Genomic DNA, 286,559 nt, shown 5'->3' on the forward strand with positions numbered 1-286,559 from the left:
CTTGCAAATAACTTTTAGAATTGGGGATGCTTTTAAGGAAGGTTTTTCTTGCCCAAGTTTTCAAGAAGGGAACAGCTCTCTAAATGAAGTTGCGATTTTAATGACAGGATCCTCGAGAAATTCAAAGCCAGCTCCAGCTCTGTTGGTTGGCCAATAATTAAATAGTTCACGTCTGACCTAATTAATGCTCAAATACACATCAGCAACTCTCAGGCTCTAAGGCACAAATTTGTGACAAGTGAGGTTCAGGCAAATACCACCTCTTCACCCACCACAAACCCCCCTCAGTATCCCTGTCAGGCAGAATGCTTTGGGGTGGCACTGAAATGCCTCTTTGTGACTCAGGGGAGCAGATTCTGGATCAGACAGACTCAAGTCCTGTGTGAAACGTTAGAGTCCTTTATTCTATTTCTCATCACTGCTCTGGTCCTTCCTACCCGCCCCAGCTGCTCTTTCTCAACTTTTTAGAAGGTGTGTCACATTTTTACGTCTTTATTACTCCCATATCAGTATCTTTACTGTGGTTCTATTTACATTTCAAAGTGTTGAGTCTGTAGCATTTGTCTGTGAGTTTTGAGATTCTAATCAGATGCAGTGCCTCATTTTTAGCTAAATACTCAAAAACACATGGAAAAGCTGAAATATATTTTAACTGATGTGTGCTGCACGTAAGCAAAGCTGTGGGTTTTTTCCAGGCTAAAAATCTTCCAAACCTATTGACTTCAAGCATTCCCTAGTGTGTTCTCTCTCATCTATGTAGAGAGACCCATATTTATTTTCATTTTAATAATATTTTCACCACAAAACTGGTTTGATATGTTTAGCTGTCAAACTATATCACATTCATCAATTAAGGCTTGAAAATGATACACAAACAACATGAAAAAACCGCAGCCATCTTTTCTTCTCCCACGCAAAATCTAACTTGTAAAACCAGAATTTCACAGCATTTTATAGCAGCTATTTAATTCTTCAGCTCATCCCAAATAAAGCTAGTTTTATATGCAGCAGCAACTTGTACAATGCATTGAGTAAAGCACTACTATGGTTTCACTTGCAGGAGACAGGGAGGTAGCCAATGCATGGAGGCTCTAGCACACACCTACCACTGCCACTCTGGAAAGTGGGAAGAAGGTAAAGAAAAGGTGATTGCTTCTGCTACCAGAGGCAGAACTGCCTCCATATGAATTCAGCAGGCATTTTACCATCAAACCCCCTCAAAATCTGACCCCTTGTTAGCACAAATGAAGCCAAGGGAGTTTGTGAACCTTCTGCTTTGAAATAACCCTCCCTCCATCTGTGCCCATCTCCCTACCTTTTGGGTAGTGCTGTTGGTGGTTTAGGAGGTTCTTGTCAACTGAAAGTATTTTTACAGTGCACGAATTTTATTTTTATGGAAGGTGGGGTTTTTTCCCCCCAGGTTGTGTAGCGAAAACAAAACCTGTAAAAGACGTGACAAGCAAATTTCTAAGAAAAAGGGTTCTCTTTACAGCCAGAACAGTTCTTATTTCAGTCTTCCCTTTGCTATGTCATATAGCAAAGCCAGAAAATAAATATTTTGGGGTTTGCCATTTAATCACTAGCACAAGCACCTTGTTTCTGGCCTTTCATTAAATCTTTGGCCAAGTACAGCCTGATGACACAGCTCCAAATATTGCTTTAGCACTCAAGGGAATTTTCAGGGAGAAAAAGCCATTTCAGAGCCCCTCACCTTCCAAAAGACTACCACACCCACAGTTCATATTTTAATAAAGTTCTGTCAGGTAGATTAAACCCTGGATAGAAACAAGCATCTAGCTGCCAAGCATTTAACTGTTAGACCACAACAAATGAGAAAAAAAATCTCTGGCTTCTACCAAAATCATGAGCTGAGGAGCAGAAATGCTTTGATATTTTTATGAAACATTAACCTTCAAACGTAATTACCACAGGCACTGAGATTGCACCTGAAGGCTGCACTGTTGGGGAGAATTGCTGTAAAAGTGGCCTGCAGGGCAGGAACGTGGCAGGTAAACACAAGGAATGTCTGCACAGAGATAATGGGATATAGGGCAGCAGGAAGAGCGTAGCTTTAGGGGATGGAAGTGCTGCCACTGACACTTTCCACATGCCAGCAGAGGTGATGGTGACTTGGTTGACATTGCATGGACAGTAATCTTTGGAAACAGACACTCTGAAGCATAAAGCTGATCTGGGGAGCAGGAAACCAGTGCTGTCCCTGCTAAAATCTTTAATGCTGAATCCATTTCAGTAGCAGAAAAAAAGACTTGAGCTAGATTTTCTCTGAACAGTTCTACATCTACATTCTACCTTGAGATCAGACATAAAAGGACCAGGTGTTTCAGTCCTTGCAAAATTTCCATCCCTATTTTGCAGATCCATGAGTTAAGAAAGAGACCTAAGCATCCAAAATCTTGTGCAGCTACATGATCCTTATCTCCTGCCTGCATTACCTGGTGTCTGCATGACACAGTGACTGTGTGCTGTGTCTTCTGAAATTATAGTGTGGGGAGGACAAGACAGGACTGAAAATCAGCTTTGATTTAGTTTCTGGACCACTGCACTATTCAGTGCAATGCACTCCATGGTAACGGTACACTTAGATGTGTATCAGGACAGTATCTAGCCCAGAGTGATTTCTTCTTCTTCAAGCATCTGAGGTAGACTAATCTATTTAAATTCCCTGCACTTCACCACTCAGCCTGACCTTTAAAATCAGCGCAAAAGCATTCAGAAGGTGTATGCAAATATAAAGGATGTAATTGTTAGAGCTCGTGCTTCAGAGAATGCAAATAAGAGCGGCATTGAAGGGGGTCAGGCCTGTTAGGGGTGTTATTTGCAGGAGCAATTGATGAGGAAGATCCCAGTGTTAGCAGGCACAGGAGAAATGATACACGGCAAGTTCTGAACGGCAGCAATTTCCAAGTTCTTCTTGGCCTTCCAATTTTTTCTCCCTGGGATAAGTTTTAGGGGCTGTGCCAGGGATTAAGGGCCCTGGCTCACACCGCTTATGCTGCGTCCTGGGCTGGGTTTCTGCCACCATAAACCAGAAGCAATGGGTTGGCCAAAGCATTTAGTGTTTCAGAGAGAACCTCACCAAAACAGCTTCTCCAATACTCCACTGAACCAAACAGAAAGGATTTTGCTCCCGACAGCCACAGCTGTGTGTCCCAGGGATAGCGCAGTATCCCTTGGGATTTGCTTACGTCATCTCACAAATCTGCACGCTCTGATGACTGTGATAAATTTGTGCTTTAAACCACTAATGCCGCAGTCAGAGCTGAGCTTGGGGCATTTTACAGCACTATTCCTGTCTGCCTCCAGCTCTGCAGGGGGGCTCGTCTGGCTCCAGACGCGGGAGAGAGGCACCAGCAGGAAGCACAGGGAAGGGACATGTCTTACCGAATTTCTTGCCTCCACAATTCACAGCATACAATCCATACAATCCTGAGTTTGGCTTCTCTGTTGATTTTCTGTTCCTGGCAAACTGGGTGCCTGGGGAGGGAGTGAATACACCAAATTCCATGGTGGAAGTCGTCAGTCATGTTGTAGCTCAGCATGAAGCCAAGGTAAGCCCCACAAAGCCTCTGCTGGGAACATGGTATTAAAATCCTCACATGCAGATCAACTTCCTTCATTCAGGGCTGCATCTGTCCTGCTTGCCTAGCACACATTTTGGATGGAGCCACAAAGGCCAATCCTCACAGGATCCTTCCCTTTTGGAATAACACACTGAAATGTGCAAACCCTCCATAACGTTGCCTGAGATGGCACAAAAGCTGAGTCTTTTTTAGCCCTGTTTCCAGTGAGCAAAGCATCCAGCCCATGTGACACTAGTTCATTCTCCTCAGGATTTCTGTTGGCGGAGCACAAGGAAGAAATGAAAATCCCTGATACGTGTAACAAACTTCCATCCCTGCAAAGGAGATGCAAACTGGGTAGTGCTCCCATGGCTCCGGTATGGTTTGCATGGGTACGTGTGGAACAGCCTTTCTGTGCCTGCTGTCTGGCTGGCTGATAGGGCAGGTGGGATTCCCCCATGCATTTCTGCACAGTGAACCATTAATTACTACATCCAAACCCAGTCACAGTATTATTACTGCATGTAGTTGTATTCTACCTCTCTGTACTTTCAGTACTTTCCTTCCTTTTCCCCCACCTGAACCCTGTTCTTTTTATTCCAGCCCATTCAGTTAGTTTTCCAGAATACTCTGGTCCTCACATGTTTGAAGGTAGCTCCCAAATTTGCATCCTCCACAGTCTCGTTAGCATGTCCATGCTGTTCATCCTTAGGTCAAGATAAATAAGTGCTAATCAAGGTCTTGGAACTGCAGTTTATGATAATTTACTGCCCTCCTTTCCAGATTCTTACCTTCCAGTCTGGTAGCAATCTTCTGACCTCCACTTAAAGTAACAGCTTTCCATGTGTTATCCAGTATCTGTCCAAAGCTCAGGTAGCAAGATCTCCTGTATATCCCTCATGGGGAAAGCCCCCAGCTCCCAAACAGGAGATATTCCCTATTACCACCCCCCAGTCACAGAAACATGAGGTTCTTTACTCACAGTCTCAATGCTTGATCTTTTTTGTTGGGTTGAAAATTTGCCATGGGAGAGTAGGTTCCATGGTGAAGAACCTTCAGAAATACAAATGTGGGGGCTACAGACACAAATATTGTTAAGATCTGTTTCCTTGAGAGCCCAGGTTCAGAGTGGCCGGGAACCACAGCATTCCGTGGCGGCTGCTTGACAGCCCAAGAGAGATTCTTCACCACAGTTCCTACCAGCCAACTTCCCCTACACCAGGCCCTGCTGCTGAGATGGGCTCTCCTGCTCTCTGGGAGCACAGGGATTGAAGTGGCCTTTAATTCTCATGGTTTTCCAGCTCATCCCCGTGGACACAAGCAAAGCCTGTGATTATTGCTGTGTGTCCACGCCTCATGTCAGGCTTTTTATTTACATCAGGGCATTAGTGCACAGCTGTTAGTCATTAGCTCACTTTTCCTAATGAATATCACTTCCGTAAGGGAAATACTGCAGCCCAGCCCTGTGGGTAGGAAGGAGAGAGTTGTTGTTTAGCTGGGAAGCATCTGCTTTGTCCTGCTTTTTATGTTCCTAGTACTTCAGTGGGACACAAATTAGAGGGCAGCCTGGGTGGGAAGTCTCCGTGGACACTGTCACAGCAACAGATTTTGATGTGGTCTCAGAGAGGACTGGAGTTTGCAGGCATGGCCTAAGGCTTTCAGGAAAGATGAGCATTCTACTGACAGCAATTCCAAGTGGATTGAATTGCAAATGTTACCGATGAACCAGTTTGCTGATAAGGCTTGTAGCTCTCCCAGCATCTGCACAAGTGTATTTGCCCAAGATACTCCACATACTTGTTTTTCCTGCTGATAAGGGAGCAGTGGTTAAAGAAACACTTGTAGCAATGAGTGTGTTCATGTCCTGCCTTCGTAAGAATCATTTATCAAATTCATTCCAGACTCACTCCAGTAGAGGCCCCTCCTACAGCTGTGACCCTTAGAAGCCAAAAAGTACAGCAGGAATGTGAGAAATGAGGAAAAACGGGGCACCAGTGTGGCATGTACTCACCCACCACTCACACAGCTATTAAAGAGACTAAAATGAAATTTAAAACTTGAGGTTCCCAGTGGAGCCCTGGCAATGAAAACGCCAATCCCCACATGGAGGAACTACAGGTAGGGTGAAATAACAAAGCCAAAACTTCTGACTCACTTCGTTTTCTCCTTTCCCATGGGGAAGGCAGCCAGCCTGCCACAAACTGGGCTAGGGCCAGCTCTAAGTTAAGCAGATTCCAGGTTGTTGGCCTCCTCCAGGTTCTCCATCAGCTGATAAAAGACCTTTGGGCCACCACTTTGTCGAGCCCACCAGGATGGTCCCTTTATAGTGATGCACATCTCACCTTCAAATCCCTGATCTAAGTCAAGTGCAAATGCTGTACCAAAAGGTATAAAAACTTCATTGTCATGACAAAATTTTCAAACTATTTAATTGCATCCTACTTTGTGTCGGGGGGAGGAAGGAGGATCTCAGCAGCCAAAGTACTGGCACTGATGCTCCAAAGACTGTGGGACAATAATCCCCCTTTTACCTCATGCCAAGTATACTGTGCAATGAACATATCTGGAGCAAAAACTGCTTCTACTGTTTAGGACTGGGGACAGGCCAGGTTAGTATTTATTGCCCCAGCCTGGAAGGGCATCTGTTGTTGGGGAGCATGAGCATGAGACCAGGCCTGCCCCAGTGAGAGAATAAATCTGTACCAGCACAGTCCTACACCTGGGCAAACTGCAGGAAAGGTGTGAAGCCAGGAAAGCTGCACAGAGCCAAATCACCAGGGAGACACCTGCCCAAATCTTCACATCCAGAACCAGCCAAATACTTGGATCCTAAAATCATCCTGAAATCAGATGCCTGTGTCTTTTTGACCCAAGGACTATCCAAGCTGCTTCCCGAGGCTGAATCTGCCAAAGCAGCTCATTCCTGACCCGCAGCATTGCAGCCATTCCTGCTCTGGGCTGAGGGCAGGGCAGCAGCTGTGCTCCCCATCAGAGCTGGGTGACAGGACACCAACCCTGGTGTGGGACCCACAGAGCTCCTCTGAGGAGTGGAGTGGCTGCAATCTGCAGTCAGGGGCCCAGCAGCTACAGGTTAATGAGGTCATTTCAGTAGTTTTGAAAGGCACTTGAAAAGCCACTGTTGACAGTAAATGGCTGTTCTTCCCCAGGATTTATGATCTCTGGGATAACCACTGCTGCTCGCTGTGGACTCCCCAGGTGCCCATGAGAACACCGAGCCTCCACCCCTGGCCAGGGCAGGAGCAGCCCTGCATCCAAGTGGGAGCAGTAACTGGGGATATGATGCCAACTCTCCAGAGCCCATCATCACAGCAAGCACCCTCAGGAAAACCCCCCAGCAGCTGCCAGGCAGCAGCACATGGGCAGAGCTCTCACAACACCTCGTGAGCCACGAGTGAACAGAGCATCGCTGTGGTGAGCCGCGAGCGGGACTGAGGACATGGCCTCCTTCAGCCTTCCCATCTCTCCCTTCAGGTGCACGGCTGATTCCAGCAGCACAGTTGTCAAATCAGCAGTTGGGGCAGATGGACTTGCCATTTTAAGATCTCTGTTTTCCCAAAGCAACAATCTGGAATCTGCCCACGGGGAGAGTATTTCTTACCAAAAAAAGCAAAACCAAAACAAAAAACAAAACACGGCAAGACAAAACAAACCAAACCAAAAAAACCCAAACAAAAAATCCCAACAAAAACCCATGACAAAAAAAATGTAACTGAGAGATCAACAATCTCTCTGCCCTTCAATCAACCCCAGAGGAGACGGTAAGTAACTTTTTTAGCCTTACTGGTTGCTGCAGCAATGGCTTTCTAAATGCTCCCCAGTAGAGCACAGATCCTGGCATGACAGGGAACTGCCACTCAGTTTCCCAAAGAATGAGAAAAATCTGAAAGGCTCTACTTAATCCCAGTTATGACAGTCCCTATCAGGTCCAAGTTCTTCAGGCCTTCCTGATGCTGATAACCACCCAACGATGTAAACCAAATTTTTGCAGTACCTTCTGATACTGAGGAGAAGGGAAGTCAGTCCTCCACTTTCACTGCCTTCCCACCAGAGAAGTCCTGAGTCCTGGAAAAAGTCCTTTGAAAGTGCTGAGGGAACCAGTGCACACAGAGGTGTCACTCAGGAACAAAGCTTTGAATGGTGAAACACAGGCTGTGGATCCACACCTGAGGTCCAGGGAAAAGGGACATGTACTAGGTGCAAGCCCAAGGGCAAGGCCCCATGTCCAAAGGGGGTGTGTGCTCCCAGGTGCTTCAGCTAACTGGGAGGCCAAAGTAAATTCTCTGACTGGTAAGAACTGAAATCCACCCAGCATCTTTTCAGAGCCTTCAGAGAGCTGTTTTTTACTGGACATTCCTAGTTCATGTCCCTGGTAAGGGCAACTCCTCCTTTCAGAGATGCTGCTGGCTCTGCAGCAGGATGTTCTGCACAGCTGTGGAATGCTCAGGGTGTCACAGCCCCGCTGCCTGACAGGGCAGGGCAAGCCTTGGCCTCTAAGGAAGGAAGGGCAAATCCACAGAACAGCCCCTCCAGCAGTACCAATCCACAGTGGAGTTTCAGGTGGGCTCCAGCACTGATGGTCCCTGTCTCACTCTCGGGAGGGGAGGGAAGGGCTGGGGAACTGCATCCTGCAGCTCAGCTCCAACTCCTCCTCCCTCACTGCAGGCAGAACTTGCTCCTTGCCAAGCAGAGCAGCAACTGCTCCCACTGTCTGCATCCTGCTGCCAACAGAAGCCTGGACAGCAGAGAAAAGGGGGTGAGAAATGTCACTCATCTCTGTGCAGGTCACATTTCACTCTGAGTTACATTCTGTCATCACTGTATCACTGGCTCAGCACTGGGTATTTGTCCCTCATGATCCCCCCCACTTGTGACACAACAGCCCTTTGGGTCCCATTATAGCGTGAAAGCTGGAAAAACTTGGAGGGTGCTGGGAACATCCATCCCAAGTGCCCTGCTCCTGGCAGCCACCATGGAGTCTGCAATATTGGTAATAATTTCCTCCATTTCAGACTTGGCTGCTTTGCTACTGAGCTGAGTCCTGAAAAGTGGGTTCAGGTCCCCAGAACTCGTGTTTCCAGTCACATCAGCAGGATGGAGCTGAGTAAGGACAAGGAATTCATGCTGGCTGCAGGAAGAACTGACAGGTAGCCAGGTTTCATGCCTACAACCAGGATATTTGATCTACCCCTCAAAGCAAAAAGCAGGAATTTAATACATCTTCTGGAGACGTGAGGATATTTAATCTTTGGGACCAGGAGAAAGGTGAAGGACACCAACGTGAGATGGGTCCTAGCAAGACCAAGGACTCTCTTCTCCTGACACTCATATCTCAGCGTAAGCAAATTGCTATTCCATCTGCTAATGGATGCAAGCAGCAGCTGCTGCTTAACATAAAGCAGCAGCACACATCCTTGGAAATCAGTCAAGGTTGTACACTTGCATCCTTCAGGGAGGAGGACTCTCAGAGGGGAGCTTCTCCCAAGGAATTTCCCAAGTGAACTGCAAGAGTGACAGGACAGGCTCCAGAGCCCTGTGCGCTCTGTCCAGAGTGGCTGGAAATGGGAGAAGAATTTGCACATTCACATAGAGTTTTACACAGTGGAGTGGAATCCAAAGCCCTCTGCAGGATAGAACACCTGAGTCTGGGACAGAAAAGCCCAGACTTGCCCCAGGTGTAAGTGTATTATCCCAGTGCCATCCTCACTGGCATGGGTGCAGTGCTCCTGCTCCACTTCACCTTCCCACATCACCTTCCCTCAGCACAGCCTTCGCTCGTTTCTTCCTCCCCATCCCTCCCCGTTGATTCTGCCCCGCTTCCCTTCCCCAAAACACGACAGCAGACACGACACTAGGATCACTTTGCCCGCTAGGTCTGCATCCCATCCCATCCCATTCCATCCCATCCCATCCCATCCCATCCCATCCCATCCCATCCCATCCCGACCCTCTTGCCGCCGCCTCTCCTGGCCTGGGCCGTGGAGCCGGGGGCTCTGCTGGGAAGGGGCAGGATGTGGGAATTCACGGCTGTCCCTGCTCCAGAACCGCTGGTCGTGCCCCTCCAGCGCCGGGCACCGGGACCCGCTGCCGTGGGCTGTGCACCGACACGCAGGGACACAGCCCCGGGCACGGCACTGGCGGCCCCGGCAGGAGCAAGGCGGGACACGCAGGGGCTGGAGCAGCGCACACGGGGCACGGCCAGCCCGGAGGCACCACACGTCTGCCGTGCGCATCCTGCAGCCTTCAAAACCATGAGGAAAGAGTAATTCTGTGAAACGAAAAGACTTTCCCAAAGTCTTTTCATCCCAAATCCCCTTGAGTACGGATTTTACACTCAGTAAGTTCCCTGTGGAAGGTTTTCCCACTCACTAGACACAAGATTTCATATACATATGAAGAGTAAATGTAAATGGCTTAGAATCCAGCATTTTATGTGAACCTGTAAATAATATCCCTCTGCACAGCCATGCCTCCAACTCTGCAGCTTTGGGCTGCTGCGTGGGGATGTGTAATCTAGGAATGGACTGAGCAGGAAAACCGGGCTGATCACACCCACTGGTCTGGCGTGGGGGGAATAACCACGTTCATTAATACAGGGGAACCCTCTGTTCACCGCTCAGCGAAAACCCCCATGGCCGAAAGAAGCGGAGAGCAGTTCTCCGTGTCTCCACAGCTTGTCGCTCTCTCACTCCACAACGCCAGGTATTTCCCAGCCTCAGGAAGCGCCGAGGTCGCAGGCGTGGGCAGGCACAACTCGGGCTGCAGCCCGGGGAGCTGCGCGGCCAGGAATGAATCCTGCGGCTCCCCCCGGCCCCGGAGCCCTTGGCTTGCTCAGGCTGCTCCAGGTGGGAGCTGCTCTGTCCCAAACACTTCGTTACACTGGGAATTCCTTCCCCTCCACCCTCTGCAGTTACACAAACACAAGCACAACTGGAGCATAGAGAGGGGGGTTTAAAATCAGTGCAAACAGAGTCCAAACTGTTTAAAGTTAAAGTTTATTTGTATTCTTTGTAGGAATATCAATAAAAGTCCTCAAATGTATCTTATCTGTACATATTACAAGAACCTTCAAAAATTGTTCACAGAACAAAAATAAATCTTCTTTAGAACAAACCCAGGCAATGAAATGCAGAAATGGATCTCAGAGACCAAACAGTCCAGTGCTACAAGCATAAAAATACGGCTTGAAAAACAAGTTTATTCCTTTTTAAAGGTGTACTTTGTTGAAATAAAAAATAAATTATTTAGAGCTATCATTGTAAAACAGTTCTGTGTAGTAACACTCTTATTAAGGCCCTTGAGACAGAAAATCTATTTTTGCAGGTAGGATTCCTGGCAGGTATGATCTGTAAGGACATGCTCACTCTCCTAGGAGTTAACTTAGTGTGAAGAAGGAAACACCTAAAAACATCACCCTAAATTTAACCCTTTTTCCTCTGGCAGACTCAGCTGGATACCTGTGGCTGACCCTGCCCACCACTGATGGAAATACACATCATGGTTCAACTTGGCCAGGAATTGTTCTCCAGGAACAACACAGACATTTTTGCAGAACACAAGCAGAACTCATACACACAAGTAAGTATTGCTGACACATTCCATGGACATGGCTGTAAAATTCATGGACTTCTGAGTTAAAACCTGGTGGGTTTATGCAAGCATCAAAACATGAAATGGGGGAAAAATTCACAGCCAACCCAAAGCAATTACATGAATGCAAAAGAAACCAAATTTTTTTGATGATTTATTAGATGGATAAAGAATTCATTAGTGGATACACCTCATATTCTCGAACTAGAAAATACACACATCCCTTTCCATGCTCCTGTAGAGTCCCTGCCTGAGTTATGCCACTGGAGAGGAATGTGGTAAAATGTGTAGCTGTATGAATCTGTGCTTTTGTGCATACCTGCCCATTTCTGATACACCAGGGGAGTAACAGCCGGTAATTCCTAGAGGTGAAATCTATTCCCCTTAAAAAAAAGGTCTGAATTGCTAGTGTTGCAAAGAACAGGGATTTACAGGATGCTGCCCCTAGGCCGTGCTCCCTGTGTCCTCTCAGTGCCTGTCCCTTGTCACCCTGCTCACCTCACACACTGCAGACACACCACACACAACGTGCCAAGAGGCCACACACAAGAGGCTGCTCCATCTCCCTGCTCTGTTGTGCTGGCCATGAGCTTTTCCTGAGCACTCAAGAAGCCCAGGTGGCCTTGAGGTTTGGAGAGAACCCTCCTAGAACGGTTCCGATGTAGCCAGCACTGACTGAGACACCAGGATGGGGTGACTTTCCTGTTCAGTCTGAGGAACACACGAGCATTCCTCCTGCAGGCTCTTCAATTTTTCCTGCACTACTTCATCTGTTCCCCAGTGAAAGCAGCAGCTCCTTGCACAGCCTTTGCTCAGAGTGTGAGCCCAAAGCCAGCGTCTGCCACGCTCCCCATCGCAGGTTGCACCATTTACTCCCTCGCTGCTGCAGAACCCACTGACTGTGAGTCTAAACCCAAACGTGATCAGGCCCAGGCAGGGCTCCTGCTGCTGACAGACACATGGTTTAGTGCCACTTGGATTTGATCAGTCTGGACAAAATAGAAACTGGCATTTTCACATATTGTCAGCTTGAGGCAGCTGAAAAATTTTCTGGAAGGCTGCTCGGTAACAAACTAGGAGAGACAGCTGCCTGCAGGACTCAGGAGCAGTGTTTTGTGCTGCAGCAGATCAATTCCAGTCTTGCAGCACTGACTCTGCAACCTTCACCCCTCCGGGGTCTGCAGGCAGTGACTCCTCGGCAGCAGGAGCTGGAGGAGCATGCTTGGCACCCTGGGGGAGAAACTGCAACAGCAGAGAAAACAAGCAGCCCTGCAAAGAGCTGGGAGACCAGAGTGAGGGGTCAGCCTCTGAGAGAGCCGCTGCTTTTTCCTACAAGCATTCTACAAGTTTGAGAAATGCACAGGAGAAGGTACAGCATTAGAATGAAGTACTACCAAAGAGCTCACCGAAACAGGTGGATATTGGGGCAGGGATTATTTCCCCTCTAAAAATCCAGGCTGAAATGGTGCCCCTAGTGCATTTCTTTGCAGAAACCAAAGTGGACACCTCAGAGCCCTCAACATCAAACCACACAGCTCAGCCAGTGACCTCTGACATTACCAGGGCACTGGGGAGCTCCAGGGAAAGGTGTTTCCCAAAGGAATGCCTGAATGACTCTCCTAGAACAACACATCTGCTTCTGCCTTGTTCTGTCAGTGCAGCCCCACAGGCACTCACTCTCAGACCTCGGTCATGGCACACCCACAATCACCTGCACGGTGCCACGAGGGAGCAGTTCACACGCCCATCCCAAAGGGATGGGAACACGTTCCCCCATGCTACAGCTGTGCAATTACAGTACATGGCTACAGGGACATGCAGATCCCACCGAAATACCCCACAAAAAGGGTTTGTGTAAAAGAGCCCCTCACATGACAGGTTAACACAAAGTGGAGAAGTTGCTACGGCTGCAATGCCTGAAGGGAGAAGGGAGGAACTCAAAGGCACAGTTTGAGGACTAAAAGATCAGAGGTCAGCAAGGATCTAGAGCTGGAAGACGGTTTGGAAAGTATGGAAAAGTAACCACTGCTGAGCCAACACAGAGCACAAGCCCAGGTGTGTCAGTGCCGGCAGCACCGAGTCCCGGCCGAGCAGCCAGAGCAGCTTTGATCCCAAAGAGCCAAGCATTAATCCCAAATCCCAACTCGCTGCAGACTGCTGTGCTCCAGGAGGCCTGGCTAGGATGGCTGCACACACATCCTGCAGCACAGGGGGCTCTGCACTGATGCCCACTCAGTCACAGAACACATGGGGGTGGTGACGGTAGCTCGAGTGTGGTGACACCAGAGCACACACACTGCTCTGCCACCTCCTGCATCAGCCACAGAGCTGGGATGAATTCATTTCCAAAAAACCAGGCAAACCTGGCAACAGACACCGCATTTGGGTCTCGGTATTCCCAATAATTCACGTGCAGGGAACTGGCTCAGACACTCCTGCGTTTTTCATGAGACAATCCCACACCGAGGGACATCTCAAGGTTTTGTCTCAAATTGAAGTAAACTTTTCCAATTTCCACAGCATGTGTGAATGGTTAATCACACTTGCTGTTATCAGGACATTTCTGTAATTAAAAATTTCAATCAATGCTACAATAATTTCATTTGCTGTGAGAGTCTGGGGGCTAGAAATGCACAGCAAAAACTGGAAGTAAAAATTCACACTTGACTTCAGAATCTGGGATTTAAAAAAACCAAACCTCTCTCAGATTAAATATTGTGGCATTTTATGAAATCATGAGAATTGACCATACCAAGCCATTTACTATTTATCTGTTACAGGCTGTGAATGCCACTAGCTCCCAGGAGAAGGTCACTTTGGAACAATATCCCATTCACATACAGTCTGGAATCATGCTTCTCTAAAACACTACTGAAAGGAACTGGAGACGAAAACTTAGTCAAAACTCCTGAAGAAAAACTGGTGTGTACAGAACTCAAAAAACAAAAAACCAAAAAAACAAAAAAACAAAAAAACCCCAAAAATCATCCCTTTAAAGTATCCAGAGAAAGGAAAATTTCAGCAGAAATGGAAGATCTTTCAACAAAGGTGCAGAAAGCACCTTTCATTGGAACTACATTGGCTAAGCAAGTGGCTGAAACAGTGAAAATAAGTGAGCATTAAAATACAAAAATCCTCTAGAAAAAGGGACTTTTGCATATGGAATTTCCTGTGCTGGGCACGGGCACCCTTTGGTTAGCCCTTTCCTGAGAGGATTAACCTGGCTGTTCCCCATGGAGAGCAGAGAAGGAATTCAGGGTGCTGCTGCACGGGGTGTATGGTGGGGATTGGCTAGAAATTGTTAAAAAAGTATTTACAGGTCTGTAAGTTCTCCAAACAGAAAATATAAAACTGCATTAGAACTGGGGTAGAAAAGAAAGAATCCTACCACCAAATCCTGCAGATTCCCTCTGTCTGACAGGAAGCCTGACTGTGCAAATTCCAGGAACCCAGCTTGCTGCTCCCACTTTGTACCTTCTTCAGAAAGACTGTTCTTTGACAGAGTCCTATCCAAAGTAGGTACAGGACACAGCAAGAGCCAGTTCTCTTGCTAAAATGTTTGCTATCAAGTTTGCATTCAGCTAAAGACCAGCTGGGGAAGAGGGGAATAAACCCAGCCAATGAGTTTTTCCTGTGGAATTCATTTCACTCCATTCATGTCCTTGTACCAGCCAGTTGCTGTCTCGGGTCACCCACTGCTCACCTCTCTCACCCACAACACACACACACACACGCTCCCCTCTTCCTCCTCCCAGGACTGCAGTGCTTTCAACAAGAGAACAACAACAACAGCAACAACAATAACAACAACAACAACAACAACAACATAATAATAATAATAATAAAAAAAATAGCAATAATTAAAAAATCTACAGTATTCACTTCCTTTTGGTATATTACATTGGCATTTTCTGTACACAACCCAAGAGCTCCCTCTATTTACACAGTGATCCTGAAGGAATTTTTCTAGGGAGCTTGGTTCTCCTGGCCCTGAGTGGGGAATTAAAGCCCACCCTTCACAGAGTTGCTTTTTCAACTTTATTGAATGTACAATACTATCTTAAAACAATTTAAAATACAACTTTAAAATACAATTCTAAAACAATTTTAGAACAATCTTTAAACAACTTTAGAACTGTTTTCAAACAACTCTAGAACATTTTCAAACAACTTTAGAACAATCTTTAAACTTTAGAACTGTCTTCAAACAACTTTAGAACAATCTTTAAACTTTAGAACTGCCTTCAAACAACTTTAGAACTGTCTTCAAACAACTTTAGAACAATCTTCAAACAATTTTAAAACTATCTTCAAACAACTTTAGAACCGTCTTCAAACAACTTTAGAACAATCTTCAAACAGCTTTAGAACCATCTTCAAACAATACAAATTTCCTTTAATAGAAGAACTATGTGCAACAATCAGCGGCGGAGACGGGTCTTGGCTCTGCTCTGTCTTCCTCTTCCACCTGTGGAATTAGAAACTGCTGTTCTTAAATTCACCATTCTCCGTGATGGAAAGCTTGGGAGGGTTGCCATTCCGGACGTGCATGGTGCAGCGCTCCTTTACCTGCGTCAGGGCACCCATCAGGCGTGTGTTGGCCGAGTCCAGGAACGCGATCCGCTTCTCCTGCAAAGACACCCCACAGCGTCAGAGCTGCAGCGCACGCCCCGCGCCCATGGCGGGAGCGTCCCGGGCCGGCCGGGCCGTGCGGCTCCGGGCAGAGGCAGCTGGGCCAGCATTCCCTGGCGAGATGGGCTGTCTGCCTCTTTCTGTTTTCGGGGTGCCATGGGCTCCTCTGCGGCTGCTTGGGCCCTCCGGGACTCTTTGAGCGATGGAAGGCGGCAATCGGAGTTACAGCGGGGAATTGATCCGGGCATGGAGGCTCCACCCAGCCAGCCTCCAACGAGGCAGGATTGTGCCACAGGGGAGTGGGAGGGTGTCGGTGTTAATAACAATGGTAGCCAAATTCAGTATTAGTTTTCAGAAGTACGTTAGAAAAACAGAAACAGGCAGCAGAAAATAAAAGTGGTGGGGGTTTCATCTGCCAGAGAAAAGTGCAAGTGGTATCTACCGACCATTGTCTCTGTGTTTTGGATGGAGTGTGCTCAGAGTAAACTCATGGGATGCTTGAAATAAATAAATAATAATAAAAAAAGCAGATGATGGCAGCCTGTGGTGATGGTGCAACAGTGACACAGAAGCAGCAGCCAAAGCTAACGCTAAAGGTTACTGGAGGTAAGGGGGAGAGGGCACCGTGGGTGGAGGGGAGATGCCATCAACAGAACACAAAGAACAAACACGGAACACGCTGCTCCTAGACCCATTCCAGCTCGGGGGGCTCCTGGGCTCCACGAATCCACGTGCCTGGTTGATTGTCCTGGCACAGAACGTGCCACCCTCCACCTGGAGCAGACAGCTCAGGGATGTGTGCTAAATTGACATAACTCGTCACCAGCCCCAGCCTGCTAACAGTGGGACACCTGCAGTGGGATACAGCACCGGAGGGGCAAGCCAAGGAGTTGTCAGCACAACCGGAGATGACAATTTTCATCTTTCCGAAAAAAATAATAGTAATGCAGCTGCAGAAGGCAGTGCTAGAGACAACAGGAAGGTAACTGTGCTCTCCGTGCCACCAGCTGATTGGCTTTTGTTCTTTGAGAAGGGAAAATGTCTAATTTGCTCGACTGAAACAAGCTGCATGTGGGAACTCTTCCCAGTCCAGCCCATTGAGAAACAAAATGGAGGGGAAAATGATGCACGGAAGGCATAAACATCAAGGAACAGTTCAGCCACACTGCTCAGGAGACTCCCATGCTGCCACAGCCCCTTGGGATCCGGACCCCAGCACATCAGTGCCTGCTACAGCACTAACCAGCAATGTTTGCTTTTCCCAGCACCCAGCTCGGGTGCAAAAACAAAGCAGAATTTAAGTCCTGCTTCTGTCACAGCCCTGAAGACACTGAGCTCTGTGTAAAGCCAACGGAGGACGAGGAGGAGGCACAAGGCACAAGGCTGCCTTAGCCCTCATCCTGATCTAGCTGACAGGAGCAGGGAGGACACGGAGCCGAGGAGTTACAGGCCTTTCCTCCTGTGCTGATGTGAGCCCTGCAGAACACAACTGCCTCAGCAGGAATGTGCTCCTCATTGGGCAAAGGTCCTGCTCCTCCGACTATATTTCACCCGGAACATATAATTTAAAATGAAAGTTTTCCTTCTGAAACATTTTCTGAAGAATTCCTAAAACATCTTTCCAAAGAGTTGAGAATGAAAGGCTGGGTGTTTTCGGGCACTGCTGAGCACTCACTGAGCCAATCTGCAAAACAGCTGGAAATCCACACTTGGAAAATCAATCTTAAAAGCATGAGCTTGCTGAGTAGGGGCATCTTCTCACTGAAAGGAGAATTGGATCTACCAGGCACGTCTCTAACACGCTCAGGGCACAGGGAGCAGGAGGAGCTGGAATGGGTAGGAGGTCAGTGTGCTGGGCCAGGACTGGGTACTGCTCAGCTAGAGAACTGATTTGGTTTACTTGCCTGTTGGAATTATCTCATCCCCATTTATGACCTGTAATTTAACACAGCGGAGATGTCACTCGCAATAGCAACTGGGCCAGTTCTCTTTGCAGCTGCGCCACTCCGAGGAGAGAGTCTGGCCAGACCCATCCCTGCTCAGAGGCCCAGAGCCAGGCTCCAGAGCCAGGAGAACAGCTCGTGGCTGTGTGCATCGGGGCACTGCACCCTCTCACACCATCCCGGGCCCGTGTCCGTGAGCACAGGAGCCCAGGTCACTGCTGCTCCTGGCAGCCTTTAACTCTTCAGCGGCTGCCACGAGCCGGGCTCCAGCCCCACTCAACAAATGTCACATGAAAAAAGACCTTTCCTTTTCTAGCCACCGAAGGGATCACAGACTAAATAGAATCTTCCAAGCATGACTTCGAGGGATTTCTACAGAATCCAGCAGACACCTGGGCTCCCCTGGTGAGTCTGTTCTGAATCTTTCATCAGGTTCCTCCTCTGCTCAGGCACTCGAGGAAGGACAGTGACAACAGCACTTCCCCCGTGCACTGCCTGACACTGAAGCACTTGAGGTTTGCCAGTGACCTTGCTTGCCCAAGAAAAAGAGTCAAATCATTAAAGCTGCTGCTTTGCTCCTGTTTTTTCCACCAGTTTCCACCGCAGGTAATAAATGCTACATCATTTGATGAAGTGTGATCAAGGACTACACTCTTTCACTCCTGAGGGTTTGAAGGTCTCACAAGTCAGCAGTGGTCCCCTCTGCCGGCTGGTGACACTGGGATCACACTGATCCTTGCTCCACCTTGCTATCCCACAACCAACACCAAGGCTGAGAGCCTCCGGCACGCACAGCTAACAGGCAAGTTTCTTACTCAGTCACAATCTCTCCCCTGCAAAAATTGCTTTTCATATCAGTGCCCCTTCCACCTTCTTGAGGCAGATGAAAAATGCATCCACCCATTTCAGAGTCCAGGCTGCTGCCTGGATGAGCTGCCATTCCACATCCATAACAGCAAGATGACCTGACTGTGCCTATCTCCAAAAAACACAGCTTTTTGCTGCTTTATATTTTCCCTACAGTTCCACATGAGTTCCAATATTTCTAATACCCCAGTGCCATCCTTAACCATGTTCAGCTGAGACTCCCACAACCACTCTTTGTGCAGGGAATAACTTGGGTTATTCCTGAAAAAATTATTAAGGAAAGTTTCCAGTTGGAACTACTGAAAAGCCCAGAAGCAGGAAAGAGACCCTCCAAATGCAAATACCACAAACGTAACACGGCAGGCAGATACAAACCAGTCCCAGGTTCTGTTGTGGGATCGGCACAGACACAGAGGAAAAGCTGGAATGACCCCACAGGATAGACCCACATGCACTGCCCACGGGGTTCCCCTCCCCACAGCTGCCCGGGTGACCGAGGTGGGAGCTGCAGGTTTGTGGGAAATGGGCATTTCCCCAGGACTGCCAGGCCGGCCAGTGGGGTGAAATGCCACATGTGACATTCCCAGGACAATGCTCTGTTGCAGCATTCTCTTCCCTGGACTCCACTGTCCAAAGCCATGCTGTTGCTGGCACAGCTCAGATGCATGCACACGGCAACTAAACGACGCTGGGCTGAGGCACAGCTTCCCCACAGTCCCAGGCCCACACTTGGAATAACATCTACACAATGCACTGCTACTCGTTTACTCCTCTGGGATCTCATGAAGCAACAAAGGCTTTGGAGAAGTGATCCATCCTGGGATTTGTTGCCAGGCTGCCTTAAAGCCCAGGTCAGACAGTACTAACTGAAGCCCCCACTTCTCTCCCAGCGGCAATAAGTGACACGTGTGACACCGCGGGCCGGTACAGCTTGGGAGATAGAGAACAGTGCTGGGGCAGGAGAGAGGGGCAAAAACCAGCTTCTATACACTGGTTCTGGGAGATCCCGAGCTCTTTACCTACCTGTGCATCAATAATTTTCTGCTTTGCATCAATGACTGCTTGCATCTCAGCGTGATCCTTTTTCAGCTCCTCTTCAACAGCCATGAGTCTGATGAGCAAAGAGAGGGACAAATTAGGACATAATACTATTTCCGAGTGTTTCAGGTACTCTGGCCTGTTGGTTTGACTTCTCTGCTTCTCCTGGCTCTGCAAGAGAAGAATTCTGCTGCTCTCAGGAAAGCTTATCTCTCCATCTGACACTCCCAGCTGCCCAACCTTGTTATTCTCAGAATGGACATTGCCAAAAATGCAACTACTTTGAAAAGCTAGTCTCAAGTTCCAAGCAAACAAAAAACCAGGCCTATAGTAAGTACAACAGAGACCTAAGTTAAAAATTCCTAAATACTTTCCTTCACTCTCCTGACAATCTCAGGCAAGTTTCCACACCTGCATCCCCATTTCTTCAGCTCTAAGGATGAAGAAAACACCTGGCACAGGGGACCCACCCAGTCCAGAGCTTTCCAAAGCCTCACCTGCTGATGATACTTTTCATCTGGCTGTCCTTCTCCTCCTGCTGCCGGCGCAGCCTGTCCTCACTGTCCTCCAGTCGAGACTTGTAGTCCTGCAGCAGCTTCTGCATCTGCTGCTCCTGCACCAGGAGCCGCCGCTCGTACTCCTCCAGCCGGCGGCTGGACACGCGCAGGCGCTCCTTCAGCTTGGCTATCTCCTGCTCGTACTGCGGGCAGGAGGGAGGCAGATGCAAAGGAGAAGAAGAAGAGATCGGACCATTATAACGCTCTGCTGCTCTTCAGGGGAGCGTTGGGGTTTTCTTAAATGACAAATAAGCTGACTGAAGTAAAGGAAATGAGAAGCAAACATGGGGGCAGCCACAGAGAAGGAGCACGTGGGCTCCCACTGGGCATCAAAAGCTGCTCCCACGCTGCAGGGTATTGCTCTGCAGCATAATTCAAGCAGTCAGAGGGCTCTGACATGGCTCCTCAGCCCTGACTGGGAACATCCCTCCTTGCTTCAGACTCCAGCAGTTCTCAGGCAGATGCTGCTAACAGTGCTCAACTGCAGAAATGGCCTGGGCTGCCCAAACGTACAAACCAGACCCGTGTGGGACCCAAATAACTCACTCTTCAGGACCTAATCAATCAGGGCATGAAACCGCTGGGGAGGTCAGAGCAAACCAGTCACTGCAAACCAGAGCCTGTCAGGTTACCTGGCTGAGCTTTTGTTCTTCTAGTCTCTGCGGGCAATCATTTCTGCAATAGTGCCATGAATCTCAATATATTCCTTTGTTTTGGGTTCATTCACCTTTCCTAACAATCCCATGTCTCTGCTTCTCTGTCCACTAAATGTTCTCCTCCTCACTCCCTGCCTTCTCAAAATACCAAACCTCTTACACAACAACTCCATCCCCACAGCAACATATGGCTCTAACTGTATTTGGAAAAATGGGATCTACTCCTGAAAAAACATACACTTTAAAAACAGACCATGAAGATTTCTGTGCAGCTCAGAAACGCTGTAGTAGCTGGGTGACAGGCATTTGCCTCAGGAGAAGCCCAAGACAAAATCTGACTGCTGCTGCTGATGAAGGCTGAGCTGCACCTCCGTAGAGTCCCTGTGCGTGTCCTAAGCTATGCTCAGCCAGGTTAACAATCCTGATTTACTTTATTTATGGAGTCAGTGATCACTCTGGCCAATATAACCTGTGTGAGAATGTGTGACGCTGTGCCAGCAGGGCCTGAAAGCCCCTCTGAGCTCGCTGTGGGGCGCACAGGACTCGGTGGCACCCCCCAAGTTGGCTGCACAGAGAATCAAATTTACCTTCTCAGCGTGCTTGACTTCGTCCAGGTTCTGAGTCACGTCCTTCTTTGTATCCTCGTACTGCCCGTTGTTGAACACCCAGGCAGCTGTCCTCTCCACTGGGGACAGTGTGGCCGAGTCCACTGGTGACTGCACCTGGGGCAGAGACGCCTGTCAGCATTCTCCAGAGAAACCGCACACAAACCAGCTCTCAAACCCAGTTCAGTTGGAGGAGAAATAGACCCATGAACCTGTCAGCCTCAAAGGATCCCCAAAACATCTCCTGCAGGGATACTCCATCCTCCCTTGGCTTTGGACCTACAGCACCTGCTTAAATCCCTCTAAAAGCAATGCACTTTAGAAATTTTTCTTCCTCTCCAAGTTAGCTTCTCTCTGAAAAAGTTCTTGTCTCCCAATCCCGTTCACATCCACCTCTCCCCTTTGCCACACTGTCAGCAAGGCTCTCTCACCCTGCCACGTCTTGCACAGAGCAAACACAGGGACAAAGCTCTGCTCGCAGCTGCTCAGGTGAGACAGGCTGTTTCCCTGGAGTGCTGAGGAGCTGAACTTGGGAGCAGCTTCCTCAGCCAGGCTGGCACAGACTACAGTGGAGCATGGGACTGCCCAGCCTGGATCCCGGACAGCACGGCAGGACCTGGGTGTGGCAGGGAGGTGTGACATGATCACGGCAGTGCCTGCCAGGTTGGGATGGTCCATTGCAGCGCCTCTGCCAAGCCAGGGCCAGCTGTGCTGACTGGGAGAACTGTCCAACCTCTTTGGAGGCTCTCTCTCTCCTCTTTAAGGGAGTCCAAAAAGGGAGCCAAGAAAAGAAACAAGAAGCTCTCCGCATGGCTGGGGAAAACATGGCTTTTCTGGGGAAAACAAATTCCAAGCAATTTTCATGGACAAAGACAAGTTTATAAGCGCAGGAATTAGCATAACTACCCCTGAAAGAGCAACACTGTCTTATGTTTTTGAGAAAAGCAAAAGATCAACTTCTCCCCAGCTGCAGCTTCTTTTTGTGCCCAGGCAGCTCTTCAGCTCCCTGCCTGGCTCAGTGGTGCACCCAAGCGCGCTGTGCTCCCTGGCTGAGGGCTCTGAAGTCCCAGTCTCAGCCAGGAGCTCTCCATGGGGGAGGAACAGCTCTTTAGGACTCAGGGATCATGTCACCCTCCTGCTGTGTTTCTCCTGCTCAGGAGGACAGGGCTGGCGGGTGCTGGATCTGCTCCCACAGCTCAGCTGTCCTGAGCAGCCACGGACAGTCCAGCACTGGAAGAAGACTCAGCAAAAATGTAAAGGCAAAGAAAAGGCATAGGAATTAGGCAAAGATCCCTGGACTTAGGCAAAGGCCTTTTCCCTAGAAGGAAGTTTTCACAGCAAAAACGCTAGTTTTAGCCCCTTAGGTGCAGTGTGGCAGCCTAGCAAAGCTCCTTAATTCCGACTTCTTTGATGGCATTTACTGTCAGGCAGCCAGAGGAAGGGAGACCGTGGGCTGTGCGTGGCTGTGAACCGCTGGGGAGATCAGGAGCAGCGAGGGATGAGCACTGTCACCATCCACTGCAGCTGTGGGGGACTCAGACAGCAGAAAGGTGACTGTAAAGTACATCCCCAGCCCTGCAGCAGACTGCTGAGCAGCAGCAAACCTGGCCAAACAACCTGCCAAGCGTAGGACAGAGTATTTCCAGCAGCCAGATTCTGAAAGCTGTCAAAGACCAAGCGGATGGCAAGTCATACATGCTAATGGGTTACAAGTTATTCTCTCATAAAGGGCAGAAAAAGGATTCGTCTGCTAGGATCACATATTAATTCCCCTCTTTGCCTCTCTTCCAAAGGAACACACTGGCATTTCTGTTCCCACCTACCTCCTAAATGGAAATGGAAGGCAAAAAGTGACCTCTCCCAGCAAACAAAGGGCCCAGCTCTATATTCAGAAACAAATGGGACTTGTAGAGAACAGAGTCTAATAATTATAACGCCCACAAAACATGCCTAGAAGGAACATGCCCAGAAAGAACATGCCCAACTTCTCTTTTCTCTTTCTCTTTTTAAAATAAGAACAGAATTCCACAACAAGATTTGCAATTAAAAGGACGCAGTGGAATTTGCCTCGAAAAAAATGTTGGCCACTCGATTTGGCACCGTCCAAGATGTTGTTCATGGGTGTGGGGAAGGAGAGAACAAATTGATTTCACTGAATAAAGCAGGAGCAAGTACTCCAATGAATCCAGTGGAAACAATTAGTATAGAAAGTACACTGAGAAAACAAGTGGATGCACATCCCCTTCACAGTTATCCTTGTTACTGGCCTAAAAATGTCCTCCCAGTACCACACAGGGCCTGGCTGTATCCCATCAACACCCTTCACCTAGCCATGCCCCTGTGCCCCAGCATAAAACACGGTCTGCAGGAGGACACAAACACACACACTTCAAATAACAAACAATTACTTCTTTGGGTATTACTAACTTGGCATACTAAGCTTTGGTTTGTGATTCAGTGTTTCTGGTCTCGTACTTCAATGAACTTTAGGTATCAGAATGAAGTTCTGATAGTTCTGAAGCCCTGACTGCTCCTGGGTTCCCAGGCACCAGCCAGGTTTTCCTGTAACATTCAGGAGTTTGCCGAGAAAGCTCCACCGTCAGAGAACCCCAAGAAAACCTTGGGCAGAGCAGAGGTTGCTCTGCCAGCTTCACCTCACAGCCCAAAGCCTTCCCCCTGCAAAACCTCTGACCTGCAGAGCACATTTTCTACCTTCAGTGTAGTGCCAAGCACTGAAATACTCACTTTCTCTTTAAAATTAAACTAATTGAGGAAAATATTTTCATACACAGCAAATCACAACAGGATTATTATTATTTTTTAAAAAAAGATAAAGGAATGTTGGCTTTTTGACAAGAAAACCTTGATTTATAGTTGCCTATGAACAACAGATAAAGTGCATTAGGAGTTGGTAGATATAAGCACTCCTTTCCAGAAAAAGATTGCATTATTCATTGTTTGGGATGATTAATGGAAAAGCAGCACTTATTTGAGGACCAGCAAGAGATTGCTTCATCATGGTGAAATACGGATTTCTCCACGCTTTAGGCAACTGTGCTTATTTGTAATTTTGGCAGCAGTTATTCTGTGATGTTTTATCTTTGTTCATTTCCCTGTTTTGAGGTAGCTCTGCTTTTAAATTAGCACCACAGGGCAAACGCAGGCTCACGTGGCGATCTGAACTACCGTTTGGAACAAAGCTGCTCCTGGTTTCTTTCTTTGCATTCAGGGAAATTTTCCAGTTCTGTTTCTTTCAGTGGGTTTGCTGCTACCTTAGTAAATGGAAAACAGATCCTTATTTTTTAAGTTTAGTACAAAAGCATCCCAGTGGCACAGACAAAGTGGCTTGCCAAGCTTGTGAGGGTGACAAGCATGACTATTCCTTACACTTGCTACTGGCCACTGGCACAGGTGCTGCTACTTTTGAGTCAGCTCGACTTCAAGGTCAAGAAAGTTCAGAAGGCCAAGAAGCAATGGGCTGAACGACAAAGCAGAGGCCTGGAGAAAGGATTTCCTTACCTGCTGCGTTTGCTGGCGCTGAATCGCCCGCACCTTGGGGACGGGGCTCTCCCTCGAGGACGAGGACTGGTGCCGGGAGCGGTGCCCGTTCTGGATGGGCTCAATGCCCATGGCCCCCGAGGCGCCGGACACGCTGCCCGTGCTGCGCAGGGAGGGGTTGTGCGCCAGGGCGTGCAGCGTTTTGGCCCTGGCGCCCAGCACGGCCTGGTCCATCTTGCGGATCTGCGCCTGGCTGCTGCTGTTCTGGCGGGGCAGCACCACCGGCACGTGCTTGTCCGGGCCCGCGGGGCGCCGTGCCAAGTCCTCGCTCTGCGAGCTGCGCTTGCCAGAGTCCTCCAGGCTGCTGTTGCTGTGCCCGCTGGGCTTGAAGTCCTCGCTGTTGCTGCGGCTCCGGAAGCTGGCACTGCTCAGGTCCTCCGGGCTGGAGTCCATGGAGGCCTTGGCCATGGCGGGGCTCGGGTTGTTGAGCTGGTAAACCGGGTTCTGGAATGAGAGAGGCCGGAGGCTGCCTTGTTGGTTCCACGCCGGGTGCAGCGGCCTCCGGACCTGAGGAGCGCTCTGGGGGGTGCTCTGGGTGTCCCACAGCTGTTTGATGTTGGCCATCTGGGTGACAGAGAGCTGGCTGCCCGCCAGGCGCAAAGGCACGTCGTGCATCATGGAAGCAGTGTCACTGTGAGCTGTGTGAGGGTCCTGCAGGTCCATCAGAGAGATGCTACGTCCATTGGGCAGGACACTTACCTTTTCATCCTTTTCTGAGCAAGTCATGCTCTGAGTGGATACCTGCTGAGCCAGCAGTAAAGTCTTGCCCCTAAAATGTCCATCTGCATTTTCCTGGGTTGGAGACTTCATCTTGTTTACGTCACTGTGGAGTGGAAAGGAATTTGGTTAATTTTTGAGCAGCCAAGACCCCGAGAGACCTGTCCCAGAGAAGTCTTTCTACCTCACTTAACCTCCCCCCACTGAAAGCTTCAAGGAGCCAGACTTCCTTTTATGAGCTTTTTGTGTGCAAGTCAGAACACACTCTTCCTTAATTACCACTTATCTTGGAGGATCGTGTTTGATTCAAGAAGTCCTTGATCTATTTTTTTTTCACAGGTGAAATCTAAACCATTCCCGCTAAATCCTGCCCCCTCAGTCACTTCTGTCTCCAGCAAGACTTCAGCTGCCATTTAACCCTTTGCCATAATGTAACAAGAGATGGCACAAAAGGAAATCGCCTCAAGTTGTGCCAGAGAAGGTTTAAATTCGGTACTAGGAAAAATTGCTTCACCCAAAGGATTGCCAACACTGGCTCAGGCTGCCCAGGCACTGGCGGAGTCACCATCCTTGGAAGGTGTGTGGCACATGAGGACATGGTTTAGTGGTGGCCTTGGCTAATGGTTGGACTTGATACTCTTTCCAACCTTGATGATTCTATGACTCCGTGTTATTATGGAGGCCTTAAATTTCAGCAGGAGTTGTGTGAAGGCTGCTGCAGAGCTGGGTGTAATCTCAAAGGGCAGAGAATTCCACGTGACAAAACTGGCCCTTGTAGCTGACAGCACAGGTACTACTCTGGCTCTGCAGCAGCCGAGCCCTTTTGCAGCTCTGCCGTGTCACAGCTCCAGATTAACAGCTGTACCAGTGTGAGAAATGCTGCCCCAAACACAGGAGGGACTATTTTTGGCTGTTCCACAGGTAGGAAGTTTCACCTATAGTTCAGTTTTTCCATTAGCAGCCTGATGGCCAGAAGGAAACACTACGGCTGACCGTGCACTCAGGCTGGCAGGAAATCACAGAAGTGCTTTTTTATCAGCTCATGTCATTGGCTCCCAGAGATGCGGTTGAGTCCTGGGTAAGTCCAAAGCTCCAGGTCTCCAGTGCCACCTTGTGCACCTCTGACTGGGATGGTGTAGTCCCCGTGAGAGAGGCCCAAGCTCCCCATTCCACAGCGGGGCTGCGCAGCCAGCTCAGGTGATGAAGCCCTCAACCCTCAGAATCACGGAATGGTTTGGGTTGGAAGGGGACCTTGACGATCGTCCAGTTCCAACTCTTCCCAGCTTTAACAACCCCACAGCCGCCCTCGAGCCCTGGCTGGGACGTACCCATCGGTGGGGTCCTCAGTTATCTTCTGAAGTCCCGAGGAGAGACTTCCAGCGACGTTTGGGCTGGAGCTGTGCTCCGCAAAACGCTTCAGCTGCTGCTGCGTGGGTGTAGGGTTGGTCATGGATTTCGCGATATCCGCAAGAATACGAGGGAGAGGTCCCAGTTTTGCCACGGTTGCCTGTAGGAAGGAATTTTCACCCTAATTGGATACAAGCACCACGACATCCGCCAGGGTTTTTTGGTAACGGTGCACAGAGGCGGAGGGATGGAGTGGAAGGAAGGAGGGTGGGTGGTTGTGTGCGGGTGTGCCAGGATCGCAATGCAGTGTTATGGAGCAGCGCAACGACGGCGACGAGATGGATGGAGGAGACGAAACGGGGTGCAGCAGACATTGAGGAAAGAAAAGGAAATAGAAAAGAAATTAGGATTGACCCCCAAAAATAAAAATCATGCTCAACAAAACAAAACTACTGCCATTCCAATGCAAAACTATCATGCAAAGCACACTGAGTCCCGGCTGGGTGAGGTCAAAGTGAAAACTACGGCATCTGCTCACTGAAGGGCATTCAAAGGCTACAGAAGCAGCCGGTGGGGGGAACTTTCCAGGCAAAGGGTGTCAACGTGGTGAAGGAAATGCATGCCAACAGATGAGGGGGATCATGAGAAGGTCGCAGGGGCTGAGGGTGATGGGGAAAGGGAAGGTTTTCACTTCACAAGCCTTTCGTTTTTGGTATCCTACGCGGATGCCATCTCCTTTTGCACCTTTGTCAACAATGAAGCCATTGTTCCCTACCCAAACATGAACAATAACTGCACGAGAGCATCAGCAATCCTCATCCCAATATCACCCCACCAGCATGGGATGAAATGTGTGGCTCCAGTTACAGGTTAGCTCAGTGCTGGCCAGGCTGAGGGTAAGAGCAGCTGGCCTTCAGCGAGGAAGGCTGCTCCTCCAGGCCCTGGCTTCTCACCCCTTTGGGCCACTGCTGGGAGATGAGCTACAGGGCATCTCCAGCCTCCTGGGACTGCAGGAAGAAGGTGAAGGAGCTGCAGATTTATTTAAAAATTAAAATTCTGCTACAAAACCAGTGTTCTTCTCAAAGATACCCTTGTTTTCCCCGTAAGCAGGTATTCAGCCAGTTTGGCCCCAGAGAAAGGTCTCTTTACAGACACTTTCATACAGCACTGTGGCTATTAAAATCGCCAGGGTGGCTCCTCTCATTATTTCCCAGTCATTCCCTGCAGTAAAGCCATAACACATGTAACTTTACCCCTTAATTCTCTTTTTAGGAAACCACTGTACCAGCTCTCAAGGGCCTGCTAGGATAGATCCATACATGTAACCTACAAAAAGGGCAATGCACATCCATACATTTGGAATGTACACCGTGTACGTGTACGAGGTAAATTGAAAAACAAGATCATGACTCGTTATCAAATCAAGATTAATATACAGACTGTCTTTTTGAGTCAAGGACATTTCAATTTACTCTGATGCAACAAGCTCAGTTTTTTGTTTTCTCTTTTAAATAAAGTACTGTGAAAAAATAGATATCCAAGCAATAACTACCTCGGCAAACCCTAATGCAATAAAAATGGAGTGCATTGCTATTCACCTTACCTCTCCAGTTTCAAAAGAAAGAATAATATACATAGAATATGGACAAAATAATGCACCTCTAATAACTGAAGTATGGAATAGTTCCAAGCACTTGGAAAAAAAAAAAAAAGACTCACAGTTCAGCTTTTCTGGGCCTTATCATCTATCTTTGCTATCAAGATTTTAATGATTTTGGTTCCTGCAAACCCACATAGCTAAGGAAGAACAAAGCTCTGCCTTTCCTCCTTCCAGAGCTAAATGGAGGCTGTGTTTATTGCTGGTGGTGTCCCCTGGGATCAGAAGGACAGAACGTGGGCACCACATGGGAGCCCAGCACAGTGCACAGCACAAGGCATCTCGCTGTGCTGCAGGAGGACCCTCGGAGTGGATCCCCCTCTTTACGTGGCATTCCTTGTGTGCCAGAATCAAAGACTACAAATGAGACCATCTCAGCAGGCTTTGGATCGGGCTGTTGACGAGAACAGCTCTGCAGGGCCAACTCACTCCTCCATCAGAACTGGGGTGCAGGGAGGCACCTCCCTTAGCACCAAAAGGGCACCCCGACACGGCCTTCTTCTGTCCCAACGCACTCCCTTTCCTCCAGCTCGCTCACGAGAAAGGACTGGCTGCCCAGGGAATTCCAGGTCTACTTCTAAGCAATGCCTTCAGCACCTGCCCTTCCCAAAGGCTCTGCAGAGTGTTTGCCCTGCTGCTGAAGCCCAGCCACCTCACACACCCTGCTGCAGGCCTTGATCCGAAATCGCTGAAGGAGCGGTTGTGACATGCCACTATCAAACATTCCCCTCCAAAGCTCTTGCTTTCCCTGGATATTCCCTAGTGTTTACTGTTGCTACGGCACCATCCCTGGGCCTCCAAACAGCTTTACCTTATCAACCTGGGACACAACATCCCAGAGGAGGGAATGCAGCACGGAGAGCTCTTTGCCCAGGTCGATGTAGCCATCATATCCAGGCATGTTCGAGATGGTATCTGGGTTGGAGAGCTCCCTCAGAAAACGTTGCATTCCTCCCCACTCATGCTCCAGAAATTCATTCATGAAAGCCATGTACTCTTCCTTAATACCAAACCTGCAGGAAAGGGAGGTGGGGGGAAACCCAGTCAATAACCTCCACACCAAAAAACAGTACAAGTGCTTACAGACAATTACTTAAACCCTTTACTTTAGACCTGCCTTTCTGAAGATTTGGAGTATTAAAAAAAAAAAAATTCAAAATCTGAAGAATTTGAAGTCTTGGAGGAAAAAAAAAACCACATGGACAATTTAAGAGATTCACTGCTTTGTGGTACTTACTTAAATACTACTACTTCACTGTTTACATTACAAATTACATCTCTCCCCCTTCCCTCCCACAGATACTCTCTCTCTCCTCCCGTGCAGGAGACGTGCCATGCCCTTTGTATCATTCAGCTGGGAATTTTGGAGGGAGAGAGCACGAAAATCATGATCCTTGGTGGGAACAGGCTTCTTTCCTTTTGAAACAGCACATACACTAACATGCTAGTGCATGACTCTTCTTGGCTTTATGATGTGTCCCCTCCACAGAATTCTCAAGGAGAATTTATCTGAGGAGTCTCGATGGGAACAGCGTTTGCATCTCGGTGAGAAGATTCCCCCTTTCCTAAAGCCGGCTTCAGTTTGCCAGAGAATCAGCTGCCTGGGAGCACACCTGGGAGTCAGGGCTCTCCTTGCACGCCACAGATTTCAGTTTCACTGGCACCACCTACTTGGCAAAGTTGGCGAGGTTCTGGATGACTTTAGCAATGAGGGTGAGCGTGCGAGAGGTCTGCTCATCAGGATACTCCTGCATGAGGTTGAAGAGGCTGGGAGACATGATGGCAGGGCACAGGAAGCGGAGGAACAGAGAGGCACTGATCAGGCGTTCAGTGATGTCCTGCTTGCCCCTGTTCAGGCACTGCTGCTTCCAAGAGGCAAACACCTCCTTCAGCTCACGAGGGAACACGCTGAAAAGCAAAACAACGGGAAATAAAATCGCACTGGCAACGAGATGCAAGGAGTTGAACTGGTGATCAGTCACCTGCAATACTGATCTGTGAGAAAACATCAGCTCTTTTTTTACCTTCCTTTTTTCTCTCTTTCTCTCTAGGCTAGGTAATGTCATTAGGCATCTATTCATAAATCCCCATTTAATCTGGTGACACTTAAGTACTCTGTAAAACACCCCTTGTTCGTATGTGCTAAGTGAAGCCATTTCCAGACACGCTGATTTGCAAGCTAAGAACTACTTACCCATTGCTACCCTGGAGCAAACAGGGTGTTAGAATCCTGAAAACAAACCCAGCCAAACTGAGCTCATCTCCGTATCTGACAGTTTTACCTTACTTGTTAAGCTCTCAATACTGTGCCTGTGCTTCATGCCAAAGCACAAAGGCCCCTCTTCTTCCACTGCTACTCAGAAACAGAGATTAATAAACATCTCTCTGCAATGCTTCCTCCCTGTGATTTCCTGTTCAATTCCACACATCTGAAGGGTCTAAAAGTTTTCTGTACACATCAAAACTTGCAGCTTTTTATGCCAAATCCAAGCTAAGCTGTTATCGTCTCACTTTATTCCCTCCTTATCCAGTCACACTCAGTATGCGTTCCCTTGGCAGAGGATTTGGGCAGAAGCCCCCACAGGTGTGGTTTGTGCGTTGGGACCCCTCAGTCTGGGCACAAGCTCCACCTGCAACCTGGAGTCACATGCAGGAAGGCAGTGAGGAAAGGGGACAAAGGGAGCCTGGGAAGATGGATGGGTCTGTGCTCCCTTCCCTGTGCCACTGCTGCTCTCTCACCCTCAGAGGAGGAACAGGCACCACTGAGCAAATGGGGACAAAGGGAGGGAAGGAAGATGCCTTACCAGTAAGAATTGATAATCTTGCAGAAGACCAGCTCACAGCACATTTTCAGGTTGCACTGATGATCTGCTAATTCATTCTGTGAGCACCTGCTGGGATCTGCTTCACAGTTTTCATCTGACTCATACACAGCCTTGATAAACTCCCCTGGAAAAAGGGAAGAGGATGAGAAACCAGGGTAAGTTACAGGAAAAGCCTACTTGACACACCTTTAAATCCTGCTCATGTCTTTCCCTGGCAACTGCCTGTCCTGCTCTGGGTGTCTGCAGCACAGCCTCCAGACACCAGATGTTGGGCACATGACTCCTCCCAGCCCTTTCCCAACAGAGCATAGCCTGGGCTCTGCTGCTGCTGCAGCCTCCTGTGCCCTCGCTGTCCGCACGCACAGGGGCAGAACCAGGATGGCTTTGCTTAGCAAGCCTGCAGGCACTTCCCTTATAGCCTAGAGAGGAGCATTGACTTGGTATTCAAACTGTGTTATCGACTACAAAAGTATCCACAGTCTTGGGAATGAAGCCGTGTGCTATTTGTCTTCATAATTTCCCCAAGAAACATGCTGGCAATGGTATTTCTTTATATTATTTCTAAATCTGACTTTTTTTTTGGTAATTTTAAAACGTGTCACCTTGCTCTTGAATAAGAGTAATACCCAAGCACGAGCTAGATGCTGCTAATTTTCTCAGCCTCTTATATCAACACCTTACAGCATTTTTATGGCCTGCATCTTTCAAAGCTCCATGGCATTTCTGTCACCCTTCCCTTCCGGCATCACAACAGAAACTGCTCACATACGAGCCACATGAAGTTGCCTTTGTCTGGCAGACTGGAATGAACTACTCACTAGTTTCCCTCCTCTCTATGCAGGCATTCCAAGTGATTTTTAAACGGCTGGGTGTTCACTAGGAAAAACACTTTATTCGTTGGTTTAATGATTCAATGTCTTTCAAGTTCATCTCCTCAGATGATCTCGCTGGCTCTGAGCTAACACAAGGCTTGTTTGTGCAAAAGAGGTTTGTTTTTAGCATTTGCTTTCCTAAAACCCCTTAAACACCTCTCAGCCCCTCCCCAAATCTCAGCCTGGGGTTGTTGCAAGCAAAGCAGGCACCACTTTTTTTTTTTTTTTTTTTGGTGATGGGGTCCAAAACATTTCTGCTGAGGGCATCTACATCTCTTATTTGCAAAACTGTTGGCATCACTTTTGTTGAACCAATTCTGTTTTAACTCTTGTTTATTGGATAGTGTTTTTTATCCTTAAACATATTTGAAACTTACTCTTTGTGGGCCACCAGACCTTGCTATAATCAGATATAAGATTCCCTTACAGACATGTTACATTGCTAACACCAACCACGGTGTCCTTAATCCTTTCAAAGAACAGGGCAGCTGAGTAAAATGACATTTAAAATCTGACCAAGAATTAGATGGGGATATTGTCATAAGCAACACTGCCCTGAGCTATAGATAGGCAGGCTGGACAACCTCAGGGGCATTTTCCATCTCTCCTGCCTATGATTTACCATCTTATCACTCAGCATTAAATGATGTATTAGGAGTCATTAATGTTAAAATATTTTATGCAATTAGTGCACATTAAGGAGCTTGCAGTCAGCTGTAGTGGAGTGGTCCCACAGCTGATGTTCAGCCTGCTGGGAAGCACAGCCCCAAGTACCAGGCTGCTCATTTCTCTGTACCAGGTGAGAGCCCACGACTGTGACTTACGCTCAGCAGTTCCACCCAGGAGAGTAAGACTACCAGAAGAGGCTCATTACACTTCAGAAATGGCCAAACTGGATATAATCACAGAGCTGGCTATGCTGACCCTTGGAGCACTAATTCAGCCAGCTATGTCCTTGATGCCTTGCCAGCGTCTGGGATTGCTGAGGACAAGCGAGACTGCTGGGAAAGCAAGCTGCTTGGCTTTCTTTTCTTTTTGTGAAAGGATGTGGTGTGGGACTTGGCTTTGGCCTGATCTTGTTTCTCTCATATCAATTTCCAAAGCTTTCTCCATCCCAGAAACAACAGGGGGTGGGGTGGCTTGTTGTGCAGTTGTGGGTAGGGAAGATTGTGCGGAGCTGCTGAAGGCCGACTGTGGTGTGTCTGTGGAAGACAGCGAGCCTGGGTTTGGTCCCCTTTACTGCTGTCTTTGTGTGGCCAGGAATTCCCAAGGCCGTGCCTTATGACTAGAGCAGAGCCTTTTGGTGGAGGGGGGACAGTAACAAAATTATCAGAGTCCACCCTGGCACATAACAGTGTGCATGAAGAGCCGGTGGGGAGAATGGAGCAGGAGATCACGGGATGGCCAGGCAGTTTTAATGAGTCAGTGAACAGTGAGCACTCGGGATAAACACAGGCAAGAGGCTTCCCAGACAGGATGCATCTTGATTTCCTGCCCTGGGATGCTGGGCAGCCTTGCAGCCCCGCTCCCTGGCCTTGTCTCTCTAAGGACTATGTGTCAAAACCCCTTTTTAAAGCCTGTTTGGGTATCCGACGCAACAACCACCATTGGTCACAAAGAAATTGCAGTGTTATGCCTCCTCAACATGCTAGAGCACAAAACAAAGCTACCCAGAAAAACAGAACATGGTAATACAAACTTGAAGAGGGGCTCAACTACATCAAATCAAGCTTGCTTTGCTTTGGGTGCTACTCCTGCAGGCGCCAAAGGGCATTGAGAACAGGACAGTGTGCTCTCTGTGTATGAGACACCCAGGCTGAGTGCTGAGGCAGTCCCTTCCCATCCCACATTGCCAGCTGCAGACACAGTTCAGGGTCAGCCCTTGCCGTGCAAACAGGTGGCAGACAGGGAGTTTCTTACCCAGTGCATCATGGAGGTACCTCTGTCCTACCAGCTTGAGGTACTCCTCAATAGCTTTGGTAGCGAGTGTGTTCTCCCTGAAGATCAAGACATCATGTTCTGCACAACGATCCACCTCAGCCATCACAAGATCTGTCAAGAAGTCCTGAGGAAAAAGGTCAAATGGCAAAGGTGATTTTAGCCAGCTCAGTCGTGCCAGGCTAATGGCAGAAGCCAAGAAGGAAGGATATGTCAGGATAATAAATAATTGCTCAGCCTGAGACAAAGGGGTGCAGCTGCTACATGAACTAAGGGCCAAGGAAACAGCCAGGGCTCCTCTTGGGTTTATTATACTTAGAGAGTGATACAGGTCACAAATTATAAAGGGTGAAGCAAAAGTCTCTAAAAAAAAGCCTTTACAGCCAAGCTTGTGTTTCAGTTTAGCTCTGGAACAGAACCTCTCACCAGTTTGTTTATCAGAGGCTCTGTCTGCTGAAAGAAACTGTGCTATTATATATATCTTTTTATAAGGAATATTTCATACCAACATGGATTTAAAAATCGAAATTGGAAGTGATGCACAAGTTAGTACAGCTTGATGATATTTAAATAAGAAGAATGGCTTAATAAATTAAATTCACAAACCAAAAGTGGTTTAGGATTTGGGAAAAAAGAAGTTAACATTCCACTTGCTGGTTATCTATATGGCTTATCTTGAACTGTATTCAATTGTCCAGGCAGGAACTGTCAGTGAGCCTTGATACAGAGAATGACCTCTTGATATAGGGTCTAATTCTACAGTACTATTTATTTCCTGAAGTGATAACTTTATGTGAGTCAATGACATTTAGTACTCTTGGTTTTCAGGCCATTAGTGCTGTTTCTTTTCAACAAAATCCAAGAGAATTCTTTTCACCTGGTGCAAACTGGGAACATCCAGCTGCATCCTCATCAGCAGAGAACAAATTGGAAATGTACCCTCCCTCTTAGGAGCTTTATGGCAGCCTGAGCCACCCGGTGCTTCCCATAAATAGAGGTTCAAAACTTCACACACCAGGAATGCAAAGCTGTAACACTAACTTACCTACTTGTTGCAGCTGGCACTGCAGCAACCCAGAGCCTGTTTTCCAGCAGGATTTCGACAAAATTTTAGCTACCAGCTTCTCCCATCAGACAACTTGTTAAGGAATGAGTTCCTGTCACACACACTGTCCCAGAGCACCAGCCATCCCGAGATATTTTCAAGGGGCATGCAGTCATGCAAGCAGAAAAGGACCTTTTCTGGAACAGTTAGATGAGGCTGTGCCTTGGATGTTGTTTACAGCCATCCTTCCATATCTCTGTCCCTCTGACTTGTGTCTGGTGGCTGCTGCTTTCACTGGAAGGAGCTGCCTACAGCATGGCCCTACTCCCACAGCACCTGGTGGGCAGCAGCCAGCTAGATCAGTGTGTGCTAATGCTTCCCAGAACTTCCCACGACCTGCAGGGTGCTCTCCCACAATCCATTTGAAGGAATCAGTGTGCACCCAGAAGTCCTGACAGCATCCTTGGGGCAGGTGGGATCACCATTAACTCGGTATAGATCCTCCAAATGGCTGTTCAAACGCTGACCAGATCGATGCTGGCATTGATCCGCTGACTCAGCGCCGACTCAGCGCTGGCACCTGCTGCTCACTGTGTCACAGACTTACTCACAGAAGCCATTCTCCAGTTTACCAACCTCTTGTTCACTTCTCTCTTGACCTACATCCTGGTTTTAGAAATGCAAGGAAGGTCCCTGACCACTCAAACACAGGTGCTGATTTTCAGAATAACATGAAGTTACAGAGTCCTCCTGCTTACACTTTGGACACAGCATCTGCTGCTGTTTACTGTCATGGGCCCCCCCCAGTTTCCACCAGGAATCACTTACCAGTAGCCAGAGTCACTCCAACAGGAGCCACCTGTGCTTACCTTGGCTCTCCCAGTGCTCTGAAGAATGTGCACCAAGGCAGAAGCCATCTCTTCCTTGCTCTTGACACTGATCACGGGTTCCAGCACGGAGCACAGCAGGGCGTAGTTGCTGGTAACATACTCCCCAAATTCTTTGTACTGCTCCATGGGCAAGATGGTGATGGTCTGGTAGCGGGATTTGATGCGAATGGAAGGCCCCCCTGACTTGCCTTTGTTGGCTGTAGGGGTGCTGACTGGGTACCATTTCTCCACAAAGTGGCGGGCGGTCACGCTGGCCGTGGGAATGTTGACCAGGCCGATGTAATTGTTCTTGTCCTTTTTCTTTTTCTTCTCTACGTCCTTGTAGATGTGAACTGTGACGTTCTGAATTTGTGGGAGACTGTAGAACTCAAAGTGCTCCCCCCAGAAAATGTTATCTGCTTTTGCTTTGCTGGTGGTGCGGGCAAAGAGGGTGTCGTCAAGGCACAGCTCACAGAAGTATTTCTTCTTGGGGGTCAGGTCCTTGGCCTCTATGATCCAGAGGCGAAGCACGTTTTCAACTCGATGGCAGTTGTCCTGTGCAGAAGAAAAAGATCAGTTCTTTCATTCAAAAACCCTAAAAAGTTGAATATTTCAGCTTCTAAAGCAGCAGCAAAGGGCTGCCTTTTGTGTCTGAGGTAAGGACAGAGTCCGAATTCAGAATGAGATTGTCTGATCCAGAGAGAATCAGCATCATCCAATTAGAAAATTGGACATTTTCTGAAACAGAGGCAAAGGGCTGTCTTTGGTATGTCAACAGTGGGGACTAGAATATTTTTCTTCTTCAAAAGCTGTTATTTGAAATGCTTTAGAAAACAAACACTCTGCACAAGAGTCTCTCCAAAGCTGTCAGACTGGTGAGGAACCCCAGAGCACTGCTAGCCTGTCCCTGGGAGGTAGGATGGCAGCTGTGGAGTGACTTACCAGATATTTCCAGCTGATCCATAACTTGATTCCCTGCTTTGTTTAATGTTGGGTTTTTTGGGTTCCCCCACCCACCCCTATCTGTGTCCCTACATTAAAGCATGACCCTTATGAAGCCATGCCCCATCTTTCCCAGGTGCATGGCCTCAGAAATCCAGTCTGCCGCACCCCGAGCCGGCGCTGGGGCAGGGATCTGGAAGCACGCCGGCGTTTATTTGCTCTTTAAAGGCCTGACCCACTGCACTCCCTGCAACAGCACAGGGCAGCTTTAGACACACGGATGAGCGGACGGCTCCCCAGACTAAATTAACTGAGGATGCATCTGTGGGAAGCCCTGGTACACTGGACTAAAATCCAATCATACCACCTCCATTCCCCCACTAATCTTATTTCCGCAGTTTCTATTACCTTCATCGGCTGCGATAGTCTGCGTATGTTTTCCATCCACCAGTCCCTCTCTGCTGCAGAGGAACAACTGAAGCATTTACTGCCCTTGGAGTAGGTTACCTGGAACGAATAAATGACAGGCTGAATTCAGGCAAGCCTAGGAGACATGTTAGAGGCTGCAAAAAGCGACGAGGAAGATAAACAATGCTCGAGTAGCAAAGTAAATAAGAAAAAGGCAGGTAAAAATACAGCAGCCTAGAAGGCAGAGAGGAGAAAAGGCCCACAAAACGCAGAGAGCAAAAGAAGTTTGAGGTTATATAAAACTTGAGAAACTAAAGTTAAATTAATAAAATTAAGAGCACCAGAGGCTCCTCTTAAAGACTTTTAAGCAAAGCTTTGATCAGCCAGTTAATCTATTCTTTTTTAAACAGTTGGTAATTGATCTGTGGCTATTAAAGCTTGCCTTTTCCCCGTTAAGGCCCAGGGGCAGATTTGGTTACTAGCAGTGTAAAGACAGACAGAACTGACAGTGCATTAACATAAGGCAAAACACACTGGACATGATGACTTCAGTGAATACAAGCTATTTCCAGGGGTCCATATAGACAGCAACAGCCAAAACAAACTGAGGGAGATGTGCTCTGCTCCAGCCCTGACAGCTCTGCCTTCCCACACCAGGGAACCACCTCGGTTTCTCCCCCTCTTACGTGGCCTGACGAGCCCCATTCTCTCTTTCCATTCATTCGTGCACACAATTACAAGGCAGTTTGAGGCAGCAGCCTCAGAGCTAAGTTGCTGCCGGTGTTTTCCACCCAACTCCCCAAGCCTAAGCGAGCTGCAAAGTGCTTCCAAGCAGAAGAACTAGGCTGAAGCAAACAGGAACAGTTCCTGGATGCATCCCGAGGGACAGAGCCTGATATGCTGGTTTACTGCCAGAATTTTCCAGGTTGTAAACAGATCTTTGTTCCAGAAGTTTAGACACATCTGACTAATCCTGCTGAAGACAGTGACCTGCCCCTGCCACGACAGGTGACGTGGCCTCAGCTGCATCCAAACACACACGGCTCCACTGCTGGAGCTGTGGGGGCAGGACTGTGCTTACATACACGGTTTCTGCCTGTTTCTGGAGCAGGGCTGGGAGCCACAGCCTGCAGCCTCTGCTGAAACAGCCAAGGGATCTTTGGATCCTGCTCCACGCTGCAGTGGACACGTCCACAGCCACTGAAGCTTCTCCTTGGGCAACTGGAGAGCACTGAGCTAATGGAAAGGGGGCTCTGACTGGAAGTCTCATTTCTCGGTTACAGTGTGTTTTCAAAATTTAATTTTAGGTGAATTTGGAGAGGGTGAACACACAGCTAATGTACATACTATTGCATGTCCACTGTGCTGTATGTATCAACCACACATTTGCACGCCCACTACAAATGCTTAGATATTTATCAAACTGAAGAGGTTTTTCAATTAGAAGACCTGGTAATTGAGAGAGATTTCTCTCTGCTCAGTGACTGATGCCATTAACTTCAAGGACTTTAAAAGTCACATGGTGGCTCCACAGCCCCCACCCAAACCTCAGCATGGCCGTGGCTGCTGCTCTGTTTCCCAGTTCCCCAGTCCTGGAGCAGTGTTCCACAAGGGTTCAGAGGGACTGGCAGCTGCCAGTTTGGAGCCTGTCCCTACCTCAAAGCAGAAGTCTCGTCCAAGGATACTGTTGTGAAGTGGTTTGACAAAGACTGCTTCTTCTGCTGCAAAGTCCAGAGTCTCTATGGTGCTGCCTTGGTTCAGTAAAGACTCATGGGAGCGGGACTCCTTCAGCTTGGGCAGCTCACGTGGTCTGTAGGACAAGGAGGAAAGGAAATGTCTTTTTTTCTCACAATTACCAAAAGAGCTGGCAAGATCCCAGACAAAGCTGCAGCTTGTTGGTGCTTATGCAGAACAACTTCTACAATTAGTCTGTAAACCTTATGAAAATAACATTAGGCCAGTAACCCCAGACTCCCAAGGGAATATCCAGCCTAGGAAGTCCATTCCCACTGACCTAGAAATTGTAGCTGCCAAGTCGTCAGTGAAAGAACAGCAAAAAACTCAGAACTTAACTGCTGAAATTTAAAAAAAGCTCATAGGTAGCTCTGGATATAATACTGAAAATGCTCATTACTAGCTAGATTAGTAGACAGATATTGTGTATTAGCAGCAAAGAACACATGGATCCCTAAATCTGTAACCAATGCAGAACGAGGATTATTCATTAGAGCAGATGACCCTTCACAATACATGTGATTTTTGACATACAAAGCCTTTACACTAAAGCCAAATACACAAATTCCTCCCACTTCACGATGCTCACATCAGTCATTTTGCATTTGCTTTTTCAGCTGCTTCTTCCAGCCTGAATTTCCAGTTTTTTGGATACCTACTTTCTCTTTTAACTTCTCACTAGCACACACTGCTTCTCCTTTCCAGCTGATTGTCCTGTAAATGCCTGAGCTCCACCAGAGCTGAAATCTCCCAAATTCACAGCACCTTGTATCAAGGCAGTTTTCTCTTTGTCCCCACCAGTTCTTGAACACTTCTCAAAGACATTTCCCTCCCTCCAGCGTGCCACAGCTTTTGGCAACCAACAGTGACATTATCAAACGTGCTTTAACCCTTTCTGTACTCTCCCAATATGATTTAATGCAACATTTGTGCATAGTGGGGAGCTCTGCTGTCAAACAGTGCTGCAAAATGTGCCCAATTTAGAGGTGACGTGGCTTCACCTCTGCTCCTTCTGCCTCCAAACTGACACCTACCATAGAGGCTTCTGCAACAATCATCTAACACTTGAGGCACAAGTTGCATCTCGAGGTAAACATCGTGTGCAGACACAACTTATTTCTCCTGGGGCAGGAATTCAGTCAAATCCTTCACACTTGACCAACAGGGAGCAAGAGCACAGAGTCCCAGCTCAGCAGAGAAGGAGCTGTTGACCTGGCAGGTCTAGATTTTGTTAAGATATTGAAGTCCCTATGTTCAATGAGCCCTGAAGGTGAGTCCATAAGTGTGGCCTGCCCACCCAGCAAGTGGGACTGGGCACAAGGAACGGATGTGGAAGTAGAGAGGCATCAGCTCTCTACACATCACTCGGAGAAACACAGTGCTCCTGTGTTCGTCCTCACAGCATTTCCTCTTTTAGTCAATTCCCAGTGTCAAGGCTCCCAGTATCGAATGGAAAATGCAAAAAAAACGTTATTTCTAGAGGAAAGAAAAGCACAGCTACCTCTAACAGCTTCCCTAATTTTGAAAATAACTAGGTTTTGTATACTTCCCTCACATAGACAAAAAGAAAAAGTTCCTCACGTTCTTCATCCTTAGCAAAATGAAATTCCTCCCACCTGTGAGCAATTCTATAGGGGAACTCAGAGGCAAAAAAACCCCAAACACTTGGAAAAGGCATCTTACCTAAGGCTGCTTAACAAAACCTTGGGTACCACAAAGGATACAGGCAATGCAACAAGCAGAGTTCACCCAGCTGCTCTTTTGTACGGAATGAAACACTGAAGGTGCTGGAGCAGATTCACACACGATAAGATTTATTAAACAGTAAGGGAGGACTTTGTTCCCATTTAATATATTGAATGACCTAAGTGCAGGCAGCAAAACCCTTTGATGGGGGGAATATTCCAAAGACAGTGGTTTCAGATGCAAAGCAGCAACCCCAGTAGGAGAGTTGGCTGTGCTGTGCTTTGTTCTAACAGGTTCCAGCAGCAGCTGAACCAACGCAAACCCAAACCTCAGCCATGTATAATTGAGCACTCGCTGCAGTTAAGGTAGGGCAAGTCTAAAATAAACACACCACAATACACCACTTTAATGTCATCTCTGCAAAAGCCTCTCTAATTTCTCCTCTCAAGAAAGCACTGCTGAGGTCACTTGGCTTCTGTCCCTGCCTCAAACTCTGAGCAATTCCCGTCCTCACAAAGTACTGAGAGCCTGCAGCCAGCTCCCGGTCTGTGGCTGAAAGCATGGAGTGAGCACAAAGAAGGGGAAGAGGAGGGAAAGAGGAATAATTACCGAAGAAAGGAGAAAAAACAACAAAAAAGGGACATTTTGCAAGTTCCAGCTCGGCGGAGGCTGCGCTTGGATCAAGAGAAGGCAAGCAGACCTACACGAAACAACTGTACAGCCACTCGCAGTGCATCCCCAGACCACAGCAGTGCCATGTGCCACAGCCCTTCCCTCCAAACTTCCTGCTCTGGCCTACATCTCAGACAATAAATCCTGCCCGGAGAGGAAGAAAGGCACAAACAAATCCAAGAGGAGCTCTTCCTCAAGCCTCAGGTTCCGGATTTCAGAGGAGCACCACGCCAGGCAGATAGGCGGGGGCTGGGAGAGCAGCCCCAACCATGGTGAGGAGAGCTCCCTCCTCAGCAGCCGCGCTCCCGCGGCCCGCGGTGCCCGAGGGGCTCCCGCACGCTCCGCGGTGCCAGGGCACAGCATCCCCGAAGGAGATCAGGGAGGGCCGCCAGCCGGCAGAGGCAGCAGCTGAGGGGAGGCCGCTCCGCAGGCGTGGCTAAGGTGACCTTTCCAGACAGAGAAGTTCCTCCTTGTCCTTCCCTACGAGTCTGATGAGATTTAAACATTAAAGGCAACATGAGAGAGCAAGGAATTTTCCAAGGAAGCCTCCAAACACCCTCTGGGAACAGGGCAAGGGCGAAGGCAGGTACACACAGCAGCTGTACTCCAAGCCTGCGCATCCCATCTTGCAAGTCACACCTCTTAGGAGCATCTCTTCTGCTCCATTGCTCTTCTAACTAGGGAGCTGTGAGCATTTGGGTTCGTTGCAGAGCAGCTGGAGAACTGGTAGTTTTGTTGACTCAGGGTCCTGTGGCAGACAAATGTCTGCCTATTCTAGCAATCCCTTGAAGTTACCATATTTAAAACAGCTCAATAAAACCGATTAAGTGGCTTAGAACTGGCACTTTAACTTCCATAAACATCAGAGCAACATCCTAAAGCTGCTGTTAGATGCAACCACATGCATTTACACACACAAGTACATGCATTTGTGAGCACCACAGTATAGATCTCATCTATTGATAGATCTGCAAAGCAAATCATTGGCTTGTGCCTGTATCAGCAGCACCCCAACCAATACAGGCAATAATTATACAGAAATAATACTTCTCTGCTGCTTTAAAGCCTCATCTGATGTGCTGAATCTGTAACAAGGAAAGAAAATTGCTTGCTGGCTTCCTTTTGGCAGAGATGCCACTGATTCATGTCCCAGTGTCCAGCAAAGGAGCTGGATTAACAGGGTCCTTCCTGTATTAGGTAGGAAGCTACTGGTAAAATGAGTATTGCTCAGACTCTGTCAGGAGAGAGGTAATCCCAGGGAAGCAGATTACTGTAAACAGGAAGATCACACATGCAAAAAGTGGGGGAAGGGTTGTTTGTACAAATCTGTTTCTGCTAAACAGCTCCATGAACAACACGAATCCTATTTTAAATTACAACTAACCTCCCATGATCAATTTTTTCTCCTGCTGCTTTTGCTGTCTACGCCTGTTGACAACAGAGAACTACATGGGAGTTCAGAGCAAACAGTTACCAAAGCACCAAATAATTCCTACACATTCTCCATAATTTCTTTCCCATAGGAAAAACAGATGGAGGAGGAGCATGTTAGGGAACATTTTAAACTTCTCACCTCTTTTCACACGTTTTGGAGTACTGGTCTTCAGAGCTGCATTATTTCCTTCTAAATCAGAGCCCAGACAATGCCCTAAACCCCTGACCTGGCAGCAGCATGCGACTGCCACTGAAAAAGAGCTCTCCAACCACCCCATCTTGCTGGCCCAGCCCCAAGCTGACCCTCTCTCCTTGCACATCATAATTCAGTAATTTTCCGTGACAGTTGTAAGCCGGCAGCTGGAAACCTCTGGCTTTCAGTGGCTGCCCACGGCACACAGCAGCCTATTAGCAAAGTTCTGTTATAGTCTACTGTCTATAAGGCACGTAGAATAAAGGGTTAAAATCCTAATTGCTCTGGTTATGAAGCTCTCCTGCTGATTTTGACCTATTTAAAAGCCAACCTACATGGTACAAAAGGCTTCCAATTACCGAGCTTACCAGGGAGAGCACTATATTACTTGTAAAACAAGCCTGTGGACATCAATAATCCAAAAGATTTAAACAAACAAACAAAAAGTTTAACAATGAACTTTCCTTTACCAAACTGGTGTGAAAGGAAAGAACGCAGCCCAAGCACCCAGCTGCAGCCAAGTCTCCAGCTGTCCTTCCACGAAGCTGTTCGTCCACACGCTTCAAATAATTCCAGCAATCCCCAAGTGCTGAGACACTCCCCAAGAGCAGAAAGTCAAATTCGAGATTAGCCGCTCTGCAAAGTCACAGGAGAGAGCCTGGACTGCAATGCAGTGAACTTTCTGCTGCTATCCCAGCTCCCAGCCCTGAGGAACGGGACCCCACCGTCTCCAGCATCACCTGCAATTCACCCACGCTCTGCCCCTGCTGCAGCACCAGGTTTCCCCGTCCAAACGCTCATTTGGTAGGAACCACACCCCACTGCATTTTCCAACTGCCATCCAACTGCCAATTATCTGAACATCCTATTACTTGGTCAACAATTCTACAAGTCTAACCAGTTTCACTATTAATTTTTGGTTTTTTTTAAATCAGAAACTTAGGGTAACTTATTTATCTGCAGGTTACACTTGGGTGCGATTCAAGGCTGGGTTGTTCCGAGTGTATCATTCTAGTCTTCTACTGAGATTCTGGTCTTTTCTGGCAAGGTCCTACCCAAAGCCTCATTGTTTGAATCCTGGATTTGCAAACCCCTTCCCTGCCTGCCCGCTCTCCCTGTGGATCACGGCTTGTCTAGCAGACACCTCTCAGGGGGCAGCCAAGCAGGCTGCTGAATTTCACAGCAGGACAGTTCTCCTCTCTCCTCTGTTACCTGGTCTCTGCTATTAACGTTTCTAATTGGTTTGTTTTGATGGACTAGAAATACTTAATTGATTCAGTTTCATTTCCCTGCTAAGCTCAAGGTGAATGCTACATGGAGGAGCCTGGGCTTTGCAGAGAAGCATCAGCCATTAAGAAATATGTATTTATAAAGGGGTCAGGTGAGCTTGCAGGTGGGAGAGAGCAGCCCAGCACTAAGGGGAAGGTTTGTGACAAACACTGGGGTCCTGTTCAGTTTCCAGTGAAAAACCAAACAACTGCACGAGGATTGGAAAAAAAACTGGCTGAAAGAAACACGTTCACCAAATCAGGAGTGAGGCATCCCTCCAGAAACAAACCACTCCTCCTCTTTCCCCACACTCCAGTGTGCTGATAGCAACAGATACGCTGAATGAATGCAAGCTGGGAGTGAGTCAAGCCTTAATAACGCATTGTGTAACACAGATTTCTATCCTGACAGCTAAATCAGGGTGAAAATCCCCCACCCTTTTTTGAAGAGCGGCGTTAAATGAGAAGGCACCTGAAAACCACGGCAAGTTTTGCTTCTATTATTTACACGACCTGTGCTATTTTCTCACTGCAAAGAGGCGAGGAGGGAGGAGCGGCAACTCACCGAAAGTAGAAGAAGCTGTGGCTGGAGGAGCGGTACCGTTTGACCATGAAGCCCAGAGCCATGGCTGCCTGCGTCCCCCGCCCCGCCGGAGCCCATCCCGAGCCCAGCGCAGCGGATCCCGCGCCCCGCTACCTCACAAAGCCATGGAATGACTTCTAGCAAAGCAGGACGATTCCCACGTGGCCGTAAATCCCAGCAGGGCAAAGCCCTCCCAGCTGTCTGCAGAGCTTTGCTGCAGGCACCGAGACCATATGCAGCCAGTCGCAATCATCTTCGCTCCCTCTCTGTAACCAAAACTGCTGGTCCCTTGGAAATGCTCTCAAATTCCTGGCCACAAACTGGAAGTGTTAATTTGGTCTCTCCTTTCCAACGAAATTTTCCTTTCTTCTCATGCTTTTTAACATGTTTTATATATTATGGACGCTGAGAAAACATTAAAGATCAATGTGTGAGTTGAAAAGCTCAAAGGATGCAGGAGGAAACAGGCTGGAAAAGCTGTGAAAGATGCTACAGTGACACGGTGCCAGGTCGCCTCACGGTGAGAGCTGTTGGCAACCCGGTGAGATGCTGCACTGGCCACACATTGAAGAGCCTCCCTCCCACCTGCCGTGGCTCACAAACAAGCACAGTCTGAGTCCTCCCACATCAGTCTCTTGTAAAGACAACATACACGTGTTCAAGGACAAAAAGCCCCCGGCAAACAACCTGAGCCTGAGTAACAGGAGGGATGTGAATTACAGGCGGAGAGGTTGTGGATTTCTACAGGACACCTGGATGCTGATCCGTGTTTCTAGAGGGGCACCAGAACTCTCTTCTCTCCCCACCCACTAACCCAGACACACTGAAATAAAGTTAAAACCCAGAAAAGGTATGTTGGCCAATTGCTTTCTGCTGAAACAGAAAATCTGATTACAGAAAAATCTGCAACTCATCTCCATCACTGCTCCCTACAGCACCCCTGGCTCCTTTCTGTTTTAAATCAACTCTGAACAGACAGCATCCCTCCTCTGTCACCATTCAGCATGGCATGCAGTGTTACAGTATCCCAAGCCTTGCTGTGCACCACAATAACCAATCTTCCTTACTCCAGAATTTTAAAGGTATCTATCTATAAACATCCCCACTTTCTTAAAAAGTCCCAAACACCCCAAAAGCATGAACAGGCAGTATGACAGCAGCCTCTATTTCATTTTAATCCTTGCAGGGTTTTAATTTATAAAGCTGTATAATACTTTCTTTGAAGGCAGGACCCTTGTGTTTGTCAGAGCAAGAAAAGGGAGATGCTATCAGTCGACCTGGCCCTGAAAACCTGTGTTACACCATGACATCACCTAGAACCACCTGCTTGAAATGGGAAAGGGCTGACTCACCAGGGCAGGACAGGAAAGTTCTCACTGCTACACATCCGAGGCTCATACAGAATGTGGGGAGAACAGAAGGTGAGAGAGTGGCAATTCCTTCTCATGGAATCAGAGTCAGCTCCATGTTCAATAATGCCACCATGTGATCAAGTACCTGGATTTTATGCTTTTATGCTTTCAGGCCATCAGAGAAAATTCACATTTCATTTGAGCCTAGTTGAAAATGCGTGCCCACATGGGCAGGGAGTAGAAGGGGCTCTGCTTTTAAAGAGAAGGCAGCTTTGCTGTGTGTAACATCATGTCTTAACCCAAAGATGTAGGAATTAATTATAGCTACATTTATTAGCTTTCCCAGAACAACAGTGCTTCCCTGACACTACAAAAGCAAGTATCCAGCATGAGTACCAAGCTCAGGAAAGACAACCAGATTATTTATGGCAAAGAGATTTTTGCATTACAAAAATTCAAGCAAAGCTGGTTTCAAACAACGGTAAAAATAACACTTGATGTACTTGATGACATGGTGGCATTATTCAAGATGCTTATGCTCACTGAGTTGCTTTTATAGCCACATTGCAGCACCCTGAAAATAGAGATTTATAGGAAAACTTGCATCAAAGCAGACCGGTCGGACTACAGGAGCAAGGCCATCTAGATGGTTAGTCACATCTGGTAAGCAGCAGGCTTTTCTGTAACTCCTGACATTAACAGACCTCCAGCATCCACAGCCTTGCTATCTCTGTGATTTTCTGCTCTGCCTTTCAGATGGAGAAGGCAGCCCCGTTGATTGAAGCAGCACAGCATGACAGATACAACTAATGAATTCAGCTCGGCTAAAGGAGAAGGGAAAATGCACTGAGCAACGTCAAATCACAGAAGCCTGCCGTGGCCTCGAGTACAGGCCAACTCATTTCTCACTCTATCTGGTTCCCCTGCGGGGCTACCATGGAATGTAACACAGAACATGTTTAACAAAAACAATCAAGAGCCTTTGCAAATAGTTAGGAAACACTGTGTGTAAGAGCCTTTGCTTGCCTCATATGCAATCCATTCACAGCCTGGATCTCCAGCTGAAAGCTAAACAAGCAAAGATACACCAAATGGAGCACTAAGATGGTGAGAAATTACTGAGTTTTCCAGTTTTCTGAAAAACAGATCATCTGTTCCTTGTAGCAACTCTGCAATAACTAAAACACCGACACTGCAAGGGTGCTGGGTGTGCCTGAATTGCACTGCACATCTCTGGGCTGTGCCAGGGCTGGCAGAACCGCCCTGCTCGCACCAACACAACTCCATGTCTCACCACAGAACTGGCCTGCAGGCAAGCACTGCATGCAGCAAGGCCAATTTCTCTCCAGCTGATCAATCCCAGGGTTTTGTATCATGAAATTGGAAGTCTGCAGCTCATTTGAAACAGATGCAGAAGAAGGTTTTGGAGTCCATCTGCTTAACCTGAGCTTTTCGACAGCTGTGAAGAGCAGCAGTTTTCCACCCTGTATCAGCAGTACATTGCACACTAAACCTCTAACGTGCCAGAGGCAGCCCCCCAGCCCCCCAGCCTGCCAGCTGGACAATAAATCCCCTTGCTGGCTCTCCTTCTGCGAGGGCACTCGCGTGCTGGGTGTCAGTTCTGAGGCCGCACCGCCCCTTACCTGTCCTCGGAGCTGTTCGGAGAGGGCAGACGGAAACTGATATTCCTGTCCAGTTTGGATTGACTCTTTGTCCTTTTGATGGATCCTTTCAGGCGCTTGCTGAAGAAGCCCTGAAACAAGAAGTTGCAGAAGTGAAACAGGGAAACTGATGCCACTACTGAATGGCTCAGTGCACTGTCCCCGAGTCCAAACACAGAGGTGATTCCTGCTGATGCCGGTCACAGGACGGGCCCGACTGGGATTCCTCTGAGCAGGAAGAAAGGCAGGGCTGGATTGTCAGTGACAGTTCCAGGAGGTGAGAGCTTCCAATTGCAGTAATTAGCACCACTCACGTTATGGGGGCACTTCAGTGGATTCCAACTATTACACATGAGACCCAAACCCCACAATTACCATTTAATGAGGAGTAATCATCAATATCAGTATTTGTTCTTACTTCCCCTCTACGTGCCATGTTTTTATTTCTTGGCGAGCTTAACAGTACAGATGTCTTATATTATGAGCTTCTATTGAGCCCACAATTGCAGCCACGTTTTCCTTTTTAATTTAGATAGAGCACGTTAAATGTTAAAATAATTCGTCAGTTCAGTGCTCTCGTGAGCCAGAATGGACAATTTCAAAGCATTTCACACACCAGTGGCTTCAGATATCAGTTATAGTCTTGGTAAGAAGCAAAGCTCAATTCAAAAATCTACTTAGGGTCTAAAAACAAAATAAATCTTTGAAGAATCTGTCTACAAACTACAATTGTTCACCCAGCGATCGCAGCCCAAAGGGGCACGTTAGTTGGAGGGAGCTTCTGGGATCATCTCCTGCTCCATGGGGGTGTGCTGCCAGCACTAGGTCAGCCTAGTTCTGACTTGGTCTAGCCAAGTATTGAAAACCTCTGGAGACAGAGGGAACAAAGGAAGGGGAATCTGCTTTCTGCATCTGAAGGCAGTGCTGCATTTAAGACTGCCCTTCAGTTTCTGAGGCTTGCCAGCCAGCAGGCTCCTCAGGGGTGAAAGCTGCTACATTCTTCTGATAAAGTGGAAAAGAAAGGGCCTGATAACTAAATACTGCAGGAAAAAAACCCCACAAAAACCAAACCCCACAAACGTATCCTATGTGCTGGGAGAAAAGGTACTGTCCAAAGGGAAGAAGGGTTCTCAGCTGTGTGTGCCACTCACACTCTGCCCATGATGCTGCACTTTTCTTGGCTCTGGTATTGAAAAAGTGCCTTTGAAAAAGCCCTGTAATCAATAGATGCTCCTGGGCTTCTCTTGGGGCCATTGCTGGAATTCAAGCAGAGGATGTACAGCACTTTCAAAGGCACTTTCCTGTATTCTGACCTCTCAGCATAAAAGGTAACAAACCCAGCCACAGGGATTCAGATCTGGTGGGCCCTGGCTTCAGTTCAGTACCTCTCAGTCTACTCAAATTGCAAACAAGAAATAACACAGCTTTTTCCCCTTAAGGGCAAATAAGACAAAGCTGACCCAATTCAGCAGGGGTCCAGAAATATTGATATTGAATAATTCCAAATCCCACTCAGAGAAGGGCCATGAGTATTCATTTTTGTGTGCATGTACAATTTTACATTGGCACCGCTTTAACATGGAACATGTTCTTGGTTTAATTGAACATAATCTATACCCCAATGGAACAAATGCTCTATGTGGGGTTGAATAAGGCCATCCAGAGTTGACTATACAAACAAACAAACAAACAAACAAATTGGGTAAGAACATATTTAAAAGCAAAAACTATTCAAACAAAGGGTGGGCTTATCGGTCATCCTCAAAAGACTTGAAAAAATTTGCAATATTTGCTCTGTGCTGGCAGTTCATGCAGGGCCAGTGATTACAGATGGACAACCTGGGAGCAGCATGAGAAATTCACACGTGCCAGAACTGAGCAGAGTTTCTCGACTTCCATTTGCCAAAGGAAATGCTTTTAAATACCAAATGCAGATATAAAAAAAGATGCAGTGATGAAAAATAAACTTCTATCTGCAACAATACCACCTAACTGAAAGGTTTGTTTCCTTTTGCTCTTATAGACAAAAAATCCCTGCCAATGTTTATGAAACAGCTTGCACCATTAAAAAGACAAAACCACTTTTACTGCTTTTCTTACTGTCTAGGTATTTCTCTTAAATACTTATTTCAGCACAGAACAGACCCTTGTTTGGTTCTGATACCTAAAGGTAAAGGAGTGTCTGAGCTTTAAGAATCATCGTGGAGCTTCTTTCAAAACAGTGGGAATTTTACTGCTTGAACAAACACCCTCAGACAAAAGATGTAAATTATTACCCAAACTACCTGAATTGATGAGACTATGTTCTTAATCAAAAAAGTACAAAATATTTGGTAGGATAAACCAGCCAGGATGACATTTGAAAAGAGACAGATTTGAGATGCACACTTAACGAGACAGAGCTCGGTACAAGCTGCCCTCAGAACCACAGGTTTGGGGGAACAGGGAAAGAAAAGAGAGAGATGGGGAGAGAGTGATGGTCCACAACCACACATGCAGTCAGGAATAGGTCAGGGCAGGTTTGTCATCTCATCCAAAAAGCATCAAACACTGGCCTAAGGAATCCCAATCATACAACATCTAAAAATAATTCAATCCCACTGAGAATTCTATTCATCTCATTTGGAAGTTAAGCTACTCGACTCTCCTGCTCTGCCAAGAAGCAATCTCCACAGGAGAAGGGATAATTCAGCAGGCTGTTGGAACTTCCCCTCAGAGCTGCATGGGGAAAGCACAGAAACTCTCACCCCCAAGTATTTCCACCCCAGGGGTGGTGGTCGTGCAGGGCAGTTTTGGCTTTAGGAAATGCTCACTTTGTGCCAAAGATGCCAGCTGGCTGTTTGTCCTTAACCTGAGCAGAGCAGCACAGGAACTGTCTGACAAATTCAAAGGCAGCCCAAGTACGAGCTACTCAACTCCTGGACTGCTGCTCCCTCTGGACATGACGATGCTTCACTCCGGGGAGAGCAGCCCATGCATAATAAATAATGACTGTCCTGGCTGCTTTGGAAGGGAAAGGTTAATTCAGCCATGAACGAAGGAAAGTGTGCAACCATAGCACAAATCAGCCGTCGATAACGTGCAATGGTATTAGGGTAAAATGGGCAACAAAAAGGGTCCATCCTACACACCGTGCTGTTACCTACATCAGTTCTTTCTGGGGACAAACACACTGCATCTGAGCCTTGCAAAGCCTCCTGAACATCTGTAATTCTTGATGAGGAGCACCAATGCATTATTAATAACGCCAGGTGGGAAACTTCATTTACAGAGCGACGAGACTCATCCTCTCTGAGGGGAAGGACTGGATGGGTACAAAGATAACCCTCAAGCGACTGTGGACGACAGCAGAACTGCCTCCCTGCTACTGTGCGTGGTGAGGACATGAGGCATTTTATTTCTTAAGCTGTTCACAAGCAGCTATCAAGGAAAAAAATAGTGTCATAGCCAAGTGAAAACACTGTCCTGTGCCAGTAATGCTGTAAAGCTACAGGAGGCAAAGAAGCAGGGTGAGAACACCAGGTTGTAAAAATGGAAAGATCAAACTAGTAGGATATTCCAGGAATGAGCAGCAAAATGGTGAAGTTTACTATTTCTTGCAGAACAACAGCAAAAGGCCAATTTAACTAGCAAGGAGGTAAAGTTTGCTTGTGAGCCCAGTAACACTCAGCATTAAAATATTAGCAGTGACTCCCTTTAAAAAGACTCTCAACCACACAGGAGAAAAGCAGGTGAAAACAACCCTAGTTACACCTTGGAGGCAATATACAGAACAAGACAGGGACTTACAACAGCCACGTTCCACCATCTACTCATCCAAAAACCTGGCACTATGTCACTGAAGAGGTGGTTTGTGCACAGGCACAGAACAATAAAAACCATGTCTGAATGTACCAACAGAGGATAAAGCCCAATAAAAGCAGAGTGGTGTTATGTAAATCTGCCATAGCTTTCACACTAATGCATCACTCTTCTGATTTTCTCATCTCAGCAAGAAAAACTAGAACAAAACAGAACTCCAGAAGTATAAACTGATTAAAGGCAGACAAGAGGGGGATTTACAAATGATATGTTTTAAAGACCAACTATTTATTTTAGGAACGAAGGCAAGAAGGGATTATAGATGTATAAAACAAATAGAATGGAAATTACCTAAGCTCCTCATGCACCCTGTTACATAAGAAAACCAAAGGGCAATTTAACACGAGAGGCAGCACGTTTCACTGATTGTCAGGAGACCTCTCCTAATGCTATCTCTATAGACAAGCCCATCCAATTCACCACCACAAGATATTATACAGACAAATTTTTTCAGCAAGATTAAAAAAGGATTATGTGTTTATATAAGGAAGAATAACATATGTAGCTGCATTAGTCAGGTTTAAAAATAACAAGAGTGAGCAATAATCATGCTTCAGGACACAAGCTGATCAACAGCAAGGATCAGGAAAGATATTTTTCCCCTGATGGGACAGCACCGCAGATTTGGCCAGATAACAATTTCAACTTTCCAATGAAAAATGGCCTACAGCCACAGGAGGGATGCAGAATAGAAGGAACAAGTTTAGGAACAGTAATAAGAAGCCCAAGGAAATGCCAAGGATACTGTAACAAGGGCATGTTGATGATACACCTGTTAATAAAATGCATCGTAAGATTGCGTGCACTCTGCACGATGTGCAGCCAAAAGTCCTACAGGAATCGAATTTCCAAGTCACTGGGAATTATACTGAAAAATTCATGAACAAGCAAGAGCTACCTGATAGCCAGGAGGGCCACATCAGCTTTTCAGATCCCAGTTCAGCAAGGTGTTTAGCACAGTCACAACTGGGAGCAGCACCTGGCTGCCCTTGTGGGAGCTGCCCACAGCAGGAACAGCAGATGGAAAGAGCATCCTTAAAGGGCCTACCCGGGAATTAAGGAATAAAGGTAAAAAGTCTGTCTGGAGAAGGCCGAAAAGACGGTGATAAAAAATTAACATGATAAGAAACAGGTCAGCTGAGCCTGTCAGGAAGGGTGGGCAATGATTGCCTGAGCCCGGCTCCTTCCCTGGCAGGCAGCCACTAAGCAGCCCAACACTTCAGAGCACCTTTTGATAACACAGCACGCACGCTAAGCACAAAAATTATTAAACATGAGCTTTGTTAAAGCTCGTAACATAAACCTGAGGAATGGCTGCAGGAATACGTAGAAAAGTAATTACAACAAGTGATAAGGTATCAGGGTAGAAGAAAGGGTCCAGTGGGATGTGGTGGGGATAGTGGCCTAACTGCTTCTGCTTAACATCCTTGTTAATCATCCGGAAGAAAAGTTAAACAGCACATTAATTACACTGAGCTATATTAAATTAGGAGGTGAAGCGAGGGCCAGGGAGGACAGAGAAATAACACAAAGGGTTAGGAGCAATTAGAAACTGGTAACACACATTCCTGTGAACTTCAGTACCAGAACTTGGAGAATCAATTGAAGGGAATTAAAAACACAAGAACAAGAAAAGTGATAAAAGGGCCAGAAGGACTCCTTTGCAGAGGATGCATTAATTAAACTTTGTATAACTCGACTAAGTCATGATTTGGAGGTGAAGAATAAAATGAGTCGGTGCATATTTAAATACTACCGAGCCAAGGACAACTAGAATGTGAGCAGTATTTGAAGCTATGTACATTCACAGCTCCCCTACATTAACTAAGGAATAAAGGGAATTGGATAAAGTCAGGTTTACACCAAACATGAGAACAATGTTCCTGCTGTTGAGGTCCACCAGAGAGTGTCAGAGCCTGGATATCCCCATCATCTGACTCAACACTGAAGTTTGATGCGATGAACAAATCTGCTGTGGCAGCAGGACACTGTGAAGGTTATAGAGCCTATGAACAGCACTATCCCAGAATAAAGATATGGATGAAAGCGTGGTGAGCATCCTGGAGACAGCCACTCACCCGTTTCTGCTTTCTGGCACAGAATTCATGGAACAGCCAGCATATCTAAGCCATCCCAGCACAGGCAAGTGATAAAAACTAGAGCAGATCCAAACAAACATGTCACAGGAAGAAAAGAGTTGAAAGTGGAAGGAAAAATGTAAATCTCGTATTGAGGGGACAGATTGGAGCACAGCCAGTTTTTCATGGAGGATGCTGTGGTGCCTCACACTAATGCAAATCAACAATTCCATCTCTGCATTGGTGCCAATGCAGAATTAAAAATATGTATTTGTGTGCCACAGGGTCACACGGGCAGCACAGCTCGGACTTGTCCTGCCCTGGCAGCGCGGTGGGAGCGGAGCAGTGCTCTGGAGAAGCAACAATCCTGCTGACTGCATAAAAGATGAGGCTGGGCAGCCACGAGATCTCATCAAGCTTTGACCTTCACTCGGGCTGGCTGCATTGTCTTCTGTTCCATTTAGCAGTACTCATAAAGAGCAAAGAGGCAGACAGCACTTCTATAGATCCAATTATACCAGAATTGGCCAGGAACAAACCAAGGAAGGCAATCTGCAAGCATCCTACATCAGGGTTCCTATAAAAATCCTTTTATTTACTTCAAAGATTGTGCTCTGCCTTTCCTGTCTCATTTGCACTTGTTTCTTCGCCTCTTTCTCATCTTTCTTTCCCCATTAGCCAGCAGACACGGATGAATCATATTATTTATAATAACAACTCTGAGCCAAAACTGGAGAGCGCAGTGAAGAGTCTGAAGGGTGGTTTAGAGATTCCTCTCCATCCTGCTGCTGCAGGAGGTCTGGGGGTGTGGACAGCCCCACATCTACCCTGGCCCCTCAGTTCCAAGGGCAGAGCAATGAGGAAATGTGTCAGGCTGCAGCAGTGCCACCGGGGCTCCACAGGGCCACAGCAGGGAACGGGATGCACAGAGGCCGAGGCGCTGCCAGGACATGGTGTGTGTGGGAAGGGAAAAGCTGGTTTCTCGCCCACCTATGCGTCACAGTGCCTACTTGGAGCCAGCTCCCTCTGCCTCCCTATTTGTTCAGGCAAATAATAGCCATTATGAAAAACATGACTTTTCCTATATACGTATGGATAAGCAGCACACATCTGTCTATATGTGAGAAGACACATTTCTTCACCTCCATTTCCCCACCTTTTGTGCCCTTCCCTTCTCTCTCAATATTATTTTCTACATGCCTGGAAATGGTCAAACATCAGAGTACACAGCTGAACCCAGATGGAGACTAATGTTTTGAGTGCAGACAAGAAAATTTGGGGCAACGGGGAAGAAAAAGAAAGGACAGGCACCAAGAGCTCTTCTCTCTGTATGCACACTTCTTTCTGCATGGGCTGTGCAGTGTCAGCATTAGCAGAATCCCCTTTACTCCCCTTGGTGGGAGATGACCAGAATGAATCATGGAATCACAGAATGGTTTGGGTTGGGAGGGACCTTTAAGATCACCTCGTTCCATGCCATGGGCAGGGACACCTTCCACTCTCCCAGCTTGCTCCAAGCCCCGTCCAACCCAGCTTGGAACGCTTCCAGGGATGGGGCACCCACAGCTTTTCTGGGCACCCTGTGCCGGGGCCTCCCCACCCTCACAAACACTCCATGCAGTGGCACATCCTGGGAAAGAGTATAACTACTGAAGTTCTGCTTTTCACACACTAGCAAATTTAAACATACATCTTTTCCTCCAGTGCCCATGCAGGAGGTAGAAAGGCAAATTTCCTGAACTTTACACATCAGCCCTTAAAAATAAATCCGTCATTGACCACTGCCACTGAAGAGACTACTTAAAAAATGTATTGTCAAGGAAATATTTGCTTAAAGGCAATTATGCTGTTATGAATCAAAATTCCAGATGCTAAAGCAATGCCAATTAGCAGTATTAAAAACCAGATGCCTTGTTCTGAGGGAGTACCACTGCCTGTGCTTGAAAGGAAAAAACCTGCACAGAACATGCTGGAAGCTACTGTCCTATGGAGAAGACAGCTTTTAAATAGCTGTTCTGAGAGACAAAAAGCTGTAAAGGCAACTTATTATGAAAGTCTCAGCATAATTTTCCATCAGGATGGAAGAAGGTTAAGCTGTCCCCTGCTTTAAGCTGCTTTCTGCTAGAAATCCAAGCAGTGAGTAGACGAGGTATGGCACAGAGTCACGGCCACGGGAAGAATAACTGAGACAGCACTATGCTGCAGCTGCCTGTAGCCCTGCGACCTGCACTGTGGGTAACAAAGCCTGAAAAAACAAAAAACCAAGTTCCCTTCTATCCCTTATAATCTCCTTTATATGTAGAATAAATGCTTGTCAAATAGACACAACCTCACAGACACAAATTTGAAGCCATTACAGGCACCTTTAGCATCCTTCACTTGAAGCTCTTCTCAGATCAGTGATCCAAGGCTGCGACTTTCACGAGGCACCCAAGTCACCTTTCCTCCTTCTGAGAGCTGGGAAATTCTTATTATCAGTCAAAAGAGGCAGGAACATGACTCCTCCCCATCTTCTCAGCCACCTGTTAGATGTGTGCCAATCTACCAAGTTACCAGCATGCTTGGTTTCAGCAGTTTTGGCTTGAGCTCACCTGCATTGTTAAGCAAGCTGACTTCTAATAGCAGCTCGCTCTTTTAAAAAGATCACAAGCTACCATGATTTAAACCAGGGTGACCTCAGCCTCCACTTAGGAGTAACAGGGTATAAATGGGTTACTCAGAACAAAACCTCCAAAGCCAGAAGCCTTGTCCCCATGAGGAGGACAGGAGGGTGCATTATGCTCCTGGCTGCACAGGTGGTCAGGCAGACAAAGCAGCAGAACCCAGCTCCACGTGGCACAAATAGCTTCTAGCTCTCTGCTGGTTTATGCCCAAGAAAAGCAGCCAGGTAGTGCTTCCTGAGCCTATTTGCCAGAGTCCTGAAAGCCCAACACACCAACCAGGGGAAACGAGAAACATTCTGCAAGGCTCTTGTTTTGAAAGGGAGCAGGAGCTAAGTGTTAGAGAACTCTTAGAGAAGAACTAGAGAACCATTAAAACACTACTTAAAAGACAGGATCATCATTAAAAGGAATGGTACAAAAATGAGGAAAAAAGGAGGCATATAAAATAAACAATACAGATAGTCATCAAACACTTCTGATCCACAGCTTGCAGTTGTTAGACAAAGGCTACTACAATGCATGTACACATCTAAAGGCCTGGGCTATTTCTTATAGATAAAGGCAAAGAAAACAGAGAATTTCTTCTAAATGAAGACATGGATAAAACCTTTGAAGGCTCTCAGAGTTCAGAAATCTTCCTGCAACTCTGCGGATCGTGGGCTCAGTATCAAAATCTCAGAACTTGACATAACAGAATATTCCTGTAACAACTTCACATACAACTAGAACAAGGCCCTTTTTTCCCCAAGTACCATCCAGAGAACAGATCTCTGAAGTGACAGAGGATTGCTCATGGAACACAGAACAGCTGAGGTGGGAAAGCACCTCTGGAGATTGCCTAGTCCCTTCCAATCTGTGTTATTCTATGACTCTGAAAAGGGACCAAGTAAGGATACCCAGCGTACTCACTGCTTCCTCGGTCCCCTTCTCCATTCCAACACACCACAGGTTCACAGGTTGCTTTAAACACCATGAATTCTACACACTCTGACCAACCTTAGTCCTTGAATAATTTAAGTAACTCTCATTAAATCTTTTGGCTGTTTTTAAATTTTATTTTTAAAATGACACGATGCAAGATTTATTTCAAAGTAGGCAGATTACTTGCCAAAAGTAAAGAAGGGCATGAAAACATTTGCAATATTCAAGTTAGATATTTTAAAACATGAACAAATATTGTTAAAAATTACTGAGCACCTCATTTTGACTTGAAGTCCTCAGTCTAATAAGAGAAATGCCTTTGTGCTCCTGGATACACCGACCAAAGACCGACCCAAGCAAAATCCAGGCTGCAGCTGAACCATTCTCACACAGACTCACAGCCAACCAAACTCAGGAGAAAACCCAAAGAGCTAAAGCGGAATTAACACACCTGCAGAAATCTCATAAACTGAATAAACTACAAAACCATTTCAATTTTCCATGTACTTCACTGGCAAGAGGAAAAAATAACATGCTACCATCGACCTAAAGGAACTTGTTTCCTTGTCAAGATTGAATATGGAATGCAATCCCCGGAGGCGACTTCAAAAGTATTTATATAGGTCGCTGTCCACATTAACACTGATGTTTCTCTATCTGCAACTTTAGATCAAGGCAACAAAAAGGAGCAAGTTAGGGATCTACCAGGCATCTTATTGATAATATATGACACTTGATAGCAAAACCTCTTGGTCCGCTGGAAATATGAACCAAATATTCCTCTTCCCCACAGGCTGCCCCAGCCTGGCTGTACACTGTGATATTTTAATCTCCTCCTCCCATCCGATGAGACAAATGGCCCTTTGCAGGGCAGGCACACTTACTGGCACTCTGAAAGGAGAAGTGTTCGGAACATCCATGGAGTTGGGTTTCTCAGAGGTGCTGGTCCCCGAGATGCTCCGTCTGCGAGGAGATCTCTCTGCTGGGACCTCTGAGGAAGAGAAGAAGAAGGTGGTGAATGGGTGCCCAGGGGTGGGGAATAGTCAGGTTTTGTGCTCTGTAAGACAGAAGCCTCAGGCAAGTTTCAAGTGCATTACTAAACTGCTGAATTAACCCACCTATTTACCTATCTCTTATTCACTTATTAACCTGCAATGGCATTTTCACCGGCAGATTCAAGGTTGTGAATCTGACTTGACTGTGGGAGTTTAAAATAAAAAGTGCTGGTAAAGATCAACACCCAGACATACTTAATATTCTGTTACTGTTTGAGAGACAGTATTCAGAAAACTTAAATCTATTTTTAATTCAAATTTAATTTTTTTTACGTAAGCAGTGCAGTAATTAACAGATAACTACAATCAAGACCCAGGGAAGCTCAGTTTTACTCCCAGCTGAACGTAATTCGGCAAAGGTCAAAGTTTGGTCGTGTATGATCACACTACTTGCTCAGAGCATGCAACCAGCAGAAGACTTATAAGTGCCCAGGTAATATGACATATATATCTCTGCAGATAAAAAAAAAATAGGTCACCTTCTCCTCATTCTGGCAGTATGACCTTACTAAGACACGACTTTGGCATCTTAAATCCATGCAGACTGATCTGATGAGCACAAATACTCATAAAAGCTGTACTGATGTCTTTGACTAGTACAAATACTGGAATAACAGCATAATGAAGTACAGACAGCATTGAAAATCTCTCCACAAACACACATATATGCATCTTTATATAGAGCTAGATATGCATATGTATGCATCCAGATACCTTTATCACAAGTGCTGCCCATCTCCAGCTCAATTGCCAGACTTTAAGGAATCCAGCTTCACGAAGCACCCCCCAACACTGGGAGGGAAAAAATCACTTCCTAGCAGAAAGTCCATTGTTATCTTCTGAGTCTTCGAGAAAAGGAGCAAGCCGTGACTCCAGGCAGTGACATTTTGACTCCTGCCGTTCTCCTTTCAAGAGCCAGATGCCGCTTAAACTTCCATCGCTGGCCGCCTGGCCCTGGGGATCCGTGACTTCCAGCGGAGGGGACCCGGGTGTCTCCGTCCGCCCTCCCTTCCCCGGGAGCCAGCGAGCGCAGCAGCAGCACACAGGACTGCAGCTCCTCAATCAATCGCTCCGGCTGCACATCCTCATTAGTTACTTTCAGGCTATTAACAGACGCCCAACTGCCGGCTTCCCTCCGCTACCGAAATTTCCCCTCCATATCCTGATTCACAGCAGCAAAAAACAAGGTTTATGGAGAGAGACAGCCAGCTGGTGCCACGAGAGCGGCGTTTTCCTCCAAAGAGCCGGAGGAAAAAAAAGGAGAGAAGCCTTCTTCAGGGATAACATTACTTGTGATGTCTTTGCATACCGGATTTTGATTTCAGCAGAGTTATAATACGTCTCTCCCATGGATGCTTGGAGACCGACAAAATGGAGCATAGCGGAGGAGAGGCGAAGCAATCTGGACCCTGCAGTATTAGTGTCTCACTCGGTAGATATTTATCTTTTTAAAAAAGCAAACTGCTGACACGGAGCCCCTCAGCCTGCCTGAGGAAAGGGCAGCTGGGAGGGAGAGCAGCCTCGTGAAGCGGGCAGCCAGAGCCCGACACAGCGCGCTGTGTGCCCCTGGGGGACGGGCAGGGCACAGCCGGCCGGGAGGGCGATGCCCGAGCCCTGCTGGCACCGAGCGAGCACATCCCGGCCCGCCAGAGCCCGCGGGAGCCGCGACTGAGATGCCCCTGTGGGGAGAGCCCTCCTCTGGAGCAGCACCGGCCGCGTTCTGCTACAGCATCACCTGCTCCAGAGCGGGAGGGTAAGTCCCCATCGGGGCACCTTTGGAGAGCAAAGCACTTGGAGCAGGGCCAGGGCCGAGGGTTTTGAGTCAGTCCCACCAGCTCAGGAGCCTGTGCGGCGCCGCCGGTTTTACCTGACGATGCACTTTGATGCCACCGGCTGCCTGCCTGGCCTGGATGAAGGGAAACTTTATTTTCTGCAGCACCTCCAAGTGCCGCTCTGCCCGGAGAGCTGCGTCAGGTGGGATTTAAAGAACTGCCTCTGCCATTCCCTGCCATTCCCATGTCCATGCCATGAAGGCAAATGGGAGTGATATATTCCATTGGAACAGGGCTAGAGAGAGCACCTTTTATGTTACACTGAATAGTAACGAGTAACGTCACAGGTTTGGCTTCCTCCGCTTCTCACGCGCAGGAAATCACATCAAAGCCGCTCCGGTAATTTAAAACAGTCTGTTAACTTTGCTGAGTCATAAATGAAAACACCAGCCCAAATTCCCCACTATATCCCACCACACGTTCCACAGGAGCGGCAGTTTGGGAAAGAGCTTAACTTTCAACTGAATGGAGTTGAAAAGCTACCACAAGGAACGTGCCGGGCTCCCCTTGCCTTCCCTCTCACCCCCAACATCCACCCAGCAGCAATCCAAGTTTTCTGCAAATAAAATGTTGACATTTCATCAGTAGATGAGTTTCTTTTTTTCTCACACCGTCACAGAAGTGTACCAAATGGGAGAGGGAAAATGAAATATTCACTAGGTGCTGCCTGCAGTGAACAAAAAATAAAAACTACCTCCCCCTCCCCTCTCCTTCTGAAAAACAAGAGCAAATAGACACGCTTAGTCCCTAGGAAAAGGAAGACCCAGATATAGCAAAATTGTTGGGATATGTTAACTGGAAATCAAAAGCTGAAGCAACTTTCTATGGCGCCTGTAGAACAGTATTTTTGCTGAGTCTTGTGAAAGAAATCTATACTGTCACCACCAGGCAAAAAATTAGACAGTTCCCTCCCCTGCTCCACTAGTAATGCTTGGGGCTACTCTTGCATAATCTTCACCTGCGGTAAAAATCAATGCACCTCTCATCAGCTTAGTATTAAATTACAACTGTTTTCTGCATTGCTCACTCTCAGGGACCAAGGCTACAGATAAATCACACTGTTTATCCATCAAAACGATCTGAAACCCTTCTCTTTCTGGGAGGAAAAAAAAAGGCAAAAGGGAAAAAAAGACCCCACCTGACAGATATTCCCCGTTTCAACCTTAACAAGTAATTTGCAGAATTGCAGAACCTTACAATGGTTTGAGAGGGAATGGGCCTTAAAGATCATCCAGGCAGGGACACCTTCCACTATACCACCAAACAAATGAGTTGTAAACATCCCAACAGGTCACTGTTACCACCTGACATCTTGGTGATATGCAGTAATATTTATGTAAATAAGTATTTACCCAAACGAGTATTTACACACTAAATAGCAACAGTCAGTTCCAAATTAGCTGAGCCAATTACCCTGCAGTGGCAGATGCCTCCGAGAAGGGAACTGCCCAGGGATACAATGCAGGCAGGTCTCCTCTCCCATCCTGTTGCACCACTCTCTACCCTCAGCAACACCAAAGCTCGTTCTGTAGGCCACGAGGCAGGTTTGTGCAAGCCAGGTGCCACTTACTACTGGGAGTAGTGGTGAGGGTTGAAGGGAACCCTCTCTGCCACAGTGGTGTAGCCTCAGCAACCTCTGGTCACCACAGGCCTCTGGGGGTTGACCTAAATTTCCTATTGCTGGGTGCTGTGGCCACTTGAAAGCCTTGCTGTGGTGGAAATTTGTATTTTCACTGTGAAGAGCTTTCCCTGCAGGTGGGAGAAGCAGACACTAAACAAACCTCCCAGCTTTGCGGGACAGCCACGCCAGGTAGGAACTGTTTGCAGGTATAGGAGAAAGAACAAGAAGAGGAAGAAGTTCCCTGAACAGCATTTTTCAGATGGGTACTACCTAGTGAAATAGGGAGCCTCATATCAAAATAAATAGAAGTGTTAATGTTTTATATTGCAGTAAGCATTCTCTCTCATTTTGCTCACTTAGGGAGGATTCAGACTTAGGCCCAATTCACAGACTGTCATAAAAATTTCATTAAATGCCTGTACAAGAAGCCTAAGGTAAAAGCAAACTCAAACTCCCCTAATCTGTTTTTAGTCTTGAAGTCCAGGTTTGTGTTCTGACTTAAATACATTATGCAAATCCTGCAAGGTATAACTTAGAGGAAAAAATGGAAATTCGCAGAGATAGCTTTTCCACATTTATCAAGGCAACCAGACAGGGAAAAAAATCACAAGAAGATACATCAGAGCGAATGCAACCAAGTTTCAGGACCCTGAAGTGCACAAAAGCTGCCAAGCCTGGAAAGGGAAATACAAAGGGAACCCTGCACAGCTCACTGGCTGTAGAACTCCAGCATCAAACAACTGCTAGATACAAACTACGATCAAAAACTCTCCCAGTCCATTAGCAGGGGTTTGAAAAGAAGATACTGTGCTTTACTAGGGATTGAGTCGATCAGGTAAGTCTTGGAAGATGATCCAGGTAACCATAAAAGATTTTTAATTTACAGACAGGCAATTCTGTTGGTGTTAGACACTTGCATTGTGCTGGCATAATCAAAAGGTGTAATTGAATTAGTGCCCAGTATAGAAGGTGCATAGCAAGCAACCTAAATGACACACTAAGTCACTTAAAAGATACTTAAGTCATTGATTCCTGAACGACTTTACAGTCTGAAAGAGAAGACCTAACAAGTGAAGAAGATGAATACTAGAGGAGGCTGGAAGAAAGGGCACAGATACCACGGGAGAGAACAATTTTGGGGTTTCAAATATAAACTCCCATGATTTATTTTCCCTGAAAGTTTGGAGGAAACTGTACACGGCATTGAGAGAGGACACCATCAGCTGTTCTTAGACTGATGCATTCGCTTAGAAGCGGAGGAACAAATCCTCCAGCTCTGCAAACCAAGTCAGAAACGAAGAGATGCAGGTCCCTAAACTGCTCAACATATCCTCTGCCTGATGTGCGTGGCTGTACGTAATTTGAGATAGTTGCCCCTTTTTGACCTCCTCACGCAGCAGCCTCTAAAACCTCCCTTAATGGTTGACTCCACACGCAGCCAAACAAATTGCCCGGACAACTGTGCCAACACAAAAGCAGAGACAAGGAGCTACTGCCCATGACCTGGAGATGCTGATGTCCTCGTTAGTTCCTAATGATCTTGGACTGCCCCTGCTAATTCAAATTACCTTGTGTTTGCTGCAGAGATTGCACACAGACAATTAACGCTGATCAGCTGACACATGGTAACTTGTTCCTGCAGCCTAATTTGTTTAGAGGCTTATGACTTAAACACACATTAGTATGATATCAATATTTATTGTCCTCATTATTAAACAACAGCCTTGAGCCACAGCTTTCCAAACCAATCTTTTTACTGCCTGTAGAAGGGCTGTGAATAGAGGCATTCTCTAAAATGTAATCCCCTTTGGGATAGCCTCACTGGCTCTCCAACGCACCGAAGCTCAACAGCTCCTGCCTGTTCCTCTCCAAGGCCCAGAAAGGCTGCTCCGAGCCTCAGCACTTCTCGTCCCTGAGCAGGAAGAATTATTGTTATTGACACAGGAAAAGACCCAATGTACTGCAAACGTCCAAGAGGTACCAGTGCACCCTAAACACAGTCCCAGAGTTAAGACACCACTTGGGAATTTTTATTCTAAACGCATCCACACTTTTCTCTCAAGAAGAGGAACTTTGAGCAGTCTCCCCTGATTTATCTTGCGACCACCACACAGTTCAGGAGTCAGGCAAGCTGACAGGAATGAGATGAAGTGGACTGAAGCCAGTGACCAGCTCGTCGAACGGCACAGGGAAGAAAACCAGAGCAGTACACTGCTTAGTCCAGTTTAGTTCATGTGCTGCAGGGCACATGCCCACCTACAAGGTAACCTTTGTCCAGTGTGTTTGTAACTGTTCCAAACAGGCTGGAACCAAGGTTAATTAACACTGCACACCACCTAAAGGCTCTTAAAAAGAAATAAGGTCAGGTAACTGAAAGACTGAAGAAATTAAGCACCAAAGTAGTAAAGGCTTCCCAGTAAAGTGTTAAAACCCAAAAAATACAGTTTGTACCCTACCGTACCAAGGAACGAGAGAAGGCTTTTCTCATCTTCCGTGCTGCTATCCAGCCATTCGGCCACATGCCCAGGAGAAAGAAGACTTATTCTCCAGCCAGAAAACTTTTCCATACAGAACACAGTAAGTGAACGAAGCAGGGCAGGAAGGATGGGGAGGAGCTGATGGTCTTGGGATTCCAGTACTCCAGTTATTGTCTACACTGACAAACATGAGAGCGTGATCCTGCCCTGTTCTCTCAACCCTACATCTGACACAGCAGGCATGGGTGGGAGCAGCAACTGGGATCTGTACTTGTCCCTTTGTGTCAGGTTTCAGTCCAAGCAGCAACAGAAAGAAGGCAAAAAAGGGGAGCAGGGGAAACTGAGGTCTCAAAATCCAGAAGAGGCAGCAGGTAATGACAGAATCAACTTAAGTAAAAAGTAGAAATATATCAGTGCTGAAGAAGCTCAAATAAGTCAGCACAATAGCTCATGGGCTAAGTGCAATACAGCCCTACCACTCCTCACAGTGTTGGCTTTGTTTGAAGGCTCAGGTATTGTGCTTTATGCCAGAAGAAAAACCAGCAAGCTCAGAGGCAATTTCAATCCCCTCCCCACTACTGACGAGCCTGCATTCCCCTGTTTACAAGCCCCTTCCTGCTCCAGCTATTATCCCAGCATCCCAGCCTTCCTTGCAAGGAATCTGTTCATGCAGGGCAGGTTGATCAATCCGTGAATAGGAAGCTCCCACCCCTCCCTCCCCCCTCCTCCCGCATGGCGGCGGCATCGATCGGCAATAATGGAATCTGCTGGACTCGGGAGACAGGGAGCTGCTCCGGGCAGCAGCACGGGGGAACTGCTCCTCTTCCTCAGCGCCGGGAGCGCCCGCAGCCCCCGGGTTCAGCCTCACGGCAACGGGGCACAGCCGGGAGAGCTGAGCAGGCAGCAGCGCTCTTGGGGGCTCCGAGGAGCCATCAACACTGATGGGTGCTTATTTACTGAAAAAAATAAAAAGCCAGCTAGACGGGAAATAATTCTGCCCTGTCTGGACAGCGAGCTTGCTCTGCAGTGGGGACTCGCCGCCGTGACTTTATGAAGGGCCACGTTTAATCGTACAGCCCAAGATTTATTCCACACAAAAGAGCATTTTGCAGGTTTACACATGCACGAGCGGTGACGAATCCTGGTAAGTGAGGGACTCCTGGGCCCCACAAATCAAAATTGCCTTTGTCCTCAGGGGATGGGGCTGATGCTCTGATCAAACTGCGCTCTTTAAAGAGACAGCCGCCTTTTGCTCACCAGTTTCAGAACCTGTCTTTATTTTAAATAATTTATACACTTGCCAATCCCTATTACAAACAAGGACATTTGCTGACCACTGACTAAAACCCAAGCTACACCAAAAAGCCATTAGATCAGCAAAGCAAAAAATTTTATACCAACCAACAAATGAAGAGGGGGAAAAAAAAACCCCAGCTATCAAGTCTCAGCAGGGAGGAAAATTCCAATTACCAAGATAAACTGTAGCAAGTATTGTTTGTGCAGGACAGATATTTTCATAAAACACCTGCCAAGCAGGGCAGATGCTCTCCAGAATTCACAATTAGTGAGGGGACATGGGACAGGCGGCTCAGGAGCGAGGTACCCGAGCAGCGTGCTGGACTGAGCAGAGCTGTCCTCCTGCCCCACAGCACAAGTGCATACCCCCACCCCAGTGTGAGCAGAGGGATGAAAACCCAGAAACACTCCCCACATCCCACCAAATCCTCTGACAGAAAGGTGGATTTCCCGTCTATGCAAAAAGAGCTGAATTTTTGTTTGGGTTTTTTTTTTTTTTACAAAATGAACTGTTCCACCAGATTTCCCTCTGCGTGTGGGAGGATCACATTTTGTCCAACTTCCACAACCTTTTCTTTAAGACTGTGCAAACTGATGACGTAAATCTGCTTGCAACAGGAATGGAATTAGAGAACTTTTAGAGAAAGGATTAGATAGTTATTTTGGTCTATCTCGTTGGCCAATATGAAATAAAAATTTCAACTCCTCTCTTTTAGTTCCCTAATCAAATACTGTACCTGCAATCACCTGGGTGTCTTTCCATTAAAAACTTGCAAGATTAACTATCAGCTCCATAAATAAAAGGTTCTAGAGAAAACAGAGTTGTGAGTATTGATTTCCCATGAATGCTTACCAATTTTGCATCCTTTCTAGGAGTACAAATCACATGCAGATCCTGTTTTCCTCCCTGGCTGCCTCATCTTGTCTAATAACTTAGCCTTATTAATCCCTTTCAATATTTTAGAATGTTCACGATAACAGGGGAAGTATATTAAATATCAAATATGAAACTGGCTTATTGGAGTATTTTAAAATATGGGAACATTAAAAAAAATTGTAAAAAATTGAGCTAGAACTGACAAAGACTTCAGTCAGGAGGATGCAACTAGGAACTGAAAGGACAGTGAAGTTTCTGATAAGCAGATTTCTCCTGTGAATTAGCATTCCTGGGGAAACCCACAGAGGGGGGAAAACCTGCATAAATACATCCCTATTATTTATCTTGGTTTTGTGTGGTTTAACAAGGTCACACTCTCAAGCAGGTCACCTGCCTGCAAGTGTCTGTCCGTCAGGAGGCAGAGACAGACATCAGAACAAAGGCAAGAATTAAAACGTCCTTCTAATAACGTAAGTCATGAACACAGTCCCACTAGAAATCCTGGAAATTTAAAGTGATAAATAAGATGTAGAAGAGCCACTGACACTACAAACCACCAAATCCATCTAACCTGACTTGAAACACCTGTAGAACGTCACCCAGTGACTTCATCCACTCACTGGATTGTTTCTGGTTGAACAAAAGACCTGTCTTCCAGGAAAAGGGACATCCAGTTCTCACCATACACAGCAAAGACACAAAGAGCCTGTCACATCCCCTGTAAGCTGTTCCAGTGGTTAACTCCACTCCTGCTTAGCAAATTGCTCCTTAGTTCCAAGACTGAATTTATCAAGCCTCATCTCCCAGCCACTGGGCTCTGGCTGACGTTTGTATGCTTTGAAACCCTGGTATCAGAAATGTCCTCTCTGCTTACATCCTTTAAATACTTAGTTTCAAACAATCCCTTCAAATACATCTTTGGACTCCTCTGGAGCATTGATTTTGATTTTTAAACCTTTTCTGTGCAAGAAAGCCAGAGACACAGCTCCACAGCTGCAGGAGTGATGTAGTGCTGGTCACAGCAGAAGTTATACTGTGAATAGCTTCTTAAATTTGTATTAAAGGAGGTCTTGTGCTCTAAAGCTTTCCAAAAACCGTAAAAAAAGTCTTGCCCAAATTTTCCAGGACAGCCAGATTGTGAGATAAAATGCAAATCAGCAGGAGAAGGCTATTCAAAACAGGACTAACTTATTTTCATGCTGTGGGACCTACCTACACTGAGGGTTTGTTGAACCAATGCAAATCCAGATACAAACTGCTCTATCGACCAGAGCAGAAGTATGGAAAATATGAAAACATAGAGAGGTGGGAAGGATCAGCAAAGTAGTGATAAAAAACCCCCAAAAAACTAATCAAAAAGCAGGGGCAACAAGCAGCTAATGTCTGCCTTGAGATACTGCTTTCCAAAATTAGCACCAGGAGCTGTACAGCATAGCAGGTGAGAACATCAGAAAACCTGCTCACGGTGTTTATCTCCCTCACCCTCGAGTTCTAAAAGCAGATGAGTTTGCAAGCCTGGAAATTGCACCAAGCCCCTCTGCTTTGGAGCATCTTATAAAAACGAATCACTTAAAACTTGTACACATCCCTCCCTGGTAATTCCTGCGCTACAGCCCCCGACGGAACTCTGCAGTCGTCACAAATGTCACTCTCCTGCAGTGAGGAGTCTGAAACCTGGGAGGCTAAGCAGCTTTGCCATCCTGCAGATTTAAAAATTAGCTTTCTTGATCAGTGAAACTACCCAGAAGCATGAGTCTCCGAGTCTTCTGCAGGAACTTTCAGTAAATGAGAATTCAAAACATACGCAAGTAATAGAGCACAGACGCCTTGTGATGCAGATGCTTTGTAAGCACATAGTCATGGTGGTATTATAAATCATAATGTATTAATGTTCTCTGCATGAGGCACTTTCGAGGGGAGGAAAAATGGGTCTTACATGCACTAGGGACAGGTGCTGACAGACTGATTGATGGATATTGCTTTAGTCAGTAGATAATGTCCTCACAGCAATATACTTTAGGTATTGTACACCCAAGTCATTCTTATTAAAATGTCTTACAGATAATTTAGGAGCGAATAAGAAACAATGAATGTTTGTTTCTCCAACTCCTGGATCAATGTCATGTGTCAGGCAAAACTGCTCACCTTCACACCTGCCCATTAGGAAATAACAGTACTTATTTGAGGCACTTTGCCCCAGAAAAATGCAAAGCAGTACTAACTTTTCAAGCCTATTTTCAATGCCACAGCATGGAACAAGGAGCCAGCTAGAAAATAAGTTTCCTAGACACCTAAAAATGTCAATTCTATGTGCACAAGGCTCCGTTCCCTTCATTAAATAATTTTAAATGCCTATCTATAATGAAAGTAATTTTGCTTTGAGGAGCAGCATTACAATGTAACAGCCTCCTACCCAAGCTGTGATCTAGTTCAAGAGGATCCCAGGGGACAGGGCTGAGTAACTCAGTCTGTATCAGGAAATCATGATGGAAGTATTCAGTTATTTTGGAACATGGGAAACTTTTTTGGCTTAAGCTACCTAAGCAAAAGCAGCCTGTAGTGCTGTGACATGATCCTAGGAAGATGCTGCGAGCAGCATCACTCTGTTGCAGTGTAAATCAGTAACAGGTTTATGCAGAAGGACACATATAAGATGTGGACACATGTAAGATGTGGACAGCCCCATTGGAGCATGGCAAAGTACACAGAAAGCCCTTTTTAATCCAAAAAAAAAAAAAAAAAGGATGGACACTCAAGTGTCTCTTCAAGCCAGTTCATTTATTGTGGAAAGAGAAACCCTGCTGATGAAGTGCCAGCCCACACATACACATTATCATCTAGTGTTTTATCCTTTCAGATTGCCTAATGAAGTGATTTTTGCACAGTCACTGATCTCTACACTCACTCTCAACAGCTCTTACCCAGCTGCAGATGACAACCTCTGCACACTGATGCAATATTATCACTTAGCCGGGTGATTGTTCCCCTCGGTTCCAGAGTGAGCACCACCAGCCTTTCCAGCCCAGCTGAGATCAGAGGCCTGAACCAGTGGTTACTCAGGAGGGGAGCAGAAAAAAAAGAATTTCCTAAATAACAATTTCTAGAGCAGAGAGGAACCAAGGGGCAGTGAAAGCTGTGCCTGCTGACAGCCTGGAAAGATAAATAGGGACAGAAGGGCTCAAAGTGGAAGTGAGAAAAACCAGCAAACCTTGAAGTTCTCTAGCATATAATAATACAGGTAATTCAGCTGGGCAGAACTGTGGGATTTTCAGAACTTCACTGATGAACAACCAAGGGGTATTTTTTCCCACTTCCACACCAACTTAATTACATTTTTGTACTCAGTCCAACTTCCTTAGTATCCTCAGAATAGCCAAGGGATTCAGCTAAGTTACACTGCTAGCAGGATGGCAAGTTTTAAGTACCTATTAATGACCACTCCAAAAATATGAAGATAATTTAATTCCAAATTAGGGCCAAGACGTTATTTACAGAGCCAGCCGCTCTGGAGTGCCTTTCCAGACTGTGAACCATATGCCTCATGTCAACAGACATCTTGTACTGAAGTATGAATACACCCAGCTATATATTTAACAAGCAGAATGTAAAGGGTGCTTCATTTCCGATGCTGGCTTCACAAGATGACATTTCTCCCAAGAGTTTTTCTTGCTCACCTTGCAGGCCACAATTTGTTTGCACAATTCATGTCCTCACAAGTGCTGTATTTAGTGAAAATAATTGATGAAGGCAGTTTTGTTGGCATGCTTCCACCATTCGCGTTGGTCTCTACTATTACTTCCGGACCTACTGTTTTTCCTTGGGCACCCAGGCTCAACCAGAGCTGGGGAACACCCAGGAATGATTTTTCTTATTTAGACTCACTTGGATGACATCTCCAACAAGCAAACAAATGAAAGAACAAGTTAGTGAGGGCTGGGGTTTGGGTGGTGGTTGGTTTGGGATCTTTTGTCCTTCGATGACTACACATCATCACACGGGTAACAGAGAACTAGGATTTTGATAAAAACAGTTCACATGACAGAGAACTAAATATGAGAGAGAAGCAAGTATCTTACCATTCAGTCTGCAACACCCTGGTTCCATCAGAATGCCTGACACCCACATGGATGGCTCCCAAGTGTTGTGGGATGCCATTCACCATGATCAATGTGATAATTTACTGACCATGACACTTAAGCTTCTGGCCAGCTCACACAGGAACTGCCACATCAACCCATCAACTTAAGCACTATTTACCCTTTTCCTACAGCGTTTGGTACCAGCTAACAGCTTTACGTAGCGCTCCCACAACGAGTTCAGCTTGCTTGTTTTCAGCACAGCCTAAATACCAGCGATTCCTGCAGAGCAGGGTTGAGCGTGCCGTGCCAACAGGGAGCTTTACTCCACCCTGAGGTCACTGCTCGCTCCCTTTATGTATCAAGAAACCGCAGCTTTGCCAACACCACCAGGTGGGAGCTGAACTCTCCTTGACTGGCACAGAAGTTACCTGCACTTCTAACACCATGGAACAAGACAGAAAACCACCACCAAAAGCTCCTAGTGTGCAGCAGCCCGAAAGCACGCGGCTTGCACTTACCAGGTAGGCAGCAGAAAAGCAGGAGCATTCCAGAGAACGAGTGGCTGTGACCAGCAACATGATTCCCTACCCCTGCCCATGAATCATGTGGTCTCCCTCCCTCTCACCACTCAGTTCCACCTGTGTTTATAGGAAGGCTGTGTTAATCTCTGCATAAGCATCAAAATACAGCCACTGCCAAGGCCCAGGGCCCTGCCAAACACTAGAGACTGGTGCAAGAAAGGCAGCATATGGAGGGGTTTTTTAATCTGTTCCCAAATTAGGGACCAGATTTAGTGGTAAAGCACGGAAGCACGGCAAGGGAAGAGACTGCATAGTTTAAGGAATTTTTACAAGGACATGCCAAGTCCTCCATCTTGTGGACATGGGCTTCATTTCTGACTGATGCAATATCTTAGAGCTTCCTCCTGGACACTCTGGGGAGAGTTTCCCTGGAGAAAATACAGATGACATTCTGGAGTGACCTTGGGACATCCAAGGCCAGGCCTTTAAGAGCATGAATGCTGTGAAAGCTGGCATTAGAATGATGCTTTACTTTGTACAGTTGGCATTTTTCTGTTGCCATTACCCCTGGAACCAAACAAATGTGGAGACAATTACAACATCCATTCTAGAAAAAGGACCTGTCTGTCACTGTTTCAGTGCTACTGAGCTTGGAAATCTGACGGAAGCCTACTCCAAAATGAATCAAAACAACTAGGAGAATGGATAAATAAATAGAAAAAAATAGTTTTGATCTCCTCTTTTTAAGCCAGACATTGATATTTCAATGCTTGTGGCTGGTGCCACTTTTGAAGGCTGACCAGAGACTCGACTCCAAAGAAACACAGAGCTGTTTCACTTCTCTGGCAGGTGTTCACATCACAACATTGCCCTCCTAAAGTCCCTGCTGAGCACACTGCAGGTGAAGGAGAAGAAAAAGGCAGTATCATGTGTTACCACAGCAGGCCCACAGCCCAAGGATCAGCACTGTTCTGCTAGGGAAGAATGGATCAGGAAAAATTCCTCCACTGAAACAGTGGTCAAGCACTGGAACAGGCTGCCCAGGGAAGTGGTGGAGTCACCTGGAAGTGTTCAATAAACGTGTGCATGTGGCTTTCAGGGACACTGTTTAGTGGTGGCCTCGAAGGTGCCAGGTTAAGGGTTGGAGCTAATGATCTTGGAGATCATTTCCAACCTTAATGATTCCATGGTTCCACACAGACTCACCACAGCCACTCACAGCTGCCAGCACCTGCTCAGAGAAGCAGCTATTCCTCTATAACCCAGTTTTTGCAGTTATGTGTACCACGACAATTTCAGCACCATTTCCCATTAAATCCGTAACATAAATAACCCTAGCCTGTACAACTTTCACACGTGGAGGTGATAGTGCTGCAACCATAAGCTCTGCCTGTAGTTGCACCATTTGCTTGCTGACTTCCTGTGCAGATTTCCCTCTCCCTTACCAGAAGCAGTCACCCATAGCTGAAGAAAATTAAATGGAAGGGGATCATTAGGTCTCCCTCCTGCCATTGGCCCAGTTTCAAATCCCACCATTATTAGTCCTCCTAAAAAACATTTGTGCTGTCTGATGCCAATTAGCCAAGAAATCTAGATGAAAGGAAGCATTCCCTTTGTGGAGAATTAAAGCTTGGACAAGGTACGTACCTCTACAGGCTGGAAAATGAATCTGCCTCTTGATGCCAACGAGCCATTTACAAATGCCATCCACACCCTGCAATTTGCTGCATCCCCAAATTCTCTGACTTCCAATATTACATGTTACACTGACTCCCAGCTACCAGAAAATGGCAAGGGGCAGGCTATGGCTCTGTGTAGCAGAATGTCCCTTCCTCCTGCTTATGCAAAAAACAAGCTGATTTGTTCCCATGAGCTTTAAAGAGCCATGACAGATCTTTCTGACACAAGTCACCTCAAGTATTCATTGCAATTCCACTTTTTTCTCCCTCCCCAGAGATTTTAAAGAGAGAAAGAGTGAGAGCACCCACAGAGTATCAGATAAAGCTGGGCACAACACGAAGAATCTGCAGGAATGTAAGCTGCTGCTCACGTCTGCCTTCCACAACTCCCCAGTATTGTACTCTTAATTCACTACCCTATTAACATGTTAATCATATGGAAGAGCCCCAAAAAGAGACAGGAAATTCTAAAGGCAACCTTGTGGTAACTACCCCAGAATCACCTAAATGAAATCTGGAAGGGATAGGCATTGTGCTGCCTTGAACTTTCCTGAGCAGTTTGGCAGAAGTTTGCTTGTTTTTCAAAGAAACGTGTGTTTATCTGAAAAATGCTAAGGCAGAAGGTTTTCATTTTGTGATCGTGTAATTCAAAAGCAGCTGCAGAACAAGCCCATTGGTTTAGGCTAACAAAAACAGTCTCTCCAAGTTAGTAAATTAGTATTCACCCTGTCTACGGATGAGGAGGAAAATGACTAAGGAGGACGTCATAATCAGCACCTATTAAAGGAGGTTTCCGAGGTAGAAAACATTTGACTCAGGAGATTCCATTCCCCAGTTCCTTAGACAACATTTTTTGGTTTTGTACCTACTGGACAAGGCAGGAAACTTTAATGCTTTCTAGCTTGCTATCACCTAATACATTTTAGGGCAAAAGCTGCTGGAAAAGCAAGTGGCATTGCTAAGGCAGTGCCCTTTATATTGAAAGGAACCCAAATCTTCTCGGTTTTTATGTGCCACCTGTAGGATTCCCTGAACTGCTTTGATTTACCATCACTTTCTGGAGGACAGGAAGCAAGGTTGGCAACATCCCTCCTAGGCTGGAAACATCACACAATGCCAGCCACAAGTAAACACTGACAAATAGTCCTGCAGTGTGCCCTTGAAGGATGATGTCTGGCCTTATCTGGAAATCCAATGTCATTTAAAAATGCACCGACTTGGGTAAAGGCTTTCAGTGAGAGACAGAAAAATAAACCTTATGATTTATGTGGCAATAAAATAGATTTTTAGCTCTGAAAGCTGTTTACAAAAACCTGTTCTTCATCTTTGCATCATGCTCACATTTAATTTCTGCAGCAGTGAGCAGAAAAGTACCAATGCAAGCATCTCTTTAGAAACCTGTACATAAGGGTGAAATAATGAATAAATGAGCTGATATACACACTCAACATGGCTAAAACCCCTGCAAGTTCCTAGCTGTTTTGAGTCAAGTCATTTTAACCCAGCAGAACACCTCCCTGCCTCCGAGCCAACCCCGCCTCGCCGGCATCACCGCGGCAATGCCGTCCCCCGAAGCGCGGCCGTGCCAGGAGGGATCCGTCTCACCTGCGCACTGCATTCCCAGGGAATCCTAACAGCTCCACCATGGTCCTGCGGGATGCCGAGCAGGAAGGCAGCGCAGCCCCTGCGCTCTCCCCTCCCAGGCGGGCAGGAATGCAGAAGAGCCGGAGCCGGGCAGCGCCAGCCTCCCTGCTCAGCTGCTGCGCCCGGGCTGAGCCAGAGCCGCCCCCCGAGAGCCGCCTGCCCGCTCCGCGCCGGGGATGCGCCGTGCCCCCCCGAACCCACCCGGCTCGGGCACGCTCGCCATCCTTCCCGTCCCAAGGGAGCGCGGGGGAGCCGGCAGGCAGCGCAAGCACTCGGGCTGGGGTGGAAGGGGTGTGGGCAGGAGGAGAGGCTCCTGTGAAAACCCGTCTGATGCTGAGAAAACTCAGCGATTTCTAGCAGCTGACTCCGAGTCTAAAATCAGCTACAGGGAAACTTAAGAGGGGGATATCACTGCGTACACTGTCCAGAGTGCAAGGAGCCAGTTCAGATGAAAACATCTCATGAGCTGGACCAGGAACTACATCTGAATGCGTCCAAAAAACTGCACTTCCTTTGAAGTTGTTTCCCCACTTCGAATGCTTCTACAACTTACAAAATACACAGCATCAAAAAAGCCCCAAGAGTCACTGAAGTAAACAATGAACTTCCCTCCCCCTCTTTGTTTTGTGCACTGCCTTTTATTTTTGTCTTTAAATTCGAAGATCTGTGGCTTTGAGAGTGAAATGGTGAAGTCTGATACCAATTGCCTTTTCCTGAGCTCTGCTCTTTTTTCATGTTAGAAGTGCCGAGAGCTGAACTTCCAGGCACGGCGTTTTTATTTATTTATAGCTCTTTAAGGCACAGAAGCCAAACCCCACACGGTTTGGTTGCTGCTGCCACCACGCTGTCCTTTACACGTTGTAGCACCCCTGACAGAAGAGAGTGTCACGTTGGGTCAGTTTAAAAGCCCCTGGTTTGGCCTCCAGCAGGTCCCACCTGCCAGCCAGGGGGACCAGAGCACACAAACACACACACAACAAGAATGTGAAGTTGTTCAGCCTGTTGCTAAATGGGCTAAAATTGCTCACCAAGAGCTGAGGGGCTGCATGCTCCCTCCTCCTAACTTTTGCTGTTGTCAAGAGTGAGTATTTTGTTTATTTTTAATTATATTCATTTCCCCCCCCCCCAATTTTCTCTAATTTTGCCATTTGATTGCAATACAATATTCTCCTCTGATTCAGTCCTTTTTTCCATGACCTTTCTCTGGCAGGGTTACTCAAGATGAGCTCCTGCACATTCTCTCAGGTAACCATTTCCCACACCCTCAGCATTTCCCCTGGAAGAAAACAGTAGCTTTGGTCACCCTACCTCCTGCCAAGGCTCACGTGGAATATCTGCAGGAAAAGCAAGCCTAGCCCTTGGGGAAGAAACTTACTGAATGTGTGCTCAAACAATACTGACTGCAAAATAAATAACAGAAAATTGTTACCTGCTCCCTCGCCCTCTAAAGCCAATCACTAAACTACACCCAGGGATCCTGCACCAAGAGTAGCACTGGAACAGAAGAGAAACTCCAAAAAACAAGAGGCATTCTCCCCCAAAAATCTGTCGCTAACAGCAGCACAACAAAATAAACAGTCCCTCTGAAGGACGCGTTGGTTTGACCTGCTGCTTGGAAATGCCTAACTGCTGGAAGCCGTAGGGAAAACTTGGGATCACGGTGGAGCCAGACTCTGCAGAAGAGCAGCAAGAGCTTCTAAGCGACCAGGATCCCGTCTCCCTGGCCGCCCCGGCACGGCGGAGAGCCGTGAACGCTCCGGTGATCAATCACAGAGCGCTCCTCGCTCCGGAGCTCCGTCCCAGCGGCCTCCGCAGCACCGCAGGAAAGCATCTCTCCGGAAGGTGGGGCACCACCACACAGGCCATGTGTGATGGAAAGATGCAAAAACTGAGCACTGGGACATGAAAGTTAGCCTGTGCGTCTCTTCAAAGGGTTCTTGAGCTTCTATGGGAAAATCCTGCCTTTTTGCTTTCTTTCTTCTTCTTCTTCTTATTTATTTATTTATTCATAATCTGCCTGGATTTGTTTCCACGTTCTGCTTTTTCTATCATTTAGGAATCCTCTGTTTTAAAATCAGGTTCAAACAGAAGGGCTAAAACTTCAGCTCTGAAATATGGCCATAATCTGCCTATTTCTCCCAAAGAAGCCATTTTTAGTGATGTGGGAAGGTTCAGTCATGGTATCTATTTCTGTCAATCCTACAACTTGCTGCACGGACCTCAAAAAAAGATTTCTGAAATGCTGAAGAATCTGACTCAAGCAAAGACATCTGCTGAAGACTTAGGCAGAAGGAGTGAATGGGGCAATTAATAAATAAATAAATTAGAGGGGGAAAGGCAGATTATATTATACAAGTATTTGGAATTATTCTAGAAATCTACTCAGATTCAGAAACTTGAAATGCAATTTGCAAAGTCTAGGGATAAAAACTGTTTCCAAAGGACTGGGACATTGAATAAAAATTATTAGAACCCCCTGATAATATTACATTTTTGGTTCAAATAACAGGACTTTTCTGCTACTGCTTCAGCTTGTCCATGCCACAGAACAGTGGGAAAAGACCACTGGTGAGGAGGAACAAGTAAGATGACTGGAGTTTTCAATGGTCAGATCCTTACCTAAACTGCATCCTTCACTGAAAGGTCAAGGAAATACTTGCAGTTTCAACTGAGACAAAAAAATAAAGCAGAAAAACCCTTCACTTCTTCACTGGGTGATGCATGAGATAAAGCAGCCTCAAACATGCATCAAGAATCATTAGTCTGTACCAAAAGCACTTTACTGGACACCACTTGTATCTTAATGGGCACTGATCACTGCTAGAACGTAGAGTCCTCTCCAGCTCCGAGGCTGCTTTGGGAATCTGGGATTAGCTTGGAGCACAGAGGTGCCTGGCAGAAGAGCTCCCAATGAACTCCAGTGGAGTTCAGTAGCCCAGTTTCCCTCTGTGGCTTTATTATTTTTCCTTTAAGTAAACTGTATCTCTGCTGAGCTGCTGGAACGCTTTTGTCTATTTTGCAGATGAAAATCACAGTTCTAATTCTTTCCTCTCCCTGTGCCACAAAAGAGGGATCACTGACAAAGGGTGGCAGGTCAGTAAAATCCCCAGTGCGCGCTTGGGCCGTGGCTCCACTCCCACTGCAAGAGCACTGGCTCCGTCAAAGCCAGCGCTGAGAGCAGCTTCCTATTACACCCAAGCTGCTCTAACTGCAGGCTGCTACTGGGGGTAATTTGGAACATCTCCCAGGTCAGATTCAAAGCCAACCCATCAACACAACAAGGATGTGAGCACGACTTCACTGCGTGAAGCCGAATCGATTCCCCTGGCAAGCGACAGAAGCAGCACCAAGGAGGGTGGGAAAGCAGGGAGACAGGAACATGCACACCCCTGCACAGCAGAGAGAGCTTTGTGTGTTTAATGTCATACAGACTTCAAAGGAGATGCATCAAAGCCGATCTCGTAAATATTTGCATTGTTGAGTACCAATTTATGCTAAAGCAATAAGCTGATCAACAGCTCATTCTGTAAACTAATAGCAAACTCTGAGCCAGATCAGTATTTTTAAGTTTAGCTCAACAGTTCAAATTAACTCTAGGCAAGACAGGGAAATTCAGGCAGTAGGAAGGAAGGCTAATTTTCCATTAAGTGTTAAGCCAGTTGTTACTGATGGAAAAAAGTTAAGTATACATGGTTGGGTGAAGTGTAATTACTTTTTGCCACAAGATAAACAACTAGAAAAGAGAAGCTACAAAACTGAACAATCCACAGTGAGTTCATGCATGATTAAAGGTAGATTTCTCAAAAGAATTTCAAAAATAATTTTTTATTGCTGTTCTTGAGAAAACAAAGGAAAATCACCGTGTCCTTCATAATAAACCAAGGTTTGGTTAGAACACAGACAACAAATCTGCCCCAGATGGCCCAAGAGCTACCAGTTCTTAGAAATTACTACATTGCACAACAACATGCTCTCCTTACAAAGTGTTCTTCATGCTCACAACATAAAATCTAAAAATCACTAAAATGATTTTTTTGCGTGTGCTCTGGAAGCAGTGGGTGGGGATGTAATATACATTTCCAAGGGGGGAAAAAAAAAGAGCCCTAAAGGATTATGTGTCAATATTAGAAAGCTGAGATTATGTGTTCTTACCCCTTACCTCTGCCCTAAAAAGGTTTAAGATCTAAACAGATAAAATTTGCTTCATGATGAAACTCGGCTTTCAGCACAGAATGATCTGTGTGCAAGGGGATAAAGTTTCAGCAGCATTCAGAACAAACCAAAATCCTTTGGCTTCGCTTGTGTTATAGAAGAAGAAAGATAGCAGCTTGGCAATTTTCTGTATACAAATAACTCCAATTGCCCAGGGGAATGTCACCGAGATCCAGGCATCCCGTTTGTTACATCCAGCCTCCCTGGAGTCAGCTTTAATTTCAAGCGGAGTTGTCTAAACTCTTCATCCTTCCAAGGCAGGCAAATTGCACTGTACATTGTCCAAATTTCAGATTACTTCAGGGCTTTTCCCAAAGTTTCCTAACCTCTTTTGTGGATGCAAAAGATAGCAGGGCACTTTGCACACAGTAGATGTTTCCCTGTGTAGCCTGCAAAGATGTCCAAGAGGAGCAGCTGGATTTCACAGGGGGTTTTTTAAAAGGCAACTCATGGTTTGTATGCATTTGCATTTCCGGATACAACATGATGGGTAAACAACGTCACCTAAAGACTTAAAAGTCTGAGAATTTCAAGTGATCTTGGCATAGTTACACTCCCTACTAACAACACCCAAGTCACAGCACTAAGAGATCATGACCCAAGGCACCAGACAGTGAAGCAGGCAAAGGTTGTAGTTGTCAGCAAACCCTTGTTCGTGTAATTACATGAGCCAAAGGCTTCAGATCTCAGCTCACTGAAGGCTCCCACGCATGGGTTTTGGCACCTCTGGCAGGTCTGGGCTGAAGGGAAGCAGAGATGGAGCCACGGGGCTCAAAATGCACGGGACCACCTGCAGCCTGTGGAAACACCGCGTGGTGTCACATCCCACCGGTGCAGAACAGTGCTCCCCGTCCTGCACCTGCTGGGGCCACTGCAACTGAGGTTTGTGGTACAAAGCACAGGTCAAAGAGAAAAAACAATCCCCAGCCACTCACTGGGGCTTGCTAAATGACGTGACAAAGGGAACTGGCAGAAAGGCATCTGCTCCTTCAGACTGCTGGGCCTGCAGAGAGGAGGATGGGAATCTCTCACAGGTACACACAAACACGCTCGTGCAAGCCCAGGTTGGGCAAAGCCAGAGAGCTGCAAACATGGCAAGTCAGCACATCTGAATCCATCTTCCTGCCAGAGATACTGCCAAACACACCCCTCTGTGTGAGGGCTAAACCCAAGGCCTGTTTTGTATCCCTGCCATGCGCAGCAGTTGGCAGTGGACGGGTGTTTTGCACATGGCAGCACAGTGACAAAGCAGACAGTGCTACTGGGAAAACTACTTCATCAAGACACATTGTAAATCCCTACAGATGAGATACAGGGAGCTGTGAAGTGCATTTTTTCATCCCTACTTTCTAACAGATACTCTTTTCAGGCCAAGTTGAGTGGTGGAAGGTGAAGGACAGCCCTCTTGTCAGCACACAGTTTTCTCAGGAGTTACAGGACTTCCATTATATCAAATTCCTGCATATCTCCTAAGTAAATCTTTGCTGGACATAAAAATCTTTACTGAATGTAAAAACTGGTGCATTGCAGGTTCTTCCACTGAGCAGGTCACAAACAATCCCTTTTCCTCCAAAACAAACTGTCTCCCTCTCCCCACCTCTAAAACTAGTAACACTTTCCGGGTATTTATCCTAGCTCTTAGTGTGCAAGGATCATAATTATGTGGCGAGCACAGAGTAAATCTATTTCTTCTTTCATCACAAATACTCATTCCAGCTGGAATATACAGAAAGCAAGGCTCAGCTTTGATAGTTTTAGCTGTAAACAACTTTGTCTTAAAACCAGCAGCTATTAAAATCACCCCAGAAATCTTTTTAGCTCTTGTCTGTTCTCTCCTGCCAGGTTTTTACCTGAAAGAAGAGCACGGGCTGGGTATTGGAACAATCCTCCCCAGGCAGGAGGGCTCAGCAGAGACTTGCAGGAACTGTTCTAAGAGGTATACACCAGGCAGCAATGAAACCAGATGTTGCTTAACTCATCTTCTGTTGCTCACTCCATTTCCAAAGCCTCTGGATTTTTAGAAGAGTACAGAGGCAGGATCTCTGCCCAGCTAACTGCTTGCCTGGTAGCAGTGCAGTTTGGGCCTGGCATCAAAACAGATCAGTGCTTCATTCTCAATGCTAGTGATACAGGGTGAGGACAAAACTAAAATTTGCAAGGAGCATCTTCACCTCTGACCTGCTTTTAGCAACCTTTTTTTCAAGAGATGCATATTCAGCCTGAGAAAAAGCAGGGTTAACTTGTTTCAACAAGTGAAACAGTCTTTTTTTTTTCCCCTTGGGTGATTTCACCTCCAAATATAAAAAGAAGATTTATTTGCATCACCACTAGCCTTTCTAAGCATCAGAGAATCTCAAAAATTCTCCCTGATTATGATGCTCCTTCCTAATAATTTAAAAAGCAACAGCAACAGAGACCAAACCCTAAAGCCTTTCCCCACTGTCAATTCCTCCTGATATTTTCACATATGCAGGCAAAAAAATCTCTTATTAATGTCACAAAGCTGCCAGAATCCAAACTTGTGTTGTGTTTTCTCCTTAACAACTCTCATTTAGAGTGAGCAGGTGGCGAGACGGAAGCAGAGCAAGAGAGAAGACGATTATTTTGGGAAAGGAAGTGGTAACTGCTACTAGCCTGTCAAACAGCATGAATGGTGGAAATCTGAATCATGCTTTTACTGTATGAATGGCTAATTCCAACACACTATCATAAACAATGATCCTTTAAAAGGATGTAATCTCCCTAACAGGAAAAAATACACCTGTTAGAAAAAGAGCAGGATCTGAAGCAGAAACGGAGGCAAAACGGAGATGGACCAGCTTGAGTTCCTCTTCCTATGACATTTAGGTGCTGGCCTCCAGGGCCTGCATCACACTTTGGAACAGAATTGGCCCGTTGCAAATAACACTTGAAAGAAGGTCAGAGGCTGTCAAGCTGGAGTTAGGGAGAAATTACAGCTACATTTTTAGCTTTCTTGAATGGAGGCTCCTCTGAGTTAAGTGCTGCCAAGATGAAATCCCAGCAAGTAAATGACATATTTAGAGTATGCCTGTTCACTCACAGAGGTATAACTACAGTGACAGGGATTATGCACCAAGGAAATTTTATGGCATATATTTAACAGATGGCTTGCTGACACAACTCAGCGTACAGTGGATCTCCCAGACAGGAATTAAGAATCTCAACATTAGCAACGCTGCCTGCAAGCAGAGGGCAAGCTCCGAAGCTAGCAGTAGATGCTGAGTGCCTCTGGAGTTAGAGTTTTAAAATGATCTTATTAGTTTTCAGTGTTTAAACAAGTCACTTTCTATCTTGTGGTTTTTTCTGTGTCCGCCCCTCTGGCCCTCATTTGAGGGTGACCACAGTGGTTTCTGCCTGCACAGAAGGGATGGCTCAGCTGCTCTGCCGGCAGCTGCTGAACCATCACAAATTACGGCTTACTGTACTGAAGTATGTGGAAATTGGTGTCTATCTTAGTACACGGGACTGTAACCACGGTGGTGCAGCAGCTGCCTCCCAAACAGCTGAGCCAACCCTGCAGCAAGGGTGAAAAATGACAGAGACGGCGAGAACGACTCCAGCAGCCCGTGGGTGAATGTCACACTTGACTTAATGCTGAACTCTGGGGAGTTACACATCTCTTGCTTCAATTTCTCAGATGTAACGTGGGTAGTTTCTCTCCCACACACTTCCTAGGAATGGTGCTACACGGATGTGTGCATAATTCTGTAAAGAATGCCACAGAAATCTGCAGAATGGGTACTACTGCTGATTATGCAAAGCCCTTGAAGAACACGCACCGTTCCGTTTGCTCCATTAACAAAAAGATTCTCGTACAAGTAAGTTAGAACTTTATTGCTACAAATGAAAAAGAGCCCCGTCAACTATCCCCCCGTTTTAATTTTTAATAAATAAATAATTCATTCTAATGAATAAATTAAAATAATAATTTTAATAAACAAATCTATTAATTAGTAAATCACAACAGAGGCTTGGCAACCTTACTCAGGGAAAAGTGCAAATGCTATTGCTACGCCTCCACCTCTGCACTAGAGCCATTCCTAAGGAGCTCTTCTGCAAGGAGTAATTTCAGATATCACTGTCAGATGCAGTGCCTGAAGTTGCCATGTTATCCACGTGCTTCCCTAGGACAAGCTTGATATTCTTATCAGGTCTGCATAGCAATTTCTCTACCAGATACTGGAGCTGCCTCTGCTGCGCCTTTCAGCTTTTGGTGTCCATTCCAAAGCTATTTTAGTGCAGTTGTTATCTCTACTGCTTGTGACACGTCCTGGCTGCCACCATCTGTTTCTTTCTCTGTATAAAGATGTGCAATGGTTCCCTTCACTAATGTGTCCTCTGGCTCTTGACACAAAGCTATTCCCATTGCTTGCTATCAACCCACTTTTTTCATTTCATTTTTCATTAGCAGGAATTCCGTAATCATGACAAGAGTCATTTTTAACCAGGATGTGAAAACAAGGGAACTACCCATAATCCATATATCCAAGATTATATACAACCTTCCCTCCCCCTCACTCTCATCCATACTCACAGAAAGGGCATTGCTCAATTTTTCCCTTCCCACTGCACGCCCAGTTGCTTTGGCTACACACTTTGTGACTTCACTACAGCTGCAGCTCTCACACAGAGAAGACCATGTAGATATCTTGTACTTTTAATACATTCTTATCAGGCAGATATCAAATAACACACTACAAAACGCCACTTACATATAAAACTGAAGCAAAATACACAGCAAGGCAGGTACCAAACAGCAGAGTCATCCATTCTCTCTGGCCCACCAGAAAAACCAAGAATGTTACAAGGTTCCATTTAAAAACATAACACTAGGACTTCTGGCTATTGAGATGCTCAGTGAAGTCTAGCAAATCTACACATTTTTTGCACATGGTATAGAAGAAGAAGAAGGCATTTAAATCTTAGATTTTTAAAGGTCTTTCTAGCTTGTGAAGCTACAAATAATATTCATTGCCTAGTGCACACTGGCTGCAATACAATTCTTCATTCACACCACTAGCCATACACCTGGAAAAAAAGTACTTTGCCTACACATGATTAATACTGGGTTTAGTTCCAAAAAAGAATGAACATTTATTCATATGGCAAAACAAGATGATCATTTAGAGGTGCATTTGAAATGCCACAAACAAATCCAGTCAGGGTTCTTTTCATGTTGCTCATCTCAAAGTATTTTGCAGTTTTCCCTCTAAACCCCCAACTCTGCCCTGTTTATTTTCAGACTTCCAATCCAGGAATCTAACAAATAGAAAAAGGAACCTTATCTGCCTTCCTCAAATAAGGAAGAGTTAAACAGTGCTATTGACAAGTACAAATAAATAAGCAATACAGTTGCAATGTGTTAAGTAACTATCTACAAGAGTGGGATTTGCCTTACTTTTGTGCAATATACTCCCAGAATAAAATTCTTAGTTAAAAAAAAACAAACCAGCTGAGGCTGTGAAATTAAAAAATACCTTATCTGCTCTTTACCTTTGATAGCAGTTATCAAGGCTGCTTTACTATTTACAGATGCATGTTTTTTCCTCATAGCTCACTCTTCCAGAAGTGACATTTTTCACAGCTGAACCAGGGAAGAATTGCTCCTAAGTCTCCCCAGCCTATGCCAAGGAAAGCTTCTTGCATAGGCTGGGGAGAGGAAGAAGAGCTCGCTTGTGTGTGGTTGCTGCCTCTTCCTTCTTTTCTGGAAAGAGTGCTCTTTATGCAACCACAGGTGGGGTGGAGAAGAGAGGGAACTGGGCCAAACCTGGACTTGGGAAACCACTGCAACACAGCCTTTGTCTGTCATTTTTAATACCTATCTTTTCTTTGGCTTTGCCTGAATTTCAACATGGATAATTAAAGCCGGCAGCAGGCAGATGGCTGCTTCTTTTGGGAACTGCACCCTGAACAGGCATAAGGTAAGTTAGAGAAAAACCTGTTATTCGGTGCTTGTTGTGAAAATATGAAGCAAAGGAAATTCCAGAGATGAGGTAAAACATAACCACCTAACAGTTCTAAACCAGCAGGAACCACTTAGAGCCACCTGCAAGAGCTGCATTCCTACTGACCCGCATCCAGCGGCTCTCACCTGGAAATCCCAGGGCTGCCCGGTGAGCTTAAAACCACAGCCACCAAGCTCCCGGTGCGCAGCGACAGCCACGCTCTCCCAGCATCCCACAGCCATCTCACTGGTGTTTGGATAAACCCACGTGTTGGGCAGTCACTTTGCTGGAGGCATTCACCCACGACCTCCACCCTGCGGTGGTACCCAGCTAGCCGCTGCTGTGGCAGGGTACTGCCCTCCGGGAGCTCGCAGCTCAGCTGCTCCATTCCCGGCTCCCGTGGCCGAGGTCTCTCTTACCTGGCTGGGCGGCCCCCTCTGCCGGGTACTCGGGGAACTGGCCCTCGGAAGGGACGCTGACGGTGCGGCGCAGGCAGCGCCCGCGGGAGGCATCCTGCGGCTCCGGGACCCCTTCGGTAGGCGCCTGCGGAAAAACCATGCCGACAGCTGTGAACTCGCCACCAGGCCGCGCCCGTAATGTGCCACCTTCACAGGGGACTCCATTTGCTACTCCTCTGCTAACAGCTCTCGGGCACAGTTTGGCATTTGCGGCCTTAACGCAGAATTCCGGAGGCTCCCCGGGTGAGGAGCGCACACAGCCCGGCGATGGCCGCGAGCAGAGGGCAGCAGCCCCTGCTCCACAGGGGCCCAGGCACCACCCAGCCCACCCCCGGCTGACAAAGCCCATCCCGGGCTAACAAAACCCACCCCCGGCTGACTCTCCTGCCTTTCCAAACTGCTTCCCAGCGCCGGCCCCGTGGCTGCTTCCACGCTGCCAACGCCAGGCAGAGGCGGCTGGTCAGATGCTACACGCCAAACGTTGGAGAAGCAAAACTTGCGGCAGCTACCTAGTGGACAAAGGCGCTGTACAGGCGGCCCCAGGCTGCGGAGAGCCTCCTTGAAACATCAAGACCCCTGAACAACGCGCTCATGGCTGTGCTTGAGCAGGTCTTGGCACGGTCAGGTAACAACCGAGCTCGGTATTGGGGAACCACTGGATCTGTGGTCGCTCCAACCCAGACACTGCGGCACCTGCAGCCACGCAGGCAGCCGCACCGCTCGGTACTGGCCACCTCGCCGTTCTGTCTGTTGGCTACCACACGTTCCGTTGGTGGCTACCACACGTTCTGTTACCGTGCCTGGAACCTGTGGCTGGGCGGGGCTCCCGCGAGCCTTCCAAACGTGCTAATGCTACACAGCTTGTTCTACACCAGAGAATAAACATCCCCCATTTTAATTGACAGCATTAAAGTAGCAAAGTAACTCAAAAAGATCCCCTCTGCATCTCTTGGAACTGGACACATTTTAAACAGCAGTATAAAGTCCTCTGTGGTGGGGCAAATGGATGAATGGATGGGGAGGCACCAAAACACGAGCAAGTGCACAAAGAAATACCCTGTGAAGACCAAGGCAGACATGTGCCACCTTCCCAACACTCCTTTAGTCCCCACCACTCCAGCAGGCAGCTCAGCAAAGGATCGAAGAGAATGAGAGAGTCTTGCAAAGTCAGGACTCTAATGGTGATTCAGCCTTTCAGCTCTTTTTTTTTCCCCCATCCAGCTTTGTTACCCTCTTCTCTGCTCTGCTGAGACTTCACCAACCTGGGAATTCTCTGACCCTGAGCTGCCATGCTGAAGCTGCTGGTTCGGGGCTGGGATCTGAGCAGTGTTAACTCTGTGATTAAGATACACAGGGACAGTCCAAATGCTGATCATTTCAGCAATCTTAACAATTTTCATCATAGGTCACGTTTCCGTGACAAACTTCACAATTTAATGAGGATGGGTTCAGAGCTCAGACTCTAAATCCTTGAGCAGCATCCCAGCTCACCTGCCACGGAACATACTTTTAAAGTATAAAAAGTCTGTATCTGGGATTTCTATCAGTTTGATGATGAGGGAGTTTCAGAAGAAATAGGAGTAAGAGCTTTTGAAGCATTTAATGCCTCTTAAAGGTAAATTAAGATAGTCTCCTTAAAACAAAGCAGGTGAAAAAAAGTTTCTTTGTTGCAGATAAGATTTTTCAAGACTGGAAAGAGTGGTTCAAGACATAAATTTGAGAATTTGCAGACTCTTCTGATCTAACAGTCAGAAAGTCTGGAATCATGTCAGAAAAGCAGTTAAATAATTCATTTTAATTTTTTACCTTCCTCCAGAAAGTTAGAAGCTGGCTAAAATTTTGCCATGGAAATCCACTGTAAAAATGTTGACAGCAAACATTTCTCTGGGCCCCTGGAAATTAAATAACCATATTAACTTGGGAATTGAGACAAATCTTATCTTATGGCTGGGTTCAGCTTTGACAAACTCTTCTTTACAGGTGAAACATGCTTGCTGTAAGACCCCAATGTGGCAAGTCCTTTGAGCAGGGCAGTGGGATCTGGGAAGAGCCTCCCCTAGGGCCCCGTGCAGCAGTGTTTGCTCCTGCTGTTTTCCCTTGGGATCACCACTGTCATACCACTACTGGTGTCAGTCACAGGAGATGGAGGAGTAGGAAAATACATCCCAGGTGTCCTGCTGCTGGCCTCTGTCACCAGCACCAGTGAGCAGTAGATCTCGTCACAGTGAATGTAGGTCTTCGCTATCCTTTGCCCTTGATTAAAACCACCTCTGAATCCAAGAAGAAAGATGAGGTTTGGGTGCAGGGAGGAGAAAGGAAGTGTCAAACACAGTGAAAAGTGTCGTTCATCTTCACTTCCAAGCGAACACAAGACGGAAACGTTCTGCAGGACTGCAGCCAAGGTGCTGACAAAGCCTAAGTAAAAAGCAGCCCAGAGGCAGGCGCAGCCATTTGTCACACCCCTCAGAGTGGAGGTGTCGTCTGGCTGCAACCACTCTGCACGAACACTCATTCCCTCTCCCTCTTTGAATGGCTCTGATTTTACAGACACTTCGACTGTACCCTCACAGCTCCTCCCACCCTATGGAAAAGGTTTCACAGAGTAGGTGAAAACATCTACACCTTCCTGACAGGGGGAAACTCTTCCTTGTAGAAAAACTCCCTGATTTGTATGGGCATCAATCTAGACCTGTTCTCCTTGTCTTGGAAAATGCTGTTAAATGTTATCACACGGGGATAGGTTGTAACAATTGCACATCTCCTGTCGCTCAGGACTCCTTCTTTGCTAAGTCGTCTCTCATGTTCCTACAGGGATTCATTTTCTTTCTACTGACTTCTTGGGCATTGATCCCTTCCTTTCATTAATAATTTCCATTCTTCAGTCTCACCTATTCTCATTCTATAAAGTTGACAAGGTGTCAAGTAATTAATGTGTTTCTACACTACACAAGGTGATATGCCAGACTATTTTTGTCTAAGTAATTACAGGTATTTTTGGACCAAGTTGCACTTCAAAAGACACCTGATTTTCAACCTACTCTTGCTCTTGCAAAGCACAAAATTTCTCTTGCACATACTTTATTCAAACTGCCTTGACAATAAATCCATAGTGGTGGGACGCTATGAGAAATGAGTTTTCTTTAGTACACTGTTTATTTCTGTACTGTTCCCTTGCTCTTAGAAGTCTGCAATTCATAATGCTGTATTTTGGCAGCACTAACTGAAAGAAACCAAACTTAGCCTAATACCTGAAACAATGGAGAACTCTTCCATTTACCTGTTTACATTTTGTACACGTTTTTCACTTCCTGACTCGGACACACACACTTGCAGAAGGATTTTACAAAGTAGTGTAAACACACATTTCTGTTCCCTTCCAGAGTCACACGGGTCAAGCTTCTTGGATTTGTATTCCATGAAGTAACAAAGCAGAGGCACAGAGAATAAAACAAGATGTTTCAGACTTACACCTTTCAAGTTATGTCAGCCTTGTGATGATGCAAGTGCTCCTCTGGGATGCAAGGGCACCCTGCTGTTACCATCTCTTCCTTCTTCCCACACACCCTCCCACTCACTGCTGGGTATCCTTCTGTCCTGACATTGTTCCCAAGATCCTCTCCAGCAGCCCACAGGAATTCTGACCTAGTCACTCTACCAGCAATGACCACGTTCAGAGCAGGAATCTCTCCTGCAATGCCTGTCGCCTGGTTTGGGTTAACAGAACACTTCCTCCAGCATCACCTTTCCAATAATTTTATTCTAAACATAATCTTCATTTTTTTTCTTAAAGTAATCTCCCTCTTCTTTGTTCACCCGGTCTTTGCTTAGGCTCCCTGTCCCAGTGGTCCCACCCAGGAGCTTTCTACGATTCCCCTTGCAGATACTTTTCCATCATTATGCTCTTAACAAGGATCTCTCCCCACTGCTGCCTTAGGCCTTTGTGCACTCCTGTTTCTAGATCACATTTCATGGAGCCTCTTTCAACTCTGAATGACTTGCCAAGAAAAATTTAACTGCGCTGCCACTCCTCCCCTTTCTCAGGAAGGCTGCAAAGGGATACTCCTAGTTGAGAAAAACTAGAAGGAGGTGTAAATCCAGAGTATCAGTCTCTCTGCCGACTGGCAGCTCTGTACGTTGTGTGTTTCTGTGAGGGGCTGTCTGCACACTGCTGTGTGTACAGACTCACAAGCCAGGCTAAACCAACCTCTTGTTTTCCTATACAGCACTCATGGCTCTGCAAGGAGTTCCCTTCTTCCTTTCACTTCACGGTAGTCACAAATTACTTGAAAATCAGAATGGCAAATCTGACTCCAGCTACAGGCTTCTGAAACAAATCCCATTAGCAGCATGTGGAGTCACACCTGCACCAAAGGCATGTCTGCTTGGCCCATCTGCATGCAGCATTTCCCAAAACAAGCAATTTCTCACTGTGATAGTGCAGGAAGATTCCTTTGAGGGCACACTGCAAGAATTTACACTACTGCTTGCTTTCTTGGGGTTGTTGCTACACTTAAACCTCAGGCTCTCTACAGCCTGATATTGAATTTCCTCAGCTTCTGACAAAACCCAACGTGTATTTAAACATAGCATATAGTGAATTAACACACCAGCAACACATCGGATTTCCCACATTTACTCCTCAGCATCTCGTCAAAAGACTCATCTTACTCCCAGCAAAATGCTTTCAACTGTCTGTGTTAGGAGAAATAAGAATCCCATAGTGCATGGTTACCACCTTCAGGTAACTATTTGTGATACGAGCCAGGGTTGTTTTCAGTCACATTTCCCTAATGAGATGCATCCTTTTGGTCCAGCTATGCTGCTACAGCACTGTTTTAGAAATGATTCTCACATCTCCTCAAGTTTCTTCAGTGTATACTTTAATTCCTCAGGTGTCAGTCCTGTCAGACTAGAAAAGGAATTACATAGTAAACAGATACCATTAAATGGGCCTTCCATTTTGCCTGCGTTTGATCACCTCACCTACGCCTCAGCATTAATGCTGCTCTCTTCCAATAACTCAAGTCCTTCTCTAAACCATTTCTTCCCACTCTCCCTATGCAAGGGGATATTTCATTGCAAATAAACCTGAGCACAGCTGACTGATATTTTGTTCTACACCAGAAACAGGTCTCACTCTCAGTCTGTAACAGCCACATACAGGAGCTTCAAAAGAATCAAGAAAAAACGCAAAAATTGGGGCCATCTCCAAATACAGGAAACTGTGGTATTAGACTAAATCTCATGGATAAAAAGCCTTCACTTTTCCCTACCTTTATGCTGCACTGACATAAAGAGGCAGGTTTGCATACCTGTGGTGGCTTTAGCTGCCATTAAAAGAAGTACTAACATAGGTATGAAGACACAGTGGCAGACAAACACAGGCTGTAGAACTGCAGGAGGGAGTCTGCACTCAGGCTGCTGTCACCTCTTCCATGCAGCCAGCATCTGGGCCAGCTAGATGATAGATAACTGTGTGCACCACACCATTCATGCACAGGAGAGCTTAGCTCCTCTTTTCATAGAACAGTAAGGGGCTGGAAGGCACCTTAAAGATCATCTAGTGCCAACCCCCTGCCAGGGGCAGGGACACCTCCCACTAGACCAGGCTGCTCAAGGACTTATCTAACTTGGCCTTGAATACCTACAAGGATGGGGCATCCGCAACCTCCCTGGGCAACCTGTTCCAGTGTCTCACCACTCTCACAATAAAGAATTTCTTCTTAAATTCCCTTTCCCCCTTGCACTGATGCCTTAGGTTTTAACTTTTATCTTTTTCAAATCCTGCTCTGCCTAGTGTTTAACTCTGAAGTTTCCTGTGGCCTGTTAGCTGCTGTTCTCTCATGCTGGTTAGACAAACCTCTCTAGGTTTCCACACCAAGGACACCAGGCCACAAAATGTGTAAACTGAAAGCCTCTGAAGGGGGGGCAAACTTGGGGTAATTACATAATGGACTGAGGTTATAATTGGAGAATTAACCCTGATATGCAAATGGACCAAACTTATAAAAGGGTGAAGAACCTGTGACCCAGGGTCCATCCTGGGTGCAGCCTTTGGACTGCCCAGGGTTTACTTTTGAAGGTCCTTCAAATAAATACCTCCTTTTCTTCTCTTATTCTTGTCTGGTCTCTGTGTTTTAGGTGGCCACCTCAGGCATCAGCACATATTTCAAAGGATTTGGGAGTGGAATAAAGGGAAGATGAAGAAAGCTGCCTTGTCCTTCACCAATAAAAGCCGAAAGGCAAATACTAAGGTGCCAACGTGAGCTTGTCTCACCTCCTTCTCCCTGTTGAGCAGCACCAGCTGGCTGTCGGTCAGGATGCAGTATTTCCTCTCCCATGTTGTCATCTCGGTGTAGGGGGACTGGCCGCAGGACAGTCTGTGGGTAGGTGGTCCCTTCACATCTGGGAACAGAAAACCACGACGTTGTTAGCACGTGGCATTAACCACCTGCTTTGCTTTTGCCGTTCTGCAGCGAGATGTGAACCACAACTGCACTCTGTGCTTAGTGGGGCCTGTTTCAGCATTTTAAAAGGCAAAATGGGAATCCTGGGAGGCACAAAAATGGCAATACCAGAGATCAATATAAATGTCTTTGTCAAAGGCTGAAAAATATATTGAAAAGACCAAGAGCTTTTATGAAAACTTAATCTTCCTTCCACTCCCTTCTCAAAACCATGGTTCAAAGGGGTACTGCTCTGAATGTACTCTAAATCTTAATAAAGTATATTATAAATATAATAAAGTGGATTATTTGAGACTGGAGAGATATAGGAAGGAAGACAGGGATCAAGGAAGGCAGGCTTGAAGAAGGGAAGGAAAAATTCAAAGGGATGGGCATTTAATTGAGAAGGGCTTACTAGCAACTTTTGGTGGGGAACCTACTTGATGAAATCGTGCATTTTCATTTAGCCACAGACACTACAGCGACAAAAACTCATACTTGAAAAAAAACCCCCAAAACCACAAACCAAACCATAAACCAACTTGTTTGGTTCCCGGTCCTGATCTATTAAAATTCATTTTAAAATCAATTTCCCATAAGTCTCTCATGATTGTGCTGCGCATGACGTCGTGCCTCTCACTACCAACAAGGTCCCTTCCATCCCAAGCCATTCTAGGATTCTGTGATTCATCTCTTTATAAAGTTCTGATATTAAGTTCTGGTTGCTTTGTAAGATTAAGTTTCACTTTTATCTTGCAATCTAGTTCTATGCAACTTGCTTGCAACGATCTAAAAACCATCAACGTAGACACTGTAGATACCTCAACTCTCAAGGGTCTAAAACAGACACTGCAAAAATCAAGGGACTCCAGGACCTCCTTTAGCTGTTTCAGGAACAAACTGAGCGTTCAAACCCAAAATGTTTTGCAACATTACCCGCCGTTCAGCACACACAGTAATACGCACGGAGATAACGCAGCTGCTTCTCGTCGCTTCTCCCCAGCGCCACCACTAGAGGCCAGCGAATCCTCAATCACCCAGCACCTTCCAGGGAGAGCCAGCCCAAACGCCAGCCTTAAACCTGCACTAAGGAACCCCTCCAGCTCACTTCCCTGCTTGCAGCCCCTGCATGTGCCACCTCGTTATCAAAAACGCTGCAACGTCTTCATGCCCCCTTCCTGCACCTTTGCGTCTGCACTGCAGGGAATGCGTCGGCTTCTAGAGCCAGACTCGGAAGGTGCCTTTCAGCTGCGTTAGGATTTTTGTGATGGTTCAGAGAAGTGCTTGAAACAGGTAACCTTTAAGCAAGAGAAAGGAGAGGGCTGCGTGGCTCCTGCTGCTCTGAATGATGAACAAGTGCGCCTCTGCGCCCTTAATTTCAGGTAAAATAATGCAGGGAAGAAGCTGAGATGCAGAATCAGGCTCCACACTGTTACTTCTCCAACACAACTCGGTCTGTGAGAGTGGCAACTAGGGCTGTGTGTCTCAAAATTGTCCCAAACTCTAATTAAGTGTAAGCATAATTAAGGGAAACCACCATAAGCTCTGTGAAGCAAAAGTGCATTTGTGCACACTCCTGGAGCACAGCAGACTCTCCCACAAGTTATGTATTAGTCCATCTTACAGACACGAACCCTCCAGGTAGATTTTTGGCTTAACTGCAACTCACATTTATCATGGTGTCCAACCAAAAAATCAAACCAGATGTAAAATAAAACCACTGCTGCTCCTGCTTAGACCTTGGCTTCCCAAACAGCAGCACATGAGCCCTACCCCTGCCTCAGCACGACAGACCTGGCAGAGAGCAGAGGAGCGAGGAGGACGAAGCCATGAGCTCCTGGCATGAGTGTGCTACAGAAACGGGGAGAGGAGAGCTCTGGGGATCTGGTCTCCTGGGCAAGGAGAGCACATGATCAATCAGCAGGGGGAGAAAAGGATGGAGGCGTGCGTGCCCTGTCCTGCTCGTGTGGGTGGGCTGGCAGCGAGAGTGCCTCCAGCTGCTGCGCTGAGCAGTAACCAAGTAAACTGTATTTGGAACTGCCAGCAAACTTTCTGAGGGCAAAAGAAAACCCTCCCAGACCGTCGGCTCCGACACAGAATCTACAGTCACGACTTGCCCAGCCCCAAAAGATTTTTGCGTTATGATTTCTTCTAACTACAGGCCTTGGCAGGATACCATCCAACTGATCCATGGGCTGCACAAAGGAATCGAAGAACAGAACGACTTCTTCCACTGCAACAACAACTCCAGGACTTCACTGAGTCATCGGGTGCTGTGAGCCAGCCACAGCTCTGTTGCCAAGTGGGTTGGCTACGTCAGAACAGCTTTGCACAGGCTGCTGGCAGAGTGACATGCCATGCTGGTGTCTGGAGCTGTCAATCAGCCCTGGAGAACACCACAGCAACAGCATTTTGTGTTTGTATTGGGATCCTTCTGAACGCATGTCGGGGCACAGCCCCACCAGCCCTGCAAGCCTGACCAAGTGCTCTCTTCAGCACGCTGCTTTTCCAGAGGATCAGATCCTGGAGCTTCAGTCCTCTCCCCAAGCTGACGCTGCAAGCACATCGCAAACTACACGGACGCAGAATGCGTGTTCCCAGAAAACTCACGGCAACAAAGACCTGAGCGCAGCTTTGGTGCATCAGTCCCACCTATTTAAATTATTTCTCAGCTCTCCCTCCTGCACGGCTGCTATCTTTGGAGCCTCTCACAACAGCTGTGACTTCAAAATTTATTCTGAAGTATGTTACCAGTTCAGACAGAAGACTCTTTGGGACTTTGCACAGTATCACATACACACTTGGTCGCCTCACAAACCCTGTTCTGCTTTCCGGCACTCTTCGTCTTTGGTTTTCATTTTACGTTCTTGGCTCCAACTTTTCACGTGAATGTAATAAAACCCACTGAGCTCTTCCACTGAAGCCCCATAAAACTAATCAACCACCATTTGAATCGCTATAGAAGTGAATTGCAAGAAGTCCATGTGTAACTAGGAACAGACTTTTGGGAAAGACCGCAGGTCAGGACTGTTCTTTCTAACTGCGGGGCTGCTCTCTGTCAGCTCCTACAGCAAGGCTTGAGCTCTGGAGATGAATGATCACTCACTGATGAATGCAACTTCAGACAGGAGCTGAAGATCAGGGAGGTGCATCTGAAAGCTCTGAGTCTGCAGATGTTACGTGAGGGATAGGCTCGTGCAGCCACACACCTAAATAGGCAAGCTCTGGTGACAGAAGATTTCTCTCGGGTCTGATGCAATCCCTTCATTCTGCAGCACTACAATGAGGCATTCAAGCAAGCAGATCAGCCAGTCTACACACAGGATTAAAGGTCAGGCCTTATGTGCCTTCAAATGCTAATATCAGTTAAGTAACAGCTTGGAAAAAATCCCCTTCTTGGTACATCCCTGCCGCTGCCTCCTGCCACATCAGACATTGCTGAAGACTGGAAACTGCGTTGTTTTTCCTCAGGGCTCTGAAATGCCACTAGGCATGTTATAAATACCCACAAAGCTCCCTTTCTTTCAGTCAGATGACAACTTGTACCTTAGTATTCTTGAAGTACAGGGCTTATTTTTAAAGAAGGGGGGAAATAGAGGGACAGTGATGCCATAATCACACATCAACAACAGAAGTGTTGAGTGGTGCAGGGCGAGGGAACACAGAAAGCAGCAGCCAGTGCCAAGCCAATCCCCACAGACAGGGTAGGCCATCTTAGGAAAACTGATGGCAGTTTAGTAGTATTGATGGAGCACAACAGGGCTGTCAGATGGGAACATTTCTGAAAGCTTCCATTGCAAACATGCAACAGTTATTTTCCTTAAAACTCCAAATGCATTCATGAGTGGAGAATATTTTCCAAAACAGCAGGCAATGGGCAGAATCAGAAAATTATTTCCAAGGGATAATGGGTGTTTCAGTGCCATTTAGTCCTCAACAGCTCTTCTACAACCAGAAGAGCGGCATCTCCTCTCCTCAGAGCTAGCGAGAAGGACAGAATTACCAGAAATCAAGCCAACAGAACTACATTAAAGGCAAATCCAGGCCTTCAGTCTCTGCCAAAAAGCACTCTCTACTTACCATCAATAGAAACACAGAAACAACCCTCCATCCCAGTGATGACAAGAGCACCCCTGGCACACCTCAGAGCTCCTTTTTCTGAACTGCACTATTCCTATGGTGAAATCAAGGGCTAACTGAAGCACTTGCCAAATTCTCCTCGACTTTATTAGGGTCCGTATTCTGTTCCTAGTATTTCCAACAAGGAGCTGCCAAGCAGCTGAGTAACTAATGTAGTGGCCAAGTTTGTATGCTGGGAGGAATTTTTTTCCCCTGAAGAGAGATTAGTAGGAGCCCTAACACCTTTTGACAACAGGTCTGCTTGCGCAATGTCAATGTTTCCACAGTGTTTTATGTACTTGCCATAGAGACAGGGTGAGAGAAAAGCCTTTTAGGTAAGTGCTGTCATCTGAGAGCTTGTCAGAACCCCAACCTACCCAGCTGTGCATGACCACACAATCCAGTTTGAGTAACCAGCAGTTCCAACTTTCATCAAGCACGTTTGAGCAGAAGTTGAAACAAGCCTTACCACTGACATGAAGCTTCAAAGATAAATACCAACTACAAGTCCTTTCACTAAACTTCCACCATCTCAAAGCCCCTGAAGGGCACTCAAGAGAAAGATGTGGCAGAAAGGGAAATACACAGCATGCTCCATTCCCTCGAAGCTTGGAACAGGACAGGATTTGTGCAAAAGAAGTCACTAATGTCAGTGAAAATAAACAGCAACAGCAGCTCTGTGACACACAGCTGTGTGTGCATGTGCACCTAGTTCAGACAGCTGTTGATGCTCAGATGAAGATCTGCAGGATGTAGAAGGGAGTTCAAGGGCCCCTGCCCTGAGAGCAGATGCAGGCGTCAGAGCAATCCTGGCCCAGCTGTAAGAGGGACAATCTCAACATTTGCACAGAGGGTAGAGGATGAGAGAGGATGGTCAGCCACCGAGGGGCTGCTAGGGAAAGCACAATCCAGGCAACTTCTGTTTTCTCTCATGCTGATACCCAGAGCTCTTGTTTGCGTTTCTTACTTCTCAAACCAACTCCCAGCCACGTGCAATGGTTTCTGATCCAGCCGAGATCAGAACAGTGCAGACAGCCACTATCAAAAACAACCGTTCAAAGAGAAACCTACCATGATGTACAAATTCACTGGGAAGAGGAAGGGACCCTCCTCCTCCAGGTTTGTGTGGACAACCACCACACTGCCCCAACACAGCAAACACAATGCTCATGACTAATGGCGTGGTATCAGGAAAACTCAGCACACGCTGTGTGTGGCCACGCAGAGACTCCCATGCTACAGAGAAAACATGGTGCTCTCAGGGCTGATTAATTCTTCTCTGAATCACAATGCACTTACAAATACAACCAGCACGCATTAGGAATGGCACCATTAATCTTGGCATTTTGTTTCAAAGCACAATGTGGCCACTGACTGCAGGTTTTCTAGGAAGCTTCCCACAGCTGCCCGTGAGGCACGGCAGTGCTCACTTGCCCCTCTAAACCACTCTGTGGCACGGCTCTGTTTCAGCCAAGAGGTACCCACATTTTCATGGTCAGCAACAGATCCCTGGCGAAGCAGGTGGCATTTTAAGTGTAGAAAGTGTGAGCAGATCCTTTGGGATGAGAGGCACGCCATTTATGTAGGATGTTATTACAGAGGTAAGTATCTAGTGTGAATTCCTCCCGTTACATTTAATAGCCACACTCAACGAAGTTCAGTACACATGCACCGGCCAGCCCTCGATCCAGCTGAATCCAGTTGCTCTCCTCCAGCAGCTGCGTGCAATGATGACCAAATTCTGGTATGGAAATCTGATATCCTGGGTAGGAGGTAAAGAAAGCTTAGTCAAACCAGCAGGTTTCAGGGATCCCAGAAGCTCTCACGCCAACCGCTTACAGCCAAAACACTACCTGGAAAACCCATTCTGCACAGAATAAAGTCATAAAGGGTTTAAGTAGGTGAAAACAGTATTTTAGAGGCTGGCAGAAGCCATGACCAGTGCCATGACTTTCTCAGATTGCGACGTATTTGGCACTGTGACACATGTTCTTCACAAGATCTTTAATTTTTCTAGCATAGGCCAATCTTGCCAATCGAACCTATTAACTTTCCACTGCTCTTTTATTGAGTGGCAGTGATCAGACACAGTCTCAAGACTGGTTTTCCACTCCCCCAATGAAGAACCTCATGAGCCACAGAGAGATTAAAGTGAAAACTGTTCAGTCAGGTGCAGTTTTCATGCCCTGTGTCCTCAAAGACATGTGACTGTGGCAATTTTCATGCTTGCTGTGTGTGCTTCCATTGCCCTACCATCAGTATGTCAGCTCTGGGAGACGGAATCTCTTAAAATTTAGGGATGGGAGGTCCGAAGGTATCTGCTGTTCACTGCTTACAGGTGAGGTCCTAAGGATTTTCGCTTCCTCTGAATGAGGACTGCGTGTCTCCTCTGCCAACGGCTAAAGGCATCGCTTTTCCCCACCCGCCGCTGAAAGCTTTGCCAAGAGCTGTGATGGGGTGGGAGAAGGGTCACCTGGCTGCTCGGAATTTCTCACATGCAGCAGTCTCTCACCTCAGCACCAAGGAAGAAAGATTAACCTTTAAAACTCAAAGAGTGAGCATCAACGTTTTGTCCGCTACCAGAGCTACCAGCCAGACTCTTGGATTTCCTACGGACTTTTTGCACTAAGAAAATATGGCAGGAGCAATTTTTACGTGGGAAGCAATAAACCATCAGATGAGCGAATGCCTTAGCAGCCAAGGGCTGTCTCCTCTGCAACCAGCAGGAGACAAAATACAGAATGCTACTGTTCAACAAGCCTGGCATCTCCCAGCAGGATGGGCTCTCGCTGCCTCTCCTCGCTGACATCATTCCCAGCCCTTCAATTCCTCCCCTAGGAGAGATCTGACTTGTTTGTACAGGAGTCAGCCGGCAGCGAGCAAGGTACAGCAGCCTCCCTCCTGCAGCTGAGCTCCCAGGCGGCTCTGCCAACTTCCCTTGGGCCCGAGTCAATACATCTGCCCTGTTCTTGCAACGTCACCACTGTGCCTATCTACAGCTCAGGAGTTTTCACACCAGGCCTGAGACTACGGCAGAGATCAGCCAAGATTTCCCTTCTCCCTTCCCCGTAACACGCGCAGTTCCAAACCCAAACCTTTCCCAAGGCTTGCGCTAACACGTCTGCCACCCCCAGCCCCTGATACTTCCTAAAAGGGCTCAGTGTTCCCTGGTACCCAAGGGCTCTGCAGAAGCTCGAGAGCACAAATTCAGTTAGGCCACAACCATGCGAGCAGTTTCACCGAGATTTTATTTTCAAAAGCAAAATTTATGGAGCTGTTCCAAAAAAGAAACCGCAAGTCTTAAAATCTTACGACTAGTTTAGTGAGCAGATGCTGAGTGTGCCAACAGTCTCAAGCTTTCTTGAAAAGTCCTAAAAAATAAGAGCTAAGGAACTAACAGCAGAGGCAAAAATTAGGCAAAAAGCTCAGATTGGCCTGGCAGGGTAATTTTGATTAAAAAGCAGAAAGTTGCACCAGCTTGCTGTCACCAAGCAGCTTCTTTGAGCAAAAGGTGTGGGAGCTCTTAATAGCAGTTTGAAGCCACCAATTAGCTTGAATACTACTGAGCTCCTCTAAGCTTCTTACTTGCTGCCTAGCCGATTGCTACCGCTCAGCTTACAAAGGGTAATTGATCCTCGCTTCCCCCCGCTGCGCCTCGCTCCCTGTCCCCGTCCTCGTGGGCTGCACCCAGCCTGGTCCAGGGGACACACCGTGAAGGATGTGCCTGTTGGGAGACATCAGCACCTTCCCACGTGGACCAGTGCCAGCCGCCTCCAATCAGGCAATCACCGTGCGCTCGGTGGCTCAACAAGCGGAACCAGAAATCACAGCCCAATCAAGGTGGGGATGTCCCAAATCCTGCAGGTGCGCCCCGTGCTCCCTGCGCCCCTGCCTGCGAACAAGCGCCTCATTGTGCAGCCTTGTAAATCTCATGACATCACCACAACAGAAGCTGCTGCCCGTGTGAAAAACCAATTTGGTTCCCAGGATACCTAAGATTTCAAATAAGCCGCAGTTGCTTGAAGCCATTGCTGTGACCCTTCCTTCAATGCTAAGCAGGTTTCCCTTCCTTCTTATTCAGGTCTCGCTCCCTGCCCAGGACCACTCATCTTTGCTCCTGAATATTAAGTACATTTTTCTCTCACAGCTGAATTCCCACTTGGCCTACAAAACACTTTGGAATCTCAAAACAGAAACGGTTATTACAAACCTGTAGAGAGGATTATAAAAGATTACATGCCCCTATTACATAGCTGCCAAGTTCTGAGAAGGTTCTCAAGTGACACTTCTCCCCAAAGCAAGGAGAGGCTTTCGTGAGAGGTTTAGAAAGCAGAAAAGTGAAGAATAGCAGAAAAGTTAATTATTCGTGGGAGAAAAAAAAGTCTGCAGTTTTTCCTCTTAATTTATGCATGGTCCTTTTTTTACCCAGCTCTATGCCCTTCACCTTGTTCTCTCCTCTGCAGTGCTTGCTCTCACCAACCCCTAATCTCCATCTCACAGCCTCTTCAGCAGCAGGCATCCAGAGTGGGCTGTTCCTTCTTTATTCTTTATTTTTTGCAGCAGTGCAGGAAGAGGACAAAAGAAAAAAATGTCCTGAACTTAAAAAGGACCTTGGCCCAAGGCAGCTGTGCAGAAAAAACCCCAACAAAACAATTTGAAGGCAAAAGCTCCTCAGTTCCTGCACATATTTTTGGTGCACACACACAAAAACGTACCAGTGTGCTTGAGGTCAAAATTAAGAGTGTGTGGCACAAGCAGTGCACAGAGCTTGGCAAAAGCACCAACACCACAGCTCGCAGACCCCTTTACCCCTACCCTTGCCAAGAAGGCATCAGCCAGCTGACATTCATCTGTCACAGACCTCTCTCAAGAGAGCAGGACCCTTCTGCTCTCTCCTGTCGAGGAGGGAGGAATGGGAATGGCAAAGGCAGGGAAGCGTTTCTGCGGAGACAAGGAGGAGCCCCGGGAACAGAGCAGGGGATGGGACAGTGCCCACAACAAGTTCCAGATGAACGACTGACAAGCAAACCCGCTGTCTTCCAGCACAGCCCAAACTATACCATGCAGGCTTGTCTCTTTTACAAGCTTTCATCTTTGGCTTCCTTTCCAGAAAGCAGATATTTTCATTGTCACTGATCCCACCCTATAAACTTCATTTGCCAGAGCAATGGCAGGGTTGCTGAATTCCCCTTCTCTGAAACCCACCTCTACAGAAACACACCCTAGGTGATCTCAAACCAGCCCTTCCTGTGTGTGGTGGTGTTTATGACAAGAAAGGATAAAGGAAAAAAGAAGAGTAATATGAAAAAAAACCCCACAATGATCGCACATGATGCTTTAAATGCTCGCTCACCCTGCCACCACTGCACAGCTGGCTGCTGCTGTACAATTCTAGCTATTTTCAGCCTGAATGTTTCCTCATGGCTGGGGTAGACACAAGAAGCAATCAGGTGCTTCTTTTGGGTTTGGGTTCTTTCTTGCCTCGACAGACTTGGGGGAAAAGGGAAAAGAGGAGTTGTGAGCACTGCTGACGTCACATAGAGGGGAGCTTATTTCCCTTGTCAAAGGGAGAGTTCACAGGACACTAAAACCTGCTGCAATAATGTGCATTTTTTTGCATATTAACCAGGTCATTCAGGCATATAGGCTAAAGTTAGCTTTCATATTTTAACCACCTAAAACAAATGACTTAGTAAGGCACCTCCTCAAGGGATTCAAATATAATGTACAAGAAGCCCTGCAGTACTCCCCATGCTATTTAGACAGACCCATTCTGCTTCCTTCTGGCACCTTCAAAATGTCTTCAGAAGAACCTGGAACCACCAGGTTATTACATACCAATTAGTTGATCTGGCCTACTTAAAAGCAAAAGCACCAGAACGCTCCTCATTCCATTTTCCTCACCAACATCTGAAAAGTCTCCATGCATCTCAGTAAATCAATGCTAATAAACAAAAGATTGGACCTTTTTCATCATTTAATGATAGTTCAGACACAAAACTTTAGAGGAAGGAGACTGGGTCTTATAAAAGTGCAATGGGGATCCCGAGCCATATTTAGATTTATGCAAAGAGATGTCTTATGGCAAATAACCTGAATCCCACACTTCATGCAGTACAGCAACGACCTGTAGTACCTCTTTCATCAGCTCTACCCTTTAACCTTCAGTTAAGGGTTATGTGAGGTTGGTTTCCCTGTGTAATTTAACCCAGCTATTGCACCTGGTTTAGGGAGGGAAAGCCGGCTTGGGCAGAAAAATCCCCTTTGGTTAAGCATAAGGAGGTCACCACCACCATGGTCAAAGCAGGACATTGAGCTGCAGGCTGGCATCAAGGCTCAGGAGCCTCCTGACTCAGAGTGCTTTGCTCTCCTCATTACCACACAATGCCAGGATTGGCAAATCAAGCTTAATTTTGTTCCAAAATTTCAGCATATAGTGGGTGATTTCTTTCTTCTTGCCTACTCCACGTGATATTGCCCGGAGAAGCCGTGTGGAAGTTTCAAAAACCAGGTTGGACAGGGCTCGGAGCAACCCAGTCGAGAGGAAGATGTCCTTGCCCACGGCAGAGGGCTGGAACTGGATGATCTTTAAGATCCCACCCAACCTCAGCCACTTTAGGATTCCGTGTTGTGGGAAACCAGCCGTGAAAGAAAGAGGCAACACAGGAAGAAGTAACAGCACCAGGCAGAGAACTGCAGGTGCTGAGCTAACCCTGTGCCAGGGGAAGGACGTTTCTTGGTTTGGACATTTCTGCCATGCCGTGCTCAAGGCTCCTGAGGTACCACCTCAACGGGTGGAGCAGGTTCCCTGTGCTTTTGGCAAACCCCAAGCAGCATGATTAATGTATCCTTTGAGGATGGGCTGGCTAATTAAAAGGATCTGGAGGCAGGGTGCAGCATTTCAGGTACTCTTCAGCTGGGTTTTCCCTCTACTTAATGCTTCCTCCTCTTTCCAGTAGCTTAGGCTGTGACGAATAAAGGCCACATCCTCACCCCAAACACTCTCTCCCCTTGAGCCCTCACCTACTTACTTTCTTCCTCCTGACTCCTGCTCTGTTCCCCAAGAGTTGTAAAATACAAAGCTCCTGAAGACCAAACATCGTGTTCTTCACTACGCTGCTTTTTAGCTGATTTGTATTTTCGAGCCAGATTTTTGTACTGTAAATCTATATTTTAAATTATATTTGAGTTCATATTTACATCTCATGCCTAAGCACAAACATGCACTTGTTCCCAGACGTCTTCCCTGCTGTATGCTTTGCAAACTGACATCACAAAGCTCCCACGGCACATCCAAACCCCCTTCTGTCCGAAGGGTAGAGCCACAGGTGGCCCTCTCCAAAATCCCAGAAGGAGAACACATGAACTCAGCAAGGATAAATAATAACCAGTGGAGAGAAAATGTCTGTCCTCCAGCAATGCTAAACAGAAATTTATAGGTCACAACCTTGCACAAACAGGCCTGGTAACATCTAATTAGCAGTCCTGCTGAGCAATTGCATCTCATAACAGTAAATCCAACCAGAGCAGGGGAAAAGGGAGAGGAGGGTTTTTATAGAAATGCACTTAATTGTAATATTTTGAAGAGATTTGCTTTATGTTGCTGTTTAGTGGGGATCCCCTCCCCAGCAGGAACAATCAACCCACACCACTGGGTTTATGAGTTATTACTGAAGTACATTTCACTCCTATTGGGAAACAACTTAGAAGGGCAGCCCAGGTTTTTATTAATTATTTTATTTTTAAATTGAAATGCTAAGAATTCTTTTTGCTGCCAGAAGATGGGTGGAGGAGCCAAGGAAAGTTCACATACGCAAGAGACTATTAACTAGAACCAACTTGGACAATACATTCGAGAAGCATTTCCTTCCAGCTACTGTAGAGAGCTGTCCTTAACATGCCTTTACTTAAGCAGCCAATTTTCCACCGAGTACAATGAGATTTCAAAACACACAAGAAATCGGAGTATAAACAGACACAAACATCCCACTTAGTGACATAACAAAAGAAAATACGGGGCAAAAAGCTTGAGCTTCTCTATTTTCTGCCCTTCATGAAATACCTTGGCATTTTACACACACTCTGCTCCCCCTTCTCTTTTTTTCTTTCCTTTTTAGTGATAGTATTATCACAAAATACCTGGCTTAGCTGTCCTAATGGTGTTCCTGAACAAAAAATTATTTCTGAGGGTTGCGGGTTAAATCTCACCCAATATTATGGCACAAGGAACGGGGTTCCAGAGGAAACAAGCGGCTGACAAAGCAGGAATGAGGCAGCAGCAGCAGGGACAGCAGGAAGGAGTGGTGAGCCGGGCAGAGCTGGTCCCTGCCAGCAGCACAAAGCAAGAACGTTTAAAATACGCATGGAGATCGTGCCACAGACAGCAGGATGACAAACAGATGAGAGGCAGCACCAAAGAGTGAAAGACTAAGGAACAACTCCCTTTTTTCAAGAGTTTTAGCTTGCCAGAGACAGATGGTGCTGCTTCCACATGGTTAGAGCTGGATGGTACCCTACCCCCCAACTCCTGACGGATGTCAAGCCTATTTTTGTAAATCTCTGGTGATAAAAACCATCCATGGCATCTTGTTCATTTCCTCCTCACTACTTAGTCTGCCAAAAACTTTAAGCTCTGCTTTCCTTGCCACATCTACAGACCAGCACTATTTGTCCTGCTCTCAGTGACTAATGATGATTGTGCACATCCCTTGTCTTTGCAAAAGCCTTTTTCAACAGGAGCACAAGGGCTGCAAATGGTATCTCAGTACCTGGGACCACTTTTGTTAGCCCTGAAGCAATCAGACAAAATGATGAAAAGAAAAAAAAAAATCTATTTTTTTTCCCTCCAAACTCTCATGTGATTAAAATCCATTAAAATGCAAACAGACTTGAATTTTATTTTATCCATCAGTGACCACACTTCACTGTCCCTGGGCTATGGCTGTCTCTTTGTGAATTCCCTGCACGTAAGAGGAGCCAAGCTCTAGGTTTAGGAGCAATCAATCTAGCAAACCTCGCTAAATATATACGTGTGTGTATGTTTCGTAACGATTTCCATTTTTCAAGTTGATTTACATTGATCATTGAAAAGTACATTCAGCCTCATGTTTGCTTAGCTCTGAATAAACAAAGCGAAGGCTGTTGGGTATCCAAAGACAAATGAGACATTACAGATGTAGACAAAACCTATCATCACCCTGAAAGCGTTTCTCTTTGAAATTATATAGCCATGCAGAAGTTATTCAGAGTGGAGATTGCTGTATGTGTTTTTAATTCAGGCCAGGCCAGTCGGGGGCAGGGAGGGAGTCTGATGAGCCTTTACACTGTCACTTTTTTCCATCTGTGTACCTGACAATTCAGAAATGTCCGACTCTCTAAGGATGTTTTCCTTTCCCTTGCGTTCCCTAGCTTCCATTTCTCAGGACAGGTCTCCTCAGGTCCATATGTCTAAGTGCATATACAACACACCCACCTGGATTTTTACCATTAAAATGACAACAAACACATCAACATCCATTTGAATATGGAACTCCACATCAAGCACAACCATGCAAACCCAGTACAGCCAGTGCCCCAGCTGGCTTCATACTGCACAGGAGTATTTCTTTCTCATCTGCAGACCTTGTCCCCTTTTGCAGATAGAAACCCCCTGTTTCAGGGCCAGGGTGGAAATTATAGTTTCCACAGTAACAGTAGGAAGGTGGCGGAAGTCTGGGCACACATGCTGCACAGCACAGCCAGGCTCCTGCACTTGGTGGCTGCTGGCTCTACAAGATGCCACATACCCACCCAATAAATTGTTTTAGTTCCTGTGCAAACACAAATTTTTCAATTGATATGTTTGAGCCATTCATGTCTTATGTCAAACTAACTCAAAACTCCTGCTCTACATGGACAATTCCCCCCAGAAACAAAAACCAATGGCATTTTACAATTATATTTAAGGACCTCCACTTCTGCTTGTAGGCATGAAGCATTCACGGAAAGCTCAGAAGAAACTCCCCGATGAAGAAGGGAAAACGTATTTCCTGGAAAGAAGTCTTCCCCTTTTAGAGTATATCCAAGCAGGAGCTAAGGAACTGTCATTATAATAACAAGCTCCTCGGGCAGGTTTTGTGGCTCCCTGCTGCTGTGCATACACCAGCTGAAAACACCTTGTTAGCACAGCTAAAGCAGGGAACACAGCAGTCACGTCTGTGTGAGGAGGGGGAACACCTCATTAGCAGTGCTGCGCTGGGTCTGGGCAGACCCCACAGCAGTCCCAGCTCCCCAGCCCTGGCCTGTGCCCACCAGCACTCGAATGTGTGGGAGGGCACCAGCCTGATTTTGGCCATGCACAGGATTTGCCTGGGCAGGGCCAAGACAGAGAACTTTGCACCACCTTTTCCTGACATATGTAGGTTTGCTCTTTCCTTAGCATTAATCACATACTCTGACTTTGCTGAAGGACCAGGGTGACCACCTCGGACATTTCCTTGAGATTATGTATTAATAGTAAAAGATATAAAAAAGACATATAAAAGATGCACAAACCTCTTGATGCCTAACCCCACAAAGGCACAGGGGCCTCACCTGCCACCCTGCCAGGGTACTCAACACTCTCCTAGATGCCGGTGCTGCCAACCAAATCTTCTGGACCGAAAGGCTTTTACTGACACAGGTCAGGCCTAACACTGGGATGCCATAAAGAAGAGCCAAATTATCATATGTTGTTGCATATGCAAGTGAGGGCAGAAGTCACAGTTGGAAATAATGAAAACCAACATGGAGACAATGATTTGTCTCTGCCACAACAGCCTGAACACTTATCCCTTCCTTTCCCATTCCTTTTCAAAACTTTGTCCTAATTTCTGTAAGAGTAAGTTTCATTATTGTTTAAGTACTACCTCAGTAAAGGAACAGGCCGCCATAGAGGACATCAGTGGCTTGAACCATGCTCCTTTTATCAGCTACAGGAGAGCTGACAGGAAACCTACAACGAACCGCAGTGCAGCCCAAATCCTCCCCTGGCTGAGCACCATGCTCTCAGCCAGCCCAGCCTGCAAAAGCAGCACCATGGTACACCAGGCATGCAAGGATTCACTGCTTCATAAAGCTGGCAGAGGAACTGGTTACTGAGAGAGGCTATTTATACAGGACACAGCCAAAATACCCCAGCAGTAATGTTAAAAAAAGCGTTGCGTGAGCGGAGGTAACTGAAGGCAACTGGGAGCTGTTTGGGTCTGTGTGTTCACCTTCTTCCCTTCACAGGCAGCTCCCCCTCAGTGGCACTGCCTGGATCTGTGCTGCCAACAAAGCCTCTTCTTGTGTACAAGTGCAGCCAGAGCTAACAGGAAAAACAAGGTAGATGGAGACACACTGCATGAGTTTAAAGTTCGGCAGATTCTTTGTAGTGCTTTGTCAAAACCTGCCAAACCTGCCTGCCAAAGCATCTGTGTTACTAAATGACTGTTAGAGGAAAATTGCTTTTAAGAGTATCTACATCAAAAGGGCTACTATTTTTTTCTATGAAAATGGGTTGTAAATTCATAGACGTAAGTAGAAGAAAATAGACAGCAACTCATCTTAGGATGAGTGAGATGCAGCTAAAACTCTGACCATACCATCATCACAGAAATATCTGATCATCTCAGAAGATTTTACTTGGGAGTAGAGTCAGAGTACAGGATACAGGAAAGCTCTTCAATACCTCTAAAACATGCAAAAGCAGCTGAAGTCAGACATAAAATGAATACGCAGGTCTGTTTACAACTTGCCATTGCATTTGACAGGGTACTCTCTCTTGCACTTAACTTCTTAGAAAGAGGGATTTGTCTGTGGCAAGGAAGGGCAAAAAGAATCAGAGGTCTTTGCACAATCAACAAATCTCAAGAACTAGAATTCAAACCTCAAAACCCCACGTAATTCTGATCCCCTAAGTCTCAAACCTACAGACAGCATCGGTAGCGATGTGTGGTGACAGCTGACACAAATAAACGCATTTGACTGCAGAAGTGCGTTTGCTCACTCCTGTTCTCACACATCACTGTCACTCATCTGGCTCCTCTCTGCAGCAATTTTCAGGCGAGCGGTTTTTCACAGAACCATTGAATCCCAGAGTGGTTTGGGTTGGAAGGGACTTTAAAGATCATTTTGTTCCACCCCCTGCCATGGGCAGGGACACTTTCCACTAGATCAGGTTGCTCCAAGCCCCGGCCGATCTGGCCTTGGATGCTTCGAGGGATCGAGGGGCAGCCACAGCTTCCCTGGGCACCCTGTGCCAGGCCCTCCCCACCTTCACAGGGAAGAATCTCTTCTGAATATGGAAACTACACCTGCCCTCTTTCAGTTTAAAACCATAACCCCTAGTCCTTACTAAATGCCCGTGTTTTGAGAAGGATCTTCTATACCAAGTGCAGATTTAAATGACTAGCTCATTCCTCATAAGGGACAAAGAGAGAGAATGCCTGCTCTCTAAAACATGAGCTTCCTTAAGAAGCTATTTCAGTAATTTTTTTTTGTCACCTTCGTAGGAAATATTTTTTAACTTCATTTGAACAAGCGGTCCCATAACTTGTAAAAAGCTCTCTCGCCCACAGAAAACCGGATGTCGAGCTTCAGCTTTCCTCAGAGTAAGAACAAAACCACTTGGGGGACAGTTGGTTTCGATGCTAACATGTCAAGAGTTTCATGCATTAGCCTATTGTTTACATAAACAGCTTCCTTTAAACAAGTGATGTTTTACAGGATTCTGAAGTATTTATTTCAGAAGAGTCTAAAGAGCCTCTTGGGTAACTACCACAGAGAACGTATCACCACAGAAAGCATAAGGCTGAACGATAATACAAGTTAATTAGTTAAAGCAAGCAATCAAGTAACTCTATACCAAAGTAATGGGATAAATTAGTGCACAGAGATAATCTTGCACATGTTTACTTATAAAATGCCATTGCTTTGAGTCCTAAATCACATACTGTTAGCACTGCAAATCTGCACCATTCGTTATTTGGAAAAAAACCAAAGGCCTAAAACCCAAATACTTTCCTCCGGGTTTGTTATTTTAAGGAAAAAAGGGTCAATGTGCCTAGGAAGCGCTCATTTTGTAAGCACGCAGGCGATTCTCATCTCGCGCCAAGTTCCATTACGGGCAGCGCTTGTGGAAATGCAAACCAGGGAGCTTTGCCTGAAGAAAATTTTACCACGGCAGAACTTACCCTCTCCCTGCAAGGCCCAAATGTACGTGTGTCAGGAAGAGTTAAGGCTCCCATTTCCAGTGTCAAATAAGCTTAGCAGGAACCGAACCACTGGGTACACTTCCCCTTTCTGTACCCTCTGGCAGCTGCGATTTAGGCCTGTCTTTAAGAAGAACACAGAATTTTGAGAAGAGTCTACCACAGTTTCTTTCATACTGACAAAGCCTGGGCTTGCTGACCCCTCGAGGGGATTGGCAAGGACCAGTGTGGGCCCCTCCTGGGCTGTGGGGCAGGTGCTGACATCCCGCAGACAGCCCTGGGCCACGAGCATCTCCTGCTGCCCTCTGGGACATCCTTCCCCGCTGGGTCTCGCAGCTGAAGCTTCTCTTTCTGGAGGCTCCACCGTTGGAACACAGAGCTTTGTCAAAGACTCCAAATCCGCCCGCTGCAGACACAGCTTCTCCTTTGGAAAGCAAAGACTGTTTTTCCTCCTCCGGCCACCTCTTTCTGACCCTGTCTGGCCTGTTATCAAAGGAAAAGCTTCTCCCACCAAAACCCCAGAGCTTTACTTCACCGGGAGCCCTTTCTCCTAATCTCCACACTTCTACTCTTTGGCTGCCTCTAAGAAAGCTGCATCTCTTCAAACCCCTCTCTCCCTGCAAAGAAAACACAGGAGACAAGACGTCTCCAGGACACGATTACCCTCTCCTAAGATAATTCCCACGCAGTAATTTCTCATGATCAAGGTAATCACAGATAATATTCCTGCATGTGCCAGCTGCCAGACTCCTCCGCACGAGCAGCATGAAGCACATCATCCCGACGGCCCCACGGATACCGACCACAGAAACGACAAAAAGCAACCTGGAGCGTGACACCCTGCCACTCACTTGCCATGATTTCATGAGTCAGGAAATAGCTCTCACAAATAGAAACATCCTCATTCATCCCACCGAGTGTGAATTTTTGGTTCTGACTAAGTGGTCTGGGGACTAAATGCGTGGAAATCACCAGCCAATGCTGAAGTGACCGCAACTACTTGCACAGAGACACCATCCGTTAAGTGGAATTAAAATCAGATAAGCACAATTTTATTGGCTTCGGATATTATGGCTAATTATCTCGTGTTGGGCTCATAAATATTCAGCTGCACAGCGCTAGCCTAGTGCCCACATTAAACGTTACAACGCCTGGGGTGAACCAGGCAAAAGGAAGCAGTGGGGAGGGATGTTTAAGAGATACTTAAAGCTGCCAAATGCCAGCAATGCTCCCTGTGCATCCCCACACCCCTGTAATCACAAATATACCATGTTAACACAACATTTACTACCACGAGAGCACACTACAGTTTAAAAAAGAGAGAGAAACCGGACAGCAATGTGTTATTTTCAGGTTTATAACTACACAAACCTACAGTTCAATGCAACAAGGGATTTTGTACAAGCAGCTATCTTGAATCTGCTCTGATAATTAAAGGTGAAGGAGTTTGAACATTAAGGCTACACCTTTCAACAACAACATCAGGTTTCACAGCACAAGGCATTAGTACAGCACTTAAAAGGAACACATGAATAAGCCCAATTGTGTAAAACTTCCCTAATAAAAACCTCACCAAAAATAAACTACTTAAGAGGAGAAGAGATTTGGGAGTGGAGGAACATGAGTCAGTAGAAGGGCTTCTAAAACAAGCAAGTGGTTTTAAAAACATGAATACAGAAAAGCTGCTCCAATGAGTAATAAATACTAAATTCCTACTCAGGAAGAAACAGCTTTGTATTTTGGGAATTGCTGAAAGAAATTGAACAGGGATCTGTCTCGGTTTTGAGTTATAAATGGGAAAATACAAATGTCTAGATAAGTTTATATGGAAATATATAAGAAATAAAATTTAATAAACCTAAAGTGTAAAGATATTAAGAAGAGCACAGAGTTCAAATACCTGTAGTGAATAATAAAAACCCCCAAACAATTCTGAAAAAGCAAGGATATAAAATATTCTCTCTCACTCAAGGCACAAAAAGTCCTCTATAAAATGAATGAAAGCTTGAAATCAAAATTAAAAGACTGGAGAAACATATTTTTATCCAGGCGACAAAAGAGGAGGAAGGAATTCTGAAGAATTGTCTTTATAAAAATATTAACAAGGGGCCAATTGTGAAAACTAAACACACACTAAATAAAAGAAATCAGTGTTTACCCTCACCCCCTCAAACCAAAACAGAGATATCCAGGGAAGATATAGGTAAGGCATTCTGCTGAAGGATTATTTTGTCATCAGTCTACAATTAAACGCACAGCACCCTGAGATCCAGATAAGCAACAGTGAAATAAATGTTATCTGAGAACCCTCTCACAAACCCATTCCCAAGAGTGTGAAAGGGTCACTGGTAACACTCAGAAATAATAAGAACAGGTGCAGCTGCTCACCCACAGCCCTGGTATCCAAGGCTTTGCCTGCATAGCTCCTTCCTTATTTTCCTTCTACCCATATCATAGTACGTTCTCAATCAACAAGTTTATCAGAATGACACTTCTCCTTCCTCAAGCTGACAAATTTACTAGAAATTAATATGTTCTTAGATTTCTTAAGTAGTAAATAATAATAAAAGTGAGTAAAAGACCTTTTACCTTCAGGCTTTACAGATGCCAGTGGGAATGCTGGTTCCAAATATCTGGCTCTAGGAGTGGTTAGAAATCAGCAGATGCGCACCAAAAGCACTTCATTCACACCCAAAGCCGGCCCAGGCTGCTCCTGAGCACAGCCACACAGCACACCAGGAGAGAGCTCTGCTATTCCTGCTAATTGTCCACTCCATCTGTGCCCTTCCTCCCCAAACCCACGCTGCAGCAGGATGCAGACAGCCTGCCATGCACACCGGGGAGCCTCTGCATCTCGCCAGGGCTCTGGGCAGAGCCGGAGGACGCAGCTCTCCCGGGGTTCAGCATCCTTTCATCGCCTGAGAGGATGAGTGAGTCCATCCAGGAGGGTTTTCCCCAGCCAAGAACCGATGAAACAGTGTCTGAACATGCTTCCTAGACTGTGAGACCAACTGGAAAATATTTATCCAGATCTTGTTTATTCTTTTCTTTTTAAATCCCACTTCCCTCTTCAAGCTGCCATGAAAACAACTGGTTCTCTTTCGGGAGTTAAGCATTTCCTGAAGAAGGCAACCCCTCTGCAATTCCGTCACAGAGATGAAGCAAAACACAAGAGGCCAGGCAAGCATTAGAAGGAAAGACAAACTTTTAAAAAAAGTTGATAACCTCCAAGCATTTCAGAGTTTTAATTGAGTGAGGCTGTGGAAGTAGAGGACTTGGCTCCTTGGACAGAAGAGAGACGGAACGTGCACCCCTGGGTTCTCCTGGTTCAAGTCCAAAGCATGCCTCTCCCACTGTGGATTTCACAACACAGAAAAGGTCTCTCGGGTTTCAGTCATTGTGACAAGAATTTCCTGGGGGACTTTTGATGAAGCTTTTCTGTGTAAAGCTGCTTGCATACTTTGGAGAAACCCCATGTCTCACACCATCCTGTGCCTAGTTTAAGTGCCTGAGCACTTTTACCACAGATTTCAGCTGCACGAGGATTAACAAGTTCTGCTTCTCATGGACAGGAATACATTCATTTTCTTGGGTTTTTCCTTGAACAGTAAACAGGACTTTAGGCACGGCAAGACACTCTCTGCCCACCCAAGCACCAAAACAGTCAGTGGACAATTCAGTGACCCCCACAGAATTAAACTCCTGTGGTTTTTGGAAGAACACAAGATTTGATCCCTTCTGAGCATCTCGACTGTGGTTGAAGAACACGACAGATATGTATTTCTGTCACCCCTTTTCTCTTCAAGTCACTTCCCTCAGACCTCAGATCTAAACCCCAGGAGCTCACAAGTTTTGCCACTGTTTTAGCAGCTCTCAGCCCACAGTCCTGCACGGGGCAGGAGCCTCTGCCCAGCAGCTCCAGCTAATTAAGGCATAGGCAGCACTTCTTTAAGGAAAAATAAAACCAGTGGAGAGCAATGAGTTGTCCTCTGACTGTGTATCCCACACAGCTGCACCTCTTACAGGGCGAACTGGTTCTGTTAAACACAAGCTGTCACCTACTTGAGGGATCAGACATTGAACGTCTGTGATGGCAAGGGGTGAAAAGAAACCCCATGGAGTCGTTTGTCCATCCCACCAAAAGCTCCGTTTTCCTGTGAAGTGGCCCAAGCAGGACCTGGCTGTTGCAAGTGATTTTATGGGTGACTTCATCAATCTTATTTCCCCAAACACCTTCTCAGCTACAATTTCCTCCCTCGAGAGAGTTTGACTTTTAATCTAGAGATCCATTGTTTTTCTCTCAGTTCCTGAATTGTGAGTCTCTTTGCAAAACCAGTTTTGGCAGGCTCAGACAGAGGTTTGGCCCACCCCAAAGAGGCAAAAGGCCCCGTCACTGTCCCATAGCTGACACAAAGTATTTACCAAGTGATGCCTTCCCACAAATAATACTTTTCCTTTGTTTACTTTACACACTACTAAAAGCAAAGCATCCCAATAATGCAGCCACTGGCAATACTTAGGAGAGAACCATTGGTATCAAAGAGCACCAGAACAGAGGAAAGAAGGATGCTCTGCCCTTCATATACTGTGGGATTTTGATCCAATATGCTCATATCACACAGAATACCTTCCCAGAAGGTCTCAACAACAGTGAGAGCCTGTAGTAGAAACCTTTGTTCCTAATCTGAATAAATACAGAGGAGAGAAAAAAACCCCAACCAACTGCTTAATGAGAAGACCTCAACAGAAAAGAAAAAGGAAAAAAAGGAGTTCTGTTACTTTCTTTTTCCCCCCATGTGTTCCACACAATTTATTAAGCATGATCAAGCCAAATTCCTATTAAGAAAGGTCTTGGAGAAATGAATCAGTGACTGTAAAGAGATAGGCTTGAGCAGATATAGTCCTTCTTAGTTATTTCTTCTTTTTGGTCATTTGTTTTTGTTTTCAAGCAACGTGACAGCTTGCAATAGCAAACACAGTCCTGTCAGGGACATTCCACCAGGACTGAAAGACTGAACACCCCTGCAGACATAGTATATTCTTCTTTCATTGGTACTGCTGAATGTTTTGGAATACTGATGACTTGTCCAGCAGCCTCAACCATATCCAGATGTTATCAGATTTTTAACATGACAATCTGGAGGACTCTGGAAAGTGCTGAGGTTTTGGGGAGAAGGAAGGTTTATTTTTGGTTTCATTACAAATTTAAACTTGGTGGATTTTTTTCCAGGCATCATCAGTTACCGGGTTCAAGCTGGGTAGCCCACTAGAAAGTTTCAGAAAAGCCTCAGGAAAAAGGCAAGTGTATCCACTTTCCCTCCCTCTTTCTTCCCACCCTGCCTTAAGAGTGTTGTTATCAGCAGGGTAGATTTAAATGAAATCTCAGACTGGCATCTTGCTGACCTCAATCCCTTGCAATCCCTTGCAACACGGCTGTCCTTGGCATCTACCAGAGAGCAGACACCAATTCAGCTGCTTGATTACGAAATGGAGAATCTGGTATGAGGAACTAGATCCATTCCACTGTCTGGAGCTCTGTTTAAAAGACAGCTAAATTTCTCTCTCTCCCAAGTACTTCATTGACAGGAGCAGGCTTGATAAGTCAACCAAGGCAGCACAACACCACAGAGGGTACTGTGCCTGCAGGACTGCGTACACCACACACAGGGTGCACTTGGGAAGGAAATGCTACTGCTACCACCGGCTGATGCTTGTTTTAAAGGGACCTCCAACTTCTAAAGCACACACCAAAACATCTCATACCACTCCCTTATCAGGAAAAGACCCTTTTATTCAGCTGCTTTTTAAAAATCAAGACAGAACATCAGAGCATCACCAACGTCATGTTAATAAAGCCAAGTTACAAAACAGCTTAAACAACTATCGTATGTCTCACTGCACTCACCTGTTACACAAACAGAAGTGGAACAAAACAAAAGTGAGTTCATTACCTGCGCTCCAAACAATTCGATTGTCCTCTGTTGTCCCTTCGGTTATGGACTCCCTGGCAGGGTCCCCTTTTCGGCCCAGTATCTTTGAAAAGCCACTTGAGAGAGAGCAGAAGATGCCGCGGATGAAGTAGCCCTGCTGCTCGGCGTCCAGCGAGCGCCCGGCTTGCAGGAAGGGCCTGGCATTGCTGCTCCTGGGCTGCGGCACCGGCTCGGACAGAGAGCGGCTGAAGGGAACCCGCAACGGCCTGCTCCTTGTCGGGAAGAGCGTCCTGGGTGGCTCTTCCTGGAGATCGTCACCACTGGTAGCATCCACGCTCACAGAACTTTTGGAAAGATTTGGGTCACTGCATTCCCCTTCCAAACTGGAGGAGCCCTCTCTTTTGCTTACCCTCCAGGGAAGCCAAGGATGTGTCTGCCACCTGTACGCTCCGAGAGGTTTCTCTGAGTCCAAGCTCATCTGTTTATTCAGCTTCTTGCTTTTCATTCGGTGGTACCAATGATAGTCCTTCAGGGCAGCTGTGCCAGCATCTTGCTCTGACAAAGACCTCCTGAAGGTCCTGGGAGAGAGACTGTGATGCTTTTTGAAAGCACTCATTTTCTACCCTTTGGATTCCGGCGCTTCACTTACATTCCTTGTTGCTTAGTGGTCACGTAGCTGTAGTTCCTCACTCACCACTTTACATCCCCACTTACTTTGTTCATGGCTGTGAGTTGCAAAACAGCAGAGGTTCTTCCTAGAGACCTTGAGCACCAATCCCAGAACCAGGTATTTCCTACATCTCCACGAGAAGGACGTGCCCTCACCTGTAGCACACCGACTTCTAACAGCACATGAAGCCCTGCTGAGCTTGCTGTTGCTTCCTGGGCTGTCACATCTCTGCACCAAGCTCTCAGGAAATGACTAAAAGAGCCCAGCCATGAAAACCCACAGGGCCGTTCTGTGCCAATCACACTTCACTTTTTTTCAGTCTACATTAAAGATTTGGTTAAAAAAAAAAATAAAAAAAAGGAATGCAAAAGTACTTTGCTCTAGAGACACAGCAACGTCTCAGAAAAGCACTGAAAATCTGCAGTACTCAACTAAGAGTCATGCACGTGCTCTTCAGTTAAGTAGCAAAGTATATTACTATATACAGGTAAAGTCTCTATTTACTACAGGTATTTTGTATCACTTAAGAGTACCTCAGAGCTGCCTTTTGGAGATAGATGATACAGGCAGATTCATCAGAATCGAGTGCTGGAAGCACGAGACAGGAAAGCGAAGAGGAGGAATGGAGCAAGGAGAGCAAACCCTGCAACTCAATGCAGTGAGAGTGTAAATACACTGAAGGGAAATAAGCAAAGAGGAGGAGAGAAGGGACCGAGAGGGTGGGTGGGACTTCACCAAACACAGGCCAAAGGGAAGGGTTTGAGGCACGGCAAACAGAACAGGGCAGCAGGAAGATACTCCTTTTTCTCCTCCCCCTTTCTTCCCTTTTTAAACAACAGAATAGGGGATTATTTTTTATAAATCTAGTTGCAATAAATGAGATGGAAAAAAACAGTCCTATCTGTTCAACCAAGAGGAAAAAGCCCTCTTGCCTTCACTACAATTTAAGAAACAGCTGACTGTTTTAAAATCTCATAAAGAAAATATCCGCTGGTGAACTACGAACAGGCTTGCCAAGTTTTAGACCAGAACACTTAAATCTCAAGTCTACTCAAATCCCTGAAAATAGGGGGTTTATAATGGAAACGCTGACAGACCCTTGGCAATAAAGTAACAATGAAAACTACTTCTCTGGTTAAACAAAATGATAATCTGCTCTGGCAGACCAATAAAGCTTAACTGACCCACTATGGGATCTCGCCTTTAAGCTAGGCTGCATTCATCAGCCAAAGTACATTCCCGACAGCTGCAGATGCAAAAACTTCCTTACTTAAGTGTATATATGGGAAACGGTATCACTGCTCCCTGGAACAGAGAGGGAGTTACCCTAAAACCTCCATCAAATAAAAAAATAACTTCTTTATTCAGTAGTGAGTTAGACTTTTCCAAAACAACAGAAGCAACTATGTAAAAATGACCGTGTTCAAGAAGCCACAACAAATAACCCCAGAAACAGCTCAGATACTGCAACGCAAATTCTGCATCAAATACTGACGCTGCCTCTCGTGCTTTGTGAACATCATGCTGCTCAGGACAGAAGTCTGGAATGACAACATGTACCTATACCACAACTCTGCTACAATTTCCATCCAGAGCAATGAAGACTCAAGGAAGCACAAGGAGCAATGAACACGGAGATACTCCCGTGAAAATGAGACACAGACTCCACCAGGAAAAAGTGAGCTGGCTTTTTTCTTCTGCTTCTTGATCCCAGGGGTTGCTGATCACCTTTGGCTGCAGCCCATCTGGCCCCACGGGCTCAGATGAGTTCTTTAAAGTAACTCCTGACTTGATCCTCATCTATTGCTGGTAGCTGTTATCCCCTGAGGCCCTGGAGTCCACGTTTTCAAGACTGAGGCAAGCCCAGCAGTATTGAGTACCCCAGTTTTAACTGGGTCTGCTGTTACTGGGTCTCCCACCCCTTCCAGCAATGGTCCTCCTTCTCCTGGTGGAGCCTTTTGCTGCTAATGTGGCAGCAGTGCTTTGGCCAAATGCCTTGAATTAGGCAGTCTGGTAAAGCAGGCTTTATGGAACGTCAGAAGTAAAGATGAATAAATCCCACGGATGACGATGTGGCTCGCGCCAGTGGCACAAGCCATAATGAGCAGGGAAAGCTGAGAAGGTGAGGTAGGTTTCTGGTCAGCTCTGCAAGCCGTGCTTGCACAAGTTCCCGCTAACACACTGCCATCTCGTTCTGGGCTGGGAGCACAGAAGGGCAGGAGGACAGAAAACGCAGGCAGACGGTGCAGGAGCTGAAGCCCTCCTGGGTTTGCTTGCTGCGGCTTTCTAGTGTGCTTTGTAACTCCTGCCGATCTCTGCCAGGCTGGGCACCCACACAGACCCTGCTCTTGAAACAGCCCTTGGAGAGCACTTGGTACCACTGAGGAGTGACTCAGCTCAGATAATGTGAGCCCAGCTGCACCAAGGCAGGGATTCAGCACAACAGCACTTCGGACAGGACGGAACTTTAGGCAAGACACTGCTCTCTGCATGAGGACAGAGATGATCACCGGGATTCTCCCCTCCTTTTTCATCACCTGACGGTACAGAGAGATCCCTCCATCCCCTTCCCAACGCAGCTGTCATTACACTGATCACTGACTCACACAGACCACCCCTTTCAGCCAGGGAACACACAGAAAGATTAACCACGTCTCAAGTTACAGCACGAAGCAACGTGCAAAACCAGTTATGGGTTAACTGCTACTCAAAACTATTTTTATTGGTGTGGCCAGGGGTTGGACCACAGCTCTGTACAGACCTAACAATACAGAGAAAGGCTTCAATAAGCACTCTACGTGAAGCCCAAGAACATCAAAGTCACAGTTTAGTTTAAGTTTGAGTAACACTGAGAAGGCTTTTTACTTTTTTTTTACTTCTGATTTCACTTTTTATTTCATGTTACCACTGCTTAGACGACCACATTTCATGATCAAAGAAAAGTTACCCTTGGCCTGGCTGAGGTTCCACAGTGTACTCTACAGAGGGTAAAAGGGTCTTTCTCAAAGTGCTTCTAAAAAGGCAGACAAGGTTTACATGTTTATTAACATAAAAACACTGATACACAAGTTTGCTTAGTCTATCAATAAGACAATTCTTTTAAACAGCTAACTTAAAAATTTTGGCCTGGGCTTCGAGTCAAACTGATCTCTCTCTTCCTTATACACATCGTCAGTAGCAACGATGATGTCCAAAAAACCCCTCTGTCTACACTAATCCAGTGCCACCAAGTTAAAACTGGTCTCAAGTGGCTCCAGCATTTCTTGTGTCCATAGAACATGCAGGCGAGTGATTCAGAAGGCAGAACTTTCTCCTTGATCCGCAGTCCAGTTACTCAGGCTCCAGTCCAGTCCTTCCAGAGCAGCAGTTTATCCTGGGAAGCATTTACAGAGTCTCAGTATCACAGAGAAATCAGCTTACAGCAGTGACTGCCACTGTGTTAGTGATGTGAGATCCCCAGCCGTGCCAAGCCACCCACGCAGCTGTCAGCAGGTAAAATAATGTCAGGGGAAGAAAGGAGTTTGTCAATTAAGTTGAGAAAATCTGAAATATTTTCACTCTTGTTTTTAATACCAACTGCCTACAAACGTGATTCTCCACTAGCACATCTTCCTCAGGGTTTTTTTTTTTTTGTTTTGGTAGTGTTTGCACTTCATTGTGCCAAATCATTCATTTAGCTTTTCAGAAAATTACTATTTTCTTCCTAACAATCCAGTCACTTAATCATCACATTTGACATGTTTAACAGCATATATTTCACTGCTCCTAGATATTGACAGAATTTATGCACAAAATGCAGATTTGCTATGTCAGAATGTAACTGTATCTCAGCTTTAAGACTGTCCTGGGAAAACAATCTTCCCCAACTTTATAACATTTCACAGAAAATATACACAAGCAGCCTTACATTTGCACCGACCATATGAAGATAAATCTTTGGCAAGGGCCTCCTGTGTGGGAAGTCCGCTCTCCACCATTCAGCTCTCCGGAAAAAGTACCCAGCTCCGCTGCACAGAGCTTCAGCAATTTCCCTGAGCATGTTGTTTAATAAATACTAGCAGCCAATTAAAAAAGTAAAAAAGCAATACCACAGAAAACCCCAAATGCACCATTGCCAAGCAGCTGGAAGGAGGAGAATCTGGCTCTGATGTTACAAATTCATGTTTAATGCTTGCCTGCTCTCTGAGAGCTGTCTAGTGCTTGAGTAAAGGCACTATAACACGTAAAACTTGAGTTCATAGCTTATATTGCAAAGAAGGATGAACTGCACTCTCCCATGACTGAACTGCTCCATTCTAAATGGGTTTTGGACCAAACAAACTTACCAACTTCTCATTTTTTAGATTTTTTTACCAAGAAATAGAGGGAAAAAGGGGAAAGAAGAGAGTTAAAAAAGAAAAAAAAACCAAAACCAAAATGCCACATGACCACCAACATTCGTGATAAACCCTGAACGTTTATTCACCACGCTTGGGTTTTCAATCAAGTCCTCTCTTTTAATTGAAAAAATCAGCAGGCAAAGCAAATACCACTTCTGAGAAGATCCCAGTTCAAGCCATCAAATGAACTTTAACCTGTAGAAAAGTGAATCAAATTGCACCCTGTATCCTGCCCAGAGAAACCAGAAGGAATAGGGAGGGTCAGGGATCCTCGATTTAGCAGTCTAGCTCCCCTCAGCTCTTTTCCCATTTAAAACTAGACCGATGCTCAGTGCATTGGAACAGCTCATGGAGGAGTAATCAATATATAAAGCAGAAATGAACACAAAAGTTTTCCAATTGACCCAACTTGACATGTAGTTAAATAGCACAGAAGATGAAAGATTTTTCCTTCCCTTTAAATTAGAGACTTCTCAAAATATTAAGTTTTGTTTATGCAAGGCTAAGTAATTAATGACCTAACATCCCCTTCCCATCTCCTATCACCAAGATGCATCTGTTTCCCCCCCCCCGCAACATTTCCTGCAGGTGGATATGACTTTTCCTCAGCTCAGCGCAGATCAGTGCACCTGACTTACTCGACCTCTTAATATTTAGTGCTAATTAATGTTTACAAGTTACACAGAGGAGGAATGAAACAGCACCTTAGAAATTGTTGCATTTGGGATTAGGGTGACTCGAAGAGCCAGGCTTAGAGTTGGCATGGCTGGAAGCCAGAGATCCCTTGCTGAGCCCGAACTGGAGCTCCTGAGAGCAACGCTGCCACGTGTGCCTCTCCCGAGCCTGGAGCTGGCAGAGCCTACCAGTGACCACACTGCAAGCTCACCTGTCCCAGATACATCAGGATATGCTGTTTCCACTATCACTATGCTGAGACTGAAGTGCCTCTGAACAAGCTAAATGGTGACAACAGAGCATTTAAATGCCACAGAGGACCTCATTTCCCTCACCTGAATTTCGGTGCCAAGGCAGGCTGCACCTGCTGTCCCTGCCCCACGATTCCAAGCTCAACCTGTTGTTACAGCCACAGCTGTGGCGAGGCAGCCTGACTCGGCTCTGCTTTTGCCATGGTCTAGTTCCTGATGGCAGGTACTGAAAACTCTTCAAGATGCACAGCAATTTCCACCTGAATATGAGGAAGAACTTCTTTACTGTGCAGTGACCACACACTGGAAGAGATTGTCCAGAGAGGTTGGGGAGTCTCCCTCACTGGAGATATCCCAGACCTGTCTGGATGCAATCCCTGCTCTGTGCTCTGGGATGACCCTGCTTGACCAGGAAGGTGGGACCAGATGACCGGCTGTGCTCCCTTCCAACGTGACCCATTCAGTGATTCCTGCCCTCTAATTCCCTGGCAAAACCGCTACAGTTTCTCTGCTGATACAAACTCCCCACGTGAAAGCCTCCTGGTTTCATTTTTCCATGCTGTTCCTGTGATCTGCATGAGAAGCTGCTACAGCCCTGTCAACTGAGCAGAGCAGAGAGAGATAATATAAATTTATGAGATGCTGGGCTTTGGATGGATGCCAGGAAATGTTCGCAAGAAAATCCCATTTCAATACATCGCGAATAAACCTGCAGAACGGCGATGCCAGGTTTTAATTTCACTAGCAATCTTTTGTTGTTGTTGTTGATGACCAAACACAGCCCATGCCAAGTTTCAAGGGCCATAAAAATGTACATTTAGGAGCCAGCCAGGCACACGCAGAGGCTGAGCCCACACACAGCTGCGAGCCAGGCCAGCCAGCCAAGGGTTTTAGCAACATGCACTGGTGCAAATAAATAAATAATTAATTAAATAAATAAATGAATAAATGAATGGCCTGGAGGTAAACGCTCCGGCAACTGCTCTGCAGCACGGAAAGGCCTGGCAGCAAAATGACCTGTGTGCAGTGAGTGAGCTCAGAAATTTGCAGAGATTTCGGGATTTCTGAGAGGAAGGCAAGCCCCTGGCCCCAGCCTGTGGCACAGCTGCCCCCACAGGGGCGGCTCCTCCGCGGCCTTAATGCGGAGCTGTGAAGCCCCTGGCACGCGCAGGGAGCTCCGGCCGGCAGGAAACCCTCTGCAGCCACACATCACCAACCTGAGCCCCTGAGGAAAGACAGCTGCACTGGCCTACCTCACTGGCAACCTGTGCAACTCCACAAACAAATCTGTATGTTTATATAAATATATGGACGTTGACTACATAGAGCAAGAAGCACTTATGCCCAGTGTGACATCCATTTCATCACCATTACAGGTTGGGCTTAGTACCCTCAGAAATATCACGCACAAGCTTCTCATTTCAGTGTTTAATAGCCTTGTGTTTCAGCAGGCAGAATTAACTTCCCATCACCCCTCTTCATTCCCAACTGAAGCGTTTGGGATTTTTGTGGAGAGAGTGGGGGAAAAAATCATTGCTGCTGCAATCTTAAAGCAAGGGTTTTACCAGCAAAACATAGTTTTATTGCTAGATGGGATCGTTTTGCTCATCAAACCAACTGCAGCTTAAACTACTAAGAGAGGAAATACAGTTATACTATATAGGCAACTTAATGGATAAACATCCCAAAAATGGTCTAGGAAACTATGCCCAAACAGCAGGTGCATTTATTAGAACTTTCCAGCCTTTATTTTTGTATAACTAGAAAGTAACACATCCTCACTGCAGACTGCTGCAAAAATAAGACCTACCAGCTCTCCACCAAGGATGTTAGGAGCAGGGTTTGTAATTTCATTCTGTATATTTTTTAATTAGTTGCTGTAACTGTTATTTTATTCCTCTTTTTTAATGTATGATTTATTTATTATCTTATTTTATCCTTTTTTAGAGTGAATAAACTATATCAACAACTCCTCCACACAACACTAGTTTTGCAAATAAATTTTTAAATGTAAATATATTTTAAAAGCTTCTCAAGCACTGGAAATCCCATGGTAAAGCCAACTAGCAGCAAAAGATAACCACCAGCTAATTGACAACAATCTTCAAAATCACTGGAGAGTGTACGCTTACAGTGTATATAAATAAAGAACTTTAGCAACATGCATAATGAAATCCTTGCATTTACCATCTAAACACCAGCAGTAAAAGAAATTCTCTGTCTGCTGTGAGGACCTTGCAGACTGAATCCAACCTTGAACCCAAAACTGCCCAGTGCACCACTAAACCACGTCCCTAGACAGCATTAAAGCATTAGCCACGGACACGGGCACTGAGAGCTGGGCACACAACAAAACACAAGGAAGAATTTACAGATCCAGAATTATTTTAGGCTCTGAATTTAGGTAGGGAAATTCCTCGAGCAGGATGAGAACTATCCTAACACTCACCTTGCAGCCCCATCAGAATGTTGTGTTAATATCAGCAAATTAAAGTGCAACGGCTGACAACAAATCAGTGACATCTGGAATTAAAGATTAAACCTTCATCTAAATGGAGAAATAAACTCCAGAGAGGAAAGATGAAACATCCTGGTATCTCCAAATGCCAAAAGCCTGAAATTAAAACACTTAGGAGAAGCATGGAAAAAGGGTCTGTGCAAAATTCCAGGTGCTGCAGCACTACTACACCCTGCATAGAGAAAGCAGTGAAAGAAACAACCAAAAGAGAAGGAAAAAAAAGAGAATGGGGGAGAAAAAAGAGCTTTTTCAAAATGCAAATGACCTTCTAACCAGCAGAGTTCTCTCCCCGCAGGCTGCCTGTCAGGAACAGCCTCGAATCAGTGCAGAAGCCCCACGTCAGGGCCAGTGCTGAAGCGCTGGAATGAAGATGGACCTTCTGCCAGCCTGGGCCTGCTGCGAGCCCGGCGCCAGGCCTGCAGGAGATCCCGGCGCTGGCAACGGTGTGCAGAGCCGAGGGATGGAGCAAGGTGACCTGCAGGCACCAAAACAGCACAGGGCTCGGGGACAGAAGGGAGCACGCCCTCTTTGACTAAACCTCTGCGTGCCCGCGCTTTAAAGAACACTTACAGATGTCCAGCGGAGGACATGGCTCGTGATACACCGCCTGATCGCCGAGAGGTGAGCCTGTCTGCCCTAACGCTGACTCTGGCCCGGGAATTCAAATGTACGAAAAAAGGCTCTCCCCAAAAGGGAAAGGTACAGAATAATTTCAGCCTTTGAAGGGAGAGGAAGGAGGGAGGATGAGAAAGAAGATCATTTCTCTTTCAGACGCTATTTAAGGAACTAATTTGTGACACGTGCACTCACTTCCTCACTACAGGACAAAACAAAGAAGTGGACATCATGAAAAAGGATTTGCACCAAGCACAAGCCATTGCATCCCAGGCAGGGTCCCCAGCCACCAAAGCCATCCTGAGGATGGAGCCCTGTCCTCCAGCAAGCCATGCACAAGCACTTCATCTCTTTTGTGCCTTTTCATTCATTATTATGGTGCCAGAGATCACTTCTGTTTCAAGTTCCAAAATGACTGGTTTTGCTTCATTAGGTGTGAACACCAGGTGACCAGAACGGCCTCTCTCTGAGGTCAATCCTTCCCAAATGGAGCACAGTCCCATTTGTAAGTCTGTGCAAGCAGCACTTCCAGTAGACAGCCACTGTTCAGCAATCTCTTTAAAAAAATATATATTCTCAACTATTTTCATTACAAATAAATTTAACCAAAAGATTTAACAGAACCATGAAAAAACCAAAGGAAGCAAACACCCCCAGAACTGCATGCTCTTGCTTAGAGCAAAATCCTCTCAAGTTGACATTTCTGAAATGCCTTTTTTTGTTGTTGTTTTCTCACTTCATCGGTAAAAGGGAAAATGAGCTGATATTTGCTATTTTTACCTAAACCACACTAGCACTGTTAGTAAACCGTGCTCCATCCTCACCAAGCAGCATGGAACTGCTGTGAACAATAAAGTCTGACTCTGAAATTGTACCTTGAAGTCTCAAGCCAACCTGCCAACAAGTCCAGAATATTTGCTCTAAATATAAAACACAAAGGCACTCTGGGTTTTATAAAGACACAAGCAACTACCAGAGTTAGACTAAATTAATGAGCATGTGTATTCCAATTCCAACAGACAGGACAGCACCTGTCTGGCTTCACTTAGGAACTTGTTATAATCTCTGCCTTATAAAAAGGTTTTTACGCATATGTAACACTCATATACCAGTGAGACATAAAATCAGGATGTAATCAAATCTCCACAGTTTTATGTACAAATCCCTCGGGACTTCAAGCTGCAAAACCGAACGTGAATAATTGCATCTATTTTCTAATAAAGACCATGTGCTCTGGGCCACGAGTACACAAGTTTTCAAGAGCTCTGCATAATATTTTCGGAGGTATTTTTACTTCAAATAAGCAATCCAGTTAAGCAGAGATAAACACGCACACACATCAGTGTGACCTTGTTTAAACAACACACCAACCATTGGGATAAATCTGGTTGCCAAATCTAAATATAGAACTTCAGGAAAAAACAATGGAGTTTGAGTAGAAGAGGCCTTCTCCTATTTACTGTTTACCTAATTATCCAAACGAATGTGCAGTTTGGCCTCTCTCTCCTTTTCGAGCAGCATGACCACTTTCCCACTGGGAGCCAGGAGAGCTCTGGCTGTTACTGGAATCACAGCGTGATCCGGCACATTTGATGCTCCGAGTGCACTTGGTGCAATTTCAAAGCTTGTCTCACGGTTTGGGTATGTGCACACTCTGCTTCCCCCAGACAGCCCCATGCCTGACACAAGGCAGATAGGCACTGCAGGACTGAGTCACTGCTACAGAAACAGGCTTTTTAAAAAAAAAAAAAAAAAAAAAAGAATTTTTTTTCATATGAAGGCACGGGGGGAGGAAGAAAAATCCCATTCAAAACCCACTCTAAGTTTCCAACTTTGGGTGCCCAAGCAGGAAACGAAGGGAGGAGGGAGCACGGGGCAAAAAGAGGAGGAGAAAGTTCTTCTATTCAGGGTTATATTTTTAGACTATTATTATTTTATTTTGTCACTGTGCTACAGACGCTAGACCTGTGTGAATTAATGCAGCATTATCCTTTCTAATTTTTGCTAAGTCCAGGCTGCAGTCTTACACCTAATCTCCTTACGTGGGACACGGCAGGGCACTCGCTCCCCCTGCCCTGCTGTGGCTCCTATCTTTCCACCACACATTCCTGCCTGCAGCACACATCCAGCCATGTATTCCCTCTCCTCTTTCCCAAAGCACGTAAAAAACCTAGGAGAATTCCCCCCTTTTGTGTTTGGAAACAGAATCTACGCACTGAGGGCACCGAACCTGAAATGCTGATCTGTTGTGAGGCACACCAAGATCACGGGATTTATAACCACAACGTATGGGAAGGAACACCGCCAAAATGCTTTTCCTTCTTGCTAAAAATACTCACATCTTAAAGTGTCTTTGCCCTCCTTGATCTATGGATATTTATAAGCCAAATTTTGCTGGGCAGGCTGAGGCTAGAGGAGAGAAATCTGTACCCTCTACTCCCTGCTCTATTTTAATCCGTAACAGTTATGCATCCCATTTATTCTTATTGTTTCAAGGCAAGTTCGTTTTAACTTGTATTTTTTTTTAACAAGTTGCTCTCCCCAGCTGTCATTATAAGGGTTATTGTCAAACTATTTTTTTATTTCCTTTCTCCATGTTTGCACAGCACAGGCCCAACCCATTTGTGACTTCCCTCCCTAGATGCAAGTTGCCACGCATAGATCAATTACACAGAAATACAATGACTTACAGTAAAGAAATCATTTGGGAAAAAACAAACATATGGACCTCAACTTATTTATAAATATCTTCAAAAAAGAGCCTGGAAACATTCCATCCCAGGCTGGTGGTGCTCAAGGCAGAAGTGATGGGGAGTGGCAAGGGAAGAGGCAGACAGACAAGGATTTTATTTTTTGTCTTATTAAAGTTTTGTTTTCTTCTTTCCAGAAAAAACAAGAAAGGCCAGGAAATCCTCAGAATTTGGCATTCCCAACACCACCTCATTAGATGAACACAAGGTCCTCGCTTCCTGTTCCCTCCTCACTTCACAGCCAGCAAGGACGGAGCAGGACAACGCCAACATCAGGAATGCTACAAACAGAGAAAAAGCCCTGTAAGTCAACCCTGTGCAAAATTGGAGTTACTCTGTTTACTTCTATTCCATACTAATGCATCCAGGTTTTTTTTAACTAGGAAAACCCAGGTCAGGTCTTAGAGTCACTAAAGCTCCTCCTACACTTCTCATCTGTGGACCAAAAACTAACTGGCCAAGCCACCTGCAAAATAGTCTCTTCTCTGACCATCAGCAGCCAGAAGAATTTTGGGGTAACGATGGTTAAACAGGAAGGAAGGATGAAAGGAAGAGATCCCCAAGCTCAGAACAACTCTCTCCTTGCTTGCAAGCCTGATGTAGGGGAAAGGAGGGGACACAGGGACCCAGTTAGTGCTTCTCCTGCTCACACCAGGCACGGAGAAGTAGGAAAGGTGATGGAACACACAGAAAAATGTCCTTTCCAACCAATGCCATGGGCTCTGGCTTTGGAGCAGCTGGGTCCTCCTGCATCCCAATCAGAGTGCCAGGCACAAACAGCTTTAGACTAAAAGGTGCTGCTGCTCGGGATTGACACACAGTTTTGAGACCCATGAGAAGCTGCTGTGGTTTTACCACCGTGCAGCTGGCGTGACGTCCAGCAACAGGGGCCAAACTCACCACCCTGTACAAACACACCTTTAGGGACAACTGAAACCAAAACAAAACCAAGTTCTTCCTGTCTGAAAAGCTGTCAAGCATATCAAGTCCTTCTTTTACCTTCTCAACTGTCTAGAAAAGTGACAGAAGAAAACTGAATATTACTCTGCAATAAACTGTAAAAGAAGACAAAAAAAAAAGGAGGGGGAATAAATCTGAGTTTATCTCCTTATAATATAAACCCCTCAAGGAATATAATTTGCTGCAATTAAATACAAAAAGCCAATCCCCAAGATAAGCCTTAACAAATCACCTTGAGAGTTTAATAAATGTGGTTTGGTCTGGGGGATTTTTCAGTGCATCTGTTAATGCATTTACCTGGCCTGTCAAACATACTTCTGAAGTTCTCACACCAGATGAACACAGGAGCCAGAAGAGAAAGTGGGCAAGACAGTCTGGGACCACTGAGAGAACCATTTCAACAAAGAGGTTTTGAATATTTAATTATTAAACTAGAAAGAAGTCTTGGGTCTCAGCTTGTATTATATAAAACTTCACTGAACTTTTATTTACAAAGAGAGCAGGTTTAGATGAGCTATTGGGAAGGAATTGTTCCCTGTGAGGGTGGGCAGGCCCTGGCACAGGGTGCCCAGAGAAGTTGTGCCTGGCCCTGGATCCCCAGCAGTGTCCAAGGCCAGGTTGGATGGGGCTGGGAGCAGCCTGGGACAGTGGAAGGTGTCCCTGCTCATGGCAGGGGGGTGAGACAAGATGAGCTTTAAGGTCCTTCCAACGCAAACCTTCTGGGATTCTATGATAAATTCATCTACCAGACACAGCAACGTCACCATGGGATGCACATCTGCCATCTAACTTTCGGATTCGGACTCTTACAGATGAGCAAGAAATCACTGATACCAAAGTGCTTGAGAAGAGCTGGTAACGCTACAGATATTTACTGCCCTACAGTAAATATACAGTTGCTTTTACACTTTAAAAAAAATTTAGTTGTTGATATGTAAAATAACCCTTATACAGTCTTCAGATATAAAGAGTTACCTTAACAAGCTCTCTTTTGAGTCTGCATTTCAAGTCTTTCCTTTCTGGATCACTGAAGATTAGGCACAGGCTGTACTTCTGATGCACGGAAGGCATGAGCTCTTCTGTCTCTATTTTCTTTGCTCCCCATCATCCACAGACGATGTTCCCCAAGCAGCTGAGAAGTGGAATGCTCTGTTCCCAGAGCCAGCACCATGAGTCACTGTGTACTCACAAGACAGGGTACGAGATCTCCCAACACTTTCCCCCCAAATCCCAACCGCTCTGCAAACCTTCATAACCTAAATTAAACAGCTTTTGTTATCAAGGGAATAAAAATTCACATTTCCTGCCAAACCACTAAACCACATTTGAAGGGTAGAACGTACACCCAATTTAGCATTTCTTCGTGGTTTAGGTGGAAATTCAGATATGCAGAGACTGACTTTGCAAAGCTGCAATGGTCATCTTGACAGAGGAGGATAACTAAGTCTGTGAAGTCCAGAGAGAATCAACTTGACCTTTACTGGATCTCAGAAGTACAGGCAAAGGCCAGGAAATCCCAAACCCACTGCTCCCACTGGGCTGTTGTACCCTGCAGGAGCCCTGGCTGTGAGCTGCCCTTGTAGGAGCACTTGGTTGTTCTGAGCTCTTCAAAACCTTTCACTTTGGTTCTTCTGGTTTTACAATTCCACAGTTTCAAGTGTCTCATCAAAGGAACCTGTAAGGAAAGGTGGGAGGACACAGACACCTCTTAAACTGCCTTTGTTAACTAATCAGTCTGCAGTGGAATTTGAAGTCTGCAAGAAGTTTTCCAGAAATAGTGCATGATTTATGCAGAGATGATTGCACATCAATTTCTTATTCAGAATCTTTGTCACATTCACTGGGAAAAAAAGTTGAGTTTATTTCTGTCCTTCATTCTTCTACCCTATTGGGTTCTTTCAGTTACTTTTCCCTCTCACTCTCCTCTGCTCTTCCCATGCAACAACTATCAAACACAGCCAATAAATGGATTAAATCACACAAGCTTTCCTGTTGTAGTCACTGTACTTTTCACAGCTGAATAGTCCATATCCATTCCATTCCCATTTACAGGGATTGATCATTGAATTGAACAGGAGAGTTCATCCACCTGCACCTCTGCTTTCAGTCTATTTTTGAAAGTCCTTCTTATAATAGACTAGCCAATGAATCACAGTTCAATAGATTCAATAATGCAAAACATTTCTATTCCAACACCAACTTACATTCTCTCTTTTTGAAGCTGGCAATGAGAGAATATTAAAATAGAAGCTGCAGCTCTTTTATCATTAAGATCTCTAGATTTTGTACTACATAGATATTAAGGGAACTTCTGAATGAACCAGAAGGTGGCAATTTCTGGGTAATCCCACCAAAGCCAGAGAAAGGCAGGGGGAAGGGAAATCACTGCTCTCACATTCTTTTCCTATTATTTAATGCAATACAATTAAATGCAAGGGTTCCTTGTAAAATGACTGAAGCCAATCACCACAAACTACACTAGAGGTTAAATTAGGCAGAGTTTATGCAGCAATACAAAAGAGGATAGTGACACACAACACAGTGCCTTGCTAAAGGATGAATAAATGGGCATTTAAAGCTCAGAAACACAGAGCCAGAAACAAGAGGGGAAACAAGACTGAGAGAGGAAGGGCAAGGGAAGAGAAGGAAGAAACATGTGTTCATTATCTCAAGAGCTTAACTCCAGAGATTCCAGAAGGAGTAAAGAAGCAGCAAAGAGATTCCAGTGCAGCAGCTTCTGACACAGACAGGTCTAATGCTGCCATTACCTCGCCATACACACTTGAGAATTGATGTGCAGCTCTGGAAATCTGACAGGTAGAAAGCTGCAATTTAGCAAGGATAGTTATTTAAAGCACTTACTCAGGAAAAAGCCGAATTTAGCTCAAAGGAGAGCTGGCTGCTGCCTGTGATTGCCCCAGAAAGTACCTGGCCACAGCAAAAGTTTCACACAGGGACTTTTAAAACTTTAAAATCTACAGGCACAAGCAGGAAATTAATGTTTGTATTTTTTCTGGCTAGCCTAATTATAACTTTCAGCCCCAGAGTTACTTCCAGTACTCGCAAAACTCAGTTTAAATTCACTCTTCCTACTACCTAAGCTATCACCTAATTTGTTATCTCCTCTCAGGCCCTACTAAAACTGAAACTGGAAACCGCATTTTCTAAACTAATTCTCTTACTGTTATCTGATAACAACCCTCAGGATTACAAATTTAATCACAATAACAACAGAATACACTGACGAGTGAACCCAAACACTTCCAGTGTTTACACCAGCAGCAATAATTAGTGTTTTGTCATGTCAGAAAGTGACTGCAGATTTACCCACAAGGAAAGTGACTGGAACAATACAAGCAGCTTCCTTGCAGTCCCTTACTGAAGGGGAGATACAGAGATACAAGAAAATAGGAAAAAGGTTACTTTTAATAGAAGGTACCCTCAGAGGCAATACAATTTATTGACAAAGTGATTTATTACTAATCCAACTTTGCTTTTGAGAGGCTAAAATGTTTTCATTATTGCAAAAAAATATTTAAAAGAAAATATATATTAAGTTTCCCAGCAAACAGAAATAGGAGCTTGCTAAAATTTTTTATTTTACGTGGCTCAATTTCCTCTCCCTCCTGCAATTATCTGTCTGCAGAGGAAATAGCACACAACGTTCTGTGCCTGGCTAGGAGGTTCATAAGAACAATGAACATACAAGGTAATACCACGTTATTTTTAAACTGATTTTTTTCTTTCTTGTTTTGTTAGGTTTTTTTTTTAAAGAATATTAAAAGCCTTTCTGCAGACAGGATTCTGACGGCTCCATGAGAGAAGAATGCAGCACTGCTAAATGCAGAACAGATTTATTTAGAATATTGCTGACACCTGTGCTGCAGGACTGCCACTAAACGAGATGCTTTTCCTGGTAAGCCTGTTCTAGAACATGTCCACTTGAACGGGCAGCAGAAATGTCACTGCACTCAGGTGATCAAATCCATCCTGAAACTCCCTTAACCAGGGGTCCTGATACAACAGCTCAGGGGCTACCACCCTTAGCAGCCATACTGCCCTACAGAAAGGTAAAGGTCCCTGATGTCTCATCCTCAGCACTCCAGACAGAAGATATTCCTGATGCTTCAACAGAATTACCCGAGATCCCAGGTGCTGCCTTTATTTACCTGCCAGCAGACAGCAAGGTAAAGATGGTGCAACCGTTAAGGCTTCTGCTTTTCTGCTATTTCAGAGCTTTGATGTGACAACTTGAAAGTTCATTTAACAGCTTCCTGCATCCACTGTCGCCTGGCAGAACCCCCAGGTGATATGGCAGCATCATCTGTGGGGATGCAGCTGAAATAAGGGGTGTCATAGTCAGAAAACAAAGGATACTGCTTAGCTGAGCCCTTCTCATTACGTTTTTGTCGCTTTGCTGTTCTCTAACGTGTTGAGTTTTCCATCCAGTTTGTATTTTTATATTTTATTAGACAAACAGTGTTCAAGAACAACCAGTTTCAGTTGACTTAAATGTCTCTTCAGGTAGGGCATGGCTCGAGCTTATTTCAGTTTATCCCAAATCCAAAGAACAGTTAGCATTTTCTCTGCAGTTGTACACCATCAGACAGACAAATTAAAGAGTATTTAAAAGTAGCAGAGATCTCAGGAGAGGAGAGATAAATCCAAGCAGCATTTGTTAGGCTTGCAAAATGCCATTTGCTGACTTTGACCATGACATTTTATAACCTTTTTATTTTAAATAAAGATCAAAACCTTAGGATGTTCAGTTTCACCACTTCATGAAGTGTTCACAAGTTCTCTGGCATAACCAACCTTAAACATATTTATACATTAATAGGAGTCAATAAAAATATTTCATTATATGAAAACAATACATTCTGTAGAGGTCATTAAAAAACCTACTGCCTCAATGTATGTGGAATATAAATCCTGCTGAAATAGGATGTGACCACATCTGTTCTTATACACAAGTCACCTCTTAGAAGTCCCTTTTAAAGTCTGATGTTTCATGTAGTTCATTAATCCTGAAATCTCTGAAAGCTGCTCTAAGTTGTTGGTGCCTAATCAAATGCATGAATTTGGACCACACAAACCTACGATCACTTTCAGATCTCCTTCAAGTAAGTCTCTCCCTAGCAACTAAGAATGGACAAAAATGTTATTTTTTAATGATATGAGAAGTGTTAAATAAAGAAGAATGGTCATCAAAGACTGCTTACTAAAGACAAAATCAGCCTCTTTTGCAGCAGACTTTTTCTGCCAAGATTACATGTGACAACACAGACTAAACTAAGGTGGAGATCTGTATTTTTGCTGCTACCCACTCCATATACACTGGAAAATAAATACTGTAAGTGTCCTTTGTGCTTCTTTATAATGTTTCCTTCCTGTGCCATTTCTTTTTCCATCTGACTGCTAACTGTGTTCCTTTTATCCATGGACTAGTGTGGAGACCTGGGCAGCAGGCTGGGATTATGGAACTGAGGTCTCAGCACTCAACACCCCCCAAATACAGAAACCAGGCTGGCTTCCCTGGGGCAGAATATTTACACACCTTGTCCAAGTGCTTTTTCAATGGGTACACTTGTTCCAGGATCACATTCCCTTTTTCCCATTCTCCCAGCACCCCCAACTTCCTAACATCCTGCAGGCATTTAGAAAAAACCCGTTTAACACACCTCCCCGCAGTGTAAATAATGAGATTTAAGGAAAAAAACCAAAATAACACAGCTCTCCAGGGGTTCTGAAATCATGCTGAAAGTTATCAAAGCCAAGGCTATTTCATGTTGCCCTACTGGCTCTGTTTCTCTCAACAACAAATTACGCTTTCAAACATTGATGGACTAAAACTTCTCTGAAGAAATGTACACAGGGTATGGACACAAGGCAAATGTGTGCCCTAATCACTTAATATCTGCTAGACTTGCCTATAAAAAAAACACCTCTGCATTAATTCTCAGACTGACTTTAAGTGAAATTTCAACTAGAATAATTCCATTCTCCTTATCCCTGCAGCAAGTAAAAGAGGCCTGGAAGAGACCTGGAGAGGGACTTTTGACAAGGACATGGAGAGACAGGACAAGGGGGAATGGCTTCACACTGACAGAGGAGAGGATCAGATTAGATATCGGGAAGAAATTCTGCCCTGTGAGGGTGGGGAGGCCCTGGCACAGGCTGCCCAGAGAAGCTGTGGCTGCCCCACCCCTGGAAGTGTTCAGGGTCAGGTTGGAGGGGATTTGGAGCAACCTGGTCTAGTGGAAGGTGGGAGGTTGGAATGAGATGAGCTTTAAGGTCCCTCCCAACCAAACCATTCCATGATTCTATGACATTTATTTTCACTCGGCTTCTTTTAGTAAAGACTGGTTAATTTGCCCAAAGTCCTAAGCTATTTATAGAGAGATCAAGGAGATCTGCTCTACAGTTTCCTGTATTTGTCACACCACATCTGTCACAAAGCAATCAAGGAGATTACTCTGTTTCAAGTTATATCTCCATTCTTCTTGAAGGCAGAAATTCAGGGATTCTGAGAAGTCCTGAGTGAGTAAGGAGAGACCAGTGAGTTTGGGCTAGAAGGGAACAGCAACAAGACCCCCTTCCCAGCAAAGGGCAACACAGTACTTGGCACGTCCCGTCCGTAACTTCTCCACGAGAGAAGTGCTTGTGCCTGAAGTGCCCCCTCCACAAACATGCTCTCAGCTGCAGCCCTGGCAGAGATGGGCAGCAGCCAATAACACACACAAAAGCCCTCATTTCCAAAACCAACTTTTCATTAAAATCCACACACTGATAAAATTGGCACTCGGATAAACTTTACCACATGTGGCTCAGGCTGTGTCCTCCTATCCTTATCCCAACCTGGAGCAAAGAAGTTGTCCTGCTTCAGGAGGGCTGTTTCAGTCTTTGATAACTCACCTAATCAGTCCTAATTAGTCAGAGTCATTGAAGAGCCTTCTGCCCTATTAAAGAGTCATTCCCTCAGACATGGCACTGCAGAAATTGTTCCCTGCTGAGGCAGTTTGATATGCCTGCTTTGCAGAGCAGCAGCACGAAGAAAGGTGCTTGCACCAGAAAGACACAAGGCTAATAAAATCAATTCTTGACATTTGAGACAGCCTCTTAAAAACAGTCACCGGGTATGCACATAATCATGCTCCATAATTATACTAATTTGCACAATTAAGAGCTGGATAAACACCATAAATTTAAATGAAAAACCCCAGGCACAGGCTGGTGCTGCTACTGGAATACTTTAAAATCCAAAATACCCGACACTGCTGATGACAATTTCTGTAACCATGCAACACGAGAGCACCTTAACTGAAATCCAGACAGATACCTGCTGCCAAATCAAAAGAACAGGAACAAAGCAATAAAATAGTTTCTTCTACAGCTCATCAGCGTTGTTTTCTTCTCAACCTCATCTTTTGGTGCAGTCACAGCTGACACAACAGTTTAAATGCTCCTGAGATGCCCGCCTCCTGCAAGCTCCCCACTCCCTCCAAAACTTCCAAATTCGACAGACTGGTGCTGCTGTTACAGAGCCAAGCTAAGGCAGAAATCCCAGGGCAGGCTAAGACACAGACTTTAAACACACATTCATCTGGATAGCCATCTTCTCCATGGACAAAGGTTTTGGCATTTTCAGGTTGCCATCTCACACTGGAGACGAAAGATGGGAACAGCAGCAATACTCAACAGCTCTCTGCTCACTACCACATTTCTCCTCCCAGGCACCCAAACTCTTCTGAGCAGTTATCTCTCCCATCAGGCAAGATGTTTCCCGTACTCACCACTCCATGTCTTTGCCTGCATCAGCATCTTCCTCATCAGGCTTGCCATACTGGAATTTTCTGTTGTCTAAACCTGCTCAGGCACAAACCAGGTGGAAGAGGTAAAAAAAGACACCTGCATCTTGTCTATGCCAGCGCCGTGGCTTTTCCTCCAGAGGCTGCAGAGCGACTGGAGGAGCAGGGCTGAACACACACACACACACACACGCGTGCATGCACACGCACAGGAAGCCTGGAACTGAATCAGTGTTAAACGGAGCGACTTCCTTCTTCATGCTCCAGTATCTCGGCCGTAAACAAGCACTGCGGATTCGCTAAGCGAAGCCGAAAAGTCCAGCAGCGAAGGACAAAAGAAGGGAGTGGCTCCAGCAAGGAATAACTATTTTAAATGCACAAACATCTTCCCATCAGATTAAAACTAGCTTTTAAATTAGGCAGATTCTGAAGCCATTGTTGTGACAGGGTAACTCAAGACAAACAGGAGACGCTGCTTCCTCCTCTGGAGAGGTCCCCTGGATTTCCAGGATGAGGCGTCCCATAAGCATTCCAAGTGCCTGGTCAAAAAGTGTGCATGAAAAGTGTTCCAGTCACTCCAGGGATAGAAGGCAAAGAAAGGGGAGGCAGATGCAGAAACAAGCCAAAGAAGTTGTACCAGCAGCTACAGCTGCTGCACCTGGCAGCGCAGGAGCAGTGGAGGAGCAGAGGAGGGACACTGAGATGCTGTGTGGCTCAGAGCATATGGCTTTGGCTACCAACCTGCCCCACAAGGCAGCCCCCAGCTCTCCAGGAACAAGGTGAGCCCGGCAGAAATGAGTGTGCGTGCAGGGATGTGGCAGGAGTCAAACGCATCCTCCCCACAACGTTTCATGCACAGCCTGCTTGTGTTCTGGGAGAGATCTCCACCTCACCACACAAAGCCTCAGGCTCCTTCAGTTTCCAGCGGCTTTCCCCACCATTTGTGGCATTTACCTCACAGCAGCTCCATCTCTGAGCAAACAGAGCACACCACCAGCATGCACCAAACCCTTTTGCACAGATCCAGGGGGCTCTAACGTTTGCTCCCCTGCTGGCAACAAAAGCTCTGTTGATGGAGAAGAGAGCAAGCAGGTCAAGCTGCACTGATCCAAAATGCTCCAAAGGAAGATGATGATTTCTTTGACAACTCCACTGGCTCCCCAGCAGGTCCATGTACTTGGCAGGCAGGATGAGCAAGGGCAAGCAGAGCCCATGAGAGATACAGCAGCAGCCACTTGGGTCCAGCGCTGTGCTCACAGACACCCTACTGCACACTGTGACAAGCTGGGTGGCTCTGGAGCGTGTCCTACCTGGTGTGTGGAGGGAGAGAGACACACACAGACTGCCCATTTGCTCTGTCCAGCAGCAGCTCTCCAAACCTGCATGTCTGCTGCCATCAGGGAAGCCTGCCACATCCCAGCATTCTTGGAAAGAGAGGAGAGGGAAGAAGGACAGGGCAGTCTTGGTCCATCCCCAAGGGTCAGCCAAACAGCGACCATTCTCACCTTGGCTGGGACACAGACACAGCAGCCCTCCTGCTCACAGTAATGCAGTGCTTGGAAAACACAAGTCCAAAGGTGGACTTCCCCCATCCAGCTGGGGCAGGAAAGGCTGAGATTCACGTGGCTTTGCAGCACTGGAGACTCTTCCTGTCTCTGAAAGTACACCAGTTATGGTAGTTCTTGGAGCCTTTGGCAGGCAGTGTCTTTGCTGATAACACTAATGAGATAGGGCCTGACCTCCATAGGGTTTCTCAAACCAAGCCCCACTGTGGCTGGGACAAAAGGCTGAGTGAGGAGAAAGCTGGGAGCTGGGCAATCCTTAGCCTCAAGATGATGAGAAGTGCCTGTCTGGAAGAGCTGCCAGCCTATGCATGTTCAGCCATGCTTTTGTTTATCTTTCTCTCAAAGACCACTTATCTCATAAAAGGCTTTTTAACATCTAAACTAAAACACTGAGAGATCTGCAACTGTTCAAACACCCTTTTTATTACCACCTTGCAAAGCTGGCTACTGAAAGACCACCGTTTTTTGTTATTCTCTTAATAAGGCAACAGCAGATTCTTCTCCCCCTCTTCTTTTCACCCAGTCTTTCAAGAAATTAAATTCTGATTGAAGTAAAGTACAATTAAATTGCTGATATCCCTTAAGGTTAACTGCAAGATCAAGGGGTTGGAGTCAATAAAGAAACAATGCTGCTCTCAAAATGAAAATTCACATGAATCTTTCCAGGTACAGTGGAGAAGTTTCACAACAACCCTCCACATAAGAGAAGTCAGCTGCAGAGAGGAGAGGGAGCACAGGGGAAAGCAGTGTGAAAGCCCAGCGGCCTTTTGCCAAAGGGCTCCTTCTCCTCATTCCACCGTTCAAGCCTGAAAAGCAATGCTTCATTGTGGAAGAACTGCACACAGTTTCAACCTTTCATTTCCATTTCACCAGGAAAACCTTGCTAGCACGCAAGAGTTGCACTGAGAAATTATCCCTCTGTCTTTGTTCCCCTTCTCTAGACCGGGTTTGGGTTGGAAGGGACCTTAAAGCTCATCTCATACCAACCCCTTGCCATGGGCAGGGGCACCTTCCACTAGATGAGGCTGCTCCAGCCTGGCCTTGGACAATTCCAGGGATGGGGCAGCCACAGCTTCTCTGGGCACCCTGTGCCAGGGCCTGCCCACCCTCACAGGGAAGGATTTCTTCCAATATCCCATCTAACCCTGCCCTCTGGCAGTGTGAAGCCATTCTCCCTTGTCCTATCACTGCATGCCCTGGTCAAAACTCCCTCGCAGCTCTCTTGTAGCCCCTTTAGGTGTCAGAAGGTGCTGTAAGGTCACCTTGGCACCTTCTCTACTCCAGGCTGTACAACCCCAACTCTGCCATCCTTTCTTCACAGGAGAGGTGCTCCAGCCTTTTCTTCCCCAGATTATATTCATGGCCATTCTCTGGACTCGCACCAACAGGTCTCCATCTTTCTTATGAGGGAGAGGCTGGTGCAGTCCAACATGCCACCTAACTGCCTCAATACAGTTTTTTATGTACACATCTACCAAAAGACACTCAGAATTTAATTCTTCAAGTGTAATGAAGTCACTGCTAGAGTACGAAACACAAACCATTTCTTTAATACCCATTAGCCAAAGAAGGCTTCACATTAACACCCTCATCTCTGCCAAGTACCAAAATTATTACCACATGAATATTAACAGAGTTCCTTGGCAGGGTGATGTGATTATCACAGGGAATCTCAGGAGACACTGCAGGACACTTTGGATTTGCACCAATGCACAGAGCAACCACTGCAGGCAGCAGAGGCTCCCCAGCCTGGTTACGGAGGGGTTCCATGTAGTAAAAATAACAAGCCCCAGGATGAGACTGCTTGGGAGCAAAGGAGAGAAAACACTGCTGCTCCCAGCACTCTGAGGAATCAGAGCCCTTCGTGCTTCAGAAAGGAAAATGTGAGAGCAGCTCTGCAGCTTCTCAAACCTCATAAGCCAAAGAAAAATGGTCTTGAATGTGTGATCCATTAAAGGTCACACAGAAAGCTGAGTTTGGTCAGTTAACCCCTTGAAGAGCATAGAAATAGACCAACACTAACACAAGAGATGGCTGTAAGGAGAAAGGAGAGCAGCACACAGGCTTCAGACCAGCAATGCTGTGCTCCAACTCTTCCACTTGCTTCCACTTTCAACACCACTTCCCCAGTGTTTGGGGCATTCATTCACCTGTCACACACCAAACTGAACAGAATGTTTTACACTTCACTGGTGAAAAGCCAATTACAGCTCCTCACCTGGTTCCAGAAACACAAGGAATCATGCAACTTCCTGAGCTGAGCCAAGGCTTTCAAACAATCTTCAAAGATTTAAACTTTAGACGAAAGCTTCACCAGCAGCACTTTAAACCTGCGCATCTCCCCTTTGCTTCCCATGTGATCACAGAAAGTTGTAGTAAAAGCTTCTTCCAAGCAGAAATATAAGACTACATGTTATTTTTATTATTACATATAAAACCAGCAATTAGAATTTTTGTCTCAATTACAAATATACTCAAGACCAGAAAAAATATCACCTTGGGTAGGTAGAGTCACAAGGTATAGTTGAAGGTTGGGATCTCATAAATTTATGATACACAATTCTGGACCACGACAAAGAGGGCATTGTGATTTCAGGTCACATTTGTACTAAGGATCCACCAGCTCCTCTAACTTTACAGGCTTTACCAAAAAAGGAAGGACATCCTCTCCCCACCCTTAAACACTGCTCCTTCTACAGACTCTTCAAAAAAGAAGAAAAAAAACCCCCAACAAGCTGACACCCAGCACAGTGACCTGATGTTTTCCATGCATTTGCCCTCCGATAAGCATAAAAATGCCTTCTCTGCTGGGCGTTTTCCCTGTTAACCTTCCTGAGCAAAAACATTAATGCTCGGAAGAAAACGGAACCTAATGCAGTAGGTAATGGTACTAAATATAAGCAGTGAGTCAAATCACTTTGTTTCCCAGGCATGCAGCTCAACAAGTTGTTTCAGAACTGCAAAAATACAGTCTCTGTGCAGGGCTGATCATTCCTCGTTTTTATGGGGTTTTCTAGGGGTTAAGTGATATGTATTATTAGAAGTAGAGTTTCACAGAGCTCTATGAAACAGATGCGGTTCAGCAGTTTTTTACAGCAGCTGTTACTATTAAAAGCCCTCATTACCAGTGACCATCTAACAAAACATTCTTACAACTGGACTAAGAAAGAGGAGGGGCAGAAGAAAGCACACAGGGAGCATCCAGGACACCACTGAGATGCATTTTGGATTGCTCCTGCCAACAAAACCACAGAATTGTAGCATGAGCTGTTCAGGCAGGACAGATTAAACTGGCTTGGATGGCCATGCAATGGGTGAATCTGCTCCCCAACCCCTCCAACTCCAGCAGAAAGGCAGGGTAAGTCCAAAGTGTTCAACCGCCCTTGGAAACCAAGTCTCAAGGCTGGCAAGGCGACAGAAAGGCAGCAGGAGATGCTTCCCACTATGCAAGGGACAGTGGGAGGCTGCTTTTGAAACAGAAAAATACACACTTGTTAAAAAGAAGAGATTTAATATCTAATGGACAAGTCAATGGAGGAAATCAATGATGCATTAATAGCTTCGATCATTCTCAAAGTATTTGCAGAGCCTGCATTCAAAGACTCTCTTTGGGAAAAAAAAAAACCACCAACAAAAAACCTCCCCCAAAACAAACCACAGATCAAAGTATTATTTAAAAAGTTACTAAGTTGTTTATTTACAGTCTAACTCTACAGACACTCACCAGCTCCCTACCTCCCATCCTCAAAAATTGTGTCCAATCTGGAAAAAGCCATCGAACTGAAAAATTCCATGTTTTAAGCCTCTCCAATACCATGCCTCTCTCTGCACATTAACTAGGAATTAAAATAGGCAAGGAAAAGAGCACTGAGACTACATGGGACATCACCATAAATTTGTCTCCAGGGACAGTCTTTATTTGGGAGCAGAAGTGCATTTATTTACTGTGTTTAAATGCCAATAGCAATTCCATGTCTCTGTTTTGCTTTAGCAAAATTGGAAACAGAATGAAGATCATCAGTAACTGCAGGCAGCACTAACACTGCTGTGACTGATAGAACGATCAGGCTTTACAGGCCACAGAGAGCAAGGAGGGGGTGTGGGGAGAGCCACATACCCTTCCAGAAATGTGCTGGTAAAATGGCATATTGTCTTCTTGAATCCAAGACATCAAAACCAAATGTCCCTAATAACTCTTGACAGGACAAAAAAAACACTGTAAAGAAGTCACAAACATGGAGTCACCCTTTTCTGCAGCATGAATGCTCTAAAATGCAGCTCATTATTTTATCCAAGTCTCTGCAAAAATCAAAACTTCCCAGTAGCAGCTCTGCAAGTTCTCTGTACAGGGCTGAGGTTCACCCTCCCCTCAACAATGAAGTTCACCTTGGCTCTGGAGGTCTGAGCATGTGGTGCAGTCCTCACCAAGGTTTCCAAGAGCTGTTTTCTATCAACTTTTTCAAACCTCAGACTCCTTCCCTGAGTCAGGTCTCCCTTTCTTCCCCAGCAACCCACATCCTCTGGAAGAAGTTCCCTTCTCCCTGCAGCTTCTCTTACCCATGTTTGCACAATCCACCGTGAAAAAAAAAGAGAAGGAGAGAAGAGAACAGGGAGATAAGGTCAGGTCCTTTCACAGAGGGATGTGCAAGGTGCAGCGAGTCTAGCTCCCACGTCCTTAGGTGGGAAGGGACCTTAAAGCTCATCTCATTCCACCCTCCTGCCATGGGCAGGGACACCTTCCACCAGATCAGGTCACTCCAAGCTCCATCCAGCCTGGCCTTGGACACTTCCAGGGATGGGACAGCCACAGCTTCTCTGGGCACCCTGTGCCAGGGCCTGCCCACCGTCCCAGGGAAGAATTTCTTCCTAATTCCCAATTTAAATCTACCCTCCTTCAGCAGGAAGCCATTCTCCCTTGTCCCATCAGCAGCTACAGGTGGTGGCAGAACAAGACAGGTAGCCCATGACTGGCTGCAATTGTCTGTTCCACCTCCACACAAAACCTGCAAGGATAAGGCAAAAAATTCCACCAAAATATGAGCTACACAGTGACAAGCATTTCTCACCTCTTACACAACATTCTTCATGAACAAATTAAGTTTGCTGAAGCTCATACAGTATTTTAAAGTGAAACTTTAAATTAAAAAAAGTGAAGTTTTAATTTCTGTCAAAGGGTTTTGATAAGGAAGAATTTGTAGACTGTTCTCTCTTCTCCCACTGTTCTCCCTCCCTTGGGACACAGGAAATTTTCTGCATAAACGTGCAAGCAAAGACATACTAAAGCCTGCTTTTGAGCTGCAATCTGAGCCAGACCAAAAAAAAAAAAAAAAAAAAAAAAAAAAAAGACAAGGAGCTAAATTCAGTAGATGGGAAATCTGAACCAAAAGATGAAAAAGAACTGCACACACGATGCCATTGCCAGTAAGGGGTAAAGCCTTTGTGGCTGACACACCGCAGCGAGTGCCAGCCTGGCAGATCTCAGCCACAAGGAGCCTCCAGCGGCGTAATTGCCTCCCTTGACTGTTGAGTGAATAACCCAGCACCCAGACAAACAGGGAATTCATTGGAGATTGAACAAGAAACAGCCAGTGGCTCATTCTGCAGGTTAATGTGCTTTTAAATGAAATGAACTGTAAAGAGATTACAGCTTCCTAATCAAACCCCACGTTTTAAAGATGAAAGGCAAGAAAAGACAGGAAGTCAGGGAGACTGAGGATGGGAAGCTAAAATAAGATGAGGTATCTACAACAGATTAAATGGGACAAAACCAGAAGAAATACGTACTTGGGTTAGTCTTTACGTACTCTCCTGGGTCCTCACACAGGACTTTGCAGTCCTTCACCCAGTGTGAGCAAAGCTGGGAATGCACATGGCGTTCCTCTAGAAAAATAGTTCTGGGCTGCATAGAAGAGACAAGTGCATTGCTATAAGCCCGTGTTCAGCACAGGCAGGAGATGCTGTTTGCACCTGCAGAACATCCATCTCACTTCTGATCACTGTTACCACAGCACTGTTCCCAGTTCTTGCCACCAGCTCTGCTGGAAGGTGAGATAAACGATTTTCTTGTCAGCACCAGTGCAAAGAAAAACACATCAGATCTCAGCCTCCCCTGCACCTCTTGTTTCAGAGATGGATTTCTAGCCAAAAGATGCTAACGAGACAAAAGAACAAGTGTCTCCTCACACAGCTCACTTGCTGGTGCACCGCAGAAAGAGTACATAATTCATTAGCATGCTAATAAATTTCCCATTTTATTGTAGGATAGTGCCAAGTTAAAAGAACAAAATACTGCTATTGCTCTGTTAGAGAACAATCTTATCTCTGTAAGTAACAGAACATACAGTTAACTGACAGTAATTGCAGCTTTGGCTACTCTGCAAGATACAAGAGACTCAGAGGTATCCATTTCCCTCATTCTCAATCACCCCCTGATGATATCAAATTTATTCATTGCAGCTCTATCGATAATTCTTGAAGTCTGAAATAGGTTTATTGTGGGTGCCAATATGATAAGAGAAGGATGCAGATATTAATCTTTAACTAAAGGCTTTCTTAACCAAGAAGGTCAGCCAACCAAAATGACCACTTTAAAAACCAACCAACAACCCCACCACCTTTCTCTAGGACAGGACAATGTGTCTTCCTCTCACCTATTAAAAATAGTGTTTGAAATATTAAAGTACTCCCTTAAGTCTTAAGGCTAAGTACTAAAAATGCAAGAGGTATACAAACCCTTTTGCCTCCCTAGCTTGTCACCTCTGCAGGGAACTGCAGCTTTGAGACAGTTCATGGCCACCAAACAAGCTTGGCCCCTCCAAAAGGGAGGAGTCCTACTTCCCATGCACCCCTGTCAGCTGCCCCAAGTCACTCCTCGGTACTGAAGCATTCCTCTACCTTCCATTCCTCAGTAACAAGGCCCACTGAGCTCTGGAGTAGAGGGGATTTTTTTCTGAAAGAATTCTGGTGGCAGTGAGAGGTCATACTGCTGTCAGTGAGAGGTGATACTGCTTTAGGAATGTTATGAAACCTCTCCAGCACAAAATAAACAGAACCAACTGTTCTGTCTGTGGACTTGTGCGAGAGGACAGTGCAGAGCCACCCTCCACCTGGAGTGATCCTCCCAGCAGGAATTTATAATCTTAGAGGCCAGACTGCTTAGGTCCTGCTGGATAACTGCAGAAGAAATTTGCTGGTCTCTGCCTTTCTCCTCCTGGAATCTCCCTTCTCTCCCACCACAGACCAGACACGCTTAATGGCTGTGACGGCATATGAGGCTGTGCTTTTGCTGTTGGCAGACAGCTGCCAGAAACCTACTCTTAATCCCTCATCTTGGGCACGTTGGTAAGGAAAACAGAAGAGTTCAGAACCACAGGAGAATCTTGTAATTTGCTCTCTGAAATAACCCTGAAAGCCCACTGCAATCCACGTGCAAAGGAATGTGTTTTCCCTCACAAAACCTCAAGCGAGCATTTCAGCCCCATGCCATCGTGGGAATCAAAACTGACCCTTATGGTAACTCGTGGATTTACACACTGGCTGTGTGAAAGTCTGAATAGGCAGTCTAGTGAAGCAATTGTTTTTCCTTTAGCAGAACAGACAGGCAGTTGTTTTCAATTGTTTTGCACAACTCTTCCTCATGGCCCTTGTATCTTAGAGTAGATGAGAGGGGAAAAAAAAAAGGCTACAAGATATTATAGCCCAAAAAAGCAAATCACATCTTCGCACCAGACTCCAGGTGTGTTGCTAAATGGTACTTTGTGAATTTTCCCTCCTGTGTGCTGGTAGTCCTGGGCTTTGTTTGAACTACAGTTAGAGGCTACCAAGCAGCAAAAAACTCCACTAACCTTCCTCTCTCTCCTTGTCTTCAAATGTTTGTCTGGAGAGGGGGAAAGCACGAAGCAGGGGCAGCATTTATGAGATGCCGATTTTACTGCAGAAAGTAGGAATACCTTTAAGCATAAGCACCAGTTGCCTTGTTTATTGGAGCAGAGTTGACCCAACCACTCCTTGCTTTCTCATGAGCAAGACTGTGAGTCACCAGGCGGCTGGAGAACGTCAGCTGAGTGTTATGCCAAAGCTGCTCAAGTTTTTCTAAGAGGGGGGTAAGTCAGACATTTGACAGGCTGCTGGACTGCAACCAGTGCAAGCAATAGGCAGAAAAAAATTTAGTTCCCAAGAGAGAAGCCCTCCCCACCGGCATAAAATAGCTCTGGGATACCATTTTTGTGCAAGGCAAAAGGCACTCCGGACCCCCAGGGCATGGTTTCACATGCTAACTCACCACTGGCATGTCAATAACCACCTAGAATAACCAGTGCAAAATGGTTTTATGTAAATGACTGCTTGAAGGGAGCAGGGCTAGGGTGAGTGATGCCCACAAGTCCTCTTGTGCTTTTACTCTCCTGAATGAAAGTACAAACTTGGAGTTTGAGTGAGGGGACAGTAGAGACTGTCCCCTGGGCATGGAGAGAAGAGAAGGCTTGGCCTCTAAGAGGCACCTGCTGCAAACCTTTCTAGTTCTCCTACAGGCTGAAAAAGAGAGCAGATAAAAGCGATCCTAAAAAACATCCCTATCAAAAGGATAAGAATTTTGATCTAAAAATGAGCAAGATGGCACCCCTCCTGCACGTGGGGCAGCAGTAAGGAAGGGAAGCACACAGACAAAGGAGGCAGGACGAGAAATACCATGAACTACAGAAGAAGGAAATGAGAGAGGAGGAAGAAGAGAAATAATAAAACCAGACTGGTTGTTTTGGGAGTGGGAGAATAGATGAAATATGGGAAGTGTCATAATCGAAGTGCATATTATTGCTTCTTTCCTATAAAACCACAGGGGACAAGATCATACACGTATTTTCCACCTCAGCTAACAAGCACGTATCCCCTGGCTAGTGAGTGCCAGGTGTACTTTTCCTATGACTGGAGGAGACGCTTTCATTAAAATTAAAAATAAAAGGGAATGCTCACTTAATCTGCTATGCAACCTGAGTCCCCACTTATAAATGGCAAGGGCTGGAGACAATGAGAAATTGCTAGATTACAGAGGCCTCTGCAATGCAGCGAGCAACAGCTGAGGGGTAAAGTTGGAACACCACCAGCGGGCTTCAGAATGCCAAATTAAGTTTGCTTGCACAGTTGTTGCTAATAAAAACCACAAAGCCTTTCTCCCTGTCTCCGCGCGGCCTCATTCACCCCGCTCCATAACGCGGGACAAGTAAACACAAGTAAAACCAACGGAAGAGCCTCAGGAAAAAAATCCTGTCTCCAACACCTTCCAGTATTCCCTGCAGCCAGGTGAACAGAGCTGCTGCAAAGCCAGGTACGGCTTCACCGAGGATCCTTCAGCATGGTGAAGTCCATGACTGACACAGGTGGGCGTTGTCACTCCAAGCGCCAAAGACAAAGCATCCCCGCAGGAGAGGCACTTCCAAAAGGTGTCATTTCGAGCCAATGAAGTCATGACACACAAATCAGACAGGAAAACATTTTCCTACTATCTCACGGATAAGCGGAACTCGCGAACGTTTATTGAAAGGTCTGTTGGGAGCTACAAAATGATTTCTTCATTTTTTAAAGGCACAAATTCCTCACCAAGCGTGAAGGGCTGTCCTGCGACTCTCAGAGCAAATGGAAAGCAATAATGTGCTCCGAGCTACAGAAGCTGCTCTGTCAGAGCTCGGTAATTACATGAACGAACTGATCTATTAACAGTGAGTCTAAATACAGCCCCTCCAGGGGCCACAACTCAATCACTGGCATTTCAAAAGGCGCGGCGCTATTCCAAGGGAACCGCGACGGCAGAAGGGAAGACCAGACGTGCGCTTATCAGCAATGAGGAATTACCTACTTACAGAATAATAAATTGTGCTATAAAAAAAAAAAAACAACCCACATTACACTACGAGGAGCTTCATTTCACACAGGCCACATTTAGAAGCACATCAGTTAACTCTAATTTGCCTTAATATCACAGATTAGCAATAGAAATTCTCGGCTTGCCTCTAAACCGAAGGGTTTCCCAGCTGCATTAGCAAAGTGAAAATCACAGCGCTGCACTTCCTAACGGCTTTATTGCTGGGAAAATGATCCTTTAGACTTTAGAAGGCAGCTTCTTCTGCAGTAAGGAAGATGTGTCAGGGAATTATTCAGCCCAACAGCCCTTTGACAGTCAACCCTACCAGCCCTCCTCCTGCACACAGGGAGAATAACTACTGGAGCACAATGAATTTTGCAGAGCAAACTGATGCCAAGAGCCCCCCAAAAAATTGTGTTGCAGCCAGGAGTCATCTTTCAAAGAAACACATGTTCCTGACTGCTCTCTTGTGTAAACAACACTGTAAAACAGGTATTTACTTTCACAGGTCAAGCTTACCAAAATAAATCACATAAAATACATGCACGTTTTCTACAACTTCAGATTAATTCCATTTTATCATAGTCCTACCACTAAAGGCCATGATTCTCTAGAACAGAAAATATTAGGGGAAATACTTAAGTTTGCTAAAGAGTATCACAGTTTCCTCTTTTTGCAAGTAGCCACTACAGATGACATCAAATCCATGCATGGCTCTCAGCCCTGTTTAAACCCTCCATGGTACAACATCCTGATCTTCACACAAAGCAGCCCAACGTGCATCCTAGACATGTTACAGATTGTTCTGGCTTTTGAACCGTGGTTAGAAAAAAGGGAAGGCTTCTCCATTACTCACCTCTCCCCATTACAACAGAGACAAAGCACAGAGCAGAAGCTGCTCTTGTTTTGTTTTGTTTTTTTTCATCTATATTATATGCACCACAAAGGAAAAGCCCTTTAAAGGAGGAGGATTATTTGCATGCAGCAGAGCCCAAGAAGTCGAAGAGCAAACATGAGGAAGGCTGCACAGTCAGATGTGATGCTGCATTCCTTAGAAATACTATCATTTTATTACATTCCTCTTCAAGGAATTAGGCAAAGCTGCAGTGCTTCTGAAGATGAACAAAAGGAAAAAGGCATAAGGAAATGAAGGTGTGGCAAACCATAGTCAGAAACCAAAATTACTCACAAAGACACTCTTGTAAATAAACATGCTTTGTTGCCTGCTTTTTATTTTGCATCTTTGACATACTTCTCTGCTTATATTTGAGCTTATGTTTGTTTTTTCTTTGTGAAAAAAAAAGAAAACTGCACACAGCTCGAATTGTGTCTGTGAAAGTGTAATTCTGTATGAGCAGGGAACAGCCACAGGCCAAGTCAGCAACTTTCAACACAGCTGGCATCAGGGATTCCACAGACTATGGTCCTTTTGTTAGCAGAGCTGAAGGACGTCAAATATTTCGCTCATTTGACGAGCACATGTTGCTCTACCGTACTTGGATTTTATGCAGTCTGAGCTTTCAGTCTGAAACAGAGAGGAAGTGCTTAAAATTTGTAATTTTGTATTTCCAAATGTGACTGAAGGATCAAACATTAGTCCACCACAGTAAACAAACTGAAATGATTGCTCTGACAAGATGTTCAGGTTCTAAAGTTTTTATCATCAGCTTTGTAGTAAAGCAGGATACTTGAATTATAATTTTTGTTTTAAATCAGCCATTTGTATCAGATTTTCTCCAACAGAAAACATAGAGGAGATGGAAAAGCCACACAGGAATATGTTTGAAATATCAGCTATAAAAGGCATAGCTGCAGATCTTAAAGGGAAAACTTTTAATTGAGCAATGCTGCTTGTAAATGAAAACAGAAGTTGAAAGAAAAATGTTGCTCTACACTGCCAAGTGTTACTTCATGTGAACTTACATCAGTAAGAGACCTGCTGAAATGTCAAACTTGGGGCTGTGCTCAGACACCTCAACGCCCCATGGCAGCAGGTGCTTGCAAGGGAAGAAGCTCCTGCTTCTTTCTGCCTTTGTGTTTTCAGCAGGAAAACCCACCCTAAAAATCACCTCCTTTCTAACACACTCAGTGTCAGTGAATGTTTGGAGTAAATAATACCAAAAGCTACAAAGACCACTCCTTATGTTACTGAGAACAAGAGTCTCCACACATAGTTACTTGGCACGAGAAGCCACAAACAAAAATTACACTTCTATTACACGTGGTTTTCCCTGTATCTTCAGTTATGCTGCACCACCATCCAGGGTTCTTTGGGAGACTCACACCCCAAGATCCCAGGAACTCTCTTACAGTCCATTAGGCTTTTCTTCTCATAAAACAATTCTCAAGCTTTCCACAAGTCATCCTTGGGCCAAGTCCAGCTATCTTGTTCAGTATCCAGCATCTCTCCAAGAGGAACGTACACACTACACTTACACCAAAGACACTTCAGACCCCATCCATGGGCACAAGCCACAAAACAGGATACAGGTGTGCACAAGCATCCAGTCAGAAGCCTTCTGGGACTGCTTCCAGTAAAGAAATAATCATAAGAACGGGTTTATTCAGCAAGAGAAATTATACCAGTTATGCAGGGGGCCTTCTTGTCCTGTTTCCTAGTCACGCACTAAATCTAGACTGGGTTTAAGGTACAAGGCTGACTCCTGAATGGCACTGTATCATCAAATGCATAAGGAAAATCCCAGCTTGAAAACTCAAACTGAGATTCAAGAGAGCATGTCAGCATGAGCTTTAAGCATGTAAAACAATGAGCTGGTGGAAGAGAAAGGGATGTGAACATTTCTCTGAGGCTAAATATCGAGGGAGGTTCTCCTTCGTGCAATCCCTCCTCAGTGCAGAGGAAAACTTCAAAGCTAAGCCACCACTCGCTGAAATTCTTCAATTAAACTGGAGCAGATACTTTGAAACGAGCTTCAAATTACGGAGATTGGCCCTGAAGGCTTCTTGTAAAACTTCTTTATTTAGATAATCAATAAAATAATGAAGACTGGAAAAAAAGTAGGAAGACTAGCACAAATATCCTACTTGAAAATACGAAACCCACAAAAAAAGACACCCACAGTAAAAATAACTACCAAACCCCTCACTTCAGCCTTCAGAAGTCATCTTTCTGCTGCCCTGAAACAATAGGGCTGTGTTCTCTTTGTGAGATGTTATTTCAGCCACCACACCCAGTTCTGGGAAGGGCAGGACCATAGCCGCTGATTTGTTTGCAAGATGGTGCAAGGTGAAGTCAAAGTTACTGTTCCTGTATCCTGTTCAATTTATTTATTTATTTATTTTTAAAATTCCACACTAGCAAATATGGAGACAAAATTCACTCTAACGCTAAAAGGAAAAGGGTGTACGGGGTAAAAAGTTACCCTACATAAGGCACAGATTAAAACCCAAATAACACTGCGAAGGAGCACAGCAGAGCTCCAGGACAACCACGGGCAGCTGCAGGCAAAAGAGCCAGGGCAGAGTCCCTTGGGATCCGTGTGCTCTCCGAGCGAGCAGGGCACAGGCTGTGGCAGCCCAGGAAACACTGCAGCACAGCCTGCACCACGCCAGCTCAGCCTGAATTGGCACAAGCTTCAAAGCACGGAACAATTCTCCCCTCCGTACAGTCGAGCCTCAGCCTCTGCAAAATCAACACCCTGCACAGAACTCTTCTTCAGGAGGGAACAAGTCAAAAATCAGATTTGCTTTGCATATAATACCCTGAGCTTATTTTCACTGATGACCTAGATAGAGAAGTTATACAAATCCAGACTCAGTCAAACCAGCACATGCACTGGGGGGAGAGTGTGTGTCCAATATTTAAGTTGAATGTCACATGGTACATCAGGTCCTTATCCAGACTGAGGACCTGAAGAGGACAGGCAGATAACTTTTTTCAAAGCCTGTTGTGTTACGATCACCAAGCTGGCCACTTGGCCAGAACAATAAAAGGACTTCAGCCAAGAGAGCATTACTTCCTCTAGACTGTCTTTTAAAAATTAAACTCTGGAAAGATAACAGTCATGCTCAGAGCTAATTATAGCAGAAACATTACAGCAGCTAAAAATGCTAAAAAGAAGTGGTGGGAAAGGAAGGAAGGTAGCTTAAAGAAAAAAAAAGCAGGGAATGGCAAACCTGTCATATGTGTGACACTTGACCTTCATGCAGTGCTCACAGGGAGAGGGAAGGTAGAAGCACATAAGGTCTGTGGACAACCCAAGTCCCAAACCCTGAGAAACAGGCAAAGACAGACAGAAGACCCAAAAATGATGCAAGAAACCAACAGATGTATGAGTAATGCGCAAATTAAGTGGAAAAATTAAGAGAAGATTCTCAGCCTGTTTTTTATGCTAGCTGAGATCACAGGGGGAAAACTATCCTGCCCCCATGCTCACACCCGACTCTCAAAGCCCAGCCTGGGCAGAGCACAGGTACTAGGCTGTTTTATTTTAGGCTAAAGGAGAAGGCTGCATTCAGCAGTGATTTCAGTATGAGAACTGTAAGCCTGAAGAAATCCCAAAGCCATCGAGCCTCGTGAGGAGCAGCAGCTTGTGCTGCCAGGCTCCCCGAACAGCCCAGGAAGAATCTGGTTTACATGCGTAATCTGTACTTGAATTTTCTTGTCATATTATTTTCTTTCTAACCCTATAATCAAACATTTACAAGCTACTTTGACAGCACACATACTACTTTGTCCTTCTATTCCTAAACTTTGGCTAGTCATCAGGTGATCCAACAAGGACAGACTACTCATTTGTTTGGGAGTGGCAAATCGATGAATGGAGGAAATTCACAGCACCCTTTGCCCTGCACTAAACCAGGTTAGTAGAACCTTTCCTTCTAGCAGGAGTGGCTGTGCCTTGGGCTGTATCTTTGGGGAACCACCTCCTCCTGGGATCAGCAAGTGTGAGAGCAGTAAAATATCAAGGAAAAAAACAAGAAGCCTCTAATTAATGAAGCTTTCCAACACAGCAGAGCGTGTGCACAAACTGCCTCGCAACGCTGACCACAGTCATAAACCCACCAGAGGATCCAACACAGGCTGAAGGATGCAGAGGGATCCAGCAGCATGAAATGACTGCAGAAATGACTGATGCCTCCCTGCCCTCCCCCAAAACTCCTCAAATCATTAAGGCTGGAAAAAAGGGGCTATTTTTTCCCCGCACACTCAAGTAGCTGTGAATTCATAACTTCTCAAACCCACACACACTAACAACTGTCCTTATTTAAAAGATTCCTCACAGTTGCTACAAGCCAGGAATAAAATAGATATGGAAGTACTGCAAAAAGCACTGTAACAAGAAAAAATGTCAGCAAAAAAGATACTGGAAAGAGACAGAAAAGTTTTGATGCTTACTGATGCTAGTTACATGGTAGGATGATTTCCCCCGAATATCTGTAAAATCAGCTTGTAAAATTGGAAAATAAAGTTTCACCATCTGTGAAATCAGCATAAATACCAGGGATTCTGATCTGAAACAAAGTTCAGCTCTGTGCTAGGTGGGTTAAAAAACAGTGGGTTTGGTTCACCGAGGATGCCTAATCAAATGGGACAGTGCTCAAACAAATGTGTCCCCAGGCTGCAGCACGTTATCATCCTTTATTCTGCACGGGGAAAAGTAATCCTTGAGACTGGCCAGGAAAAGGAGCTGGGACAAGCATTTGATCACAAAAATAAAACTCAAAATTTAAACAGACAGCTGAAATTAGGGGAAAAAATCATTTATAATCATGTCCTTTGAAGAGATTGAACAGTGCTGGCTCTCCTCTGGGCCTGGAAGTCCACCTGTAAATCACTTTTCCCTGTACTTTGTCTCAGACAGCAGGTGCAGCCAGGTGGGATATTGCTGTGAGTCCATGATAAAATGCCATTTATCCCTGAAAACACTAATATTCATCAATTCTGCCTGCAGATAAAACAATAAATGTTTGGTTCCACAAATGGAGGCGATGTTATTTAAACCATGATACTATTCTAGTAAATCCGAGACAGATGGGCCAGGATTCGGGGACAACTGAAGTTGCTGTTTATGATAAGGGAATTAGAGTGACAGAAAGCCTCTTGCTGGGACATGTGGGATCTGGTAGATTTGCATTTGCTTCATGAAGATGAGTGTTCTACAAATACTCTATTCAAGGTCAGTGAGCCAGAACAGTTTGGAGGTAATGGGTCCATCCTAAAAGAGGGGACCCAAATTTCTAGGTAACTGTTCTACAAACCAACATCCACAGAGTCCGGCAGGTCACTGCAAACAAACCTGATGTAAATTTTTTGACATATCCTGCTTCTCTCTCGGTGTCTAGAAACAGGAAGAGGTTGGGGAGAAGGAGGAAAGTAGGAGAGAAAATACTCCCATCTCTCAGATCACAAGCATAAGAAATAGAGGGAAAATGTATCCAAAGTTAAATGTGAAGAATATTTTTCTTTAGAATGTTAACAGTGATACAGTGCCTGTGATTTGCTGATACCAAGTAGACACAGAGTAACTGAAACTTTTCCATCTCATATAATCAAAATACTGTTGAAATAAAGACAGGATTAAAATGTACTGTAACTCCAGCACCACCCTGGCTACAGGTTACTTAAGTTGTTGGGGTTTTTTTAAGCCAGCAAAGAAAGAGTCAAAGGTGTTAACAGGAAAGTCAGGCTAGTACTCTGTGACCAGGGAAGCCAAATTTATCCCCTCCAGCAAATGTTGACAGAGCCATTACTCAGGCAAGGCTTCAGATAAGTCACCACTGAAGTCTTGAGTCCTGACATAGTGCAGGGGTCCCTGCTCTTGGTTCATCTACCACAGCTGTTAATACACTGGGGGAAAAGAGGAACAAAAGAATGTAGAAGAAAAAAATGCAAGCGTGCATGCACTATTGCTACGAAATATAGATGCACACAGGCTACATGAAGATGATGTTAAAAACCTGGCACTTTTCTAATGCACCGGTATTTCAACGGTGCTATCTGAAAGAAGGATCAGACTAACAAGACTGCAGGGCAAAAGTGAAGACATGAAGGAACCAATCGCATGTACATTAACTAAGGCAGCTGCCAGAACTCACCTAAAATGTTTAATCGGACAAGTAAAACTAGGGTAAAATTTAAGTGACCAGGTTTACTGAAGAGAATCTGTCCAATTTGAGGCATGGCAGATGCTGTGCATCTCCTCTGTATCGCACTGTCAGCCTGCTTTCTAACCATGTACCTTCAAACCCCAGCACCGCTGATGGCATCGAGCTGAGCTTCTAACAGGGACTTCCATTTTCCCACTTCAGAAAAATCTTCAAGTACAATAGCAAAGCAATTCCTTCTCACTCTCTATTTCTCACTTAAGCATCACCCTATGAACTTCAGCCTGCTGGTAATATCAGTCTCAGTGTTACTAAAGGCTTAGAGCCTGCAAGAGGAAAGACAGCCCTTTTCTTGTCTGTGTTTGGAGTAAATGAGGAAGAAGCTGAGATATTACAAGTTGAAACCAAGGACAGAAAAAGCACAGAATGAATATGTGTTGCATAACTTTAAATAAGCAAAAAACATTGCTTCCTGATGGTCAACCTTCAAATCCAAGGAGGAAAAAAAAAAAAAAAAAAACAAAAAGAGATGTCTCATTCCAACAGGAAATGAAGGTCAAAACCACTGAAATCAACAGCTTAACATTTGAGATGGGGAAAAATAAACATATTGTTATTGATGTTCAGAGGGACAGGGTCAACAGGCAGCAGCAGCTTCCTACACCACTTGTTAGAAACACAAGTTTAAAAGGCCGTAATATTTGTATGTATTTATGCCTTCACTGATTTTACAGGACAAATTTACAACTAAACTAAAATGGAAAAACAATGAGCAGCTCAGGCTTAGCAAAACAACCTTCTAAACCTGTTTTCATCACATCTCCTGATTTAATGGTTGGCGTGACATGTCAGAAGTAAACGAGCTTCGTGTAATTATCATGTCTCCTGCTTGATCTCTGTCTTCCTCAAACACTTTTAAAAGAGCAAAACATTGCTTAAAATACAAGTGCAAGAAGCATTTAATCTTGACAGCAAAACCTGTTTCTTCTGGTCTTATTATTTTCACAAGAGGTGCTTTTACTCCTATCTTCCATCTTTACTGCTTGTATCCATGTCGATGTTGAAACACTGTCAAAGTGTGCAGCAGGTCACAGGCTTAAGCACTGCTATTTTCTTCCTCCTTTTTCCCAAAAGTTTCTTAGGAAGAATTTCTTCCTGCAGCAGTGAACCTGTTCCTCTGCATCAGACTGGAATTCCAAAGCCTCTTTGTTTAGTTCCTCATTTGCACACAACCCCCCCCAACCCCCCATTTTTAAAATAGTGCAGTTCTGAGAGTATGCAATTTCTTAGTAAGCCGTCACTGGAAAAGCCTCAAGACAGCAATAATGCTGACACTTACCAGCAACCAGGCAGTTTCATAAAGGAAAAAGAATAAAATCAAATCATATCTAGACTTTGCTGTCTATCCTCAGTACTAACAGATGCAATCACTTCAAAAGTGTCACACATTTTATCCAGGCTTTATTTCTGTTACAGAGGTTTTGATAGGAGGTTTTGACAATCATTACATTGTTCTTGTGCTGTTTTCCTAGTCACTAAATTCAGCTAGTACATTTAATGCATCTTTAAAAATAGGTGTCGCACCCCCAAAGCCCAAACAGCAGGGGTAAGCAAAAGATGGGAGGTGAGGGGGAGCCACGGGCAGAAAAGGGACAGGTTAGAAAAAACCAGTTTTACATGCTAGAATTGCTGATTGTGCCACTATTTTGCTGGGAGATTTTATTTTGATTTCAAATGCTCGCCTAGCCTTCCCATACCCAGCTTTCAGATCTCTTAACTGGTGTGCTGCAGCTCTTCGACTTGCTGACAACGAGCTTGGGAGAGTGCGAGACAGATGAAATGCTCAAGGCACGAGGACAAATACTCAAAGCTACTGATGGGAAAGAAACTCAGGAAGCAGGAGCTTTGGAGCGATCATGGACAACATATGGAACATGAGATTGTTACGGAAACTGAGCCAGTACTGAAGACAAGTCTTGGATGCAAATGAGGGATGCCAGAGGATGCATGTTATGACCATGCCTAGATCAGTACAATATTTTTTGACATTTCTGGTGCTGCTCCTGAGCTGCGAACAAAGAAGAGCAATGTCAGAATGCTGAGCTGCAAGACTAAAACCTATGTGGTGCAACAGCCTGAGACTCCACCAGCTTCAAGAAGATGGCAGTAATCTTGAGTTATAAAATCATAGAATGGTGTGGGCTGGAAGGGACCTTGACGATCATCCATTTCCACCCCCTTGACATGGGCAGGGACACCTCCCACTAGACCAGGTTCCTCCAAGCCCTGTCCAACCTGGCCTTGAACAGTTCCAGGGAAGGAGCAGACACAGCTCCTCCGGGCAACCCTCACAGGCAAGAATTTTTTCCTTACATCTAAGCTAAACCTACGCTCCTTCATTCTGAGCCCATTTCCCCTTGTCCTATCATTCCATGCTCTAGTAAATAGTCTCTCTCCACCTGACTCGGGGGCTCCCTTCAGGTACTGCGAGGCCACCTCTAAGCCCTCCCTTCTCCAGGCTGAACGTTCCCATCTCTCCCAGCCTTTCCTCCCAGCAGAGCTGCTCCATCCCTCTGCTCATCCTGGTGCCTTCTCTGGACTCGCTCCAGCAGGTCTGTGTCCTTCCTGTGCTGGGACCCCAGAGCTGGAGGCAGCTCTGCACAGATCCCTAATGCCGACAAATCTCTGCCATTTAACAGTGCCTTACTCCTACTTTCTAGATTCCCTCAACCTTTCAGTCACAGCATCAGCAGAACACAAGGCTTTACTTATTCCTGTCAGCAAATAACGCACATACCAAACCAAACGCCGCAGCACCAGCCTCGCTGGCCGAGGTGTTGCATGTTTGCTGCAGCAAATTGTTTTCCAGGCAATTGAAAGATTTAAATAGAATACGATGTGACTCCTTTGCATTGACTACCAAATAAAATTAGAAATTCAAAGGTCTCGAAATTCCCCGAGTGTTTTTTCTGGGAACATCCCAAATGCACTGAGAGAAACTGCTGAAGCAGCATAACCTGGAACATGAAATTAAAGTGGAAATACCTGTAAGTGTTCTTGTAAACAGATCATGCACAGCTGATTGGGATAAAGGCTGCTGCAGAAGACCAGATAACCTACTGAAATAATATTCAGCTGCTGAGGATATGAGGGAAGGAAAGGATATTATTAAAATGTTTATTATGGTAATCATACAAATTAATTTGAAAAAATCAGCTCCCACTACACAGGCCTCATAATGAGCTTATAGCCTAAACACTGATGCTTTGTCAGATTAGGCAGACTTTCTTCCTTTGTATTTTCTGATGTGATATAGCTACATGCTGGGTTTTTTCTTTAAAAGACATCTTCTTCAATATTCTATTACCAGAGAAATAGGGCTGAAAGACAGAAGTGTCAGCCTTTGAAAGGATTTAAAAATGAACTGAGGGGGGAAAATGTCCCGTTATCTGTTAATATGAGACCTTTCTTAAATTTTTTTTTCAAGCAAGTTAATGTCATTTTACAGTTCAGAACTTGCTAGTGTTGGGTTACAGAGATAACAGGATTTACATGATCATGACAATTTTTAAAATACCCCACCACTGTTACTAAATTTTACTTGTCCTGCAGACAAGTCAAAGCAATTTTCTACTTGTCAGAGATGATAAATCAGTTGTCGGGTGACACTGACAGGTGGATTTGTCAAATCTCCCATGAAGAACTTTGGTCTCTGCTTTCAAGCTGCCTGTGAGCTCCTGAGAGTGCAGTAACACAACTGATTAAGGGAGGGATTAGGCAGAGTTTGCATTTTTAGGGCTGCTGCCCCTTTCCCCAGCTTCCCTGGTATTTTTCTTTCTGCTTTACCATCCAAGTGGGTGCACAGCATCAAGCTGCTGCTGGGTTTTATTCTAGCACTTCACCCACAGGATTGCCGTTAAAAGTAGAACAGTTTAAAAAAAACCCTCCAAACCACACGCTGCATCTGAAAATACATTTTTTGGCTTATAAATAACAATTTCTCTTTTCTTCAAGACAAAGGCATACCTTAAGAAAGACAAAAATCAGCCCCCTTTTTTTCTACCCATTCTGTTTGCCACTGTGTAAGTTACTCAAAAGAAACAACTGGTATTTGAGTGAGAGCAAAGGAGTTCTGGCAGAGATGTGTGAATGGAAGTTCCTACCTTGTGCTTACCAGCCACAAAAAACATCCACTTACTAACAGTAAAGGTGGAGATGTTCCAGTGAAATATTTCCAGTACTGACATTAAACAAGTTTGACAAGACAGCTAAGGCAAATTGTTCCCTTTTTAGCCCTTTCTTCCCAAAATAAATGAGAATGATGTTAATATTCTGTCTGGGCTGCACTTCTGAAAGGGATACAGTTTTGCTTAGGAGCCATGGCGGGTGTAGCAGAGACACTAATTTGGAAAAATAACAAGCTACAGATCATATATGAGAAATTAGAAAATGCAGAAGAGGAAACGGTTTTTCCTACTACCCTTGGGAGTCACACCACTTGGGCACCAGGGTTCTGCAGAGACTTCCCCGATCCAAAGACCAGACAAATCCAAGTACAGCTGACGCTGGTGCTGCAGATAAGAAAAGATGGGAAGCCTCAAAGCAAAGCCCAGAGGTAGCATTTCAAATGGAATCCTGCTCCCAGGCAAGGCAGCCTGTTGGTGAGGCCTCTCCAGGCACCAGTAAGCAGCACCTCATCTTTCACACCGTTCATACAGACCTTGGAGCAACAAGGTGGACCTTTGGGTTGAGTTTCACCTCTAAGACTTGCTCTGCTCCATCTCCAGGACACCGCAGGCATGGCTTCCCTGGGATTGCACATAACACTGCTGTGTTTGGCATGTACTTCCACTGCTCTAAAGTTCAAAGAACCAGGAGAAGCAGCAAGGAATTTCCATCCTGCCATACCAAATGTGAGCTACTTCCCACTAATAAAAGGCAACTCCCTACTCATGAGCCTGTTCACTGGAACACCTGAAAAGAGCAAAGTTTTTCATTTTACCTTCTCTCTCTGTCAGCAAGGAATGCCAAAGAATTTGCAGGTTTCAAATGGAGGATTGGTTTTGCTGTGTCCTAGGATAACATTTGTACCGTCCTCTAAATAACCACATTAAATCCTCAAGCTTAAGGAATTTTTTATATCATTTTGACAGAAAGGTAGTTCATCCTTATTCCTGAGCTGTTGTAAAGCAGGTCTTCTTCCTGCACGTTATGCTCAGGGTTACAATAAGTGGGGAGAAAGACATTCCTAGCCACTGACAAAGCCTGAACAAATTGCCCGGCAGCAGCACTCAGTTCCCTGTATCCCCATTTATCCAGGGGCTGAGTCAGAGCTGTCTTCCCCGCTGTAAGCAGGCAGTGTGGAAATGATGACAATCTGTTTTAGAGGCTACAAGATGAACTAAGACCTTTGGTATTAGTGTAATGCAGACACAATTCTAATTCTAATAAAGTCATTTATTGGAGCTGCTAAGTGCAGCTGTTCTTCCCTCACTGTACAGCGAGCAGCAAGAGTGAAGCTGAGGGGTGAGGCAAAGAAACCAAGGGGGAAAATGAAATAAATCATTTGGAAAACAGCTGGACAGTAAAATGGCCAGCCCTTAGGCTGGAGAGCTACTCTAGATTTACATTACCACTAAGATGAATCTAATTGCCATTGGGGTAAGCAAGCTACATTTTAAAAGACACATGTATTTTAAAATTAATCTGCAGTTATTTCTAAAGATAAGCTGTAACTGGAATAATACTCTTGCCAGAGAATCCAGAGCAGAGTTGCTAAGTGTAGAGACAGAAAGTTTTTCCTTGGAAGCACTGTGATTCCCCAAGAAAACTTTCTGAGGATTTCTTCCTTGCATGAATAATACATGTGCCTTGGTACTCATAATATTAGAGACACAATTTTGAACAGCAGATAACACTTCAATTTTAAAAGCTGTTTCTAATTCAGGCTTCATTTGTACTACTGTGGAGGAAAGAGAATCATACTATCCACTCTCCCTCTTTCTGCTGTCACAGGAAAATTGTGCAAAGCATAGAGCCAGCCAACATCTCTTTTAATCCTAAACCAACAGCATTCAGATTGCAATATGAGCTTCAAGAATAAAAAAGTGAAAAAAACCACAGAGAAATAATACCCACGGTGGCTCATCAGAATATTAAGGAGATTGCAGATTGTCAAAGCTCTGGAATCAGATGCTGATAATTCAGAGCTCCTGCCCAGCTCAGCTTCCAAGCAACAAATGCATATCTGCACGTGCTGGGGAATAGATTTGCATTCATTGTTTCCTGTATGCTGATGAAGGGAAAGATTTAAAAAAAAAAACAAGGTATGAAACTCAGTAGCTATCCCTCATGGGTGTTGATGTTTCACTGGCTTTGCTGGATATTTCAACCAGACAAAAAGAACATCCTAAAAAGCTGCAAACCACTAACAGCTTTCACATGCAATGCCTCTGGACTAGCATGGCCTCTTGTACCAAGCTTGCTTCCAACAAAAACAGCACCACCCCGCTTTCACCCAGCATCCTGCTGGCAGGAAACACGGAGAAATAGCTGGTGTACCCAGAAAACCACTGGGTCACTCAGCTTGGCACCTCGCTGCAGCTGGCATCCCCACGCCTGCTGAATTCTGCATTTTCTCCCCAATCACACACAGCTCCTTTAACCTCAGAGCCCTGGTAATGCTCAGCCCACCGCCAGAAGTTGCCTTTTGAGGCAAATGACTCCACTGCAGCTACTTTCAGCTGTATTTTTAGCCCCCAGACTCTTCCAGCACTCCATTTACAAGCCTAACTCCACCTCATGTTTATCCCAGCACACAAGCCCACAGCCGGTTAGACGCAAGGCGACAGGGGAGGCAGTGAGCACTGTGACTTACAACAGTGGGCTACAAGTTTCTCCTCCAACACCTTGCTACCTGCAGCACCGCTGAGCATCTCTTGTAGTTCCAGTTCTCTGTCCTCCTTCTGGTAAAGGTTTTCCTAAGAGGGTTAAAGGGCACTGTGCACCCAACCCCAGAGGAACAAGGACAAGTCCAACTCCAGACCCTAACGGGAGGCGAATGGCACCTTTGTTGAAATTCCTTCGACATCAACACACACAAAACCAATTTCCCTCACAGTTTGAATTGCTGTTCCAAGCAGAAACTGTGCAGTTAAAACTAATAGCATGCTCATTTTATAACAGAGGCGCGCACACACACACAAATCTGGCTACTTTTTGCTGGAAACCAGAAAGCCACCAAGGTTCCAGAAAAAGGACTGGAGTAGATTTTTCTTTTGGGTAACCAGCGTTTATACCAACTTGACACCCAAGTGAAATGGAGCAGGGGGAAAAGCAGCCAGTTTTACGAGATGATGATTACAAATGCTACATCCACTTTGTGAAATTACACGAGTGAATTATTTTTTCCCAATGAGGCATTAATCCCCCCATAAGACTTAGCTAAATGTTATGTATCTGCTGAAAACTGCACATCTGCATATCACTAACTGTTTTTAAGTGTCCCCACAAAGAAGTAAACACACACCTCCTGTCCCAGATAAAAAGCAAAGGCACCACTAATTGAAGAGAGATAACAGCTCAGCCTCAAACTGGATCACCAGCAGAGAAAGCCACAAGGAACAACACAAATGAAGAACACCCTGGCATGAGTAAAAGGAATAAGAACTGGGACGTTGCTTCCTCCAGCTGTGCAAGTGCTTTAGTAATAAGCACATGACATACTGCAAGGACAAGAGGCCAACTCAATGCCCTCAAGAGTCACAGGGCTAGCCAGTTCCATCATGAGTAATGAGACTTCCAAGAAAATACAGGCATTTCCTTCTCTCATTCTCCACAATACCCACCTCCAGGGTCCCAAAATGGTTAGCAACAGAACTTAGTAAGGAAAGCACCCAGGGGTCAGTCATGACATCTACCCTGGGTGTAAGCAGAAGGGCACTCGGGCTGGTCCAAGTTTTCATCTACCAGTATTAAAAACTGGCTAGCGAGCCTCCAGCATCTCCCATGGAAGGCACTTCCTTTTGGAAGAGAATGAAAAAAGCAACCTTAAAGCGGTGAAAGTAGGTCACAAAGAAGCCACATCAATAAAGTCTGGTAACAAAGCAGGGAGGGATACTGTGTCAGCTATAGAATTGAGTGGTTATTATAAATGGAAATCAAAAGTACAGCTAGAACATCTCAACTGGTAAACTGATGAAACAGATTAAGTACACCCCAGGTGATACACTACAGCTTTTCCTTTGTAAGTCTCCTGCAAAGCTACTCTAAGTTTTAAACTTAATTGCATGCTTTTTAGACTGAACTCGTGATAACCCTTCTGAACTCCATCAACAACAATAGCAGTCTTGACAGCAAAGATTTATGTTGTTGGGAATCAACCTCCCAACACCCCTCTGTCACCACAGCTTTCATTTGAGATTCATCCCAAAGCTTTTTTAGTGCCATCCAGGTAGAGACTGATCTGCAAACAGATGTGGTGGTGATGTTTTACAACGGGATGGATATGTCAGCCAAGGGATCTCATGGCCTGGCCAGCAGATACCTGTGGTCATCCCGCAGAGATGGCTGGAAAAGGTCAGCAGCCTGAACACACAGAAAACTAGGGCCCAGCAGTCCACTCAGCCCTTTTTTTCCCCAGAACTAGTGAAACATCAAAGCTAATATAACCTGTAATCAGAGCAAGTAGCTTCTCAGCACAGAAGCAGCAGCTTGATTTAATTCTTGGCACTTGTTTATAGGAACACCCACCTGCTCATAGGGGAAACTACCTTAACCCCTACCAGAGCACTTGCTGTGTCCCAGGCTGTCTGGTTTCCAGCACATTCTGAGAAGAGATTTGGGCCACTGCCTCTTGATACTAACAGCTACTGCACTTCAAATTCTTCATATCGACAGGGATTATACTCTGTTTTTAACAAAATGCGTAAGTCAAAATATAGGACTAAAGAGAAAGCCTCCTTCTAGTTGCTTATGTATAATTCACGGTTGATTACTGGCTCACATATGTAATAATTACACATGACCAGTATTGTATCACCATTATGTATAAGCAGCAGGTTAAAGGTGCCAAGAGAGCCATTAAACCCAAATTACCAAAAATGTACAATTTGAGACAATTAGCAAAACACCCCGATGAACTGGGGATCCAGAAAAATTTGAGACATGGTGATTCAGGTGAACGCTGCTCTTACAGCAAACATATATTTCATATATTTCAACATATATTTATCATTGACAGCCATACTGCATTTTCAGACAGTTTTGTATTTTCACCCTTCTCTGGTTTTTAACACAGAAAAAGCAACGTATTCTGACAAAATAAAATAGCAGAAAGCAAGTTGTTCCAGAATTGGAAAGATTAATGCCCTTTCATACCACTTAGGTTTTTAACTATTATTACTGCATTCCTCTCAAATTTTTTTTCCAGCAAAGTTTCAGACATATTTTTACTTTTACAACATGCAAATTCCCCATTTCCAGTACTGGTCTGGAATAAAAAAAATATTTGTTTCCTTCTTATCATCCCTCCTTTTATCCTACACATTCATCATTTCTGCAAACAGAGGCCATTTACTTCACATTCCTGACTTCCCTAATAGTAAGTCCAAAAAAAAAAAAAAAAAAAAGAAATTAGAGCGGAAAATGCTTAACTTCCATCTGTAAAGCTTGTCTAGGCTGACAACAAAATAAAAGAGGCTTTCTTCCTAATTTGATTTAATGGTTATAATGATTTAATGGCTATAAATTAAGAAATTAGCAACCACTGGAATCAAAATGAGGAGAGTTGAGTTAGAAATGGCCTCGGTTCACACTGCTCTGACAGTACTTACAGAATTTGACATGAACAACTACAGGAGCTTCTTTAAGCAGAGGAGTCCCCTGCCAAGGGTATGTGAAAGAAAACTGACATAAATATTTATGGCAAGACCATAAAACTTTTTCTGCTACTTCACTATATGGGATATAAAACTCATTATCTCTAGGGAGTTGAGGCTATTTGAAAACTTTAGTGAGCAAGGCCTTAGCTAATGGAAGGAGTTAAGGAAGGACCCCATGAAATCCATTCAACAGGGTAATCAATCACCCCACACCTCACTGACATCCTCAGCAAGTGCTGCCAGAGAGCAAGAGAGAAAGAGACCCCATAAGCCAATGCCATTTAGAAGATAAATCTTCTCAAGCCAGGTTTAGAAGGGTGTTGGTTTCTTTCCTGACTTCTTACTTCCCAGGATACCTATCAACTACCCACCATCCTGAACAAAAAAAAAAGATGGAAAATAATTACAGAAGCATACCTCAAAATAGGAAATACTCAGTATTATTTGATGAGGAAGTCTAATGATTTCCTAGCAAGTGTGAGCACATTGTGCTTTGGGTGCATGATGTACGTGTTCCAGTATATTTAAGCAAGTAGGAAATGCAGGGAAGGCAGCAGCTTGTCTGTGCAGCCTGAGGTATAACCTCATAACGTAAAAAAGCATCTTTTCAGGAAGCTTTTTGTCTCCTCTTCTTGCCTGCAGTGCACTGTACTCCTAAGATAAAATCCCTAGCTAGCATGGAAAACCACGATGGATCAGTCAAGCGTCGGCAAAGCCAGCCAAAGTTGTGTTACACGCTGGCACCGGGTCTCATACGCCACGGGAAGGATGTTGGAGCTCCAAGCAGTTTAATCGCTGTTCTTTGGTTTTCCAGTTTTGATCTGTGCTCTATTTTCCTCCCCCAGTCAGCAGTGAAGAGTTACCTACCCAAAATTAATGATTTAGGCACCACCCAGCCCCGCTCAAAAATGAAGAAAAGCTAATGAGCTAAGCTGGCTATTCAAACATCTTCATACCAGTGGTCCAGCCTGCTATCACTGTAACGAGACAAGTTTATTCCATCTTGAAGGTCAACAAAACTTTACCTTTGGCTTTTTGGGGAGTAAAAAAAAAAAAAAAAAAAAGAAGGAATAGAAGGAGAAAGCAGATGTCATCACCTGAATAAAAGTCCCTCCGCTCTGAGAGCATCTTGCCCTGCTGACCTACAGATCTGACAGCTAATAGGGTATTTGAGAAGATTATTAATAGTTACATAGCATCCAAGTAAAACAGCAGGCTTAGAGGCACCCCAAACACAAAGCAGTGCAACCCAAGGCATGCAAGCAAAGCACTGTAGGCGTCTCAGGAGATCTGGCTTCTGTTGCCAAGTTTCTTGTATGTCCTTGAACAAGTTATCTGACCTATTTGTGCCTCATTTCCTCACCTTCTCAGCTCAGAGCAGCCCTCTCAAATAAAACCGTTAATGCTTCGGATGCACTCACACAGCAAGGCAATGAATGGTGCAAGTAAGTGAAACTGATCCTTCCTCCTTTAACCCTGATGGAATTGTTAATAAAGCAGTCACCATTTGTCAGGACAAAATGGAACAGAAAACTGAAGCAAAGCGATCATTTAATTTCTAAGTGAGATTCAAGGACTGCATTCAGCCCTCCCAGCCACTGCTGGTTTGCACAGATTTTCCTGGAACCCTCACAGCACACGCTGTGCTGAGTAGTGCAGCATCTGTCCCCTATCTTGTTGAGGCCAGTATCAGTGCACTAAAGAGTCAGCTAAACGAGGGTGTGAATTACCTCCACTTATCTCAAGCCAATCCACTGACTCAAGTAATGAGATCCTGAAGAAAGCAAGCAGGCCTTTAACTCTGTCATGCAAGTATCAAACATGGAGTAGAAATCCCCCCAGAAGTGCCAAACCCACCTGCATTTCCTCAAAGCCCTTCCTGGCAAAGGATGGTGTGTATTCCAAGAAGAGAAGTGTAGTTATGTTGTTATATTCCATGCCATAACTTCAAGTTCTTCCGTGAGGGATCTCCCAAAAAGCCAATGTGTCATAAATTTCCAGGCTTTCCAAGCTACTCAGCCTAGCCCTAAAGACTGCTATTCCAGAGCTGGGGAACACCAGAGCTCTCTCAGGAGAGCAGGAAGCTGCTGGTGGTGCAGTTTGGCCCACTGCCATCTGGTACCTGTCCCACAGACGCCGCTGCTTTAAGAGCGTTTCCTCCCTTTCCTTCTCACTCCCACAGCACAGAACACCTTGCAGCTGATGAAAGGACAAAGCTAGAGGGGCTGCATGCAGGCAATGCTAACTCAGCTGCCAAGATATGATGCTCCCTCAGGTGCTGGCCAACCCCAAAGCGCTCTGCTGGCTACCAGGCTTCCACAAAGCCATTGCCAGCAGGAGACCCGGGGCAGCACGGCTCCAGACCTGCATTCCTTGAGCATTAAGCCTTGTCTGGAATATCACTAAATTGTCTTTGACTCCTTCATGCCAAGAAGGCCCTAAAAACAGTCCTGTCACAAAACAGCTCCTTCTGCAGCCCTAGAAGGTGGTAGTGGGCATCCAATATTTGTTACACACGGATACAATGGACACAAAATGCTTATTCCTGGAAAGTTTTGTCTCCTTGTTGGAAATTTCACGTCAAAATCCAAGTAATCCTCCTCTTTTTCCATGTCCTGCCTCCCAGTACCCTGCTTCAATTCCCTGCCAGCAGAGTTAAGAAAGTTTTCTGACTGAACGCTACCGTATCTATGGTCTACCTGCAGGAATTTCCGTGCCATCCAGATTGAGAACAGGACCGAGGTGAAGAGGTTCTGCTGCATCTCTTGGACTGTTACTGTGAAAGCCTAACACTGGGAGGGATTAAGTCTGAGATCATTTTTAGTCACAGATTCCTCAACACTTCTCTTCTTCTCACCACAGTACCGATTTCCATTCCCGCACCTCCTTGGAAGCCAGGACTGAATGCACACAATCCCCTCCCAGCTCCTGATACTCCACCGTGTAATCCTCCATCCACTTTCAAACACATTTGCCATTTTTCATGTTTGCTGTATCCTTTATTCTCTGATCCTGGCTACAAATTCCAAAAGACAAGCAAAGCAGCCTCTGTCTATACGGCACCAAGCGCATCTACAGCGCAGTACTGTGTAAATACAACGAATTAGCTTAAGACAGAACAAAACGGGGTATTTTCAATTAAACCATTAATATCCAAGAATGCAGACACAGCGCTAGAGGAAGAGAAAAGGTGCCGGCAAGTTTTAATCAAGCCAGAAACTCACAGAGAAGCATATGCATTCTTATGCAAATCTACACCAGGCGCATCGCACATCTGCTGAAATGGGTGTCCTTTTCCCACAGTTTGCAGAATTAATGTGTTTAACTAAGTGCCTGCCAGTGCTTGCAGTGTAAGAGCTAATTTCTAATGGGGTATTCCCAGTCGGAAAAAAAAAAAAAAAAATCCCTTTAGATAATAAAGGATCTAAATCTAGGACTTGGTTTTACATTTACTTAAGTGCAAAGACCCCTCCACCTCCAAGAGCTCATTACTTGCACTGCTCCAATTTGCTTTACAATTAAAAATAATCCCGACTTTTGGAGAAGAGCCTTTCTACAGTTTTGTGACCTTTTGAAACCCTATTAAAGAGAATTAACAAATGCTGTTGCCTCCTGATCACTTTTATAAAGGCTTTCTGAGATACGATGGTGTCAAAACACACAAAGGGCTTTGTGAGAATTTTACAAACCAAAATGCAGCAATATTTCTTTTCACTTGGTTACTTTCCTTGCAGATACAATTTGTATTTCCAAGATTACTATGTGTCTTCAGAGAGGATTTCGAAAGAATTCAGATGACAGCTTAACTTCTGACCCTGAGGCTAAAGAGGCATATATGTCAGAAAACACTGAAGTCTGAGCTATTTTTTATAAAAATCTATAAATATCAGTTAAAAGGAATCCGTGATCTCATAATAAGTCAACAGGGCACAGTTATGCTCTTCTTACCTTCCCTTTTTTTTCCCCTATTGTTTAAAAATAGGAAACAGCACCACATGAAAATGTTCAGCCAGAGATAAATTGTGTGACTGAAATACAGGAGTCAGGAAACCAGTGTTTCAAAATAATGTAATCCTCATTTTCCCCTGCATACTCTAGTATTGTTGATGCCTCCAAATATTTAAGTGACTTAATAAATTAGTAACCTAGGCAACATTTGCAACAACACAGCCAGCTGAAGGAGTCCAGCTAAAAACTCCTAAAAAAAAAAAAAAAATTAAACCTTCATTTATGCATAAATTCCTATCAATGTTCTTTAAAAAGAGGAAAGACAAACAGTTTTAATGTCAAAGGGCTGATTCTGCAGTAAGATTTTGGAGTAAAGCAACCAAGGAGAAAACAGGCTGTGCCCAGCCCTCAGCTCCACTCCAAGTCACCTCTGCCAATGCACAGGAAAATGAGAACAGAGGATCCGTAATTCACCCCCTGCAGGCTTGGAAGAATTCTCCAGAGCCGAAAAGGGGCTATTGGAGGAGCTGTCATAGAGCAGGCATGAGCAGATCACCTGTTAGAGCCCTTTCACTCATCTTTCGATATTCCCTGCTGCTGGCTGACACGGGAAAGCAGCATCTCTGCCCACAGCACACTCGACTGTTTTTCATCTCTAGCAAATGCAGTCACTTAAAACCTTGGTTTTGATTAAACTCTGCCTTTTTCAATGGAGCTCCAACTAAAAACCATTGTTACTTATCAGCTCAACAAAACTAACAAACGGTATTCAATGTCTGTCCCTCATTCCGTACCTGAAGGCTACAATAAGGTCAAATATCACCACAACAGGCATTGTCCAAATACTCAGGAAATGACATTTCCCGGCCCAACAAGGTTTATCTTCCAAGCCTGCTTTTGCACCAGCTTTCTGGGCAAGTTAAAAATAAACCTCTTGATCAGAAGGGGCAGAAACGCTCGTGAACAGTGACCTTCCCTCCTTTCCAACACAAGACTGGCTGCACAAGGCACCGTGCAGCTCTCCAGCTGCCTTTCAGCTTTCCAAGGGTCTCAGCCACACCTTCCTCTTATCTCCCACTAAGTCTTTCCTCAGAGCAAATGCTCTCCTGCACGGAACTGCAGCTCCATACACACTCAGAAAGGCAGCAGTACACAACCCCCAGCCCAGCTATCTGCACGCGTCTCGAGGAGGAGAAGACCCTCGCTAACAGCCACCTCACCTATCAGACTGCCTGGCTGCGAGGCTTTTTTTGGTTTTTACGTTAATGACGCCGCTCCCACCTCCCCCTTGTCAGACGGCCTCCGGAGTACTTTGTAAGCGAGCTGGTGGAGATGAGCGGTAAGGCTTGGGAGCGGAGAGGACGGGATCCCCCCGCGTGTTTTGGGCATCCTCGGCAGGTCCTGCAGCACCGCAATGAAGATGCCGCCACCTGGTGGGACCTCCTCGGGCTCGGGTGGAGGCCGGGGGGCAGGCGGGACCCTGGGCAGGGAGGGTCGCGGCTCACAGTCCCCATCCCGGCGTGCACAGCTTGGAAAAAGCCGGCCAGCAGCACGAGCAGGGCTGGAAGGAAAGGATCTGCTGACAGCAAGATGCTGCTCGTTCCCAAAGCCTGTTGGTACTCATCCAGAGCAAGATGCTTTGGAAATGGATAAGCTTTGCATTTTCAGCTATGACTGCAAACAGTGGAATAAAACAAGAATATAAAAAGAAAAGGTAGATATAAAGCTACTTGCAAAGTCATAGCGAGGCAGGCTGTAAAGAACCAGAAATCCCTCAGAACAGAGTTGAGATCATTGATACAAAAGAGTTGAGCAAGGCAGATAATGAACTGCTGGGATGGATAACTCACAGAAATGGGGCTTTTGAACTGAATTTCACATGATTAGGAGATGCTTCTGCTCAGTGCCCAAGCCACAGCTATTTTTTAATCTCTGCGTGACATTACGTACATTACCGTGGCTTCAGTCCTGAGCTCGAGCCTGGTATTTTCTGAAGGCCAATACTTCAAAGCCTGGAACTCAGGTTTGAGGCAGCCAAGAGATGTTTCTGTCTGGTTGCACAGGGTCTAGGACTTTTTCTGGAGTCGGAGCCAGTGCAGCTCTGTCTGCAGATCGATATCCATGGAAAGGCACGGAGCCTGTGCTTGAAGAGCCTTCTCCTTCTGCCAGGAGAAAGGGGGGTGAGCAGGGTCATTGCAGCAGTGAGGAATGCCTCCAGACAGCCCGCAGGATTAGAGGCCGAGGTGATGAAAGAGTCCACATCCTATCTGCACGCGAGTTTGTACAACTACCATCGTCTTTTAGCACTGCTGCTAAAAAAGAAAGACATTTCCCAGTCCAGATAAGGCCCCAGAGCAACGATGTCTGTTTGCAGGATGAGCATTCAAGAACAGACTCTTCCCTGTGCTATTTTTTACATATCTCAGCAACTCTTCTTTTGCAATTTTAGCACAGGAGCGTTTGCAGTGAGCTTAGAGCAGGCACATTATCAATGAATCTGACAACCCCGTCACAGAAGTTTGCAACCTGTGTAGACACAGACTGTACATCAGGCAAAAACCGATTCTGCCCCCATCACATGCAACATTTAACACCAATGCTGTGATGCTGGCTTTGGAATTCATTCCTGCAAAATCCATGGATGTTCAGTCAGCCACACCAGGCAATGTAATTGCTCTGTTTTCACAGTTAGCACTGAAAATGCTGTCTATTCAGTTATTGCCCTGCCTCCTCCTCACAAAACCTGTTTCAAAGAGCAGAGAAAAAGACCTTGAAACATGGGTGGATGCTTTCGAAAGTCAGTTATCAGCTTTACAGAGAAAAAAAAAAAAAAAAAAAAAATCATAGCATTAATCCAGGCAAGACACTTCCCCTCTCCTATCCCTTGCACACATGCCAGGAGTCTGAATGGAAGCCGTCACCCAGAACACATGTCGATACATATTTTACAGAAACATTAGTTGTGTGTCAAAACCAGTTCTTGGAAACATCATCTAACAGCACTCACATGATTTGTGTTTCACGAGCAATTAAACCTATCACTCTGACAAGCAAATCTGCTGCTCCTGTCCACTATTCAAACATCAGGTTAGAGGAAACTAATTCTATTTCAAACTCTGTCCTTGGGTGAAGAAACTGTATTTCCATGATAATGTCCTGGCTAATTCCCTTCAGCAGAATCTGCTGAACCTCCAGAACACAGAATGAAACAGCCACCCTTGGAACTAGTGCAGCTAAGGCAGGAAATGCAAAAATAGCCAGACTGTGATTTACAGATCTCGTAGTGAAGTCAGACAAGACCTCAGTGTCACACTGAAATCACATCCCAGACATTGTAAAGTCCTACTGTATTCGCATCACTGTCATACTGCTGGCAAGCCGCAGAGACCAGCAAGGATGGGACTTTACTGCTAAATTCTTTTCTCTGTGCTAACAGATGAAGTTTTACAGGCTCTGCAACCAGACCACCTCCCCTCGTGGCAGTAATTACCCCTTTGGACAAAGTGGATGGCACACCAACACCAAGCAGAGATGCACAGAAATAAACAGCTGTCTGTCTTTAAGTGGCTGCTGAGCTCTTTTCCTTTAAAATACATGTTTCCACTACTAGGGGCACTTTTCAGACAGTCACCTTTCATCTGGAACAACTCCCCCACACAGCGGTTCACGTTCGCAGACACACGTGGAAAAGAAATGCAGTGACATCAAAAGCTGTATTTCTTGCCATGCCAGAAAATGCTTCTCCACTTTTCATGTGTTCGATATTCCTTCCCTCCCCCAGCCATTCATGGTGAAATAATTAGTGTTAGTGTTCTCATTGTTTATCAGACAATACAGACAATAAGGCTAAGCTTTCTGCTCCTGTTTTCTTTCGCTATGCTGCTGTGGTTCCTCAAACAACTGTGCAAGGCTTTACTTTTAATCCTATGAATAACACTTGTCACTCAGAGGTTTGTAACCCATATTTAGCTGTGCACAAACATGGCACAGTTTCAGCTTGATTCATTGTCCACAAACTTCTCCAGATGTGCTCATGCAAGAAAGAAAAAGGCTAATAAGCAAGAGGAAACAAACAAATACTAGCTAATCCGACTGCAATTTCTCAGGGAAGGAGAGAAGACACTACCACATCAGATTCTTTATGAGGGAGAGGGATAACGAGTTGTTTTTAAACACAGACTAGTAATAATTAGTTATTGTCCTTGGGCTACGAGATGTATTTTTACGTGCTTGAAGTGTATGCTGATTTTTATAGCCTGTGAGCTAGCTGGGCCCTGTCACAGGGAATTTTTTCCCATTTATCTACACGTTAGTGTCAAACTACAAGCACATCACAACATATGACTTTATCAACAAGCAATGTTCCTCACTGTGGCTAATTTTGAAACCACATTCCTGCTTCCACTCATGGGAGATACAGCCTTGGGTAATGATCAGATAGGCTGGTGCCAGACATCCTCTTCTTAAGTACATTCTCATTTTACCTTTAGAAAGTATTCTCAACAAACAATCTGAAGGAGCTCTTCTTGACAACAGCAGAGAGATGTTTTTGCATAAGGCTGCATTTATAGTCTCAGCTTTAGGCTGGGATTAACAAAAGGAAGCTAGGCAAGAAGCAGCAAGCTAAACACAGTGGAAACTACTAAAAATCCCAAACTTCTATTACAATTAATTGTGCTAAGTATAACTTTACTCATTGATGCACCAGACAGAAAGCAGACAGACAACCTCATCCCACTGCACCAGCTTTTCAAGCTTCCAAAATAAACACAAAGGTCTTTGAACAGACCATGCTCTCTAGAAAACCTGCAGCCTGATCTTCCTCATTTGATATGTGTGGAGGCTCAGGCTGGTGGCACTCACAATAATTACCTGCCATCAGCCAAGAAATGCAGCAGAGTTCTTGCAGATAACTTACTCATGTCATCGCTGTGTTTCAGGAATAACACAACCAAGTAATAGATCAATGACACCAGTAACAGAGAGCATTTGCTTCTAGTTTTACAGCTCAGGAAGAACCTGGAGAATCTCCTTGGGATTCAGGACCGGGGAGGAAGACAGAAGGGACAATCACCAGTGTAAGAGATGTTAAAAAGTACCGATAAAAAAAAGTGTTTTTAAAGGGTTTGCATAGTCATAGAAACATGGAATGGTTTGGGTTGGAAGGGACCTTAAGGCAGTTTTGTTCCAACCTCTCTGCCATGGGCAGGGAGGCCTTCCACTAGTCCAGGTTGCTCCAAGCCCTGTCCAACCTGGCCTTGGACACTTCCAGGGACGGGGCAACAATAACAATATCAGACAAAGGTAACATGTGCACACACCACAACTGGTGCCTTTTCAAGGCTGGACCATCAAATTTGTTACAGGAGGGAAAACAAAATAATGCCTGCAGCGCTCTTCACTCTGAAACGTGGGAGTAATTATCATCAGATTACCAAGACAAACAAGAGGCAGAGACAAGGAAAAGATAAAACAGAATTTCCACTATTTAGGTGCTGATCGAGAGATTAAATCCGACTGCACTTCAGCTGGGAGCCTAAACAAACCAGAGCCCCGGCCACATAAATCAAGCTAATTTTAAAAGGTTACATACCAGGGAGAGTTTGACAAAGAAGGGGAAACAACCCCGCGTCCTGTAGATTTTAACATCCTTTTCATAAATTATAAAGGTGCCAATCTAACACAGACCAGTAAGTCTGGGGCCAGGGACCCACCGTATCAGCACCTCCCAGGCCTTCAGTAGCTCATTAATACTAATTAGATCCGCGAGCGCTCAGCCCTGCCGGCACCCGCATCCCGGGCGCACATCCTGGGACTGCGGGCACACAAAAGCTTCGGACGCGGATCCCAACACCGGAGCATCCTGCACCTCGGGAGAGGGAAGGCGTGGCGCGGGGTGAGCCCGGGGCTCCGGGAACGGGGCGGGGAGGGGGGAGGCAAGGAGCCGCGGGGAATTGGGAGCTTCGGCCGCAGGGAGAAAAAGAAAGGGAGAAAGAAGTTGGGGCCGGGAAGTTTTCCGCCGCTCCCCGCCCCGGCGCCCCTCACCGTAGACGCGGACCCAGCCCTGCTGCTGGCAGACCGACTCCCTCAGGACGCGGTCCAGCGCGCCGCCCGTCTCCAGCTCCTCCGAGCCCGCCTCCGGCTCCGGCTCCGCGAAGGGCTCTGCCGCCCATGCCGCCGGCTCTGCCGCCGCTCCCGCGGCCGCCTCCATGCTGCCGTGGGGACGAGGAGGAGGCGCCGCCACCCGCGCTGCGCCCCAGCCCCGCTTCGCCTCAGTGCGGCTCCATCCTCCCTCCCCCGGCCCGCCTCCTCCCCGCCCTCCGCGTCAGCGCGGGAGGGGCCCCAGCGCCCCGCCCCTGCCCGCCCCTGGCCTGAGGGGGAGGCGGGCGATGGCGGGAGGCTCTGCCACCGCTGCCCTCAGAGCTGCCGGCGGCCCTTTCCCCGGCCCCCGGCTGCCCCGGCACCGCCTCGCTGCGCGGGGCTTCGTGAGGCGGCCCCGGAGGGGCTTCGAGATGGTTCCTCCCCTCAGCCCCGCCGGGAGAGCGGCGGGAAGGGGAGTCGCGGCTCGGGAGAGGCATTCCAGAGGAATACAAATCAGGGGATAATCCCGCTGGGGCCGCAGCCGCGCGCCGCTCACAGCGGCCCTTTCTCCCAGTAAGGCCGCAGGAACGCCAGGGTGATGGGTTGAGGCTCAAACAGCGGCTGCCGTGGGGTTGCCCAGGCTCAGACCTGCGCTCGCACGCCTGACCGAGACTGATAAATCTTTCATGCACTCACACAGGCTGTTTATCGCAGGTACATGAAGAGATGTGCTGCAGGGAAAGGAGGACAACTGGCTTGATTAAATGCATTTCATTTAGGGGATTTGCGGGCTGGTTTGTCCTGAATGCCTATTTACTGACCTCCCTGAGTACACCATGTTTTAATTTTCTATATTTCCCTCTTGTATTCTCGTGATTTTCCCAGTGCTTAAGGTACGTGTTCTTTAAAAGTGTAGAATAGAATAGCTGTGAATAAAGCATGCATCCTGCAGTGTCCTTTAAATCATGGCACTGTGACTCGAATTTTCAAAAGGGAAGGTGGGCAAAGGGGTTCAGCTTACGCTGGGTTCCGTCCCTGTAACCTCTTGGTCTGAGTCTGTGCCTGCCCATGATCAATAAGACCTGGGTGGGTTCACCCAAGCGCTCAGATCCAGTGATTATCTCCATTAGCCCAGGCAGTGTCCAAGGCCTCGCCTCTGCACACAATTTCTCCATTAGTATAAAGGCACTGACAATTTTTTCTTCATTGAAAGAGCAGTTGATTTAGTGTGGACCTGTAGCAGTTCTGCAGCCATAAAGCTGCTTCAAAGTAGATACAGCTCCCACACCTTCCAACCACACTCATGTCATCTTGTTTTGCTTTGCAGCAGAGCAGAATAAGAGGGTTCACACTGCAAGTTGTGGCTGAAGAACAGCAACTTCACTTAGAAAGGAAGCACTGTAACTCTCTGAGCTCTGCAGCTGGGCAGTTCCCCATCCATTGCCTGAACCTGAAGGTTTGTCTTAGGAGTTCCCGAAAGCTCCTCTTGGGAGCTGAGGACTTGCAAAGTGGCAGTGAACAGTGCCCTTCTGATCCAAGTGAGTTGGAGTACCCTCACACCATATAGTTGTCTGCAATGGAAGCTGCATTAACTATTTCAAAGGAAGAAAAAAGTCCTGCCAGCCCCATGATTAATTGATGAAACCTCATTTCTGTGAGCTTCTGTCTCATGCTTGACTGAGAGCTTGACCTGAATCCTGCCCTACAACTGGGTCATTCTCTACCTGGTTGGGAGAGAACAGGATGAGTTCTTCCATGGTGGGCACATGCACCCTGCTGTGATTTCCAAGCTGAGCTGGAAAACGAAGAAACCTCCTTCTTCCAAATGTTAGGTTGTTTCGTGATTGGCAGAACTGGTGTGGTCCGGTTTCCTACAGATTCATACCTGATATCTGGCAGAGGGGGGACACCCTCAGTGAAGAGGCTTGTAGGATCTCGCTGCCTTACCTTGCTGCCATTTTTCATTATTCCTGCAGGGGTTCCCCAGGATTAGCTCTTGGACCTGTATCCCTCTGTTTGTTTTGTTTAAAACAGACCCGTGAGTTCGGCACTTCCTGAGGTTGTAGAAGGTAAGAGACAGGATCAGGGGGAAGAAAGATCCAGTGAGTTTAATGGTGTCAGCCTTAATTCTTTGGACAAAAGGGATTTTAAAACTACCCCTATAATCAGGAAGAGTTAAACCAGGATGAAATCTGGTGAGGATTTGACCCTCCACCACTGTGACAGGGGTGTTTCTGCACAGAAGCAGCACAGCTGGGACACCCAGTAATATTTCCTTGCTCCTTCCCACCCTAAAACATGTTCTGCAGCGTGGTTTCCAAAGTTCTGGGAGTTGAGGGTGTGCGGGATACTCCTTCCAGAGCAGACATCTGCATAAATAGCCATAATAATGCCGTAAAGCAGGAGGAAAAGCAGTTTTCCCCTCCTACATGCTCTCTACCCCTGCTCATTCCCACTGCTCCTCGTAATATAAAATGTACATATTCTCCCAGCTTATGCTTTAGTGGCCACGATCCAATAAACTCCTCGAGGTTTTTCCCTCCTGCTCTCCCCACAGCCCCCTTTGTGCCGCCAGCCTCCCAGAGACATCCCCATCCCTCACACGAGCCCGGGCTCTTTCCCTGCTGCAGGAAACTCACACAAGTGGACACGGGGGGAAAGGGGGAGGAAGCCTCTTTGGGAAGCAGGAGAGGAGCTGGCGTGTTGTGAGGGAAGGATGTGGCTGCTAAGCTTCTGCCAAAAGCAGAGTTTTAAAAAGCTAGGATGACACTGACGCAGGAGCGGCACAAGACACCAGCAACTGGTTCCCATCAAGTGAGGACTGGTTGTATCTGCAAGTGTGATGAAGCCATCCTAACAGCAAGGTCTGGAAGGACTGGCTAGTGTGGTTTCTGAAATTCACATGGCAGCAGAAGACAAAACCCATTCTCCAGCCTTTATTCGTGGAGTTCAGGGCAACATAAACAATAATAAAGAGCAGGGATGACTAAAATAGGAAGGCTGGTTTTGCGGGCATGACAGGAGCAAAAATAGACATATTTTATAAATAAAGATGTGCTGGAAATCAGAGACTCCCAAGTTTCATGCTCACCAGTTCAGCTGTTCTGGCTGGGGGTCTTCTCCACCAGTAGTGCTCAGGGGATTTGTGAAGGCGTAAATGAGCAGTAATATAAGCACATGCATGAAATTCCCTTCATGTAAACCAGCCCCATTAGTTGATCTGCTTGGGGATGTCATTTTAACCCACAGGCTCTAGTTAAATTAGGGCTGGGGGTTTGCTCAGAATAGGTAAAAGCCAGGCATTTGAAGAGAGCTGCATGTGTATTTTCATTAAGCCCAAGACTGTATGTGTTGTAGAAGAAATCAAACTACACCAGTGTGGCTTGAGGAAAGAAAGCTTTTGAGCTGACCTTCTTCCAGGAGAATGAATTCATGTCTTCAGGAGTGAGCAAGTCTCACTTCAGTGATCTTATCTCAAAAAGAAAAAGGCAATAATAAAATGAGAAGAGACGTGGAGGAGGGCGGTAAGGACAGTGGAGGTGATGGGATAGATACCATATGAGGAGGAAAGACTAGAAAAACAGGGAGACTCCAGTTTGGAAGAGCAAAACCTTGGGGCAAATAAAGACAGAAAAGTCTGAAGAGGTCAAGAGAGGTCTGCTATGGGCCTGGAATTCCTTTTCCCTTTTCTTCACAACACAAGAGCCTGAAGAGAAATGTTCAGGAGCCGGGACTGAAGCAGACAAAAGGAAGTACTTTTTCACACAACACATAATTACATTGTGGAACTTATTGCCGCAGGATGTCACGGAGGCCAAAAGTATAAACGAATGAGGAAAAAAACAAAAGGGATTACACAAATTCATGCAACCTCCGGCTTAGGAAGTCCCTCAACTGCTGATTACCAGGAGCTGGGAGGATATGCCAGAGGAAGGATCACTTTATACTCTCCCTCTTCCGATATCCCTTCCTAAGCATCTGCAGCTGGCCACGGCCAGGCCCTAGTTGTTGCCCAAGGTGGATGTTTATTCTGAGCCAGTCTGACAGTGTTTGTATCCTCCTGGGAACTCCCTTATGGATGGAGCCTTAGGGATCAGAGGCATCTCTGGGAGAGATAGAGGACTGACCCCTAACTTTGTTACCTCCAGCCCGATGCGGTCACGGCAAAGTCTGTCGTGGCCACTCTTTGCTGATTTAGGCTGGTGTAATTGAGGCCAGATTGAGCCCTGGAACCTTCACAGAGACTCTTCCGCTTTCCTTGCCCATGGGATTAAGCACTGAAATCTCTGTGCTAAAACCCTCTTTGAACGGGGATGGCAGATAATGCGCAAACTGATTTAAAAAAACCCCCAGCACTGGGGAAAGTTAAATATTAAAGAGCCAAGGCCCAGTTTTAACTGCTGCTGCCATCCCTCCTTCATCTCGTGCCAACTGCCTCCAGGATACATGTGCTGACACTGAATTTCTACCTCACAAAAGCGGCCGCAGCATGGGCTTTAAAACTCAGCCCATTAATACTGGGATAGGAAGCAGAAAAATAGAACAAAAGCAGCGAGAGACTCCTCCAGTTCCCACTCTGACCATGCCCGAGCCATCTCTGGAGCATCACAGGCCATGCTACCCCTGCCCCAGTGAGGCATTTTGCCCCTTTGACTTCCCAACATTAGTTGGTCTAAAATATTTTGCTGCCCGCTTTGCCCTGCTGTAACTAAACTATAATTTTCCCTAGCAGAGAGGAGGGATTTGGGAGAAACATCTGGTCTCATTTCATCAGGATAACAGCTCTGTCTCTATTTATACACGCGCTGAGATCGTTGTGGCTCTCAGCTGTTCTTCTCCCGACAGCCCCTTTCAAGCTGCCGTGTCCTGCTCCGTTGGGGCAGGCATCGGGTCGGGGCCAGCCTGCTGCCACGTGAAACAGGAACCAGGCCCAAAAATGTGGGCTTGTGAGAGCTTGTCCTCTCCACGCTTGGGGCTTGCTGTCTGCTGGGCTGGTGACAATGTGCCTTGATGGATGGTTGCTCCTGTCCTTCTATCCTGCTGGAGAGAAAACAGGGAAAACCCGTCTGACTAGAGAGTTTGTTGGAACTGGATGATGTTTAAGGTCCCTTCCAACCCAAACCATCCTATGACTGGGAAAATAATTTTCTCGGTAATCCCAGAGACTTTGCTGGTCAGGGATCAGGCCTGCCATGAGTCAGCCTCATTGGTCTGAATACACAAACTGGCTTTTCTCTGAGGTGTTAGCAAATAAACTGTGACCCTGCCGAGACACGGGAGGCTCGGGGACTCTGCTCGGGAAGGCAGCACGTCCTACTTAATTCACCGCAGTGGGGAAAATCCGCTCTGCTGCCTCCACTCCAGTGCTCGCAAGACATCGCATCTCATCCGGTGCGTTCAGAAAAACCCTCAAGTCAAATGGCCAAGTACCTGGAAAATCAGCACATCGCACGTTCAGCAGCGCAAGTCACCGTCTGAGAGGAACGCTCACACCGTGAATGATGATGGGGCGTGGGTGGGCATTAATCATCTCAAGCAAGTCTGTCCCACTGCCTTGCTTTTCCCTCTGCTCCCATCCTGATCTGCTCAGAGCCCCACATGCCCTCGACACGCAGCTATTTCAGCACCACTCCCCCTCCTCTTCTCATATGTTATTATTTGTATATAATGAATAATCATTCATTGATTATTTTCTTACACTCAGCTGCTAGAGGAGGAACCGCTCAGAGACCCCGGGCTTTGTAACCCGAATGAGACCAGCGTTTTCAGATGCTCCTATTGATTGTACTAAGGTTGCAAACTCCCTGGAGCAGGGTTGAATTTCACCCTCTGATGTGATCCTGCCCCTCCGAAGTACTCCTTCGGAACACTGTTCTCAGCTGTGACCTGAGGTTGAGTAGATCAATATTTGTTGACTCAGCTTGGGTCTAATTTTCATATGCGCTGGGTAATCCAAGCCCGCCCGAAAACAACAGATAGGGCCTGTTGCATGAATCAGACAGAAATGTGGACCCTGCCTGAAACACCAGCCTTTCGGAGCAACTCGAGGCAGGAAATATGACTCAGTCTTGGGAGAACATCATCCAAATATAAACCCTGGTGATGCTGTGGACTGTTTGGGGTGAGGGGTGACTGGCTGAAGCCTTGTGAGCTCTTCACTTCCATGACTTTTCTGGATGAGAAACATTTTTTTCCCCTCATTGAGTCAGTCCTTTTGTGGCACATCAAGTATTTTTGCAGAATGTGTCAGAAGTGCACCAAACCGGCCAATTTCTGTGTAATTGCTGAGAAACGTTCTCTCAACCTCGGCAAAACTATTCAGAGGAGACTAAGGGAGCAGCCTGAGATAACAGCACCTTATCCTTCCAATAGGGTGTTCTTAGGGTGAAATGTGCCTTAATCCCAACCTCTTTATAAAAAGCAAATGTGAAAGTATATGCAGCACTAAGTTTAAATTTTTTTTCCGTCCTCATGGGATCTAGGGAGGAGGGAAATGAAGAAAGGCTGGTGGTGGAATAGAAAGGTCTGATTTTGGATCTTTTCTCTGGAAACAAAGCTCGAGGAATGGCTGGATGTGGCCATGCCAGGGTACCTGAAGTCCGATCAAAGGCTCTCACAAGTCAGCACAGGACCCTTGTTAAAGAAGGTGGAGCTGCTCAAATCCTCTTCCATGACAACATGTCCCCTCACCTTGCAGGTCAGGAACATCCAGACATAAAAAATCCTTCAGCCTGTGAAAAGCAGTCAGCTGGCTTTAAAGCCCAAATTACTTTTTTTTTTTTAAATTTCTCCTTTTAGTAGTGGCTGCCTGCCTGCTGCAGCCTCGACTTTAAAACAAAAAAACCAGCCTCCAGCAACCTTCAGAACAGATCTGTAAAACTCTCCAACTGACTCTAACAAGCAAAGGCGAGATTGTGACAAACCTGCCAGCTTTCTCTTCATGGGCTGGATCATCTTCAGGGAGCCCAGGACTGGCACTTAAAAATGTAGCCTTTGAACAGGTCCTTTTTTTGTGATAAAGCCAGTCCCCAGGACACTGGGGAGGTGACGACAACAGATGCTGTGATGAGTCAGTGCAGAAAAGGTTGTGGGATGGACATAGGGTCAGTGAAAGGATGCACTTACTGGACTGTAACTCAGCCAGAGAGGTTTGGGTTTTGTCTTTGAGCAAGAAATGAGGCCAATAAGGAAGGAATGATTTATTTGTCCTTATTTTCCTTGCCAGGCTCCCGGTTAGGTGACTTGGCTTGAACTTTGAGCAAAGAGCAATCACTAGATTTATTCACATCTCTAGAATCACAGGGTTCTTTCTCTGGGCTGCCTATATTACAGATGTTACTTCCCTCCTCTGTGTTTTTGTTCTCCCTTGCCCAAACAGATGGGTTCCCTTCCCTCACTATTGTGAGCAGAGGCAAATAAACAGGCACTTGTGCTCTGTTGTGTGGTTACCCAGGGAGGCTGTTGTTTGCGAGCAAAGGTTGTACCAGGACACAAATAATCTCGTTTGGTGTAGCCTGGAGATGGCTCTTCACTCCAACTACAGCCGTGGGGTTCTCCACGCTGCACTTCCATGTTTACCACGGGATCTTTCATCAATCAGGAGTGAGCAAGAGTGCTGTGAGATGCTGACACTTCAGAAGAACGGAGGAGCAAACTCCTCCTCTCCCCTCCCAGTCCAGCAACCTATTGTTCCTTGAGATGTTTGAATAAATGAAGGAAAACACTGCTCTGGAGCTTGTGACAGCTCACACGCACACAAATGCAGCATCCAGCCTTCTCCCCTGTCCTGTGAGCAGACCCTGACAGTTGATACACATTCCCTTGCACCACAAACAGGAGCTGCTCCTGCCAGCTTAGGGAATTTCCTCCTGGACCACACAAAAGTAGTTGACCGGAGCTGCCAGCTGTCAAAGCCAAGTCCAGCCCTGCCTCCCACCAGGAGAGTACCTGCAAAGATGCTGGGTTGGAGATGCATCCCTGAGACTCACCTGTGAACCTCCTGGGAGCAGAGCCAATCCCACAGGGTTGATGGCCGTGGTGGGCCCTGGTCCAGGAGCAGGCATCACGGTGACATGGATGAGATACTCAGTCCCTGTGAAAAACACAGAGATGATTAAAGCTTCCTGCCAGTGCTTGTAGTTGTTCAGGCTGCGTTTCAAATAAGATGTAGGAATCCCAAAACTGGGCTGTATGAAAGAAAACAGAGTCTCAGAGCAGGAAGGGTGGAAAATGGCTGTGTGGTGCTTGTCAGAGCAGCCCTTCAGCCCCAAGAGTGCAATCAAGATGTAGGATTGCGAGGAGGAGATTCAGGACAGTGGTACAGAGGCAGGCTGGAAATCACAGAAACATCTTGGGCACTTGAGAAGAAGCACCTGAGCAGCCACACCTCCACTGAACACAAGGATTTCAGCACATGACAACAGCCACAGTCAGAGCAGCGATGTAGCTTTGTGTTCCTGAGCAGTGTTCTCTCCTGAGGAGACGGTCTTGGCTCCCTTGGTTACCACGTGAGCCTCAGGTCTCACTCCTCAGGCCTTTGTTTTTCCTGCCACGGTCTCTGCAAGGATTTTGATGCTCTCTCCCACTGGGTGAGAGGGTACTAATCTACCTGGGGATTTATTGTAAGAGATGAGCAGCAACATCCCTCCAGGAGGTACCTGCTGCTCATGCTGTGCCTACGTAGCGTTTGGGGCATCAGATATTCTACCCCAGTCAGTTAAGAGTGTCCCAGGAAAAAAACACTGCCATGCTTTTCCAGGAATAAAGCAGGCATTTGGAGCACAGCTGACAGCAGTGCTGTCTGTGCAGGAGGGGAGAGAGTCCTGAAGGTGTTGAGCAGATTGGAGCAACACTGGGCTGCTGCAGCACAGGGACAAGACCAGCAGCACAGGATGGTACCCTTTTTACAGTCCCTATTCTTCCCTTAATTACAAGCTTAAGTGATGGCTAATAAGGATGCTCCAAAACAAATAAATTGAGCTGCTGCTGTAATTAAGTGGCTTTTGCTGCATGCAGTGAGCCAGACCCATCTGTGTGGTAGCTCAGCAGAAGCCAGGAGGGTTCCGCAAGGGATTCACTTCAATTGCATCTGAACTGCTTCAAGGTGGAGATGACCATCCTGTTTCCTACACTGCCAGCCAAGAAACACTGGCCAGTCCCCCAGACAGTCATCCTGGGCAGAGGCACGGTCATTCACAGACATTTAAGTTGGTTGCACCTGCCTTCATGGCAGGTACATTGAGGTGAGACCTTCCTTGCTTGTGGGAGGGAAGCTGGAAGGTGGTGGGAAGGTGCATTTGTTTCTCTGGGCAGCAAATACCACAGCAATGACACTTGATGGCTGTGCCCCTGGTTTTTAATCAGGGCTGTACAGAAGAGACAAGAAGCAATTACTGCTGGCCATTGCTTATTTGATGAAATGAGCTGACAGGCTCCCTGTGGCAAAGTGCAGCAAAAGGCTTCTCAAGTTGTCCACTTGAGCTCACAGGTAAGGGCTGACGCCTGGCAAGGGCAGATATGAAGGACAGTGTAGCAGAGAGAGCCCATGCCGTGATGGCCCTGCAGATGTACAGCCTGAATTCCAGGAGCCTGAGCTCCCAAACCACAGCTAATGCTCCCACAAGCCTCCACTGTCCAGGTGTGCAGTGCCCAGTCCTCTCTGCAGGTACAGTCCAAAATGTTTAGGGCTTCCTGTGTGTGAGCGCACATTTTTGCCTGAGAAATACCGAGCGTCCGGGAGCTGCATCGGGTATTTTTCCTCCCACCTCTGTATTTTCGCTGGGTGTGTAGTCTCAGCACTTCTATGACCACGGATGCTATTTGAAAAAATCCACTTGTTCCAGAGAAGAGTCAGTTCATGGCCCTTTTGCAGGATTCCAATCCAAGTTGTGCATGGTATTTAGTACCAAGCTGGTATATCTAAAAATGGTACCAGCGCTCAGCTTGAGCCTGCTCCCTTCTCCTTCACGTCACCACAAGGCACCAGGGCTAGTGGTCATGGCATAGTAAGAAAGGCACTCTCTCTCTAAGCAATAAAACACCACCTATTGGAGCTAATCCTGGAAGGAAGAAGGGGATACACAGAAAATACCACACCCATTCAGTTGCAGTGCATCCCTCACTGTGGCACATCAGCTGGAGCCCTGATCAGGGCGCAGATCCTGTCTCTCAGTCCCCCTGCTGTTACTTTGCTCTTTAGAGCTCTTGCTGGATTTCATGAGAGGAAGCCACCTCTCTTCCTGATCCGGAATGCCACACAAAGGCGTGGTCCCATGCAGACACGCTGCTTCACCTGCAGATAAGGACACGCAGGTGCTGTGATCACCTCTGCCAGCTGGGAGCTACCTCCAGCACAATCAGCCAGCCAAGCCCACCCCGCGCCAGGGAATACGCCTGGCATGGCACGGGCTGGACAGCCACGCTGTGCCTGTGGCACAGCCACACCCGGCCCTGGCCCTGGGTCTCTGTCCGGCAGCTGCTGTGCGGAGCAGTAACTGCTGGGTGTGCTCTGGTCTTCCTCTAACAAATAGCCATACTGATTTCTCCACCCCAATTTTTTTCTCATCATCCCTCCCCCACATACATTCCCATCTGCCTTCTGGACAGAGAGTTATTGTAAGATGTTTCAGCCCGAGAAACACATTATTTTCTCCAAAAATAGTTTTCTCCAAAAATCATGCGCAAATGGCAGCGCAGCTTTGGAGTGCGAGATCCCCAGAGGGGAAGGGACAAATCTGTGGTTAAACTGAGGGATGGAGAGTCAGCAGATCAGGGTTCTCATCCCCTGGCTTTGCGAGCTCTGACTCAACCCATGGCCCCTGAATATTTGGTTTCCCCATTGGGAAAACCGGTGTGGTGACACACTGCGATGGCAGCACAGAGCCCTTTTCTGCTGCTGGGATCCACCACAGGCTTCTGCAAAGGCACTCTCTCACTACCAAAAAAAAAAAAAAAAAAAAAAAAGTAAAAAAAAAAAAAAAAATCAAGCCTTTGGAATCCAAAATGCTCCTCTGCAAAGTATTCAACTGGTGTGGCTCACTGGAGCTGCAAAGATCTACTTAGATACTCTAAATATTTACCCAGCATTTTTATATTTACCCAATATTGAAAGTGCTCAGTGCCCAGTCCGCTGGGGATGCACAGCTGTGCTGGGAGCAGGACTGTGAGGAGCTGCAATGACCCTGTTGCCTCTCCAGTCCCCCCAAGCTGGGACAGAGCATCCTTTCTTTTTTCCCATCTTCTTTTCCCCATCATTCATCTCTCCCCTTCAGCACCCTCCGGCTCCCCCAGGTGTGCCTGAGCTCAGCCCCACACAGGGCTTCCTTTGCTTTCCCCCCAAGCCCAGCATTGAAGATCTTTGCTCCCACACCATCATGCTGGAGCACTCCAAAGGTACTCCTCTGCTTTAGCTGTAAGAGCTTTATGAAACACTGCCCTGGCAAGAGGGTGGTAGAGCCTTCCCTGCTGCAGGCTCTGCTGTTCATCCCTGGACAAGCCTCCTGAGGAGGAGATGCTCAAGGCTGCCGAAGTGGCAGAGCTCCTGGTCATGGGATGCCCCATGCCCTCCTCTGCAGCCCCACAAGGTACAGGGATCACTGCAAAGGCTTGTGGTGTTTATTGGATCACCGAGAATAATCTAATACCTTTACACTGGGGAAGGAAATTGCGTCATGTTTCTCAAGGGAGCTTGTACCTGCCCTGCCTGGCTCCAGGATTTGCTGTTCCTCTGCTCCCCTCTTTCAGCTCCAATCATCTCCCTCTCCATAACCCACTCTACTTTGGATCTCTCCTTGTCCCCTCTACAAACACTGACAGGGTAGTGGCCACCAGCTTCACACACCAGAGAAAGCCCTGCTCTGGGAATTCGATAGTGCTTCCAGCCCCCTCTCCAAACCCTCTGCCGTGGCCATTTGCCCTGAAACCCTCTTTAACATGAGAACCCGCTTATTTCTTTTAGCATTTGGGCAACACCTTACAACAGCATAAGCCCTGCTTTGCAGTCAGCCACTTTAAATGCTGCATTAGCAAGAAAAACTTACCTCTGTTCACTGACACCTCTCCAGGCTCTTACCAAGGAGAACAGAGAGTCTCGGACTCCCTTTAACAAGGGTGGACACTGAATTGACACACAGGTGACTCGGCCAAGATCTTTAGGAGGAGAAGCAGCAGCAGAGCTGGAAGATGTTGTAAGTCCCATCCCAGTGACCTTACCTAAGAACAGAACAGAAACAGAAGTTACGTGCATGTTGCAAAAGGTGTAGAAGACTGAAGAAAAGAGGAAGGTCAAATCCAGGATGCAAGGCAGCGTGATGTTCAGATCTCCCTCCCGTCCCACATGTCACTTACAGTGTCTGCCAGCCCATCCCAGCCTACACGCCCACCACGGTGGAGTGTTCAGGATGTTTGCCATTGTCCTTGAAAAAGCAGAGCTCTAAAAATGTGAGGTTTTAATTTTTCCCAAATATTTGCACTGGGGAAAGGGGATGCCAAGCTTAAAATCCAAAAGGCCTCGGGTACCTGCACCCCCTAGGAGCTAAAAATCCACACGAGTCTCCTACAATGATCAAAGACTAAAAGAAAAAACATCCCAAATGGAAGCACAGCACAGAACTGTCCCAGCACTGCTGCTCCTTAATGCTTGCTGCCCATTTCCCACCGCCTCCCATGGGACAACATCCCCTGTATTGGGAAGACCATGGGGAAAATCTGCCGGGCCTCATGTACCTGCACTAAGGAGCTAAAATCCACAGAAGTCTCTGTAAAGATCCACCCAGGCCGGAAGAACAAACACCTTTCCATGCCTGGGCGATGCTTACGTGGTCCTTCTCGCACCGAGCTCTTCATGCTGAGCCGTCTCCTTTGGTTTCCCGGTCCGTGCGCGGTGTCTCTCGTGCCTTGATCACAATCCTGAAGTCCAGAGGGGTGAAAATACTCGGTATTCCCGGAGAAAGGCAATCCCTGCCCAGTGAAGCAGCGCGGTTGCTGGGCTGCTGCTGCCATCTTCTGCCCGCCTGGAACTCCGCCGCTCGCAGCTGCCCCCGCCTCGGCCCAGGCCGGGGGAAAGGCGCTGAGGAAAACGCACGGGGGTTCAGGAACGGGCTCGTGGTCCCTCATGGGCCAGTGTGGGGGCAGATCCAGGTGTGTGCCGTGCAGGTTGCCCCCTTCGAGCCTTGGCACCGTGGCTGTGGATGCGGACGAGGGGATGCCGAGCGCTGCCGATGGAGGAGGCGCAGGCTCTGCCTGAGGAGCCACATGCGGGAGGGGAAGGCGATAAATACGCGCAGCTAATGCAACTGCTAAGTGGACTGTTACTAGGCACAGCGTGAGCCGTTCACGGTTCCTCCTGAAAACACAGGGAAATCAAATGTTTAATTCAGAGGGAACAGCAGGACTGCGCGGTTTCTCTCCTGACACCCATCTAATAAGGGGTTTTTTTGGCAGGGAAGCAGAGGAAGTGGTGTGACTGGCGCTAAAGCTGCGGCAGCAGAGAGTGTCGTTGATCAGAAGGTAAGGATACAAAGCCATTGTTTTCCAGAACTGCAAGGACTTTTGTCTCTTTGTTCAGGGCTTTAGTTCTGCCTCACAACCCTCAGATTACTTTTTTCCCCCCTTACCCTGTCATTTTTGGCAGAGTGGGATACTTGGGGGAAGCTTTTCCAAACAGCGGGCTGTTAAAAGATGTAAAAAAACCTACTAAGACAAACTTTTTCAGATACCAAGCCCCACCATGGGTTCAGCTCAACAGATCTTTGGCCCCATCCCTCCTTGGGATTCCTTGTCACAGGTCTTTAAGCAGATGCTGTAGCAGATCCCTGCAGGTGTTGCATGAGGACGTGGTGCAATTGCCAGCCCGCTGTGGCACAATCTCGCTGGTTCTTGGCCACGGGACGTGGACTCAACCAGGGTAAACAGCAGCAGCAGCTGCTCGGGGGGCAGCACATGAAGCATAATTCTACACCTGGGTATTTCAGCTGTCAGAAATTGTCAAAAAAGCTGGCATCTGGTCTCTTTGGCATGTATCTGTGTAAGCTGAGGTGATCGTTTCAGGTTTGCACCTTGATTTTCCCTCCCTCTAAGCAGGGGAAAGCATGCAGGTCCCACAGGGGTGAGGATTGCACAGCGCCCGGGTGGGTGCAGCCTGTGAGAGCTTCAGTCAGCAGCCCTGACCTGTTGAATTTCAACAGTCTGAAGGTGTCGGGGGCTGCAGGAAGGGCAGCTCTTACAAACTAAACCCACACAGATACAGTGCAAACTTCAGAACTATTCAACACCAACTTTCTACACAGAATTTGACATTCCTGGTGAACCTGTTCAGTGCTGAGACACCACAGGCCACGTGCAGTGGTGAGTTAATTCCCCACTCCCCTCGGTGGGAAGCATCCTGAGCAGGCCCTGTCACGAAGCTGTCTCACCACAGAGGAGCTCCGTGTCCGCGTGTCTCCCCTGATGGGCTCCAGGGCAGCAGCTCTGGTTGTGAGCAGCAGTGTCTGTGCCACTCAGCCTTCACCAGGGAGCTGTAGCGGGGTGTCCAACTCCTGCAATTTTTGGCAGCAGCCGCCAGCTGAAATGCCAAGTTCTCCATTCCTCTGGAACACGGGAACATCCCCTGACAAAGCCATTGAAATGAAGCAATGTCCTGAGGTTCTGACAGAGAGATGGCAGCAGAGGAGGGGCCAGGCTGCAGGAAACATTTCTGTACCTTGATCCACGCCACCCTCCTCCTCCTGCTCCACAGCAGAGGCAATTACATGGGCTGTCTGAATGGTACAGGAGTGACATTTTCAGTACAGCCTGGAGTTAATGTACTCCTGCTTGTAAAGTCAGCAGCAAACACGGGTCCTTGCTTAGCAGAACGTTTCACTTCACTACATCAGAGCTTTGTGCTGGGGCAGAGGGAAAGGGATGGGGCTCCTTTCTGTAGACATCCTCCTCGGATGGCAGTACCCAGCAGATCCCTGGTGGCAGAGGAGTTCCCATGGCCTGGAAACATTGTACCTTTCAGAAGTCATGGCACGTTTTTCCCACTGTGCCATATGCACATTTAAATACGTACAGAGAAAGAGTTGGTCACACCCCAGCTTCCCACTTGCTTGAGAAAAACCTCAGTCATCCCACCTGAGGTGCTCTGTGCTTCTCTGAGCAGAGCAGCTTTTGCAGGGCTGCTGGGTGAGCCTTCAGTCTCAGGTGACAGTGGCAGCTGGGGATGACACTGAACGTGAGCTGGCTCCGAAGGGCAGCACAAGCCACAGCACGAACTGCAGCTGGAGCAGAGGGGAGGTGAAACACTCACAAGCAGCAGAGCAGTTGGCACGGCCATCGAGGCCATCAGTGGGGACAGAACCACAGGAAGGGTTGGGTTGGGAGGCACCTTCAAGCTCATCTCATTCCAGCCCCCTGCCATGGGCAGGGACACCTTCTGCTATCCCAGGCTGCTCCAAGCCCCATCCAACCTGGCCTTGAACACCCCCAGGGATCCAGGGGCAGCCACAGCTTCTCTGGGTAGCCTGTGCCAGGGCCTCCCCACCCTCCCAGGGAAGAATTTTTCCCCATTATCCCCTCTAAGCATCAAGGAAGCTCTGGAAAGTGGGACTGAAGTAAAAGCCCTCCTCAGCATGTAGGTTATGCCTCAACACTACATGCAAGACCTCCAGCAGGTCCATCTTCTTTCCTCACTCTCCTTGCAGGTTCATGTGGGAGGGCAGGATTGTGAGAGTGGATTTTGCAAGAAGAAAAACCCTCCTCTTCCCCCTAACCTGTTGCTTCTGAAGAACCTTTTGTGCTGTGGGAGAATTCCAAGTCCTTACCAGGAGGATGCTTTTTCCAGTTCTTCCTTTATCTTCTCCATTCCCCAACAATACCCATCCCCATGTTGGAGCACTCTCCAAGCTTGAAGGGGTAAGCATGGGGAAGGCTCCTCAGAATTATTCTAGCAAATCTCCTTTTTTTTTCCTTCGTAGAAACAGAGTTTTGTGAGCAGTTAGGCCCCTGGCACAGGAACTCCAGAGTCCTGGTTCTCTAAGAAACAAAAATATTAAATCAAGAAATCCCATTTTCCCCTCACCCTTTTAAATCTTCTCTCATTGGGTTGGAGCCAGGGAGTCATTAACTCCTGGATGGGTACAGCAAGGCCAGAATTGTGATGTGCTTAGTGGCAATGCCATAAAGACCCGCTCATTCCCATACCAAGGGGCTTGTGTTCTTAAAGAATAATGTGTTGGGATAATGCTTCAGAAGTGGATTAGTGGATCCCGATGCTCCTTCATTTGCATTTCCCCCCCGGAGCACATTTGATGGCGTTCAAATCATTTTTTTACTTATTCAATGGTATTTTAATCCTTAAGTAATGGCTCAGCTCCACAGAAATATTTACATAGCCACCATCCAGCACACTCAAGGATGTAGAGCAGAGGAATACCCAGGAGCTGGTCTGGTCCTGCATTATTTCACTGCCAGCGGTGGGTCCCAGGAGTGGAAAGCCCAGACTCTGATACAGACTTCTTCCTATACATCATTCTGCCCCTTCCTTCCCTGCAAAGCCCCACGGCCATCACCATAAATACCTGTGACTGAATTTGCAGCTAAATGAAGCCTTCAACCACCTGCTCCGGCACAAGGCCACAGGAAAGGTCATCATCTCCAGGTGTAAGCTGGCCTCTCACACTGCTTATCCAACCCCATCAGCAGGCTGGGGGCCACTTCCCCCCCCCCCCCCCGGCAACAGCCTAATTCTGTGTATGGGCTGCAGTCACTGGTTATGGGAGCAGAGCACCATGGCTCATTTCCAGCCGCTTCTCGCGGTTTGAGCTGTACAAAGAGCAACTGAGGCCAATCAGGGTCCCACTGGTGCCCATTTGGGAGCCACTGCCATGGCAGGGGTGATGCACAAGTTGCCCAGAGAAGCTGTGCCTGCCCCAGGATCTCTGGGAGTGTCCAAGGCCAGGTTGGACGGGGCTCGGAGCAGCCTGGGACAGTGGAAGGTGTCCCTGCCCATGGCAGGGGGTGGAACAATATGAGCCTTCCAACCCAAACCACTCTGTGATTCTGGATCAGAGCAGTGCCCCAGCAGCAGCTGGACAGGAAAGTCTGAGCTGAAATGGGGACCAAAATGAGAACGATGGCAGGGTACAGGTTTGTGTGTTTTGAACAGGGAGTGAAATCCATCCACCCCCAGCAGTGGCCAGCAAGGAAGGGACAGTGCTCTCCTGCCTTCCCTCCATGTAGTCTGCCACATTCCCAGGCATTTTTGCCTGGGGAGAATGAATGTGCTTGTGACCCTGCCTCAGTCCAGCTTGGTCCCAGGAGGGGCCATTACAGACACTGTTACCTTTATAAGAGCCGCTGCCAACACAGGGACCCTGAGACGCCACTAACGAGCTGGCTGCTGCTCTCTGAAGCTTAACGAGAGAAATTTGAGCTACAGCGGACTGTGGAGCCACAACAGTCAAACCGTTTCATCTGTCAGTGCTCCAGTTTGCCTGTGCTGGGCCCTGCTGTTCCAGCATCACATCGGCTCTGGCTCCACGAGCCGCTTCAGCGCTGCCTGTGCTGCAATACCCCTCCCAGCTTCCTTTTGCAGCAGCAACTCCGGTCCTGCTTGCCAGTGCCTGAGAGCCTGGAGGAAGTTCTTTAACTCCCATCCATCCTTTAAAAGCTTTGCAAATTCGTCTCATCACGCACAGCTTCTCATTGCAGAAGAAAAGAAGTGGGTGTTTAGCTTATTTCACTGGTAATAGCAGAAAATGGCTTATTGCAGCAAAGAATTTGTCCAAATAAGCTGTGAGCCGTAGCCTTCCTGCAGATAACATCCAGCTCGTTTTAGTGCCCTGGAAGCACTCTACAGGTGTCTGCTATTGAAGCATCATTGTACTTCAGATAAATGTGCTGCTTAAAGATAGCTGTCAGCACAGACTGCTGAATAATGCCTTCATTTTATACATTCAGGCTGTTCCCCAAGTTATTGGCAACACCTAAAGTTGGTAGTCTGACAGCAGAAAAATAGTCAGCATGATTAGGGAAGAGCAGGACCCCGACCCTGTGGCACCCACTGAGCTCCCACGAGTGTTTAAGGGCTTTAATAGGTTACACCCAGCTTACTGCATTTATTAGTTGTCAGTCATCACCCTTCCATCAATTTGCTCTGGCGGAATCGTGTCTTTGGTGTGCTCAGGTCACACCACTGGGGGTTCCACATTTCAGTTACACACTGTACATACTGGAATCCTGAAGAAGCAGGTTTTAAGCCCACCTAACAGCATATATTCTTATACAGTATTACAGTTACAAGTACTTATCATTGAATGCTGCTTCCCTCTGCCATGTTTTCTTTTGTTCTTCCTTTACTCACACAAAAGAACCTTTAATCCTTGAGAGACTACTGTATATTATAGCCTTACCTCTCCAAGGACAGAGAAGCCTTTCTAAGGCTCCCGTTCCTCTTTCACGCGTGTTTATTTAAATTAAAACAATGAGCACCTTTATTGGCTCGTAACTCTCAATTAGTTTTCAGGTTTTAGCCCCTACCTCTTAATCTGATATATAACTTCAATAATAATTTCATCTTAGCTCTTTCTTCAACAGCCAGCCCTACCTCTCCATAAGCCCTTGCTGTGCCTCTGCTGCATCCCCACCCATGGGCTGGGGCTCTATGTAAGCTCAGCCTGGGGGCTTGGCTTCTTTCTAAGCCATGAGTAGAAACACTGATCTCTAGATCGGCTCAGCACTGTCAGCCTGGCCTTAGACCCTGCTGCTCTGGGCCTGGCCAAGCATGTTTGATCTGGGTGCTTTCCCTGGACCGGATTCCAGCCTGGGGACTTCACCCACCTGGACTTAAGACCTGTTCCATCCCTACAGAGGTGCCTGAAGCCCAGATTCTCAGGGGGTGTCAGCACTCTCTCCTCTAGCTCCAAGAGGAGGTAAAACCTTGGCTACTTATTTTATATTCTAACGCTAGCAATTTATCATAATTTGTTGCCCTTGCTGAATATTTTCTGCTGCCCAGGTGGCTCCTGGGTGGCATCATTCCTGGAGCAGTGCTGTTTGTCCCAGCATTTGCTCCCTGTGCAGCAGGGGCTGTGGTAGAGCTGGGTGCTTTCCCTTGCAGTGGCTCCGTGGGGTCTGATGCTCCCCTTCACTCCCATCTGGATGGCAGGAGGCACCCTTGGGATCTGTTTCCCATCTGAGCTCCTGTAGCTGAGCCCTGGCACCCTGCGTGGAAGCTCCTGGGTGCTGTGGGAAGGCTGTGCCTCCCGCCCAGGCTTCCTTGAGCCAACCTTAGGAGTGCAGCCAGCTGCTCGGGGCAGTGGTGGGTGTCTGCTCCTGCTTGCTGAGCAGTTTGCTATTGCCTCCTCCTGAGCAGCTGCTCCTCAGCATCACGCTGGGGTCGCCGAGCAATTTGGGAAAGGAGTGCGTTGTTGGCCGGGGTGTTTCACACCCCTGCTAGGCAGAGTTAAGTCGGGGGGGCTGGAAATTGTGACTACCCACAGGGTGTTGCCTTTTTCAGCAACTGTGAAGGATTTCTTTAGTTCCTCAAAATGTCTGGAGTTTTAGTACTTACAATCAGCAAAAATTGGAGTGGAATATCAACGGAGCACAGCTTTCAGAAACTCATTTTCTTTTTCCTTTCAAACTGACAATAGGATTTTAAGAAAAACTTTGAATAATGGATATACTTTTGAATAATGGATGTTTCACAGCCAAAGTCCCTTGACTTTTCTTTCTGTGCCTGAATGAGAAGCCTTTTAATTGCACAACACGTGGCGAGGAGGTACAAAACGCTTTGTGTCTTGTGCTGCTGATTAACTGATGCATATACTCCCATTAAACATTCAGAGAGGACTAAGTGTATCCCAGCCCAAAGCTGTGTGCTGTGCACGTTGGGTTTTTATCAGCTAAGACTCTGCCATGAGATGTTTTGTGATTTTCCTTGTCCCTGTCATGGCTGCTCATCATTTTCCTCTTTTGTGTGTGTGTGTGCTTCGGATCTTTTCTGCTTCTGGGGAGGCGTTCTTCCACCTGGAGAGCTTGTACCTTGTGCTCTGGGCTCGTGCAGTGGGCTGCGAGGTCACCTTGTGAAGGGAAGGAGACTGCTGAGCTTAGACTGTGGAATATTCTCCCAAATAGCAGTGGTTTTCTTTGCAAGGGTTTTGCTGAGAAACGGTGAAAGAGGTGCCCGGTGCCTGTGCCAGGCTGGATGCTCTGTCGTGGTGGGATGGAGAAGCTGCAGTGCATGGAGCAATTGCAGCCCCCTGGAAATTACCGGTGTGGGATGCAGGCAGGGGAATTAGCAGGAGCAGCAGTGGTCTGGGTCTTCCTTGCTCTCGTTCCATCCTGTTGCTGTCTGTCCTTGGAGCTGGCTCTTGTCCAAGTTAATTCAGCTTTCATGAAAGTTTAACTGCTGCAGAAGGGAAAAGACAAGTCACCGTGCCCGTGAAAAATGTAAAGGGTGGTTTGGGGTCAAGCTTTTTTTTTTTTGTCCTCAGTTTCCCCAGTTCTTGGTGCAGTGCCCAGCACTTTGAGTGAGCCCAGATGGGCTCAGCAGAGTGAAACCCTGCTGTGTCAGTTCTTCTCTAACTTCTGTCTGCACAAAAAAAAAAAAAAAAACAACCCCAACAAACCCCAAAACTTAAAACAAGAAGCTATGACCCCATCAGCTCCCCAGTTTTCTTTCCAAGCCCAAATTCGGGCTGAGGACCAAGCCTCAATGAATAAATGCTGCTGGAGCCTGGCTCTGCCCTGCTCCCAGCCCCTCTCTCTGTGTTCTGGCTGTGAAGGAGCTCAGTTTATAGAGTGAAATCCTCTGAGTTTGGGCTATTTTAACTCTTGGCATTACCCCACAGAAGCCCTACAGAGGCAGCCTGGGGTGGCACAGAGGGTCCTGGGGGCTCCCTGCTGTCAGGAGTTTCTCTTTCACCGGGAGGTTTGTGTGATCCTTGCCTCTGCAAGCCATATTCAGCTGGATTTCTGGCTTTAAGCAGAGCTTGTTCTCTCTCAATTTTGCAGCTTCTCGCCTTGCAGTACAACCGCAATTTAGCTTTATTTCACAAAATTTGACATGACTGGAGAGCGTGATTTACTGGCCTTGGAGGATACGGTACGTGTAACTGTGGAGGGCGTAAGTGGCTTTTCATGGCAGAGGAGCCATAAATTGAGATGAAAAAAAAAAATGAGGGAAACGTCGCTGTCCAACTTTACAAGGTAGCAGTAGGAGCAGGACACAGCCGAGCGATCTGTAGCTGTCACGGCTCTTTATTGCCCCTGATTGCCTGGAATAAAGCTCCTCCGTGGCTCACACAGGCAGGGCACCGGCGTTCGAGTGTCTGGCGAGACACAAGGTGGCAATGTTTTCAAAAGGACGCCCTGGAACTCCTCGGGGCCGAAGATTTCCAGCTGATGAGTTTTCCTCGCTCTGGCACTTGGTGGACGCCTTGGGAAAGGGTCTGTGCCCGGCTCGCTGCCTCTGTGGCCACCAGCAAAGGAGCCCGAGGGTGAGTGGGGGGCTGGCGTAGCCCTGGGCTCGTGTTCCGACTCAGAGCTCGGCATCCCTGCCCTGCTCCCTCGTGGCACAGACACCTGGAAGTGTCTTGTGGGTTTCTGGTGTTCCTTCTGGGGCTCGTTTTGACATCTGCATCCCCCTCTTTGCCTTCTGCACCCTCCGCACCTTCCAAGAGACCCAGATCCAGAGGGACATTTTAGAGCAAGGAGTAGCAACCTTCTCTTGATTTTTGGTTTCTTTACTTAATGCCACAAGCAGAGCTGCAGGGTTTGTCTCACTTACAAATTAATTTTCCGTGGTTGAGCAGGGAGTGGTGTGGGGCAGGTGGAAGAATCACCTCTGCTTGGTTTTTTGCGTTTGCCTGACAAATGTTTCCGGGTCCCTTGGTTTTATGTGTTGATTTTCAGCCTAAAGGTCGTAAGGCGTTGCCGTGTGGCACGGGAAGGGGCGGCGTGGCAGTCTCGAGGCTGCTGGTGCTCGTTTTATCCGCAAATGGCTGCATTTGCAATGTGTAATGATCTCTGCGAGGCACTTAGAAGCGAGATAAACATCAATTTTATGGCTGGGAAAACAGAAGGGGTGTTGCACAGGAAAAGGAGAGGACCTGAATACTGAAAGCTCTCCTCACTGCTGTTGGGTTTAGCTCTCGTCTCTCCGTGGGCCCCTGTGCATCCCAACCCCTTCCCGCGGTGGCTCCAGGCACGGGAGATGCTGCAGAGCCGGCCGTGATGGGATGCAGGAGCTGCACAGCCTCTCCTAGCCAGGACTTAGTATTCACAGGCAAGAGTTAGGGAGGGCTGGCTGAAGTGGGAATGAAGTAAGGCCAAGATTAGGAAGTTTTTTGGGATTTGCTTGGTAACAGGAGCTCACGCAGAAGGCCGAGGTCACGGTTCTGCTGCATCCAGACTGGGGATGTGTTTTGATTTTCACAAAGAACAGCTTTCTGCAGCTCTGTTTCTTCACCAGACACAATGCAGGGTATAAAATGCTTTTACAAATATGCTGAATGCCTCTGGAATGCAATTAATATTCTTGCCCAAGTCTCCAAAAATTAATAGGCGTGTCTGGAAGCTGCTGAACACAGCTGTGTGTGTGCAAGGGGGGGGGGGGGGGAGGGACAGCTCAATCCACCCGAGCTGGAACCGACCTCACGTGGGGAAGGAAGGTGCAGAACCCTCGGTGGGAACGGGAGCTCACACAGTGGCTGCAGGAAGACGTGGGGTGATGCTCTGATGGCCGGGTCACACCCACGGCGTGGTGCTGGTGCTTGTAGGTGGGAGCAGACCCCATCTCAGCTGCTTCAGGAGCTACCCCCTCCTCCCACCAGGATGCCCTTGGCCTGGGAAGCTCCAAATGCCACACCCAGCTGGAGAGGGGCTCTCACAGCTCCTTCCCTTTGAGCCCGGGAGGGGTGATCAAACCAATTATTAATTAGCTGCCATTGAGCCTGATTGGGGATGAGGGTTCTCCCCATGTGGTGCAGGTGCTCAGCCTGCCTGGGAACCTGAGGCCTGGGTGGTTTTTGTTTTCTTGCTCTATGTGACACGGAGTAGGCTGTCAAGTGTCTCAGAAGCTGGCAGCACATTCAGGGCTGGCGTTTTGCTGTGTAGAGTATTTAAGATGAGTCTTCACATTTTATGTAGCTCATTTGCTACTTGCATTTCTGCCCTGCGTGGTGCTCAAGACATCTCCACCAAAAAAAAGTGTTCGTTTACATATATATTTCTCACATTTATAGGGGGGCTGAAGCTCAGAGATTAACAAAGCTTCCTATCAATTCTGCTTAAAAAAAAAATAAACCTAATCTCAGAACCGAGTAGAAACAACATAAATCACCTCAAAATAGCTTCAGGTGCTGAAGCCACCTGGATTTCCACTGTTAGATTACAAAGGTTTCAGATCAGGTTGGGTTTGGTGAGGGGGACTGACCTGAGAGCCTGGAGCTGTCTGTGATCAGGGCCCTGAGGAGCTGCACAAACACACCCTGGGCATGAAGAAAAATGTTTTCCGCCTGATGTTGTTAGTGTAACAACAGCAGTGAAATCTTTTAAAGCAGAGGAATGCGATGGTTTAGCGCGATAAAGGTGTCCCTTCAGCTCTCTGACAAATGCTGTCTGTAGCACGTGCTGCCTGCATTGCAATAGTCCTGTGGGCTTGATGGCAGTCCCGGGGCACAGGCCTTGTGTTCCCAGGAAAGCTGTGACTCCTTTAAAATAGTAATTTCTTGGCTAGATGTGATGACGTTAGAAGGTTGTCCTTTTCTTCCCCTCTCTCTAGCCCATCTGAGCCTTTTATCTCTGTTTTATCTCCTGTCATTTTCATTCCCCAGCCCCTTTCCTTGGCTCTTTTTCCAACACACGTTCCTGCTCTTGCGTTAAAGTTGGTGTTCCCCTGCCCATTTTAAACCACTTCTGCTCAAAGCTTTATGAGAGTAGAATTTCTTACCTCTCCCTCCCTAGCAAGAACAGGAGCAGAGTTCCCACACGTCTCAAACACCAGCATCACAAGTTGCTGCTGTTTCTGTGCAAGACAAGCTCCCAAATCTTCCTTGTAATCCAAACCTCCCAGGTTAGGCTGGCAACAGCAGCCTGAGGATCACAGAGTTGGAGTGGTTTGGGTTAGAAAGGACTTGTAAAGGTCATCTAGTCCAACTCCCCTTGCAGTGAGCAGGGACATCTTCAACCAGATCAGGTTGCTCAGAGCCCCATCCAACCTGACATTCAACACTTCCAGGGATGGGGAAGCCACAGATTCATTCTCTGGGCAGCCTGTGCCAGGGCCTGGCCACCCTCACTGTAAAAAACTTCCTCCTTATATCTAATTTAAATTCACCCCCCTTTTCAACGACTTTATGTGATGCTGACTGAGCCCCACAGGCTCCCCATGCAGATTAGTATTGTTGCTAGAAAACAGGTTGGAAACATCCCAGCAGTCACCTCTCGGCTAGAAACCTAAAATTGTTAGCCAGAGACCAAGTGGAATGATGTTATTTGTATTTATGAAATGTCCTATCAATTTGTGTATTTTTAAAGTGTGATCCTCGTGGTTTCTAGGGATCCTGCCTCTCTTCCCCCGAGACCTGACCTGTCCATAACAGACCTTTCACTTCAAAACCCCCCGAACTTTTGAAGGGCAGCTGTGAAATGAAGAGGAGATGCTTAATTTCATTCTGCTGTAGCAGCTCAGCAGCACGAAGACAGCGCTGCCCTGGTTTGTGTTTCTCCCAGTCAGATTTCTGTACGGCTGAGTGCTGAGGGTATTTTTTTTTACTTAAAATCTTGAATTCTGCAGAGACCGAGCGCTTATTTCTTAGGATCACCAGGGAAAATTTCTCACTCTCCCAGCAGGGTGGAAATTTCAAGGTCTGAAGCTATAATGTGTTTGGTCTTTCAACATCATTAAAGGAGGGGGTTTCTGACAGTGCCACCATGATGCAAAGCAAACTCTCCTGCCTGTGAATCCCAAATCAGTCCGTGCCGTGGTGTTGCAGGGGAGGTAATTTGGAGGCTCTGGGAAAGGGGGAGAAGGTGACACATCACTAAATTGCTGGGTGGCAGATGATGGACCTTATATCTAGCTTTTAATGTGGTTTTCTATGATATCATTTGCCTTAATTTGCTGATTTTCTCAGTTTTTAAGATGCCTAGGGGAGTTCAGGGTAGGGTGTCCAGGCAGGAATCCCTGGTCACTCAGAGACCAAGGCCATTATAGTGCTGTAATGACTGAGACGAGGCAGTGCTGCGGTGGAGCCCAGCTCCACCCTGCCCAAATTCTGCCCTGGGCAGTACATGGTGGGATGGACGTTATCTGCTTGGCCTGTGGCTGGGTCTGTGTTAAACCAATCAGGTTTTGTTTATTATTATTTAGGAAGTGTGAGGATGTATAGAGGAAGACACTTTATAGAACCCTGGAATGGTTGGAAGGGACCTTAAAGCTCATCTTGTTCCACCCCCTGCCATGGGCAGGGACACCTTCCACTATCCCAGGTTGCTCCCAGCCCCATCCAGCCAGGCCTTGGACACTGCCAGGGATCCAGGAGCAGCCACAGCTTCTCTGGGCAGCCCATGCCAGGGCCCCACCACCCTCACAGGGAACAATTCCCTCCTAACATCTAATCTGAATCTCTGCTCTTACAGCTTAAAGCTGTTCACCTTTGTCCCATCGCTATCAGCCCCTGCTTACTTCACGGCATTAAAAAACTCCCCAGGAGAAGGATCTGGCTTTTTCTGAGCTCGGAGGGCTGCGTGCTCCTTATCTTGGGTGCGAGGAGACCCAAGTGATGGGAAAGGTGACCCTCAGGATGCCGAGGGCAGCGTGAATCCCCCGGGAGCCGAGCGAGCGGCCGGCGCGGGGCGGAGGAGCGGAGGCTGCCCTTTGCCCACTGGCCCATGTGGAAGTGGACTTTGGAAGTGGCAACAGGGAGCAGACGCAGGGCCCCGGCGGCCTCTGAGCAGGTGTGTGTGGCTGCTGCGGGGGGAGGATGGTGGTGGGAACCCCTGGCCAAAAACTGGGTGGGGGAGGGCCCGTGGTGGGACTGAAATAATGGGTGCCTGGATGTTTGTGCCTGGGGGCTATTTAGGGCAAGGGTTTGCCTGGATGGCACCTAGAAGGGCACAAACCGAGCCACCTCTGTTCAGACCCGAGTGTCTTCCAGTCCTGAAGTTACCCCTAAGTGCCTTAGACCTTGAGTGAGAGGAGTGAGGAGGGGTTCAGGAGGAGATCTGGCCATCTCCCTGCACTGGGGAGGCCTGCAGTGGTTGGGGGCACTTTGGGTACTGATGCTGCAAGAGGAAAGGTGGGGGGCTTGAGGGTGACATCCCCCGGGAGCTGGGGCTTCACCCATGTGCTACCCGGGGCTCCCCTCGGGATTTCCTCTTCTTCATGGGACTGTTGTAACTAAATCTAAATGTATAATTAAATATAACTAAATTTATAGATAGATACAACTAAATTCCGCTTGGAATTCTTGCTGGAGCTGAAAGGCAGGAGGAAACCCCTGTTTCCACCCCATCCTGTAGCTCACAAGAACAAACCTCCGTTTCCCCCTGCTTGCTCATTTCTTTGAGCAAAACTCCTTGTCCTGCTCATGGCTTTGCCCCTTCCCTTCCTGCATATCAAACGGGGTTTCAGTGCTGTCTCACAGAGGTGAGGGGTATTTCTCACCCTCTCACAGCTTGAGGGGGCTCTGAGTGCTGGGGCTTTGCAGCTGGGAGTGCAGGAGGGCCCCACCTGGGTATAGGAGGCTTTCTAAGGAAGGGAGGGGCAAATTTTGTAGCAGGGCCTGTAGCAATAGGACAAGGGGTGATGGTTTTAAATGGAAAGAGAGATTTAGGTTAGGTGTTGGGAAGAAATTCTTTCCTGTGAGGGTGGTGAGGCCCTGGCACAGGTTGCCCAGGGAAACTCCTCATCCCTGGAAATGTTCAGCATCAGGCTGAACAGGGCTTGGAGCATCCTGGTCTAGTGGAAGGTGTCCCTGCCCATGGCAGGGGGTTGGAACCAGATGATTTTCAAAGTTCCTTCCAACCCGAACCATTCTGAGATTCTTGTTCTGGGAAGAGCTGGATGTCTGTTGCTTTCAAAGGCAGATCATTTCATCCTGGTGTTTTAAGGGGAGCTTCAAGTTAAGGAAGATGTAGAGATGACTTTTCCTTGCCTCTGGGCGTTTTGGAAAGGATCCTGGGTTTCCAGCATGCTCCTGAAAAGCAGAGACTAGCTGGCAACGAGCTTCAAAGGGGGCTTTGCGGGGGTTGAAAAGCTGCTGATCCAACACACTGTGACTTATCATTTGCAGGCCACTAAAGCCATTTGGGGCTTAAGCTCCCCAAAAACAGAGAGGATTTTGCTGGCAAGCCTGTGATGGAGCCCTGGGCCCCCGTCCAGCCGCCCCAGCCCCGGGAGAGGCCGGCAGCCCGGGGGCCATGGGCAGAGGGGCTCCACGGCCCCCCGGCACCGCTCCGGCGGCAGCTCCTGCGCGCAGGGCAGGCTCCTCGCCCCGGCTCCTGGCACGGGAGCCACCTCCCCGGCTACCCCCGGGACGAGGGCCACCACCCCCGGGGTGACACCCGCCGACCGGCGTCCCGCGCCGAGCGCTGCGACAGCGGCTACCCCAGCCAGCCCGGCTCCAGGTGAGAGCTGCTCCTGCTGAGCCCTCTTCTTGGAAACCTGCTTAAAATAAGAACTGCCCATTGCACTGCTCACGGGTCCTGCCCCTGTGGCTGCACAGGGACACGGCGTGTCAGCGGGTGATGTCCGGCTATTCAAGCAGCCCATGACTTCTGTATTTAAGGCTGTGTAGCATTTGCAGCTCTGATTTCTTCTTAAAACTGTGACTTCTGTGGTTGCTGTTTGACAAGCTCCGTCTCAGTCCCGAGGTGCCTTTTTCTTACAGATTTGATTAAATGCAGTTCTTTTTTCCTAAGTGCAAGGTGAACAATAAAAATACAAGCGGTAATATAGGAGCAAGAGGCAGCCTGCAAGCTCAGCTGCTGAAACAGTGGAGAGTGGACGGATAAAATGTGGGCTGCAGGATGCTCTCAGTGCTGAGAAAGAGCTTCGAGCGCTCCAGCAAATCTGGGCTGATTTGCCTGAGTTATTGCCCTCAGTGAATGATGGAGTCAGCACGTGGGGTTTTGTGCTGAGGTCGTACGATGCAGATGGGATATTAGGAAGTAAATTATCTCTCTGAGGCTGGTGAAGCTCTGGCACAGGTTGCCCAGAGAAGCTGCCCCTGGATCCCTGGAAGTGTTCAAGGCCAGGTTAGACACAGGGGCTTGGAGCACCCTGGGATAGTGGAAGATGTCCCTGCCCATGGCAGGGGTTGAAATGAGATGACCATTAAAGGTCCCTTCCAACCCAAACCATTCTTGGATTCTATAAAACTGGGCATCACCTGAAGCTGCAGTGCACAGCTTTCTCATAGCTGGGGATGGGGAAGCATCCAAACCTTCTCCTGCTCCTTCCAGCTGTGATGCTGGACCAGTTTCTGGCCCTGCCACAGAGCAGGGGACCTGGCTTTATTTCCATCACCTTTTCTGCCTCCAAAGGTCCTGAGCAGGAGGGACCCTAGATGTGACCCCGGGCCGTGCAGAGGTGCCCCTCCTTCCCCAGATCAGTGTGTTGTGTTGTTTTCCAGGCAAGGCTATGAAGACCCCCCCTGGCAGTACCCAGCAGCTGGCTACGGGGATGGCTACCCCTACCAAAGCCACCAGTGGCAGCCGGTGGCGTGGCAGGATGACAGAGGTATGGGCTCATCCTGTGGCTCTGGGGATGGAGGCAGCTTGTGGGAGAAGTGATGCTTTCTCCAGGATGGGTTCTTCTCCCACATATCCAGGGCTTTCTCCTGCCCACACCCCTGGGTGGTGGTGCTCTGTAAAGCACTGCCTCCCTGCTTGCGTTTAGGAAGCGTGAGCAGGAGCCAGGTGTACCCAAGGGGTGTTTGGTCTTCCTTTCCATGGCTAAAAACCTGTGTCATTCCTGGTTCCAGCCTGAGTTTGATGGTGCTGTGTGAGTAGGGCAGCCAGGGCCTCCTCCTTGCTCTTTCTGGGCTGAACAGAAGGGGAGGGAGGGAAGAGAAAAGGACATCAGTGCTGTGTTGGTAAATGTGTCCAGGGCGTTACCACATCTCCAGTGTGCTGGGATAATTTGGAAGCAGACTGGCTGGGCATGGCAAATTGCCTGACTCACGGCTTTTCCTTTGCACCCTCGTCGTTGCTCTGGAGGGATAATGCTGAATCTTGATTCTCTCTAGACCTGAGACAGCGAGAGTCTTACGGCAAGAGTTACCGGGACCAGCACTACTACAGGGGCTACCATCCCAACCTGGCCACGGGCCCCCCAGGGCAGGACAGGTAAAGCTGGGAAGTCTGGGCAACCTCGTGAAACCCCCTGCTGCTAATTAGCCGGTTGGTGGGTGGTTCAAAAACCTCAGACCTTCAGCGTGTCTCCCTTTGCTCCCACCTGCAGGACACAGACCTACAGCTCCTGTGAGGAGAGCTACATCTCCACTGCCAGGAGGGAAGGGACAGGGGAAGGAACCCTCAGCAGTGACTCAGGGGAGGCTGGTGGCCAGCCCAAAGAGGTAACCTCGAGGTGGGCAGGGGTGGAGGACAGGAATCTCTCAGAGGTTTAGGAACAGTCCATATGTCCCTCTCCAGGCTCCTCTCCACATAACAAGGAACAGAACAAGAGGAAACAGCCTTAAGTTGTGCCAGGGAAGGTTTCGATTGGACACTAGGAAAAGTTTTTTCAACAAAAGGGTTGTCAAACCCTGGCATAGGCTGCCCAGGGAGGTAGTAGAGGCACTGGGGGGATTTTAAAGACATGTAGATGTGGTAGCTGGGGACGTGGTTTAGTGGTGAGCATGGCAGTGCTGGGTTAATGGTTGGACTCAATCCTAGAGGGCTTTTCCAACCTTAATGATCCCATGATTCCATGATTTCACCCTTCCTAGGGAGCTGACAGCTGTGTGTCACTGTCAGCTCTGTCCCCCAAGTCATGCTCTATCACTCTGTTGTCCTGATTGCTGGGTTTTGCCAAGAGAAAATTGAAAGATCAGATCAAAGCTGCTCTGTTGATTTTGCTACTGGGTGATGCTTTTTTGGGTTTCCAAGCCCCATCTCCTTGGCTGTGTTGAGGAGCTCACATCAGGGCTAGGAAAGCTGTCAGACTACATCAGCTGTGGCTGATGTAAATTATTTTTCTAAGCTGTTGGGTGAACCCAAGCTGGTGCAGGGCGTGAGCTGCTCGGGTGGGAATTGGCTGTGCTGTTCCTGCTGGGCACTTTCCTGGAGCAGCAGAGCCTTCCCCACTGCCTGGGAGCAGGAAAGCAGCAGTGTCCCTGGTTTTTGAGCCAGGTTTGTGTGCTTCCCTTCCCCACAGCCCTCAGGCCAGCCCAGCCTGCTCCTGCAGTACCACGAGTCAGGACTCAGCTCCAGCAGCCATGAGCTCAGCCAGTACATCCGTGACGGTGCCGACCACTACGACCCTGTGCTTCCAGGGTCCTGGAACGTGGGACAAACAGGTGAGGTGTGATGGGGGGCTCTGACAAGGGGGAAGCGAGGGAATAAATGGCTGCTGGTAGGATATTGGCTGTCTCTCAGCTTGGTCTTCTCCTGGAGGAGGTTGTGCAGGCACAAGGCGTGACTGGGGGGCTGTGGGGTGGGTGAATGTTCCAGAGGCTCTGCCTGGGCAGGTGTAGGAGCTGCTGGGCACATCTGCTGCTTTGGGGGACAATTCTTGTGCTGAGGGGTCAGTGGAGGGCTACTTAAGTTGGGAGACAAGGTTGGGACTTGGTCAAGTCCTCCACAGTGGATGTGGTGTGGGATCAGTGTGAGGGGCTCACAGTGGCCTGTGTGTCATTGCAGGGGGGCCCTCAATGTCCACCCCGACCCCAGCAGTGCCCCTCAAGTTCCCAGAGCTGCACACTGCGCTGTGCTTCGGAGCCGGCGGCCACCTGGTGCTGGCGTGTCCCCAGCGCCCTGCCGAGGGACGGCCACCCCGTGTGGAGCTGCACAGCCTGGAGGTAGGACACAGCTGGCCCTCCAGCCCCCTTGGTCCCCTCCCTGGAGTGGCTCCTCCTGCCTTGTGGGGTGCAAACATGGTTCATAACCCAAGCAGCCTCCTCAGCAGCCTTCCCGTTCCTTGCTCCCATCTTCTCTCCATCCCTCGTGGACTCTTGAGTCTCCACGGTGCCAGCCTGTGCCTGGGCGTTGCTTTCAGCCTTCAGCTCCGTAACCCTTGGTGCCTGTGACCTGCTCACAGTGATCCCTTCTCATGGGGACAGATGTGTCTGTACCTCTCCAGAGGACAGCTCCACTCATCTTCCTGAGCTGCTCCCGTACAGAGGCCACATCCATCCCCCGAGTCTACCACAGCACGCCAGTCTCCTATTTCACCTCCAGAAGGAGGCAGGTGCCATCTCAGCAGACATTTCTCTGCTGGACCTTAGCCCTGGAGTCCATGTGATAGTTCAGGGGCTGTGCTCTGCCCCTTAAGACAGCCCAGGGTTCACTGGCACTGTTGAGCCCTTGGCCAAGGCACTGGCTTTCAAACAGCCCAGCTGGGACTGGTGTGATTGCTGGAGTCCAGCTGCTGAATTTACTTTTGTTTTTCAGGCAATCCTTCATGGCACAGAGGAGCTGGAGGAGCTGCAAGCCTTCCCAGGGCCCCTGGCCAGGTATGGCAGCACAGCAGGTCCAGGAGCTGTGTCCTCCTGGCTGTCTCCTTTTCAAGAAGACGTAAGCTCAAGGCAGACTCTGGTTTTGAGGTGTCTGCAAAGGCCATGTCTAAGTTCAGGTTGGGAGCCCAGCCCCTTTGATGCAGTGTGGGTTGGTTTGGGCTGTAGGACACAGGTTTTTTTTGAATATTCATAGGATGTGGGTTTAGTGTGGTTTGTACATCTGACCCTATTTTGTACTCATTTTGTCCCAGAAAAATGATTTTTTTGGGCTTCTTTGGATGTCTAAAGCCCTGGGTCAACCTGTGGTTTAGCTTCTCCTAAGGTTTTTGTCTGAGCCTGAGAAGGCTGAGCCACAGCAGGGTCAGACCCAGTACGTACCTTCACCCAGTGTGAGCCTGGGGATGAATCAGGGTGTGGTGGACCAGGTTGTCCCTGTTTCATCCTGGTGCAACCAGGACATCTTCAAAGCAGGAAGAGAAAAGGAAAAAGCACTCACTGAGCAGAAGAGCTGTGTATACACAGAGGCTGGGTGGGAGATCTGGAGCTCCCCCTGTGCTCTGCTCTCGTGAGCAGAGAGTCTCCACCTGGAGTGCTGCAAGCTGTTCTGGTGCCACCAGCATAAGAAGGACATGAAACTGCTGGAGCAAGTCCAGAGGAGGATAAAGGGGCTGGAGCAACTTCCCTATGGACAGGCCGAGGAAGCTGGGGCTGGAGAAGAGGAGGATGTGTGGAGAGATCACAGCACTTCCCAGTATCTGAAAGGGCTACAAGGAAGCCGGAGAGGGTCTCATTGCCAGGACTGTAGTGACAGGACGAAGGGGAATGAGTGCAGATGGAAAGAGGGGAAATTTAGGTTAGATTTATGGACAAAATGCTTCCCTGTGAGGGTAGCAAGGCCTCAGGTTTCCCAGACAAGCGGTGGATACCCCATCCCTGGAAGTTTTCAAGGCCAAACTGGACAGGGCTTGGTCTAGAGGAAGGTGTCTCTGCCCATGGCAGAGGGGATTGGACTAGATGAGCTTTAGGCTCCCTTTTAACCCCCAGACCATTGTATGACTCCGGGTTACCGCTCGTGCCAAGGGGTGCATCGGGAATCTCCGTATAAGATGCTGGAATGACCAAGCCAGGATCAACACCTCCATCTGCAGTCTCTTCTCTCTCCTGTCTCATCCACTCTTTCTTTCTAACTGTATGGTTATTTTATTGTATGGCAGTGGTTCTGTCTGGCTTGCACATAGCTTAGGGGTTTCTGTTTCGGTCCCAAAGGGAGGTGACCCTCCGCTCTGCCTCCACAACAGATTGTGCCTGCTTCTGCAGCCTTGGACATCCACAGATGTAATGGCAGCACAGCAAATCCAAGCAGTTTCTTTGCAGATGGATGGAGGAGAGTATTATCAGGAGGGCAAAGAGTGGGTTTGAAATGTACTTTGCATCCCTGAAACACAGAAATCTTCCAAGAGTCACTACAAATTTGAGTGTGTTTGAACTTAAGAGTAGTCATTGGTACTGGGGATCATCTTTCCTCCAGCTCTTGCTTGGAATCTTTGGCATCCCCATCAGTGAACCTGGGGACTGAGCCTCAGTGATGTCCTGGATTGCTTTGCCTTGGGTTTTTTTGATGCCTCTTTGTGCTGCTGTAGGGAAGATCTGCACAAGGTGGATGTGATGACGTTTTGCCAGCAGAAGATAACCACAGGCTGTGATCTCTCAACACAGAGGGGCAGAGATTCCTCTCTCCTCTGGAAACTCCTGGTCCTCCTCTGCCGGCAGAATGGAGTAGGTATCCCACAGAGGGGGATGACCCTTTTGACCTCAGAAATGAGACAAGTAATACGTCTCTTAGGTGCCTCTTGATCCAGTTGCTATTTCTGGGGAGGAGGGGTGTACCTTTTAAGAGAATCCCATTCCCATGCCACTGTCCATCAGTTTGATGCTGCCTGGATGTCTGGAGCAAATCCTTCTCCGTGACTGCTTTTTGTCCTTGGGAGCTACCAGCAGCCCAATGGTAGGGGTTCCCAAGGGTGGACTGGTGCCACCTCCACCGAGGAGCCAGCACTTACACTTAAAAGGGGGCCATTCCCTCAGTCTGCTGGAATCCACCCAGCCCAGTCTGTAGCTGCTTGTTGGAAGCAGGTGGACAAGACCGTCAGAGGGAGCATTGGGAAGGTCTCGCTGACTATGCTGAACCCCTTTCCTTCCAAACCCACGTGCTGGTGGCCACAGCCGGTCCCGCAGGGGGATGTGCTGGGAGGAGGATACAGGAGTGAGAAGGGTGCGGACTGGCCGTGCCGCCAGCCTTTGCTCCTGGGGCGGCCTCCACGCGCCTCCTTCCTTCCCCTCCCCAGTCCATGGTGGGCTCGGACACGGCGGAGCTGCTGATGCAGGACTGCAGGCGCCAGGACAAGTACAAGAGGCAGGACCCTGCGATGGGCCTGACGGACGACGAGTGGGCGTCGCGCCAGCCGGGCACGCTGGACCTCATCACCGGGGAGGTCCCTCCCGTCGTGGAGACACAGGCACAGATAGTGGAGAAGTTCACCAAGCTCCTCTACTATGGCAGGAAGAAAGTAAGTGGTGAGTGGGATCTGGGACATGGGGCTGAAGGTTTTTTCCTTGGACCTGCGGGCCTCTTCAGGCAGGTTTTAGAGGGAAGGGTGGTCGAGAAGTGACTTGTGGTTGTGGGATCAACGCTCCAAGCTGTGTCTGTACGACAGGGCTTGTGGCAGTGATTTCCCACCACTGGGAGCTGGGATGGGGGACCCAATGAAGATGAGATGCAGAGGCTTTTACTGGCACTTGTACCACGTTTAGTTTCACAGAGTCCTGGAATGGTTCGGGACCTTAAAGGTCATCTTGTTCCAAACCCATCTGCAGCTATGTGATCTCACAGGATACCTCAGGCACAAGGAGAAGAGAGGAGGGTTGGATGCAGAGCAGCTTGGGTGCCCAGACTGGGAACCCACGGCATGGAGAGCTAACAGGCAGCACAGACCTGGAAATCTAGGAGACACCACATTGCTCTGAAGGTCCAAGTTCTTGTAAATTTTCAAGGCAGAAAGACAAAGGGACTTGGAAGAGATTTGAACATGGAAAAGATTTTTGGAGGATGCTTCTTAAAGCCAGAGCAGTTATTGGGGCTCTTTTACGAGCTGGGGGAACAGAGGAGCAGAGGAGGTGGGGAAGCAGAGTTGGTGCTAACTCTATTTCTTCTTCCCCTCTACTGCAGGAGGCTCTGGTCTGGGCCATGAGAAACCAGCTGTGGGGCCATGCCCTGTTCCTCTCTAGCAAGATGGACCCTCGGACATACAGCTGGGTCCTCACCGGGTAAGTTGGAGAAGCTAAAGCAAGGTATGATGTTCCATGGCTGGCTTTCCAAGCCTTCTATCCCCTTCAGTGCCCCCTGATCTGGAAAAGAGCATTGATTCCAGCTGGAGCCCTTCCAGAGGGCATCCATCCAGATAGGCCTGAGTCATTCAGGCTTCCCAACAGGACAGGAGAAACCAAGTGGGGAGCTGGAAAGCAGGAGGAAAGCCATTCCCTGGAGATGCAGGGTTAATTTATTCTGAGTCTTTGGCTTTGCCCATGCTGCCCTAGCAAAGAGAGCCTCGGGGCAGGGGCAGCTGAGCCATCTTCCCTGTGACCCAGCCCCGTCTCAGCTGTTCATCCCACTCTATGAGTGTTTTCTGGAGGAATTTAATGTACTTAGTCTGGATTGGGCTGATCCCTTCAGAGAGAGTTAAGCAGAAATTTTCTGTCTTTTGGAACTCAAATCCTTTTAAGGAGGTTTTATGCAGTGTTGTCCTGGAGACCTGCCTGCTCTGAAGGTAATACAGATCCTCATCCCCAGGGGCTGATGATCCTCTCTGACTCCTATTTACAAGGACAGGGAGTGATAGGACAGGGCGGAATGGCTGGAGCTGAAGGAGGGTAGATTTGGATTAGATATTAGAAAAAGATTCTTCCCTCTGACGGTGCTGAGGCCCTGGCACAGGGTGTCCAGAGAAGGTGTGGCTGCCCCATCCCTGGAAGTGTCCACAGCCAGGTTGGACAGGGCGTGGAGCAACCTGGGATAGTGGGAGGTGTCCCTGCCTGTGGAAGGAGGCTTGGACTAGAAGGTGGCTTCCAGCTCAATCCATTCTTGGATTCTCTGGGAAACCCCTTAAGGCATCAGTTTCCTGGGGCATTTGGGATGTGCTCTGGGAGGTGAATGAAGGTTTGGGGTCCTGCTCTGCAGCCCTTCTCTGCTGTGTCCTCACAGGTTCACCAGCACACTGGCCACCAATGACCCACTGCAGACCCTCTTCCAGCTCATGTCAGGAAGGATCCCTCAGGCAGCACTGGTCCGTGAGCAAGAGGCTGGCCCTGCCATGTGTTCCCCTGTGCTGTCACCTGCCTGTGACACCCGCCTTTAGTGACCATCTCTGCTCACCTTTGCTCTCCTCATCTCCCTCCAGTGCTGCGAGGATGCCACGTGGGGGGACTGGAGGCCCCACCTGGCTGTGATGTTGTCCAACAAGGTTGGAGACACGGAGCTCAACCAGCGAGCCATCGTCACCATGGGAGACACTTTGGGTGAGCTGAGAGCAGTGGGAGCAGCTGGAACAGGGGCAGGCACTGCAGTGGCACCGTGCTGGGGGTGGTGCTGGGATGGCTGTGCCCATGCCCCCGGAGCTGCAGTGCCTGCGGGGTGGCAGGGGTGAGGTGCCAGTGGATCCTCAGATGGATCGGGCTCAGGCACATCCATTAACTGCTCTTGTGGAGACAGCTGGAGCAGCTGGGCCCAGGGAAGGTGTAGGTGACTGCAGGGACTGAGCCTTGCTCCCAGTGGTGGGATTTTATGCCAGTAATGGCACCTGCAAGAGTTGGAGCTGGCCCTGCTTGGGCTCCCCTAGTTCTACCACTGAACTGAAACCTCCCAAAACAAAAAGCAGCAATTGGGGAAAACGGACAAAAAACAGGGACAAGGGAGGGATCAGGGTCTGTGTGGGCAGGAAAGTGAGGCAGTTGGGTTTGGGTTTTTGCGTGAGCTTGAGGGCCTCCAAAGCAAAGCTGCCCACGTGGTGATGTCTCAGGACTAAGGGTTTGTCTTTTTCCTGCCATGCAGCCAGCAAAGGAGCAGTCGAAGCAGCTCATTTCTGCTACCTGATGGCAGATATTCCTTTTGGTTACTTCGGAGCAAAGGCAGATCGCATGGCCCTGCTGGGCAGCAGCCGCCGGTGAGCGAGCACTGGAGGCTGGGGTTCTTGCCAGAGTCCCCTGTCCCACGTTTTCCCCATCCCTGGGATCTCACTTTTATGCAAAAGCAACCCCTGTTTGGGGTTTTTCCTGCTGCCAATGTGTGCTCTGTGTGGAGCTGCTTGCGGAGGGAGCTCTGATCACTGACCCTGCTCCTCTCCTCTGCAGCCAGGCCTTTTCCCAGTTTGCCAGGACAGAGGCCATCCAGAGGATGGAAATCTTCGAGTACTGCCAGCAGCTGCGACAGCCCGAATCCTTCCTGCTCCCCTTCCAGGTAGTGGATATGCTCAACTACATCTTGTGCAGCAGCTCAGACTTGCCCAAAAACATGCACCCGTCTCCCTGAAGCCTGGAATTCAAGCTGTTCCTGAGGCTTGTCCCCTTACTGGGCTTTGGGAATCATGGGGAAGTTGCCTTGGCCAAGGGATTCAGGCAGGGAAGATTTTGGGGTGCACAGTGTGTCTGACCAGTGCTTGCTCAGATCTCATTGCCTTCCTGCTCTCTGGTGAGCTTTTCCTATTGCAAAGCAGCACCCAGCTGTTGCTGCCTTGGGCACCATGGATTTGGATGTATATATCCCTGGAAGTGTTCAAGGCCAGGCTGGATGGGGCTTGGAACGACCTGGCCTAGTGGAAGGTGTCCCTGCCCATGGCACGGGGGTGGATCAAGATGAGCTTTAGTGTCCCTTCCAACCTGAACCATCCTGGGATTCTGTGAAGCTGCCGTGCTCCTCCCTGCCTGGTTCAAGGAGGGGGGGCTGGATGCCTCCATGGGGATGGGTGGAAGTGGCCCCTGGCTGCAGGTGACCTCTGGGTGCTGAGGCACACGCTCCAGGGTGCTCCGAGTCACGCTGGGGCGACGTGCCACGGCATAGGGCACCCACAGACTTACCCATCTCCCTGCTCCCACCTGTGGCTGCTCTGCTTCCCTCTCCCAAGGTGTACAAGCTGCTCTACGCCTCCCGCCTGGCCGACCACGGGCTGCCAGCCCAGGCCCTGCAGTACTGCGAGCACATCGGCACCGCGCTCCTGCGCCGGGACCCGGCCGCGCACCCCGTCCTGGCCCGGCAGGTGGTGAGGGTGAGTCTGGGCCTTCTGCATCCCAAGCAGGGCCTGACACCTGCTCAGGACCTGCTGGGGTGGGAAGCATCCTCAGGGTTTCCCGTGGGTGGGAGTGGTTGGCAGCTCTGAGCAGCCCCCCAGGGTTTGCTGCCAAGTACAGCAAAGCCAACACCTCCACAGGGTTTCTAATCCCTGTGGATTTAGGGTAGGAAACAAAGGTGTTATGCTGCCTGCCAAGTAGGAGCAGAGTTATTTGGAAGCAAAGGATGTTTTTAAGTCTGGAGGGGGTTTCTGAACTTCTAAATGTCACTGACTTAAGAAGCACATTTCCCCTCCAGCACATCATCTACAATTTTCTGTACCTCCTGAGGGGTGTGTTTTGGGGTGACAGTGAGAGGGAGCATGGCCCAGCTTGTAGAACCAAGTGCAGCCCCTCTTCTGCCTGAGGAGGGGCCTGGGGCAGAGAGGGGTGAAGCAAAGTGTCCCAGGTCCCCCAGGAAGGCTGGGCTCTCACGAGGAGAGGGCACTGCTGAGGCTGCTTGTCGCCTTCCTCCAGCCTTTAGGACCAGGTTGGATGGGGCTTTGAGCAGCCTGGCCTAGTGGAAGGTGTGCCTGCAAGTGGCAGGGGGGTTGGAGCAAGATGAGCTTTAGGGTCCCTTCCAACCCCAAACCATTCTTTGATTCTATGAGAGGGGCTAAAGCCATGGTGCTGTGAGGTGAGGGGCAGCAAGATGCCTGTCTGAAGTGGGTGCTGCTGAGTTCACCCAAAATTTGGCTGGCGCTGCTTCCTCACCCCGTCACTGAAGCCTATTTACTGTCTAACAGCCTCTCAGATCTGCTGTTGTGCTGGGGATAATGCTTCTCCTGGGAGAAAACACTTTCATCTGGAAAACTAGTGCATTCGTAGATGCTCTTGTCTTTGATGTTCTAGACTGTGTTACAAATTATGATACACATTAGTGTTTGATTAAGACTTCCCCTCTTTTGAAGCTGGGGACGATCTACAACCAGGTGCTGGTTCATTAATACTGGATCAAAGTGCACATTAGCTTTTGGATTAAACATTCCCCCCGTTTAGGAGTAATCACGCTTATAATTTCCTTTTTCCTGTGATTGATTTAGGACGAGCATAGGTGTGTTTGTAGAGAGGTGGGACAGTGGGTCTGTAGGTAGTGCAGGCTCCTGGCTGGCCGCTGGGTTACATTTCTCTCGTGGCCAGCCCCAGTCCCACACTGGCATCCAGCTGTCTTGCTGTAAACTCAAGTGTGTTTTGTGCTGGTTTGGAGTTTGTTTTTTGAAAGGTTCAGGAACAGAAAGAAATGGCTGCTGGGGACTGGTGCAGGGAGGATAGCTGAGTCTTGTGTGGCTGAGCTGCACAGTCACCTCTGGGTGGCTTTTGGCAGCCCTCAAGGTGGCAGCCTCATAGCAAAGCTAAGTGAGGATAAGTGAGCATGAAGTATCCAGGGGAAACTGGAGAAATCCCCAAGAACCCTAGAATGGTTTGGGTTGGAAGGGACCTCAGAGATCATCTTGTTCCAACTCCCCTGCCGTGGGGGACACCTTGCACTAGATCAAGGTGCTGGTGGGCTGATACCAGTGAGAGAAAATTCAGTAAAGACGTGGAAAAAGAGCGGTGCTTTGAGTGCCATCTCCCCTCACCCAGCTGTCCTAAAACTGGATCCTTGTCTAAACAACTCCTCCAGACAGGGAGTTAGCTCTGCAGGGAGCCCTGCATCTCACCTCAGACTCCTGGGTCGCCCTAGAGGAGACTTGCTCTGCTGATGGGAGCCGAAGCCCCAGGACACCGCGGCAGCTGCAGCCAGGGCAGCACAGCCCCCTCTTCTGCAGGAGAAATCAAACACACAGCAGCAATACTGCAGAGAGGGACCTGGGGGAGATAGTGGAGCATGGAAAAAATACTGAGCAGCAGCATAACAAGATGCTGTTACAAAAGAAAAAAAATAACCCACCCGTGTTACAGTGTTATTCTGGGTTGTGAGAGCACAGCTGGCAAGGAGATGATAATCCCCCCATGCTGGGGTCTCAGGGGTCTTGGCTGGGGCCTGTTTGTGCTGCTGCATGTAGAGACAGGGCTAAATTGGAGCAAGCATGGGAGTGGAGAGCTGGGGTGATAAGGGATTGAGGGGAAAATGACCTGTGAAGAAGGCCTCAGGGTTATTTCTTCTAGGCAAGATAGGGTGGGGGAGAAAGGGGTATGAGGGATGTGATGACAGCCCTCCAGCACGCAGGAGGCTGCTCGTGGGGGATGCTGCCTGGCTCTTCTCACGGCTTCCACGGGAGCAGGCATAGAGAGGCTTAATTTGCAGCAGGGAAGATGTCACTCAGGTAGTGAGAAAAAACTTTTTAGCTCTAAGGACGTCAAGCATCAGGACAAGCCTGGGAGGCTGCGAAATCTTCTCAGAGATTTGTAAATGCAGATCAGACAAACACCAGCTCCCATCCGTCCTCATGGGGTAGGTGAGGAGCTGATGAACTGCCCTGGGAGCTGGGCTCTTTCCAGGCTCCTGGTGGGGTGTCCTGCACACCTGCCAGTGCCCCAGGATGGCTGTAGGGTGGGATTGAAGGCACTCCTTTTCCTCAGCCGGGAGAAAGGAGGGTGACAGTTACCTGTCTCCTTGGTGTGAGGAGCATCTGTGACACAGGTATTTTGGCATCTCTGTGGAGGTGCTGAGCCAGCCCTGCTGAGACTGCGGGGCACGGGATGGGCCGGCACCTCTGGCAGTGTGGGAGAGGGAACAAATCCTGCACGAGAGGCTGCTGCTCTTTTACCCCCCATTACAAAGTGATGCTGTTTCCCCGAGCCCGTGTGCCCAGCCAGGTGTGAGGGATCCCTGTGGGTCTGACACGTGTGATGATCCCTGCTGTCCCTGCAGCTGGCCGAGCGGCTGAAGCTCTCCGACCCTCTGCTCCTGGAGATGCCGGAGCAGGACCAGGAGCTGGAGCCCGACTGGCTGGACCAGCTCCGAGCCTGCTGCCGGGAGTGGGAGGTAAGGAGGGGCGAAGATGCAGTGGGACAGCTACTCTGTATGGTGGTTTGTCTGCAGGAGCATCCTCCTGCTCTTCCCTGAACCCGAGGGGATGCAGGTTCAAAAGCTGTTGTACTTCTTTGCCTTGTGAGCTCCGAGATGTGGTCTCTGCAGATTCTAGTGGCAGCAAGTGCCTGAGGGCTGCAGAGCTTCACACAGGGCAAAACACTCCTTGTTTTGGCTCCAGAAGGGCAGGCAGGGGCTGGTGGGTGAGCGATGGTCTCCCTTTGCAGGGAGGACATGGCAGAGGTCACTGGTGCGTGTCCTCTTGGGTCTTTTAACTGTGGTCTGGTGCTCGGATTAATGCCCTTCATTCAGATTTCACATCTGCTTTTGGTTTTGTGGTCTTTTCCATCTCGTTTCCCCTCCTGCCTGCCCTCAGGGGTGCTGCAGCTCCTCTCACTTGCTGGGAAAGAGCTGTGTCCGTGCTGGTGTGGGTCTCTCCTGCAGCCTGGGGTGGGCTGTGAGCCTCAGATCCACGAGCACTGTGCTTTCCTTTGCATTGCCTTCGTGGTTCCCTTAGTCTTTGTCCTGTGCTATCCTTTTTCCTCTCCATTTTACTCTGTTTTCCCTCTGCAGGTGGAAGATGCTCTTCCTCCAGAGGCGGCACCCGCTCAGCTCGAGCTGCCCTGTGCTGTTCTACCCACGGCAGGTAAATAAAACAAAGCAGCAGGTTGTGGTCACCACAGCGGGCTTCTCCCTGGGTGGAATTGTGCTGCCGTGGGCTGGGAAGCAGCTTCCCCCTCCCTGGAGTTTTTACCAGCAGCAGCTCCTTGCATCCCCCCCAGAACTCGGAGCTGCTGTTCCTGCCGGGATGCATCCCTCAGGCATGGGCTGCAAAGCGAGGGCTTGGTGCTCTGTCCTCGTACAAAGGCTGAGTAATTGGGCCTAATTACCACAGCTCCGGGGGTCCCTCAGGGTGCCGTGGGAGGAGAAGAGGAGCTGGGGGTGGGTGCTGGATGAGCCTCGAAGCTGAGCCTCAGGGGAGACGGCCCCGTTCCCAGGCAGTCCTCCGAGGGTGCAAACTGGAGCCGAACTAAAGGGATTTCACGCTTACAGAGCAAAGGATTCGGGAAGGAGCCCGTCCTGTCGTGTGCCAGGCTGCAGGATGCCTGTGGCTGAAGACCCAGCATTTCTCCTTCCCTGCTGCCTCTTTGATCCCTTTGCTTCGCCCTTTGGGGACCCCAAGAGTCCCCTCCAGTGCCAACCCACCCAGAGGGCCCAGAAACACAAGATGAGGGACACAGCCATCCCCTGGTGTCCAGGGAAGAGCAGGGGAGCTTTTCTTTCCCAGCTGGGCAGGCATCCATTGGGATGTCCCATTGAGGAGAAGTCAGGCTCTGGTGACACACCGGTGTTCCTTCACATCCACCTCCACCAGCAGGACGCTCCCACACAGTCCCCGGCTCCTTGGATCTGGCTTTCTGCTGGGAATGCTGGCACTGAAGTGTGGAGAACAGAGGCTGATGCAGACAGGATGAAACACAACTAATTCCTTCAAGCCATTTCTTCCTATCAGCTTTCCCTGCTGCTGCCAAATTCCTTTTCAAAGAGCTCTGCCAGGCAGTAAAAAGGATCATCAATCCTGATTGCCTTCTGCTGCCATCAGGGCTGAGACTGTGATCTTCCTTCCCTGGAAGGAAGTTGCAGGTGTGATGATCCCATTGCCTTGGCTTCTCCGAGCAGCCAGGTCTGCTCTGTGTGGTCTCCACAGCTCGCCTTCCCTATGCTTGGCCCTTTTCTTCGTTCTGAAGGCTGTCCAGAGTCACCACCTGAGGGACCTGCATGCAGAGAAAGCTGGCTTGGTGCTGAATCCATCCATCTTGGAAAGATAAAGGCCAAAGCAGGTGCCAAGCTGGGATCCACACGGTCCTCCTTCTCCATCCTTACAACTTGGGCTGTCCTCCCTGACTTGTTCCAGCTGAGCTTGCCAGGCAGCATGAATTTGAGCATCCATCCTCCTCCCTGTGGATCTTGAACATCTCCAGGCCATGTGGGAGCAGCTCACAGGTGTGAAGCCAACCCTGAGTGGGCTGCAGGTGATGCTGGCAGCAAAGCAAAAGGTTTGGTAGCACTGCATCAGGAGGTGCCATAGTCCTTCCTGATGGGATCTGGGTCCTGCCTGCCCCGTCTCGCAGCAATGGGAGAGGAATTTCCCAGTGCCCAGTGTTTCTGGCAGGAGGCTGCCAAGCTGGAATAAGCAGGACACACACCTGGGACCAAGGTGTGTGTTAAATAAAACAAATCCCACTCGCTCATCCTGCCTTTCAAACAAAAAAAATCCCAACCCTGAATAAATCTGCCTAAAGCGAGGAACTCATCCGTGGGTGCTGCTGTGGAACAGGAATGAAGGCTGCCTGGCGAATCTTTCCTGCTCAGGGTGTGCAGCAGGAGTGGAGGAAAAGGCTGGAGGCCTCAGACTCCTTTGAGCTGCTGGTGCATGCTGCTTGTGGGCTCTTTGCTTCCATAGCATTCCCCTCCTGAGTTCATTTATAACCTCAGGCACATTCCCAGGATTTAAAATTTTTTTTCGCCCCTATCTTTCCCATCCCACCTTCCTTGAAACCTCTGGAAGGTTCCTATTGCTTTACTGTGTCCTACCTCCTCCCTTGCCTGGTCTCTGGAGCCTTTCCTCATTCCCCCAGCTCCTGCTGCTGTGCAGTGGAAAAGGGGAGAAATCTGAGCAACAGCCCGCTAGAATTATAAACACTATAAAAATTGTAAACTCCTGAGGTGTGGGGTTGGTTTTTTTTTTTTTTTTTTTCAGATGGAGAGCCTGGCAATGACATCCCCCAGAGTGAAGACTACCAGTATGACCAGTGGTTTGAGCCTGTGCCACCCCAGGCACGTAGCTCCCAGGAGGGCGTGTCCCTCTGGTCCCCAGCACCTGCTCAGGTCGTGGCACCGCCGCTGCCCAGCGTTGGGAGAGAGCTGCAGCCCCCTGTGCCTGGCCAAGGGACACGTGTCCCTCCAGGAGGGGATTCTGCTGAGCCCCCTCCGCAGCCGGTGCTGCTGGCAGGTAAGAGCTGCAGCCTTGTTTCTCTGCAAAAATCACAGAATCCCAGGATGGTTTGCGTTGGGAAAGGACGTTAAAGATCATCTCCTTCCAACCCCCTGCTGCAGGCAGGGACACCTCCCACTGTCCCAGGCTGCTCCAAGCCTCATCCAGCCTGGCCTTGGGCAATTCCAGGGATCCAGGGGCAGCCACAGCTTCTCTGGGCACCCTGTGCCAGGGCCTCTCCACCCTCACAGGGAGGAATTTCTTCCTTAGAAGTCGCCTTTGAGATGCACCAGTTCAGCCTCACCACTTACTCCCTGGTGCTAGCAGGGACAGGAACCAGAACGGCCTTTTGCAGCTCTTGGGGGACATTTTGGCCACCACATGGGTGGCTGTGCTCTGGAGAGGGGCATGGTAGAAGCTCTGGAAATACCTCTGATGGATACATCCAGAGCTCCTCAGATCAAACCTTGACTGTGTCCTTCCCTCTGCTCCACAGGAGAAGCTGGGGAGCCCTGGGGTGCCAGGCTGTCCCCTGGAGAGCTGCAGCCAGCCCTCCCAGAAGAGCAGGTGAGTCAGAGGGGCCAGGGAGACCATCCCAGTGAGGGTCCTGGCTGGATTTGGGACGTGTTGAGCCATCCTTCCATGTGTGGAACTCACATGGAATCCCCCCATCGTGGTGCCAGTTGTTCCCTTGGGCGAAAGCTGTATCCTGCTGTGGGTGCTCTTGCTCCCCAGCTGCTGTGTAAGGCATGTGGGGGTCCCTGGGGGTGCTTTCCATGACTCGTGGTGTGGAGCAGTCCCAGGGGCACTCTGACCATGCTGGGTGCAGCTCCTCCGGGAACAGCACGTGGCAGCTTCGCTGTCTGATGCCAGGAGGAGTTACCCACGAGGATCCGGACGGTCTCGGAGACCTCCACAGTCTCCCTGGGGGACAGCCAGCCCTCCTTGGACAGCGCAGATGAGGACGCTGCCCAAGAGCTGGCGGAGGCCGTGAAGCCAGAGGAGGACAAGGTGAACATGCCAGAGCCATCATGAGCCTCAGGCACTGAGCCTGCCTATTCTCTGATGCCAGCCCTGCCCCTGGAAAAATGGTGCCCACTCCCAGCAGGCACCTGGGGGACGCTGGCATCCATCCACCCCTTCTTATCCCTTTCAACTCCTTTCCTCCACTTCCCAGAGCTCTGGATTCAGGTGGTTTGGCTGGTTTCGGTCGAAACCCACCAAGGAGACTTCTCCCAAAGCTGAGTCTGAGACAGACCCAGACTCTCTCACATCAGGACCACAGGTAGGGGACAAAAAGCCATCGTGTCCCTGGTGACACGCAGGGTGCAGCTGTGAGAACGGGCGACACATCTCCCCATCACCCACTGCTTCTCCCTCTGTCCTCGTGCAGGGGCCGTGGCCGTTCTCTGTGGGGACAGAGTGGGACTGGGAGCCCTTTTAGCCTGGAAGTGAATCCTTGATAAATAATAACTCCAAATTCACAAAGCCTCTTTGATCCATGAGGTCATCCAAGCCCTCAGCAAACTCTGCAGGGATTGCTTGCCCTCCGCTGGAGCGGAACGCAGCAGCTGTGAGCGGCAGTGCTGTGGCAGGTTTTAGGAGATGCAGGGAAGGGAAAACCTCTTTAATTGGAAGTGCAGCAGTGAGGGGGAAGCAGCCATATGTGGTTATCCCAGACCTGGCCAACTCCTCAGGGTGTCATCCCTGGTGGTGGGGCTTGGAATGAGAACCTCCCCTGGAAATTTCTTCCCGGTTGAGAATGACCTACAGTCCCAGAGCAAGAAATGTTGGGATATTCTTCTAAAACAAGCAGGAGATGGAGAACGGAAGGGGACCCATGGACCTTGGCCCCTCACGCTGTACCCAGGCTTGGTGTCCAGCCTCCTGCCTAATTTTGAACTCTCAGGCTGGTTTAGCTTTGTGCCAGGGTTGCTTGCCCTGACCCTGTAGCCCCTCCTTAGCCATGTTTCCTGCAGCTCCTGAGGTACCTCTCCAGCAGGACAGGTGCAGATACCCAAAAGCCTGGTGTGGTGTCTGGTGCAGAGGTCATCTCCCCACACAAGGAGCTTCTGCTCTAAACGGGTGGATGTGATTTCAGGAGCAGACGTCGCCACCCCCACCCGATGCCCCTCTCCCAGCTGGCACAAACCCCGTCGCTCAGCCTCCCGCCAGAAATCCCGGTAAATACCGCACGGGTCCCCTCACCTCTCTCCCCCATCAGCCTTTTACAAGTTTCTCCTCTTAATTTTAAGTTGGCTTTTGTTTTTGATTGCTGGCCCTAGGAGGAACGCAGGCTGAAAGTACCTCTGCTGTTAGTCCCGTGCCTGCAGAGGTGAAAGGCTCATGGGAAGAGGATAGAAGGCAGTCAGCAGGACAGCAGGTGAGGAGAGGAGGGAAGCGTATCCGAGTGTGATGGGGGTGTCCAGGACACCGCTCTGCTCGGGGTGGCTCTGAAACTGGGGCGTGTCTGTCAAGTTTCTTTCTCTTCAGTCCTTCAGGACCGGCTACCCTGGACCTCTCCCACCATTGGCTTCAATCCCTCTCTTCAACCCAACCCAGGTGTCTCAGGTGAGAGCATTTTCCTGAGGGGGTGGTGCTGCACTGGGCTGGGGGTGGCTCCTGACTTTGGGGGAGGAGCTGTCTCCTGGATTTTGGAGTGGTGCCAGATTTCAGGTGATCTGCTGCGGGCAGGGGGATTTAGGTGATACCAGTCCTGGGTATAAGGGTTTTTGTACGAAAATCAATTGTGGGAGAACAGTGATGTGGGGGGGGTGTGTGTGATGAATGAGCGAAATGGAGGAAGGATGCTTGTGGTTGCATCCTGATGATGGCAAATCAACACTTTGGGGTACAGTCCGTTGCTTACACCACCTCTCTTTCTGTTTTCCAGGTTGCTGCCCGACCCACCCAACCCAGGCTGCTTTCCCAGCATCGCTACCCCAAGCCACTGTGAGGTGGTGGGTGGGGACAGCAGAGACCAATTGATGGAAGTTTTTTTTTTTAACCAAAACGGTGTCTGTGGTTATTTCGGATGGGGTGGCAGAGTCTGGGCCTGCTTGGTGAGGGGTGTTGTAAAATAAGGGGGAGGTTTCTGGGTTTCAAAGTCAATAAATGGGGAGGGTGTGGAGCTGGGATAGGGCTGAACAGTTTGGCCACTCAGGTGGGACCCCAGGCCTCTACCTTCCTCCTTCATAAAAATTAGGTCTGGTTTGTATAACTCGTTGTCATCCCTTATGTACGGTTCCTGAAGCCCTGTCTAATCTTTCTTTGATAATATTTAAATATTTATACACACATACTTTAATCAAGTCCTCTCTCAGCTGCCTCTTCACTCACTCAACCTTTCCTCATAAGCGAAATGCTCCTTAATGATCTTTGTTGCCCTCTGCTGGGCTCCAGGGTCGGGGTTTTAAACTCAGGATTAAACAGGGGTGGGAGTGGAGCATTAAGGTGTCAGGTTTGGGGTTGTAAAGTCAGTAGTGAATAGGGGTAGGGGTGGAATATTAAGGTGTCAGGTTTGGGGTTGTAAAGTCAGTAATGAATAGGGGTAGGGGTGGAATATTAAGGTGTCAGGTTTGGGGTTGTGAAGTCAGTAGTGAATAGGGGTAGGGGTGGAATATTGGGGTGTCTGGGGAAGGTGGGGGGGTGGGGCAATGGAAAAGAAAAAGTGTCCGGGGGAGAGTAGTCTGAATTGGGTTATGGGGCGCTGCCCCACCTCACCCATTGGACTCAGCGCGCCGGCCGTGAGTCTGTCTCAAAGCGCCGCGGGGCCACGAGCATCCGCCGGGGTCCGCGGGGGAACCGCCGCGGCTTCTCCTGCCCGGGCCGGCCCGCGCGGCGCCCCCCCTTGCTGGTGGCTCACTCGCCCGTCGCGGGCGGGGCCCTGCTGGGGCCGCGGGCGGCCCTTCCCTCAGACCTTCCCCGAGGCGGGCCGCGGGTGACGCGCACCCCGTGCGTGGCCTCGGCAGTGAGCTTCCCCCGGACGCCTGCGAACGCGCCCCGGCCGCTATATACGGCCTCGCTAGAGCTGCTGCTTTCAGCTCACGGTGAGAAGCGGCGCTACCCAGCGTGCACTGCGCTATATGCAGATTAGGAGCCGCCCATTGGTCGGGAGAGGGGCTGGGGGCGTGTCCCCCGTGTGAAGGGTAAAGCGCGGCCGCCCGGCCTGGGGTAGGAGGTGTGGCTGCGGCCGCTCGCGGCGCCGGTGCGGTGATACCTGCCCGTGGCAAGCCGAGGGGTCTCGATCTAGATCTGAAGGACTGAGGGGCTAAAACTTGCCTGTGACGGGCTGTGGGATGGGGAGCCCCCCACTCGTGGCGGACTGTAGGGTTCGGGCTGTGCGCCCAATCTGGGGTCCAAGCCCTGTTGGTGGCAGGCTGGGGGGCTGGACTGGGGACGGGCTCTGGGGCCGAGTCCAGGCTCCCCTGGGCAGCTCCAGGGAGGTGCTGTGGCGGCCGGCGGTAGTGGTGAGTGTGTGGATGGCTTTAAACACCCCCCCCGCCCCCCACAGTTCAGGGACTGATGGCTTTTAATAATATCAGGGTATCACGGCCGGCACAAACTCAGGGCACCTGCCTGGGCAGATACAGGTGTCCTCACCTGGCTGTCCCTTCCTCCAGGGCTGCTCGGCTCCCAGGACGGCAGAGCTGGAAGTGACTGGCCGAGCCCAGGATGCTGCACTGGGGTGAGTCTGGCTGACTGCAGCACACAATTCCAGCGGGTTTCCTGAGGATGGGCTCCTAATTCTGAGATGTTTCTGCCTCTGTGGGTGCAGGGAGAGGGACCCCCACGTTGCTGGACGTCCTCACAGCCCTGTGTGCATCCACACACCTTTAAGTCCCTCAGGCCCAGCTGCAGGACGCTTTGGGCAGCTCTTTGGGGGAGGTCACTATGTTGCTTTTTGGCCTGGCAGAGGCTTTTTGCTGCCCCACAGTCGGGGCTTAAAGGGGTGTGAGTGTGCAAATCTCTTACCTCAGGCATTAGACATCCTGCTCTTCTAAGACTGAACATGGTCTATCATGTTACTCAGGCAATTTCTTTTTCAGAGGAAAATGATAAATACAGGGGACTTCTTGCTTGTGGAAGTTGCAGATCTGGCAAATAATTTTAGAAATAAATCCTGTGATTTTAGGATTGCTCCCCAGATTTTTGGTTTCTGACTCTACACTTCGTCCCCCTGAGGTTGTAAGGCGTCAAATAGCAAAACTTTTCTGAAGCAGAGTGTGCTGCAAATCCCCTTAGACTCAGTGTGCAGCCATGTGCATGGGGTACAGGAGGTTCTTTGCTTGCCTGTTGCACTCTTGATACCACGTTTGGAGATCAAGGGTCATGGGAGAGTTTAGAGGCTGAATCAGCCTTACCTGATGCACCTGAGCTGGGGATCAACATCAGGTAAAGAGCTAAAAAGAAAACCAGTGTTTGGCTTCTTCCACCAGGGAGATTGCTTCATTTTTGGCGAGAGGTGATTTTCCATTAGCTACTTTCTGTACATGGGAATGTGGAGGTAGGGCAGCTGTCTGCTTGGACTGGGAGGGCTGAAGGAACTGAGTTTTCCTGTGAGGTTTTGGTTTTTTCAGAGGTTGGGAATATCCTGGGGAACCTGGGTATGTGGAAAGTTTGCCTGTGAGTTGCTTTCTTGTGGCCTCCCAGTGAACTCCAGGTAAACTGGGACTAAGACTCTCTTTTCCTTCTCCATCCTCTCCTGAGAGCAGTGGGAATGCATTAACCTGATACTAATCGTTAGCGTGACTGATGGGAGCAATTAGGGTCTGTAATTGAGATCCAGTCTCTGCATGTGGAGTGCTGTAGTGCAGCCTGGGGAAGCTCTCTGCTAAACACCCTGCGCTGTGATGCTTCCAGGAAGCCCTGGGGTGCTCCTAAATGCTGCTGCCCTTGGAGGGAGTTGTGTGTGTTCCCTGCACTGGGCTAACTCTACCTGAAACAGCAATTTAATCCAGATTTACAGCCCTGTTTTGCTGCATGTTGCTTCCTCCAACAGCATCCCCATGCTCAGGGTTGCTGAGAGGAGGCACTGCCGTGCCCGCCGTTGCAGTTTGGGCATCTTTGTTTCCAGTCTCATGTGGGTCCCGCTGGGCATGGCAAGGCCACGCTCATTTAGAGCAGTTATTTATTAAAAGAAGGGCTGGGTGATGACCCTGTCTCCCGTCCCTTCAGCTCCTGGTGACATCAGTGATACAGCTGGTCTTGCGAGGTCACTCATTTCCCTTCGTTTAATGATCTGCTGGCGAAAACGAGCTTCCTTTGCTCGCCGGAGTGTCACTGGGACATGAATATTGATGAAACCTCGGTGGTCCTGTGGTGCTGTCACAGCATGGAGGGCTCATTTGGAGCCGCCAGGCAGTGCGGGGAACTCTGTGATGGAGCGATAATAAAGTGTGGCTGAACTCTGCTCCGAGGTGCCGCTCGACACTTGGAGCTTGCAGGCTCCTGGTGCAGCAGCAAGAGGCTGGGCTGGCGTTTTCCAAAGCAGGGACACAGCATGGGATCGTGAACAAGGGAGGGATCCATCCCTCAAACATCCACAGGGGTGCTGCAGGTATGGGAGAGTTTGTTGGCTGCAGCTTCAGGTGGCAAATGGTGTGGTTAATGGAACCTAAACATTTTCCGAGGGGGAACTGGGACGAGGGCAGATGCAATGCAATGTCTCTTGAAATGGTCATTTTGGGCTGATGGTATGGAAATCACTATAAGAAATGGGATGTGGCTGTAATAGACATACAAGGGAAGAGCATGATTTTAAATTTGCAGACTTCATTAATCCATGTGAGTCCCTTCCAGCTTCTGCTATCCTGTGTAAAAAGTCAAGGTGACAGCTGAGCCCCTGTAAACAATACCATTTTTTTCTTTGAAAAACAGGATATTTTACATGCTAATTTGGAATATATCACACAGTATGCTGTGCCTTCAACAAGGGTGTATTTAATATATGTGCTTGAATGGCAGAGAGAACCCCAGGTCTTGCTCTGAACCCTTACGTAGCTCCTGCAGTGAGAGTCCAAGGCCAAGATGTATGGGGTAGGTGATTGGTGGCCTTTATTTTCCTAACTGTGGAGAAGGAGCTTCTTCACTCTTGGTGTAATGCAGATCTGACCTGCTTTTGCTTAGAGCAGTATCTTCCCTTCCTGCCTCAGGTGTTCTCTGGCTAGAGAGGTTGCAGGAGAGCCCTTCTGCAGGGATTTCTGCTGGACCAAGGCCATAGGATGTTGGCAGTGTCTCGTTTTAGTAATGGGCATTAAAAGACTCACATTATCCCTCAAAACCTTTGTATACCAGCACCTGTAGGAGCTACCCCTTGCTGATCAGGTTTTTGCACCATGTTACATTGCTGTGCAGCCCCTTGCTGCACTGGGGGACTGTTCCAAGCATGGCCTTTCTTGCAGGTCCTGCCAGATGTGGCACAACTGAGCTCATTTAGATTTTAAAAAAAGAGTGGATAGTGGCTTGTGTGGTCTCCAAGCCAATGGTCAGTGCCAGCTGTTGTGTCTCAGCAGTGTGGAAAACCTGTAGTAGAAAGGCTACTGGGCTGCCTTTGGAAAGGGTGCACATGGAAACAGATACAGTTGGAGTCGATAGTCTTAGAGGTCTTTTCCAACCTTAATGATTCTAGGATTCGTACTTCCTCATCTTTGCTAGGGCACACTGGAGATTCTCACCCCCCTGAGGAGTTTAGGAAAGACTGACCCATTAAATCCTTTGAGAGCTCGTGGCCATGCACCAGTGTTTCTGGAGCATAATCCTTATGAGTAAGAAGTAGGAGGGGCTGTGAACCCTGAGGGACCTGTGCCACTGCTCTAGGAGATTTAAGGGTCTGAATAGTACCTTGAGGAGTGGATTATATTCATGGCAGCGGGGGGAAGGAAACAAAAAGAAATTATTATGCTTTTGGCAGTGTAGGGTAGAAGCATCACCTTTCCTGACATGTTTGTCTTGAGCAGAGATGGTATCTATCCAGTGGTAAGGATGAAGAGAAGTTCCATGCTGTCTGGTGTTAATTACAAAGGGAAAAACCACACGAAAATCAGACGAAATTGAATCCCACTGCATTTGATATTCCCAGAGTTGAAGGCCTCAGTGCATCTCATTAGTTTAAAACCCCTGATGGAGAGAGCTGAGCTTCGAACGGGAAAATTGATATGACATTGAGACCTGGGAGAGGATTAGTTGCCTGCCTCAGAACTTGTCCAGAGGAGTTGAACATGCAAATGCTCCCAGAGAGCAGCTCCCTGCGAGAAGGATGCTGGCTAATTAAGGCCCCTGGGACCACGCAGTTGCAGCGAGGGAGGGATAAGGTCTGTGTGTCTGAGAAGTCCTTCCGCTGCATTCTCTCTGTGGGGGAAATAATGCCTGGGCAGTACAGACGAGCCCAAAGCTTTGGGTGTGCTTGACTGCTGGTGACAGAGATGTTCTGTTCCACCTCTCAGTGGGATTTGCAGGTGCTGGGTTACGATTGAACTATGCAGGGTACGGCATTCTTGGACTGACAAATTGGCTTATCTGGCAAAGGTGTCTGTGGAAGGTGTGTGGCTGAGACACGAGCCTGGGTTTGGCCCACAGGGTACTTGAGTTTTTGTGGCAGAGAGTTTGGTTCCATTTTGTGACCCTGCAGCAGTGCTGAAGGCCCAAACACACCTGGGTGCTGCAACCCACTGTCTTTAGTGGTATGAAAATTGCAACACCGAGGCAATGTGTATAGAAAGGGGTCACTGCTTTTCTAGTGCTCGAGCTGGTAGGAGGTGTTTGCCGGGGAGTGCAGGCCCTGGGATGTACTGTGCCTGTCAGTTTGTACCTCTGCTTTGGGCCCTGCTGGGTTTCCTGTTCTGATAAAGTGTTCTGTAACAGCTGTGTGCGGAGAGAGGCTGTTTCCCATTTTCTCCTGCAAACCCCAGCTGTGCTATGTGCACTCTTAGGCAAGGTGCTAATGATGGAGAATCCATGACTTGGCAGCACACCGGGGTTTTCAGCTTCTGAAAACAAAATGTGTTGGTGGACTGGCTGTGATCTCTGTGGCAGGTGGAGCTTGCAGACCATACCAGCTTCTGTGCTTCTTGTGTACTCAGAGGGCTGTTTCTAGCTGGGACATTGCAGTCCTCAGGCAGGATTACTGGAGAAGGGCTGGCGGGACCCCCTTCTTCCAGCAGGCGGATGGAGGCTGTGGAAGCCTGCAGGACTCTGGCCATCAGCATGGTACCTCTTTTTTGGACAGAAACTCCTGCCCAAGTAGCCAGGAGGTGACAATCTGTGCATCCCTCTGGCACAGGCTTTCTCAGAGGGAAATCTTGACTCTTATTGAAGCAGTGACCTGTGGCAGGGATCCTCCTCACCCTTCTGCCTGTGCCTCTCTCTAGCCTGCTTAAAATAAACAGAGCTTCTGATTCTTCACTGGAAGAGCAGCTCCAGGGAGGAGCCCCAGAGGAGAGCACTTGTCCCAGCACAGGGCATCGCTCATGCTGACATTGCTGCTGGAGAAGATGTTGGCAAGAGTGAGGAGCCATGCTTTATATAACTTAGTGTCACAGCTTCCATCTGAGGGTAGCCTAGGTCAGGACTCACCAGCCTGGGAAAAGCATCAACAAGGAGGACTTGAGACACGGATAAAATCACCCAAGAAGATGATTAGAAGGTTATTGTTTGTTGTTTCCTGCAGGCTAAGAAAATAATGGACTTCAGGTTTAAATTGAACAGCTTTACATGCTGTGTGTGGGGGGAGCTAATTCAGCCCTGGAAACGTGTTGTCCTGGGATGCTGTGGCGGCCAAAAAATATCGTGAACCTTTAAAAAGGAACTTGGCAATTTCATGGCAGATAACTCTTGATGATGGGCCTAAACACAGCCCTGAAACAATTTACAGCTTGGGAGTTTTTAAGTGCTGGGCTGCTAGGAGCTGGAGAATCATCCTGGGAAAAAACACCTCCACCTTCCACCTTCTCTTCAGTTCTTGCTGTTAGCATCAAGCCCAGCTGCTGTGGGAGACAGGAGGCTGAGTTAGAGGGACCTACAGTCTCTTGGCTGATGGCTTTCATGAGTGGACAAAGGTTAAAAAAGAGTAAGTGACCCTCTCACACATCCTCTGAAGTGAGATCCTCCTTTTCTGAGAGACTGGGATCAAAAGAGCCATTTTGGGTCTAACACTGGCACCATGTGTTCCTTGGGACAGGCAGATGCTTGAGTGAAGCCTCCAGTGCCCACGCCTGCCTGTGCAGAAGTGGAAGTTGTGTTGAGGGAGTTGCTTGGTGACGGTTCTTCTGGGAAGGTTTAGAGAACTAAACGGTTAAGTAGGCTTAATAAAAATGCATCGAAATTTGTAAACACATGTATCACATCTCTTTGATAATGAAGGAGCAGTTAATAAGTATTTGCAATCAATGTTCCTACCTGGAAGCTTTCTCTGAAAGCGTCTCTGAGGCTGCTCAAACAACCCATTTATTTCTATCATTTTAACAACCTGTTTTCTCAAGGCAATTGAAATTACTTGCTCAAAGAGCTGTCTCCCCTCCTCCCCACCTACGACATGCTCCATTTTACAAAGCCTTGGCTCAGTCTCTGCCTTCTGGCTGTGTCCTGAACGGCTGGGGAAGATCCTGGAATTGGTGCTGGCTGGGATCCTGCTCTGCTGGAGGTGTTGGCAGGGCAGGTGGGCAGCTTTGGGTGACAGTGATAAGCTGGGTTACAATCACTCACATGGAGATCCCTGCCTAAAAACCAGCTTATGTGGGAATTCAGGAGCTGCCTTGATGCGCGGCCTGGGTGTATGTGTGCACTGGAAGTACTTGCACTGGCTGGAAGAGTGTTGGTTTGGCAATGTGGGGAGCAGGGCACTTCTTTTGCTGTTGTTCTGGCATGAGATGATGTGACATCCCACTGATGTGTTCTGAGCACTTGTAGTACAATTCTCAGTCACCCGACCTCTGTGCCTGGTGCTTTCAGTGCCTTGGTGAGCTGTTGTATACATCCTGGTTTTCCTCTGGCACGGAGAGATCCAGGTCCCTACCTGCTGTTTCCAGCATGTGTGGTCATCACGTAGGCTTGGATGGCTTCTTTGGGCTGTTGGATCAGTATTTGTTCCTCTTCATAGCAGTGTGTGTGAGTGCATGGCTAGTTCCCAGAGCAATGATGTGCCTTCTTGAAGACTGCAGGATTAGTTGGGGTTGGAGTGCAGGGGTAGTTTAGGTCACCCAGCCTGGGCACATCCCAGGACAAGGCTTAAAAGGTTGGTGCTGAAAGTGGGGATGATCCCTGCCTGTTAACAGAAGCAACTTACTCTTGGCTAAGGAAAGATGACAGGTGATGAGTGAAAGCTTCAGCTTCCAGGATTCTTCCCCATGTACACCTTTCAAGGATTTCAGTTCTTGGGCTGTACTGATCTGTTGCCTTTCCCTGGGAAACTGGGAACCATGTGGCTTTGACGTTCTCTTGTTCCCTGGGGTTATTCCCTGTCGTCCTCTCTGGGGATGTGTTTGGGCTCTGCTTTGTGAGATAACTAATAGGGCTGTCAGCTCCCTTGTCCCAAGAACCTGAGAAGACAAATAGTCCAACATGTGTAGCCACCTTTGCAGGTCCTGAGGCCCCGGCAGGAGCCAGCAGGGTGACGGATGGGCTGACGAGCGGGGCTGACACAACTGGGTCAGTGTGAATGTCAAAGGGGTGGAAGCCAGGCCTCCTTCTCCCCTCTGCTTGGCACCCCAGCGCCTCTGGGCCAGACGGTGGCCACTTATCACCCCTTCCTTCCGTGCCTGCTGTAAGCTGGCAGCACCAGAGCCTTGTCTAGAAGAAAGACACAAGTCATGGTCCTAATGCTGCGCTGTGGAGCTGCCATCTGTCCTCTCCTTGGATGTCGCTGCCGGGGCGGCCTGGGAACACAACCCAGTGCTGATGCTCTGTCAGGCAAACATCTGGTTAGACTGTGCTCTGTGCCTCTGCTTCCCAGCACACCGTGGTGCTGCCTTCCCTCAAAAAGGTGAGCTTCATGCACCTGCACATAGAGATGCGTGTATGTACTTTTTTTTAGAGTTCCAACTCTGTGCTTTGCATCTTAATGCTGCTTTCCTTGCCCAGCCTCCTACAGCCTCTCCTCTCTCATCTGGAGCCAGCTTCTGTGCTGTGGGAAGGGTTGCTTGTTTGGAGAGGACCGTGCAAATAATCTCATGAGTTTCTCCCTGTATGGACGGGTGAGGAAAATTTGCCAAAGCGGCAGCGAGTGAGTCTTGTGAGCATTCTGGAACGATGAGCTGAGAGCCCTGAGCCAGTCTCACTGTGCAAAATCCATTAGCCATGAGCAGAGCTGCGTGTGGACTCAGCATTCGGTACCTGTTACGGCCTGAATTAGTCCCTAATTTCTGTCCCTTACAGTTAAAATGGCTCAGACATTTCTTTTTGAGATGGGGGATTGCTTCTGACTGAATACCCTACAGCCATGGCTCTACTGACCATTAAATTGTTCTCAGGAATGCACTGATCCTCTCGTCTCCGGGTCAGTGTAGGCTGGTGCTGTCACTGCACTTTGCTGTGGGGCTGGAAGAGGCGCTTTGCTGTAGGCAAGCAAATGCTGAGACACATCTGAGGACTCGATGGCTGCACGTTTAGTAAGATCAATACTACCTCTGCGAAAGATTATATGGTATACTAGGCAGCAAATAGACCACTTCTGCTGGATTTGGAAACCGTTTATAGAGTCTATTAGGGATGGTGAGGTAGAAGGGACATATCTGGAGTGAATTGCACAGTTGCAGTAGTTGAGACTCCCACATGAAGGGTTTTGCAGTCTATTAAATAATGGAATTAAAATCAAAATAAATGAGAAAGTTTTGTCCAAGAAGTCATACCTGCAGCCACATCATCAGCCAAAGAACAGGGCAGAAATGTGCTGCCCAGAAGATGAGTGCTTGCTCCTGTATGCATTGGCCTGTGCTGCCTCCTTGAAGCCTTGAAAGATGTTGGGAGGAGGGGAGGGTTGTCTGCCAGGCTTCTGCCGGGACAAAGAGCCAGTCAAGGGGGAAGCCTGGAGATCCTCCTGCTCCCAACCCAGCTGGCTGTTCGGTCTTCCACCCTACAGCTGCCAGGTCAAAAGTTGTCTTATGCTGTGGAACATCCCTTGTGCCACACTATGTGCTCTGCAGCCAGGATTAATGCTGCTGCCTAACATAGTCCATGGTGGGCTGGCTTGAGTTCAGGAGCAGCTTTTGGGAACTCTGTTGGCCTTGTTTGAGCTGCCCTTGTGCTGCCATCACCTCCTGCGGTGTGCCCTGGAATAATTAGCTCTAATCACACATGAGCAATAGCCTGCCTGGTCACCCTCTCTGCTCCCGGGGAGCGCGGCAGGGCGCCCGGCTCCTGTCATTTCTCCAGTGCTCTGTCCGGTCTCATTTGAAATGCCTTGCAGGATGAATTACAGTGCTCTAAGGGAATCTGCAAAATAGGATCACAGACCAATTGAATCCATCTGCAAAATGCAGGAGGATGATATATCACCCTACAGATGGATTCTGCTCACCCCTTCTTTTTTAAATTTTATTTTAAAACTCTTGGTGAGAGTAAGTAGGAGCAAGGAGCTGGATCAGGCCATGCTGACTAAGGGTGGGTGATGCAGAAGGGAAACAAGGAGAGATTGACCCTGTCTGCTGGCCAGTCTGGTCCCTCTGAAAGCAGACTACAGTATGGGAGTGTTTCATGGTGTAAAATGTGCTGGGACAGGCTGGAATTACCAGCCATGGGGAGGCTTTAGGGACAAATAACAACCTGCCCAAGTCAATCAAAGCAGCTTCAGTAGGAGTCGTGCAGGTGCTCTGACCCATGTGGACACTGCAGGTACCCCAGACCATCTCAGGGCACAAGGGCAGCTGAATGCAGCCCTCAGGACCTGATTTAGCAATTCCTGGCTGGCTGGCCTGGCCATGCTCCCCTGGGAATGTGGCCAAGGTCACCCATCTTGGCTCTGATGTGGTTGGACTGCCAAGGAAGAAGTTAACCCCCTTGCACTTTGGGTGGATTGAGGTTGGGCTGGTGTTACCGAGCCTCCTCCTCCTCCAGCTGGGATGCTCCAGCCGTGGCCTGAGGGGGAAGGGAAATGAATTAAACCCATCTTCAGACACGTTTGTATTGATTCTGTCACTTTCTTGCTGCTTGCTGACAGGTGATGGATGGCTCATAATGCAACTGGCACAGTACATTACGTTTCCCATCCAGGGACTCCTAAATCATTTCAAATTTTCAAATTCCCTAATCAATATTTTATCAGTAGCAGAAGAAAGCGGAACAGACCCATTTCTCAAGAGGTAGAAGAATGAGCGTGTGTGGATGCGTGCCTGCACATACATAGGCATGGGAGTTTGGGTATTTATAATCACAACTGAAGCACTGTTAGTATAACAATTATATCTGCAACCAGAAAAATTAAACACAGAAGTAGGACCAGGAGTGATGCTTACATTTAAGTGACTTCAGGATGAAGTAAATTAGAGATTTGGATTTCTGATATGAACATGGAGGATTAATGCCATGTGGGCTTTGCACTCACTGCTCAGCCGGGCGCCCATCCTTATGCAGGGTGCAGGGGCGTCGAGGCGGCTGCAAACATGCCTAGTTTTTTGGGGAAGGAAATTGGATTTGCAGCCACCTGTAATGCACTGGGACTCAGATCTGTCGCTCGGCACTGAAGCAGTAATGGAGAAATATCCCTAGCAAGCCTGTCTGGAGCTGGATTATGTGGCCTGGGTGGTTGTTTGTCTGGAATTTTAACCAAGCATGGTGTTGCTTTCTTGGGACTGGAGTGGGCAGAGAAGGATCCTGTTGCTGCCGTGGTGTGTTGGCTCCTGGGGCACTGGAAGACTAAATGGGAATGTGCCTGCAGTCATGTGTGCCTGAACTGGTCCTGAGCAAACAGCATGTGCCTTTCTACTCCTCTGCTGGCACTTCATACCACAGTAGGAGGTGATCCAGGCTGAGTGAGGATTGAGAAGGAAGTACTGGGGCATTTCAGAGGAGGTGCAGGTGGACTCTGTGATGATACTGTGTGGAGTGGCTGGCTCCAAACTGAGACCCAGATTCAGTGGCTTTCCTTGTCTTCCACACTGGGCTACCTTCACCAGTAGCTCCCAGTTCCTGCCCAGCATCTGGCTTTCTTCTGGGCTTTGGGTTGGAAGAGCTCAGGGAAGAATGGAGCTGGTTGCCCCTGTTGTAGGAGTGGGGTCTGCACAAAGTGGAGGCAGCACAGGGCTTCGTTCTTTCCCCTCCCTAAGATGATCCTGGTAAGACAGCTGGAGCATGCCTGTCTGCCCCGAAGATGGCTGCTTTCCCCAAATCCTTCCTGTGCTGGTGGTCCTTCGTGTGTGCTCCTTGCATCCCCTGACCTCGCCTGCTCGACAGTCTTTCTCCTTTCAATTACTCATTCTCTTAGACTCTTGTTTTTTATTCCCAGGCTGGATGTTTTCCAAGTGAAAGATTTATTCTTAGGCTATTTTTTTCTTCCCTGTGAAGAGAGCTTCCAAACAGCACAGATGTGAGGCTAAACATAACCTTCCTTGTTACTGTCACCTCTCCTCAGCACTCGCCTGGCTGATCTGGTGTTGCCTTTGCTTCCAAGTGTTGTTTCACAGCTCAGTTGTAGTGTGCTGCAGGGAATGCACAAGGTAGGCTTGCAGCACAGAGCAGGGCTACTGCTCTTGGGAGTACATGGTGGAGCTCAAGGGTGGCACTTCCAAGCCCACGCTGACCTCCTGGCCCTTTCCCAGGCTGTGTGGGGACTCTTAGCCCTTTGGGCTGGTGCGCTGGCATAGGCTGCATAACAGGAGAGTCAGACTCTCCTGATAGAGGTAGTTTAAAAACCAGTGTTCTACTCATAGGAGAAACTTTGTGCCTTTCCATCCTGACCTCCCTACAGTTTAGGGGAGAAACACATGCTCTTTCCCCAAGGCAAGAGCTGCCTCACCACCGGCAGGGAGCTCTTATACTCCAGCACTTCTATGCCAGCGTTTTTTCTCTATGTTCAAAGTTTTCCGTGGGCTTGGTTTTAGAGACTGGATCCCTGCTGTGCCCGTGTGGAGGTGAGGTTTGCAACTATACCCTTTTCTCTCTATTATCGCATGTCAGGGTTTGTCAGGGATGGGGAAGGCCTCTGGTTTGTGCTGTCCACACTGCTTCCTCCCCCAGAGGCACTATGTGTAACAGGAACATTGCAAAAAGATGTGTAGAAATAACTGATTTTCTTCTTCTGAAAGCCTGTGCCTGATCTGCAGGAGCAGGAATCCTTTTGAAGAGCTCCTACATACTTCATGTGTACCGGAGGCAGGTTGCAAGGCTGTTTTCCTTTTTCCTTGGTGTAAGACAAGGTTTAATTGAACCAGGGAGAAGTCACTGTTGGCTGTGTTGTTTACTGATCTGGTGGCTGTTTGGAGTTGGGTCTGAAAGTGTCTGGAAGTGGAGTTCCTTCAGCCACACTGCTCTGGGCAGTGTCTACGATTCCCAGAGCACAGCAGGAGAGAGGAAAGAAGCTACTGAGGTGCCTCCCAGAGAGACAAGGTATTTGTCATGTAGCTGTCACCAACCACTCTTCAAAGCAAACTTGGTCACCCAGACTGCCTGCTGCTTTCCCTCTTTAAGGTACAATAGCACAAATTGCCTTTGTCCCCCCTGCTTTGATGTTAGCTTCCTCACGTTCTGGTGATTTTTGAGGATACATCACGTATTTCACTGTGACAAGAGTCAGACCCAGACCTTGGTGCTTCACAGCTGCCACCTTTACAACACACGTATGGGACCCCAGCACTAGCTGATCTAGACAATGATTGCATTCAGCTGATAAATTCAGTCCTTCTGCACAAGAGGTGAAGCCCATTGTTTGGCCACAGATGGCCTCAAATACTGTTTCCCTGGATGAGAGATGTTCTGAAAAACTGTGTACCTGAGAGAGAAAGGGGCCCCTTACCACCTGAAAAAGTTTGCTGTGAAACTGTGTGTTGCAGTTCTCATCTTTATGGTTGCTGTGCCTGGGAAAGAGCAAAGAAGCTGGGAAACTCTCTGCAAGCAGTACTAGGATTAGCTCAAACAGGAGGGAGTGGGATGAACTGGCTCCCCAAAGGCAGTGCTTAACCCCCATTTGTCCTTAGGACAAGCAATGTGTTCAACCCTAAAGCTCTAGGACACAGCTCCACCCTGCATCTTAAGAGGTCTTTTCCAACCTAAATGATTCAGTGATTCTGTATCTTATGTGCTTTAAGATATACGTGGGCATCCTGAAAGGATCTCAGGTTGGGAGCTGGGATTTATGTCCCTCAGGATAAGAGCCTGTGGCAAACAGATCTCAGCGTGGCTTGTCATCTCTCTCGGCTGGCAGTGCCCCTTTTGTAGTGGGACAGAGCTGGTCGTGGTGGTACAGCTGCTGTAAGGACAAGGAGCTGCTTGGTGAGGAGGACACAGGCTGAAGATACCTCAAGACTTCATGTCAGAGCTGTCACTTGCCAGCCTGACCAGAATGCTGTGCAGGGCAGTGAATTTTGGGTAACTTAGCGAAACAACGCAAAGGCTCTGCGTGGTTTTCAGATGAGCTGTGGTGGCATGAAGGGGAAAGGCCCAGCTGGTTTTAATATCCAGCTTAAGGGAAGTCCTTTTGTTCATTTAGTGTTGATTTAAAGTGGTCTGAGGAGGTGAAATCCTCTTGCTTCATCTGGGTCTAAGCTGGGTGCTGATAAGCAAAGAGCTGTTTTTCCCTGCCAAGCCAGAAATAGCCTGCCCAAGTAAGCTCACCATAGCAGCATTTCTCATTCAAAAGTTAATAAGCTTTGAAATTGGATTTTAATCAACTAATCTTTGATCCTAGGCACTAGAGCTGGATTAGGAGTGTCCAGTAAACCAAGTTACATCTTTCTTCCCTGCTGTCTTTTCCCCACCCCCCCAATCTAGCAAAGAAAAGGCCGAGAAATGTTTCAGCATTTGAGGACCTGTGCATTTTAGGGTTTGTGTTGTGCCTATTCTTTTGGTCTGATCCATCCCATGGATGAATGGAAAAACTGACCTCTGGTGGACATCTGCTCTTCCAAGGTTATAAATGTCTTTTAACAGCTCCTTTTGGGAAAAGGGCTGGAGGTCTTTTTTAACAAAGGTTTGTATTCAATCAGATGAGGTGGGACGAAGGATGGAAGATCTGCTGTGGCCCTAACCGTATCCCTCCTATTCCCAGCATCAAAATAGAGTACCATGAATTCTGCATCCCACAGAATCATGAAATAGTTGAGGTTGAAGGGAAATTACAAAGGAAATTACAGCTGAATTTCAGGGTCACGTAGTTACACTTCTGCTCAAGGGATGGGTTCAGTTTAGACCTCTCCAACTTATTCCTTCTCCCCATAAATCTGAGCAAACACTCCTGTCCCAATTTACCCTCCAAACACTTTTCTCTTGATCGGCTAGAGTAGAAGCTGATTTTATTCTTTTAAAGCTATATTTAGATTGTGGTGCACAAGCTTCTGTTTCCTATGGAAATACTGGCTTAGTGAGCTCCCTGAGGACCACACAGTTCTTCCCTGTGCTTGTGGGATGGTCAAATCAAATGGGAGAGGATTTGTCTGGGCAGCAGAGGAAGCACACAGAGGCACTGCGCTGCTCACATGCTGTAGTCTTGTTATCTCGAGTCATCCCTGACACTGCTGTGTTGTCCAGGGTCAGGGTGGGGTCTCTAACGAGCACCTCTTTCCCTAGCACCTCACACCCGGGGTGCTGGGAGAGTGGCACAGAGGCTCTGGAGTGGGCTTGCCAGGGGTGGCTTGGGTTTGGTGGGACGCTGGGGAAGCCGGTCCCGCTGGCTCTGAGCGGAGTCTGCGCGTGGCTCCGCTCTCCGGTACTTCTGCTCGCTCTCCCAGAGGATGCTGTATTTCCCTTGCCCTGGGCTATGAACATCTGTCTGGACATTTATCTTCTTTCCTCTGAGGACAGACAGCCGAGGGAGTGTAATGGTTCTTCCGAACACACTTTACAACCTAGAGTATCTATTCCATATAAAACTACCCTAATGGCCAGCTTTTACCGTTTCCAGTACTTTTCAGGGGATTTAAGCACTGTGATGGTACTTGCCAGGAATATGAACTGTGGCGTGTCAGCTTTTGGGGGCTGTCCAGGCTCTGCTAGGCTGACAGGTAGCTTGAAGGGAAGCTGGTCTAGAGGGCAGGATTGGCTGGCCCTTCAGAAAAGTGTGCTTAGGGTGAGTCAGCTTCCCCTGGAGGTGATGCTTCCAGCCAGCCACAGCCACATGGTAAATTGAAAGTGACATTGATTTACTAACCCTCAGGCCAGTACAGTTAGCAGAGCTGATTGTACCAAGGGAGGGATGAAGTTAGGCTGGCTAGGATCCTCTGAGGCCTCTGGATTTTACAGACCTTGGAGGGTACAGATCCCCAAACCTTCCCAAGCTGTGAGTGGAATCCAGAAGCCCTCACTGGGATGATCCGTAGAAGGAGTCCAGAGCACATCTGATGCCCCACAGAGTGGCAGGTGGGGTCCCAGAAGCTTTTTCCAGGCCAAGCTCAAAATAGAGGAGGTCTTGACTTGCACAGCCCCAGCTGTGAAAAGATGATGGACTTGTACAGGGAAATCTGCAGAGTCTTTCAAGTTTTTCCTCATGTCTTCCATTCCTACTTGATATTTCTAGCTAGGGCTAGTTTTCTTCTTTTTAAGTTCAGATAAAGAGCTGCCCCCCTTAACAAACCTCATTCCTTTCTTGGGTTACCAAAGAGTTCTCACTCTGGTGGCATGTGGTGATCAATTATTTCGTGAAGCTTTTTGGAGTGAAGCTGCCCAATCCCATAACAGAGCAGCAAGTCTGGTGTGGCAAAACAGCATCGAAGGCCTCAGCTTGTCCTCCAGGCTGCATGAAATGTGTGAACGAGCTGCCAGCAGCCGTGGTGGGTGTGAAGACCAGATCGTGCCTGCTTTGGGATGTGTGAATGTTTTGACCTTCTTAGGGCTTCCCACTGCAATGTTTTAGGGCCTGATTTCTGACAGGGCTCTGCATCTCCCAGCTTGTGTCCAGCTCTCTTGCGCAGTTGACCCCAAATCTGAGCATGAGATCAGGTTTGGACACTTCTCCATGGCTGTGGTAAATGTTTGTGTGGCTGAAGAGAAGAGGCATAGGTCAAAATATCTAGGAGAGAGTACCTCATCCTATTCCTTCCTCCTGATCATCTTCTCGAGGTGATTTCCTCTTTGTTGCTTCCAGCCAGCCACTGGAAGGACTGGAATCTCTGGAGGTGTCCCTTCTGGAGAACCACCCAAGCTAGAGCCATCTGGTGAGCTGTGACTTCCAAATTTGAAGTTTTTTCAACGGTGTTTGAGTGGAAAGGCTGCATGTCCAGTGAGTTGTGGGTTTATGTTCGGTTTTGTTTGGGGTGTTTTTATGGGGAGAAAATAAAGGCCAAATGGATTGTGTTGTGCAGGTAGAGGTAAGCAGCTGATGGTCACGGAAGTTTGAGGTCTCGGGAACCTGCATGAGTTGAGAATACAGGAGAACCAATTTTGAGTCCATGTTCAGCTTGATTCAGAGCAATGTTGAGCTTTTCCCCTCTCTTAGGCTTACAGCCTAAGGAACCTCTTTTTTTTGATCTGTGCGTAATCTCACCCAACATTATGGATCCATCTCCTTGAAAAAGATTGCAGTATTGAAGTAGCACTTTTGACTGTCTTTTTCGTGGCTGTGTTGTGTTGGGGCAGGTTTGGGTATGGCTGTGGGAGCTGGTAGGAGGATGCTATGGAAATGCTATTTGCTGTGATCGTGCAAGCCTGGGCAAGGAGGAGGAAGAGGAATGGAAATGTATTGTAAAACCATTGCTCCAAGGGGAGGGGAGGGTGCTTGCTGAGGGGTGTTTTGAAGGACTGGTGCTCAGTGAGCTGACAGAAGCCGGTCTGTGACAAACCGCTTGGAAGATTTGATTATGCTTGGAAGTTTAGACTGAGGACCCACCAGTGACATTATTCTTTCCTTTTTATGAAGGCAGAGTTTGGCCATATCCTCCAGGAGGGGGACCAGATCCTGGACTGGTGTCCCCACCTCTCCCCCGGAGGGCTGGGGCTGGCCTGGATGAATTATAGATTTTACCTGTCTGCCCTTCTCCCTGTCCCAGCACAGAGTCACCTCCAGCTCAGCCCAGGATGTGTGGCTCATTCTTTGTGAAGGCCACAATGAAATCTTGCCCAGGTGACAATCTCCAGGGACTGCTTTGCAAAGATGTGCCAGAGCTGTGGCAGCCACAGACTCACTTAAATTCCAACAGCGAGCTAGTTGGTGCCAAATCCCGTTTGTATCACTGAGAAAAATGGTAAAATCATTGTTAGGTGTTCACTAAAATACTCTAAATTTTAGAGAACACGAAGCGTGAGTCAGGCATTGAAACCAGCATCCAAAGGAGGGAGGGAGTGGCGAGAGGCAGCAGGAGTGCTTATGAAATATTTTGTTTCACTGGCAAGAGGACAAGAAATAATTGGGCCTTAAATCAAGGAAATGGGAGAATAGGAACAGCAAATCAAGGGAAATGGTGGAAAATTAGGTCTTAGAGTAGAGAAATGTGTACACATGATCACCTGGTGGTTCTGGCAGAGATATATGCCCATAAATCTTCTCTTTTAACCTCTTCCCTGTTGCTTTATGGGGAATAGTGTCAGGCTTGCTGGCCCCATCCATCTTTTCTAGAGACTACTGGTTTTGGTTTCAACTTGCTCGGTGCTGAGCACCCACTGAGTGGCCTGAATCTGCTTCAGAGCTGGAGAGGGAGCTCCCAGGCTGCCTGGACTCCTTGGGGCAGCCTGCAGACTGTGACCCCCGAGAGAAGATAATGGTGCAGATCCATCCTGCATGTGGGATGGGGTTGGATGGATGGAGGGCTCTCTCCTAGAGCTGTAGGGTGTGTGTGTATATCAGTACCTTGGGGTTCACATTAGTAGGTGTGACCTGCTCCTTGTGCTCTGCAAATTGGCACAAGTGTCGATTCCTACAGGGTGAGGTGGTCTCTAAGCAGGGGAGAACATGGCCTTTACTGCACATGGTCCAAGCTTTCCCTGTCTGACCATGGCTGCAGCTGCATCCCCAGCAGGACCCACTGGTATAGGATGAGGGATGTCCCCCTCGCAGATGCTGACACCTAGAAGAGTAAGGTAACCTGTAATGCCCTGTGTGAGACCCAGGCACCTCCCTGCTGTTTAGGCACAGGACATCTCAGCAGGTTCTTCCCAGCTGCAAATTCTGCTATTTAAAAAAAAAAATTAAAAATCCCCTTTTCGCTTCCCTTAAGGTCCCAGGCTTATTTTTCTTACAAAAATAATGAAATGTAAAAATAAAGCTTTCCCTGTTTGCTTTCTGCCAGCCCTCCCTCCCTTTGCACAGTGCTCATTAACTCTCCTAACGCTCGAGTCAGACACGGCCTCCAGTTAAAAACAGCAACCACCCTCGTGCCTTGCCTGTTTCCCAGGAGCTGGCAGCCAGACAATAACACCAATGGGATCATCTTCATCAGAGAATGTCAGCCCCTCTGTAAAATTTACATAACTTGAGTTTGGAGTTGGGGGAGGGGGGAGGGGGAAGCAGATTAAAAAATAAATAAAGAATGCTGGAAAAAAAGTGGAAAGAGGAAAGCTGCTGTTTGGGAGAGGCTTCTGGAGAAGCTGCCTCCCTGCAAATCCCTGCTGAGGGCTCTTTTGGGCAGGTAGGAGTTTCTGCTCCAGGATCACAGGTGATGTGAGTTATGTTGCTGCATCCGTGGTTGGACTTGATGATCTTGGAGGTCTTTTCCAACCTTAATGATTCTGTGGTTTTCCCCAGTGCAGCCTTTCTGATCCACTCTGATACCTGGGGGTAAGAGTACTCAGCAGGAGTGGGGTGTTAAATTATTCTGTCAGAAACAAAAGTCTCAGCTGAATGTTTTTTTAAAACAGCCACCCTGGGCCACATGGTTTGAGGAGCTCTATTAGTCAGATAAAAACATTGTCCCCTCATATTTAGGCAGAACGGGGATGTCCAGAAATGTCTTAACACAAAAGCTGCTCTTGCAAAGCCTTTAATCTGATTTTGGCTGTTGGTACATCCTGGTGGGAATCTGATGTTGGCCCACCTTTGACTGCCCAGGGTGTAAGGACTGTCAGGGTGCCACTGCTGGTCTCCAATTCCTGCTTGAAATGGCTGCACACCCAGGGGCAGGCTTCCCCAGAGGGAAGGGGAGAAAGCCATCTCTCACTGCTTTGGTGTGGGAGGAATTGTATCTTATTTGGGCATCTGGGGTGAGGCTCCTGAGCCACCTGAAGGAAGATCCTTCACCTGTGGCTGTCAGCATAGCTCAGTCTGGTGTTACATGGCCTTGGGGTTCACTGCTTAATGCTGTCAGGGATCCCCTTTCAAGGCCTGGATGTTAAGGTTTTTGTTTGGTTTTTTAGTTATCATCTCTCTAAAGTGATGCAGAGGAATGAACATTTGTGCCAGCAGCAGCTGAGGGGATCAGCAGCTGTCTGGGGCCATTATGCAGAAGTTCAAGTCCTGGCCAGCGTGCTGAGTCCTAACGATCCCCGACTGAAGGCACGTCCAAGAGATGTCAGGCAAAAACTTATCCTTTATTAGTCTATGCCTTTTTGGATGTGGGAGATGCTATTTGGAATGTGTGTCTGGGCACAGCAGTGTTGCTATTCCTGCCTGCTTTTCCATCACCTCGCTCTCTCTGCTTGTTTGTTTGCTATTGTGCCTGTGTTATTTTTTTCTCTCCCCCCTCTTGCTTCATCTCTAGCATAAAAAGTTTTTCAGCTCCCGAGTGCGCGGGAGCCTATTGTGCACAGAGAACTGCAGCACAAAGGATTCCAGAGACAATCTTGTTCCCTCTCGCCAGCACAAGCTGCCCAGCCAGATTCAGAAACACATCTGCAAGTCCTTAAAGGAGTTATGCTCTGTTTGACTGCAGCTTAAAGCATGGGGAATAGGGGAGGGAGAGGTGTTTCAGGAGCCTGGTGGGTTTTATCAGCCCACTTACGGTTCTGTGGCACAGCTGCAGCCCAGCCTGTGCAGATATGTTAGTGAATGCCCATGTTTGAGATGGAGCTTTACTTTGCAGCTGGTCTGAAGATTAGCAATGGACAAGCTGTCCCCTTGAGAACCTCTGGTTTGTGAGGTATGGAGATGCCCCCTCCAGCCAGGCTGCAGTTTCAGCGCCAGAATGGCTGCCCTGGTGGTGTGTGGATACTCATCAGTCCTGATGTTCAGCAGGGCTCAGATCTGGGTGCAGACCTCCTGGACCGCTTTCCTGCGGTGGCAGCTCTGAATTGCACCGTGCTGTAGGCATGGAGCTACTTTCTCAGCAGCAGCTTCATGTTTTCCAGGGCTCCCACTGCCCAGAGAAGTGCCTGTGCAGGGACCCCGGGAGGTGTGTTGCCAGCCCTGGCACGTGGTGGCTGTCAAGGGCACCGAAGCACATGAGGTGAGTTCAGAGACCTGGGTTCCTACATCTCCCTGAGCTGTTCTAGGTAAGCCTGCTCCGATGCTGTCTTGACACTTGGCATAACCCCAGCTTCCGTAGCAGGGATGGCAGAAGCTCTAAGCTTGTGACCAGTCTGTTTGAGTACATCTCTGGTCCAGCTGGGGCACAATGGGGTTTTTGTGACTACAGAATAACAGAATGGTTGAGATTGGAAGGGGCCTTACAGATCTTCCCATCCCAACCCCCTTGCCGTGTGCAAGGACACCTCTCGCTAAACCAAGTTGTTCTGAGTCCTGTCCAACCTGGCCTGGAGCAATTCCAGGGATGGGGCAGCCACAGCCTCTCTGAGCAACCTGTGCCAGGGCCTCAACACCCTCACAGGGAAGAATGTTTTACAAATATCTAATCTGACCTCCTCTCTTTCAGTTTAGAGCCAGTCCCCCTCTTCCCGTTGCTCCAGAACCTTGTCCAAAGTCCTTTTCCATCTCTCTTGTAGCCTGTTTTGTCATGGGAATGGGCTCTAAGGTCTCCCTGGGGCCTTTTCTTCTTCAGTCTGGACAGCTCCAACTCTCCCAGCCTATCTCCATTGGAGAGGTGTTCCATCCCTCTGAGCATCTTTGTGGCCTTCCTCTGGACTCGCTTCAAGAAGTTCACACAAACCTGTGGAAAACGAGGGAAACCCCTCATCTCTAGATCTGCACAGATGGGAGGGTTGGTTAAACGCATGCCACTAATCATTCCTTCTTCTAGTCTTGTGAGACAAAGTATTCCCAAGCTCATGGATCAACCTGCAAGCTGCGACGTGCTCTCTGAAATGTCAGGATTTGGGTGACCTCTTCCATTTCACCTTGGATGCTGTTGGAGTTCAGCACTGCACTGAAGTAGGAGAAGAGGAGGTGTCCAAGCAAGTGGCAGGGACAAACAGCTTTAAAAAAGCTCTGTCTTTGCAGAGTGCTGTTTCTTTTAACCTTTAAAGACTCTGCCTTACTTCTTTTCAAAGCCTCCTGCTTTGATTTCCCGTTCACAGTTGTCTTTCTGGCAGCCCGTGGAAGAATGGAGACACAGATGAGGGTTAAAGAACAGCTGCAGGAACATAATTAATGCTTTGCAACATTTCTGAAGGCCTTTAGCACCTTGCCGTGACCCAGCCTGTAACATCTGTGCGTTGGCAGCAGCCAAGCTGTAAAACTTCCCTCCTCCAAGTCCTGCACAGAGCAACTGTCGCCTGCCCGAGGCGTGCAATCAGGGCGAAAACGCAACAAATCAGTACAAAAGGCAGGCTGGAGCACAGATGGCAGGTCCTTGGGTGCTGGGCTTGGCAGTGGTAAGGGGCTTCCAGCTGCTGATCCTTGTTAGGTGTCCAAGGGGGGAGGTGGAAGAATGCTGCTTTTGCAGAGGTTTGATAGGAGAAATAGGACACAGCCAAATCTGAGCGTCCCTGCACTTTGCCCGCGTTCCCCCCCACGGAATGGATGTGGGCCAAAGGCAGAGCCCCAGCCCTGCCTGGCGCTGTCAGGATGATTGCCTGGGCAGCTGTCACGGACCCCAAGGGGTGCCGGATGTGTCCCCATTTGGATCGTGTTTTATCAAGGTCTGTCTTTTGCAGCACTTTTCCCTTTATGTGGCTAAAGGGCACCTTCAGGGCTTGCCACCCTCATTTTTATGTGAGCTGTAACTCAGTACAAAGAAGACACATAAGTGACTCCAATTCCCTAGGGTTCCAGCTAGCGTTCTCCTTTCAGTCCCAGACCCAAGTCACAGCTGGAGCCAACTTGGTGACCAAAGAGAAGACGAACAAAACCACTTTGTTTTTGAAGATTAACTTTTTTTTCTTCTTCCATATCTCCCTTTTCCTCTGTGTTTCGCTGCAGCCAGCCCTGCTGAGTTTCCAGCCTTCAAAGCCTATCGTATCCAGCTGGACAGGAGCGAGCTTGCCAAGGGGAACTGTTTGTCCTTTGCTCTTTTTGGTTTTCTGAGGGGCCTGTGACTGTAGTGGATGCCAAGCAGCCCTGACCTTCACCTAAATGGAGTTCCCAGCTGCTACAGCATTATTACAGCATCTCTTCCTGATAGAAATTCAGCTTTGTTCCTTGTACCTGGAAATTTTAGATGACAAATGGCTCTCATTTCTAATTCTAGCCTCCTCTTGGTGGGCTGGAATGTCTGCTGCCTTGGAGAGGTTTGTAGATCCGAAAGGCTGGAAGGAAGTGCTACATTTCTCTCCTTTGCCTCCTGTTAGAAGTGTGCCAGAGACACTAATCCAGCATTTGAATTTCAGCCAGGTAGCTGGAAGGGACTGCATCTCCTCGGCACCCTCCCCTGATGGACTATCCAGCTTTGCTTCTCATCATGCTTCCCTGTACTTCTCTTCCTCAGGGCAGGAGGGAGGTGTTTCTGGAGAGACCTACTTTCTTTAAAGAAATCTCTTGCTTCACAAGTCAGATGAGGATGTTTTGCTGCATCTGTGATGAAATTTCCTCCCTTCAGAAGGAGAAGTGTCTGGGTTTGCAATAGGCTCCCTCCTGGTAATAAAAATGATGGGATTGCTTCAGGGACAGCAGCTTGGGAATTAGGCCTGAGTAACAGCATATTACAACATCTCAGACATCTTTGTTTATGCAGCTTAAACAATGCCTGAACCATGACATCCCTGTGGGCTTGGTGAGCCCCACCAGGTCTGTGGGCACCTAGGGCACCTCGGAGGCAGATCTCTGGCTTTGCAGCAGCTGTGGGTTTAACTCTCTGTCTGCTGCTACATGCTTATGCACTACTTTCCTTGGTGGGGAGGAATACGAATTACTGCCTCGCTGAGATGGCGGCTCTGTTTGGATTTCTGGTGCTGAGTTATTTTTCCTTTGGCTGGCATTCATAAAGAGGTATTGTGGCGTTTTTTGTGGTGGTGGAGCCCTAGGGTCTTAATTCCTGACCAGCTCCTTTTGCTGGATGCTGTGCAATCACTTCTTTCTCACCCTACAATCAGGTGTTTTTTTAAGGGGACTGGAAGTAGCCATAGAGTATTATTTTCATTTGGGAATTGCAGCTGAAATAGAAAGTGCCTTGCTCTGGTGGTCAGTTCAGTGTCAGATGTGTCCGGCTGTGCTGGTTGGAAAATGGTAAGCAAGGGTAAGCTGCAGGCTGCATGAAGGAGAAAAGGAGAGAGAATAATCATGGGGGAGCGAAAGCTGAAATGCTCTGAAGATCTGGTATCAACAGTCAGGAGTATGGGGGGACACTTTGGGCTCTGCAGCCACACCGGAGGCGAAGAGGAAATAAATGGCATGCCAGAGAAAAAAGGGCAGTGGATTAATAAGTTACACAAATAGGATTGCCATCACTCCTGTGCTTGGTCTTATTCCCCTCAGCTCCAAGATAGGGATTTAAAAAAGAAAATGAATGCTAAGACTGTGTGTGGAACATACACAAAATCCCAAGCATTTGGTTAGGAAGCTTCTTGTTTCTCTCAAGAATATTCTTTCTCTCTGAGAGAGAAATGTATATGCTCTGGGCAAATCCCCTTAAAGTTATTCTGTGATGAGGGCCCTCGATACTGGTGGTTGAAGGGGAACATATTTTATGTTTGCACTGGAATTTCTAATTGTTTGGGGAAAAACCTCATGTTTCCACCCAATTCTCCTGAAGCAAGGAAGCGTTACATTCTTCTGCTTTGCCTTTTATTAACAGTTTCTAGAGCTCCTGCAGTTCCCGTTGACATGAGCAGGGCAAAGCAACCCTGGAAAGTAGATGTGAGAGCTCTCCAAAGAGAGCTTTCCTTGCAATCCCAGTGCATCCTGCAGCATCCCGGATGTGGGACGTGGTGTGTTTGCTGCACGTCGGTTTGCCTTAGGATTCTCACCTGCTTCACATCGCTGTGTGGTGGGATACTCAAACCAGTGAGTCACTGGTCAGGCCAGATGATGGGGACCTGACCTGGGCACTATTGTTTTTGGGTGGTGGTTGTCTCCCTGTGGTTGCTGGGCATAAATCTCCTGGGGGTATTAGGCAGAGATAAATCCGTCAGTGAGACCCTGGCTGTGGAGTCAGAGCGAGTGTCTGAGGTGCTGCCGGTGGTGTTTGTCCCCAGCCCTGTTGATGTGGCAGGGTGCAAAGGACTAGTTAATCAAACTGCAGAAATTAGGTGCCACCCAGCCGTTTTTCAGTTGTCACCTGGTGATCAGACAGAGCAGCTGCTCTGGCAGCCCCAAGCACTCAGCCTGTGGTGTCTGACAGTGAATTAAGCAGCAGGACCGTGCTTTCTGCTCCCTTGCTCTTACAAATTGGGACTGAGTCCTCAAAGCCACCGTTTACCTGAGTGGGGGAGGAGGAAGAAGCAGGGTTGTAAAATAAAATGAAACAGACCAGTCAAGTAATTTAATTCTTAAATCTTGTCTCCCTTGGGCTAATCTCGTCCAAGCCATTCTTTGCTCAGGTCAACTGCTTTTAATTAGCAAGCTTCATTGATCAAGGCAGGAGTGGGAGCTGATGGGTTGCTGTCCAGGTCTTTTTAATTAGAGGCTTTTCTTCCTTGCTGGAGGAATGGTATTACCCAGAGAGAAACCTGGCAAGAGGGCCTGGAATTGTTTGAAGAAGGCTGACCTATGATTGCCTTCACTGCATCTCTCCTGGCAGTGTCAGGGGTTAGTGAATTTTTAAGTGGAGAAAGAGGGAGGAAAAAGAACCAAGCCTGAAAGCAGGTTGTGGTAGCACTGGGAATTACTGTGTAGATGTAGTTGCAGGTGGGAGTGTGGGAGTGCGTTTTTTGTCCTTCCTAGGGAAAGGCAGAAAAACCAAGGATCATTGCAGACACCTCCAGGCTCCCCAGCATCTTCAGTCTGCTTTCTCAAATGCTGCTGCCCAGCAACAGGAGCAGTGGAGCACCTTCGTGGGAAGGACAGTAAAGAGCACTTGCTCCCTGCCTTGGGGAGGAATGCCCTGCAGTCTAACAAGGTAGAGGTTGCTGTCACAGTTTTTCCCTCTTACAGTGGTTCTCTGGGGCATGAGTAGCAGTGGGGTTTTTTGCCCTCTTACAGTGGTTCTCTAGGGCATTAATAGCAGGGATGGGGCTCACCATGTAATTGGGCAGGGGTGGTGGTGTTGCTGACTGGCTTCTCTAGCTGGTGTTCCCTTAGGGTGCAAGGCTAAAGGTGAACCCCTAGAGTCTTCCGTCCTCCTGAAGGATGACACTTTACTCCTCTTTCCTGTAAATGGAAAACCACTCTCTACCTGATATTAATCCTTCTTTACTCCATCAGCAGAAGTCGTAATTTCTATTAAGCGTAGATGCCCACACTTCAAGGATGTGGATGCATCTGCATCTCTGTTCTCTGCCAGGTGCCCTCATGGCACAGTTGTCCTGCATTTTGGATGAATTCTGGCACAGGTAGTTGGCTGTGTGGTGACTGTAGATGCAAATCTATGGGCTGTCATGATGTGGTTGCTGGGTGATAGTGCTCTCTGCCTCTGGGCCTCTGCAATTCATAGTTAAGGAAAATACATATAATATTAATTAATTAGCACAAATTTGCTGTTTTATGTATTTGATCAACTCAGCCATGAAAATCCTGAAATGCAGTTAAATCAAACAGAAAGGAAGTGGCTTTGTATCAAACTATTGAATTAATATAATTATCTTATTGATTAAATCATCAAATCAACCTACAGCTCCTTTATCTGCTTTACTTGGCCATTTGGGAAGGAGTCAGCTCTCAATCCCTGAAGCACCATTCTCAGTGCCAACTCCTGCCTTTGTATTCCAGTCAGACAGCTGATTTGGAGGTGATCTCCAGCCAAATCTCCCCCGGAGAGCGAGGCTCTGATGTCCATTACAGCTGCCAACCAAAATTATATATATTTGGGCAAGAGGTGATCTCTAGTATACCCACTCTATTGTGAATCATAGAATGGCTTGAGTTTCAAGGGACCTTAAAAATCATCTAGTTTGTTACATTTCAAATACCAGGGGTGGAAATGCTGGTGAGTCGTGACTTTTTAGGGTTCCATGTGCCGCAGGAACACAGGCACCTGTCTTGCAGGCCAAGGGCTACTTCAGGGGCTGCTTTTGGAGCTGGAGAGATGCTCTTGAAATGTCTTATTTTATACTTTGTGTGGCTCTTTCTTGCAATGGGTTTCCTGTTCCTGCATCCTGATGGAAAAGTGTGTGAGTGGAAAGATATTGGTATTATTAGGTGTTATTAGTAATAAATACTAACGTGGGCTAGCTTAGGGAGACCTCCCCACAGGACTGATGTTTTAGCCAGTGGGTTTAGTTGCTCAGCTATTTAATGTATCACACTGGTTTGCTGGCTGCGGGTTGCGGTCTTAGACCTGTCAGCTACGAGACCTTGCTAATGGCCCTGATTCTTGGTGGCTCACCAGAAGTGTGAGGGGAAACAGCAATGTCATAAAAAAGGTATGTCAGGGAGAGCCTGGCAGCTGCAATGTGAAGCTGTAAAATGTGGCCCTGAGTTTAAATCAGGGTCAGCTTCCCATTGGAGTAATCTAGGTTTTAACCAGGCAGCCAGCCAAGAGCTGGCTGTGATTAGTCAGAGCCATTATGATCTGTGAGCACACTTCTGTTGACCCTGCTGGACTCCCAACTTGAAAACATTAAAAACTTGACACAATTTGGTGCTATAGTTGTCATTGAGCCCCTCAAAGTTTTATCTTCCATAGGCATGTGCAAGAGCCAGTTGCTGTCCCTGCGAGCAGATAAGTTTAAGTCGGTTTTAGGCTTTGAAGCAATGCTGAGCTTGTGTAGGAGTTGGACAAAAGGTTGGGTCTTTTGAGAAAGTCCCTGCTTTGGGCTCTGTTTCCTAGTCCCAGTCTGTGGCTGTCTCAGTGGTCCTGCAGCCACCTCATTGCTGATAAGCGATGCCATTTCATCCTTAGTCATTCCGGCTGACAGCAGCCAGGATGACTCATCCACGGCGCTGTTGCTGGAGTGTGAGTTTAGCCTCCGATTGTGCTGTGAGGAGAAAGCAAGCAGGAAAGGTTCCCGAAGAGGCTCTATTGTTCCTGCCAGCTCAGGGCTGCTGGCAGGGGGCTCGGGCACTGACAATACTGCTGGGCTCTCAGAAATCTCACTCCTAACACGCCTCAGTGGGGGGTGAAAGGGTAAAAAAAAAAAAAGGCACACGATCCAGGTTTGGCTTTGTGCCGTGCTCAAACTTCTCCATGGTTCCTCCTTCTCCAGGAAACAGTCGCTCTGCAGGTGAGGCGTGAAATACATCCACTGAAGAAATTGAAAGAGACTGTCTCAGCAGGGGAGGGATTCGAATTCTGTCAGATTTGGGGGGGAGGTTTCCAGCCTTCCTTGGATGCAGATTTCCCAGGGGTGATGCTTTTCGTCCTGCATGTGATTTTTGCTTTTGGCAAGCTGCCCTTTGGCGCTGTGTGTTGCTCGAGATGAAAGGCTGGAGCGAAGCATGTTCTTAACACTTAGGTAACCAGCTGTGTTGTCAGATTCACCTTGAAATACTGATGAACAGCTTTGCAGAGGCCAACCCTCGAGTTACCCTGCCTTGTCCGGGCTGCTGCCTTGGCTGTGGTCCATAGATGTGAGGAAGACCACGGCCTCCCTTTCTGGTGGAGACAGGAGCAGGAGAGATGAGTTGTTTGAGGACACAAAGAAGGAATGGTTTGGCTCTGGCCTCCATTTCTGGAAGTCTGGTTCAGCCTTTGAGCTTGCACCCTGTGCTGATGTCCCCTCTGTGATGTTCCCATCCTACCTGGGCTGTCCCAGAGCAACACCATTTCTCCTGAGTCCCTCCTGGAGAACTGTCATGTTCACCCATTAGTGTCAACTGATGGGACCTTCCTCTTGTCAGGATATGCTTTCCTCTGATAATGTTGAGACATGGGAGCTTCACCTTGGGGAGATACTTTCAAGCAAATGGGATTAATAATTTCTAGGTGGATGGGAGCAGCTGAAGAAACATCACTTGGAAATGTGTGCAGGTCAGGCACTGAGAGCATCCTTGGCCTGGCTTTAAAGTCAGCATTCCTGGCTTTGTACAGCAAAGTCATAATGGGTTGTTATTACAACCAGCAGTGCGAGGGAGACCCTTCTGCTGGAGAAGGTCTCTCTGTGGTGGGTGTGTGTGATTCTGATGGTGCCTGGTGTGATCCATGCAGTCAGTCTGGTGTCAGCTCTCTGATTTATAACCCTTACAGTGCTATGGAACCCACACTGCAGCGTTAGAAACCTCACCTCCCCTTCTCCGATGCCTTGCTTGCTTCGCACTGGCAAATTTTAGGAGCAGCTCCTGTAGATTTGTGTAAGGTCAGATGCCTTCTCTTCTTCCTCCTTCCTTCCAGTATGCCTGACCAGTGTGCATGAGAGGTTGATCTGCCCCAGGAAGATCTGTCGGTTCCCTGTTGGACATCACAATCCTTTTCCCTCTCTTCTCCTATCAACCAGTCAAGGTTTGTGACAGGGGAATGCTCTGACTGCTGGACTGTGTTGGTGTTTGAGCATCACTGGGCTATGCAGGAGCTGCAGATGGGAGGGTGCCCCAGGTGCTTGATGCCTTGGTTTTCCCTGCTTGTCCGAATGTGGCATCTCAGGAGGATGTAGTGGGGGTTTGCTCCCCTTCCTCATCTGTATTCCCTCACCTGAAAGTAGATGCTCCAGCACAGGATTTGGTGTCAGTGCTGGCATGGCTCATGATACTGCACGTGGCAGCAATTCCGAACTGTTCCAGCCCTGCAGCAAGCATCTCCTTTCTCTTTACCTACCTTGCCCACATGTCTGCACAGGGCCATGGCCGTTCACCCTGTGGACAGCTCTGAGTCTGGACTGCTCTTTTTTGGCAGAACAGCAATCTGTGCTTAGGTCAGCTGTAAATTTAATCGAGCGGCACAAAGGATTTAGTGCACCTTGTGGATAACAATTGCCTTGGGCTGGACAAAAGAAACACTCATGCCATTCCCTTTTCCTCCTCCTGCGACGGCTTAGGCTGTGGTTGTTTTTTTCCCTTTTGTCTCCCACTCCACGACATAAAACTCAGATGTTATTTGCATCTCGGTGTGTCTCAAAACACTGTGAGGCTTCTTACCTAGCAGTGATGAATTCAGTGTATGCAGCATAGAACTGTGATTTCCCTCAGGGTCCTTTGTAGTAATAATTTCTGTAAATAAAGGCTGGAATCAGGATCTCTGTTGTAATAGGATTTTGTTTGTGCAAGGGCTAGTAGCCATGTCCCCCTGATGCTGCCCTATATTAGGATTGCGGGCTTTATGACAGCTCTGTGTGGGATGGGAAGGGTGGGCTGGCACAGAACACCCTTGAAGGGAGGGAGAGGAGTAGGACTCACCTATGGGAAGTGCTGGCAAATGTGTGGGCCAGCAACCCAGTGCTTATGGGCACCTTCTCTGTCTCTTGAATTGCTGGATCTTGCCAGACTGGTTTGTGTTCCTGACAGGGGGCTGGCTTTCTGCAAAGACCCCAGGGCCAAGGTGAAGTCCCCATCCTGCATAATGTGCCAAAGCCTGTGAGTCTTGGAGGAGAGGGAGGAGTCGGAGAGGATAAGGTCTGAACAGGCTCCAGTGACCCTCGTGACTGCACTGCTCTGTGTGGAGGAGTGCTGCAAGCTCCTCATTCGTCTCTGGACTCGCAGAACTCGCGATGCCGTGAGCCGGCAATGGCGGTGACCCGCATCCCGGAGCAGCTGCCCTTCCGAGAAGCTCACGTCCATAAAACACACACCATTGCTCAGAGAGCCATTTGTCAGCCCTCTTGAATGAAGGATGCAAGAAAATGGTGCCTTTAATTACACCTGCCTGGGAGAGAGGTGGGTGAGGAGAGTGTGCCATCGCGAGCCTCGGGGGCTGTTAGATTTTTTTCTCACCTGATCTATCAGTAAGAAGCGCATGGGGGAAGCACATGTGTGTTCACACATTCACTCTGCTACCCCTGCTGGGTGCAGTAACTCTTCCTGTGCTGGTGAAGGGATGCTGATGGAAACTTCTCTTCAGTGGGAGGGTTGGTGGCTGCACTGGAAGTGATGGGGACCTTTGTGCCTGGGCTTCTGCAGCACTGCAGAGCATCATCACCACGGGATCCTGAGCAGCTGTGGGTGAATGCAGCATGCTTTGAACATACACGGCTCAGACATGTTGGTTAATTAAGATTTCTATTCTTGTGCTGGCTGTATCTCATCCTGAATTGGTCCTGTACCCAGGTTAGGTGGGCTCAGTACCACCTAGTGATGTGAAGCTGAACTGGAGCTCCACTACACTATGGAGATGAGAGGCTTTTCCTCAGGCAATGATGGCAAAGGATTCGTGCCAGCTTCGGTGTCAGCAGCAGAGAGTTGTGCTGTTCTCAAAAATAACCAGGTGCCAGAATTGTTTGTCACGTGAAAAGGTGTGCTGCCACTTCATCCCTCCCTGGCATCACCTGGAAGGCTCAAGTGTGCTCTGACAAAGCCTGCACACCATTCACAGTGTAATTAGCACCACAAGTCTTGCTAATTGCTGAGGGTTTTTTCTCTTCCCCCTCCCTTTCTCCAGCACAAAATTTCTCTAGTTATCTTGGGTTATCATCATGGTAGACAGCGTGCTAAGCCTAGATGCTCCTTCTGAGGGCTGGTGTCAGGAATAATTACTGCCATGGTAAGCTGATCAGCCCTTTCTTATTAGCTGCTGTTGTTGTTACTCGACATTGATTAGTAATTTGTAGCTGCCAGTGCTTTCCTCTGCCCTCAAAGCCGAGGGTTTGCTGGTGCTGCCGTGCTGTTCTGCCAAGGCCAAATGAACATTTTCCCCCCTTGCCACCCATCCTGGAGCTTCCCTGTCTAGAGTGTGGTTTTTAAATCTCCAGCTCATGGCTGGGAGAGCAGCAGCAGCAGCCCTGTCTAAATGCTGACTTTGCAGCTGAAAATTGCTGAGGGTCCTAGCTGGCTGCAGTGGTGGAAGATCTTGTGGTGAGTGACCCAGTGGTGGGACAATGTTTGTAATTTCAGGCTGAGAGCTTTGCAGTGATGCCCTCAAGTCCTGCATCATCCTGCTGGTTGGAGAGGTCAGTGGAGATGCCACAATAAATATCAAATGGCTCCAGAGAGGTCTGTGATGTTTGTAGGTGGCTGCTCACGAGTGTTCATGTCTGGGCCGGAGACCAGCAGTGAAGGTGGATTTTGGAGAATGAGGAGAATACACACCTGTAGCCTCTATCCTGTTAGGAGATGTTCAGGTTTGTTTTAAAGTAAGGCCATTTAGCAACTTGAAGCTGCAAATGCTGGGAGAAGGGGAGCTTCCCAAGCAAGACCTGGGGTCAGGGGTCCTCACTCACAGTGCTGACTCCCTCTGTGGTTGGGTCTGTCTCGTATGTCTTCCAGCTGCTCCTATCCAGCTCTGTGAGCCACGTGCCACCACTTGTTTGTCTGACCTGCTGGTCTGTGGACCAGCTGTGCCTGTCAAAGCAGGGTCAGAGAGCAGAAGGCAGGCTTGCAAGCCTGTGCTAGGGTGGAGAGGGAAAGGAATATAAGAATGCAAGTGCCTTTTATGTGATCTGTGTCTCTTGTGTCAGCATGTTGCTGCCTCACATGTTGTCTCAGGATGTCAGCAGAGGATCTTTTGAGCATTTTGGGCTGTCCAACATGGCCCCTTGCAGAGCGACATCCCAGGAGATGCTCTCCCGTCAAACACCTGCATGCAAACAGTAATCTGTCCTGGGCAAGCCCTCTGTGGAGGGGACATGGAGGAAGTCTTGGGCTGGCGTGGAGCAGAGCAGTATCCCCATCCATCTCGGTCCCCCGTCTGGGCCTGTCCGTCTGGCACAGCCGGTATAAATCACGCACGGGCAGCAGAGACGGCGGGGAACGCGCCTCCTCTCACCCCTACTCTGACTAGCATCCCTGTGATGCCAGGGGGGTGGCAGGGGGCAAAGCTTGATGTCACTTCTTGGCACTGTAAGAAGACGTTATTCAAAGAGCCGGTGACCTCTCCTGGCACGCAGAGTGCTGCCAGGGACCTCCAGCGCCGCGTCTGCGGCAAATCAAATGATGTGCTGTGGGAGAGGAGGGCTGGCACTCAGACATCCATCACCAGCCTGCTGACCGTGGAGGAGAGGAAGAGAGAGCTGCCAAGAAGCCTCCCCTCCATCGGTCCTCAGAGGTGCCGGTAGCTTAAATCCTGGGGTGTCTTCTTACTCATCCATTAGTGGACACTAACCACAGCTCCCTGTGCAAGCACCTTAATGGCTACGTCGTCTGGGCAAGCCCTAATTAAGACTGAGGAGTGGTTTCTTTTCAAAACCTGTGCCTCAAGTGTGTTTTTCTAGTTTCTCACCTTCGCAGATGAGATTTCCAGGGCTCAGGCTAGGTGATTTTTCTTTTCTTTAGTAGTTCCAGTGATTCACCCGTTTAAAAACGTGAGAGGACTGCAGGACACCCGATCAGGCTTCCTTTCTGATCACACGTTCAGGGGATTTTATTATCTTTTCTTTTCCTCCCCAGAGAGCTCAAGCTCTGAGGTAGCTCAGGTAGAAACCTGCAAACCACAGAAATTAATCTTTGCTGACAAAAGCTTTCCAACTAAGCACTGGTCTGGATTTGAGGATGTGCTTGATGCTCCCAGGTGAGCTTGCAGAGGTGGAAGGAACACTGGCGTGTCCCACCACTGTGGCAGTGGATGGCAGTAGGGTCTGCACTCACCGTGGGGCAGAGTTAGGGGATCCAGGCTGCTCTCTGGGTGTGACAGTGACTGTGTAGTGCTGTTGCTGGGCATCTTGGAGGGTGAAGTGCTAGACATCTGCATCTTGCTTGCAGGCTGCTCTGTAGGGCTGAGAGGTTTCTTCAGCTTGGAGGCTGCCTTCTCCAGCTCCTATTCTCTACTGGTACCATCCAGTCTACACCAGTGACTTCCGTGGGCCAGCCTTATTTTACCTACCATAAGGATGGTAGGTAAATTCAGCTGAATTCTCTGGCTCATCCTCTCCTCTGTGATCTACCCAGCTTCTCGTCCCACTTTCCTCTGCTGTGGAGGCCACCACCTCAGCCACAGGAGCAATGCTGGGCCTTGGCTGCTGGTGCTTGGCCCACTGCAAAGGGTGGAGGCTGCTGTGCTCTCCCCTTTCCTGGTGCTTTGGGGTAGGTGTGGTTTCTGCAGCACTGAACGCACCAGTGCAGGACACTGCGGGCAGCCCTGGAAATGTCCCATGCGTTCGTTGCCCGAGCCGTGTTGCTCTGTGGAGGACCTGCCTCCCTCTGCTGACGAGGAGGTGCTGGTGATGTGCCACTCTGGTCTTGTGGGATAGAGGCAGCAGGGAGGGGCTGTTGACTGGGAGAGGAGCACGGGCCAAAAAGTGTTATGGAGAATGTCTCTGCTGTGGAGTGTGGGCCTGATTTGAAGTGGTGTCTGCTGGGATCTGAGCTTACCTTTGTCTCAGATTCCAAGCCCACCCTTGGAATTTGGGTGGTTGGCACTTTTCTTGTGTGCAGAAAGAGTTTGAGCTCCACGGCTGAGCCAGGTGCTTTCACAGCTATTTCCATTTCATGGGTACTGCAGTGGTGCCGCGCTGGTGCCACAGGACAGTTCAGTCCCCTCAGCATGGTCTGCCCAAGGGTGTAGAGATGCTTCCCCAGCTCACATCTCTCCAAGCTTTCAAACACCCCACAGCAGAAGGAACAATCGTTAGCCAAGCTCTGACCGAGTTCTCCCAAGGAGAAAAGAAAGACGCAAGGGTTGAAACATTCCTTAAAGCTCTCTGAGCATTGATGACTGAAATCTCCTGGAGTCTGGCCCAAACCTCAGGTCGCGTGTCCGTTCTGACAGCTCTCTTCCCCACGGGTGCCTGGGGAGCATGGAAATTCCTCCCAGGTTTTCCCAGCCCCTTTCCCAGGAAAGGCAGTGGGCCTCTAGATGGCAGTGTTTCTGTTCTGGAGCCCAGGAGCCGCTTCCCGGGCGAGCTCCGTGGATCCCTTTCGTGCCAGGCTCTGGAGAAGCTCCGCGATTAACGCCGGGCTGAAGTGGACAGCTTAGCACCCCGCTGCCTCTTATCGCTTCCTCAGTGAAAGTGCCTTGAATTTTGTGACCTCGGGGGACCAGCGGTTTTAGCAGGCTGGACAGTAGTTTCCTGGCTGTCCTTCCCCTCCATGTGATGAAATTGGCTCAGGACTGAGTGCTCGGACAATTGCCTGTTGGTCAAGGAGGTAGCAGGGCTTTTGAAGGTGGTGGGTGTCCTTTGCTGTGACAAAGCTCAGGCGTTTCCCCCGTGTGCTTGAGGATGCAGACAGGGGTTCTGCTCTTCCCAATGCGTGTGGAGGCTGCCTCCGTGGAACTAGGGCCTTGTCTTTGGCTGGGGGAGAGCTGGGAGCTTAGGGAAGGGCAGTATTGCTGGAGAGAGGACCGTAATTGCTCCTGCACACTTGTAGCTGTCACTTGCTGCCACCTCCTCCCTGCACCTGCCTCTGCTCAGTGCCTGAGTGATGGGGATGCTGGGCTCAGTACCCTCCTCCTTCCCCAGGGCTTCTGCTTCGATGCCAGATGGAGACCACACCTCAGAGGCTGTGCCTGTGTTTATCTTCTCTGCTGGATGCCAGTGTGACAGGTATTTTCTTTGTCCATAGAAGTGTCAAGGGAGAAAGATGGAGGGAGCCTGAAGGCTGCTGTCCCTCACTGGCTGCACTTGATAGCTTTGCTTCAAGCTTGGTGCCAATCTCACTTGGCTTCTGACCACGTTTTATCATGGACTCAACCCATTTGTGGTCAAGAAGAGGAGAGGAAGACCCAGAAAGCCAGGGATGTGTTCCTGCCCCGGGCGCTGTGAAATGCAGCACATGTAGACTGGGGTCTTGTAACTCTTCCCTCTTACAGCCTCCTGGAAGCTGGCAACAAAACTCAGCCCCTTGCTGAGGTCCCCGGAGAGCTGGGCAGTGTGGAAGGCAAGTGCCATATTCAGCAAAGGTCTGGGCTGTTTGTACACGTTGTGGCTCCTTGGGGTTTTATGAATCGAAGTGTACCCTCATCTTGGGAGAATCAGGTTTACTCTGTGGACCAGAAATAGAGGTGGACCCAGATCTTGCTTGAACTTGGCTGCTGTGGTGACAACAGCTGACCTGGGATCTGGCACAGTCTCCTCTTCAGCCAATTCCTACCACTTCCACTAAGGGAAGTGATGAGATGGGTGTGAGAGCATTTCCTTCCTGCATGGAAGGATTGGAGGAGCAAGCTCTGTTCCTGAAGCTCTCCTCTTGTCCTCCATCCCCTCCCTCTCCCCTGTGCCTGCCTGGCCTGGCTCTCCCAGCCTCGCCTCTTGCCCAGGGCTGCTCATACTCCCCCTCAGCACTGTGGAGGAGCCTGGAGCTGCTCCTGACCAGGAATGATGCTGGTTCTGCAAAGTACAGAAAGGGTGCTGGATTTCAGGGGCTGCAGGAGATGCCAATCGTTTCCCAGCTCTGCCACAGCAGAGGAGAAATCATTCCTATCTCCCTGTGCATCATTTCCCTCTGCATAAAACAGACAGTGATCCTTTTCTTGCCTCCTTGAGTTGATGCCAAAGGAGAGAGACTGGTTCCTCCTTGTTTTTCCCCCAGCACAGATAATAGTCTCTTTGGGGCTGGCGTGCTTGTGCCTGGGCTTTCCAATCCCCCAGGCGACCTTGGAGCCTGGCTTTCCAGGAGTGTGGCAGCACAGGTGAGCTGCCTGGCTGTCTCTCAGCCTCTCAAGGCCATGTGACAGCTCGCTCCCAGCTCCAGCCTACACAGGAGCTTTCTCTGCCGGTCCTGCACCTGCAGCCTGGGAAAATGGCTCCAGTCATGCTGCAGCAGGCATGGACAATTGATTATAAGTGGTCATAGATTACCTGGAGCAATGCTATTAAATTTAATACACTTCTCCACCGGCTCTTGGGGCTCAGCCTTGGGTTGTGTAAGTGACATCTTGTTGCAAAGCATTTTGGGGACAGTGCTAGGGGCGGGAGGCAAAGAGATTTGACTGCAAAAAGAGGGGGAAGAAGATGAGTTTCTGTTGAGATTTATTTCCTGCCCTATAATTGCCCAGAAAAGCTGTGTAAACCCTCTCTGTTTGTGGAACAAATACTGGAAGAGTTACTGCTCTGACCCTTTTTTTTTCTTTTCTGCTGGACAATTGTCTGTGCCCTTGCTATTCTGAAGCCTCGATGTGCTGCTGGCAGATTTATGCCCTGTTGAAACCCACTTCTTATTGCCTCAGAGTTGATTGGAAGAAAGGAAACTTACTTGCTGGAAAAATAAACCTGCTGCCATGTGCCCTGCATGCCAAGCTGGGGTTGAAGTTTAGAAGTCTTCTTTTCCATGTCAGCTCCTTGTCTCCTGTCACTGTGTCATCTTTGAAAGGTGAGGGACCAGCTCCAAAGAGGCTCACCAATGGATTTAGGCAAGAGTGAGATACCTAATGAGCAACCCACGCTGTGATGGAGCGAGGCCACTGCCTCCTCTCGAGGGAAGGGCTGTTCAGCCTGCAAGTCCTGCCCTGGCTTAACAAAAGCTTGTGGCAAATCCCCATGTGAGCACTGTCACAATGATTTGGCAGCTGCTAAATTTGGGAATAAATCCACCTTCCATGGCAGCAGTAGTAAATCAGATGAGGCATGTCCAGTGAGGGTTTGGAGTCCACTGCAAAAATGCACTTGGACTGTGTGTGGTTCAGAGCTTGCCTGTGCTGAGGAGGAGTTGGTGCTCAAGCTCTCTGGAACAAACCTTGGAGTTTTAATCCTGTCCTGGGTGAGATCCCAGGAGTTTGTTAGTGCTTTTTGGGATCTTTGTCATTCTGCAAGCCTCTGATATTGGTGCTTAGAGCCCCTTTTTCCTCTGTGTCAACACAGAACTGATAAGCCAGCAGGGCTGTATAGTAGCCAGACAGCCTAGAGAGGCTCTACAGCAAAAGCCACTTGGAGTCATTGATCCTCCCCTTGAATGCCACACAACAGCAGATGCAGTCACTGGCAAACCTCAGCTCCTCGTAAGTGTTGGGTGGGTGTGAGGTCTTTTGCTGCTGGCCCTGTCCAAGCAGGGGTGGTTCTGTCTGCAGGTTTTATTCCGGGTAATGCAGGATTCTTGTGGTAGCTGGTAAATGCCAGCCCTCATTAGGAAGTATATCATCTCGTGGGTGTGTTTCTCCTTGTGGTGGAGGCTACTGGTGTTTCACCGAGTGTCTGAGCCGAGACTCAGGCCTGTGTGTGTGTATTTGTGTATGTACCCGTGCACTTCCTCCTGCAGGTGACAGGGGAGCAGAGGGTGTGGGGATTGATCCGTGTGCCTGTGTGGGCAGCTCTGCCGAGGCTGTTTCTCAGCTGGAATCCTAGCACAGGGCTCTGCGGCATCAGCCGCGGCTTCCTTTTCGCCTTCTGTCACATTTGGAAGGAGGGAAGATGTAGCTGAGTCTTGCAATAGTAGGTCAAAACATACTGCAGCACTAAAGATCAGAGCAAAAGCTTTCTTGTACAAACACATGGTTTTATTCATCCTGTTATTTTCTTTATCAAATACTTACTTGCCTTTACAGAGCAGCTTTCAGCCCCAGGGAAAGCAAGTGTCTCTGGGAGGGCAGCTGGGCTAGTGACTGGAGTGGGTGTCAGTTGTGAAAAATAGGCAGTCTGGACTCTTATTCCTGATTCTGCTCTGGTTCCTGTCCTCCAAATCTCTGCGAAGAGCTGAAGAAATGAAGAGCAGGGGCTGTCACTGCATGTGTACGTGGCACACAGCATGGTGGCACCCCCAGAGCACCCTGGGCACAGCAAGAAATGCCAGTCATGCTTGCAGCTGTTTCTGGCTGGGTAGCAGCCTGGTTAGGGTGCAGCCTGGTTAGGGTGCTGGAACGAGCTCTTTTACCCAGGCAAAGCTCTGCCTGGGATTCTTCAACGTCCAGACATGCAGACAGCTTATTTTTAAGGTCTCGTTTGAAAGATGTCAGCTCCCCCTCCCTACTCTTCCCCAGGCAGCGAGAGCAGAAAACTAAATTTATCTGCATTGGGACAGAGCGAGCTGGAGTAAACCAGCCAGGCACTGCTCCAGATCTGCTGGGTGGAACAACTGGCGCAGAGCTGTCTGTCTGTCCCAGCCAGAGGTGCCGGGGTGCAGCTGATGCTGGGCTGGCTGTGACACCTGCACAGCGTTTTCCATTCCTGTCCCTGGGGTTCAGAATTTGCTGGAAAGTTTGCCTTGTTGGGATGATGTTTTATCAGTCTCTGGGTTGATATATTTCTTCTGTCGGTGAGGCAAAGCAGTCCTGCTGCTTGTTGGGAGACAGATGAGGAGCTAGGAGCTAGACAGATGAGGAACACTCCTTGCCTTGCTTCCCAAGACCTTGTGAGAGCCCCAGAGTGGAAACAGCTCTGGAGAAGAGGTGAAGCCCTTGTTGCTCAGGAACTTTTGAATATCCTGGAGGTAGTGCATAGGAATGAAGGACTCAAATATTTTCAATTTGAGGGCAGCTGCCCACAGGTCCCTTTCTGGGGTCATTCTCGATTGGGGGAAGGGAACACAGGGCAGATGTTTGAATGGGTGTGTGCTGCACACTGCTGTGTGCCTGAGGTAAAGAAGAGGCTCTTCACTGTGTTCCTTCCTGGGGCTGTCTGGGGGCATGGGCAGGTGGAGAATCAGTTGGATCTGTTTTTTCTTTTCCCTTTCCTAAAGCTGGAGCATCCTTCTCTGTCAGGCTGCTGCTAATGAGTTAGTTAAACAGCATCTCCTTACTGGAAACTCTTTTCAGTCCAATTAAGATCTTGCAACATGTCAGTTGTGACAATAAAAGTGAATTAAGGCTCATTTCTCCTTTTTTATGATGTTTTTTAGAAGATGGGAATGCTCATTTAGAGGAGCTAATCATGGTTATTTATTTGTCAGTGGTACCAAGAAGCCCCTGCTCAGGCTGGAGACCCGGTGCCAGATGCTGTGTGTGCTCATGGAAGGGGTGGGAGCCAGCCCTGGAGAACCACACAGGAAGAGCCCAGGTGAGGTCGGGAGACTCCTCTGACCACTTAGCCCCAGCTGCAGGACTTGCTGCTGCTTGGAGAGGCTGTGAGAGCCACTGGAGTCAAAGAAGGCAAGAGGAGAATGTGTAATTCATCTTCCATCTCAAGCTGCTTTGGTTCAATGGCTCGGCCAAGACTTAAAGCAAGCTCTTCCAGGAGTTGGGCTGCTAGTGAAGATGCTTTCCAGCCCATCTGACAGGGAAAAGGAGTTCTTTTATTGCTGTGAGGAACCCAGGCAGGTGAGTGTAATAGAAGAGGCCTGTAGGAAGGTTCAGTGCTTCACCTTGTTTTCAAGGGGAGCTTCTTTGTGCTTCTCAAACCCTTAACCAATAAGAATAAAAGATCCAGTAATCAAGAGCAGAAGTCCAAGGACATGGAGACACAGAGACTGAGAAGTAGGCCAGGAAGGAGAAAGCCAAACTAACGACCCTCCCCTGCTGTCTGTCCTGCAGAGAACCAAGAACAGTCAATCCTCAGTGCCTCTCCCTGCGAGGGTGCTGGAGGAAGGGGGTGAGGGCCTGGCCCCCTCACCCCGAGGCTGCCACATGGAGAGGGGCAGAATTTACTGAAGGCAAAGGCACTGAGCACAACGAGACAAATTGTCCTGTGGGCTACTGCAGTCTCATGCTGACATCAGCAGTGACTGAGCCTGTGTTTTGGGCTTCCAGATGTCTGTCTGTCAGTCTGTGCTCCTGCCTGGCTTGTGGGCTCCTTCCTCAGGACTTTTTGCTTTGTGCTGTTATGCTTATGGGCGTCATTCAGACTCTGGGTCCATCCTTGATGCCAGCCTCACATGAACGTGGGTTGGGGCTGTGGAGGCTGTTGTGTGGAGGACAGAAACCGGCGGCTTTGAAGATCATACTAGATATGAGAATGGAGAAAGCTGAGCTAAACGAGGCTGCAGGATGTGCTGACATGCTCCCAACTCCCTCATCAGGATTGCCAGGCTGGGTGAGCCAGCAGCAGCCCATGGGGAACGGAGACTTCCAGGCTGGGCTCCTGCTTGTGGCCACATGAGTACAATACACTGGGGCTCTTCCCCGTCCATGAACCCATCCTGCTGTCTCGTAGCAGGCTGAATCTCTGTCTGTATTGGTGTAAAAACATCGTTCTTCTTCTTTCAGTCCTGCAGCTGTTGATGTTTTGAAGTTAAGAAAACATTTAAATGATTAAAAAAAAATACCCAGCCTAGGTTTATCAAGGGAACTTCTAATGAGGAGAAGGGGAGGGGGAACAGACCCAGGAAGGGCAGCAGAGACTAACAGCCTGGCACAGCACTTGTCATCTTGACAACACAGTAAGTTTCAAACCGGGCTCGCTCCTGACGTTTGCCTGGAGGTGTATTTAACTAGTGCGGGAGACGCTGGAGCAGAAGCGTGCACCTTTGAGCCCAAGGAAGCCTCCACGGGGGTTAGCCGGGTTTGGGAAGGGGGGAGATGGGCTCCAAATGGAAATGTGCTCCTTCCCTGCCTGCCTGTCTGCGTGTAGCCAGACTGCAAGGCTGTGCTCGCAGCTTGGTGAGAGAGGATGCTAATGAAGCGTGAACCGGCTGCGCTCAGTGGCGGCTCCGTGCTCTCTGCCACCAGCCCACCTCTTCCTTTCATTCCTTCTCTCTCTGCACCTTGTGTTTGACGGATGGAAGCGCGGGCTCCTCTTGGAAGCGGGACGGATGACAAACAAACAGGGTGGGAGTTCAAATTTAGCTAGGCTAAATTGTCAGAGGACACACAAGGCTCTTCTAGGAGAGATTTGCAGCCTTTGGGACTGGTGGGAGATCCTGGGCTTTGCAGGTTCAGTGGGGTGCAAAGAAGGGTCTTTCAGTGGCTCTGTGCTGTGTCCAGAAGTCTTTTACTGTAGCTTTTTGTTTGTTTTTTTATTCTTTCAGGCCGTGACTTGGAGTGCTCTGTGCTCCAGGGCTGCTGCTCCTCTGTATGGGGTTCCAAACCCTCAACCCTTCTTACTCCGCACTTCGAAAGTGCGCCTCCCACCTCCCTCAAATGCCTTTCAGCTCTCCCTGCTGCAGCAGGACCTGCTCCATCTCTCCTGTCCAGGTATTCCTGCCCTCTTCCCCACAGCCCCTGGCTCTTTCCTCCCCTTCTTTCCCCCATCCTTCTCTGTTTAGTCAGGCCTTTGCTCACTTTCGGTCCCCAAGCCCTGTGCTATGGAATTTCAGAAACGAAGACGTGAACTGTGCTTCCAGAAATCCTAAGATGGTGCCTACAGCCCATAGGCTTGTGTTGAATCTGCACTGCCTGCATGTGGGAGTGAAAAGCATCGTCTCCTCAAACATGCCTGCAACCAAAATCATTGAATTGTTAAGGCTGGAAAAGACCTCTAAGATCATTGATCTGGCTGGTAACCCAGCACTGCTGTGTTCACCTCTAAACCATATCCCCAAAACAGTCCAGGCAGCCACAGGAGAGCAGGATGCTTTCTGCCTGGTCCTGTGTTGTGAGAAGGTTCTGTGGCAGAGCTTAAGGCTGATACATTGACACTGGATGCTGCTGCAAAGAGATGTGATTGGTTTTTTTATAGTGAGTGACTTTTTGGCATTTCTGAGAAGCAAACTCCCGACTGGGAGGCAGAACGAGCTGGGCATATGAGATGGGAGTCGTGCCATGAGCCAGAGCATCTGCTCTATTGGAGGGTCTGAACTGTCCTCCTGTTGCTTTCTTCACATCCTCAGGCGTCTCATGGCACCTCACTGTGTGCAAAGAAACATCTGGAAGGGTGCAAATGCCAGTCTGTGTTTGTACTGGCCCTCTGGAACAAAGCCAGCCACATCCCAGCGTCGGCTGTAACAGGAAGAGATGGAAACACAGTGTTAGACACTGGAGTGGGGGCCCTGCCTGGGAGCCTTGCCTGGAAATGGTTGTCTGTGGCAGAATGGGGAGTGGGCTAAAATCAGGGATGTTAGTCCGTGCTCTTTCTTGCAGCTGTATGGTTTTATCTTCCTTTCTAGATTGGCTTTAAGATATGGGAAAGCATTGAGATTCTTCCCGCAGGAGAGATTTGCTGAGGTCCTTAGCTGGTACAAATCAATCAAGCTCTAACTCACAAAGCACCCTATAGGGACACAACTTCGATAGGAACCTTCCCTCTGAAGTTTGATGTGATTTCCTTTTCTTCCAGCCACAGATTTTCCTCTTTTCATTGCAGAAATAAACCCTGTGACAAAGTCTGGCGTAGCCCCAGCGCTGATCCCAGCCTCCCTTGTCCCAGCCTTCGTGCCCTCCATCAGAAAACTGTGAGTCATCACCTCTTGGCTCCACCAGCTTTGTAATGTTTTTTTTTTCTCCTCCTCGTTCCCCCATCCCAGCTGGGGTAAAGAAGCGAGAAAGCAAATAGGAATAAATACCTCCAGCCATAAAAGCGAGATAAATCAATACTTCTTCTCTGAAGCCAGAGATGCTTAATAGGCAAGGATCACTGCCAGATTGTAAAAAATGTGTTTAGTGTGCGACTGGGGCAAGTTTAACCCTTGGACATAAACAGCTGAGCAGCTTCTGTCATCTCTGAATTAAATAACTTTAACTGCAGAGGGCTGTGATTAATAGAGGCACCCCTGCTTGGGATGCAGCAGGTATTTGGTGCCTATGGATTGTCTGGGAGATTGGGATGGAGAACTTGTTGCGAGGTCCCTTCTGCAGGCCCAGTGGTGCTTTTTTTCCATGAGGGTATGGCTCTATTAGTGGGTAAGGGAGATCCTGGGCACTGGGCTGAGTTGGTGAGACTTCAGCTGCCTTTCCCAGGAATTAAGGACCTTTCCAGCTCTCTGTGCTGTATTTCTGTGGTGGGAAAGCGGAGGAGCAAAGCTTGGGTGAGGCAGTGATAGGACCTGAGGGAATGACATGAATCTGTGTCAGGGGAGGTTTAGTCTGGATATTAGGAAACTGTACTTCACCCAGAGGGGGTTGGGCACTGGAACAGGCTCCCCAGGGCCATGATCACAGCCCTGTAGCTGCCAGAGCTCAAGGAGCATTTGGATGTGCTCCTTGATTGTTGGGGATGTCCTGTGCAGGACCAGGAGTTGAGCTTGATGATCCTTGTGGGTCCCTTCTAATTCAGAATATTCTATGATTCATCAGGGTGACAAGACACAGCCAAGGCTGGAGTAACAGGGATTGTTGGAAGCCCCACTGGGATGTTGCTGGGGGAAATGTTAGCCCTGCTGTCAGCTGGAGTGGTGAGACCACGCCAGGAATAATGGGGATACTGTGGCCAGTCTTATAAAGGAGCCTGCAGAGAAATTCGGGATCACGCAGATCCTATCACACCCCGAGTTTGGCTTCACAAAATCAGTGCTAAGAGGTGATGTACTCTGGAAGAAGAACTATTTAGAGAAAGCAGATGTTGGCACAAGGACAGCTGGTTGTGGGCTATCCATGAGCTTGGGAGACTGGCAACAAGCAGAAGGGCAGTGATCCCTTCCAGTGGTCCTGGAGCAGGGAAGCACTGGGACCAGTTTAAAGCGAAGCTAAGCAGGAGTGATTATTTGAAGTAACTCCAGCACTGCTCAGAGGTTGGATGTAGGGTTTCTTACAAGTCTTATTTATGATGGCATGTGTGCCTTTTGTTGGGGCTGGGAGCTCAAAGGTAGCCAAAGTATTTCAGGAGAGGATTAGGGTCAGTTTCCCACAAAGCCTTTGTGCACCTGGATAAACTCTTTGTTCTCCTGGCACACAGTCTCACACTCAGTTAAGTGCTGCCTGACACGCATATGTTTTCCTGAACTACAGCAGAAGCCTTTTGCTGAGGAGAGCCCCACGATGGAAGGTAGCTTGGTGTTCAGGAGCTGAGGGCATCTGACACAGCTCTGAAAGCCAGCTGGTTTCTGTGCAAAATGAAGACAGGTTCTGCTGAGGTGATCCTGGAAACATTTGTGCTCTTGTGATGTTTATTTTCATGGGCAGAGGAAATTGCATCTCTTGTTACCATAGGCTTGCCGCAGGTGTGGGAGTTAATTAAGTAGCAGTGGAACAGGCTATTCCAAATGGCCCTAATTTTGCTCTTCTCCCATGGAGGGTGTTGCTGTCAGTTGGGACAGAACAAACAGGCTGAGGTCATGGTTGGCATAAAGTGGGCAGGATTTGTCCCATCACTTGTGCCAGACCTTCTTCATGGAAGAAAGGGAGAAACCTGGGTCTTACACACCAAAAAAAGGGCTTTTGCTGACTTTTGGTGCACTGCCTCCACCTTGCTCTGCAGTCTGTCAGGCAGCTCCTACTCCTCCCTGCCAGATTCCAGGCGTTCCAGTTTGGACCCGAAAGTCCTTGTAGTTAGACCAGGTGGCGTCACAGGTAGTTCTCCACACCTAAATCCACTTAAATAATTAAGGCCAGACAAGATTTCCAAGATCATCAAGTCCAACCATTAACCCAGCACTGGGGCTTTTTTCAGTCTCTTGATCCCTTCAAATATGAAGAAAGGTGGACAGCATTGCCTGTAAGGGACTGTAAGGGCCTACTGCCTCCAGGACCCCAGTGTTTTGGATGAGGTGCTGTCCCGTGGACATCAAACATCTGCGTGGCTTTGTGTGCATCATTCCTTGCCCACTCCTCCGCCTCCAAACGTGGGAGAAAATCCTCTTGGTGGTGCCTGCAGAGTTGTCTGTGAAAGTCCAGCCACGGAAGAGCTGGTGAATTGTTTTCCTGCCCAAAGCAAAGAAAGTGCTCCTGCTAGGATAATCAATCTTCCCGAGAGCTCCCCCAGCCGAAGGCGACCGCCCTGACTTTATGGAGTGTGGAGCATCTCCCCTGTAATGGCCACGAGTCCCCTCCCAGGCAGGAGCTCACCCGTGGGATGGGGAGTGTGTGTGTGTGTGTGTGTGTGTGTTTAAAGGTTGTAAAAGGCTCTGTGGAGGAAGGCTCTGGCTGTTCCACGTGCTGACACGAGAGCTCCTGGCACTTCGGCTCCCTTGGTGGAAAATCACAGCGGCGGATAAATCCTGGAGAAATAAAAGGAACCCAATCGAATTAGCCCAGAACCGTGTGCAGGAGGTGGGAAATGTTTTCACAGTGTTTCATCCTCTCTTGCGGGTACTGAATCATTGAGGGTAATTTTTCAGCTCGGTGCGGTTCAAACCAGCCAGGGCTCCTTGTTGATTAATCCTAATGAGGGAGAGAAGCTCCTCTGTTGGTCTGACAGTACCACATTGCCCTTGTGTTCCCCAAAATGGTAAGGAAAGGCACTGGCAGTGGTTTTTCTGGGTGCCCTTTTGCTTCCTCCCTGCACTTTCTGATGCTGTGCCCAGGGTTTGAGGGAAGGATGCTCCCTAATGTCAGCCAGCATTGGGCTGGGTATGCTCTGCCTTGTTGGCTGCCTGGGGCAGGAGCCATCACCCAGGCTGGGATTTCTCAGGAGGCTGGGAAGTAGCTGCCAGGCCGGATGTGGGATGGGGGAAGGGAAGGACTCGGTTTCTTTCGGTATCTGCGGGTGGATTAAGTGGAGCGTTCCTTGTTAGCTAATTGAAACAGTCAAAATGTCAAATGAGGCATTTCAATAATAGTGATGTTAGGAGCTTTACGTTTTTATTTCCTTCCCTCTCTCCTTTGTATCGTGCCTTCAAGACATGGGGACCTAAGTCTGCCTTTACAGAAACCCTCTTAAAGAGGGGCTTCAGGGGGATGGGGCAAGGACCGTTTTAATCCCCTCCAATTCCAACATTATTGTGTTTCAGCAAATATTTTGCAAAAGGATTTTCAGGCTGAACTTCAAACAGGCAAATTCCTCACTTCAGTGACTCGGGGAGCTTTACAAATTTAGAAAAGAAAATGAAGATTGTTTTAGCTGACATTTAAACCTCTTCTCTTTTCCCAGCCTGTCAGGAAGCTTCATACACTTTGGGTCCGACGCTCTTTCCCTGAAGAAGAAAAGGATATTTATAGCTGGGTAGGGCCTTAAAGGGGAAATCTCCAGGCTGCAGTACCTGTCAGATGAAGTTACTTACGGCCCCAGTAGGAACTGTCAACCTGGAACCCACTATAGGGAAGCAGAAGGGTGGTGGTCCAGCCCTGGGCCACACAGGATGGTCCAGCTCAGGTAATTTGGCCTAATTCCTGGAGGGTGAAGGTAGGCTTGGCTGGAGTGTGGTGTTTTCCAGGCAAGTGTCTTCCTTATGGCTCACTGTGTTTTGTTGCCCTTCTGAATCTCGGAGAGTGTTGACGCATGGAGACGTTGGAATGTGATTTGGATCATTCCTGCTCCTTGGAGAGGTAGGAAGGGGATTGGTGAGAGAGGCAAACCCGAAGAAAGCCAGTTTGTCACACAGAGAGGCTGTGGCTTGCTTGCCCTGGTTGTTCAGGAGCTCCTGAGGGGCTGATGGAGCACCTGGCTGCAGGTCTTGGTTCCTCCTTGCTCCCTCAGCCAGGGCTGAAGCCAGGCTGGCAATGCCAAGCAGTGAGCAGCTGCCTGGGCTGTGTGTGGAACAAGTTACTCCCAGGGATTAGAGTGATTGGGGTTTCTTAAGGTAAAGGCAGCGTGCAAAGAAAAGCAGCATGTCTGGGGACAGCAGAGCTCTGCCACAACCTGCTCTTAGCCACAGCTTGTTCTGCACAAAGAGTTTTCATTGGCACATCACCTCTTATCCGGCACTGGCCTGGAAGGAGGGCTGGGGAGTGGGCTTGGGGTTGTCTCCCGTGACTGATGGGGCTGCACAGGAGGTTTTGGTATAAGCATTTCTGCAACCCGAGCCCTGAGGCTTGCTCTGCGGCCCCAGGTAGGACAGCAAGGACATTTTGGTGTAGCCCAAGGCAGCTGGAATCTGGATGAAGGTTGGTGTCAGGCTAACGTAGCTCTGGGGCTGTTATTTCTGTGTGGTATTGGCTTATTGGGCTATGGTGTGGAAATCTCTGGAAAGCTTCAACTACACCGGGGAGCATCTCCCACGGTGCAGGTCCACGTGTTCTCCTTTTGGCCAGCGTGGGCTGGGTGTTCCGTGCCCTCTGTATTTTCCCATGTCTCCCTAGATTTTAAGGGAAGGAAATCCAGGTGCAGTGTTGGGAGAGGGAACCGTGATGTGGTCTGACCAGGAATCTTGATTTAGCCGTAAGGGGGGTGTGGGGGCCCATTCTCCATGGAATGGGCGTGCAGGCACCACACAGAGCTGTTCCTTTTTGTGTAGGAAAACCACCTGGGCTGAAGGGCATAACAAAACCCCTCTTACAGCCCATGTTTCATGGAGGTGAGACCCAGAGGGATCTTCCCTGGAGATCCCCGGTGGCTCTCGGCTGGTGTTGCTCCTCTGGGCCCTGTAGGAGTGGCAGAGCCCAGAGCACTGTGCAGGATGTTCTGGGGGTATCAGGTGTGCTCGGGCCACACTGTTGGTTCTGCTTCCATGTTCCTTCAGATACCAGCCCCAGCAGTGCAGTCCTGGAGCCAAACTGCCCAGACTTTCATAATCCCAGGAAGGAAAGGAACAAATCTCTCACACATGGAGCTCTCCACCGGGGTTTTCCCATCCTCTGCCCACCCTGGTGGCTGCTAACAAACCAGTAGATCTAGACCTGCTATGCCTTGATAGAAAGATCTGTTTTTAGGGCCTTGATATTTAAAATGATCTGTTAGAATTTCATGCTTAAATAACACTAAATAATGTTCCCTGTTTGCACAGTGTAATTGGAAGAGGCGAATAAACCAAACAAACGGGCTATGACTGAGCTTCCTTAGTATTTTCAGACTGAAACAAACAGCAAAAAACAAGGGCTTAGCCAATTTAACACTTTGGGGGTATTTTCTAGTTGGCATTTCACTTTTTCATTTTCACAGGCCAAGAAACACGAGAGTTCTAAAGAGCCAGTGGCTTCTTGCCAAAGAAAACTCGGTTGATCTTAGATTGAAAAAAAGAATGAAAGAAAAAAAATCAGAAGTGAACTTATTGTTTGTTTTTTAGGAACTGGCAGGGCTAATGACTCTGCAAGTGCCATGGGATTTTATGCAAGTGCAGAAAAGACTTAGAAAATATTCAGCAAGTTCATTTAGGCTCCTTTCATGCTTCTCAAATCTTGAGGCTTCTTTATTGCTTCTTTATGTCAATTTGGCACTGCTTGATTTCGCTGCCTCCCTCAATGTTACTGCAATGGCATTGCTGTGCTCCGTGTGGAGCAGGTCCTGTGCTGATCACATCCCATGTAACCTGTGTGGGCTTTTAGGGGATTGAATCAAAGCTCCTGCCTTTGGTTGACCCTTTTTGGGGATAGGGAGTTCAGGCCAAGCTGCCGTTGCCTGTGTGCAAAGCCCTCGGCGTCATTATTTAGGCGAAGTGATTTTGTGATTTTCCTTCTGGAAAACTGCCATTGGAGAGGGAACGTAGCCCGGGCTGACGAAGCTGCTGCACATCAGCTCAGCAGTGTGTCTTTATCTGGCAGGATCCCTCTCTGCCAGGGCTCAAGAAGTGTTTGGACAATGCTCTCAGGCTCATGTTGGGTTTCTGTGCAGGGCCAGGGGCTGGACACAATGGTCTTTGTGGGTTGCTTCCAGCTCAGGTCAGCCTATGATTCTCCTGTTGGAAGGGTGTGAGTAAGTATTCCCTCTGTGTTCCTGTGCTGAGATGCCCCACGGAGCAATGTTCCTGCAGGCTCAGGCTGTGACAGTGATGATGCTGAGACTCCTTAGCAGCCCTGCATCCTCCTCTTGGTTCTTCCCTTTCCTGCCAGTGCCCTGTCTTCCCTCTGTCCCGCCTATCCTGGGGTGAGTAGGCTTCCCCCAGTGCCTCCCCTCCTCCCAGGCTGGTGAAATCCTTCTCCGTCGTCCCCTCCCTGCGCTCCTCATGGGCCTCAGCTCTGTTTGTGCCCACATTAGCATTTCTGCTGACTGCAAGGATCGGTTTAATTTCATGGGTGTCATTTCCTTCAAGAAATCTCTCTCTGAGCAGCAGCCCGACGAATGCCTGATAAAACATATTTTCCTACGGTAATGATTTTATGGACCCATAAGTCATGAATTTATTATGATCTCAGCCCCTGCTGCTGATTGCTGTAAAATGCAAAGTAATTAACAGCGAGCGGTAGCAGCTATTCCCACCTGGTAGCGTGTTCTTGGGTACGCTGATGGCTTTGATTAAAGTAATGGCTAAAGTGTACAGCCTGGCTGTAAAATATTAGCATGATTAATGCAGTATCCTAAATAAGAAACAAAACTAATGGGCATGGTTTAAGGAATTAAATATATATATGTGTATATATATATATACATTCCTTTCCCGCCCTCTAGCTATTGTTCTGGCTCATTTATGCTTTCTTTTCTGTTAAATAATGTATGGGCTGGAGGACCAGGGGCCAGGCTACAGATGCATATTGCAGTTTCATAACGTCTTAAGTGCTTGTGTTAATTTTTCACTCCTTCCTCCTCTTTCCCCTCAACCTGCCATCTCCCATCGCGTAGGGGGAGAAGGATAATCGAGTTTCCTGAACTCGGCCTGCAGTCAGATGTGATTTGATTTGGATTGCAGACAGCTTGGGGAAGTGGCTCCGAGGCAGCTTGGAGAGTTGGACGCAGTTTCCGGCCTCTCAGACCAGAAACCCCGGCGCTGTGTCCGCGTTCCCATGGCTGGGGGTGATCTCCAGGCTGTCTCAGCCGCCGGGAGCCCGTAAGTTTTTTGCACATGAAGAATAACCACATCTGTCCAAAAGCTGCACTGCTTCTGCTGGGAACAGAATGCTTTTGCTTTTCTTTTTCTCAACAGCTTTGGAACGGTGGTGACTGGATTTGAGTGAAAAATTAGTGGAAAATAAGACCCAAGTCATTTCTCCCTGCCACCCTTCCCAAAGCCATGATGAATTTGGTTTCTGGCATTTTCCAATGGGAAATTTTCCAATCGGAAATTACTTCAGCTTGGGTATGAGAAAAGGAAATACACTTTTTTTTTTTTTTTTTTTTTTTAAGACAAGCACTTAGAAAATTTTATTTGGAAATGGAGAAAATATCTGGTTGGAAAAAAAAAAGGAAAAAAAAGGCCTTTCTGACCTACACATTTTGATCAGCTCTTCTCTTCCTATTTCAAAAGATGCATACACCAACGTCATCTAATTCCCTCTGATCAGCCTCTACCTTTTCAGGTGTATTGATCTGCTCTTGTTTATGAAGCTCCCAACTATTGGAAAGAAGAGTTTATAAATAACTACAGAGAAACGGGATTCTGTATCACAGCAGTTCCAGCTGTTCTGCTTTTGTTTATGGCACAACACACGGTTTTTGGAGCTTTTCTTAACCAGGAGGTTGCAAAAGGAAGCTCAGCATGCCAATGTCACTGAGAATTGTTGTGTTGTATTGTACTGTGCAAATGGTGTTTTCTCCCTCTTGGGACGGAGAGGTTTCTGGGTTTGCTTTTGTAGATAAGATATAAGCTCAGTAGTGGCTCTACTAGTAAATACAAGTAGCCCCAAGCTCTGGAATGTGTCTTGTTGGTCCCTCCGGTAATTTGACAAAGTACCCTTCCAGCAACCTCCTGAAAAGTACAACATGAACAGTTTTGTTGATTCCTCAGTGCCTGGAATAGTGGGAAGGGACACTTTGCCAGCGCTGGTGTGGGGTTTGGACGTCTCACCCGCATTCAGTGGTGGTCAGTCCCAGGAATCAGATGTGTTATCAGGAGGGTGAGGGAAGTTCTCTCTCTAAAATTGCCACTTCTGGAATTGTGACTACCTTTTGGGGAGAAAGGTGTAGGAAACCTCCAAAAGATAGAGTCTGTGATTTCAAGTACAGGGGAGCTTCCACGCAAGGGGAGATTAGTCAGACCGAGATGTGTTGTTTGCATAGAGTGGCAGCTGGGAGAGGGGGATGATCAAGCCAAGTATAGTCCAGAGAGGAGTAGGGTGGTTTGCAGCATCTTGTGATGTGGGTTACCCAGTGAACTCATTAAGCAAACGGTTTAAAGAAAATGAAGGTAAGTTCATTCTCCTGACATGCATAATTACATATATGTTCCATCATCACTTGCTGCTGCGGAGTCCCAAAGAGGAGAATAGATGTGACGCAGGACTAGATCATCATGGAATAGATCCCTGGGGAGGCTGAATGTAATCAAAGGGTTGGCAGCAAGAAGAGAGTCATAGATATCCTCATTTGCTTCCCCCTCCTCCTCTGGGGAAGGCTGTGGCCATGTTCTTATGCCTGCTGTGGCCTCTTGTCTTGGCACAGGGTCTCAGAGTGCTGGAGGATGTGGTTTGACTGGCAGCACTTCCTTTCCTCAGGAACAGATCTTCCCATTCTTCTCCCACCACGTGAGACCTTGTGTGCTGGGTGAGGAAGCACAGGGCAGGTGGTGAAGGAAGGGCAACGATGCTGGGCTGCATCAGGATTCCCACCTGCACCATCTGGCCTGAGGAGCGTGGAAGACACCGCAAGCCCGTGGGGCTGAGGCAGTGGCCTGGAGAGGTCAGAGCCCGGTGTGTGGATCTCATGGCAGCCCTGAGCCGTGACGCTGCCACGGCAAAGCCCGGCCTGTGAGGGTGGTGTGTGGTGCCTGGGCAAGGGGAGGCTGATCCATTTCATCCCTCGTTCGGGCACTGTTCGAGTCGGCTGCCGCAGTCAGGCTGCGGGGTCGTGTTTGGAAGGCTTTCTCAGCAGTGCACACATGTTAATGATGTTTGAGGAGTAGTTTCTGTGGGAGACCTGGGAGCCAGGCAGCTCTGCAAATCAGCCCATTAGTATTTTTAAAAGAAAACCTCCATCCTATAGGAACTGCTTTGGCCTCTGGAGACGTGCCAGAACTGTATCCCAGACTGCACTGCACCCGCTTCTATTAGCTCTTTCCCTCTCTCCTTTTATCCACCCCTTTTCCTTCCCTCCTGCCTAGAGCTTTCTCTTGCTTTTCTATCCAAAACACACTTTAGCTGTTCCTTTGGAAGTCTGCACAAGGATAGGTTGGCGTTTACTTTTCCCCCTGCCGTCTCCTTTCTCCTTTTGGAGCTAATCACCCTGGTGAAATTGAGCTATAATTCAGTTGGCAGTGGTCAGATTGAGCTGAACATGTGTGCTCCAGCACATCCCCAGATTCTTGCATCAACAAAAATGAGCACAGACAGGCACAAAGCAAAGGAGAGATTGCGTGGCCTTGTTTAAAACACACTCGTGCAGCAGCGTCAGCTACCTGAACAAAAGCTGCCTGTCTGCTTTTTGGAGGTGGGTGAAAGAAGAGGTTATTTGGCTTGATGTGCACAGCAAGAGGGGGAGATGGTTTCCCCCCTCCTCCCCCCACCATCTGCAGCCTGGTGGCAGGTAGAGGAGGTTGGTTTGGTGGGGAGGATTTGTAGCTGCCGTGAGTCAGTCAGTGTGTCAGGGTAAATCAAGCCTGACGTTTTTAACATCTTCCCCACACAAAGAGGGGGGAGCAGGGGGGGATGGAGGAAGCAATTGTAATTTTATGTCTATATCCTGCTCGACTAATCAAGGTGAGCAAGAGACTTGCCAGCCAGAGGTTTTCCTCTTGTTAGCTTGTTCATTTCTCTGCTTTGCCTTTCCCCTTCCTTTCCTGGACTACTGTAGCAATTTCCTCTGTAGGGAAAGAAAGATCCAGCTGATCAATGCTAGAGGCTTGTAGACAAATGGTTCTTGCTCCTCCAGACTGTCTCTTTTAGTATGTCTCTAATTAGGTGAGTGAAAACTCATGGAAGAACACATTTTGGCAGAGGTTCGACTACCTTTGGCCCTGTATCCTGCCTCCTCACTCCTGCTCAGACCCTAAACTTACTGCTAGCCCTGGTGACAGTGCTGTAGTGCACCTTAACCTCTCCTGCCCCTCTCGGGAGCACCTTGTTCAGGTTGGACAGGCCTACAGGTGAGCTATGGAGACAAAGAGTACCTGCATCATGAGGGGGAGGTAATTCCAGGGGATTTCCAGCAGCAGCGTGGCTTTAGGGTTGTGCTTGGTGTGCCTCTTGTCTTGCCTCAGGCACGTGCTGCTGCAAAGCCTCCCTTGTGCCTTTTGCCTTGCTGCCAGCACAGGCTGCCTGCCCTAATCCCAGGCAGGCTAATTCCCTCTGGTGAGCAAGGAGAGGGAGGGAGGCAAAGTAAATTCATAGATAGGTGCCACCCTTCCGTTGCCACAGTCCAGAGTACGGGTGTAACATGTTAGGTGCATCCTGGTTTGCAAACTGGGATTAACTGGGATGCTCCACCTCTTGCTGGGAGCGATGATCCAGTAGACTGGGGTACCTGGTGGCAGTGAAAAGACTTGTGCCCCAGGGGAGCACCCTGGCAGCTTCAGAGCTGTCTTCCAGCCCGTGGCACAGGTTCTCTTGAAGGTGAGTGAGGCGGATCATGAACAGTCCTGAGCTGGGGCTGCTGAGCAGCATTAAAAGCTGCACGCTGGGTCCATGTGCTGGCAGGGCAGGGCAGCATCATTAAAATTCCTGATGTGCACAGAAGTGGACTAAGTCATCAGCACAGGGCAGGGAGCCTCCGAGTTCTGAGTGCTCGTGCTGATTTACACCAGCTAGGGAACTGGGCCAAATCTGTCTCGTTCAATGAATGATCATTCAATTTTTCTCTCTGCTATCAAGCCCTTAAACAAAAGCCAATTGAAATCAATGGGAGACTTTCATCATTTTCAGGGTTATAGGCCTAAAAAATTGGATGCTCGGGGAAAAAGCAGGCCGGGGAAGAGAAAGGGAAGGAGGAATAAATGCTGCTGTAACATTGTGGCTTACAACAGAAACAGATGGAAGTGAGAAATGCTTTAGTTACGATTCTCCGGCAGCGACAATTCAGCAAAGCTGTACATGGAGATGTGTACATTGAAGAGCATCCTTCCTTATGCAGACTGCTCTGTGGGTGCAGCCTGTCCCTCTGGGAATCCCATCTCTGCGTGTCCTATTTGTTTATGTGATTAAGTTCTCTGCTCTCCCATTGCAGTTAAAGTTGTTGTTAGTGGTAAGCACAAGCTCCACAGCTGGCTGTTCCACGCAGAAATGCAGGAAGAAGTGCTGCCTTCTGCTCCCTGAAACCAGCAGGATTTTTTTTTTTTTTTTTTTTTTTTTTTCTGCAGTAGCTGGAAGAGGGGGAGGTTAATATCTCATCCAGCCTCTGGCTGTATTTTGATAAAATCCTTTGTCCAATGACTGCAAAGTATTTTGCACATAAGGCAGGGTAAATCCCCTTCAGACAGGTATTATCTGGCCTATTTTTACAGCTGAGAATTTGCAGCCTTTGGAGCCATCTGAAGGCACTGCCTTCCCCTTGTGATCTCCTCGGCTGAATGGAAGTGTCAGGATCGGTGCTTCCAAACCCGGCCCCAGTTCCAACACAGCCCTCCAGTGCGCCTGGGCACCGTTAGATCCTTCCTCCCTCAGCCTCCCCATCCGTATCACAGGTATGACAATCATCCCTTCCCCCGGGTAAACATTTCATTATGCCTCGCTGCCGAAGTGCCTTGCAGGGGAGAGGACCTCCAGATAAGTCTGCATTCTCGTTTCGGCTGTGTTTGTGTGCGTGTTCTCTGCTTTGACTGCTCTTCCCTTTCTTTGCCTGCTCATTAGTTCTGCCTGAGTGCAGGACCTCTCCAAAAAATGCAGTGTTGGCAGCAGGCATGAATTCTTAACGCCTCCTGTCTCTAATGACAGAATCCAGGGCCAGGCAGTCAGTTTGCTTGCTGGGAGGAGGAGAGGCAGATGAGACAGTGGCTCTTCCCCTCGTCATGGGGTGAGCTTGCAAAATCACAGGAGGATCTGCAAAATATGCTCAGGTCTTGGACTGCTTCTCATGCTGCAAGGAGAATTGCTTGAGATGGCAGATGGAAAGAGATGCCTCTCGGGCTGTGGAAGGTGTTGAATTTGTTTTTAAAGCTTACTCTGGCCTCTCTCTGCTGTTCTACCCAAGCAATCAACAACAGATTTTGGCTTTTGAGCCAAAGCTGAAAATCTCGAGTCTGACTTGCCCAGTGCCCTTTTGTGCTGCCCAACTTAATGCAGATGGAACGTATTAAACCAGTAAAAAAGCCCAAACAAAACAATACAACAATCAATTCACAGAAAAAAAATGCCGAGGGTTCAATTTTACTGAACAGGAGAAGGACTTTCCTTAATGGAGAGCTTAAAACTTATTTTTAGTAGTGTTTTCATTGTCTTTCATTCCTATTCTGTCCTTGATTCAAAGTTTCCTTGACTTTTTTGCAGATGCAGCTTTTAACATGAGTTAGCTTTTCCTTTCACAGACTGTTTGTATTTTGTTTAAAGAAGAAGGAAGTCTTGGCAAGTTAGAAGAGGTGGGAAGTGAAAGACAGGTGAATCCTGCCTGGATGCCATTCTTTCTTGTTTCATTTAATGTCAGGAATAATAAGAAAAATACCATTAAAAATCTTTGATTTTTGATTTTTAAAAGCCAAACCAAGGAAAATTACAATTTTTCATGCTGGTGATGAAATCTTGGATTTTTAGTTTGGTGGATTTGTGCTGAACCGTCCTTTGGTGGAATTGTTTTGCTTCTGATGAAATCTCAGTAGGCACTGAGAAAATTTCAAGTGGATTGTGGGATGACCAATCCCTCTTGGAGTTCTGGTTATTTCTTTCCATTTGTCCTGGTCTCTCCTTTCCACTTCCATCCTTGCTGATGCATTTTTCCACTCCTGTTCGTGTTCTGGTGAAACTGCCAGCACCAAGACCGTTAAAATGCCCATGAGGAATTTCCTTCCTGGATGGACTAGTTGGGTTAAGATCTTTGTGATCCCCAGAGATGTCATCTTAGCCTGACTGAGTTGCCTCCATTTCACACACTGTTGCTGGAAACTTCTCATTTTTCTGCTCAGAGTACTTCACTTCTTCTATAAGGAAAGGCAGATTCTGGTGCTGGGACATTCCTTGTGGCCTGTGGAGGTTGGTCAGGTAGGCTGGATCTCTACCTGTGTTGTTTGGAGAGTTAATTCTGGCTTTGCAACAACTGAAGTTGAGCATTTTTGCTGGTTTGTTGCTCCTCAGTACATCAGATCTGGTAAATAAATAGATAAATAAATTTAAATGGTGGGATTCATTTGGGGAATCTTCAGAACCACAGGTAGATCTTTGATTTGGAGGAAAGAGAAGGCTGGGAAGTATCCTGTCCGGGGATTCTGCTTTCTCTCCCAGTCCCATCTGTGTCCACGGGCCCAGGGAAATGAGCTGGTGTTCAGCCTAGTTCTGACAGATGAGTGCACACTGAAACCTCTGGTGATGGTCTTGGCAGAGTAATCCGAAAACCAAAGGATCTCTGGAGCTCTCTTCAGAGCTCTGTGAAAGCTTCTTCTGCATGAAGCCTATGCCGTAACTTTGGAGACGAGACCTGGCCGTGTCTGGACCAAGTGTTCAGCAGAAATGTGGAGCCACCACCTTTTGTGGCAGCCTGATGTTCTAGACCAGCTCTGGGATGAAATATCCAAAATCCATCTGTAATGAGGTCTTTGGGACTCTCTTCTCCATGTCTTGCTGGCAGGAAGTTCCCCCTTCTGTGTGTACCTCCATCCCCTTGAGCAGGCATGTTGATTCCACGTTCCTCTTGTTCTCAGGGGCAGGTTTTAAAATCCTGTCGTAATTACTCACAAGCTGTGATTGGAGCCCGTGCTCAGAAACCCTTTTTGCATCCAGGGAGGATCTGATTATAATTGTCGCAGAGAGGTTTGTTTGAGACTGATTCTGTGTCAGCTTGAAATTTCTTGATGATGCTCTTTGGGAACGAGAACTGTGCAGGCTTGAGGTCCAGAGAAGGGTGGTGGAAGGGACTTGCAGTGTCAGGCTTGAGGATGGAAATTGCTTTTTCTTCATAGAAGATAGATATGGTAGGAATGCTAAGCTGGAGAAAGAGCAGAGCAGGAGCTACTGGAATTACCTGACTGGTCTTTGGGGCACCTCTGTCTTCTCCACCCTAAAGACTTGAGGAGGCGGCCTGTTTTCTTCAGGGTGGTTGATTTAAATCACCCCTTTTAATCATGATTTAAATCAACAAGCAGGAAATCTTGATTTAAAAACCACATTTTAATCTTGTATTTTAAAGTTCATTTCCTAATGAAACGTGGTTTCTCATTGGTTGGCATAATTTGGTGCTATTTTTGGCACAGCAAAAGGGGACGCGACACCCATACATATTTATTGGTGTGACTGTATAGCTCAACATATATCTAGATCTATGTTCTAACTTCTACATCTTCTTGTTACATTGAAGGAATGGAAAGCGTGTAATTTCTGATGTGTTAGCCACGGCTTTGTTTTTTACACTTGTCTCAAGCTATACGAGGCCAAAAATTAAAATGCAATTAAAAATGCATGAAGAAAGCAGTTAAAAAGTTTTTTGTTGGTAGTTTAAAAGTTTTTTGTTTTCGCAGAGGGCTGGAACGAGCCTCTGCAGATAATCTACACCGTATGTTGGCATTGAGGCAAGATCAATTACACCTCTCCCCTCCACACAGGTGTTTGTTTAACCTTTCCGTAGATGTCTCCAGTGAAAAATTCTGCAACTTCCCTGTATCTGTTCTAGGGAGAAAGTTTTTAATCTTTTTTTTTTTTTTTTTTAAATGTCTAAACTTAAGCTTTCTTTGCTCCAAGTTAAATTATTTCTTCTTCTGCCACTGAACACAGAGAACAATCGACTGCTGTCTTAATAACCTGCAAGCTACTGGAAGATTGTTATGCCTCTGTGCCTTAGTCTTCTCTTTTTTTTTTCTAGGCTGAATGAACTTAGTTCGTTTAACCTTTCCTTGCCAGCTCTTCCTAAAGCTGTGATGGTTTAATTTCTTCTCCTCCGGACTGCCCCCTGCTTTTTCATCTCTTTCTGCATCTGCAGTGAAATTACTTTGGGGGTGCTTCAGGAGGAGAAATTGCTTGCCATGCCGTGTAGGCAAACTGTGGAACTCATTGCTATGGGATGCTGTGGATGCTAAAGATTAAATGGGTTTGGAAAGGGTTTAAGCAAAGTAATGAAAGCTGTTCCTGAGCCGTGCGTTGCTGGAAGGCCTTGGGAGATTGGGATAAACAAAGGGTAAAATGCTATGCTCTCTCTTAAGGTTTCATTGCTGGCTTTGGGGTGGTACCAGCCCTGCCGGGGGTTGTACTGCCATGCACTGCCCTGCATCCATGTCAGGCTGTTGTGATGTACTGGGAGCCTGTCCCTACTCTGTTTCAGAGGAGTGCTGGGATGTGCCCACGTCTTCCCCTGGAGCTTGTCTTTCCAGCCTTTCCAGCAGCTGCCTTGCAGCTAGCTGGAAAAACGGAGTCCAGCTCTCACTCGAGCACGCTGGGAAACAGCCTCAGAAAACCTGGGTGGCAGCAAGGGGTGTATGAATTTCCTGGGATTTGAATGTTAACCAGCTGCTGTTTGAGCAATGCTCTGCTCCTGTGGCAGACGGGAGCGTGGGGTGGTGCTGGTGCCTTTGCTGGAGCACCACGGTGGTTAATGCTGCCCCAGCCAGGCTGTGCGAGCTGTAAACAGCCGTCGGGAAGCAGAAACCTCTCTCTTCCCCTCAACTACTGGATTCGACAGTTCTCCTTTTATCTGTTCAGAAAGTGCTGAAGTGTTTCTAGCTCCTCTTCAAAAGCAATTCTGCACTGCCCAGAGGGGGCTGTAATTCACGTGGGGAGCCGGGAAAAAAAAGATACTCCCCATCTCAGCAGCTGTGTGTGAACCACGTAAATCCTGACTTCAGCTCCTCAGTGAAATTTAAGTGCGAGGGTGGGAATGTGGTGACAAGGACTCTGTGGGTCACCAGCAGGGTGAAGGTACACCAGGAAGCCCTTACTTCTGGAAAGGCAGGGTTTGAGGATAGCAATGCTTAGTCCTGGAGCATCTTCAGGGGTGGTTAAAAAGGTAATTGGAGTCTGACTTTCCTGTTTGCCAAGCCTCATGGTGCTCTGAATATACCCTGTTCAGTACCCTGTCACTGAAGGTCTTTAGAGAACAGTCCCTCTTTGCTCCCATCTGTTCTTGGGCTTCCAAATCCCTTTTTCCTTTTCAGTTCACCTTATGGAGGGGAGCACTTTCCCAAAGGAGACCCTACCTGAGTTTAACTCTGCTGAGGCCACAGGAGCGCAGCAAAGATCGGGTAGGTTCGCCATTCCCTGGAGCAGAATGAGGCCAATTCAACATTTAAGGGGAAAGCTGGAATGTGGCTTTTGATGGGCTGGGGATCACAGAATCCTAGAATAGTTTGGGTTGGAAGGGGCCTTACAGATCACCTAGTTCCAGCGTGGGGGCATGGAGGTGGATTTAGGCAGCAGTGAAACAGTGCTGATCGTGTTTCCCTCGTCATGGCAGGAGGTCATGGGCAGTGGGGCCTGGGATGGGCAAAGCAATAAAAGTTGCTCATCATCTCCCAAGTGATGGTCCCAAAAGGAGGGTGGATGTGTCTGAAAGGGACTCATCACAGTTATTGCATCTCTTTCACCTCTTGAAAAACATTTGCACTGAGATGTCTTTGTTTCAAGAAATAATAAAGCTGGGCAGCTTGCAAGCCGCGTGCTTGCCTTCTCCCTGGTGTTCCCGTGCTTGGCAGTGCCTTTGCTTTTGCAGAAGAAGTGTGGATTTGTTTTTTAACTCTTGCTGCTCTGTGAAAGAGAGCAGCCAGAGAATGAACAGTTTGGGATTTTGCAGGTAGGCAGGGGGTGGACACCAGTCCTCTTTAATCTTGGGTGCTGAAGGTGATCAGAGGTTTTTGTACAGACCTTTATCTGTTGGCAACTTAATTAACTAATGGTCCCAGAAAGCTCTTACAGAACAATTGATTTTATTCACTTCAATATCGTTATCTCTGTCCTATTGGCACCCAGGCGGTTGTGCAGACTTTTTTTGGGTGTTGAAAGCTGGTCATTGCTTCCTTTCCCAACCCTGTTTTTTTATCCACAGGTTTTTGGATTAGAGATTTAGCTTTAGAGAGAATGAAATCCTCTCTGTCTGTGGCTGTGTGGGGAGCACGTGGCTGCAGCTGGAACAGCCTTAGAGTATGAATGGCACAGGGCAAGGGAAACATGATCAGCATTGTTTCATTGCTGCCTGGCCTCACTGTCTGTGCTCCACACCTGACCCGAGGACACACGTGAGAGCAATATGAGATATCCAGCCCCTCGTCACGTTGTGTCTTCTCTTTGCCTCTGGCCTGAACCTGGCTCTCCTGGTTACTAGTTCTTGCAATTTTACTGGTAGCCCTCCTGGTGATACATGTCACGTTGAACTCCCGTGTCGTGGGTGCATGTGACAGAGAGAATCACAGCCTGTATTTTAATAAAGCTTAATTCCTCTGCCTCCATAAAAATATCTATGTAAGAAGACATAGCTGAGCCCTGAGGCATAGGCATGAGAAGGTAGTGGGAAGATCTGCCCCTGGGCTGTGTGTGTGTATTTAAAGTGCTTTCCCAGTGCAGGGATGTTGTCTCCTGGGGTCACTGAGACTTCTGTGATAGGGATTGCTGGGGTGAACTGGGATTTGATGAGAATTGAAGCTGGCTGGGAAAAAAAAAAATTACCTGAGTCCTCCACTTCATACTGGGTTGGATTTTGCATCATCTTTGCTAAGGTCAGAAGAAATTCATAATGGCAGCTAGGGCCAGAACAAACAGCTTTAAGACTTGTTAAAAGTCTTCCCCTTTTCCCATCCCTCCAGCTTCCTTGGACACCTGGTCGTTCCCCCTTCCACCTACCCCTCAAGCCAGCAGCTCATCACCTGGCCTGTTAAGCACATCTCCCTCTGGTACCTCTGTCTGTCCCCATTCCCATCCTACGGCATTCGTGACCCTACTGCCATCGTGGCAGACTCCTTTCCGGGGCTGAGGGTGGCTGGGTCGGCCCCTCCTGCACGTGGTGCTCTGCAGTAGAGGGAGCTACTTCTCCTTTTATTAAAACATGGTCACGTAGGTCAGCACATATGGTGGCATCTCCATACACGTGAGATGGTGGTCCTTCAGACCTGGAAGTGAGAACCATCCCCTCTGCCCCCACAGATGCTGGGACAACCAAATTTGACTTTCTTATATGTTTTAGTCCCTTAGTGGCATCTTCTGGACTGCTGGTGGCTGGGGAGATGATGTTGCTTTGTTTGAAACCCAGAAAGGATCATTTCATCAGTTTGGCTTCCTGTATGGCTGGGTGAGAGCACCCCAGAAAGGTAATGGGCTGCTTTCACGGGCAGCAGCTCATGCTTGATATTTATAGAGAAATGGTTCTTTGAAAAGACCCCATTTTTCAGCCTCTCCTGCTGTTCTCTAGCTAGGGCTGAGCCTTGCTGTTAATAAGGGAAATGCAGACATCTCTTCACAGTAAAGACAAAAAAAACCAACCCTTTGCTTTCCTTCCCATCTTGCCAGGAGCACCCTGCTGTGCCCCTCTGCTTTCTTCCCATCTCACAGAGGGAATGGATTCTCTCTCTCGGTTGTACTCCTCCCTAGAGCACTGGTTGCTGAGTGTGTCCACGCAGCCATCCCATATCCCTTCAGCTGGCTTTTATTAGCGAGCAGAAAGCAAAGTGCAATGGTTTGGGGGGGAAGGGAGGGGTTTGGAAGACCCGAGGTTAAGTCTCAGTTGTGTTTTGGATTTACTGTATGGCTTTGGAAAAGTCACTCGTGTGCGTCAGCTCTCTACCTGTAAGCATCGGTGTGGTCTGACCGACTTCTTCAGCATTAAGTGGTACTTATGTGTTGCTTTTAACCACTTTCCATCCACAGGAGAAAAGAAGTGGGTGTTGAAGCAAGGGTCACTTTGAAGCCGAGCCTCAGCCGTTTGTGTTTCTCAGGTGCTTTCAGTAATATGACCCATGCTTTATGTTACAGGCTGCAAATACTGCAAAAGACTATTTTGAGCCCTGGGAGCTTTAATTGAGATCCAGGCTCCTAGCAGTCCTTGCAAAATGAGCCTGACACGCTGCACTCTGTTGTTCTAGTGGAAAAAAAAGGGGTTTCTTAAGGGTTTTGGCTGTGCTTTGGATAGACGTTTTTGGTCTGAGGTGCCACCGAAAGAACAGGGGCTCTGGCTCTGCAGGACTCTTCAGATGTGCCAGAATTCTGATTTCATTTTCTCTCTGGAAAATCACTGGCCATATAAGAAACTCGGATGAGAAAATGCTTGGTTAAAAACTCGAGGGGTGCTCCATGGCAAACCCATGGGAGGATCCGTTTCCCAAGTCTCCTGTCTGTAGGGGCTATTAGGAGATTCTTTTATTCTGCTCGAAGCCTGCAGGTTTATAAACACAGGCTCTTCTCTTCAGCTGAGTTGAGAACAACAACTTCCGTTTGAATTCCTTTGGGCCTGGAGCTGTCTGTCTCTATCATTCAGTTCAGGAGTGTAGCAGAGGGGAGGGGGGAAAGCCAGGGGAACACCAAAAGGGTTTTGGTTTGTACTGGACTAGGAAAACCTGCATCATGGTGAGGATGGGTAAAAAAATCTCACTATTAAACTTGTGCTGCTGCAGCATGGAAGGATTAGCCCCATTAGAGCTCGTAGTGCAGCATCCCTGGTGTAGGTGTGTGGATGAGGAAGGGTCTGAGGACATGACTGGGGTTTTAGGCTTAGCTAAACTAATTTGCTTTGGAAGGTGGGGACAATGGGCAGCTTTCCCTGGGCTGTGGCAACACTCATAAGAACATGGTGGCATTTCTGGGGCCTCTGAATGTCACTGGTGTGTTGAAGATGGCTTTGGGCTCGTGGCTGAGAGATGCTATCACAGGGAAGGCCACAGTGTCTGAGAGGTTGTAGAACTGAGGCTGGAGAAAACCTGTGCGATGGCTTCTCTGTCCATTTTCATTTTCCTGTGCCGTACTCAGGAAGATTCAAATACTCCAGGGACCTGTTCAGTTCTGAGGCCTCAGCCAGTCTGTAGCTGGTGGGGTCACTTTCACCCTGCGGGTGGATTGGAAGGCTTTCACTCCCTCCTGCACAGGGATCGAAGGGCTCTGCTCCCTGGCTTGTGAGACAGAATGACTGCAGTTGCTGTGAGAGAGCAGGAAATCATCTCTGTAAAACTGTCCAGAAAGCCTTGAATTCAGGTACAAGCCTCATGTTTATAGGAACATAAGAGGAACCATGGAAACTAAATATGGGTCAGAGCACCCGCAAATAGAAAAACCAGAGGCATTGCAGAGTTACACTGATTTCTCTGCCTTTGGATTTGCTGTGGTGGTTTCAAACCTGCCTGGGGTCCTTGGCTCTGAAGGAGGCTTTGGGATCCATAGGAGGAAGGAGTATTTTTGGGAAGGCAGCAGGGCAGAAGATCTCACTTAAGTGCCTGTTCCACAAGGGGCACGATGCTCAGTGGTACGTAAGATGTGCTGGCTGTGACATTCCCGTTGAGCCCAGAGGGAGATCAGGTACCTGGAGAGGAATGAAGAGCTTTACCTGCATTGTTGAAGTGGAACTTAAACTTTGCTTCCCTCTGCTCCCTTGTTTAGAGGATTACCCTGTGGATTCCCTCTTGGGCCTGTTGCAGTGATTCAGCTGCTCTGCAGTCCTCAGCTTCATCACAGGGAAACTTTTTCACCTAGCTGCTGCCAGCATGCTTTTGGCGACCCTGGGTGTCCTGTCAGCTGTTACAGGCCATTAAAGGATTTGTTTCTCGGTGTATGAAAAGGCTTAATTCAATTCTCATTCTCTCCTGGCATTCCTCGGAGGTGAGTGCGTCCCCTCAGCATGAATCCTCCAATGCCGCTAATTGACTTGAAAGTAGCTCGTGTCTCCTTGGAAATGTCACCCAGCCCTTTTCAAGTGCAATTCCAGGCAATCAGGATCAATATGTTTCTTTAGCTAAGGGTATTAGCACATGACTGACAGCCCTGCGGCATTAGCTTATTCATATGGACTTCCAGATGCTCATTTTTCTTCCCTGTCTCAGCTCCAGTCCCGGTGAGGAGGGACAGAGCTTGGAGCGGAGCCATCCCCCGAGCTGCAGTTGTTCCCAGACCACTGGTGGGTTCTGTGCTGGCTCTCCCATGCCTGCCCCAAATCCATGGGTCGCTCTCATTCCCTGTCTCCCAGGTGAGGTCAGACTGCATTGCCCCATCTG

At 47.7% G+C, this 286,559-nt stretch overlaps 2 protein-coding genes and 2 long non-coding RNA genes across 18 annotated transcripts; 2 read left to right on the forward strand and 2 right to left on the reverse strand.

The window, feature by feature from the left end:
- Positions 1 to 10,577: 10,577 nt before the first annotated feature.
- On the reverse strand, positions 10,578 to 174,413 carry RASAL2 (RAS protein activator like 2). Of its 15 annotated transcripts, none has more exons than XM_032117481.1 (20): positions 115,216 to 116,100; positions 91,766 to 91,893; positions 85,450 to 85,573; positions 58,656 to 58,762; positions 48,231 to 48,340; positions 39,322 to 39,475; positions 37,666 to 37,764; positions 36,316 to 36,870; positions 34,384 to 34,528; positions 31,571 to 31,715; positions 30,438 to 30,674; positions 29,578 to 29,779; positions 27,091 to 27,290; positions 25,787 to 25,868; positions 25,007 to 25,696; positions 21,470 to 21,604; positions 20,167 to 20,369; positions 19,655 to 19,742; positions 17,726 to 17,756; positions 10,578 to 15,818 (listed from the first exon to the last, which is right to left on the reverse strand). In XM_032117481.1, exons 1-20 carry the CDS (start codon positions 115,808 to 115,810, stop codon positions 15,688 to 15,690), a joined length of 4,161 nt encoding a protein of 1,386 aa, XP_031973372.1. In that variant the 5' UTR covers positions 115,811 to 116,100; the 3' UTR covers positions 10,578 to 15,687. The 15 variants fall into 15 exon arrangements, with proteins under 15 accessions (XP_031973372.1, XP_031973369.1, XP_031973374.1 ...); XM_032117478.1 differs by having other exon boundaries at positions 10,578 to 15,657; positions 15,759 to 15,818; positions 25,007 to 25,868; XM_032117483.1 differs by lacking the exon at positions 115,216 to 116,100 and adding an exon at positions 174,181 to 174,413 and having other exon boundaries at positions 25,007 to 25,868.
- A 120-nt stretch (positions 174,414 to 174,533) lies between these two features.
- Positions 174,534 to 177,280, forward strand: LOC116448372. The gene is made up of 2 exons (XR_004241911.1): positions 174,534 to 174,930; positions 175,544 to 177,280. It is a non-coding gene; the product is annotated as an uncharacterized LOC116448372 (long non-coding RNA).
- A 670-nt stretch (positions 177,281 to 177,950) lies between these two features.
- Positions 177,951 to 186,473, reverse strand: LOC116448373. The gene is made up of 3 exons (XR_004241912.1): positions 186,287 to 186,473; positions 182,205 to 182,308; positions 177,951 to 179,256 (listed from the first exon to the last, which is right to left on the reverse strand). It is a non-coding gene; the product is annotated as an uncharacterized LOC116448373 (long non-coding RNA).
- Positions 186,474 to 199,994: 13,521 nt separating this feature from the next.
- Positions 199,995 to 221,456, forward strand: SEC16B (SEC16 homolog B, endoplasmic reticulum export factor). The gene is made up of 26 exons (XM_032118623.1): positions 199,995 to 200,160; positions 201,498 to 201,831; positions 202,839 to 202,945; positions 203,454 to 203,553; positions 203,669 to 203,783; positions 204,584 to 204,725; positions 205,069 to 205,226; positions 205,819 to 205,880; positions 207,524 to 207,659; positions 208,229 to 208,450; positions 209,110 to 209,207; positions 210,142 to 210,223; positions 210,338 to 210,455; positions 210,988 to 211,099; positions 211,287 to 211,392; positions 212,057 to 212,197; positions 215,074 to 215,187; positions 215,806 to 215,878; positions 217,994 to 218,245; positions 218,724 to 218,794; positions 219,101 to 219,238; positions 219,405 to 219,512; positions 220,329 to 220,410; positions 220,513 to 220,610; positions 220,721 to 220,798; positions 221,121 to 221,456. The coding sequence occupies exons 2-26, from the start codon at positions 201,563 to 201,565 to the stop codon at positions 221,181 to 221,183; spliced, it is 3,045 nt and encodes a 1,014-aa protein (XP_031974514.1). The 5' UTR covers positions 199,995 to 200,160; positions 201,498 to 201,562; the 3' UTR covers positions 221,184 to 221,456.
- The last annotated feature ends 65,103 nt before the right edge of the window (positions 221,457 to 286,559 follow it).

This window comes from Corvus moneduloides, chromosome 9 (genome assembly GCF_009650955.1).
Source record: "Corvus moneduloides isolate bCorMon1 chromosome 9, bCorMon1.pri, whole genome shotgun sequence".
NCBI lineage: Eukaryota > Metazoa > Chordata > Aves > Passeriformes > Corvidae > Corvus > Corvus moneduloides.

Bases quoted from the DNA above. Each gene is read 5' to 3' on its own strand.
- RASAL2 (XM_032117475.1), bottom strand. From the start codon at position 115,810: ATGAGTGCTTTCAAAAAGCATCACAGTCTCTCTCCCAGGACCTTCAGG. The intron at 31,716-34,383 runs GTAAGAAACTCC...CCCTTTTTCCAG, and splicing joins GTACCTCCATGATGCACTGG to GGGAGTTTATCAAGGCTGTG. The intron at 30,675-31,570 runs GTAAGGCATCTT...TTTGCTTTTCAG, and splicing joins AAGATTATCAATTCTTACTG to CGTGTTCCCTCGTGAGCTGA.
- SEC16B (XM_032118623.1), top strand. From the start codon at position 201,563: ATGGAGCCCTGGGCCCCCGTCCAGCCGCCCCAGCCCCGGGAGAGGCCG. The intron at 212,198-215,073 runs GTGAGTCTGGGC...CTGTCCCTGCAG, and splicing joins TGGCCCGGCAGGTGGTGAGG to CTGGCCGAGCGGCTGAAGCT. The intron at 220,611-220,720 runs GTGAGGAGAGGA...CTTTCTCTTCAG, and splicing joins GGCAGTCAGCAGGACAGCAG to TCCTTCAGGACCGGCTACCC.